Source organism: Diospyros lotus, chromosome 8 (assembly GCF_014633365.1).
Source record: "Diospyros lotus cultivar Yz01 chromosome 8, ASM1463336v1, whole genome shotgun sequence".
Taxonomy (NCBI): Eukaryota; Viridiplantae; Streptophyta; class Magnoliopsida; order Ericales; family Ebenaceae; genus Diospyros; species Diospyros lotus.
Genome location: NC_068345.1, coordinates 11,177,692 through 11,466,049, shown reverse-complemented (window position 1 = coordinate 11,466,049; position 288,358 = coordinate 11,177,692). Strand labels below are relative to the sequence as shown.

At 36.2% G+C, this 288,358-nt stretch overlaps 7 protein-coding genes and 1 pseudogene across 11 annotated transcripts; 3 read left to right on the top strand and 5 right to left on the bottom strand.

Moving 5' to 3' along the window:
• The first annotated feature begins 24,851 nt into the window (after positions 1 to 24,851).
• Positions 24,852 to 26,384, top strand: LOC127808520 (uncharacterized). Its single transcript, XM_052347095.1, has one exon. The coding sequence runs from the start codon at positions 24,852 to 24,854 to the stop codon at positions 26,382 to 26,384; it is 1,533 nt and encodes a 510-aa protein (XP_052203055.1).
• Positions 26,385 to 29,193: 2,809 nt separating this feature from the next.
• Positions 29,194 to 53,356, bottom strand: LOC127807555 (uncharacterized). The gene is made up of 10 exons (XM_052345505.1): positions 53,177 to 53,356; positions 49,709 to 49,768; positions 49,536 to 49,575; positions 33,046 to 33,224; positions 32,842 to 32,880; positions 32,634 to 32,720; positions 32,494 to 32,554; positions 30,371 to 30,495; positions 29,536 to 29,627; positions 29,194 to 29,404 (listed from the first exon to the last, which is right to left on the bottom strand). The coding sequence occupies exons 1-10, from the start codon at positions 53,222 to 53,224 to the stop codon at positions 29,305 to 29,307; spliced, it is 831 nt and encodes a 276-aa protein (XP_052201465.1). The 5' UTR covers positions 53,225 to 53,356; the 3' UTR covers positions 29,194 to 29,304.
• A 37,263-nt stretch (positions 53,357 to 90,619) lies between these two features.
• LOC127808260 (probable glycosyltransferase At5g03795) lies at positions 90,620 to 103,711 on the top strand. 4 transcript variants are annotated; one of them, XM_052346717.1, is made up of 7 exons: positions 90,620 to 90,984; positions 91,841 to 92,158; positions 92,243 to 92,580; positions 92,708 to 92,844; positions 97,868 to 98,216; positions 99,310 to 100,207; positions 100,414 to 100,711. In XM_052346717.1, the coding sequence occupies exons 2-6, from the start codon at positions 92,089 to 92,091 to the stop codon at positions 99,997 to 99,999; spliced, it is 1,584 nt and encodes a 527-aa protein (XP_052202677.1). In that variant the 5' UTR covers positions 90,620 to 90,984; positions 91,841 to 92,088; the 3' UTR covers positions 100,000 to 100,207; positions 100,414 to 100,711. The 4 variants fall into 4 exon arrangements, with proteins under 4 accessions (XP_052202677.1, XP_052202676.1, XP_052202675.1 ...); XM_052346716.1 differs by adding an exon at positions 103,282 to 103,711 and having other exon boundaries at positions 90,621 to 90,984; positions 91,841 to 92,580; positions 100,414 to 100,520; XM_052346715.1 differs by adding an exon at positions 100,717 to 101,322 and having other exon boundaries at positions 90,621 to 90,984; positions 91,841 to 92,580; positions 100,414 to 100,520.
• A 22,887-nt stretch (positions 103,712 to 126,598) lies between these two features.
• On the bottom strand, positions 126,599 to 128,107 carry LOC127808131 (transcription factor MYB114-like). Its single transcript, XM_052346524.1, has 3 exons — positions 127,832 to 128,107; positions 127,504 to 127,633; positions 126,599 to 127,028 (listed from the first exon to the last, which is right to left on the bottom strand). The coding sequence occupies exons 1-3, from the start codon at positions 127,956 to 127,958 to the stop codon at positions 126,686 to 126,688; spliced, it is 600 nt and encodes a 199-aa protein (XP_052202484.1). The 5' UTR covers positions 127,959 to 128,107; the 3' UTR covers positions 126,599 to 126,685.
• Positions 128,108 to 138,112: 10,005 nt separating this feature from the next.
• LOC127807753 (O-fucosyltransferase 29-like) lies at positions 138,113 to 189,342 on the bottom strand. Of its 2 annotated transcripts, none has more exons than XM_052345809.1 (9): positions 188,844 to 189,339; positions 168,312 to 168,402; positions 155,385 to 155,461; positions 155,163 to 155,251; positions 154,820 to 155,009; positions 154,282 to 154,463; positions 145,592 to 145,694; positions 142,267 to 142,595; positions 138,113 to 139,247 (listed from the first exon to the last, which is right to left on the bottom strand). In XM_052345809.1, the coding sequence occupies exons 1-9, from the start codon at positions 189,081 to 189,083 to the stop codon at positions 138,887 to 138,889; spliced, it is 1,662 nt and encodes a 553-aa protein (XP_052201769.1). In that variant the 5' UTR covers positions 189,084 to 189,339; the 3' UTR covers positions 138,113 to 138,886. The 2 variants fall into 2 exon arrangements, with proteins under 2 accessions (XP_052201769.1, XP_052201770.1); XM_052345810.1 differs by lacking the exon at positions 138,113 to 139,247 and adding an exon at positions 139,305 to 140,279 and having other exon boundaries at positions 188,844 to 189,342.
• A 31,014-nt stretch (positions 189,343 to 220,356) lies between these two features.
• Positions 220,357 to 220,836, top strand: LOC127808518 (uncharacterized). The gene has a single exon (XM_052347094.1). The coding sequence runs from the start codon at positions 220,357 to 220,359 to the stop codon at positions 220,834 to 220,836; it is 480 nt and encodes a 159-aa protein (XP_052203054.1).
• Positions 220,837 to 221,697: 861 nt separating this feature from the next.
• Positions 221,698 to 273,511, bottom strand: LOC127807556 (uncharacterized). Its single transcript, XM_052345506.1, has 7 exons — positions 273,053 to 273,511; positions 256,920 to 257,693; positions 249,411 to 249,763; positions 240,164 to 240,375; positions 222,684 to 222,940; positions 222,396 to 222,574; positions 221,698 to 222,281 (listed from the first exon to the last, which is right to left on the bottom strand). The coding sequence occupies exons 1-7, from the start codon at positions 273,288 to 273,290 to the stop codon at positions 222,198 to 222,200; spliced, it is 2,097 nt and encodes a 698-aa protein (XP_052201466.1). The 5' UTR covers positions 273,291 to 273,511; the 3' UTR covers positions 221,698 to 222,197.
• On the bottom strand, positions 263,702 to 263,773 carry LOC127809015 (small nucleolar RNA snoR35; annotated as a pseudogene).
• Positions 273,512 to 288,358: the final 14,847 nt, after the last annotated feature.

Sequence of the window (288,358 nt, the reverse complement as noted above, 5' to 3'; positions counted from 1 at the left end):
CATCACCAATACACGTGAATGCTACTCTACATGATGCATAACATAACAAAATGTGACAACATGATGTTTGCATGAAAGCCAAATTAGTCTTGGTAGGACCCCTTACCTTAACTTTGCTTTTGGGATTTCTCGAAGAATGAGCAGACCAAAAAAATTGTGCAAGTTACCAAATCCTATAGTCAAATTTCTCCTAATCCATAAATATCCACAAAAAATCAATATTTTTTATTTCACTATATTTTTCCTTATTTTTCTCCCATTTTTCCTCTCCATACTTCAAAAATAAATACCTTATCACATAATTTCCTAATTTTTTCACCATAAATCCTAAAATATTCTTATAAAAATAATAAAAAAATTTCAAAAACTCTAACTTAGCATGCGCCTCAACGCGCTGATCCATGCGTCTGAGAGTTGACTCGCGCGTGAAACTTACGCGCCGGTCGTTTTCTCCAAAAGTCTGGTCGCCGACGATTCTCCAAACTTGGATTTTCTTACACTGCCTAGAAGCTCTTCTCAAGACGGTCACTTTGGTATCCTTGGTTGCTCGAAATGATGGCCAAAAGTGCCTCAATCGGGGGGGTTTAATCATTGGTTTCGGCGAACTCTCGCGACTTCGATAACCCTCGAAACCCTTTCAAACTCACTCGAAAACACCCTAAAATCTCCAGAACTGATCCTCACTACCTTTAGAATAAAATCCCTTTATCAAGAACCTTTGATTCACTCTCTAACACAAGCAAAGTTGAAGTTTAAACTTGATGAATATGGCCTCCTCGAAACCCCTATTTATACCTATTTTCGAGCCTCTAAACATCCATTCATGACAAGTCTCTAGTCCTTAATATTATTATGGCCATTAAATGGCCTCAACATACCCTGCTATAGGCGAGATTTGCTCCTCAGAGCACTCAATTTTTTTGGCCACTCCATGACTGATTTCTGTCACGTGGCCGATTCTTGGCCACCCTCGTGGTCGATTCTCGGCCAAAGACCGACCATAATGGCATAGGCTTAGCCTTGCAGAACCTCCCAACCATCCCCCTCGAGTTTCCCACGGTCAAAATCGACGATAGAAGAGGCGGCCGGCGGTTGGCAGTGTTCACACGGCCAGTCTTTGTAAAATTACACTTTGGCGCCTCCCAACATTTGAAATTTCTTTTTGGCCCTTTCCATGAAACCCCTGAACTTTCTACAAATTCCATTAAGGTCCTCAAGTTCCAAACTTTTCATTTCATCCCTAGATATTTTGAAAAAACGTCTTTTAGGCTTCCCTCGGGCAAAATCAGAAATTTAAACTTAACCCCGAATTTACGTTTTCATCGCAAACCCTTTTGTTTCCTACCGAAACCACTTGAGGGTTGATCCTTATGCCAAATTTGAATCCTTTAAGAGTTCTTTTGGTTTTTCGAAAACCTCTTGTGACAATTCGGTTCTTCAGCCTGAACCATAGTTGTACCGAAAACTGTCTTTGATCCAATTTCTTTCAATGCTAAAAATCATGCTTTGAGATGCTTGACAGTCCCGTACCCTTTTTCGTAGTTATCTAAGCCCCAGGGTATTCCTTGCAGTTGATTCAGCTGATTCAGATATCTAAACTGTCTTCTAAACTTTTTTATTTGCCACAAAATATGAAATAATTCATTTATTAATGACATATTTTTTTATTTCAACTTGGAATATTACAGAAGTCGACTCCCATTCCCAGGAAGTTAACTCCAGTTCAAGTGACAGTCGACTATCAGAGTTTGATAGTCAGATTTTTGAACATTATGCAGGTCATCCAGATTTTCTTATAAATAGTTGGAGCTCGAAATGAAGAAAAAGTTTTGCTCTCCTAAATATCTAAAAAGACTTCTAGCTCTCACAAAGCTCTCAAACTCTTTCCAAGCAACTAAAGGCTCTCAAGCTACATTGCCAATCCATCTAGAGCCACAAGGCAAGTGGAGAAGAAGGCTACTCAAAGTCTATTCCTTTTCTTTCAATTGAACTGAGGTTTATCATTTAATTTATGTTTCATTGCCTTGTATCATTGTATTCAATTGTTGATTTAGTTGTGTCCAAGTGTGGGCAAGTATTTGTATTCATTTAAACTCATTATTGTTAACTGTTTAGTTGCTTAGAACCCTCAAAATCTATATGTGTATTAGTTTTCAAGGTGAGCTAAGGTGAAATTTTGGTGTGAGATTGGATTTAATGGAACCCCAATGGTGGTTAGACCTTGGGAGAGTGGAGTGGGTGTGTGAGGAAACACCGAACCACTATAAGTCTCTATTGTCTCATATTTATTTTTCTTGATATATCTTGTGGCATAAACTATCAAAATATCAATCATCATTTATATATATTTAAGCAAGTATATTTTCTATAAAATCATTCTTAAATTTTTTTCTCTAAAATTGGTAAAATTTTAATTACTTAATCCACCCCCCTCTTGAGTGGCCATTAACCAAGGGACCAACAGAGAGTGTGCGTGTGACTCTTAGGAGGATTTGTGAGTCTCAGGATGTGTTATGAGTCTCAAGGTGACGTGAGAGTCTCTTGATGATGAGAAAGTCTTAGGATGACTCGTGACTTAGAAGGTGACTAGAGACATGGAAAGTGACGAGAGAGTTCCTATAACGACCCGTTAGTGGGTCTAGGCTAAGCTATCAATACTGCCATGCATATGATAATTTCGCTATAAATTGATCGACATGTTGGAATTATTTTAAGTGTGTGGAAGAGGCAAAAATAATGAAGATAACATTATGTTTAATAAATCAAGAAAAGCGAGAATATATATATATATATGTGCAAGTGTTTGTATGCAAGTGAGGGCATGATGGGAAAGGATAAAGGTGAGTGGGGACATTTAAGTAATTGTGTGTGGGTGTGTATATATATATATATAAAAGAGGAAATGGGGTTGTAATTGCATGTAAAAGGGAGAAATATGAGGCAAAGGAAGAGAAGGGGAGGGAACTGAATGGGAGAAGGGGAGCAAAGAGGTAAGGGCTTTTTCTCTTTCTTCTTATTTGATTGTTGGTGTGCCAAAGGGACGGTAAAGCTAAAGATTTCTTCTTTTTCTTTTTCTTCTTCCTTTCTTCTTGCTAGCTTGCTTATTGGAAGTGAGAAGTAAAAAGGGTTTGGAAGAGCATCTTCTGAAGTAGGAGCATCAAGAAAGGTTTGACTAAGGCAAGTTCTACTCATTTCTTCTTATTTTTGATCCTTTGGCTTTGGTGTTTTCCAAGAAAGGCTTTATTTCGAAGCTATGTAGAAATGGTCGTAAATCTCCCAAACCTCTTGCTTGATCTTGTTAGTTTCATTTGGTCTTCAAAATAGGGCTTGTTCCACCTTATAACCGCTTGGGAATGATGTATTTTCTATTAGGATATAGTTGATTCAAGTATTTGTGTTGAATTTGCATGTTTGGAGGGTTTTCAGAGTGATTGTCGACTCTGATTGGTAGATCGCTTTTGGGAACTGGTCGACCGTTTCTACCTTGTGGCATCTTGGGCATGCTCCACTGTTTTTGGCATAACTTTTAGTAGAAATATCTGATTCAAGATTCGTTTAATGCATTTTAAACTAGACTCGATAAGATTCGATTGGGTATAGAATATGAATTATTTTGATGAGTTTTGAATGGTTTCATCTTGGTTCCAAAACATGTCTAGAGGAGTTGGGGTTTATGAGAGGCTTATGTTAAAAGGATGAGTTTAGGGTGATTTCTCCATGATCCCCAAGAATGTTTATATGCTCTTAAGGGATTATTTGGGTTTTATTGGGTATGGTTGGGGGCATAATTTGGGGTTACTAGAGTTTGGTAATTCGGTGATATATTAAAAGCTTGCTTATATATGTTAATTTAGGCATGCTATATGGGTGAGCCAAGGCATTAAGTGAAGCTAATTGGCCTCTAAGGTTACATATGCATGGGAGCATGCCCTAGGTGTTGAGCTATCTGGCCTCAATGATCTCGTGGCATGAGTTATGTGTAGACTTTGGGTGGAGCTAGCTGGCCTCAAGTGTTAACCTGGAGTTGACCTGCCTGGCCCCAAGTATTAGTCGGTGTGTCCATAGACCTTGGGTGGAGCTGGCTGGCCTTAGGTGTCAACCTAGAGTTGAGTTGTCTGGCCCCAAGGGTTAGTTGATATGTATGTAAACCTTGGGTGGAGTTGACTGACCTCGGGCATTCCCTTCAGAGTGGAGCTATCTGGCCTCGAGTGTCCTAAATTATTTGAGCTATCTGGCCTCGAGTGTCCATAGACCTTGGATATGGACTTGTGCGCACTATGAGGCTGTGGTATCATAGGCTGCTCATACCCTAGAGTTGAGAGCGGGTTGAGGGTACTGTTATGGTGGGACCATTGCATGCTAGGTGTGTGGTACCGTAGATGTGTGATAGCGTCGTAGAATGAATGGAATTTATGGGTCCAGAGTAGGGTGCCATGTGGCACGATTATCATGTTACTGCGAGACAATGAGTGTGGTGCTTATAGCATTATGTGGGTTTTGGAGACGGTGTGGTAATAGAGTCATCGAATTATACCTAGGTTATGGTGGAAGCTAGATACTTGAGGGGACTACAGTGATTCTCAGTGTGCTTGTTTCTATTTTGTTAGTAGCACTCTATGTGAAGGTCCTATCATGTATTGTTGGTTGTTTCTTATTGAGTCTTTATTATGATATATCTCATGCTCATTTTCATTGCGTTATACTTGCTGAGCCTTGTGGCTCATTCTTTCTCTTTGCATCATTCCAGGTACAAGTAAAACAGAGGATGAGAAGAGTCTTAGTGTGGCATGGTTTATTAGGTTAGATGTGTACAGAGCTCACCTGAACAAAAGGTCTTGGGGGCATTGTTGGTTTGTGTCGAGACAATGGCGATACTTTTTGTTTTTTGGGCTTGTTGTATCTCTCTTGGGGCGGCCTAAGGGAATGTAAATGGTTATGTTTATTTTGTTTTGTATGAAAAATAATGGAATCATTACTAATTGTTGTTAAAGGTGTGAGTAACCTTGGTAGAGTTACACTCTGATCCCATCTTGTATAGACTTTCCCTCAGAACTCCTTTGTTAGCAGGAACTCCGGAGGCGAGCCCTCGCAGTTTGGTGACAGAGCCTTGTATTACACCTCCGGGTCATTACAGTTCCATAACAACAAGAGAGTCCCAAAGTGATGAGAGAGTCATAATAATTGAGAGACCTTGAATGAGGAGATGACCTTCCTATTTATAGAAGGGAAATAGACTGACATGTGAAATGTGACTTGCCATTTTCGACGGGATCTCGGAGGCTTCTTTGATCAAGTCTCTCAGAGTTAGAAGCCTCATGGAAGGGTCTCTTAATGATGTGTTGAGAGAGGCTCCCAAGGAGTCACTCGGTCATGACTTGGTCTTGTGAGTGATTTGCTTGCATGAGGCTACTACTGGTTGCCAATACATGGTTGTGTGCTAAGTCCTTTGCATGTCACTCGCACGCATGGTTGCATGAGTTGTGTGGTCGTGTGGCCTTTTGCGGCTGCATGGCTACACGAATTAATTAGCATGCCTTCCCTGTGCACATGGTGCTTGGTTGGGGGGTTACTCAATTATAATCGAGTGACTCTCTCAATTGCCTTCATGTTTTTCGTAGCTTTGGTCTTTTGCATGGGCATTCAGTCATGCCCTACAACCAAGGCACTTGGTCAAATGGGCTCTCAGCTAGTCATTTGGCCATGCCTTCTACTTCCTTATTAATTATTAATATATATATATATATATACACATATACACACACATCTAACATGCATGGTTTGTGCGACCAAGTTACTAGGTGGGCAGGGCCTCTTGAGCCAACTTATTCATATCAATTAAATTTTGATGATTAACAAAAAAGAAAATTTTTAATATACATATTATAGTATTTTTGATGATTAATAAAAAGAGTATTTTCCTTGAATATATTATCAAATTATTTTTGATTAATTTATAAAATATTTTTTCATAGTATATGTGTTAGTAAAAAAATTATTTTAGATTGAAATTATTTTTAGAAAATTTAATTTGTATAAAAATAATTTTTTCTCAAAAATTGGACCAGAAAGTCGACCCTTGAAGTCCTAAAAGTCGACTCTGTGGGTATTAAAAAGTCGACCCTTAAATCGTTGAAGGTCAACCTTTGGTGTACCCGAAGGTTAACCCTTGGCCCAACGATCAGATTTTTGACTGTTACAAAATTCAAGCAAAGATTGACCTTTTCTCCTTGGAAGGTTGACCCTTGACCAATGGTCATAAATATGATCGTTTGGAATAGTGACCCAAAGGTTTATAAATACCCCTCAATCTTATTTTTGAGACATCAAGTGTTTCTATTGCAAATCCAAAACACCCAAAAGATCCCAAATGCTCTCAAGTTTTCATCCACGCAATTTAAGGCTCACAAAGCATTATTGCACATCAACCGAAGAGCCACGAGGCAAGAGGAGAAAAGATCTACGAGTCTACTCCGATTTTCTCCGAGGTTACTAAATTTATTTATCTAATCATTATTATTGCCTTGTATTTTTTTTTTTTTTGTGCTTAATTTTTTATTTGTATCAAAGTGTGGACAAATTAATTGTAAACATTTAAAGGACTGTATAGGTTTCCTAGAACCATCAAAATCTAGGTGTATCTAGTTTCTAACGTAAGGTAGGGTGGAAACCTTGGTATACTGGTTGCCTAGAATCCATTGTAATTTAGATATGTATATAGTTTTCAAGGTAAGATAGTGTAGAAACCTTGGTGATTTGATTTAGTGGAACCCCAAGGGTGATTAGATTTTGGGAGAGTGGATTAGGTGTGTGTGGAAACACCGAACCACTATAAATTTTCTTATGTTTTATTTTACTTATTCTTGTTATATCCTATGGCTTGCGTTATTTATTAATCTCAAACATAATTTATTATATTTATTATATATATATATTCTTAAATAAAATTATTAATTAAGAATATTTATTAAAAAGAAGAAAAATTTTAATTACTCAATTCACCTCCCCTCTCATGAGTTGCCATACCCTAAGGGATCAACAGGGTCAACATGCCACTTGCATAAATGCCGCGTGGCCTCACATGCACTTCTTGCCTGCACATGTGCTCTTGTAAAGACCCGCCTCTCGGAGCCCCTACTAGCATAGAGGATCTGTGAGAGGGTCATCAATAGTAATGATATAGAAACAACTTGAACCAAACCACAATTAACATACTAAAAAAAATATTCATACTTGAAAATGACATAATAAAATAACACCAAATTTTCTTTTTTTACAATAACCATATACATGAGACAAAAGATACATCCTCTAACCATAGTACATCAAGTCATAACTACAAAACCTACATATACCCTCAAGGCACAAGAGTCTAACTAACTCTTGAAATTCAAACACAAAGATTTCCAAGACCTTTTTTTTATGTGAGCTTTGTACACATCTATTGACAGAAGATCAACCCTTGTTAGACTTGCCCTCAGCCTCATCTTTGCCTTTACTTGGAATGATACAAAGTAAAAAAATGAGCCACAAAGCTTAGCAAATGCAACAACAAGATATGATAGATATGAATAAACCACATTTCCCATAAAAGATAGACCCACCAGGAGGGGAATTACTAGCCAAATTGAGCAACTCACTCACACCTCATGAGCATAAGAATATACATGCACTCATTTAAAATCTCTTTACCCTTTATAAGCACAATAATAGACGCTTGGGGCCAGACAACTCAACTCCCAGGGCTAAGCTCATAAGTATATACAACCCTCAAGACCAGTCAGCTCCCACACAAGGTTATAGCCAAATGATATACCAAGAGGTCATTGGGTCCAGATAGCTCGACTCCTAGGGTTACGCTTACCCACTGCATACAACCCTTAAGGCCAATTAGCTCCAACCAATACCTTGGCTCATATTTATATGTAACATACACATGACAATGAATGTAAACATGTCCATAATATGCACCTTAACCATAAACCTCACAATAAATTTCGTATGAGACAAAACTCAAACATTGACGGACCAAGGAATGCACCTTTAATCCCCAAGATCATTTAATATGATTTGGAACCAAAGAGAAACTCCCCAAATGCGGGCAAGACTCTAGAAGAAGAAAATCAATAGCATCGGTCAACAGATGCACAACCATCTGTCGATAGTTCCCTTAATAAAAAGCAGTCGGTCGACAGATGTAAGGCTATCTGTCGATAGGCAGTGGCCCTTGGGGTATCTTCCATCTATTGACCGACAAAAAGCTCTGGCTCAAAATAGGGGACCCGAAACATGCAAGTTCCACCAAATTGCTTGCATGATCTACCTCCTAACACAAAACACATCATTCCCAAGGGTTTATAGGGTGAAACAAACCTTATTTTGAAACTCTAAAGAGACCAACAAGATCAAGCAAGAGACATGGGAGATTTACAATCATTTTTACATAGACAACAAACAAGAACAAGCTTTTGAAAAACCTGGGTTTTCAGACTTACAATCTCAATACACTAAGATCCAAGAGTTTAAGGGAGGAAGAAAGAAGAAGAACTTGCCTTAATATGCTTTTCCTTTAGGGTCTTGCTTGAAGAACCCTCCACAAGAGCAACTACACTCCACCGCACCCCAAAACAAGGGAAAACTAAGCAAAAGAAGATAAGAAGAAGAAGAGGAAGTTAACTCCAGCTTACATAAACCCCTTTGGAGCACCAATAATCAAGGACAAAGAAGAAGAGAAACCCTAGCCTTCCTTTGCTCTCGCCCGATCGGCCCTCCCCCTATTCTCTCTTTTAATTTCCTTTCTCCCATGTAAATGAGCCTCTCTTTTATTTTTATACATACATATATCCCCATAATTACTTAAATGCCCTTATTGCATAATCACCTAAGTGAAAATTTCTTATATTCAAATGGTAACCACCACCAACACTAAATAATATTTCATCACATACCTTGAACAATTGTGGATCCCACTACCACTTAAGTCAAATCTTTAACTTTTCCAACTTTTCCACTTCCTTCGCACATCACCTAAAAATATCACATATAATTCCTCAAAAATTATTACTCTAATAAAATAAATATTCTATTCCTAGATATACCACCAAAAACCCGCTAATAGGTCGTTACAACTCTTGCTACCTGCCACCATGTATGTATGCACTTGCTACCTGTGTGCTACATGGATACACACACACATTATAAAATGTGAAGGCCGAGCCTTCCACCAAACTTGTGTTGTAGAGTAAGGCAAGAATGGACTATAAACATTTGAAGCTTGAGACGTGATAGACGTCACCAGATTTAAGGATAATATCCACCCCTCAAAAAGTGCAAAGGCAAAGGTGGTTATCCTTCCAAGATACAACAAACTCTTCTAAAAGCACGTGTGTACTCATGGTTTTAGGAATGAAAGAAGCAACAAAAAATAAATAGACAAACCTAGCAAATAGTAGCAATAGGAATGATAGAAATGGCTGAATGATTTCATGTCTCAGAAATGCAGGGAGAGGCTGTGTGTGAGGGCCCACTCCTAAAAATCCCGACTATCGTAGGAATCCAACAAGAGGTCCCCACAAAATTAGTATAGATAAAAATACAATATAAATATAGTTACATTTCCCAGCTTACTAACAATAGGAGCCAAAACAAGAAATTTCATCTTCATTCATTTAACAATCTCTTTAGGGCTTAATTGCCTATATATTCCCAAAACAAAAGGGCAATGAAATTTTAAATACAAAATAAATTCTTTCCGCATGCCCTCAAAACAACCCTCAATGACCTTTTCCGTTGGGACATCTCTATACACATACTACCCAATGGCTCTAGCTTCTAGCTCCACTGGACTTTCAATACATCATATATCCATGTCATGCTTCCTAGAATCATAAAATTCAAGGGCTCATTCAGTTATTCATACACAAACCTACATACATGCATATATCTGGATACTATCACATTGTGAATATGAGAATGTAAACACACGCCTAGGTACACACATACTCACACGGCTCTTGGGGCCCATTCAACTTAACTCCACCCAATGCCTACGCACACATACACACATCATATGGTCTTTGGGGCCCGTTTGAGATTTAGCTCTACCCAATACCAACACAGTCCTTAGGGCTCATTTAAGATTTAGCTCCACCCAAGGCCTTGAAACACATTTACATACATAATTTTAATCAATCACTAGATCGTGAACCAAGTCCCACTTACCGGGCTCATAGCCTAGCTCGCCAGCGTCAAGCATTCGTCCATTATACTTCATAGTACATAGCTGCCGTGCAAAAATATGTGCACATATTTATCATGCTATACTTAGGCATTCCAAACATGATCACATACACATGACCAAGTTCTTAAACAATTCCAACCCGTGCGCACCTATGATTGAATTAATAAATTTTCCTTATCAAATCCACATAAACAATTTCCATGCATTTCTATAACATCATGCAACGTCACCATGTAACATCACAAGTCTTGCCCATATTATGCGCACGAATACATAACCATTCCCATCACCTATTGAGCCAAGCTTGGTCCATTTAACCTATAATTGCATTTTGATGATTAACAAACTATATTTTTCCACTAAAACCATTCCTCAAGTAAGAACAAATGCATAAAAACAATTTTTCCTTCCTCTACACCGGAGAGTTGACTCTTGGCCCAGGAAAGTCAACTTTGGAGAATGAAAGTCAACTTCTGGCAAAGAAAAGTCAACTCTTGGGAAGGAAAAGTCGACTTTTGGTAATGGAAAGTCGACTTCTTCGTAGCTTTAGTCAACCCAACAAAGAACTTGATATGCAGAGTCGACCTGGCCAAGAATCGATCTTTGGACAGTTGACTCTTACTTAGGGAAGTCGACTCTTAGCCTCAGAAGTTGACTTAACACACTAAGGTCGACTCTCGAGCAAGGAAAGTCGACTCTTGGCCTCAAAAGTCGACTCAACACACTAAAGTCGACTCCCGAACAAGGAAAGTCAACTTTTTGAACCCATAAACATGAGGAAGAAAACCTAAACAGAAACATATGCACACAAGAACACAAATCTTGCATTACTCTAACTCTAATCAACAAAATGCCATTCCTTTGAGAAAAATAGGGGGAATCAAAACCCCATTGAGACTTCCAACAAGACTCATCAAGAATCAAGAAATACCCAAAAGTTTACCAACTAAGGAAGAGACTCACTATATAAAAAAAAAATGGGTTTCAAATTAAAACTAACAAGGAAAAAGAAGAACCAATGACATTCAACTGAGCAAGAAGCCTAGGATTGCATTTAAATAAGAAGAAATAAAGAACTATTTTCAATAGAGAAAATGAAGGAGAACTTGCACAACACAAAGGATGAGAAGAAGAAAGAACTCACAATCGAACTGAAAAAAGGAAGAAAGATAACTTGCCATAGAGATTGAACCAAGGAAGCACTCCGCCGGCATCGAAATCCCCTTTACTTGAAGCTCCAAATCAGAAAAAGGAAGAAGGAAGAAAGAAAAGGAAGAGAAAGATTAGGAGGGAACAAGAAGGAGAGAAGAAAGGAGAAAAAAAAGAAAACATGAAGGAGAAGAGAGGGATGAGTGACCTACATGCCACTTTCCAACCACCCCCACCCTTTCTCTTTCCCATTTTACCTCTCCCATTTTTGTCTATATACATATATCCCCACTTATATACACACACACACACATGCCGAGCAACCCACTTCAAATTAAATCCCCCACATATGATTTTGACTTTTCAAACTCTCATTTACCATTCCTCATGCTTTGATTTTTCAACCATCTCACAATACATTTCATTAGACTTTTCCACACACATTTCCTTTTTATTTACTTGGAATTTTCAACTTAAATCATCTTAATCATATTGATCAAAATATAACAAAATATAATACACAATAAAACATTAATAAAGCTCCCTAGACCTACTAATGGGTTGTTACACTGTATTTATAGGCAAGTAATGCTAGCGTTGGAGAAGAAATCGACAGGAAGGAGAGACTAATTCAAACGGATGGAGGATAAAAGGTAGGATAACATAAAAATTGTTCCTCAGTTGACCAGTTCTTTTTCCAAGACTGAATATCAATTCAAATCTCATCCTCTTGGGTAAGACCAGGTTGAGATAAATTCTATAGAGAAAAAAATAAAACCAATAAAAGGTTACACTGTGTGAAGTAGCTCACGGGCAGGGGGGGGCACAAATTCTCAATTTTCCGTTGGGTTGGCCTAATCTCATGCTTGCGAGGCCAAGTCCTTTTACAGCTTTCATATGCCCATAAAGACGGAATGAATATAAAAAGAAGAATAAAGGTTTGTAATCAAGCAATGTGGGATTGAAAGCATTAAAGACCCATTTGAAATATCACTTAGTTTACAACAATCCCCCACATATTTCAAATGGATTAAACTTAAAGGAATGTCTGCTTCTAGGTTAAACACTATTAAGTGTAATATCTCGAACCTAGTGTCTTTTGGACTATGAACTAGGTCTAGAAAGAATGAAATATAATTCACAAAGTTATTGGTGAAACTTGTAGTTTCTATGAACCAAGAAACATTCCTATAAATTATGATTTTTTCCAATCATATTACACCCTCTCAATTCTTACTACTCATTGCGATTTTTGTTCTAATTGTATAGCAATGGCACTAATACCCAAGAGGGGGGTGAATTGGGTGTTTTAAAAATTTGTTTGAAAACTTGATTTCTTTTTGAAGAATGAGATCTTAGTGCAATTGAGGGATGTAGAAATGCTTGAAACAATAAATAGAACAATGAGCAAAAGTAAAAGAAAAGACACAAGGATATATAGTGGTTTGGCTTAAGCAAAGTTTAATCCATTAACTTAACTCATCACTAAGGATTTTTCAAGCAATTCACTATAAACCTCCTATCACTTCGGATAAACCCTCTAGCAACAAACTAGGAAAATACAATCTCTTGCTTAGACAAAAAAGCCCTCTAGTACCAAGCTTTGTATTTCAACCCTTGCTTTAATAGGTAAGTCTTTTAGCACAACAAGTTAGGAATTTTACAAAGTAGTACAAGATAGGAGATGATCTAAGAGTTATCACCCTTAGTTACAAATTCTCTCAAATAACAAAACAAGGCTTGAAGTTAAAATTACAAAGATAAGAACAAAGCCTTTTGGAGAGAAATAAATTCACCAATGAAGCACACAAACAAATGAACACTTGGAAGCTTGTAGGATAATCTCTTGAGCCTTCAAATCAACCATTTGATCTCTATTTATAAAGATTGAAATCCCATTTGAAGAATCTTGCCGTTGGTAGTGGGAGGAGACAAGTCGAAATGGGAAGAAACTAGCCGTTAGACTTGTTAGAGAAAGAAACTATCGACAAATGAAGATGGTTAATCGACATGTGTAGTGAAAATTCAAAGGCTAGTCGATAGATGCACTACCATCATCGATAGATGTATATGGGAAGATTGCAGGCATTCTATCACTCGATAGATGCATGCTAGTTTTAAAACATGCATTCTGTTAGTCGACTGATCCACATAGGTTAGTTGACAGATCAAGGCAAAACTTCAAAGCATTTGAAATTATCATTATGATAGTCAACAAATGGCTTGAGGATAGTTGATAAATTAAAAGAAGAGTTTTCCAAGAGATTTTAAAAGAGACGTTTTTACTTTGTTTTTTCAATCTCCTTATGATATTCGTTTAGGCCTTGAAATTGATTTTTGTTTGTAAGCTAAAGACTTGATATATAGAGAAATTTTACTCGGAGTATTTTCATCATCAAAACCTTGATCCCAAGAGTAAACTATCAATTTTGAGCTAACATGCCATGTGTTTGCTTGGTTATTTCATGAGTGTTCTAGAGATTTTGCCACAAATCTCATAGGAGTGGCCTCACTCCACACTCATATAGGTGATTACATCGAGTGTATACTGCAATCTAATACACCAACCATAAGGGATATGTAATTCATTAAGAGATATGCTTATCCTCACTAGATATGCAGTTTAAGCACTACTCACACATAATAGATAGGATTTAAATTTCATATAGTGCTACATAGTATTGACAAATGACTTGTTATTACCCATATGAACCTAATTCATGGGATCTCTAATAACATAGGTTGGGTTCTTATCATTGTCAACATTTCAAGTTAGCTTTAATCCCATTCCCCTTGATGTTCCTGATATTAATTTCCTACCAAGGGGTTTAGTTAAAGGATCGGATAAATTCACTTTTAAATTCACATAATCTAAGGAAATAATTCCATCTTTAAGTAGTTGCTTTATCACTTTATGTTTCAATTGAATATGTAGATTTTTACCATTAAAAGTTTTGTTCATTACAATGGCTATTGCTGCTTTGTAATAACCCCTTAATGGGTCTAGGGTATGTGATATCTCAAGTTGTATTTCTATTTGAATCTTGGGCACGATAAAATTTCAATGGCATAAATTTTAAGAGTGATAATGAGTTCATGGGCTTATATTGTGAATGGGCCTAGATGTAATTTAGATTATTGGGTCAGTGTGTTGGACCATGGAATGGGCCATGGCATGGGCTGAGCCCAATTAAGAAATGGGATTTGAAAATTTTAAAGAAAATCATAATAGATGAAAATGGCCAGCAAATGTCAATACTATCCTTGGTCTTCCTTTGATAGTCGTTAGAGGAGAGGGGCAGCTAAGTCATTTCAGCCAATTTGTAGGTGCAGACCTGTGTCCCTGTTGCATTTTTCCCCCTTCATGCTTCATCTACTGACAACCTCTGTTCCCTCTTCTCGTTCTCCTTCTTTACGTATTCATCCTCTTCTTCTTCCTATTTGTCTCCTTCTTTCTAGCTTCTCATATCTGTATTTCACCTTGGCCAAGATGAGCTTTAGGGAGAGAGGTGATTTTTCTGTATCGCAAGTCATCAGGCAAGTTCCTTTACACCATCTTTTATCTTTGTGCAAACTATCCTATATTTTCTTTCTATTGATACGAGTCCATTGCTGTTCTTGTCATTTTAGCTTACTGCATTTAACTTCTGATAGTGTTGTCTATGACTTCCTTTAGTTGAGTCATTCAGTGAAATGTTCAGTATCTTTTTGGGGTCTTATTTTGGTCTCAAATGGGGTTTGTTTCCACCCCAAGTTTCCTTCAGTGAATGGCATTTTATTGGTCTAGATGTAGATACGAAGCCATATTCACTTCTACATCTTCTTGAGCTTAATTGTGTATACATAGCCAAATGCATCTCACAGAAGCCTAACTAACACATCCAAATAAGCCATGAACTATCCAAATGTCACTTTCATTATTTCTCATTATTTGTTTGACACATCCGAATAGGCCTTGTACCATCTGAATGCATCTCACATAAATGTATATGACACATCCGAATAGGCCATGAACCATCCGAATGTCACTCACAAAATCTATATGACACATCCGAATATACACTGTACCATCTGAATGCATCTCACAGAAATCTATATGACACATCCGAATAGGTCATGAACCATCCAAATGTCACTCACAAAAATCTATATGACACATCCAAATAGACACTGTAGCATCCGAATGCCACTCACAAAAATCTATATGACACATCTAAATAGGCAGTGTAGCATCCGAATGTCACTTTGATTGCAGCCATTTCAAGCCCAATTCTAACCTTAATGAAGCTAGAATCTCTCAAAACTCAAAACATGAAAGTTGTAGATATTTTTCTTGTTGTTCCATAGCGTCTTGAATCATCTCAATCGAAGCTCAGACGTGAGAGTTATGCCTGGATTACCAAATGATATCGAAACTGTCCAGAATAGGCTAATCTGAATATCCCAGCCTCCTATCCGATATATTACAATTGTAGCAACTTTAAGCCCCATTTAGACTTTGATTCATCCCAAATATCTTAAAACTCAAAACATGAAATTTGTATATATTTTTCTTTTCATTCCATAGCATCTTGAATCACCTAAATCGAAGCTTGAAAGAGAGAGTTATGCTCGAATTATCAAACGCTGTCGAAATTGCCCAGAATAGCCTAATTCGAATATCCCAGCCATCTATCTGGATAGATACACCCATATTCGAATACCTCCACCTCCTATTCGAATACAAGACACCAAGATTCCATCACATCTGAATGCCAAGCCTCATATTTGAATATCTGAACCAAAAGCAAGCCTATTCATCCGATGAATACATACTACACTTAGTTAATAACCTTTAAAAAAAACATACTACACCTCAAGACCAACCAACTTAACCTCAAGGCATGATAAAACACTGGAAAAAAAAACTAAATTTGGGTCATTACAGATCCTCTATGATTAAATCAATACAATTCTGCCAATGGGCTAACATGAGTAATATGAGAATTCAAGTAAATGGAGACTCGATTATAAAAATTATGCTTGCTAGTAATGGCTGTTTCAGCATGTGAATTTATATATGTGCAGTGTGTGCTTGGTATTAGTTTTCAAAAACTTTGCATTTTGTGCACAAGTCACATGATTGTGTTTTGATGCATCATATTATTATGAATCTAGCGCATCTACTATTTTGCGCGAGGAGAGAGGGTACCCTAGGAGCGCCTGGCGCGGGTCGAGGTGGCCATAGCCCGACAGGTAGTGCTCACTATTATATGTGTTGAATTTTTAACATGATGCCTTTTGCATACCTTGCATGGTGGCTTACGAGCCTATGGGATTTGTGAGATCTTCACTTATGATGTATGCACATGAGATGAATATGCATACTTGCATAATTATACATGGTGGCATGAATGGCAATTTTGATTGGAAAATTTATGAAATGCGATCTCCATATATATATATTTATATTTGTATTAATATTTGATTTGCTATCACTCTATTTCGTTGTCACCATGATTTCAAAATTCTGTAAATTGTTCCTTGTACTTGAACTTGCTGAGCCTTATGGCTCACTTGATTTTCTTATGCCATTCCAGGTAGGCGCAAAACAATTATTAGGGGCGAGTCCAGTGGGACTGTAGCCCAAGGGTAGTGGTGTACAGAGGCGCCCTTGACTTGGAGATCCTAGATAGTGGTTTGGTGAGACTTGATTCGACAAGATTTTATTTTCTTCATTTACATTAGATATTCCTCGTAATTGTTTTGTATGGCCATAGAGCCAAGAATTGTCAAATCCTATTTTGTAAAAGAGGTTATGGAAATTCTGCTACGAGAGATTAAATTAGAATATGAGTATTTGGGTGATGTCTTGTTCTACATCATCCTTGTGATGACTTTTTTTCGAATGTCCTATGCTAGAGGGCACATTCGAGAGCGAGCCACTACATGCTTAGCCATCATAATGCATTGACACTAATGGTGTTAGTTTTATTTCTAATGGATTATCTGCTAAGAAATTTTCAACCACTCAATTACCTGCCAATTCCAGAGCTATAAACTCTGATTCTAATGTGGATCTAGCAATAATAGTTTGATCGGTTGATTTCTAAGACATTGCACTCCTATCAAGGTGAACACATAACCACTAGTTGATTTTGTCTCATTTGAATATGAGATTTAGTTAGCATCATTGTATCTTTCCAATATAGCAGAGATCCACTAAACAAAATACCATAATGTATAGTACCTTTCAAATATATCATAATTCAGACGAATGCAATACAATGATCTCGATTGAGATTTTGTGTGTACCTGCTTAGTCTACACACAATATAAGCTATATCAAGTTGAGAAAAATTCATTAAATGCAACACTCTCAATAATATGGGCATACTTAGACTAGGTATTTGGATCACTTCAATTTTTTTTTAGATGAGTGTTAGCATCGAAAGGAGTAGTCACTAGTGTCACGTCAAAATTTCCAAACTTCTTAAGAAGTTTTTCAAATGTTCTTGTGACAATATAATACCATTATTACTCCTTTTGATCTTAACACCGAAAATGACACTAGCTTCACCCATGCCTTTCATATCAAATTTAGAAACTAAAAAACTTTTAGTAATATGAATTATCTCTTGACAAGTACCAAAAATAAGCATATCATCCACATACAAACTTATAATTACACATCATTATCAATTATTTTTGTATACACACATTTATCTACTTCAATAGAGGAAAAAACATCACTTTTCAAAACTTGATCAAATTTTTTATGCCATCATGTAGGTGCTTGCTTTAGTCCATATAAGGATTTAAGTAGTTTACAAACTTTATTTTATTGACCAAGGATAACACAACCTTCAGGTTGCACCATATAAATCTCTTTTTCTAAATCCCCATTCAGAAATACAATTTTGACATCCATTTGGCGAATATAAAGTTTGAAGCTAAAGCAATTAGAACACGTATAGATGAGATTCTAGTCACTAAAGCAAATATATATTTTGTTTTTGAGTAAAACCTTTGACTGTTGATTTAACTTTATACTTGTCAATAGAACCAATAGGATTAATTTTTTTTAAAAAAATCTATTTGCAACCAATAGGTAGATCAACTAATTCCTAAGTTTTATTTTGTAAAATGGAATCAATTTCATCTTTTATGGCTTTCTCCCAAAATAGTTTATCATGAGAAGATATAGCCTCATAATAAGTTAAAGGATCATTATCAATACGATAAGTGAAAAAATCATTTCCAAAGGAATTTTCCTTTCTTAATCTCTTACTTCTCCTAAACTCTTCATTTATGTTTTTAGAGACATTCTTAAGGAAAGGTGCATGAATAATTCTTCCAGATTTTAAAGGACAAATATTTTCAAAGAATTCAACATTCTTTGTTTCAACTATAGTATTATAATCAAGCATATCACTTTTCAATGCAAGAAACCTATATGCAGCACTATGTTCAACATAACCAATAAACATGCAATAAGATGTTTTTGACCCTATTTTTCTTTTTCAGAATCAGATGCATAACTTTTGCAAGACACCCCCACACTTTCAAATATTTCAAGTTAGGAGTACAACATTTTCATAACTCATAAGGTGTCTTATCAATTTTCATATAAGGAATCCTATTTTGTAGATGACAAGTAGACAAAATTGCTTCCCCCAAACATTATTAGGTGCATTAGAACTAACAAGCATGAAATTTATCATTTCTTTTAAAATTATATATTCCCTTTCTACTGTGCCATTTGAGTCAAGAGAATAAAAGGGAGTAATCTCATCAATTATTCATTCTTTCTCACAGAAGTCATTAAATAAAACATATTCCCTTCCTCTGTCTTACATAACTCTTTTTATCCTTTTATCATTTTATTTAATTGATTCTCTACTTCTGCTTTTGCATAGAAGAAACATGCTAAAGGCCTCATTTTTATTTATCATTAGATATACTTTTGCATATCTAAAACAATCATTTATAAATGTGACATGATATTTCTTATCTCTTATAGTCATAGTTTGTTTTAAATCCCCTAGATCAGTATGGATTAAGCTTAAGAGTTCAAATTCTCTTTAAATAGAAGAACAAATTTCTTAGTTAATTTAGCTTCAACACATGTTTCACATTTGTTCAGACAAGAATTGTTTATTTTAGTTATGAGTCCAAGAGATTGCATTTTCTTAATATATGGAATACTAACATGTCCTAATCTAACATGCCACATATCAATGGAGTCAAGCATGAAACAGAAGAAGTTGCATTCTCATTAATTATCTCAGAAACATTAAGCACAAAAAGACCCTGATTACAATAGCCTTTGCCCACAAAAGTATTATTTTTGGCCATTTCAGTCTTGTTAGATTCAAATGACACCTTAACACCAACCTTGCTTAACAAAGATAGAGAGACCAAGTTAGCTATAATATTTACAACATGAAGTACATCAATCAGAGCCAGAGTTTTGCCAGATGTGAGTTTGAGAAAAATCTTCCCTTCTCCAAGAACTGGTATAGTTCCTAAGTCACTTTTTTTTTTTTTTTTTTTTGCGCACATATGTTCTTGGTAGCCCTAAAATCTACCACCAAATCTTTCACATTGGCCACAATATTCACTTGAGAAATGATTATGGCAATAATATCATTAGTTTCAACCAAAAGCAAATTTGGTTGAGCAAGATTGTCATTTCTCACTGTCTTTCTACACTGAGGTGCTTGGTGCCTTGTTTTTCACAAACAAAGCAAGAACCTTTATTTTTTCTTGAAACTAGGGTTATTTTCTTTAAGCTTATAATCAATTTAATTTTTGTGTCCATGCCATTTGTTGAGATTTTATGATTTACCTTGTATTAAGTTAGTCTTGTACGCCATCTCCTTTGCCTTTGTAGATTGTAGCTTTTTGCGATTTGTTTCTTCAATGATGATGTGTACAACTAGGTATTCAAGTGATTGTTGTGGCATTTTTTCAAAGCCCCAAAGCGCATCATCTAAATCCATTTGTACTAAAATTATACACATCTTAATCTGTCATAACAAAAATATGATATTTTGGTTCAATAGAGGAATATCGTACTTCAACGAAGCCATTAAATATCTCCAAATAATATCAGATAATAAACCCAATTGAAAAGCAGATTAAAAATATCGAATCTAAGCCAAATCTGGGTAAGTAAACCAAATTGGATCTGTAAGCGGATCTAGTGGGTCAGATCTGGTCAATGTGTCAAACCAAATTCGAATTGGGATCTGGGTCTTGAATCTTGAAGCTTCTGTTAATGGAAGAAGCAACAGAAGGCCGTTGATGGTGGTTGAGATGTCGATGGCAGAGAAGAAGAAGCCTGGCGAAGGTAGATCGACGACAAAAGATGATTGAAAGTGACATCGTCAACCGGAGATGAGGCGTGAATGGTGAATGGCGAATGGCAGCGGAAGGCAGTGATGCTGGTGGGTGCAACTTGTAGATTCTACGACCCTTCATCTTCCCGATATGGTGCTTGATAACGAGGGAATGGATGACACGGATGGACGACAAGAAGGTAGTGAGTAGCGTGGGCCGTCGATTGACGGTTGCAATAGTAAGGCAAATGGATAAAAGGCCGAGCAAGGAACCAAGAAACGGCCAGCGATGGCTGTGAGGGTTGATGACACAGGGCGTGGTAGACGGCAGCGACAGGCTCGGTCGTTGGCGACGACGCGACAATCGTCGGCAGCGAAGGTGACGACTGGTGGCAGCGGTGGCTTCTGCTCATGCTCCTTAAAACCCAAACCAGGGGGAGAAAGTACTATTGCTGCTGCTGCTGAAATTTTTCAAATCCAACGACTGGGATTTTGAAAACAGTTGATGATTTGATTTAATGGCTCTGATACCAATTTGTTATAAAGTCAAATCGACAACAAACCACAATCAAACCAATCAACCACACACGAATACAGAATTTAACGTGAAAAACCTAAATCAAGAAAAATCACACGCAGAAAGAACAAAATATCACTAATCAAAAATGGTAATACAAAAGTGATATTGGCGCACATACTCTATGTCTGATTTCATGTGATCTGGGCACCTATTTATAAACCTAAAATCACCTATGGATGAACACACGAAATTATATCCTAATTAGAAGATGAAGCATGAGAATATTCCTCCAGATGAGATAAATTTCACATAAAATCGAATTTGATAACATCATAATCACAGTCAAATTCGAAGTCATGGTTACGGTCAAATTATAAAACTCAATCACAGATAAACAAGAATTTTGAATCATAATTATCACATATCCTAAAATATAAAACAACCTATCATCACAAATTTATCATAATATATGAAAATATTAGATTTTGATATAAAACATTCATAATCAAAAAATATTCTAATAGCAAACTCAGCATACCCAACCTCCCAAATAGACTTATGTAAGGCAAAAAACCCACTGAAGGTCATATTTACTCAAGTACCCTCGTTGTAGCTTGCCATGAAGGAGTAGGCCATTGCCAATTGATGTAGGAATCCATCATTGAATTTTTTTTATTTTTTCACTTTGACCCCTAAGATTTTTAAAGAAATTTCATGTGGGCTACCATGGCTTATCCACAATTCCTCTACTTTTTAATATCCTTTTGAAATTACATTTTAACCCATGTTAAAATTTTATTTTATCTATAGCCCTTAAATTTTACAAATTCCCTCCGCTTTTATTTTGAATTTCATTTTTGAGTTAACCTTTAAAAAAATTACGAAGATGCCATTCTTTATATATATATATTTCATACACATTTCTCTTTCATATATATTTTTTAAAATCTAAATTTTGAAAAAAAGTTTTAAGATATTATAAAAGCCATGCTAAGGGTTTGTCTTAGAAAGTCAAGTAGATGGAACACATGGACATGTTGGATGATTTGGTTTGTTGAAAACAACCATTAACTTTCTTCCAGTAATCGCACAAGAAGTAAGCTAGCTGCATCAACCAAATAAAAGCCATCAACATATTAAGGCCAAAGATATAAAGTCTTTAGGGATCTCCTAATGGATCTGGCTAGGGGTATGCAATTGATTATGATCAAACCGAACTACCAAAAAATCACAAATTGAACCAAATCGAATCGCAAGTAATAATCAAAACAAACTAACCAACAAACCCCAAATAACCAAATTAATCAAAACCAAACTAACCGACCAAAATTTGTAAAAACTGAACCGAACCAAAAATTGAACTTAGCAAAGGAGCATTGCGTTGACGGAAAACTTATTGAAGAAGTTGTCCAATAACTTACTAGCATCGATGAGCGAGCACGATGGTCAGTGGTGCAAATCAGAGGGAGAAAGAGATGTTGGGTCAACGTCGGAGAGAGACGAAGGGCTGAAGACAAAGGGTCAAGTGAATCGGAGACAAAGACGGCCAGCCCCTTGGCTTCAGCTCTTCTTCTCCCACTCTCCGACCTTTCCGAGTCTCTATCTTCGTCTTCGAGGGATGGTAGTGGTGACAAGGGGCGGATGTGGTAGTGGGGGGTGGCTAGGTTGGATAGCAGAAAAGAATAAGATAGAACTACCCTTCTCTCTGTATTTGCCTTTTCGGAAGAGAAATTGAATGGGGGGAAGGGATACCCCATAAAATTAAAGTTATTCCCTTCCTCTAGGCTCCACCTCCATTTCCATGCCTTAACATCATTTCTTTTTTGCTGAAAGTAGAATGGATGGGAGAGAATGCCTCCAAAAAATTAAAGTTATCCCTTTCCTATGAGCTCCACCTCCACGCCTCAACACCATTTCCTTTCTACTGAAAGCCTACCGATTCACAAAATAATGGTTCGGTTAATTCAGTTAACCAAACCACAAAAACCAAATCGATAAAAATTAACCAAAATGCTAATCGACACTTACATAATTGAACCAAACAGATCAGTTAGCTCAATTTAACCAAACTTTTACTCACTCTTAGATCTAGCTAAGGTCATAGTTTACGCTTGAGTAGGACTTGAGACACTAATGAATGTATGTGCCATTATATATTTTCTTAGATAATATTTGTTAAAATGAGTAAGATAAAACTCTATTAAGATAAGCTATCTTCAAAGTTCAAGATAAGTTATCTGAATAGGGAGAAGGAATAAATTTATTTTAAAAATTCAAAATAAGAAATTATGTGATTTCTTTCTAAAAAATTTAACAAATACAATAAAAAACACTTTTATCTGAAATGCTTTCCATATTATACTTTTTTCGATCTATATCTTGGTTAACAAATGCTACCTTAGTGATACCCTTGCATTGTAGTGCCATAAAAAACATGTTAATGTCAAGAAAGAAAGAAGTAACGGTACTAATACATTATAGACCATCAAAGGAGTTGAAAAATGCCATCTTCGAGGCTAAAAAAAAAAAAAGGAACTTGGAGCACAAGATGTCCAACTATATAAGACCACATAACGAAGCTCACATATATCATGTTGCATATTATTTTCATCGATGGGCTTAAGAACGAGGCCAAATGAGAGAGAGAGAGAGAGAGCGCTAAGAACTAAGCTATTAAGGGAATACAGTCCCTGGTCGAGTACAAAAAAAGAAGTCCAAGGGCTCTTCAAAAACCTACTTGTCCAAAGGTGGGGGATAATTCTTGAGAGAAGTATGAAGACAAGAAGTCCTTTGAACCCTGTGGATGCTTCTTTTGCGAGGGATGAAAGAGTGACACTTGGTCATAGTTTTCACATATTTGTCATCCAAATACTGAAAAATGAGTAAAATATTTTTTTTTTAAATGCGAAGCCATTTAATTCTAAATCAAAAGCGAAAACTGCAATATTATTAGATTTTACTGTATTTTTGTGCTTTACTGTATTTTTGTGCTCTCATAATTTTATGATGTTATTTCTATTTTTTGTTACTAAACAAGACAATGGCATTTTTGTCATTTGATGTATTAGTTCTAGGAATATATAATAGAGGAGCTGAAACCCCAAATGGGTTAATGAGGCATTTATAAATTTTCTCTCTCTCGAATAGGTTCTCTATTTCAAATATGGTATCAGAGCACTATTAGGGTTTGGGTTTGCCTCTCTTCTTGTTCGTCCGGCTTCTTGTTTTCAGTTTCTTCTCCGATTATTTGTTTTGTTCCGACAATCTTGGACAGATCTGTATTTTTTTTTTCAACAGATCTGTGTTTCTTCGTCGATTTCATCCGGCGATCTTGGACAGATTTGTGTTTTCTTTCAACAGATCTGTGCTTCTCGTCGTTTTCATCCAACGACTTGGCGTTCTTGTGTTTTTTTTTTCAACAGATCTGTGTTTCTTCCTGGTTTGTTGTCTTCCTTTGTTTCTTATGGCATCTATCACTTCTGATGCAATTTCCTCGTCGTTGAGTCATTCCGCCATCGACGATGGTTCCAGCCCGTTCTTTATCCATCATTCAGATAGTCCCGGTCTTGTCCTTGTATCTCAGCCGCTGACTGGAGAGAACTATGCTTCCTAGAGCTGTTCAATGACGATTGCATTGTCGGTAAAGAACAAGCTAGGTTTCATCAACGGTACAATTGTACGACCTTCAGGTGATATCACTCTACTTAATGCCTGGATCCGGAGCAAAAATATTGTCATTTCATGGATCTTAAACTCTGTTTCTAAAGAAATTTCTACAAGTTTGATATATTCAGAATCTGCGTTTGATATATGGAATGATCTTAAAGATAGATTTCAACAAAGTAATGGTCCTAGAATATTTCAATTGAGACGTGAGATGATGAACTTAAATCAAGGTCAATTATCTGTAAGTGCATATTTCACTAGACTTAAGGCTGTCTGGGATGAGTTAAACAATTTTAGACCTATATGCACATGTGGAAAGTGTTCTTGTGGGGGTACAAAGTCACTTGCAGATCATTATCATATGGAATATGTAATGTCTTTTTTAATGGGCCTGAATGACTCATATGCTCAAATCCGTGGTCAATTGCTTCTTATGGATCCTTTACCTCTCATAAAAAAGGTTTTTGCCTTAATATCTCAAGAAGAAAATAAAAGAGCAGTGTTGAATGGTAATGGAAATGATTCAGCCTTATTTTCAGTAAAACATGAAGCGACTAGGTCTAACTTTAGTAAGTCTCAACGGAAAGAAAGATCTGTATGTACTCATTGTGGTTATAATGGGCACACAATTGAGAAATGCTATAAGCTTCATGGATATCCTCCGGGATACAAACCTAGGCAAAGGAACAATATGAATCAGTCAAAGTCTAATCAAATCAATTCTACCATTAATCAGGTGAACGGTGATGGCACTAATCAAGTTGAGAGTCAAGACATGGGCAATTTTATGCAGTCTTTGACTCCCACACAGTACCAAAATCTGCTAAGTATGTTGAGTACTCACCTGTCTGATGTTAAGATTGATGCGGATGCTTCAAAAACTCCTGATCAGGCGTCAGGTATATGTCTTTCAACAAATATTGCTTCCAGCCTAGGTTGCCCTAGGTTTTGGATAATAGACTCAGGGGCTACAAGTCATATATGTTATGATTGTTCATCTTTTCATCAATTAAGGCCTATTCAAAATGCATTTGTGACCTTACCTGATCATCGACGGTTTTCTGTCTCTTTTATTGGAAATGTGAAGTTGTCTCCTTACATATTGCTAGAGAATGTTCTCTACATTCCTCAATTCAAATTTAATCTGATATCAGTAAGTGCTTTGGCGGCACACTCATCTTTATATTTCAGATTCTTATCTGATTCATGTATTATTCAGGATCTCTGTCATTCGAGGATGATTGGCAAGGCTGAACACATGAATGGTTTGTATGTGATTGACTCTGATTCACTTGTCTTTGATAAGCAATCTGATGATAGGTTGTGTAATTCTGATGAAATAGTAGCACATGTTGTTAGTAAAGACATTTGGCATAACAGGCTAGGTCATCTAGCTTTTGAAAAACTGGATATGTTGAGTGAATTGTTGAATTTTCCAAATAATAAAAGGGCCACGGTTCCTTGTTCAATATGTCCATTGGCAAAATAGAGATGACTGTCTTTTGTTTCAAATAATAGCATGTCTCAAAAGGCTTTTGATCTTATTCATTGTGATACATGGGGACCTTATCACATACAAACACATGCTGGTTATAGATATTTCTTGACCCTAGTAGATGATTGTACAAGGTTTACTTGGGTATTTTTCATGAAACAGAAATATGATGTTAAGGCCATTATACCTAGATTTTTTGCTATGGTGGAAACTCAATTTAATACAGTTATCAAGACTTTTAGGTCTGACAATGCCCCTGAATTATCTTTTACGGATTTTTTTTCATCTAAAGGGGTGCTTCACCAATTTTCTTGTGTCGAATGGCCTGAACAGAATTCTGTTGTAGAACGTAAACATCAGCATTTACTGAATGTGGCTAGGGCTCTATTTTTTCAGTCTCGGGCTCCGATAAAATTTTGGGGGGAATGTGTCCTAACTGCGGCTGCCTTAATAAATCGAACACCAGCTGTTGTTTTACATTCTCAAACACCTTATCAAATGTTATACCATGCTCCTGTTGACTATGCTTCTTTGAGGGTGTTTGGATGTTTGTGTTTTGCTTCCACCCTACCTTCTCATCGGACTAAGTTTTCTCCTAGAGCCACTGCATGTGTCTTCATTGGCTACCCACCAGGCATGAAAGGATATAAATTGTATGATCTTCATCGCAAGTCTATATTGGTGTCTCGGGATGTTGTGTTTCATGAGCATGTGTTTCCTTTCCACACTGTTAATTCCTCTGCTGACTTGATTGATCCTTTTCCCGATCTTGTTTTGCCCATGCCATCTTTGGAGATGACATCTTCTTCATCTCCTCATGAGACTTCTCCTTCCATACAATCTTCCCGTACTCCAACTTTCTCTGATTTGGTTGTTCCTTATTCTTCTTCTACTACGGCTCCTACTTTTCCTGTTCGCAGGACAACTCGAGTTATTAAACCACCATCTTATCTTCAAGATTTTCATTGTAGTCTCCTAACTAGCAAACCATTGTCAAATACTCAGACTCTTTATCCCTTGAATGATCATCTTACTTATGACAGACTTTCAGCTTCCCATAGTTATTTCATTTTATCAGTTTCTTCTACTCCAGAGCCACAACATTATTCTCAAGCAGTTTAGTTTCCTCATTGGAGGGCTGTTATGGAGGCTAAACTAAATGCTATGCATCAAAATCAAACCTGGTCAGTTGTTTCTCTTCCTTCTGATAAACATTCTATTGGTTGTAAATGGGTGTACAAGATTAAATATAACTCAAATGGTTCTATAGAACGATACAAGGCTCGTTTAGTGGCCAAAGGATATACTCAGCAAGAGGGTTTAGATTTTTTTGATACATTTTCTCCTGTTGCAAAACTGGTAACAGTTAAGATTTTACTTGTTCTTGCTGCTGTTCATAATTGGTCTCTTGTACAACTTGACGTGAATAATGCGTTCTTAAATGGCGATTTGTTTGAAGAAGTGTATATGGACTTGCCCCCTGGTTATAAGCCTAAACCTCCTCTTTTGGGAGGGCGATTAGTGTGTAAGCTGCACAAGTCTATTTACGGCTTGAAGCAGGCTTCTCGTCAATGGTTTTCGAAGTTTTCTGGGGTTCTTATTAAACATGGGTTTCATCAATCTCGATCTGATTATTCATTGTTTACTAAGGGTACTGGCAGTTCTTTTGTGGCCTTACTCGTTTATGTTGATGATATTATTATCACCGGTCCAAATGCTGCCACCATTACTTCTCTAAAGGAATTTCTTCATCATCATTTTAAACTGGAAGATCTAGGTCGGTTGAAGCATTTTCTTGGCTTGGAGATAGCTCGGTCTTCTAAAAGTATTTCTCTATCTCAGCGTCATTATACACTTCAGCTTCTAGAGGATACAGGTTTTCTTGCTTGCAAGCCTACTTCATTACCCATGTTACCTAATACCAGATTATGTTCCTTTGAGGGTGATTTACTGCCTGATCCTTCAGTATATCAAAGGCTTATCGGTAGATTGCTTTATCTTACAGTTTCTAGGCTTGATATTACCTTTATTGTTCATAAGCTCAGTCAGTTTATCTCACAGCCTCGTTAGCCTCACTTAGATGCTGCTCATCATTTGTTACAATATCTTAAAACAGCCCCCGGTCAAGGTTTGTTTTTCTCAGCTAATTCTTCGCTTCAACTTAGAGCTTTTTCTGATGCTGATTGGGGCTCCTGTTTGGATTCAAGACGGTCTACTACTGGGTTTTGTATTTTTCTCGGTGATTCTATGGTTTCATGGAAGGCTAAGAAACAAAGTATTGTTTCCCGCTCTTCTACAGAGGCTGAATATAGGGCACTTGCATCCACTGCAAGTGAACTGGTATGGATAACTCAATTATTATTGGATTTTCATGTTCATACTTTATCTCCTGCTCTTCTTTTTTGTGATAACCAGGCTGTCATTCACATTGCTTCCAATTCAGTGTTTCATGAGCGCACAAAGCACATCGAATTGGATTGTCATTTTATTCGTGAGAAGCTGGTTGCAGGAATTGTTAAGCTGCTTCCCATTCGCTCACGACACCAGCTGGCTGATGTCTTCACCAAAGCGTTACCAACATCCCTTTTATTTCCTTTGTTAGCCAAGATGGCTGTTCATGACATACACAATCCATCCTGAGGGGGCGTATTAGATTTTACTGTATTTTTGTGCTTTACTGTATTTTGTGCTCTCATAATTTTATGATGTTATTTCTATTTTCTGTTACTGAACAAGACAATGGCATTTTTGTCATTTGATGTATTAGTTCTAGGAATATATAATAGAGGAGCTGAAACCCAAATAGGCTAATGAGGCATTTATAAATTTTCTCTCTCTCGAATAGGTTCTCTGTTTCAAATAAATATTACACCTTAAGAAAGAATATTATATGAAAAAAAAAAAGAAATAATAATTATACATCAGTCAAGATAAGTGATGACACAATCACGACATAGGCTATAAAGAAGAACATGGCTATTTGAATGAACAACTTCGGATTTTCCCTCACGGCCCTGCAAATTAGAAACCACCCAATTTTTGTCAAATCCACTAACTAGAAAGCAAGATCAGAAATGAACAACATTTGATTTGATTTGTTTAAATGATATTCATGCCACTCATAAAGCTTCACAAATTAAATTACCGGGCTATGCGTTGAGAGAGCCTATGGAAGGGTAAACTCTGAATGAAGACTATTCCCGGTCCTGTTAGAACAGCTGTCGCCAGATTATCTCCCTGCAATTTCAAGACCACGAAAGTTGATCGCTAGGTTCCAAGAAAGAAGATAACCTAACTCAGAATTGACTGGGCTCTGTAGGGATTATAAACACTGGTGGAGTTGAGGTGTTCACTGTTCAGTAAAAAGAACACGGCTTCTGATCGGTAACAAAGCATAACAGATTCGTAAAATGATCTACTCTCCAAAGGACTAAAAATATGTTCCTAATGAATGAATTTGAAATGTGGAATTCATGTATCCATAGACTCATGTATAATAAATCCAGAATTTAAGTTTCATTCCCTTGATATAGAATTCAATTGAATACCACTACTTATAAATCCAGAAATAAAGTTCCATTCCCTTGAAATAATAACCTATTTTGAGGGGAAAAAAACATAAATGTTGTTAAGGGGTATTTTTGTCCATAGAATTGTTTGTGGACAAAATGTGGAATTCATTTGCAGATTCCACTTATTTTGATGGAATTTGGTTTAGCAATCTTTAATTCCATGGAATTGATTTCTTAGAATTGAAATGAACATTATTTTTTTTTTCATTTCAAAAACAAATTTGGAATTGGAATTTGTAGAATTCATTCATTCCAAACAGGGTGTAATTGTAAAGCTCATCATGATGATGATGATGAACTAACTGAAATATTTCTTGTAAGGCAACTATATGAATCCCGTAATAAAGAAGCGAGAACCAAAAGGAAACCAGAGAAGCATAAAGTAGTTCTTAAAGAGAAGCTACTCACCCCAAACACCGCCCTTCTCATAGGACTGTTATATTTAACTTGAACATTAACAGCTGGTGATAAGGCAACAATGCAGGAGACATCTACAACAAGTGCTTCACCCACCTCAAGATTTTTCTGTACAACTAGCCAAAAGGAAATGAAAATGTCGTATAGACATGCCTTGATTAGTTCTTTGAACGCACTAAAACTCATGAACTCAATGCACTTGCATAGCAAATAGTTCTCAAGAGATAGTAAAGTTTCATTTGACAGGCACATAATGTCAACGAATATAGAAGGGAGCATGCCTAAACAATGTGCTATTTGGAATCCAGGAAAAAAGCAAGGAAAAATAAAATTGTAGTGGTAGACTGCCAGACGAAAGATCAAAAGAAGTATTCTTGTATTTGTTTATAAAGAATTCTTCTCAAATAATAGTAACAAAGGCCTGTCCATTTACAAAAGAGACAGTCTCAAGATATCCAGGTGGGTAGTGTGAGATTTCTATGCATATAAGACAAGACCTCTCAACATTACTTGACAATGGTCCTTATTGTAAGAGCATCCTATCATCCTGTGGTTCTCCTAGATAGAGTAAAACAACTGCTCCCATCTCAAGATTACTTGATGATTGTCTTTCATTTTATTGTGAAAGCATCTTATTCTTATCATCTTCTGGCTCTCTCCTGGAGAGAGTCCGACAACGACTCCTGGGAGCAGTAAAAGATGGTCAAGCTAAAACATTCCTCTTTTGTTGAACAAACCAAGAATGAATCAAGAGATGTCATATTAACTGTTCCTTGATAACTGGGGCCCAGCTTAATTAGACTATCTAATCTAGGAGAGAGTGGCTCATGATAACATGCGCCCTAAGAAGCACTGATACAAGTATGTGTATGGGAACAAGTAGAGATGGATATGGATACAGACAAAATATGGCAATCTGAAGAAAAGTATACTACTAATAGAAATGCAGCAAATAATAATACTAATAGTCCACAATTATTATTAATAGCATTCATGAACATAATAACTTAAATATTGAAAAAGAACCACCAAACCAATGTGAAGCTACCAATCATTCTATAAATATGATGGTTTACAAAATTATTGAAATAACACTACACTAACATACCATTGAATATATTAATAATCATAATATAAACCTCATTCAACATGATAAAGGAAAAGTAGTTATTTTTGTCTATGTTGTGATGGGCTCGATTATTATTATTTTTTATGCTTTATCAAAATTATTTTAGGGAATTCTTAATTTTACCACCAAAAAGAGTTGAAAAACACTATTAACACCCCCCTCCCCCCCCCAAATTGTATCCTCAAATATCATGTCTAACCCATAAATACATATGTCTATCATGTATCCAAACACGTCCCAGAAAAAAAGTGAAAATAAAAAAATAGGATTCACCAATCATGTCTGACACGTACATATCCACATCCCAGAGAGTCCAACAACAAGCAGTGTCTCATGTGTCAGATACAGGTACAACAGCTGAAATGACATCCATGCTTCCTACTATGCACCTCATTATTGGCTTACTCATCACATTCACAGGTATGAAAATCTTCTACTGAATATCTGGAAATGAGCATACTCCAGATATAGTACAAACTTACGTCAAATTCATGTTGTCACTCAAAATATAATTTTCCCATCAAGTGAATCAAACCAAAGCAAAGTTTAATGCAAAAAATAGGCACAAATTGTCAAATGTGAAGTAATAATATGATGTCCTCAAGGTAGCTCTAAAGTTATGAAGCAACTCAAAAAAAGAGAGCAAAGAAAGAAAAAAAGATGAGAAAAAAGAAACGAGAATCATTAGTGCTTAAAACTTGCACAATTTAACAGATGGTAGTAGTAAACTAGGGATAATGATGGCTAAAAAAACCAAAAATAAAACTAAACTAGCCATAGAATCAGACAGTGCTATAATAATAAGATCACAAGAACCCACAAGGTCAGAATTCTGTATTAATTACATCCTCTGCACATTTTATGGCAACTATGATAACACTTCCCCACTCCAAACAAGAAAAAGAAACATAAATACAAGCTGGAGTCAAGTTGTTGAAATCCCTAAAGAAGGGTTAGATGTAAATGTAGGTGCAAAAAAACTTACCAGATCCACCAGCAACTATGAATGCAAGCCCTTGGCCAGATAGTTTCTGTCTCAACACTCCCTATAAAAGAGCCATGCATAATAAATGCAACTGATAAGTAACAAAAAGGCACAATTTCAAGTTGGCCCCATCAGCTCACCTCTGCACCTGCAACCACATTGCGAGCCCTCTGATCAACTGTATTAGTGACTTTCACATCATTGATTGAGCAGAGGAATGCATCTGGCTATAACAATATTATTGAAGTCAATATGATCTTAGAAGATTGAAATTAAGGAAAGGAAGTGACAATTTAGATAAGCAGACTTGAATATAACAAAACAGAACTTTCAATAAAGCAGTTTTACCTGACATAGAAGTTCACCACCAAACATTGCTAAATCAATCTACAAAAGCACATAACAAGGAACACAAGTTGTAAGACATATGACCATGAATACATAACAACATGGATAGGTACTTCACAGTTGCTGGGATGAACCACATCCAAAACTAGTCAGCCAATATTAGCATATAAATGAGAAAAACTCAAAATTTGACATGATACAGACTGGAAGAATTCTGGCTAATGAAGGAGCAGCAATTCCAACAAATCCATCACTTGAACCAGTATTGTGAAGAACCATACTAGTCACACTCTTGCCAAATAGCCACTGCCATAAACCTGCTTCATTTTCGGGGATGTAAACATTTTCCATTTGTATGGACCCAGACATGTAACACATGGAACCTGCAAGCCCGTCAAATCTTTTCTATGTGATTGCAGTGAAAAGGATAGAATGGAAAACAGAGCAGTCAGGTAGAATACAATTAGCATACAATCATTTGCATTTCCACTACCACCAACCTCTTGTAAGAACATATTAATCCTTGGAAAGCAATCCAAGCTTCAACTCATGGACTAAGTAGTGAATTATTCCTAATTAAGCCAATTCAAGCTTTAAAATATACCCTAGCGTCTTGATCACCAACTTAGTTAATGTCTTTCTTACCCAACAAAAGGGAGCCCTACACATGCTTCAAGTCTCACAAAATGAGGAGTTCAGCTGAACAAGTTTCTGAAAGAGGAACTCAAATCTGACTAGCATTGGCATCTGACTAGCATTGGCCATCCAAATGAATGCAACAAGTAACCTGACAGCTCCACTCTGATCCACTCATGCCATAAATTCCAAAAGAACAATACCTAAAGTTGATTCTAACCTTTTCTAGTAAAACAATGAGATTGGTGACTAAAAAAGGCAACATCGTGAACCTGTGTAACCGTATCCATGTCTGTTGATAGAGATTCAACCCTTCAACCACACAGCACTTCCATAAAATGTAATCTAAACAAGCAGTATAAAAGCCAGAGCACTAGCACAGCATAAAAAGATTAATTTTGTATGTACAACATCTAGAGTAAGCATTCCTTGTAACAAAATCAATTTAGCCAGCTGAACTAAATTTTGAAGAACCTAATAAAGAAGAATTCCAAGTTGAGGAGAAAACACACATAGATCTCCTAACGTCTCTTTCTCAAGGGGGAAATTAACAAGGGAAAAGATTCACTATCACATTACATTAATGATAGATATAAATAACCTCTTTTTTTAAAATAAAATGGATAAATTATGCCAAAGAGAACCACCCCAAAGGGGGTGAAACCTGTAAAATAAGAAACAATCAACTACCTACATAAAGGTGTAAATCATGTCTGAACTGCATAAACAGGATAATAAACAACTTGTGAAATCATGAAGATTAGACACCAATAAGATGGTTAAACCAATAAAAAATACTTACATGGCTAACCTGAGGTATTTTATCTAAAACGAGGATTGTTCTGTCACATGGAATGGAAATGGAAACATGGTATATGGCACATGCTTCTATAATGTGATACACTATACTAGTTTCTATCATTCTTAGAATCCCACATACTTTTGAAGCTGCCTTTTTTCTACTTATTGGATATCCTCTTGAATAATAAAATCTAGTACATTATTTCAAAGCACATTTCTAGGAATATGAAAACAAATTTAAATTTATTTTGTCCTCCCAAAGCTCTAATATATTTACCTTTTTTATCAAAACTGATATTTTCCCAGTGAACAAAACATTAAAGAGAATAAACACCAAAGAAAGAAATTTGCGGTCACTGGGATCTTGCTAAATTCACTTGTTTCCAAATGAAAATATACCATATCTTAGAGCATGTGTACCAATTTGAAGTTCAGTATGTTTTCAGCATTTTTGGTAATTTAGGGCTGGACAATATATATAGACCCAGAAAATATTATAAAAACAAGTTTCAAGTAATTGGGCACATAATGCATGATGCATTGTTAATGGAAAGAAAAAACAAAAAAATGACATCTACAATTGGATGCATCAGCGGTGACATCCAAATGTCAATTATTCATAACGGATTGTAAATATCAGCAAGCAATTAGGCTTTTGAAAGGGTAGACAAAGACACCTACCTCTTCAGCTTCCCCTTTATTTATAACTCTAGAATTTACAGTTTAGAAATCTAGAAAAGGAAAGACTATACATAGAAACATTCTCCTAATCACAGCTTATATAGAATAACTGCCATTTAGATTGATTTTCCTTTTTGTCTTCCCTGATTTATGCCATAGGATCTGCCATTTACAGCTTTGCACACCAAGTCAACCTTTCTATAATAGCCACATACACACAGCTGTACCGGCTGTTTACCGGAGAATCCAACATGGATGAATTGAACACTTGTCGAGGGGCTGGGACCAGGGATAACAATTGGAACCAAATTGAAGGAGCTACAGCAGTGTGAGGTATAGAGGAAATTTTGGCAAAGTTTTGACTCAAGAAGGGATCTCACATGCCTCATTATTAGTCCAAATGTCCAGTACTTCGTGTCACACAGGCAGTTTACTAAGGGTTGTTTTTAAAATTTTTGCTAATTAAGACATTTAAATTGTAAGGTTCTTCTCGGCTGCCACCCTAGGCGCTAGGTGGACTAGTAGGTTGGTTAGAATCAGGTTGTTACACGGTTAAGGAAGGGGCCCCAGCTGTCAGGGGAATATTTCCTCAAACGTCCTTATAAAGGACCCTACTATGCGATGTAATGTTATGCTTACAATCAAGAAGATTCTCTCCAGCTATTCTCTTCTCCTTCCTCCCTCTAACACTCTCATTTATCTCTCTTCTCTTTCTCCCTCTTTCTCTAATTCTTGCTATTTCCTTCTTCCGAGGACTCCACATCAAGTGGAGTTTTGAAATCTTTCTTCCACAATTCCCTCGAAATTGTGGTAAAAGCTACCACAGTCGCAACAGGGTTGTGACACATTGGTATCGGAGCTTTGTTCTGGCCGGTCAGTGGAAGGGATAACTTATGGCTGAAGGGACACATATGAAGAACTTCGAAACCCAGTTGTAGCAAATTGGGGTGGGGTAGTGGTAGCGGAATGTCAAAATAAGATGGAGCAGTTGGAGCTGGGTACGACTCGGAATCAAGAGTCGATCCTCGCGTTGGATCATCGGGTGGAGAATGCCATGGGTGGAATGGAAAGGAGGTTGGAAGAGTCCATTACACGGGTATGGGAGGAACTGGGTGCACAAATGCAACAGTACATGGCCATGTTGGGCCGACAACAACCGATGAGGCTAGCACCTGACTTTCCTCTGAGGGAAGGGATAGACCCTAACCTTCAGAGGGATAGAGCTGGTCGGGAGCTGGAGATACATGAGAAAGAGATTAACCAAGGTGGCAGAGAAGGAGGAGAAGGAATACTGGGAAGGGGACCAGGTGGCCCGATGAACCATCAACCACAAGGGTTTCCTCTCCCTAGGATGGAAGTCCCAGTGTTCAAAGGGATTAACCCGCGGTGGTGGATAAGGAAATGCGAAAGGCTGTTCGAATGGCATAACATCCTAGAGTCGCAGAAGGTGCCACTGGCAGCAGCCTACTTCAATGAGGAGGTTGATGCTTGGTATCAATGAGTGATACAGCTAAGGAGAAACCAGACATAGGGGGAGTTCACAGAGGCTCTATGTGGAAGGTTTGGAGAAAGAAGCATGGCTGACATTGTGGAAGAGTTCAACAAGCTTAAACAGTCGGGAAGTGTGGAGATGTATCAGAAACGCTTTGAGGATCTGAGGTCTTACATGATCCAATATAACCCCTATCTAATTGAAGCCTATTTTGTATCAAGTTACTTGAGTGGACTCAATGACGAATTAAGGCCAATGGTTAAGGTACTTAGACCCCAAACTGTAGCTCAAGCATCGGAAGATGCTCGGTTACAGGAATTAGTAGTAGAAGCCTTGTTAAGGAAACAAAGGCAACAAGCAAAGGGGATGGTGGCAGGGAACCAAAATGGAGTAGGGAGGTATTTTAATCGGGAAGTAGGCAAGGGTACCAGCAAGGTAAGAGGAATTGCGGGTCAAAACACAGCAACCTCAGGAGATCAATTGAGGGAGCAAAGAAGATTGGCAGGACTATGCTTCCGGTGTGGAGACAAGTACCACCCTGGCCAGCCCTACAAGAGGTAGATCCTGCTAGAAGAGAATGAAGGTAGTGACCAGGAGGTGGAGGAAGAAGTAGATGGGGGCGACAGGGGCATGGAAGACAATGGAGAAATATCCATTCATGCCCTGAAAGGAGTGACCAATAATAAAATCATTAAGGTAGGAGGGCAGGCCAAGGGCAGTAACCTGATAATTCTAATTGATAGTGGGAGTACCCACAGTTTTATTGATGAGAACACTGCAAGAAGGCAAAATTGCCAGTTGATGGGGACGCCTCCCTTTAGCGTAACAATGGCCAATAGCTAGAAGGTGTTGAACACTTCGGCCTGCAATGGGTCCTCGTGGGAGATGCAAGGGGAGAAATTTGTGACCAATTTAAGGCTACTGCAGTTGGGAGGCTATGATATGGTCTTGGGGGTGGATTGGATGAAAGGAGTAGGGTTGGCAATAGTTCGGTTTGGTTTCGATTTTTGCCAAAACCATAACCAAACCAAACTTAAATTACTAAAACCAAAACCAAACCATTACCCATTTGGTTTTAAAAATTTAAAACCATAACCAAACCATTTGGTTTCGGTTTAACCATGGTTTTTTTAGTTTAATCCATATCAACAAACAAAGACAAATAGCATTCATAAAAATTTTTGATAATTTCACAACAAACAAAGATAAATTCAAATAAAGTTACCTTATTCTTACATAAAGTTACAAAACTTATTGGATATAAAATCACATTTCCAAACCTACAATTGTTAAGATCAATAAATTAATATGTGCATAATTAAATTGTAATTTAAGCTAAAAAAATTAGCTACGAAAGTTAATACTTTCATCAACAACATTAATATATTTTTCGTAAATTGATGCATATCCATCTGAAATGAATGAGCCAACTCCATCTAACAAAATTATAAATATAAAAAATAAATTAATATGAAGAGAGATGAGGCAGAGAACGAGAGGCAGCGAGGGTGAGAGAGATCGAGGGCGAGCGAGAGCAAGAGGGGCCACGCCCTAGCGAGAGCAAGAGAGATCTAGCAAGAGCGAGAGCGAGTGAGAGCAAGAGAGATGCAGAGAGCGAGGGCGATGGGCGAGCTCGCGCAAAGGAGCAAGAGAAATGAGGCAGAAAGGGTGAGAGAGATTGAGGGCAAGCGAGAACAGGGGCCAAGCCCTAGCGAGAGCAAGAGAGATCCAGCGAGGGCGAGCAAGAGCAAGAGACATGCAGAGAGCAAGGGCGAGAGCGGGCGGACGAGCGAGAGGCAACGAGGGTGAGAGAGAGTGAGAGTGAGGTTGAGAGAGGAAGGAGAAGAGAAGGGGAGAAGGGTTTGCAAGCAAGGCAATTGGGCTGGAGTGGGCTAGCCTCAGGTGGGCTAGGCTCAGGTGGACGGGGTTGTATGTAATATATATTATATATACATATTATATATAATATATTATATATATTCGGATCGGTTCGGTTACCCACCATTTGATTCGGTTTCGGTTCGGGTTTTGGTTTGGTTTTAGTGAAAACCATAACCAAACCATACCCATTGAAACAGTGTTCGGTTTTTTCCCGAACCAAACTATTACCCAGTCAAACGGTTTTTAACCGTGTTGACCGGTTCGGTTTCGGTTTGGTTCCCCACGGTTTCAGTTGCAATTGCCATCCCTAGAAAGGAGTAAGCACTATTAGTTTTGATTTCAACCATATGGAAGTATCCTTCGAGAAGGAGAGAAAAAGAATGACGATCACGGGCGGAAAAGAAGCTGGGATGTGTAAGCTGATGTCTGGGAAAGGTCTGAGGAGAGTCATGAAGGGGAAGTGGGTTCAATGGGCCCAACTCTTTTCAATAGTGGCAAGGAAGACACACTTGAGGAACAAGGAGAGCTGGGGCAGTCTTACCTGACAATCAACAACTGGGAGGAGCCTCCTGACCAGGTAACACATTTGGCTTTACTTGATGATTTATTGGTGAAATATGAGGACCTCTTTGCAGAACCAAGATCCCTACCCCCTAGCTGACTATTTAACCATTCGATTAACCTCAAACCAAATACAGAACCAATTAACATTAGAGCCTACCGATACCCACCTATCCAAAAGAATGAGATTGAAAGGATGGTTAGGGACATGCTACAACAATCCATTATCAAACCAAGCCAAAGCCCCTTTGCTTCCCCTGTTTTGTTAGTGAAAAAGAAGAATGGAACGTGGCGGTTTTGTGTAGACTACCACCACTTGAATTCCATCACAATCAAGGACAAATTTCCCATACCTTTGGTGGAAGATCTTTTAGATGAACTCCACAATGCCCAATTCTTTTCCAAACTTGATTTGCACTCGGGTTATCATCAAATTAGAATGAAACCCGAGGATACTCCTAAAACTGCATTCAAAACCCACCATGGCCACTTTGAATTTCTGGTAATGCCGTTTGGGCTTACCAATGCCCCAGCCACCTTTCAATCACTCATAAACCGCATCTTTGAGCCCCACTTGCAGAAATTCATCTTAGTCTTCTTCGATGATATCCTTATCTATAGCTCCATCTTCGAACAACACTTGTTGCACTTGAAACCACCCTAGACATCCTACAGTCCCACCAATTATTCATCAAGAAGTCCAAATGTGAGTTTGGTCAAGGGTAGGTGGAGTATTTGGGCCACATAATCTCTATGGGTAAGGTGAGCATTCACCCAAAGAAGATCGAGGCTATGGTGTCCTAGCCGAGGCCCACAACTGTGAGGGCCCTAAGAGGATTTCTTGGATTAACAGGCTACTATCGGCGGTTTGTTAAGAACTATGGAGTTATCAGCCGACCTCTAACCAAGTTGCTGAAAAAAGGAGAATTTAATTGGGGCTCCAAGGCAGAAAAGGCATTTGAAGAGGTGAAGGAGGCCATGAGTAGGGTGCCTGAGTTGAAGCTGCCAGATTTTGAGAAGCCTTTTACCTTGGAAACTGATGCATGTGGCACTGGTATTGGGGTAGTGTTGGCACAAGAAGGAGCGCCTATTGCTTTCCTAAGCCAACTGCTAGGCCCTCGACATTATGGGTTAAGCATCTATGAGAAGGAATTTTTGGCAGTCCTAATGACAATGGATAGATGGAGGCATTACTTGAAAGGGAGGCGATTTATCATCAAAATGGACCACGAAAACCTGAAATACTTATTGCAACAAAGGCTTCAAACGCAGCTACAGCACAAGGGGATGGCCAAGCTCATGGGATTAGATTACACAATACAGTATAGAAAAGGAAAAGAAAACATAGCAGCGGATGCCCTTTCCCGGTGCCATGAGGAGGGAAGCATTGCAGCAGTCACAGTAGTGACTCCACAGTGGTACGAGGAAGTGGTCAACAGCTATGTAGGAGACCAAAGAATTACGGCCTTGCTGGAAAAGTTGACTATGAGACAAGAAGGGATGTTGAGGTATTAGGGACGTATAGTGATCGGGGACAGGGCCGAGTTAAAAAGGAAGATCATGCAAGCCTTGCATGAGTCGCCCTTAGGGGGCCATTCGGGCGAACAAAACACATATGTGAAGGTTAAGGGGATATTTTACTGGCCAAGAATGAAGGCAGAGGTCAAGGAGTTTGTGAAGGCTTGTGATGTTTGCAAAAGGTGCAAAACAGAGCGGGTACCCTACCCAAGACTGTTGCAACCCCTCCCCATTGTGGATGGCTTACCTAGATCAGAGGGTAAAGACAGTGTTTTGGTGGTGGTGGATCGGTTTACCAAATTCGCCCACTTCATCGGATTGTCCCATCCTTATACGGCTCAGGATGTGGCGAGAGTGTTCCTAGATCACATGGTCCAACTGCACGGGGTTCCCCAAAATATAATTTTCGATAGAGATAGCATTTTCACCAGTCTGATGTGGCAGGACTTGATGAAATCACTGGGAATGAACCTAAGGTTGTCCACGACATACCACCCTCAAACGGATGGCCAAACCGAGAGAGTGAATCAATGTCTTGAGACCTATCTAAGGTGTATATGCCTAATGCGACCCAAGGAATGGCATAGGTGGTTATCTTTGGCACAGTGGTGGTATAACACCACCCAACATTCAGCCATTAAAGTAACCCCCTTCGAAGCTTTGTTCGAATACAAACCAACCGTGCTACCAACAGTAGGAGGGGGATCAGACGCAACCACCGTAGAAGAGTACTTACAGAAAAAGAGGGAAGTGACTCACAAATGAAACAAGAGCTGGCCTCTGCCCAGCACCGCATGAAGCAGTATGCGGACAAGAAGAGAACGGAAAGGGAGTTTGAGAATGGGGAAGAGGTGTATCTAAGATTGAAACAACCACACCTGAGGTCACTGACACAAAGGAAGGCTACCAAGCTTAGCCCCAGGTACTTCGGACCCTTCCCTATAACTAACAAGGTGGGAAGAGTGGAGTACCGATTGCAATTGACGGCCGACACCCACCTCCACCCTGTATTTCATGTTTCACTACTAAAGAAGTTGATTGGGGGGCAACCAGCAAGTTCCACGCTGCCATCTTTACCCAAGGGGAGTGAACAAGCTGCAGAACCTTAGGCCATACTCGAAAGGCGAGTGATCCAACAAGGAGGGGTGCCTTTAATCCAAGTCTTGGTTAAATAGCAAGGAAACACTACGGAGGGCAACACATGGGAATACCTACCTGAATTGCTGCAGAAGTTTCCCCGCACGGTTAGCCTACTCAATCTTCCTTGAGGACAAGGAAGCATTCAAGAGGGGAGCATTGTCACACAAGCAGTTTACTAAGGGTTGTTTTTAAAATTTTTGCTAATTAAGACATTTAAATTGTAAGGTTCATCTCGGCTGCCACCCTAGGTGCTAAGTGGACTAGTAGGTTGGTTAGGATCAGGTTGTTACATGGCTAAGGAGGGGGCCTCAGCTGTCAGGGGAATATTTCCTCCAATGTCCTCATAAAGGACCCTACTGTGTGATGTAATGGTATGCTTACAATCAAGAAGATTCTCTCCAGCTATTCTCTCCTCCTTCCTCCCTCTGACACTCTCGTCTATCTCTCTCTCTCTCTCCCTTTTTCTCTAATTCTTGCTATTTCCTTTTTCTGACGACTCCACATCAAGTGGAGTTTTGAAATCTTTCTTTCGCAATTCCCTCGGAATTGTGGTAAAAGCTGCCATAGTCGCAACAAGGTTGTGACACTTCATGGGCCTCATTGTTAGTCCAAATGTACAACTGCTTCTTACATTGGTGCCCCACGAAGTATTTATCCCCACATTTCAAGCACAGTCCCATTTGTCTCCATTGTTCAATAATTTTTTCACTGGGCTGCAAGTTAGGCTCTGGGGGTGGTAATGCTTGAAATCGGCCCCCTGTTCCTCCTTCGAGGGTCCCTGTCCTGCGAATTTATCCCCATATTGCATAGCACTTGGCACCCCTCCCCTGTTTTGGACTCTTTATTTCCTCATCAGTGCCTCAAACGTTAATTCTTGCAAGGAGGCTCCCTCAGCAGCCTCTTGTACTGTCTGGGGCCTTAGTACCTTCACCACTGATCTTAATTAATTAGTCAATCCCCCCACGAAACTGGACACAAAGTACTCCTCGATAAGGTATGGAATCTTGCTTAACATTAAGGATTTAAGTTCTTCGAACTTCATCTGGTATTCCATCACTGTGACTTCCTACCTTAGGCGATTAAACTCTTCTACTACATTCATCATACCCCTTTCTCAGGCCTTTAGAGAATTCTTCCCAACTATAGGACACCCTTACCTTAGACCACCCCTGGAACCAAATGTCCCTAGTGTCATTGAGGTAGGCAGAGGCTAAGGCTACCTTCTGGCTTTTTGCCACTTGATGGATCACGAACATCTTCTCACACCTCCTAATCCACCATTGAGGTTTTTGTCCTTCGAACGCCGACAGTTCCAATCGCGGTACTGGAAATCCGATATGGTTTGAGTGAGCACTGCCTCCTAGCCTATTCTTCCACGCATTTTCTTCCTCCAACGATAGGTCTATCTCCTCCTCCAATGGTTCTACATTCCACCGACTAATGCTAATTCTGTAATTCCCGAAAATGATTTGAGGTTATAAATAATATTTGATGAAGGGTACAAGTGGAATTTTCGAAAAAATGAGGCTATAGGGTATACTAACACAACTTTAGACGATCGAATTAGACGAAGGGAGTACCCTGGACCCTAGATAGCCAAGGAAAATGGTATAATATCGACGAGTGATTCGAATTATGATTTTTAGTGATGAAAGAAATTGGATCGAGAACAGTTTTCAGTACAGCTATTGACCGGGCTGAGAAAACCGAATCGACGTAGGAGACGTCCGAAAAGTCAATGGAGCACGTCAAGGACCAATATTTTTTGTATAGAACAACCCTTAAGCGATTTTGGGTTGAAACAAATAGATTTAAGGTCAAAACGATCAATCGGGCCTAAGTGCAATTTTCTAAATTTGCCCGAGGGAGGTCAAAACGGTAATTTTTCAGAAATTTCAAGGATGAAATGAATAGTACAAGACTTGTGGGTCTTAGTAGTATTGTTAGAATGTTCAGGGGCTCAAGGGAAAAGGCAGAAATGCCATTGAAAGAAATCAAGGGGTCAAAGTGTAATAAACTGAAAGTTGCAAAATGTGAACGCAAGGAGGATTTCAGCCGCCGCACTGCCACCGCACGTGGAGGCCTTTTCCGGCGATGGGACAGCCGAGGGTGGCTTGGGGGAGGTCTATACGGCTGTAGGAGGCTTGAGGAACAAGGCTTGGCCGTTGATTGGCCAAGAGTTGGCCGGTTTTTAGGTATAAATAGAGGCTGAGGGTTTCGAGTTTTGAAGCACAAATCGACCGTGTTTTTGAATGTTTTTGAGAGAGTGATTAAGGGGCTTTTGATCCTTGCATCAAGGAGAAGATTTTGGGAGTGTTTTGAAGCATTTTGGTGAGCGTTTGAGGGTTGTTTGAGCAAGGCTGAGAATCGGAGGCGGTCCGCCTCGCCGGACCTACAACTCTCCTTTCGAGGCATTTTCCGGTGGCCTTTCGGCTTGAAACCGGTGGCATCGTGATCGATTCTTCGTGGGCTTCAAGGGGGTACCAATTTCATGGCCATCGGAGCAACCTCCGGCAACTGGCTCAACGAAGAAGATGGTGGCGCGTGCAGCCACGCGCCAGCCTTCACTCTCACCCACGCGCTGAGCGCGTGAAGGCACGTGACAAGGGGCTTTTTGGTAATTTCGATTCCAGAATTTTTATTTAATTATTTGAGAATTTATCATGTTGAAATATTTGGGAAAATGGTTGAGGAAATAATTATTTTAGAATTATCAAGGTGAAAATTGGGAGAAAATAGAGGAAATTATGGAAAAATTAAGGAAAATAGATTTTAATGCTTCCTTAATTAAATGTGGTGTTTAGGAAGTATCTTGGCTTGAGGTTGAGAATAAATTCAAGTGTTTGTGATCTGGCACGCAAAACGAGGTTGTGCACGAGGATCCAGGAGATCCGAATACATCGAGGTGAGTGATTCTATCCCAAAAGTTAGTTTGACTTGTGAGTGTTCTACTTGGAAAACTTGGTTTTAACTTGTGAGTGTTCGCCCCCAAATATTTGTGTTACCTAAATGTGTTGTGGATTTCATGTAAAATGGTTTTGTGCATTGAAACGGTAACCGATGACGGTTGGTTTATGAGGGAGGTTCGTCCCTAAATGTTTTAAAATTGTGCATTGCATTTTATAAAACTGTTGTTTATATGATGCATTGAATTGTGAAATGTGGCATTGTCTTGAGTTTTGTGTGTACGTATGAAATGTCAACCTCAGATGTTGTCTGGATAGTGTAGCCATAATTCTCCAAGGGCATGACGGAAGAATAGGGGTATCTGATGCTGTTGTGCATGTCAGGATAGCCACCTTGATTTTCATGCCAATCCGTTTGGTCAGGGAAGTTGCACTAGGACGACTAGGTGGTCCATACTGTGTTGTTCATGTGGGATGTCAGCCTAGGATGTTGTCTGGATAGTGTAGCCGTAATTCTTCAAGGGCATGACGGAATAATAGGGGTATTTGATGCTGGTGTGCATGTCAGGATAGCCGCCTTGGTTTCCGTGCCAGGTTGTTTGGCCAGGGAAGTTGCACTAGGATGACTAGGTGGTCCATATGAAATTTTGGAGTTGGAATCGTATGATGGTTCCCGGATGCTTAGAGTGGAAGCGCGATCTAGAGAGATGCGTTGGCTTGCCCCTCTTAAGCTAGAATCGCATCGTGTCGTCGAGTCGTTATGGTGGCATAGTTTTTAGAGAGATTGCTCTTTTCCTGTGGTAGGGTTAAGCGTGTGGGATTCTCTTGCCCTAGGGCTTATTGGGTGTATTGGTTTATTTCATGTCTTGCATTTATTCATGAAAATGTGTTTTGAACTCTCACTTAGATGATTCATCATTTAATTTTGACTATGTCCCTGAAATATTCAAACGTTCCAGGTGAAGGCAGCGGTGCAAAGGGAAAAGGAATTGTCGAGGAGTGACGGCGATTAGAGGATGTTTTACATTATGTCCTTTCGGTTATGTTGTTTATTTTGAGAACGTTATGTAAACGTTAGTTTGACTTTATATTATAAATAAAGTGGTTTCAGTTATGATCTGTTAAGGTTTCGATCTAGCTTTCGCATTTGAGTTGGTGAACCTGTCTTAGTTTATTGATGGTTCATAATTGATATTCTGAAAAGCTGTAACGGGATCTTCGGGGAACGATTTTGATTTGAGTATCCGTTGTTTTGTTTGGAAAAAAATATCCCTGGAATCTTACGTTATGTATCGCTCCAGAGAAGTGGGGTGTACAAATTCCTAGTAGGATTGGTTCAATATGCACCTTAGGAGGAAAGTAAGTTTGGTGAAATCCTCACCTGATGTTGATCGGAGAACATGATCATAAACTACTGCAGTTGATCACGTAGCACATTACCTTGCTTGCGCATCCCCTGCATCTCCTCCTTGATCTTATCCGCGATCCCTTCCAACTTACGATCCACCACCGCACCAATCTTATCCTCCATCGTCTCTAGCCGAACTTGGACTTTCGCTACTGAAGCGATCACCTGTTGAATCTGTAACTCCATTTGCCTCATCCTCGTGCGGTCGGCCATCGTTTCTACACTGAATTATGTCCACAGGAAAGTGCTCTAATACCAATTTGTCATATCACGAATCTGACAATGGAATTCTCAAGGGATTGAGAACGGAAATCAAGAGAGAATAAGGAGAGAAGGAGAGATTAGATCAGAGAGAAAATTTAGAGAGAGAGTTTAGAGAGAATTGGAGGGAAAATCATTTCTAATTTTATTCAACATACTCGTTTTAGCACCTGGATCAACTATTTATACTGATCCAGCAACTTGGGCGCCAAAAGCGATTGGCCCGAGCCATATGCGCTTACAACTAAGCTATAGCATGCTGGAACATTCTTCCAGCTATGCTAAATATTGAAATTCAATTGCTATTAGCCTAATTACACATTATTCATACCGCTAGCTACTACCCCCAACATCTCGATACATGACAAATAGTAGGGATGCCTTATCTATGTTTGATAGCAAAAACAAGGTTGAGTGCTAGGGAGAAGCGGTTTTATCATATTGTTTATCAAGAACACATTATGGGGAAAGGATGCCTCCAAATAAGGTTGCCATGGATACGCTAGCAAATAACATATGCTGGTAACTATAGTAGGCATCACATAGGGGAACCACCAAAGATAGGAAAGGAGAGAGCTTCTAAATTTACAAAAGAAGATAGAAGAGACTGAATGCTTTTTTGATGTGCCCTCCAACGACAATTAATGCCCAAAGGGCATGGACAATTCAATGTGGCCTAGCACTCCAATAGTAGTCACACCATCATCTTTGAATATAGGAATGTTGCTAGTAAGAAGCACTAACTTGGATAAGGATATTAAAACAAACAAGGGAAACATGATTTTTTTTTTTTTTAAGTATTTGGACACAGCAAGCATAAGAAGAAAAGAAAGGTAAAAATTCTTTTATATTTTTTGATAGATGTCTATGAACATAATATCTAAAAACATTGAATACGTTGAAAAGATACCATTGATCCAATAGAAAGATATCATTCAGTGTATAAAAATAATAATATTTAGAAAAGTGGTAAAAAAAATAACTCCAAGACAACATAATCTATCATTTAATCCATATTAATGGTAATATAAATGTTGTTCAAAAGTCCATTGCATCCCCAAGGATGTGTTTCCAACAATTGACACATGTCCATGTTTTCTAGATGCATCCAAAATTGAAAACACCAATAAAAAATGAGTGGCATGTTTGACATGTATCCTGATACATCAGGCAATATATATGCTCAATACATGTTAGGCTACGGTACAAAACTCAAGATGAAGTATCCTTGCTTTCTAGGAGCCAAACAACAAATTCTACTTGGCCAATTTGTTGTGATGGAGAAGGCCTCAATAAAAATCCATAACTCTAGCTCTTAATCCACACCATCATCATAATTGCACCTTATCCTAACGAAGCTGGGTTAGTGACACAATATTAATAATGTCAATGGATTTCTAAAAGTCATATCAACAATATAAAACCATATGAAAGACCAATGTGGCAAAATCTAATGTCGAATGCCCTTCTTGACACAACCTCTTAGTAAGGGAATGATGAGATAAGGTTCCAATACCATCTTCATATGAAAAAGTTCCATGAGATGGTAGTGAATGAAGATAATTGATATGGTCATGTTCCTTCACATAGTTGATATTCCTATACAAGTAGCTTTTAATCCACAAATCCTTCAAAATCTCATGTAGCACTTTGCCTCATGATTGGCAACTAATAATCACCTTTTGATGGGCAATTCAACAAATTAGTAGAGGAAATGCACATGGCTTGCATTTGCATGGTGGACAAGAACACATGATGAGTAAAGCGCATGACTGAAAAGTTCCATTGATGGCACCACGAAATGCCACAAGCAACAATGGTGCATAGGTAGAGCATGGGGTGAGCCAACTCACCAAATCGAGTCTTCATCTTAGAAGTAAATATTATGGAACTTGTCATAAGGAGGGCTAGATTCCCAAAGAAGAAACAAATAAAATAATAAAATGGCATACAAAATGGTTAATACATCAAATCCATCATGTGAGACATCATATAAAGCAAACCATATTGAAAGTAAAAAAATATATATATGTTCACCACTGAGGATGGTAGGATGGTGAAATAGGAGCAAGTAATAAGAACACCACTTATAAGAGGTCATGAATTCGACTCACACTTGATTATGCTTGTTAACAGATCAAGTCTAGACCTAGATTAAGTCTAGACTTTGATTTGGTCTAGCTAAGATCCGTTTAACTAGATCTGGTATTGAACATATATTTGATTATTTAGACCTGATTCCAAATTCAGTTACAAATATAATAAACAGTACAAATATGGATTTATCAATTTTGACAAGATTAGGACTCGGACCCATTTAGAATTAACTATATATTATCGTTCAGAATTAACTATATATTATTATATATATCATATGAATATATTGATGGAATATAATATTTTTTTAGTAAGTTGAAATATATTTATATACAGCAATACATAATACATAAATAGAAATATATATTAAAGCTAATCAATTCTAAGTAAATGAATGGCAATTCGAGTATTAGATAGATTCGAAGATGGATCTACATATTGAGACTTGTTAGGTAATCGGATCAGATATTAGGTCCTAGAGACATAATCAAAGCTTGGTCCAGATTTGATAGTTCCAACTTGAATTCACCCCATTTACAAGCCTACACTTGCTCTCCTCACACATAGTAAGGAGGTGAACTCACTTCGTAATTTTTTTACCAGAAGACAATGTTAGGGACACCTGACCAATATGCATCCTTCAGTTGGGGTCAAAAACACAAGTATGGTTCACTAGGTCCCCGTTAGGTAGGAATGAAGTTACTTAGGTCGCATCCTAATGAAGGGTTACACTAGTCACTTCCTCTTTATGCCTTTCTATGAGCAAAAGGTATATGTATATATATCTATGCACTGGATTAATAAATGTGCAAATATAGGTAATCCAAAAAATTATGGTTGAATTTTTTTGTATCGATTTGCAAATCAAACTGGACTGTGGAAGAAATGATATTAAACAATGTGGATTGCTATTTCAAATAATAATGTTTTAACTTCTTCAGTCCTCATTATGGAAACTTCAACCAATTGTAAGCATAACCAGATTAAATGAGTAGAGTAGCTCATTTCTCAAGAAGGTAGGATACTCCAAACACACCAGTAATGCTTTTGAACAAGTATATCTGGTCAATAGGCTTGCTATTGGCCAACAAAAAAGAAACTTTGTTTTGTAATTGTCATACAGATGTAGAATAAACACCAGAAAAGACGCAGGACTTGCAACCTGACACCGGTTCTTCTTCAGAAATAATGCCATCAATTTTTAGTTTTGACACATAAATTGTATTAGCAGCTCCAAGAATGGAGTAATCCAAGTAGACAGCAATAAAAACAGATCACATCAACCATAAAAAATCATGCGACATATACTTACCGGGCTTAGCAATAACCTTTTCTTGTGGCTTCAACATAATCTGGCAATGAGACCAACAAAACCAAAATACATGAAAATAAGCACCAGGCAAAAAACAAAAAAGAAAACAAAAGCAAAAGTTCTTTCTTTTACTTCTGAAGAAGGATAGCATGCTTAACAAGTTCAATTAATACCTGAACAATCTGAGCTTCACCACCCAAAATCTGAAAAGGTGTCACAGCTTCTTGCAGACTCTACAATACATTTATCCTCATGAGTTAACCCAGGATAAAGATCAGGAATGAGAACCAAAAAAAAAAAGCCCCTCATTTTCTCCTATATGCTCCAAGGGGTGAAAAAAAAAAAGAAAAGAAAGAAATACAGGATTAGCTCAAAACTAAGAGTAACAGCTACTGAGCTATCCATATGCAATGAGATAATCTGATTCTGGACGACTTTGTCTCTTTTAATTAATTTACAAACAAAAAGTTGGATATTACATAAAGAGAACCACCCAAAAAATGGAGATTTTTTCCAGGCTATTAAGTGTGATACTCCAAAAAACATAATATCTGAACACAAAACATAGCTTAGGCCATCAATTTGCAAATAAGTTGGATTACTAAAATTTCCCAGCTCCAGAAAAATGTACGAAGAATGTCAATAAATACTGTACATGTATTTTCCCAGAACATGACTTCAATTATTGTTCTTTGCAAGGAAAGAAGGAGACAAGAACAAACCATTCATAAGAACAGAACAATTTTAAAGAGGAAATTATTTTCTTTAGGGAAAAAAGAAGATATTCTTAGTAATCAACCAGAAAAAGAAACTTTATGAGGCCTACTATCCATACTCCATCACACGTATAGCATCATTGTATGGGTTCCACAGTAGAATCTAACTCTTCAAGCTTGTAAACACCAATGGGGCATTATGCAGTGTCTCTTTTGTGCAAGAAAAACCATGATTCATGTCTACATCAAATTCATCCCTCCTAGACTCCCGACATCAATACCAATGTAGTCAAAGGTATGCAGAGCACCTCACTTGCTTAGGTGCTCAAGTGCCTCAAAGCAACTTGTCTATCTCTAGGTAAAGCAGCTTCAATCAGGTGATGCCTATGAGTGCTTCTTGTAGAGAGAACTGGTTCTATTTGTCCTGTACAAAGGAATATGAGCTGCAATTCTATTAAGTGTATAGTTATATTTTAGTTAAGTTTGCTAGTTAGGACTTGTCCACTTGTCTTTGTACAGCTATCAAGGTTATTTGTATCCCTAACAGAATTAGTTGGGTTCATGGTCTATAAATACTCAACTAATTTCCTGTTTCTAATGTCAAGAATCATTTTCAGCAAATCTCAATTTTCGTTCTCTTTTCAATTTCTTTCTTTTTCTTCATAGAATCTCTTGCTTCATGGTATCAGAGCAAACGACCTACGTCAATGGCTAGAAATCAAGAACAATCAAGTTCTTTTTCACAAAGTCAATCCTGCTCCTTTTCTTTTGCCTTGCAATATGATTTCTCCTCCATTGCAAGAGATTTCAATTACAATCCTATCAAACTAGATTATTACTATCTGGTTTGGAAAGCTCAGATCTTGGCGACAATTAGGGCTTTCGATGTGATCTCCTTCATCAACAAATCAAAAAAATCTCCAGTCAAATATCTACCAGATCCAGATTCTGATGATCCTAATGCACAGAAAGTAAGTGAAGAATATCTAGCCTAGCTCAAATTAGATCAATTACTCCTAGGGTGGCTTTTCTCTACACTTGACAAAGAAGTTCTAGCTCAAGTGATTCATTGTGAATCCTCAGCAGAGTAAGGGTATGTTCTAGAGAACTACTATTCTCAGCAAACTACTGCCAAATATTTTCAATTAAAAAAACAATTAAGATCTATCAAAAACGATTCTCTATTGGTGAACAACTATATATTGAAGATTAAAACAGCAAGACATGCTCCTGCTGCAATTGGTGAACCAATCAGTGATAAGGATCTTTTATTGCTATTTTGGGTGGACTAGACAGTGATTATGAAACTGTCACTCACCAATGAACTTGTAGTGCATGATGGCACTGGTTAACCTTTTAGTTGTTTCTCTTTACTGGCAGGCTCTCGATGGTAAGAGATTTCTATGATGACCATCCCTCTTTATCATTCTCCCTCCGGACTGGGGTTTGTGGCTAATGATGTGGTTAAAACCCAATCTCTATATTTATTCTCTCTACAATAATAGTATACTGCTTTCTTTAGGCTTATAACTAGGCTATTCAATGTTATTATATCATTCAATTAGATTAGTTTTTGTTCATTCTTTATTTACTTATACATTTTTTTTTTTTTTTTACTTTGTTATTACAGCTATAACAAATGGCTTCTGAATCTGTTTCATTAAGTGAAGTGAAAAAAAAAAAAGTCCAGTCTGGAAAGATAATTCTTGGCAAGATTCAAAGATGTTTGTTTGAACATCATCAATTCTGTTGCAAGATACCAAAATTATTGCTTGAACATTATTAAAAGAAATTATATTTGAGAGTATTTTGGAGGTCTTATATACATGATTGGATTATCTTTTTTATGTTAAATGTTTTTTTTTTTTGCCAATTTAGAAATTAGCACCTTGGTTAGCTCAAGTGAGCACTTTTTTGGGCACCAGCACCTTAGGGGTGCAGTTCACCTTTGACTGCCTCGACAAATACTGGGTACTTGCCTTTCTATTGTCACACACACAAGAAGTAAAAAGGAAATAAATGAACCAGAGAAGTCTTTGCCACAGTCAGATAAATCTGATAGCAATAAGACAAAACTTTTCAAAATCTGCTAAGTCTTCTAAAATTTCTCATTCAACTCAACGTTAAAGCACCCCACCTCAGTGTAACGAATTACTAATTACTTATTGTAATTAATTGATTAACCTCCAATTGACGTACATAAGACATAATTTTGCTATTTGCAAGTGCCAATCTCATGGTATTGTTGAAAACTTGAAATGCCACAATCCTTTGAAAGTGTTGCATATCTAACACCATCTAAGACACTCAAATTAACCCTCTTAATCACACCATACCTTTACCCAATATATCAAGTTCTGAGTAGCATCGCGTTACTACTCCTCTCAGTAGTGGTTGGTTTTACTGCTTGGGAGTCGGATTACGTTGTGAATTGTTTGACTAGCGTATTTTGTTTAACTTTATCAGAGCAGGGATCCATTTCACACTCTAATTATTTCCCATCAACTAAACAAGGGAGAAACATGCCATCTCATCCTAGCGAATTCCATCACCTCTCAACACCAAAAAACCTCAAATTAAGCACGCAACACAACACATATCAAATGGCTAATGTCCTTCACAAACCTAATCTCCCAGCCACCGGATACCATTACAATGTATATCCGCGGAATTAAGCAACTAAAGCCTCTGTTCTCTCCCGTTCCAACCAAAAGACAAAATCAGCATCCAAAAATTTTGATTTCCCTATGTCTGCACAGTTTTCTTTTCTTTTCTTTTCTGAGAAATCAAACATATACTAACGCAAACAAGTCTACACAACAAATAAATCACCGATGCAATGAGAACGAAAAATCCTAAGTCTAGAGGAAAATTTTAATGTCTACTGGGAGAACAGAGAGAGAGAGAGAGAGAGAGAGAGAGTACCTGATAAACGTAAGGTTGGATGGGAGTCGAAAAGAAAGGAGCAGCCATGGCGGAACACAGACAGTGATTCGAACAGAGATCAAAGAGCACTGAGATCAAGACTCCGGTACAGAGGTCGGGATTCTCGAGATCTTCAGATCATAGTTCGCCACTCACAGAACTCGACCTTGAAAACAAAAATAAAACAAATATCGAGGGTTTTGGGGTTGTTCTTACGTTGTTTCCCCGTCTCAGTTCGAGACACGTCAGCTTAGAGTTGACGTGGCGTTCCAGTATTGGTGTAAACTTCTGCCCGGACGTGAGTTGGGTTGGGTCGGCATTTGGCGGGTGGGTCAGGGTTTTGGCTGGGCTTAATTAATAAATATTTAAAAAAAGGTAAATTAAAATGAACTGGACATTTTTTTCTTTTTTTTTTAGATAGACCTTTTATTTTTTTTCAATAAGACCATTTAATTTTAATTTTAGACTGTCGCTAATATTTTGTTAGTAAAAGACTTAAATACTAATGTGGCTATTACCTCAATTAATTTTGTCATATCAAAAAATATATTTATATAAACTAAAAGTATATATAAATATAATTCACAAATATATGTATAAACTAAAATTATATATTAGTGACGGCTATGATTTTCGCCCATTACTGGTAGCATAATCCTAAGCGACAAGTGTTTCAAATATGCTATTGCATTATTATCTACTAAATAAACACCATTAGTAGGAGTTGCAATTTTAATGAGTAACACTAATACACACTACAACTAATAGTATTTGTACAATGAAATTATTTTTTTATTTTAATGCAATTGTGACAACAAAAATCAAAACTTAATGATTGGCTTTCATTCACATAATAATTGGTTAAACTTTTTTATTACAATAGATTAATACTCGACAACAAAAATCAATGACAAATGGAGAATTATTCCATCGATTGAGACAAAAGAATGATTCATTTGTCATCGCATAAAATTCTTAACAACAACAATAAATGATAAGAAATTGATCATCCTTTATATGTTAAGGTCATTTTTAGCCAATTTTTCTTTCATTTGTTAGGAAAAATAATAAAAAAAAATAAATGATTTGACAAGGCTAAGCATTCAATTGGTTTAACTAGTTTTTGGCCAATCGAGTATAAAATAGAAAATAAAAAATGAATTGATTATATGGTAATCGGACCAATTAATTAAACAATTGAAAAAAATCATTTAGCTAAATTAATAAGCGATTACTAAAATAATTCAATTTTTGAAACATAAAAAAATAAAAAAAAAATCACTATTCTTGAACTAGGTTCTTCTTAACCTAGGATACCTAGTTTAGTATTAGATTTAGCTCTCTCAACCTAACTTTGACAATATTGAAATCAACAAAAAAATATATATAGACTTTTAACAATAAAATAGAGAGAACAGTGAATAGAATTAAATGAAATTATTAAGATCGACTAGTAAAAACATGAAGTCAAAATGAAAAAATAAACACAAAACTCTAATAACGACCTGATTTATCTTGGCAAAATATAGAGAATGAACTAATAATAAGAAATCACTCAAAAGCCAAAAAAACGAGTTGAGAGAGAGATAAAACAAAGCAAAAGAAAAGTTGCAAACCCTGGAGAGGTATTGGTTATTTATATTCAGGAGCTTAGATGCAAGTTTGTTATCAATATAGGGGTATTTTTGCAAAACTAACAAGTTGGTATGTAATTCAGTTAATTCAATATTTAATCGAATTTTAAATGTATAACTAAACGAGATTTACAAGCTCACCTTGAAAGGTTAAAGACAAGGTTCAAGGGTAGAGAGATTATGGGGGAGAGGGCTGAGATCGGGCAACATTATGTTGCTTAATGCGGGCAGTAATGGATAGGTGCGTTAGGCAACATATCAATTTCATCATGGGGGAACACATGTATAATTTAGAGTGTGTTTGATTGCACATATTTTTCATGAAAAATATGTAATTATTATACATTTTTTATGAAAAATAATCAAACACTCTTAATTTTTTCATGGAAAATATGTATGGTACAATCATTTAAAACTTTTTTCCATAGAATTCATTTTCTAATCGGGTGAGATGATTTTTGTTTTCTAGGTAATATTATCTAGAATTAAATTCTAGATAATGCAATCAAACACACATTTAGATTTAGGTTGCCCATCTTAATTACTATAGATGACCTAGTTGACCATCTTAATTACCATAGAAATGTTATGGAGTTTTGGGGAGCCATTGATGCTATATATGACATGTAAAGGGTTTTCCATGACTCTAAATTGTGAAGTGAAGGATTGGTTCCAGAATTTGAAGCTATTAACTAATAATCCCGAATATTCCTCAATTCTTCTCCTACCATTAAGCTTCAATAATCACGAATGAATTGACTAGATCAATGATCGATACCAATCGATGAACTTTTTGGTTTTATGCCTTGAGTGTAGCCATGATTTCATCTTGTATTCATACTCTACGTGTATATATATATATATAGATATATTTCTCCATGTAGAACCCTTTTACACACAATAAAAGAGAATTATTATATATTCTGCTATATTTTTGCGTGCTATTAGGACAGGTATGAATTGTTGAGTTCATTGCTGCAAAATTTGTCACAGTTTCTAGACACGCATGGCAATAGAAACCACAATCAACGAGGGAGGATCCAACAAAATTGAAAAAGCTTTGCATTACCAAATTGAGTAACTCTTAATAGACCTGGGACCAACTCGTCTCTCATCCTCTCAAGGGGATAAACTACCTAGTGTGGTGAAGATCTATCATGAATGCGCTAATATCCAAACATAAATTTGGATTTGTAGATGGGTAGTTGTTGAAACCGTCTGGTAGAGATCCAAATGATGAAGATTGACTGGGTCACACGTAATTCCATGGTAATGCCATGGATCTTGAACTCACCCAGTGAGGATTTTCATGAGAGTTTTGTGTATCATGACTCAGCACAAGGAATGTGGAAGGAGCGAGTGATTTTCTCAAGGAAGTGGACTCTGAATACAAAAGATTAAGAGGGAGACTGCAAATGCTCAGAAAATGAGACATGATAATTTCTCTTTATTATGCAAAGATGAGAAGACGTTGGGAGCAACTTGGAAGCTTCACCATGGCACACAAGGCTGGATGTTGGGGTTGTATTTATGGCACTCATGGTAGCAAGAGAAAAGGAAGAGTACGATTGCATCAGTTCCTTATGGGACTTAACGAGGCCTATGGAATAATAAGATCTAGTCTGTTGTGTAAGGATCCTTTACCCTTTTTATCTAATGCATATTGAGAAAAATACCTCGCAAAATCCACAAACCCACAAGTTAGATCAAAGAAAAACGCACCAAAATAGTGAGTTAAATCAAAACAACAAATCGAAAAACAAAGAAAAAGAACTCCCTGTTGTGCTCCGACGAATTGCTGGAAATGAAAGAGATGAAGGTGGGGCTTCAAGGCTCAGATCGATCAGTCCAAAACCCACTAAGGTAAAGCCAAGAATTGGTCCCAAGAAAAACCCAAAACCAACCTTAGATCGAACCCAAATATGCTCAAATCGAAAGAAAATGACCCCAACCCAAGAATGAATACCAACAGCCACTCGTTTTCTCCTTTCTAACTATCTCTCTCACTCACTCTTTCTCTTTTCTCCTCCGTTCAAAAAACCACTCCCATAAACACAATATATGTAGATAACCATCGAAGCATCTCACAAAGAAAAGGCTCCCTAAGTATCTAGAAGAGATGAGATGAGGGTGAGGAAAAAAAGAGAGAAACAAACCTGGATTTAAATGGCAAAGACCAAGTCTCCAACAACTTCAAAAGGCTAGATCAAATTATTAATGGGCTTATAGAGATGAGTGAAAGGCTAATAAGCTAGATAAAGATAAGGAGAATAACCGACCTAAGATAGGGCAACTAATGGGCTTAGACCAACATGGGTTGGGCTTGGTTCTTATTTTGAGTAGCTGAGCCAAGCCTGCTTCCCTCAAAAAATAGGATAAACTTACTTGAGCTATCTTCTTATTAGGCTTCCTGTAAGTGGGTTTGGACCTTTAAATCTATCAAAGCCTATGATAGTTTTATACTTACCCGATCTTACCATCATCGCCTTGGACTTGTTGGGTATCACATCCCAAAAAATCTCCTCCTTGATGCCTAACAAGGCCCGCACATAAGCAAACAATACATTAGTTGACAAAAGTACCAAACAAATTGAAATGTTCACTTACCTTTACCAATGTTTAGAAGTGTAAGACAATTTCTAAACTTGGCCAACATAAGAACCTTAGTTCCCATATTTGAAAGGTTGTACTCAAATAATACCTTCTCAAGCCTAACAACATCTTGAGATACAATGTCACGTATAAAATAAAGTCTGGCATCTATATGCTTAGTGCGTTTGTAAAACACTAGATTTTTACATAGATTAATAACAAATTGACTATTTGAATATACGATCATATTATCACTTAAAACACTTAGTTGTTTAAGTAAACCCCTAAACCATAGTGCTTCTTTAATAGCTTCAATGGCAGCTATATATTCTGATTCAGTGGTAGAGAGTGCAACAATGTGTTGAATTTGTGACTTTCAACTAATGCAAGAATTATACAAAGTAAACACATAGGAAGATGTAAATTTCCTATTATCCTTATCACCTACATAGTCAGAATCGGTAAAACCCTTTAGTTTTACTTCTTCAGTTGTGTGTTTATACACCAAGCCAATATCATAAGAACCCTTCAGATATCTTAATAACCATTTCAAAGCCTCCTAGTGTTTAAGAGCAGGATCAGATATAAACCTGCTAAGTGTACTAATTGCGTAAGCTAAGTCAAGTCTAGTATACACCATTAAATACATTATTAATCCAATGACATTAACGTACGGTATTTTACTCATGTATTCTTTTTCTTCTTCATTAATAAGGGACCGTTCCCTATAAGGTATGAAATGGTTAGCTAGAGGTAAGGTGATAGGTTTACAATCATGCATGCCAAATTTTTTCAATATTTTCAGGAAATAAGATGATTGATGTAAAAATAAACACGAGTTTGATCTATCCTTTTTAATTTCAATGCTTATGATTTTTCTAGCATTCCCTAGATCTTTCATATCAAATTCTTTATTTAGAGTTATTTTTATCTCATTTATCATCTTTAAATCTGGGCCAATTAAAAGCATATCGTCATGTAACGCCCACCTCCCAGAAATCCCACTACTAAAAGAACCCAGGGAGGTGAAACGTTAAACAAGGTGGAACAACTGCAACTGATTCAAAACCTTTGTCATTCTCATTGCCCAAAGGAGAGACCCTAAGGTTATTACAACTCTTTACTTACCACATTGGCTTCCTTGGCCTAGTCTCTCATCCAACATACAACACAAAGACTCTTAAATTCTATCTTCATGCTCCCAGCTCGACCACGGATCTTTCGGTCGAGGTGTCACTGTACATATGCTACCCAAGACTCAGGCGCTACTACACTTAACCCTTGCCCTTAGTCGTCTTCCTCACTTGGAATGATGTAAGGGGGTGAGTTACAAGACTTAACAAGTATAAACAAAGCATGACAGAAGCAATATGAATTACAAAGTGAAATAAGCAACAGAAATATAACAAGTCAAACCGAGCATGTCACCGCACAACCCCTTCTCATACCACGTCGCCTCACTTATCCACAATGCTAATGTACTATTATGAGGATCAATGACACTGCCACCTCTCATGTTAACAACTATATCACATTGTTAAGAAAGCTAGTATGGTAAAAACCACAACAATACGAGGATCCATGTCCTCTCACGCATTGGATTTACACCAGGCAAGCATCAAGGGGGTAACCCCACACGCACCGACTATCTCGGGTGAGTATCACATGCACTAGATTATACTAGGCAAGTATCATCTACATGCGCTCAAGCAAGCATCAAGTCTCACATGCACCGAATACCATCGGGCAAGTATCATCCACATGCACTAGATCACACTAGGAAAGTTTCTCACCATAAGCACTAGATTACACTCGGCAAGCATCAAAATCCAACGCTCCACGTGCACTAGATTACACTAGGCAAGTATTATCCACATGCACTGAACACTGTCAGGTAAGCATCACTTGCACTGGATAACACCAGGCAAGTATTTTGGAATATGTTCCATGTGTCATCCCAAGACATTATTCTACAAGGTTACTTGCTAATATTTCATCAACTCCTACACATATGTCTCTTCCAACAATTTAATGCAATTATAACATCTCACAAATACCATGTATAATGCCCATGCCATAATTCGCACATGCATCGATAAGCAATTTTGACTTAACATTCATAGACGCATCTCATCCCCCAATGTCAATCAATCAATATCATGCACAAGAAAGGAATCCATGTAAGCGACACCAAAGTCTTGCATGTTCTCTATCCTAGAAAAGAAAGCATCATTCCCAAGGAAAATGTAGGGAGAAACAAGCCCTACCTAGATATTAGATACAACTGCACCAAGATATGCTCATAGATTAGTTCCATCCTCTAAGAAAATCGATACTAAAAGAAGCAGTACATAGCCTATCAAAGGCTCTCAACCATACTTCAAATAGGCTCTAAGAATGATCATCTATTTCCCAGGAACTATAGTAAGACAGATTACTCAAAATGAGAGAATACCGAGTTTTAAAAAACAATTTACAGGGCTATTATGACCTCAAAACATCACCAAATGATCAAATAAATGAGCCAAAACAAAGCTTAAGAAGTCTAGTTTATGGAGCAAATAGAGGATCTCAATTTGGATAACACATTAGGACGTTATGCCCCAAAAACCAAAGCACTGTCAGGCTGAAATAGAAATCCCAAATTTGAAATGGGTATTTCAAAGGACATTTATAGGATCAATACTTGTCCAAATAATTCAAAATTTATATCAAAATGAATCCTATTGAGTCTAGTTTACAACATAAAAAGTGGATCTCAAATCGGATATAACCAAAAAAAGTTATGTTCAAAAGAGTACAATATGCGCAAGCTGCCAAGTAAAATAGGAAGGAACGATCGACAATTGCCTTGCTATCTGTCAATCGATAGTAAGGAAAAGGTCCCAAACTCATCCCAAACTTGCACTCTAACCCTAAACACTTGCACAAACTTCATCCTAACTAATAACACCCCATTTCTTATGGATTATAGGGTAGAATAGACCCTATTTGAAGTTCCAAATCACCTAAAAGAAGACAACAGAGAGTTGAGGGATATTTACAAACATCTCTACAAAAGTATCAACAAGGACTCGATTTTGCAAAGCAAGAAAGTTTTAGCCTCAAATCCTTAACATACCAAGTTCAAATAGTTTAAAAGAGTTTGAGAGGGGTAGAACTTGCATTTAGAAGCTTTTCCTTTTAAGGTCTTACTTGAAGGAGACCTCCACAAGCTATACTTTACTCTACACCCCAAAAACAATGGAAATAAGTAAGATAAGAAGAAGGAAAACTACCACCACCTCTCTTGGAAGACCAAAATCAAAGAGAAATAAAGGAGATGATGAATCCTAACCTTCCTTGCTTCATCTTGATCGGCCACCCCCTCTTCTTTCTTTCCTTTTCCTTTTAAATGCTTACAAAGCTAGCCTTCTTCTTATACACACACACACACACACACACATGGCACAATTACTTAAATACCCCCATGACATATCAACTTAAATGGAAATTGCTTCCATTCCAAGGGTACTTTAGACATTAACTAAACTTCATAAGTTCCAAATAACCCTTCATGCAGTGCTGGCCCTGGGCATAGGCTGCTTAGGAAGCTGCCTAGGGCCCTCCTCTTCAAATCCAACGATTAGGGGCCTTTCAAATTTAACAGGTAAGCTCAAATTTAATTAATATAAAAAATTAGCAGCAAAAGATTATTTTGGCATGAGAAAGTTGCAATGTCAAATTCAATTAATATAAAAAATTAGCAGCAAAAGATTATTTTGGCGTGAGAAAGTGGCAATTAATGCATTGGAGTGAACTGCACATAGTGGTAATTAATGCATTGTAGTGAACTGCGCATAGGGCAGTGTGCTACAAGTGCACAAGAAAGAAATTTAAAATTGAACTGGCAGTTGGCCATTTGGGAGTGGGTTGCTTGCCTATGTACATATATATATAATATTCTATAATTAAAGTAAAAGTAAGCATTGCAACAAAACTTCACTTTTCCTCCAGACTCCAGTGCTCTCGTCTGCGTGCATTCCTCTCATCTTCTTCTTATTCTGTGACTTTTATTGCCTCTCTGTGTGGTCCCTCTCCAGTCTCAACTCTCTTTTTCTTCTTCTTCTATCAGTTGCACACAGTAGCTACCAAGCACCCGCGCCTCATTTACTTTGCAGAGGAGGGAGTGAAAATAATTTGATTATAAATATATTGATGCACTGAATATTTACATATTATTTTTTGAACTCTTTCTCTTGTATTTTATATTAATTTGTTTTGCAGATTTTAATTCGAATATCAAATCTAATCAGGTTCTATTGTTTCTCGTTCAATTATATCTGAATTTGATATTATATTGATTTTCGTATTTAAATTGCTCAGTTGCATTTAAATTTGTTATTATATTAATTTTCGCATTTAAATTGATTTATTATGTCCACTAAAAAACATTTGTCTGGAAATATGAAAAAAGGAAAAAATAAAAAAAAACTCAAGAGTTTATTCTATCTCAAGCATGAGCGTTGGATAAGTTTGTTACTAGGAACATTAGTAATACAATAGTAAATGAAGAATGTGATAATTTGATAGATAAAGAGATTCAAAATGACATGTAGGAACAACATGAATTAGGAGATGTTGAAAATAGAAATAAGCAAGAATATAAAGATTTAGATATAGAATGCTCAACTTACCCTTTGGACATAACTGATCCAAAAAATTGAAAAAATATTGATCAAAATTTTATAGACTTGTTGGTAGAAAAAGGTCCTATAAGAGGTAATGTGGTTGATTTTCCTAAAAATTCATAAAATAGGCATTTCTTTTCTACATATTACACTCATCATTTATCAAATGGTGAGAAGAGTGATAGAAAATAGTTGATCTACTCCATTTCATTAAATAAAGTATTTTGCTTTTGTTGCAAATTATTTAAACAAGAACAAAACAATATTCAATTAGCTAATGAAGGAACAGGTGATTGGAAAAATCTTAGTTCTGAACTGAAAAGCCATGAAACAAGTAGTGAGCATATGGATAACATGAGAAAATTGATTGAATTAGAAAAATGATTACAAAAGAATTTAATAATTGATAAAGCTTTGCAAGATCAAATCAACAAAGATATGAAACATTGGAAAGAAGTTTTTGCGAGAATAATTTCAATTGTTAGCTTTCTTAGTAAGAATAATTTGGCATTTCGTGAAAGTAATGAAAAATTGTACGAAGAAGATAATGAAAATTTTCTATGTTTGATTGAAATGATTGCTAAGTTTGATCCAATTATGAAAGAACATGTTCGACGTATTCAAGAAAAGCAAATTCACTATTATTATCTAAGTCACAAAATTCAAAATGAATTCATACTCATGTTGGCAGGTGAGATCAAAAGTGCAATAATTAAAATAGTTAAAGAAGCAAAATATTTTTCAATGATACTTGATTGTACACCCGATATAAGTTATGAAGAACAAATGTCTCTAATCATACGATGTGTAAATGTCTCAACAAGTCCAGTTAAGGTAGAAGAGTTTTTTTTTTAAGATTCCTTAAGGTAGATGATACTTCAAGGCAAGGACTATTTGAGGAATTAATAAATGCTCTACAAACACTTGAAGTTGATATTGGTGATTTAAGAGGTCAAGGTTATGATAATGGTTCTAATATGAAAAGAAAGTATAAAGGTGTGCAGAAAAGAGTATTAGAAATAAATCCAAGAGCTTTTTACACTCTGTGTAGTTGTCATAGTCTTAATCTTGCAGCATGTGATATGGCAAATTCATGCATAAAGGCTAAATCTTTTTTTTGGATCTGTGCAATGCTTATATATATTGTTTTCATCTTCTACAAAGCGATGGAAAATTTTGCAAGATAATGTGGAAGGCCTAACACTTAAGCAACTATCACAAACTCGTTGAGAAAGTCGAGATGAAAGTATTAAGGCAATAAGATTCCAAGCTCCACAAATAAAAATTTCTTTAACTCACTTGATGGAAACATGTGATGACCCTAAGGCATTTTGAGATGCTAAAAGTCTATTACAAGACATTATGGATTTTGAGTTCTTGTTTGGCATGGTTATTTGGTATAATATATTGTCTACTATTAATAGAGTATGCAAAATGTTGCAAAGTAACAACATGGTCATTGATATTGCTATAAGTCACTTGAAAGCACTCATTTCTTTTTTTTTTTTTTTGAAACATATAGAGAAACTGGATTTGAATCTGATATAATTATTGTTAAAAAAATTGCTACTTAAATGGAAATTGAATATACTTTTCGAGAAAAAACATATTATTCGTAGAAAGAAGTAATTTGATGAAAATGTCAATGATGAGATAACACATTCAACTGAAGAATCTTTTAGAGTTGATTATTTCTTATATATAGTTAATCAAGCTCTTTTTTTGCTTAAGTGTAGGTTTGAACAACTTCAAGAATATGAAAATGTTTTTGGATTTCTATTTGATTTGAAAAAATTATATTCTACAGATGATGATTGTTTAAAGAGATCGTGTGATAAGTTAGAAGAATGTTTAAGATACAAGACAGATTCAGATATTGATGGACAAGAGTTATTCTCTGAGTTGAAAGTTGTGAGATGTTTTCCAAAAGAGACTAAGAAGGAAATTGAAGTGTTAGACTACATGAAAATAATGGATTGTTGTTTTCCGAATGTGTGGATCGCGTATAGAATACTTCTAACCATACCAGTTATAGTTACTTCTGCAAAATGAAGTTTCTCAAAGTTGAAATTGATAAAATCTTACATTCGATTAACAATGTCACAAGAAAGGTTGAATGGATTGGGGATGGTGTCTATTGAAAAACATATGTTGGAACAAATTGATTGTAATAGTTTAATTGTTGATTTTTCATCTAAAAATGCTAGAAGAGTAAATTTAAAGTGAAATATTATGAATTTTAAACTATTATTGTGATAATTTTGAATGTTTTTATATAATAATTTTTTTTATTTGTATTTGTTTAAATGTAGAGGATCTCATATAAAATTTCGTTTAGGGCCCCTAAAATCAAATTTCACTTAAAATCTCAGGGCTGACCCTGCCTTCATGGAACACCCTAACTAATTGTGGGTCCCGTCTCCAACAAAGTCTAACTTTTGACTTTTTTGTCTTGTTGCCTTCTTCGCTAATTCACATAAAAATATAACACATAATCTTCTAAAAATTATGTTTCAAATAAAATAATTTTTTATTCCCTTACGTATCCATAGACCCACTAACGTGTTGTTACACATCAACATATATATAATAACAAGAACACACAATTATTATCATGTTGCTGAAAATATAAGCAACGATCAAATTCACTCATTTTAAACCCAATGGAATACACAAAAGAATCAAAGCGTCTGTACCATTGCCTAGGGAATTGCTTCAAACCATATAACGATTTTTTAAGATAACACACATAATTAGGTTTATCTTTATCTTCAAAGCCCCTGGGTTGGGACATATAAATCTTTTTTTCAAGATCACCATGCAAGAATGCAGTTTTAACTTCAAGCTATTCAAGTTCCCAATTAAAATATGCAACTAAGAATAGCATAACACGTATAGTGGTATACTTGACAACTGGAGAAAAGATCTCATTATAGTCTATCCCTTCCTTTGGGGTGAATCCCTTACCTACCAATCTAGTTTTAAATCTTATTGGTTTATCCTCACTAATACATTCTTTAACTTTATAAATCCACTTACAACCCACTAAAGATTTTTCCTTCAGCTTAGATACTAATTCCCAAGTTTGATTTTTATAGAGGGACCTCATCTCCTCTTTCATTGCTTTGATCCATTCCTTAGAATTTTCACTTTTAATTGCCTCATCATATGTATTTGTCTCTTTATCAACTAATTCTTGAAAATTGACATAACCAAGACTATAATCAATCTCAATCTTTTGGGAGTTCTATTCGATCTTCTCTCTCTATCTCTAGTCAATTGATAATTGGTGAGAGAGTCATGGTCATCAGGATGATCTTCTATTATATCCTCACTACTCTCTTCCTCAATAATAGGTTGATCTTATGTGTTATTCTCCACCTTACTTGGGACAACGGGAATGTGGGTACTCATTCATCCTAAAGACATGGCATATCCAATTCATTAAATATGACATCCCGACTAATAATGATTTTAACACCTTTTTGGCTTCAATCCCATAACGTATATCCCTTGACACTTTTAGGGTAACTTAAGAAAACACACTTCTTAACTCTAGGATCTAGCTTTCCCTCACTCTGATAAGAGAAAGTAGTTCAACCAAAGGTTCTCAACACAGAATAGTCAGCACATTTACCATACTAACGTTCATAAGGAGTATCACCATTCAAAATGACAGAAGGAATCAAAGTGGTCAAATAGCAAGAAGTCATAATTGCTTCACCCCAAAATGACTTAGGCACACCAGAACCCAACATCATACATCTAATTTTATTAAGTAAAGTCCTATTAATCCTTTTAGCAACTCCATTATGTTGTGAAGTATAAGAAACTGTTTTATGTTTAGTGATGCCACTCTCAATGCACATATTATCAAAAACAATATTACAGAACTCAAGACCATTATTTGTCCTCAAGAATTTTATTTTATTGCCAGTTTGATTTTCAAATTGTATTTTCCAATTTTTAAATTTTTGGAAAGTATCAAATTTTTCTTTGAGTAAATAGACCCAAACAAGCTTAGAGTAATCATCGATGATGGATAAAAATTATTTATTGCCTCCAAAAGTGGGATTACGGCCAAGACCCCACAATCCGTATGAATGTACTCTAAGACTCTAGATGTCTTATGACTGCTAAATGAGAAAGAAAGCCTGTGGTGTTTTTCAAGCATGCAATGGTCACAAAATGGCAAATCTGACACCTGATCCTTACCAAACACACATTTATCGTTAAGGAATTGAAGTCCTTTAATACTTACATAGGCTAACCTATTAGCCACTTTTGTGTGTGATCAGTGTCAATGGATGTAATAATGAGAGTAGTGCCACTAATTACTTCAAGTGATATAAATGTCATTTTTCCTAACTGCCTTAAAAGCTCTAAGTGTGTCTTTAACATTTTAATCATACCACCACCAATCCCACCCGTAAAACCTATCTTCTCTAATTCTCCTACAGAAATCATATTTCTACCCATTTGTGGAATGTACCTAACTCTATTCAGTGTATACACAAAGCCATTTTCAAATTTAACAATCATGTCACCAACACCAGCCACTTTATAAGAAATATTATCACACATAATGACATGCCCATGAGCAAACTCATGTAAGTTTTCAAACCAATGTTTATGAGATGTGATATGAAAAGATGCACCGGAGTCTAGAATCCACTCATGCATATGGGAGTACATAGATAAGTTAATCTCAAAGGGTTTAGGTTTCATTAACATATATACCTCTCCAGTCTCACATTGAGAAGATATAATATTGGCCTCATTATTTTCTTTCTCTTTTTGTTTGTTTCTCAAGTAAGAAGAGTTTGTTAGGAGTGGACTGAGTTAAATAGAGTTTTTTTAGTTTTTCCCAAAGTTCTTGAGTAGTATCAAGTTTACCAACTTTGCATAAAACTGAGTCAGACAAATGCAAGATAACAAAAGTATATGCAAGTTCATCACTTTCTTGTTTTTGTTCATTAGTGACAGATTTATCAAAAGAATTATCAATAGCTTTTGAAACCTTTTGTTGAACCAAAATTCCTTTCATTTTCTGTTGCCAAATTGCAAAATCACTTTTTCCATTAAACACACCTAACTCAAAGTGTTGTGTAGACATGAGAAGCACACAATTTGCAACAAGAAACAGATTCAAGTAAGCTTTTCTAGATTGCAAATACACACTGCTTTTAAACCCTCTAGATGCTAACCGAAACTAATTCTTAGGCTAAGGAAGAGGACTAATGCAGGTATGGTTTCAAGGTGCAATTTTAACAGCAACTAAACAAATAGGAAATCAACGAATAAAAATGCCACTTAGACACATAGAGAACAAAAAACACAGTTAATGAAGGCAAATAATCATAGTTAACCCTAGATCTACCAACACACAATAGTTACAACCACAGTGTAACCCCTAATCTTAATGGCCACCCCCACACGATGGCCTGCTATTTGTTGGAATTTAAAATAGGGTTAGTATTTCTCACCAAGCGGACTGATTTTACAGTCAGTAAATAAAAGAGAGATGGGGAAATCAAACCACGTAGGAATGACGTGCTCGTTGATCTGAGCACTCTGTTCAAGTCTACTGGAGTCCCATGCGTCGTCGCTAAAACCTCCACATGCCATCCTCGAAACAGCCACGCATTGCCGACCACTAAAGGTTCAAGCCTCAAGCACCACACACATAGGTGTGCCTAACGTCGGGAGACCAACGAAGGGTCTCACGTGCCCTAATATGAACAGAGAAGGGAGATCTCGGCCAATCTTCGAATCTGGGTTAGGGTTTTGGGAAACCTCCCAAAATCAAATCTTTCTATAACTGGGTTTGGACCTTTAAATCTATCAATCCCGGGCTAAAGCCTATGATATTTTTATACTTACCCGATCTTACCATCATCGCCTTGGACTTGTTGGGTATCACATCCCAACACATATTCCATCTTGGCTTATGAAGAAATCACCATAGGACGACCTACAATTGAATCTGTTGCCTTTAAGGTTCATTCTGACAACTATGAAGGCAAGGAGCAAAATTAGAAGTCTAGATGTGAACATTGCAAGAAACTCGGACATACAAGGGACAATTGCTTTGAAGTTATAAGCTATCCACCCAATTGGCATAATAAATCAAAGAAAGAGAAGACGATGGCTAATGCAACTACTATTGAGTGGAGAAAAAAAAGGAAGATACTCAAATAATTTTTCTTGTTGAATTCAATTGGGTTATCGCAAAAGCAACATGACTGGCTAATGGTACTACTTGAGGAAGAAAAACAAAAGGCACTAACTATAAACTTTATAGGTATCGTCTCTAAAAACTTTTTTTAGCACAAAGGTTGGATAATATCGTTTCTAATGTTGCATTATTGAAATTTGTTACAAAACTAACTAGTGCAATCCAAGTGACTCTTCTAAATGGAGAAAGAGTTGCTGTTGAACATATTAGAACAATGCAAATAAACCAAAATATTTCATTGAAAAATGTTTTGTTTATTCTCAATTTTAGATGTGTTATAATTTTGGCTCGAAAACAAACTACTATCAAACTATCAATCACACAAACAAACATAGAATTTAATGTGGATAACTCAAATCTGGATAAACCACAAGCAAAAAGAATAAAATATCACTAAGTTGATATTGATATAATAATTTCAGGGTATTAGGCATCTATTTATAGACTTGAAATCATCTATAGATATACACAAAAAATTATATCCGTGATTCAAAAGAATATTTTTCCAAATGAGATAAAGCAAGAAGATATTTCTCTAGATGAAATAAATACTAATCAAAATCAAATTTGACAATATCTTAATCACAGTTAAATTCAAAATTCTAATCGTAGTCAAATTAAGAAACTCAATCACAGATAAATTAAGATTTTGAATCATAATTAATGACAAGGGATATGTATTGCGTGATAATTAAATTTATAGAAAGTCGATGTCATTTTTAAAACACGAGACTAGTCAATTTAATTTAAATACGTCTCAAAGGTAATATGTGAAATTTATCATAATATTTTTATAAAAATTAACCCATTAATAAAAAGTTATAATATAATAGCTCCCTCTAGAATCAGGATTCAAATATCCTTAGGGGTGACCTACACATTAATTTTAACTTAGCTGATATGAGTATATAGATAGACATATGGTACCTTCGTGTTCCCATCAATAGCAAAGACACACTCATAGCTTTCTATTGTAGCAATGAACACACAAGAATCTGTGCCATTTGTCCAAGTCATTAGCTAACATTTATTATTAATTATTAATGATATGCACAATTAAGATTATGTTCACAACTTAAATCCAACACTCCTAATCATCCTAATGACCAAAGAGTAATTTGACCCGTTATTATGACACTACAAAAAAATTGATTTTTAGCGGCGGTTTTTAAAACCGTTGCAAAAAATGAAATTTTGCGGCGATTTTAAAAAATCGTCGCAAAATTCATTAAAACATTCAATTTTGCGGCGGTTTTTAAAAAATCGTCGCTAAATTTAGAAAATAATTAAATAATTAAAAAATTAAATTAAATTTAGCAACGGTTTTTGAGAAACTGTCGCTAAATTAAAAATAATTAAATAATTTAAAATTTAAAATTAAATTAATATTTGCGACAGTTTTCGAAACCGTCGCAAAATTCATTAAAAAATTTAATTTAGCGGCGGTTTTTGAAAAATCGCCGCTAAATTCAAAAATAATTAAATAATTTATAATTAAAATTAAATTAATATTTGCGGCGGTTTTCGAAACTACCGCAAAATTTATTAAAAAATTAAATAATTAATGAATTAAATTAATAAAAAGAAATATAAAATCTTAAAAAGAAATTAAAAATTTAATTTAAATTAATTACAAAATCTTTATATATATATAAAAGTAGGATAGTCTTGAAAAAAGAAATTTCCTTCTAAAACTTGCATTAATTAATGATTTGTAATTAATACTTATTGTATTAATAATTTAAATTTTGTAATTTGCATTAATAATTTAAAATTTTCAATTGCTTTGAAGTAATAAGTAGTAATAAAATTTTTTCCCAAAACTTGCATTAATGATTTGCATTTAGTACTTATTGCATTAATAATTTATATTTTGTAATTTGCATCTTTATATATATAAAAGTAGGATAGTCTTGAAAAAAGAAATTTTCTCCTAAAACTTGCATTAATTAATGATTTGCAATTAATACTGATTCTATTAATAATTTACATTTTGTAATTTGTATTAATAATTTAAAATTTTCAATTGCTTTGAAGTAATAAGTAATAATAAAATTTTCCCCCAAAACTTGCATTAATGATTTACATTTAGTACTTGTTGCATTAATAATTTACATTTTGTAATTTGCGTCTTTATATATATAAAAGTAGGATAGTCTTGAAAAAAGAAATTTCCTCCCAAAACTTACATTAATCAATGATTTGCAATTAATACTTATTGTATTAATAATTTATATTTTATAATTTGCATTAATAATTTAAAATTTTCAATTGCTTTGAAATAATAAGTAGTAATAAAATTTTCCCCCAAAACTTGCATTAATGATTTGCATTTAGTACTTATTACATTAATAATTCACATAATTTACATTAATATGTACTAGTTATTGTAAAATTAATAATAAATTTTAAATATACGAGTTTTTCAATGCTAATTGTTTTGTATTAAATTTGCATGAGTTTTATGAGAAATATTAATAGACAACTTAAACTATTAATTAAGTCATAGAAAATTATTCATTTATTTAAAATATTATTTTTATATCTTTATTCTATATATATTTATATAATATTAAAATATGATAGTCAAATAAAGTATTTTGCCAAGTGTAAATCAATGATGAATTTTTTCCCTCAAAAACTTGCATTAAATCAAAGGTAGTGATTAATTAATTATTAATTACTTTAATAATTATATTATAGTTTTGAAAATGTGATGTCTTAACAAATTCATAAAAAATTATTTGAGGTTGTCAAATGCTATGGTTTTTCAATGCTAATTAATATTTAAAGTATCACATTTTTAAGACTATGGAAGAAATCAAAATTAATTTTTTTAAAATTTTGTTATTATTGAAAAAAACTTATTCTTACTCATATTTAAGAGTTTTAATTTATATTTATAATTATCATATAATAAATAGAAAATAACGAACGTTTTTAAGTGAAAATATTTATTTATAAATAAATATAATATAATAAAAAAAATTTATAAGTATTTTCTCAAGTGACCTATTTAATATGTTAATTATTCTTTAATACATTAATTGAATGATAGTATATTAAATTAAAAGTGTTTTCTATTAGTATATTGAATAGTGAATAATTAAGTAAACTTAAATTTTTTCAACATGATTAAAGATTAAAAAAAAATTATAATTATCAATTTTGTTAAAATTATTTAAAATAATAAATTTATTTTTTTATTTTTAAATTAAACTCTCTCATATATCACATGGGTTCACCACTAGTTAATTAAAAATTTAATTTAAAAAATTAAAATAAAAATAAATTTAACAAAATTTTAATAATTTTAAAAATATATAATTTTTTTATTTTTAATCAATTAATTTAGTTAAGTTAATTCAATTAATTTATTTTTAATTTATTCCTTTACTCTTTTAAAAAATAATAAATTAATTAATATTTTTTAATTTATATTAAAAAATATAAAATATAATTATGAAAAGTAGTGATTGTTTTGGTATATAATTTATATATGTGGTTATATAACAAGGGGGCTTGGCAGATTAGACGGTCGCGCGTACACACGTGCATAGTGGAGGTTGCAGGATCGAAACTCTGGGAAATGGGAGGTTGGCGCGCGGGCAGGTCAGCGGGTGGGCGCGGGCGGATGGAAGAAATTAAAATTTTTAATTTTGTTTTAATTTTAGCGATGGTTTTAGAAACTGCAGCTAAAATTAAAATTTTTAATTTTTTTTTATTTTTGCTGCGGTTTTAGAAACCGCCGCTAAAATTAAAATTTTTTATTTTTTTTTTATTTTTGCGGCGGTTGGAAAACTGCCGTTATATATTTTATAAACCGCCGCTAAATCACTAATTTTGCGGAGGTTTTAAAACCGCCGCAAAAAAATGTGATTAGCGGCGATTATTCCAGTTGTTGGTTAAAACCGTCGCTAAATACCTATTTTTTTGTAGTGTGAACGCTTCCCCTTAATTAATCAAACTGTTGTTGAGAGACCATAATTAAGCAGGCAAGCAGTGGCTGGTGAAGCCTGCCAATGCCGCAGAGACAAACCATTGCTGGAATTGACTGGTTTTAAAATTTGGTGTTAAATTTATGGGTAAACATAAAGAAAGAAATGTTTATCGCCAGCAAAGTTACAACATAAACTAAAGCACTTGTTCTAACCCTCGGGCATGAGCAGGAACATTAATTGAACCCTCATGCTATTGCTTATTTCATATTTCTCAATTCCACTCTAATTAAGCCCACGCATATACATACATATATCTAGCTATATATCTTTGCAATATATAGTCTTATTTTTGCATAATAATACATGGGTACTCTAATTAAATTAGGAAATTTAATTATCTTATAAACAAAGGTACTTAAGATTGCATCAAGCAATTGTCTCACATGCCTTTCATATGATTGATGAAGAGTACAATGTGTATGTCAAACGATCATATGATAAGTTTGTGATCTTATCACTTTATGTAGATGGCATACTTTTACCTAGGAATAATAAAGATTATCTATTGAGTATCAAATAATAGTTGTTCTCCAATTTTAAGATAAAGGACTTAGACAAAATAACATATATACTTAGTGTTAAAATCAAGAAAAAACATTTAAAGAAGTTGTTAGCTCTTTCGTAAGAGACATACATTAAAAAGATACTTGAACAATATTATATGCAATATTGTAAACCTATAAATACTTCAATTGTGAAAGGTAAAGTCTTGAATAGAAGTGTAACGGCCCGCCTCCCGGAGCCCCCGAGCATCAAGAGGATCCGTGAGAGGGTCATTATAAAAATGATATCGAACAATGACGCACCTACAACACACATATAACCCTTTTTGAAATCATAATTTTTCTTTATTATTACATCTCATCATAATCTTTACAAACCATTCATCACTTGGGCCCACCTGGGCTTACATAGCATGCGACAAACTCTGAAAACATAAACATTAACCTTATTAAGACACGATGACACCCAGGATCTAGTTTTGGGAGAGCTCTGCACTGGCTACCATGACTTGACGGTCTGGACCCAAACCCCGATGTACACACCTGCGATCTCAGGATATGCTGACCTGGAATGATGTAAAACAACATGAGTCGCGAGACTCAGCAAGCTCTAGAAAGAAAGGTTACGGGTTTAGGATAGGACTCTTCCCATGACACCCCATGCAATTCATGTCAATTAAATCACGCCATGTCATGAGCTATACGTACCTTACTTCTACATGCATAACATAAAATAAACTACACATAAGGAACCAGGGGCCCACATAAGTCAAACATTGGCACCCGGGTCCCACATACAAACCTGTTGTAGCCTAACATAGGCTACCATATCATCATTCTCTTAGACCAGCCTTTTCCTGACATGGTCGGCTTTTCCTGACATTCAACTTTTGTCTTTTCCTGATACTTGTTACATACTTTTCCTGATTCCCATCATATTCTCATGTGTTCATCATGTCATACATCGCATAATCATATACTTCCGCGATCTTGGTCTTCCCTCGGGCCAACCCCGAGCTAATATCTAAGCCGAGCCGAAGCTCACATAAGTCGGTACTCCCGACACCTGGCACGGTACTCCCGTCCAGAATAACAGTAACATTAGAACCATGCGATGCAACACATAAGAAATGCAAGGGCTTCTGTAGCATAAACGTGATGACAAGGCCCCCATAAACCAAACATCAGGCCCTGCTACGCCCACACATAAGAATTCACACATGCGACATGCTCTAAATGCATATGCTCATCTAGGGTACCCAAATTGGCTCTTAGACCAACCGGGTCATGCAAATGTTCACACATCCCGTCACACACAAAGCATGCCCCCACGTGAATGCAACCCAGCCCTTTGTAGCACACACATCATGAAATGCACAAACCAAGGCGGGAATCTGGAGTACCAGCTCTTCTGGCCGTCTAGCGCTTATCGTAACAACCGATGACTGGCGCCCATACATCCAGCCATCAACTGCCACGACCCACGGTCAACAGTCAGTGGCTTTGTATCCATACCCTTAGACACACTTACTGACCCTATTAACTTTAGATTCTCTAAACTTAACATTGCTCAACATTTCTCCATAACTTTTCATGTACATAATCACATAGCATCATGACATCATTCTCATTCATAGAAAACCATCTCAACATACATATTAGACTTTTTAACACATTTTCCTAATTCAGACCATAACCAATTTCTCTAAGAACCTAACCCCAACGGGTTCGGCATCATTCCCAAGGGAAGCGGAGCGATACGAAGCTCCGTGACGGTTGAAATAAAAGACGCCATGACATCCTTACTTAGCTTATCCCATTAACAATAATCTCATTAATAAAATAAAAGTCATAAAATGGTTACTACGCGGATTATTATTATTTATGCGTAGAACCGAGTCACGGTGAGGGAGGGTTTAGAGTAGAAGAAACCTCAAAGACTTTCAAGGGAAATAAATAACGCGAAGAGAGGGTTAGGAGCTTGCCTGTAGATGGTCGATCGTAGCTTCTCTCACACTTCCGCTGCGAAGTAAAACGTTTAACATAAAATAATAAGTTTACGGCCTATTTTAATCAAATCTAACCGTATAAAATCCGTAATTTAAACATATAATACTTATAATAATTTTACCCACTTACCCGAATATTTTAAACACCAAATAACCACCAAATCCTTTGATTTTTCCTCATTTTCCTTCATTCCTCGCGCTGCTCGAGCTCCCTCTTCTCTTCCATATTCCTGTGAGCGCAGCATGCTTCTTTAATGGCTTCCAACCCAAGATTGCATTATATATATATACCAAAGTCAAGTGGCTTCTAAGCCACAAAAGGGTAATGGCCAACATAAGGCCACGCACACACATACATACATATAAATATATATATATATTAAGTAATTAATTTAATTTGATTTACTTTATTATTATTACTATTATTATTATTGTTATTATTGCTACTATATATTATTTGATTATTCTCATTAATACTTTCAATTAATTTAATTAATCACCTTAATTTCCTATTTCTTCAAAATATCATAAATAAGTATTTTCTTAAAATCTCCAAATATTTTAAAATATCCTCAAACACCCAAATTAATTATTTTTACTTATCTCCAAATTTTTGGGATGCTACAAGAAGAATGTGCCCTAAAACTCCACAAGAGAAGGAACAAATGACAAGAGTTCCTTATTCTAATGTCGTTGATAGTCTTATGTATGCAATGATGTGCACAAGACTGAATATTTATTATGCAGTTAGCATAGTGAGTAGATATCAATACAACCTAGTCTAGTCTCACTAGAACGCCGTAAAAAGGATAATGAGGTATCTAAAAGGTACAATGGACTATTCCCTCTATTAATAAGGAAAGGATTTGCATCTTGAGAAATATATTGTTACTAATTGAGGGGGAGATTTAAATGAAAGAAAATCTACCACTAGATATGTTTTCTTACTTGGCAATGGAGCTATTTTCTAGGGTAGCAAGAAACAAACTTGCGTAACACTATCTACCATGGAAGTCGAGTTTGCAGTAGTGCAAGAAGTTGTTTGGTTAAAGAGATTTTTGAATCACTTGGGAGTTGGAAATGACACATTGAATTCTGTTATAACGAATTGCAACAATCAAACCACAATTGCATTCACAAGAGATCCCAAGTATCATTCAAAGACCAAACATATTGATACAAGAAATAATTTTTTTAGAGATATAGTTGCACAAAAGCAAGTGTACTTACAATATATCTCTATATAGAAAACTGGGGAATGCCCGTGCCTTTAGGCATGGTGTATATTTATTAACGTTGTATAATAAAAAATAAAAAAATTAAATTAAAAAAAATAATTTACAATTTAAACAAATTAAATTAAAAGTTAAATATCAAACAATACATACCAGTATAAAAAAATATATAATTTGTGAATATAAATATCAAATATAAAAAAATTATATTAAAAATTTAATTCCAAAATTTATTACTTTTGTGCATACATATAAAATTTAATTCCAAAATTTGTATATATATAAAAAGAGTGTGCGTGTGAGAATGTGATGGTTTTGGGGGGAAACATAACTTGATCTTAGTCATTGATGAAAAATTAAAACCCATCTCAACCATTGAAAAAATGTCCCCTTTTATATTTATGTTATACAATTCAAAAACCTTCTTACTTTATTATATAGATATAATATATATACAAACACACATGGTTGCGATCATAACAATGAGTGGTCGAGAACCCTTGTGTTCTCCGACCCCTATAGATTAGGAATTCTTGGTCGGAGAACACGTTTTTTTTTTATGTTATTTTAATTAAAAAAAATTATTATAATAAAATAAACTTTGATAGTAAATTAAATATTAAACTTAGTAAATTAAACTTTGATAGTAAAAAAAAAAAAATCTCTTATTATAAAGCAAGAAGATTTTTGACCAATTTCTATTAAACTTTAATATTTGACAAATTTCTATTAACTAATTTCTATTAAACTCAGTAAATTAAATATTCTTTTTTAGTAAAATAACAAATATTAAATTTATAAATATTATTTATAATTATTCATTATTATTGATTATTCATATATAATTATTCATTATTATAAATATTATTATTAATATTCATAATATAATTATTATTAGTCATTTTATAAACAATTTATAAATTTTTAAATGACAAAAGAAATAAATATTTTAATTATTTAATATAAATATAAATAATAATATTTTAACTACTGTTGGTGTCTTTTTCTATTTTAAAATTTTCAATTGTTGTAGAAAGCAACAATTTTTTACAGTAATTAAAAATATTTTTACATTAATTAATTTACACTAAACTAAATTAACACACACGTGTATATCTGTATAATACACTAAATTAATATACTAACATTTTAAAATATCAAATGTACACAAAACATAAAACACTATAAAAAATACACAAAATAATAGGATAGAAATAATAAAATGTACATAAATTAACACACATATTTGTTTACATAAACTAAACTAAATTAAATTAACACTAAATTAATTTACACTAAACTAACACTAAATTAAATTAAATTAACACTAAATGAATTTACACTAAACTAAATTAACACACATAATCAAATATACATTAACACACACACACACACACACGTGTAATACACTAAATTAAAACATAAAACAGTAAACTAAACTAAATAAACTAAATAAAACAGTAAATCTATATAATACACTAAATTAATAATTTTAAAATATTAAATGTACACAAAACATAAAATAGTAAATTAACACACACACACGTGTATATCTATATAATACACTAAATTAAACATAAAACACTATAAAAATACACAAAATAATAGAATAAAAATAGTGAAATGTACATAAATTAACACACATATTTGTTTACATAAACTAAATTAAATTAAATTAACACTAAATTAATTTACACTAAACTAACTCTAAATTAAATTAAATTAACACTAAATGAATTTACACTAAACTAAATTAGCACACATAATCAAATATACATTAACACACACACACACACACACGTGTAATACACTAAATTAAAACATAAAACAGTAAACTAAACTAAATAATAAACTAAATAAAACAGTAAATCTATATAATACACTAAATTAATAATTTTAAAATATTAAATATACACAAAACATAAAACAGTAAATTAACACACACACGTGTATATCTATATAATACACTAAATAAAACATAAAACACTATAAAAATACACAAAATAATAGGATAGAAATAATGAATTGTACATAAATTAACACACATATTTGTTTACATAAACTAAACTAAATTAAATTAAATTAATTTACACTAAACTAACACTAAATTAAATTAAATTAACACTAAATGAATTTACACTAAACTAAAACAGTAAATCTATAAACAGTAAATCTAAACTAAACTATATACACTAAATTAAATACACACACGTAAATCTAAATACAGAGTCAACTAAACTAAATAAACAGTAAATCTAAACTAAATACAGAAAATAGACAACTAAATTAAAACAACTAAATACACACACGTGTAATACACGAAATTAAAACATAAAACAGTCAACTAAACTAAATAAACTAAATAAAACAGTAAATCTATATACAGAAAATAATCAAATACACACATAATCAAATTAAATTAACACTAAACTAACACTAAACTAAATTAAATTAACACTAAATTAAAATGAAGACCTGGAAGTGAACACTAAACTAACACCAAATATATATATATATATATCTATATATAGAGAGAGAGAGAGGACCTTGGAAGTGGGCGGCGGTGGCGTGGTGGCGGCGGCGACGGCAGTGCGCAGACGCGGCGGTGGGTGGGCTACGCGGAGGCGAGAGAGGGAGAGAGACAGAGAGAAGGGGGCGGGCGAGGGTCGGCCGAGAGAGGGAGAGGGACAGTGGGCGGCGGCGGCGTGGCGGGGGGCGACGGCAGTGTGCAGACGCGGCGGCGACGCTGGCGTGGGTGGGCTACGTGGAGGCGAGAGAAGGAGAGGGACAGAGAGAAGGGGGCGGGCGAGGGTCGGCCGCGGGTGAGAGAGAGGCAGTGGGCGATTGGGTGGGTGCCGCGGGTGAGATGGGCGAGGGGCGAGAGTGAGGTAGTGGGCGATTGGGTGGGTGCCGCGAGTGAGATAGAGAAAGAGAGAGGGAGAGAGAGAGGCGGTGTGGGCGAGTGGGAAACAGAGAGGGAGAGAGAGAGGCTGAGAGGGAAACAGAGAGAGAGAGAGGCGTGAGCGGCCGCGGATGAGAGAGAGAAAGAGAGAGGGAGAGAGAGATGCAGTGTGGGCGTGGGCGACAATGGCGGGCGAGTGGGAAACAGAGAGGGAGAGAGAGAGAGGCTGAGAGGGAAACAGAGAGAGAGAGAGGCGTGATGGGATGGTTTTGGGCGGGCGGCCGCGCGAGGGGGAGGGGGGGCGGCGTGGATCTCAGCCATTGATGGATCTCAGCCATGGATCTCAGCCACACAAAGATAGATTGTCTCTACACATTTTCAAAAATAGTCTTGCTTTATTATATAGATTATAGCAGATCCGTTCACAAAAACCCATTTCAATGGATTTATTTCAGGACCATGTTAAATCTTTGGGAATATGTAAATATTAAATGAATTATGGTATTTGGTGAACAATGATATGTAAATATTATTTTCTCATTTTTATGTTAAGAAATGAATTATGTTTCATTTTTTATTAATGCCTATTGTGTTTAGTACTCAAATTGTATTAAGTCCACACACATACATAATGCTAAGTGCTAGAGTTAAAGATATGTCAAACAATTGATTGGCCTTCTCACATAGTCAATCGCATTTATGACTACATGGAGCATAGATGAAAGACAATTTTAAGCATGTAATAAAAAAAAAAAAAAAAAAAACTAATGAGAGCTCAAGGTTAAATTGGAATCGAATTGATAAGTTATCAAGATGAGACTATAATAATATGTAAATAGTCAAAATGTGAAGATCTCACTTCTCACCTTATTCATCTCAAAGTGCTAGGTGGAAATCTTGTTTATGAATCTATGTGAAAAAAGTAGAATTGTGGACTCAAGTTAGATACCGAGTCTATCTAAACTATCACCTATATATTATTTATATAATAATACACATATGCTCCACAAGAATAGGAGAAAATTACCATAGCGCATATTTTATACCATATATGCAAAATCTAACTAAAATAGGGTAACAAAAGATATGGATATATTCTTTTAATTGTGTGAGATCCTCGAGATCACAAAAATCTCATAATAATACCATTTGACCTTTAATTTTTTTTTAAGGTTATGATTCAATGTTGCTATCTTAGAATGCTACCTAAAATCATAGATGATTCAATTGGATGAGACATTTAAAAAATGATTAAATTATGATGAAAAGATTCTAAGAGAAAGGGAAGACCTTTTGAATGTCACATTTGATTGTATTCACAAGTTAACAATTATAATTATTCGTTAGATTATAATTGTGAATACAAAGTATATTGAATAAATTATTAAATGAATAGAGATTTGAATGTGCTTAAACATGAGTTAGTGGATTTGGGGTATAACATATTGACTCTACTTAAATAATAGAGTTGTTATATATACCTAATAGTTATATAGTAACGAGCTGTTAAAGAAAATAAGTATGGTGGTCGCATAGCCTGTCTGGCTATATAAAACTTACAAAGATATGAGAGTATATGGGGTATATGAGCACAATATTGAACCTATTATGTGAGTAGGAGATGTGAAAAAAATTGGACCTAGATCTGGGTAGGCCCGCACATAAGGTTTCATAACTAGTAAGTGCAAGGGTTCCATAATTACTAAATGGTACACAATAAACGGCTCGAATATCAAAAGCTCCTGGACTGAGAAAACTAAATAGCGCACAATAATAGAGCAATGTAGATAATCAGAGACTCGATCTCTAACTACTAACTCCTTCTCCGGCTTCATTATATGCAATGATAATTAAATTAAGTTCAAAAACCATTCAAACCATTTAAAAAAAAGAAAGAAAGAAAATCACAACCATTTGCGGTTTATATATAATAAACAAAATTACCATTGTTCCATAATATCAATACCAATAAAGTGAATAAACTATAGTGTCTTGTATGTAAAAAAAAAAATATATATTAACTCCATAATAGTAATACCAATAAATTATAATATGAGTAGAAACAAAGTTTATTGGTAACTCTATAAAATATAATTTACATGATATTTGTTGGAGCAAGTTGGAATTTGGCGGGTTACCATTAACTTGGGAAATCTACCATTGGCTTACCGGCAATGAAGGGGAGTCTCTGATAGGTAGGATAAAATTGTCATTTCCACTACATATTGAGAAGTAAAAGAATAACAAAAAGAGTAAATTAAAAAAATAATATTGTATTTTTAGGTTTGTTATAATTTTAAATTAGTTTTTAATTTTTATAATTCACCAATTGAATTTTTAAATTTTATAATTTTGTAATGAACTTTTAATTTTTGTAATTTAGTTACTGAATTTGTAAGTTTATTACAATTATATAATTTTTTATTTTTATTTTTACCTTTAAAAAGTCAAATAGAATTTTAAAAAAAACAAAACCTAAAAACAAGTTATATTACCATCGGTGCCATGTTTTGTCACGACATTGGAATCAATCACCAATTATTTTTTTAAGACTTTCCACGAGATCCAAACCATATCCCAATTTGACCTAATTTTAAGATTTCAGCATGCATAAAACAAAAACAACTACCTTGAACCTCGACTAAAATTCTAAAAAGATCTCGCTCCAATGCTCAACGAAAGATTTTCGATATAGCTTATGAACCGGTAAGATTAGTATATAAGGCCATATTTTTGTTTCACCTCAATCAAGGTCTTTTTATATCTTTTGGGTTGAGTCTTGATAAGGATCATGATGAAAATTTGTTGGCCCAATTTCTATCGTGAAGGATTAGTTGATTCTTTTTTATTTCACGAGTCTAAAAGTAATTTGGGTTTGAATGATTAGATGCATGTGGAATATCCTATCCTAAGTTTTTGGAGATTAAGATATGTGTACCAAGAGAACTTGGAATGGTTATTATGTGCTTCTCTAGACTAGGCTTGATTTTATTTGCTCCATAGATTATAGGGATTGCCTTGTGTTGAGGGTTTATTATATCAAAAAAAAAATTAGGAGAGGGCTTTATAGATAAGTGCTTTGAGACCTTTCTCTACTTGAATTATATTTTGTGAAAATTGTCTCTATCCTAACTTAGAGGAGATTTTGATACCCATATTTTACCCAAATTACATTCTTTCGAGTTGCTCATCTTTAAATAATTAAGGGCACCATCAATTCGGGATTCAAAATGTTGGTTGTACCTGGGCCTTTGGGGTATATTCGCATGTTGATTGAGTGCTTTTGACTTCTAACGTTGCTTTGATAATATGACATTTTTTCTTTTCTTAGGCAATTATCATTTTGTTTTTTTATTTTTCATAATAGCTTATGATTTTTAAGGGCATTCTACAATTGTTGCATATTTAAAAGTTTTGTTAGTGAATTATAAAAGCTAAAAATTCGTTATAAAAATATAACAAACTTAAAAGTTCAATTATTGAATTGTAAAAATTAAAAATTTATTGAAAATTGTAACAAATCTAAAAATTTATTTTAATATGTCATACAATACAAGCCTTAAAAAACTAAGTCTATGACAAATTCAAAAGCCCAAAAAAGGGGTCAAAGAAGAAGCCTAAAAAGAAACCTCAAGATTGTAATATCCCGTATTGGCATAAGGTTGCCACGTAATTTCGAGGAGTTTGGGATATCGAAAAATGGCTGGAAAGGATAATAAGTCACCGAATCGACTATAGAGAATGTCCTGAGGCTGAGATTTCAAAGGAAAATGATATGTCATTTCTATGCATCCCGATATAGGATTTTTAGTATCAAAAGAAATCGGATCAGAGTTAATTTTCTATACAGCTTCAGTTCGGGCTGAAAACTGAATTGTCGGTAGGGAGTGCCTTGGAATTTAGATGTTTAAAAGAAAGGATATATTATTGACGAGCGTCCCGAGAATGTATGGTATAGATTATAGTTGTTTTTAATAAAAAATATTATAGTTTATCATGTTAAAAAAAAAAAAAAAAAACCCAGAATTTACAGCGTGAGGCATGGCCTCCACACCTGCCACCGTTGCCCTCAAATCAGCAACCAAGGCATGGCCAAGCCTGGCATGGACGTGGGGGTGGTCTCTAGCTCACGTTACCCCTTGTGATTGGTTGAGAGAGGCTCAAATTTGGCTATAAATAGCTGAGTTTTGATCGAGGATTTCCATCAAAGTTCATAGGCTTAGATCGAGAGTTTGGGAAGGAATTGGAGCGTTTTGATAAGGGGCTTTTGTTCCCCAAGTTGTGAGAAGCAATTTTGAAGATTTTGAGAGTTTTTGGAGTGGTATAGGAGGTGTTTTCGTAATTATATATTTGGCCGCCTATATATATATATTGAGTGAGGGTTAAAATCGACTTGTAGAGTGAACGATCGAAGGATCTAATAAGGGGCTTTTGGTCACGAGGCTATGGATAGCTAGTCTGGAAAGTTTCATGTCAATCGGAGTTCGAATCAGGGGTCAATTTGGTTCGCCGGAGTTTGGTGGCGGACAACTTTAGGCAGACTATTTTCGGCCAAATCAGAAGACTTTCAGTAGTGTTTTCCAACAAAAAGGGGTATCATTGGGATCGACTAAGGGAAAGGAGCATCCTGGTGTCATCAGCTCGATTTTTCGGTGTGCCGGTGCCGGAGAAGATGACCGGAGGTAATTTCTGTATTTTTTAAATACTGAAAATATAAAAAATTCAAGACAAAATAGAATTGAAGAAAATAAAATTCTGGAAAAATATCCAAAAATTTAAGAAAAATGAATAGTTTATTTTGATGAATTTTTATCTTAGAAATTTCTTGAGGAGATAATTATTTTTGATTTTTGAAAGGAAAGGTAAATGGAAATTAAATATGAGGGATTTTTAGCAAATTCTGAGAAAATTCCAGAAGAATAAGGAATTTATTCTACGAATTCTGGTGATTTTCATGGAGGAAATTAGAAGGAAATCAAGGAAAAATAAATTTTCTCATGGAAAAGTAATCATGGAAATTGGAGAAAATAAGAGAAAAATCTGAAAAATTTCCATAAAATTCGAGAGGCTTATAAATATTGTTTTATGAATTTTTGTGGAGAAAAATTTGGAAAAATGCTTGAAGGGGTATTTATTTGGAATTATCGAGAGAAAAATAGGAAGATATTAGAGAAAAATTATGAGAAAATTGAAAAAAATAGATATTGATTTTCCTTTGAATGCATATGATGTCTAGGGTATCGTTGAAACTCGAGATGGAACTATAGAGCGCTTGGCACGAGAATCGAGATCGGACACGTATTTCAAGGAATCTTGAATTTAGCCCAAGGTGAGTGGTTTTACCGAAAAAACTTGTTTGTGGCATATGAATAGTTTACTGTGAGTATTCTAACTTAAAAACTTGCTTTATTGTGGATGATTCGACCCTATACATGATTTTTTATACAAATGAGTTGACATATGATAGATTATTTGCATATGGATGGTTCGTCCAAAGTGGTTATTTACATGTGCATCGAATTTTGTATTTTAAATTATGTGCATGCAAATGTTGAGTTTATATGATTCATGATTTGTGTTGTGGCATTAGCATGTTTATGTGTGGTCCATGTGAGATGTGGGGTGTCAACCTGTGCTATGGCACTAGAGTGATAGCACTCGGGATGCGTGCCAAGGATTAATGCTATGTGACCCACTTGAGACAAGGTTGAGACGAACTTTACCCTACGGTACTCAAGTGGCAAGGCTGAGAGTGGACACCACCCCGATTATTGGCTCAAGTGATAGGGGCTAAGAGTGGACACCACCCCAGATGCTTTTGAGAAATAACATTATTGCCTAGGTGGGCATTGATCTCGGGAATAGTGTTGATCATCTTGTGGTCAGGATTGTGTTGAGATCCAGAATGCTTTTGAGTAGAAGCATAATACCTAACATGATTTAGGGGTGATACCCGGGTTCATGCATTGAGGTTGTCCCTCTTAAGCATGATCGTATTATGCCAATATGCTTGTGTGGTATGATTGCCTTTAGAGAGATTTGCTATTTTCTCGTGATATGGGTTAAGCGTTGTATGGGATTCTCTTAAGCTGGGGTGAGTCAAGATATGTCAGTTTTGTTCATGGTCTTGCATATATCATGAAAATATTTTTGAACTCTCACTTAAATGATTTAACATCTAATTTGGACTATGTTCCTAGAATATTTAAACGTTTCAGGTGAAAGCAATGGCGCTAAAGGAAAAGATGTAATCGAGATGTAGCCGTTATGTTTAGTTTTCGTAGGTCTTTGTCTATGATTCGATATTCAGAGGTTATGTTATATTTTGATATTTTTATGTGAAGCATCAATTTGGTTATTTTACTGTAAAAGGAATTTGTCGGTTATATATCATTGAGGTTTCGATTCTGCTTCTGCTGATGTGATTGATATTACCTATCTTAGTCTATTAATTATTAAATTTGATATGCTAAGAAGGTATAATCGGGATTGTTGGGAAATGATTATGTTGTGTGTATGATGTTGAAAAAAAAAAAAAAAATTGAAATCTCGAGTTAACGCACGCTTGGAAAATACGGGGCATTACAAAGATTTTTCAAACAATAGAAGCCCCTAAAAACCCTTTACCAAACTTACCTTTCGAGACATAAAAGGAAGATTTTTTGGGAAACTCAAAGGTCTCCCAAAGACTTGAACTCCTAGAGACCCTTTCAAATCATATTCTTGCAGGTACGCATCGACTTACCTAATAAATTGATGTCTTGAAAATCAAAACAAATGATATTGAACCATGTGAATACTCTTTCATTTATCAACTTCAAAATTTAAAATACATTACTTTCTTTTCTAATTTTCAACGAATTTGACTTAGGTCAGAGAGCCTATATAAGAGACACCCCATAATGTCTGGTTGCCTTTTATTTTATAATTTTCCTGAACACTCTCCCTTATTTATTAATTTATTATTATATTTTAGTAACAATAAGTTTAATTATTGATAGCAGAAATTAAAAATTTATTTTAAAATTATATCAAATCAAAAACTTTAGTATTTTTTATAATTTATAGAAAAGAAAAAGACAAAAGCAAAACAAATAAATCCTCCTCAAGAAGTATTTATTATAAGGTCAATGCTTACACATGAAGATAAATTATTCACCATTTATTTAGTGGGGGAATAATGCGAGACGAGTGGTATAGTCAAATCCAAATGCGATTTTTAACAAATATTGGGTGTGGGAGAATGTACAATGTGACCGGCAGGTGGAAGGAATTTCTGTAACATCCCAATAATTTGAGAACAGATAATAATTATTAATTATTATACTTGAAGTGATTATTAAATATTTGGGTATTTAAGAAAAATATTAATTTATTTTGTATTAAAGAAATAGACAAGTAATTGTTGAAAAATTTGGGGTATAAGATTTATTATTAAGTGGAGTGTGTGTGGTAATTTCTGAAATTTATGGGGTCTAAGTTTAAATTCTAGAAGTAGACTGGGGATTACTTTAAAATTAAATTCGCGCATATAATGGTTGAAGGAGCAACTAGTGAGGGTAGGGATGGATTTCTGTTGGAATTTTCCAGCCAAGGGCACCCTAAAATGGCGTCGTTTTGAGGCTTGAAGGCAGTGGTGCTCTGGCTGTCACACGGCAGCTTCTGGTGGTCGTTTCTTTTGCTTTTTTAAGCTGAGAATAGTGTGTAAAATTGGCTAAATTAAATAGCAATGGTAGAGGGAAATTACAGAGAATGAGACACACTGCAACTGTAAATAAAAGAGGAAAATTCAAGAGAAATCGCAAGAAAATTCAGGTTAATTGAGGTTTGAATAATCAGGTAAGTAGGATAAATTATACTAATAAATCTGTATGGTTAGAATTTAATTTTGAGTGTGATTTTACTAATTTTGGTGAAATTATACTATTTTGCAGCATGTAATAATTTAGCGGCATGTGAGCATAAAAACATTGAAATTTGCTAATTAAAGGCAAGCTTCTTACTCCATTTGCCAATCTCCATCGATTTACGGATTCCATTTCCTTCCTTAATCTGATTCAATCTCATGAGTTATATATTGTGTTAATTATTTAAAGTATGGGTTCTTTTGATGTAATTAAAATTAAATTAAATATGAGACTTCTGGGGTTTTATTTAATAAATACTTATGGAGTATTGTACCATCCTTACTTCCTTGGGAATGATGTTGAACCAATTTGGGACTAAGTTCCTAGAGGGTTCACAGGATTTGATTGTAGTTATAGTTTTCTATAAGTGTGAGTTGTGGTGGCGAGGTGTAGGAGCTATCATCCAATGAGGTGACGTGTCGACCATTCGGTGACATTGGGGTGAACTGTCGACTAGTGCCTGGTCACTGTTGACCGGTTTTGCCATTATGTGACATATCGCATAGCATTGTAGTGCATGAGATTGGGCTTGAATTCATTGGGGGCCATGCTTGTATATGTTGGGAGTGTGAACATTGGTATGACACAATTGGCCTGTTGAGTACTGACTTGTGTATGTTAGGCGAGCATATGCATTTAGAGCATTTGCTTGTGTGAATTTCTACGTAGGCGTAGCATGGCCTGATGCTTGGCTTATGGGGGTTTTGTCATCATGTTAATGCTGTAAGAGTCATTGTATCTATTATTTGTTGCATTGCATGGTTACAATTTGATGTGGATTGTGGTATAAAGTTGACCCACTGGGCTCCAAGCAGCTATGATTTGGGAACTCTGGCATGTGGATTATGTTGTGGGAGCTTTGAACTCATGTGGTTTATGTTGTGAGATATTCGGGCTCATGTGGATTATATTATGAAAGTCTCGGGCTCATGTGCCTTATGCTAGCCAATTTGTGGTTGTGGCAGGTTTGTATGCCGAGACTTGGGTGCTAAGATGTGCATTTCTTATGTGGGCCCTAAGGGCTGTTATGTGCATTGGTATGTATATTTATGTTGTGCACTGGATATCTTGATACATGGTATGGTGTGGCATTATCATTTATTGCACATCATTTGGTGAGATGTATCCAATGTGGGAGGTTTGTCCCCTGTCTTATCTTTATTATTCTATTATGCTTGCTGAGTCTTGTGGCTCATCTTATTTTAACATCATTCCAAGTGTAGAGGATGCTGTTGAGATGGAATCATTTGGCGTGTCGGTCTTAGGTGGTTATGTATACAGGGCAATCCCGACTGTAAAGATCTTTGGGGTGTGAGTTGTGATCAAGGGCTCAAATATTGTAATTGTTGTATTTGATTGTTACTCTGCTATGTGTAACATCTCGCATCAAGTGATAGGAAAAATCGGAACAACTTACCCTGATTGACCTACGTGAACTTCTCAGGGGTCACCATCCTTGAGCTTCATTAGCTCAAACAGATTTAACCCGGGAGTTCTTTGTCTACATTCAGCCCAAAAGGTATCCAGCTAGTGTTGTTTCCTTCCTTACTTATCCTTGATATATACTACCATTCTCTGGACTCTTGGGGTATTACACTATGTAAGGAAACGCCATTGAAATGTATATTTATATTTAATTTGTTTATGATGTTGTATAATCATGGGACAAAATCTCAGCCCATGTATTTGAGATATTAGCTAGTTATAAATAAAAATTGAAGAAATTTTGAATTGTCACAATTTTTATGTACCGAAGTTCAAATTGCGATCCTACCAACATTCATATATATGCGGAAGGACAGATATAATCTATTATAGGCCTTGCATGAAAAGTTTTTGGGACTTGGTTTTGGTATTTTTGAAATGTTAAGAAATATTTTTAGACTATTTTTATAATTTTAAAAATTATTAATGTTTATTTTATAATATTAAAAAAATATAAAAATGTATTTTCATCCACGAATAGAAATAAAAAAAAAAAATCGTCTCTAACTTAAAATTTTTATTTTTTTTCTAGAATTTGTTTAAATACATTAAAAAATTTATATTTATTTTTAAATTAAATAATTATTTTTTATCATTTTTATATTTATAAAAAAAATATTTTTTTATTTACGTATTATCCCTCCTTTTTCATTTTTTACTTTTTGAAAAAATAATATGTTTTCGTTCTCATTTCATATCACTTTTCGTTTTTATTTCATTGCAACCTACATCATAGGCACTAGGAAGGCCATCCAGCTCTTAGTTTTTTGAAAATTCTTTTTAATACATATTAAACATAATTGATTTTATTGGCCCTTCACATTTTTTGAGAACTCCTTATACATCTAGTTAAAGTTAAAATTAATTCTATAAATTTAAGAAACTTATACATCTAATCGTATATATTAAGAGACTATTTAAAATATAATTATCTTAATGTTGAAATTTTAAAATCTCACTTGGGTCCACCCTTGCTAACAAAAAAAAAATTATTTAAATATTTTTCTTATCAAATTTGTAAGACGACATATGATTTTTTATTTAAAGGATCATGTATTGTTTATTATAGGTTAATTAGAGGGATACGACCTTATGAACCATAAATTAACCTGAAATCATATCAATTTATAAGGATTATTTATTAAATTTATTTATAAATAAAATATTTTAATTTATAATAACTTACAAATCACGAGCGCCAAGTAAATTTAACTTAAAACTTTTCAGACTGATATCCTAAAAATATTTAATTCTTAATAATTAAGTGTAGGAAATATACGAAACTTAAGCACTAAGGTTGCCTCCAACTATGCTCTCCGCTCTCTATTATATTATAAATAATTCATTCCCTATTTTGATTTTGTCTTAAAAATTGTGTTTGCTTCAATCACACTCCCTATTTTTCTCTTTATTTGACTTCTTATTTTATTTATTTATTAATAAATTTTAATTTTATTTATTTGACCTTACATATAATTTTCACTATTATAAAAAATTATTATTTATTTTATAATTTAATAATAAATATTATAGTATTAAATATTTAATATATTTTAAAATCAATTTACTAATATTTTTTAAAAACAATTATTTAACAAAATCAATCACCAAATACACATATCAACAACCAAATATATAAATTCATAATATCACTCATTCAATATAAAAATAAATATAAAATATCTCAAAATCACAAATAAGTGTTCAATTTGCTCATTGACGAAGAAGATGCCACCGCCAACGCTGTTGCTCGTCTTTATTGTCGTCTCCGTTGGTTGTAGTCACTGCTTGATCACTATCTCTTTAACGTTTTTTCTCTGTCTAACTTCGTGTTTGTCGTGTTTGGTCGGCCACTTCCAACGATGATAATCGTTGTGAGAGAGATATGACGAGGATGGTCTAACAATTTTGATCACCACATGCTACAAGGATTTTCGATTTTGTCAAATTTTTAGCTAGGAAAACTGGCTATGATGAGTTTTGTTGGAGCTGAAAATCGAGGTTTGACTCCCTATTTTTTGACTGAGCGAGCATGATACAGGCCCGGAGTCAGCCGGGACACCCCAGCCCAGCAGGCATGACTCCTGATATTATATTAAGGTGGGTCCAGGTGGCGTTTCCTGAATTGGATTGCACGGAAATTGAAATCATGGAACGAGTCACGGCATGAAACTAACGGCAATGAGGACAAAAAGTTGACGAAGACGCTGGTGGAGCTGGTTGTTTACTCGTTGATGATCGATGGTGATTGATGAAGATGACGCCCCAAGCATGCGCAGAGAGAGAGAGAGATAGAGAGCAGTTGAGAAGAGAAAAGTCCAATCAATTTAATTTAAGCCAAAAACAGCACAGAGAGAATTATATATATATATATATATAGGATCAGTTAGCGCCACCGTCGCGATCGCCTGTTGCTTCCCTCCATTCTCTACTTCTCTCCTCTTCCTCTTCATCTTCTTCATCTCTCTCTCTCTCTCTAACCTCTGAATCTAGCACCGGTCTCGATTCTCTTCATTCTTCACCGTCCACACGCTCAATTCCCGCTCTTTTCCGTCTCTTGCAGCGCTCCAATTCATCTTACTGTCTGGATGCTCTGGCGCCGTCTGGCCTGTCCAGCTTCCTTTATGCAAAGGTATCATCTAATTTTCTGTTTTTGTTTTTCCTTTCCGTCATACGATTTTATCTTGATTATAGTTTGGTGTCTTATCTATCTTGATGGCTTGATGCGTTTCTGGTTTATTTTGTGGTCAATTTTTCCGTCCCCCAATTTGAATGTCGTATTATCTTTTTCTTGTTTTGTTTTTCTTTTTGGTGTGCTATTCTTCAGCGCATCTTTTTGAAGGTTGTCCAGCTGGTGTTTACTTTGGATGGAAAACTAAAATATTGATAATTGACTTAATTAACTAATTCGTTTGATTACGTTGAAGTTCAGCTCATCGGTTGTCTGGTTTTTCGGGAAAGACGGAATAGAAAGTGGTTTTCGTTTTTAAATTGTTTATAGACGAATTTATCCAGTGATGACAACACCAATTTGGTCTGTTTAGACCGTTTTGTCTTTTTGGTTGTTGGAGCCGGAAAATTTGTTCTTATTTACCGAGTAATACTGTCAACCAAGCAGAGGGTAGTTTTTAACCCATAATAGTTGACCTTCTTGGTGGCTATTTTCTTCCTAGCATTCTTGATTTCCAATAATTCTGTCTTTGAATCATGGGACTGGCTTGATATAGGCGATTAGTATGGCATACAGATTGGTACATGAGCACGCACAGCCATCCATAGCATATAGAAAGAAAAACCAGGCCACTGCTGAGTGTCATCCTGCCAATTTGTAGTGGACTAGCTGTACCAAATTCATGGGCGTTATTCGCACAATTTTGCCATCATCCATTACTTGGAACTAGGAACCATACTTACTTCATAAAGATGAATTATGTAATCCTGTTTTTCCTTCTTTTTTTTTTTTTTTTTTTTTCTGTTTCATGTTTTAGGTCTAAGCAGGTGTGGAAGAACGAAGCACGGGAAAGCATGGATGGAGTGAAATTATGTTAATTTCTGAAGTTCTGTTCTTTTTGGAGAGGCATTGAAGGCACTCGTAATAATTTTGGAAGCTTCTTCCTTTTTGGAGAGGCAATGAGGATATGCTCACATTTATAGCCACTAGATTTGATATTTGCAATCTTGGTTGGAAAGGTTGCCACTTTTTTAGTGCAAGCAAGTACACAGATTGGTGAATAAGATGAAATTATTGAGGAAGATTATTATTTTCCTTGTATTAAGGATTGATTGGAGAAAACTGCTTCTTATTGGTTCGTTCTTTACTATAGTTGGCGTTGTTGTTCAAATTTCTACACTTCCTTATCCACTGACCATATGGGTCTTTTCTTCATCAGATCTGCCTCTGCTGTACATATCCATGAATAGTAATGTACATTTGAATGAAAAGAATAGCTTGATGAGGCTTGAACAGTTTGAAACTCATGCTGTTGTCTCCATGAATACTTCAACTGTCTTAAATCCTCTCGTCTCCACAAATACTTCAACTGTCCTAAATCATGTTGTCTCCACAAATACTTCTACCGTCTTAAATCAATCAATGTCAATTGTGGAAGAGAGACCTATATCCTCTAGAAAGAGAGGTCAATCATCTAAAAGGCAAAGGCGGCATAGAAAGGCGGAGGATATAGTTGCTTATCCACCTCGTCTTAGACCTGTGCCCCATCGCTTGCTGGTAAGTTTGTTGAGTTTCTACTTGTAATACGAAAAGCTTTTTAACTAATTTTTCGGCCTACTATTACCTAATCTTTTTTTCTTCTAATCTTGTTTCTTTTTTATCATTTCACTTTTTAATTTTGTAGAGGTATGTTCGGTCATTGACACCTTATGAAGCGCTTGTGTATGCTAAGAAAGAGATGGAGAACATCTCATCTGTCATCAACGACCCAGATCCAGAACTCTATGCTCCTTTATTCCGGAATGTTTCTGTTTTTCAAAGGTAAAATCTTATTGGCTCTTATGCAGTTAGTTTTTTTTTTTTTTTTTTACGTGTAAAATTTTGATCCAGAAAGTTATAGTAGTGGTCCATAGAAGTAGTTTTTTAATGATTGATCAATGGTCAAGTCATAGGGCATAATATCTCTGTGTTCCTTCATATGTACGTGCCCATTGCTAGAGACAAGCTTGACCAATTAAATGGTAGGAAATGAAAAATTTTAACATTTATAGTTTAATAGATAGAAGAGAGGAGATTTGGATGTATGATTGGTACGTTTAGACTTATTTTTTAGTTCCACAGACATTGATTGATACATGCTTGACAAATATTAGAGAGAAGTTTGAGGTTCTCCATTGGTTAATAAATATGAATTCATCTCATTCTTTTTCCTTTAAATCACTCTTTTTATTATTCTGCACTTTTTTTTGTTAGTTTGTTTTTTATATTAATATATGATCAAACTTCATAATCTTAAAAATGCACTAGAAGATAAGTTTTTGGAGTATATGTAAGTTTCCGTCTTATGCCGGAAGGCTTGGATTCTGAATTTTGATATATTATTTTGGTTGGTCTGAGCATATGATTTCATCAGTTGCCGGAACGTTGAAAGGACACCATGCACAACCCATCACTATTTAAGATATTATTTTTAAAAGAAAACCTTGTGCTTTGGGAACTAACGTTTTCTCTTTGTTTTTTTACCTTCTCCTGGCAGTTGCAAAGAAATTATATCACATGGCAACTATTTACTATTTAAAGAACTAGAATAACATATGCCATTGGATGTGAGGGAAAGGCGTATCAGTCCATAGCATTTGTTCATTAAGTTGTCAAATATATAATAAAGGCTTTTAGATGAAGCACAGCATGGAGAAGAGAAGGATAAGAAAAGAAGAAATAGAGAAGAAGAAGAAGAAGAAGAAGAAGAAGAAGAAGAAGAAGAAGAAACAATATATTAGAGTAGTAGAAACAAAGAGGAAAATCAATCTGAGTCTTATATCCAATGTAAGTAATCAAACATGAACTAATCTATGTTTGTATTCCACACACACACACACACACACACACACACAAAGATATCATAATCCAACAAGGAATAAAAGAAACAGAATTCAAAACTAAATAAGATAACAAAAATTCTGGAAATACCAAATAAACTCGATTCCTAATTTATTTAGGTTTTTGCTCTTCCTACTCTTTTCCTCCCAAAAAAAAGTGCAAAATTTTGATCCCTATCAATTCTCTTCGGCTTATAAGAACTCTCCCTTAGACAGTAATAAGACAGTGCTCCAAACAGTGAAACTTATTTTAAGCGATCCAATACGTTTTCCTCCTAATTCCAATATTCTTAATCCTTATCAATTCTCTTTGGTTTAGAACTTTCCTCTAGAAAGTGATGAATAAGACATTGCTCTGAAAATATGAGATCCAAATTGTGAAGCTCATTTCAGGTGATCCAAGAAGCAATTGTCTCAGGGATGATTTCCCCAACGACAAGAAAGTGATAATATCCCCATGGAAAGAACCAGTACCTTGACATAAATAAGCTCCTGGTCTCCATTCTTGAGGGGTGTTTCCCTTTTAGAATTTAGCTTTCTACTTCAATTTTTCCAGTGATGCCAATCTTTCTCAAGTCAAAGGCTAAGAGTTGTATGATTACTAAACCTTAAAAAAAAGGATTGAAATTTCTGTCTCAAGAACCTCATCCATCTGATAGTCAAGGCAGTGGAGAAAAAGGTAGAAGAAGAGAAACATGTGCTGAAGATGAAGGATGTTGAATTATGACTTAAGATACTGCTAATTCTAGTTTGAATAAGTCAAGTGTCAGTTAGATCTGGTTTGAAGAAGTCAAATATCAGTTAGACTATGACTTGTTATTTATGCTATTTTGTAGAAAAATATTTTCTGATTTGTTAGCAGATTATTCTGCAGATTTGTTAATCTTTTGCTGTATAAATAAGTGATATCAATGCTCAATAAAATAATTAGCTTCATCCCTTCTCCCAATCTATTCTTGTACGTTCCTTCCCTTTTCTTCTTTCTTCATAAAATACCAACAAAGGAGATGATGTGTGGAGGAAGAAACAGGAGATGAGAAACATGTGCTGAAGATGAAGGAGACGGATCTCCACCTGTAGAAAATCTGTTGACAGATTAGGGGGCTTAAAGGTGCCCCTACATTGAAAATATGACTAGTATTCATATCTGAAGGCAATTAGGTACCAATACTTTTTGACTCCAAGTTTTTGGATAACATGAAAATGTCTAATTCCTGGAGCAAACGTTCTGGAAAGAATGTTTAAAGCAATGATGCACACAAAACATATTATGTTCCATTGAAATTGAGTTTCCTACGATGCACGTTACTACCAAGACTTTAATTTTCTTTACTTAAATGAAAATTTTTCAATATTGGCATGTAGGTCATGAACATATTGGGCAAGTTTAGCAGAGTGAAATATTTAAGTGTCAAAAGAGTAATGGAATAAAATGAATTGGCTAACAAGGACAAAACCCATGAACAATCCCAAAAGGACTTTTTCCAGTATACTGATTGACTGAGAATTATTGGTAAACTATATCCATTTTCCTAGTTATCATCCTCAGTACATATAGATAAATCACTCAAATGATGATTAATAACCTTAGCTTGTCAATGAAAGGCAGAAAAATTCAAGTTTCTTGCAAATAATTCTTTAAAGTGTATTCTAAAAGTGACTACCTGTAGCACTTCGACAACTCTACATACTGCACCAGCAGAATAGTTTTTAGCACATGTACAAAGATAAAGGATAATATATATATATATATACATATATATTAGCAAAGAAAGAAAAAGGATAAAAATGTACTATTGTGTTGTAATTCAATCTGCTTAGCACGTCCAGAATTAAAATTTCTTTGCCAATGAAGGTATCTTAATGTACTATTAGCAAAAAAAGAAAAAGGATAAAAATGTACTATTGTGTTGTAATTCAATCTGCTTAGCACGTCCAGAATTAAAATTTCTTTGCCAATGAAGGTATCTTAATGTACTATTAGCAAAAAAAGAAAAAGGATAAAAATGTACTATTGTGTTGTAATTCAATCTGCTTAGCACGTCCAGAATTAAATTTTCTTTGCCAATGAAGGTATCTTAATGTACTATTAGCAAAAAAAGAAAAAGGATAAAAATGTACTATTGTGTTGTAATTCAATCTGCTTAGCACGTCCAGAATTAAAATTTCTTTGCCAATGAAGGTATCTTAATGCTTGATGGTTAGAGTATTACACAAATGCTTGTGGGTAATAATAATCTCTCCAATGATGCAAAGCTTATACCAAAGCATGAAGCTCCTTGTTATAAGTAGAATACCATTGTTCAGCCTCTTTAATCTTCCTTTTGTAGTACACAACAGGATAACGTTCTTGACTCAAAACACCTCTTATATCTACCTCTGAGGAATCACCAGAAACCTCAAAAACTATAGAAAAGTTAGGTGTTGCACAAATGGATCTCAATAATTGTTTTCGACCATTTGTTCATTGGAATTCCCCTTTTTAGTCAATCAGTAAATGGGAGTCGTGATGGAATTAAACCCCCAATAGATTCTAGTTAGAGCACCTGATTTTGTATAAAAGAACACTTCTTAAGATCAAGTTTAAGTTTCTTAGCTTTAAGTGTTTTAAGAATATGGCTAAGATGACCAAAGTGACCAACCATGACCTGTGCGTGAATCAAGATATCATCAAAATAGACTACCGAAAGTGTTTTTTATGGAAGGAGATGGGACTTGGTTCATGACTTTTCTACAAGTACTAGGGGCAATGGAGTTCCTAAAGGGCATGACTGACCATTCATACGGTTCATCTTGAGTCTTAAAGGCAGTGTTCCATTTATCACTGGTTCTAACGCCAAATTTGATGATATCCACTCGCAAGCCAATTTAGAGATCTTTTTTTACTTTTAGTAATCTTGTGGAGCAGCCTAAGATCAGATGTATAGACTATTGAGGTTGGTATAGGAAGTTTCTTTTGGTGTTATTATTCACTTATATAGGTTGGTGGTGGTTGTTAACTGCATTGATAACTGAAAAATACTTCATTATGGAAGATTATGAGCTGATGCATTTCTACAATTGAGAAATTGGGACAGAATATGCACAATCATAGAATCAGCAAAGACCACAGGGTATTGCAGAAGGCAGAAATCCCAGACTATGAGTGAAGGAGAAACATAAAAGAAGTTCTGATTGGAGCGAAAAAATGGTGACTGCTGGAGTATGTGCAAAACTTTTTTGTAACTTATACACTGTATTGAAGTAAATAAAGGGAGAGAATATTTAGGGAAGAGGAAGATAAAGAACAGAGGTAAAAGCAGATAAATAGGGGAAGAGAAACCATGATATTTCCAAGTAATCCATATTCAGTAAGTAACCGTCAAAATTGAAAGTTCTTAGCAGTCAATGTCCTGAGCATATCCTACTAAAATTTGGACTATAATATCCATCAATGTCTGTGAAAGTTGAAGGACGTTTCTTTATCTTTTACATGTGTTCATCAAGCAACTTATCCTAATGACTCAACTGCTGGAAGACCAAGAGAAGGAAAAATAGAAAGAATCCATTAAACCTGCTATCCATGGTGTTTTTGTGTCTAAAAGATTGCAAGACTGCTACTGAAGCTTGGAAGTGGTCAGTTCCCCACCACTGCATTCTACTTCTAACAGATTTTTCTCCATGGGAAATGAAAAATAAGAGATAATGGAAATCAAAATGGGAAAACATTGTCAAATTGATTTATTTGTTAAGCATTGATACTCCTTGTGGTTTAGGAGTTAGCACTGATGAAGGAAGCAACAAATTCTAGGCAGTTTTAGTAGTTAGATTTACACACCATGTAAGATCTTACTTCTTTTGCTTGCTATTTATGTTAGCTGATGAAGTACTTGCATACATTAGATCATGCACCTCATACATGCTATCATAGACAATTGCCTAGCATGACTATTGTGTTTGACAGTTTAAGTATTTCTGATATCCAGGAGCTATGAGCTGATGGAACTCTTGCTTAAAGTTTACATTTACCAAGATGGGAAGAGACCAATTTTCCATGAACCCATTCTGCGGGGAATTTATTCATCCGAAGGATGGTTTATGAAATTAATGGAGGAGAACAGACAATTTGTAACTCAGGACCCTGAGAAAGCTCACCTATTCTATCTTCCATACAGTGCAAAACAACTTCAGACGGCACTTTATGTGCCCAACTCACATAATATAAGGCGATTATCATTCTTCCTGAGAGATCACGTGAACATGCTTGCTGCAAAGTACCCATTTTGGAACCGGACTCGTGGATCAGATCATTTCCTAGTTGCTTGCCATGATTGGGTGGGTATTGTAAATATCTTAATTTTTTAGTTGTGAATCTCCAATCCTTTCAAATTCCTTCACTTTATAATTTGATTTTCCTAATTCTCAGTTTTTCATCTCCCATCCATTTAACACCTTAGAAATGACCATGGATACTAACTTGGATATATGTTGAAATGTTGAGTAAGCTTCTTTGGTTTGTGAGGTTAGCTACAGCTTTTAAGGTTGAATATCATTGTATTCACTCAGAAAACCCTATTAAATCAATTAATTTTTGAATAGATATCAAAAGAAAGAAATTTCAGACCGGATAAGAAAGTTGTCAATAGAATATTGTACAGATGATTCTTGCCAATGCGGCATATATGACGTTTCATATAGAAAAGAAAAGGCATCCTGCATCCCATGTTAGGGAGAAACATTTGAAATAGGATCCCCGTTCCTTGTTATGGAAGTAACTTGCTTCAGTGGACACAAAAAAATGCCCATGGGAATCATCCAGTTGGGATGTGGAGATGTCACCTGCATTACTGCTGATGCACTGCTGTGCCATATTATACTCACTGCAAGGTGGACTACATACCCATCGGTAATTTATTTTCTCTCCCCTACCTGATTATCTCATCCTAGAAGATTCATTGCAACTGCTTGCCCAACCATGGAGTCATTGTTCCTTGAGGCTCCATCCCACCGGGGGGGGGGGGCAGGGCAAACTAGAAAAGAAAAGAAAATCTCGTCTGCTTCGTTCCCTTCTCTGTATAAATTTACAAGGCAAAGAAGCTCTCATATTTCAGGAACTAAAGCCGCCATTCTTTAGAGATGTGCTCTGGAGTCTATTTAGAACAGGAGAAAGTAGCAAGCATTTTAAAGTTTCAAGAGTATAGTAGAGGATTAGCCAAATTTGTTGTACATATAAATAATTTTTTTTTAATTCAAGGAGCTCACTTTCATGACTAGTCAGAACTCTGTGCAGTCCTTTGCTTTTTCAAAGATACCGGCCATCTAAAAGATGAGCCCGTAAGCACAGTGAGTCTTTGTGGGTTAAAGATTTAAATTAATCAGATATTCTTATTGTCACCTTACTGTGCTACTTCTATCTCAATTTTTGTAGGGACCTTACACATTAACTGAGCATGAGGAGTTAACCAAAAACACTATAAAAGCTCTCTGCAATGCAGATGCCTCTGAAGGAATTTTTGTCGCGGGAAAGGATGTTTCTCTTCCAGAAACCACCATAAGAAATCCCAAGAGACCTCTTAGAGGTCTCGGAGGGAACAGAGTATCACAGCGCCCAATTCTTGCCTTCTTTGCTGGACACATGCATGGTAGGGTTCGCCCAACGCTTTTGAAGTACTGGAATGGCAAAGATGAAGATATGAGGATTTATAGGGTTCTACCCAATAGAGTATCCAGAAATATGTCTTATCCTTTGCATATGAAATCAAGCAAATATTGCATTTGTCCTATGGGTTATGAAGTTAACAGTCCCAGGATTGTGGAGTCAATATATCACGAGTGTGTTCCAGTGATTATTGCTGATAATTTTGTCCCTCCATTGAATGAAGTTCTGGATTGGAGTTCTTTCTCTGTGATTGTCGAGGAGAAGGATATTCCCAAACTGAAGGATATTCTGTTGTCTATTCCTTTGAAACGTTACATTAAGATGCAAACTAACGTGAAGATGCTGCAGAAGCATTTCCATTGGAACGCAAGACCCATCAGATACGATATGTTCCACATGATTTTGCATTCAATTTGGCATGCCAGGCTGAATCAGATCCAAATACAACAGCGATCCTAGCGTCTTGGGATTCCTTTTGTAGTAGTCCTTGAAGTACAGCTAACTTTGAATGCCAGTGAAATCACATTAGCCGTACCTATGACATTGCTCAACCATGTGGTTATGGAATATGCAATAGCATCTGTAAGCTTCGTGCCTTACTGAACTGAGACAGGATTCGATATCTAATACAAGACTGGGAGCAGCCACAACAATGAAGATGATGCAGGTATCAGTAGATTGCTTACTTGTATTGCCTGTTATTGCATAATTCTAGCAAGATTACCAATTTTGATGTATAATTACTAGAAACTGGTTGAAACTCAAGAGAAGCAATCTAATTATGGTGGTGGTACAATCAGAGAAATGTTAATAACATAAATAGTGTTTTACAAATTCACCCCTTATGTTTTTCAACTTTTTTTGTTTCCCCAGGGCTCCACTCATGTTCTCCAGATGCAGGTGGATGAGAAGAAGTATCAGTATTTTGACTTCAGGATGTGCTAGGGACACAGAGAAGACCGTGCTCTTCATGAGATTGAGTAAGTGTGTAATTGTTTGTACAGAGACAGTCTAGAAAAAAAAATGGGTCCCCTTACCCAGTTGTTTCTTTACAGCTACTTCCACTAGAGATGCATTTTTACTTTGATTTGATTAGGCAACATAAACTTTTCTAACATTTTATCTGTAGTAGACATTTTGTGACTCTATAAACTTGCTGATCTATGAATTATGTAGTGATGTCGATGATGAAAGACAACTCAGAGATGATAGTTCAGTGCTTGGTGCAGAAAAACATGGTCATCTCCTTGTGAGTTCAAAGTTGTGACTTTGAGTTGCATCGAGTCCCGTTTTTGCTTTGATGCTCTCATGTCATATGATTCATATGTTAAAGTGAGAAAGTGGTGATTCTAACTGTTAAGCCCCAACACTAGTGTCCATTTCTTGTCTAAAATTAAGCTCATCAACCCAAGCCCATGATCACTAATAAAATATTCCTAAATAAGCCCACATGGGTAGCTTCCAGAAGGACTTGTTCTAGAATGTCCTCATGGTTACTCATCTGGGAAGAAAAGCATTCATAGCCAACATATTCTAGAAGAACTTGGAGCTCGCGGCTACGAATTGTTGCCATAAATTTCACATAGTTTTCAAGGCCAAATTCTGACCACAAGTTACAACGTAACTCCCAAGCATCTTCAACTGTGGACTTCCATTTTTGTGGTTGAGAGTATTCATAACATGGCTCTGGAGGTGTTAAATTAGTATTACAAAAGAAGATAGATGTAAGGAATGCTACTGTGGTGTTTGAGAGAGTAGTAGTAATGAACAATTGAATGATTCTCTTGTACTAAGTGTGTTCAATTTTCAACAAATGGTATCAGAGCAGGTGGTTGGGGACCTCTGTGCTCAAATGTGTGATTGGAGTTCCAAATTCGGGCTGCCCACTTCACTACCATTGATCAAACTTTGTATAAGCGCGTTTATTCTATGGCCTTGCTAAAGTGTTTGGGTCCATATGAGGCTCAGTGAGCGATGGGTGAGAAGGAGATTGTGGTAAGTACTTGGGAGGAAGATTCCTAGCAACAAAAATCTTACGAGCGGTTTCTTCTAGCCCACTCTTCGCAAAGACATCATTGCTAAAGAATGAACATGTGAGGAGTGCCAACGACATGCCCCCACTATCAATGACGCCACCTTCAGTAATCTAACCCACATTCCTACTAGTCCCATTCACTTAGTGGGGACTAGACATTTTGGGCCCTTTCCTAGTTACATCGGCTCAGAGAAAATTTTTGTTGTTACCTACAGATTACTTTCCCAAATGAATTGAAGTTGAACCTCTAGCAACCTAAGGGGAAAGTGAAGAATATGGTCTGGAATGATATTATACATCACTTCGGCATCCCTCGCACACCCAACACAGATCACAAAACACAATTTGATTTTGAGACATTTTACACATTCTGCTAACGATGAGGGATTCACCTCGGGATGGCTTCCGTTGCATACCCTCAAGCAAATGGGGCAAGCCAAAGCAATTAACAAAACCATCCTCCATGGGCTTAAGACTTGGCTTGAAAAGGCCAAAGGCACCTGGGGCGGATGAACTTTCAACCATCCTACGTGCGTATCACACTACCAGTCGAGTATCCACTAGGGAAACTCTTTTCAACCTTGTGTATGGTATTGAAGCCCTTATTCCAATTGAAGTAGATCTCTAATCTCCGAGAGTGGCAACATTTCAAAAACACCACAATTTGGATAAATTGTGTAGCAACTTAGATATGATCAACGAGCTAAGAGACAAGGCCTCTACTCGATTGGTGGCATACCGAAAGAGGGTTTCCAACTACAACAACTCTGTGACAAGCCATTGCAAGAGGGAGACTTGGTTTTCATGAAGTCAGCGATTACTAATGGCTCCAAGAAGAGGGCAAATTATGGACAAACTAGGAAGGGTCATATAGAATTCAACGAATGTTAGGGCTGAACACTTGCATTCTACTGTTAGTGTTATGTGCCCTAATACTAAATTTGAATAATATTTAGCGGGGTTGTGTGACACCTCTACCTCTCGATCCCAATAGGATGAGGTTATAAATAAATTTATATAAAAAACCCTTTCTTTATATTTTCCTTTTTGAAAATAATTATAAGAGAATCCAATCACATATTCAATGCCCCTTACTAGATATGACTAAATTTGCAAATACCCAAAATATCGTTTATCTCACAACTTTAATACAACTAAAGAGCTTGAAATTTAAAATGATTCATGAATAAATAAAAGACTCCTCATGGATCATTATTCACATGCAAGTTATGATCACCAAATTTGCACATACATTGACCCTTATAGTTGTTTTTCTTTGATGTCTTGAAGGACTTCTTGAATGGATTTCTTCAAAATGTTAAAACACCATTGCCACATCTCAAAATTCTATTAAAAATTAAACATGATAAGTCAAAAGAATTATTTACATAAATATCACTAAAATCATCTTTCATATTTCAAGTGATTCGCACTTACCTCACGAATTTAGCTCACCACTATTTCTTCCATGCTTCACTATTTCTTGCGTATTTCTCATTTCCTGGGGGTGTCCTATTTATTGACGATTTCTCTTGCCCTCGAGCCCCTCAAATGATTCCTCAGTAGAAAAATTCCACAGTCATTAAATAAAAAATAAATTGATATTCTCTTTTATCAGTTGGTTAATTGCATGTTTCCTACATTCCAGAGCACCCTCATTTAATGCTATACCCCTTTAATTAATTCCCTTCACATGGTTGCTGCAGGAGGTGTGGCTTGCTCCTTAATTGCGACTGACATGTGGTGAAACGGGCACCTCCTTGGCCAACATGTGGCTCGCAGACAACTCGCATCCATGCATTCCCATTTTTTGCCGAAACGACGACGTTTTGGTCCTTGGATTACTGCTTCCAAAAAATTAGCCTTCATCTCCCCAAGGATTCGAACCCATGACCCTTACCCGCGCTTGAACTACATGTCGTATCATTTAATTATATGCAACCATTAAATTTATACTAATTCTACTTCCTAGTTTTTGGAATTACACTTGTACCCCAAAAATTTTCAAAAAACTCCCAATCACCTCCATATTCCAAAATACAAAAAAAATTAATTTCTCCCTTTAAATTTCTCAAATCCACAAATCACCAATAAATCATAAATAAAGTGTCTCAATCACAGAAATTGATTTTTCTCAAAATACTAGGATGTTACAGCTTATTTTATGCATTCATTGTATCTTTGTATAAATTAATAAAAGACAAGGTTTCTTCATTCATATTTTCTCCAATCAATTATATGAATGAGTCTCTAGATTTTCTATATGAGAATTTTATTCTCAAGGAGTTGAGACTGTATAACTAAATTCTCTAGTAACAGGACTTCTTAAATTATTCTTAATCCTTAAATTCTTTGGATGAGACTGAATAATCAAGTATAGACTAACAAATGGGTTACTACCTTGTTTGGTATGTGGATATTAATGGGAGGATGGTGTGACACATACCATATGATATGAGATGTTGTTAGTAGACCTGTGGGTGGTCATTGGGGAATGATTAGTCGAATGTGACGCCGATGACTGACCACATGGCATAGTGGATAATAGTCGAGTCATCAAGTTGTGATGGTGTATTGATACTTAGAATTGATCCGACACGATTGTTTTGTATATTGGGGTGCGAGATTTACTAATAAGCTGAACCATCTAATTGGGAGGTGTGAACGTTCATTTATGTGGTTCCGTATTGCTAGTATATGGAGACAGGTGTTGGGAATAGAATTTTTCGCCCTCGTTGGTGAGTCCATGACTCTCGCTCAGTCAGGACGTTAGGTAGTGGAAGGATTATAGCACACAATAATTGTCAATTGTAATATGTTCACTTGAAGTAAGACTTCACCACCACCTATATTGTCCCGAATCGTTGCTAGGAGCTATTCAGGAACTCTCAAGTCGTTGTTGGGATGGGTCAACGGGTTAACTGGTACTGAAAGGGGTTTCAATATTATTTGATTGCTAGTAGGTAGTGAACCTATAAAATCACTCACCATACAGTGTTGCTTTTGGTATCGACATCATGCCCCCAAAATATCTCTAAAAATAGTTGGTCAAAAGTTAACCCTTGGCCCCATCTGTTAATAGTTGAATTACATAGTGCATGGTTGAATTGCATAATGCATAGTTGAAATGTATAGTGCATAGTTGATTGCATAGTAAAATCAATTATTGATTATTGAAATCAATTATTGATTGCATAGTAAAAAGGGGGGCTGAACGGATATGGGAGATTATTGGAATTGGAATGGAGGGGAGGGGGAAGAATTAAAAAGGGGAAGCAGATATGTTTCCCATGCTTGCATTATTTTATTCTCTTTTTCCTTTGAACTTCTTCTACTATTAGAAAATATTTTACGTGTGAAGGTCACGTGTAAAATTTTGAGACGCGGGCACTGGTGATACGCGAAACCTCTGTGTCTAGCATGGGAAGAGGTGACCAGAACGGTGTCATTCATCATAGTAGGTGTGGACCAACTAGGACCACCACATGTTAAGGTGGACTCTATCTCAATACAGAAACCAGTTTTGTATTTCATCCCTTCATCGGATAGCAAGTATGAATTTATTTATATTCAATTATTGAATATGCGTGTCGCTTAAATACCCAACCTATGTATGACGTGTATATTATATTCCACTACGTGTATCTGATATACGATAAACAAATTATTTTTGCCTATATCACCATACTAGTGATTCCCTTCATCTACAAACACTCCAAGGGGAAACTTTGAGCAAGACATGGAACATGATGAACCTAAAGAAATATTTTCTATCTTCTGCCAAACTGTAATTGTTGTATTTAAATTTTCGTTATCACATGTATCCCTCACATGAAATGAAAATGTAAGCACTCCTCTGTATTCTCGTGGATGTAGGCAAAATAAGCCAAACCACATTAAAAGCTTGAGCATAGTGAATGGTAGTGTGCGTGTGTGTGGCATGATGCATGGTGACTAACTTATATCTTATACTTTTTGTCATATGTTTGTTTTGCAAGGGAAAACACAATGTAAAAAGTCGTGCAAAGAATTTAACCTGGCCAATGCATAGTATTTATTTAAATCATCACCCGTAATTCCAATAAAAAATCAAACAGATAATAGAATAAATAATAATCAACGCTCGAAAGAACCGATGTCCTGGTATTTTGAAGGTTGGCGCTTGAAAGAGCGAACGTTCTAGTATTTTGAAGGTTGACACTCGTAAGAGCCGATGTTTCAATATTTTGAAGGCGACGCTCTTAAAAGCTAATGTTTCGGTATATTGAAGGCTAGTGCTCAGAAGAGCTAATGTTCTGGTATATTAAAGGCTAGTGCTCGAAAGAGCCGTTGTTCTGGTATATTAATGGTTGGCACTTAAAAGACCCGATGTTTTGGTATTTCAAAGAACTAGCACTCAAAAGCGTTGATGTCTAGCACTTCTATCACAACTAACGCCTTACCTAGGGAGCCAAGTCATGTTGGATCCCTATATCGAACTTAGCCTAGCTTGCAACTTCACTCTTGGGCAACTTGGTGTGTGCTACTTCGCCTTATACCTACTCCGTGGATAAAGTCGAGGCATACTTGGCCTAAGCAACAACTCATCTCAATAGTTTGGCTCCAAGGGTACCTTAAGCTCAGAGTCCACCAGAACGACCAGGCTAGAAGTGGTTGTGCCTAGGTCCCTTGCAGTGACCTGGTTAAGGACTAAGGGATAGTGTAGGAAGCATCAACAAAAATCCCTGATTGACCATTTATGGCCATACCTTCCAAATACCGACATCTGACTTGAGGACATTAGGGCCTCTTTTCCTCTACATTCTTGTCTATCATTCCTAATTGTTTTTATATATATGTGTGTGTGTGTGTACCTTAAACCATACTGACCTATTTATCCCAAAGGTTATTATACTCCCTTACTTTGCAACTAGGGAGCCAAATACTAACCAACATGGCAAGAAAGTGCTCTAGTTGTCGGTCAGCGGATTACTCTTGCAAAAGCTAAGGTATAACGTTAACTAACCTAGTCTTTCCATATTTAATTTCTTAACTAACAAGGTTAATAGGTTTAAGGAAAGCATGAGAACATTGTCAGGTACCATCGCTTGACCTAATTAGTTTTTTAAATAACACAAACATTCATGCTTATTCCTAAACACATGGCACATCATATATAGAATAACAATGCATAAAAATTGAAAAATGTCATAAGACAGAGGGGAAACCATAACATCCCTTTCATTCCATTAAAGTGAATACAATTAAGTATATTTGAAAATGAATTAAATTTAAAGTAAGTAAAAACAGTTACAAAAGCAAAGCCCACTTGACTAGAGGTGTTTGGTTACTTGAGAGTCGTGTTTGGAGCTATGAAGAGGATGTCCTCAAAGGCTTCCTCCAACTGCTCGACATGCTGTCCTCCATCTCCCTACTTGCTTCAATGATGTTCGAAGGAAAGCTCTTCTTAGGCGGGTATAGACTCATGGCCCAAAAAGGTTTCCCATGCCATCCACAAGTGTCAAGCGCAGATAATCCTCAAGGTCCTAGGGATCAGGATTGTACTAGCACCAATCTGGAGCATCAAAGGAGAACACCATTTTAGTGAAAGACTATCCAAGGTGCTTTGACTCAAAAATGCTACAACCTAGATAGAAGTTGTATTTAATGAAGCTGCCCGCATAAGCCTCCTTGTGTTTGTAGCAATCCTTCGAAAGCCTATAGTCTCTCACGACCCTCAAATGTTTGGTTGTAATCTCCCTTTGTTTCTCCTCCCGTTCTCGCACCAAGTCTTGCTATATCCTTTCCTCGCAAGCATAAGCATCCATTAGTTCGTCAGCCATCCAGTTGCTTCCCTTTTGAAACATTGCAAGTAAAGCCTGAACTTCCTCGAGCTCTTTTCGGTGCTCCTCCTCCAATGAATCATTTTCAGTTTTAGAGCATCTAATGGAGCTTTTAGATCGGCTACCTCGAACTTGAATCTTTCAGCATGACCTTTAAACCGATGGCATTCATTATACTAATGGAAGATATGCTCTTGATGCCTCTCCACATTGGCATGGGCTTCAGCCAACCAAGCATGATTTTGGGCATTAGCTATGATCATGCCCTAGATGCCCTGTCAAATGCAAAAAACAAGTAAGAATTAAAACTCCAAATAAGATGCTTCAAATGAAATGTCAGTGCGAAAAGTCCTTACCTGAACCAGCAAACACTCGAGAATGTTCATATTAGTCCTCGGGCTCCCGAAATACCATTGCTCGTCTTGAGGAAGAATAGTTGAATAAATCAACTTGGCTCCAACCCAAAACTCGTCAACGGTATCGATGTCAAGCAAGCTTGAGTGAGCCCTAAACTCTTCATCTCTTAGGCGACTGCCCCTAGGCAACTGCATGCCTTGATGGACAGGGCATAGCATGGGGAGTAGTGGGCAACTACAACAACTTTGCTCCATCTCCAATTCCCTACGATTGGCTCATTTTGAATTAGCGACAGGTTGGCAGCATTAGGCCCGACCTCTTCAGTGAGCAGCGTTAATGGCTTCCACGTTAAGGCGAGAAGTAACCTCTTTTTCAAGTATGAAAAGGGAGCCTTAAGCTAGCTTAGGGGCATTCACACCTCCTTATCCATGAGAATACCTAGATCGTCAGGGTGACAATGGCATGTTCTAAGTGACTGAGGGTGGTTTAATTGTAATGACTAAGGGTTGAGGTGTAAACAAACCCCCTTTCGCTTGCCTACCTCTTTTTCTCCCCCTTAGGGGGACTTCAGTCTCTCCTTGACCCTCAACCCTAGTTTCTAGCAATGGTAATGGAGGCATTGCAGCTTCATCTCGAGCCTTTCTCTTGCACATGACATCCCTAAAGTTCTTTATTTTTGCATAAAAGAAAACACACGATTAGTATTCGTAAGTAGTACAAAAAAGAAAGTAATCAAAAAGTAAGAAAATATAAGAGAAAGAGGATAAGGTGCAGACCAGTAGGAGTTGCCCGCTATTGTAAAGACTTTGTCTCTCTTTTCCTCTTGGATTAGATCCTTATGGGGCATCATCGGTAGTAGGGACTAGGCAAGCACTCATGTGCATCTTGAAGACTCCCCTACATGGATAATCCAATCTCACTACCAAAAAAAAAAAAAAAAAGTTTAGAGACGAACAAAACTTGTCTCTAAACTCATAAAATTCTGTCTCTAATGTTTTAGAGACAGAATTAGAGATAGATTTTGGCTTGTCACTAAACAATTAGCGACAAATATTTTTGTTCCATCGCTATTAGAGACGGAAACAATTTTGTCTTTAATTTGGTTGTGTAATCAATCTCAAAATCTTTCAGATTTTTCATTTATAGATGGAATTTTTTTTATCTCTAACGTTAGAGATGGAAAAAATTCCATCTCTAATTTGAATTGGAGAAGATTTTTTTTCTTTTTTTTTGTCCCTAACGTTAAAGATGGACTTAAAAAAAATACTAATAGCCAGCCACTATCCATGGCAAATTCTGACTATCGAAACTGGTAATCGGAATGCCCTTAGTCTGGTGACCAAGATACCCAAAAACCAAAATGATCCAACGATCAGATCTCAATAGATCTAAAGATTAATTTTTTTTAAAAAACATTATCCCTATTTTTGGAAGGGCATCGCCATCCACTATCCATGGCAAATTCCAACAATGGGATCCAATCATTGGAATTGCCTTTGTAACACCCCGTCTCGCCAGGCATGTCACTATAAAGGTATTCCCGGGATTTCTTTTTTTTTTTTTCTCTTTAAGTTCAACACGCGCGGTATTTCAAAAACAATCTTCACATGCAGAAACAAAACCCCGCGAACCCTAGTCTTGCCCGTTTAACTATCAAGATCAATAATCTTAAACTAAACGAGTCTTAATACAACGCAGCGGATACACTAATACCAAAACACCATAGTTCTTACATTGTATTTCCATAGCAAAATACGTAATACAGATCAAATGATAAAATTGCTATATACAACTGTTCATTTACAACCTGAAATGCATATTAAATCCTCCAAACGTTACAACGACTTAACAAACTAAGCACCATTGGCCCTCAACCGGCCACATCCTTACCCTCGCAGCAGTTCCTGGCTGGAACATTAAACGTTCCAGGGGCATAGCCCAAGTTAGATGATAAACATCTAAGTGACGGCATAAAACAGTTCATACAATGCATGAGAGACACACAAGCATGGCATACTCAGACAAACGTAAATATGCAAGACACGTCTAACCTGAGAAACTCCCCTGACATACTTAATCCCTCGAATGCCCCACTGTAACACCCGTTCATCTGGTCTAATGTTAATCCCTCGAGTGCACCGTCGTGACACCCGTTCACCTGGTTTAACATTGTTCCCTCGAGTGCCCCAGTGTGACACCCGTTCACCTGGATTAACATTGTCCCTTTCTCAAGTAGACCCCAACCCGTCTAACACAGAAGACAACATTGACACGAATATCAATACCCCGATGATATGAAAATCACACGCCATGCACCGATTCTTTTGTAAGTAAAAACAATTGATGTAATACATCTCATGTACAATATGCAAATGATGACATAAATACATAAATGAAATGCTTTCGCAGTACAACCCAAGTTCCGGAGGGTAAAACCGCTCACTAGAACTGATCCCATTTGCGTGTAACCTAAGTTCGGGAGGGTAACACCGCCCACCTGAACCCACTACACACCTTCCAACATGTTTTCAAGATAAGTAAAGATAGGATCAGACCACTCACCTCGAATGTATTCAGATCGTCTCGATCCTCGTGCAACACCTCAATTTGCGTGCCAAATCCCAAATGCTTGAATTTATACTCAACCTCAAGCCACAATACTTCCTAAACACCATATTTAATTAAGGAAGCATTAAAATCCATTTTCCTCAATTTTCCATAATTTTCTCTATTTTCTCCCAATTTTCTCCTCGATAATTCCAAAATAATTATTTATTCAACTATTTTCCGAAATATTTCAACACAATAAATCCTAAAATAATTAATTAAAAGTACTGGAAGAAGAAATACCCAAAATGCCCATTTCACGCACCCTCACGCGCCTGGCGCGTGGGTGTGTGTGGAGGCTGGCGCGTGACTGCACGCGCCACCTTCTTCCTCGTTGAACCAGTCTCCGGCGATTGCTCCGATGGCCGAAATAAGGGCACCCCCTTGAAGCCCTTTGCAAGTCGATCCCAACGGCACCAATTTCAGGTCGAAAGGCCACCGGAAAATGCCCCTAACGGGCAGTTGCAGGCGGCGGAAGGCGGTCCGCCACCCATTCTCGGCCAAGCTTCGTTTGGCCTCTAAACTGATCCAAAATGCTTCAAAACACTCCCATTTTCTTCTCCTTGACACAAGGATCAGAAACCCCTTAATCACTCTCCCAAAATCATTCGAAAACAAGGTCGATTTCACGCCCCAAAATCCGAAACCCTCGGCCCCTTTTATACCCAAAAATCGATCGAATTCCGGCCAATCAACGGCCTCAACTTGGACCCCAAGCATCCCATCGCCGTATACGACCTCCCACGAACCTCCCTCGCCTGTCCAATCTCCAGATTTGGCCTCCATGTGCGTGGATTTGCGGTGGCCGATTTGCAGGTGCCGTGTTCACACTATGCAATTTTCCATTTTTTGCACTTTGACCCCCGTAATTTCTTCTAATCCCATTTTAGCCTTTCCCATCCACCCCTGAACTATCCAATATCACCATTAAGGCCTACAAGATTTACATTATTCATTTCACCTTTGAAATTTCTGAAAAATAACCGTTTTGACCTCCCTCGGGCAAAATTAGAAAACTGCGCTTAGGCTCGGCTGGTCAAATTGACCCTAAATCCATTTGATTCAACCCAAAATTGCTTAAGGGTTGTTCTACACGTTAAATACTAGTCCTTGACGTGCTCCGTTGACCTTTTGGACATTTTCTACGTCAATTCGGTTTTCTCAGCCCAGTCGACAGCTGTACCAAAAACTGTTCCTGATCCCACTTCTTTCATCACTAAAAATCATACTTCGAATCACTTGTCGATACTGTACAATTATCTTTAGCTATCTAAGGTCCGGGTTACTCCCTCCGACTGATTTGATCATCTAAAACTGCGTTAATGTGCCATATAGCCTTATTCTTTTGCTAATTCCAGTTATACCCTTCCTTAAAAATCATTTATACTCTTAATAACTTCCCGGGTATTACAGCCTTGGTTTGGTGACCAACATATCCAAAAACCAAAATGATCCAACGATCGAATCTCAATAGATTTAAATATTATTTTTTTATAAAACAAACATTACCCATTTCTAGAAAGGCATCGCTAGCCATCGTCAAAAGAAAATTTTAATTATCAGAATTGATCATTGGAATCGCCTTTGTCTAGTGACCAACATACCCAAAAACCAAAACCATGCAACGGTCGGATCTTAATGAATCTACAAATTCATTTTTTTGGAAAAAAAATATTACACATTTCTAGAAAGGCGTCGCCAACCACCGTTCATGAAAGATTTCGACGATTGAAATCAATCCTCAAAATGGCTTTGGTCTAGTGACCAACATACCCAAAAACCTAAACGATGCAACAAGTGGATCTCATTAGATCTGAAAACTAAAATCAAAGAACATTAAGTTGAATCTTACCTTAAATCGGAGAAACTTTGATCGCTGGTGTCACGGATGGCATTCAATAGCTGATGGCAAGTAGCTCCTAGCCAAGGAAGAAAAGGAGAAGGAGACAATCACATAGGTAAGAGAGAGAGGAAAAGGTGAAGGTAGAGGAGAAATAGAGACGAAAATTTTCTCGTCTCTAATGTTAGGAAAAATTCAGAGACGAAATTTTTTTTCTCTAATATCAGCAAAAATTCATAGATTCTGGAAAAGCTTAAAAATGAAAATTTTTCTATCTTTGACACCAGGAAAAATTCAAAGACAAAAAATTTCATCTATGAAGTTTCGTATGTCTAAAAAAATTATTAGAGATAAAAATTTTCTATCTTTAATTTTGTCTCTAATTTAGAGACTAAAAATTTTCGTCTCTAAAACCTTGTCTAAAAGGTCCATCTCAACACTCATCTTTTTTAGAGATGAAATTTATTTTTGTCTCTAAATCCGTCTCTGTTAAAGGCAAAAATAAATGTCGTCTCTAAATTTCGTCGCTAATTTCGATCATTTTTGTAGTGTCCACACATGAGAGGTTGTTCGTCTCAAATTTCGTCGCAGCCTTTACATCTTTAATCTCGAGGAGAAAAGGACGAGCGACCATGTTCTTGTCCATGCACTAAACGCGATAGGCCATCCATTCTCCTTGGGGTGGCATAACAACAAACCATTTAGGCCTTGTTCTCTTTGTTCTTTTCCTGTCATTTTCAATTTTCTAAAATCGTAAAAACATATTTACTTTCATATTTTCAAAAATGCATTTTCGAAAACAAGGAAAAAATTTGTAAAGAAAAATAAAAAAATAAAAAGTCATTTTGGCTATTTTTATCACAAGCATGCTTAAAGTTTCCAAAACACGAAAAATGTTATAGATAAAAAGAACATCTTTTCAGTAATTTCAAAACAGACTAAAAAACACAAAATTAAAAATGAATTCAAAACTTAAAATTGAAACACGGAGAGAACAATCCCTTAGTTTTGAATTGCTCCACCTTCAGTAGAAAATCTAAAAATAATTTTAAGCCGTTGTGTGCTTTAAATTCAATGAAGAAGCACACCCGTCTGTTAACAACTCGTAGGCAAAAAAAGCAATTGAACAAACCTAAGGTGGAAACTACCTCTCTCTCTCTCTCTTAACACAAAACAAAAAAATCCCACTAATTGCGCCCAACCATTTGGATGAAGCTACGTAGGCATTATGTTATACCAACGAAAGAACTCCAATCCAAAGGGGTTAAGAGGGAAGCACAACCCATTCTTTAGATTGTCCTCGTGCACAACTAAACACCCACTTCAAACCTTGGTTGTGCATGTCTCATCTTAGTGTGCAAACCTCATCTTATAAGAGGATGGAATGTCATACTCTCTCTTTAACATCCCAATGACCCTAGCATTATTGTGCCTCGACCCAAGGATAAGGATAATTCTTCCTCGTCTTCTTGCCTAATGGTATGACAAACACAATTGAGGGTTATTTACGAAAAATTACCTTTTGAAGATCTAAGTAAAAATCTTCAATTGAATAACGTCCCTTCCGAGTAGAATAAGGGCAATTTTTGACTTTTCAAGAAAAATTAAACTCCCGGGTTGACACATCTCTTGAGGTTTATCGGGTAAAAGAATTAAAGTTTATCAGGTAAAAGGCACGTGGTCTAAGTCTATCAGGAAGATGCTTTTAGTGTTTATCGGGTAAGTAATAGAAGTTCTCTCAAGAGCTCTCTTCAAATGGTGAAAACAGAAGAATCTTTTTATCACCTAATGTCCCAGAACAATATAAAAGATAATGAAGTCTAACTTCAAGTTAGCCTATTACAGTTGTCAATTACCATGTAATACAATCCTTCCATCACCTAACGCCCCTACTGAGCGAGAGTCATGGTACGATAAACTCACAAACTCAATAACTATGTGTCTGATCTCATCAATGTGACTAGATAACACTTCAGGAAACTCTTTCCCGATTAATCATACTACCTTAGCCAATGATCTTCCCGTCACACTAAGAGTAGACAACATAGGACGTTCTCCCCAAACTTAATAAGGGTTACAGATCCTATCCACTAGCATTAGCCTCCATGCACCAACAATATGAGACCACACAAATGAACTTCCCCATATTGCAATTGAATGGTTTGGCGCATCAACAAATCTCACACACTAATACATAAGATAACCATGTCACTTCAAGTCAAATGATCGGTTACACAATCGCAATTAGATGACAAGATCATTATCCATCATACCATGCAATCAGTCATCAGTGTCACGTTCAGTGCGTTGTTCTCTAACAACCACCCACGAGTTTAATATTAGCATCATATGCTATGAGATATGTAACTCACCACCCATAACCATTAGTATCTCATACTAATCAAGGTAGTATGCTACATGCTACTTAGTAATCGATTAATCAAAGTCCCCATCTAAATAATCTAAGGATCAAGAACATTTAACAAATCCCGTTATCAGAAAAACTCATCACATATTCTTAACACCTTAAGAATAAGAATTTCACATAAGAAATCCAAGAACTCATTCATATAACAAACTGAAAAGTAATGAATGATGAAAATCTTATCTTTATATCAAATGTATTTACATGCATGCTAGACATCATCTAAATCTAGTATTAGATCACATCACTAACAACAATAATATTCCTAGTGATATCCACTAGTGGACTACACTGGTACATTAACCATATTACTTCTTTTCTTTTATGTGTTCTTATAAAAGAACATACTAACCAAGCAAATGTCTTATTTGAGAAAATCTGACTCCCAAATGTTACTCATTAATTCCCTATGTTGTGACATTATTGTGGTAAGTAAAAAAAGATACTTTGTTTGACGACTCCATAAGCTCTCGTATCCAACAAATATGAGCCCTTGTATCTTATCGCATATAGCAATGATATGCTCACATATACCTTGTCCAATCATCATCCAATAGTCATCCAATTGTTTCTTCATCTCTATGACTTGTGCCAAATTAAAGGGAAAATAGAAAATTAGGAACTTGATTTAGGAAATTCCTTAAACAATTTTTTATTAAAAAAAAACACAACAATGTATATTAATGACTCATCCATTTATGGTTAACTAATAATCTCAAAATTATGCCACAATTTGTATTTGTCACATAAACTTCTTTTATCAGGATTGTTAACTAACAACATTAATATTTTTATAAGTCATATATTTATAAAAATAATAATAATTCAGAATAAATATATACTTTTATTTTTAAAAAATCCATATTTTTAGCAACTGCTAGCCAAATAGGGCCTTAGAGTTGCTAGCTAAACAGCCCCTTAACCATTTGACCATTTACTTCCTTGAGAAACCCATTCTTAGTTCCAATAGCCTTCAAATAACATGGTTGGTCAGCTACTGAAACCATCACCAACCATTCCAGCCCTTATCTTCATATATCATTACTCTATTGCTAGTTTCAGCCTTCTTCAGTGATGACTAATCGCAATTTGGGAAGACGAATATGTTGGAAAATAACACCAAATTAAAGTAGGGTCGCAACTAATAATTTGAGAAAAATAAAATAATGAAGAAAATTGGACACACATAATTTTACGCGAAAACTCCCCAAACAAATCAGGGTAAAAATCACTGGAAAAAAATAGAAGAATTCACTGTAGAAAAATAATAGGAGTTATACATTTCTCTTTAAATCACAAGAAAATAACAATAACAATCTCTCTTGAAAATAATAGAAAACATTCTTAATAGTTCTAACTCTCCATTTTCTCTTTCTAAAAATAGGATACTGAGGATGGAAAACAATTGATTTGGGGCCTCCCTTACATGTTAAAAACGCGTTTGGCACTGCCAGAAATTTCAACTGCTACAATTGTCAAAATTGCGATTGTTGCTTTAATTGCGGCTACTATAAAAAATGCAGCCGCCAACTTCTTCTGTCTTCCTTCAATTTCAATGTTTATAATATTATATGTGTGCAGTCGTAACTTTTGATATTTGGGCACAATAATCTCCCACTTGAAGATTTGATTGAAGATCAATCAATCTTCACAGCATTCTTTCTTCCTTGTCATTCCCTATTATTTATGTTTCTACTAAGCCACTAGAGGATTGACACCAAATAAACATGTCAGTATTAACCACCTTTGTCGTGAAATCTACTAGGTTGTCTTTTGTATGAATTTTTTTGCATATTCACATTTCCTTATTCCATTTTTTCATGAATGAAGTGGTACTGAACTCGAATGTGCTTTATCTTTGAATGAAATGCTGGATTCCTTGTAAGATACAAGGCACTCTAACTGTCACAAAATAGATAAATCTTCTCCTGTTCCTAATCGAGTTCCTCCAATACTATCTTCAACCATACTACTTCTTTACTGGCTTGCGTAGTTGTTACATATTCTGCTTCTGTTGTTAACTTGGTCACAACTGACTGTAGTTTTGAAACCCAGCTTACAGCCCAACTAGCAAATGTAAACACATATCCTATGTTGGATTTGGTTTTTTCAAGATCACCTGCATAATCTGAGTCAACATATCCTTTGGTAATAAAATCTGAACCCCTATAACACAATGGAACATTTGTAGTCCCTTTTATATATCTTAAGACCCTTTTCACAACGTTTCAATGCTCTTTACTAGGATTCGTCATATACCGACTAACCACTCCCACTGCATGTGCATTGTCTGGTCTTATACAAATCATAACGAACATTAAACTTCCTACTACTGATGCATACAGTATTCGAGACATCTCCATCTTATCTACTTCACTGTTATGACTCATACTAGATGATAATTTGAAATTAACAGGAAGTGGGGTAGAAATTAGCTTACAATCTTGCATGTTGAAGCACCGTAAGACCTTCTTCAAATAATTTTTTTGAGAAAGCCATATCTTTGTATTATTTTGTTTCGGTGAATTTGCATCCCTATAATCTTATTTTCTAGTCCTAAGTCCTTCATTTCAAACTCCCTAGCTAATTGTGCCTTCAATTCTTTGATATAATCTTTGTTGGGCTTACTACCAACATGTCGTTTACATACAATGTTAGGTTTTTTATTAAGAAAGAAGAAAAGGGAATATATTCTATGGAAAGATATGCAGAGAATAGAGAGAACACCAAAGACTTGTTCTTTGGATGATTTGTCTTTTTACAATGAAGGCAAGTAGGATGATTTCCCTCATTGGTCTTCATTGACTTTACTTGAAAAGCCCCTTCAACAGATCCTTCTTGCCTCATAAGCCTTCTCTATTCTTGTGCCTATAAAGTATTTAGCAATTCTGCCAAAGTAATACTTAATAGATCTTTAGTGTTTTCTAGAGTTGAGATTGTGTTGTAGGTTATGTTTGGTTTCTCTTAACTCACAGGTCCCTCAAGAAAGTTGTTGGTATTTTATGAAGAAAGAAGAAAAGGAAGGAACGTATAAGAATAGATTGGGAGAAGGGATGAAGCTAATTATTTTATTGAGCATTGATATCACTTATTTATACAGCAAAAGATCAACAAATCTGCAAAATAATCTACTAACAAATTAGAAAATATTTTCCTACAAAATAACATAAATAATAAGTCATAGTCTAACTGATATTTGACTTATTCAAACCAGATCTAACTAACACTTGACTTATTCAAACTAGAATTAGCAGTATCTTAGGTCATAATTCAACATACAATAACAAAATAATGTAATCACTTTTACCAAATCTCTTGAAATATGCACAAGGGTCTGCATTAAGTTTATTGTATCCAAAGCTCATGATGAAGGAATCAAATCTCTTATACCAACATCTCGATGCCTGTTTGAGACTGTATAGAGATTTTTTCAACCTGCAAACCATGTTTTCTTTTCCTTTTTCTTCAAAACCCTCCGGTTGGAGCATATATATTTCTTCTTCAAGATCTCCATGAAGAAAAGCAGTTTTCACATCTAGTTGCTCTAGATGTAGGTCAAATGTAGCACACATTTTCAAGACTACTTGAACTGTAGTAATTCAAACAACAGGAGAAAATATCTCATTAAAAGCAATCCATTCTTTCTGAGCATATCTTTTTACCACCAGTCTTGCACAATACCACTCCACTTGATCATCACTATTATGCTTGATCTTATACACCAATTTGTTACCAATAGGCTTTCTTCCTTGTGGGAACAACACAAGTTCCCAAGTCCTGTTCTTAAGGAGAGCTTCAATTTCTTCCTGCATTGTTGTCATCCACTGAGATGCATCTGAACTATTCATTGCTTCTTGAAGAGTTGTTGGCTTCTCATATATGTTAGAAGACAATATGGAACATTGCTCTCAATAACATAATCTGAGTGCCAACTTGGTTATATATATTTTCAAGCAACTTGACTGATGAATTTCTGGTGCCTCGAACACAACTAATTCTTGTTCCTCATGCTCTGGTGCTACTTTAGAAAAATACTTTTGTTCAAATTCCTTTTCTACATGTACCACTATAGTCTCTGGATTTTCTTTCACCGTGCTATCATCACCTTCTTTTTTCTATAGTTTATCTTCTACAAAGATAACATCCCTACTGACTGTAACCTTGTGGGCAGTGGGATCCCATAGGCGAAACCCATTCACTTTGTTAGCATACCTCAAGAAAAAGCATTTCCTAGATTTTGGATCCAACTTTATAGTTTCTTAGGCATTGTACATCATGTACACTGGACTTCTAAATATATGGAGATTAGAATAATCAACTTTCTTCCCAGTCCACATCTCCATTGGTGTCTTCAACTCAATTGCAGTTGATGGGGCCTGATTTATCACATAATAGGTGGTATTAACTGCTTTTGCCTAGAAAAAATTTTCTAAGCCTTCAGCTCCCAACATTACTAAGGTTTTGTTCATCCGCTTTGCTACTCCATTTTGTTGAAGAGTGTATGCTGTAGTGAACTGTCTTTTGATGCCTTACTATTACAAAATTCAGCAAACTCATTGTTGGTATATTCTCCTTCATTATCTGACCTCAAACACTTGATCTTCTTTCTAGATTCAATTTCCACCCGCACTTTGTATACTTTGAAGACTAGAAACACATCTATCTTTCTCTTGATAGGATACATCCAACATCTCCTTGAATAATCATTTATGAAGGACACAAAATGATGTGAATCATAAGGGAGTTAAGGCAAAGGCTGACCAAGGACATGAAATTACAAGTGATGGGCCAATTACAAGTTCAAAGGCTAAGCAATTACAAAAGGAATTTGAGTTATTCATTGGAAAGAGTCCAGCCCACTTGGAGGAATTAAAGCCCAAATTAATCACTTTGCTTACTTGCTTGGAAGATCAGCCACGAAATTAATCAGAAAGGAATCTTGGAACCTTCATATCTCTTTGATGGCTTGGAGTTAAGAGGCGTGCCATATGTCATTGGAAAACTCACGATCTTAGTAGCAATTTCTTCTATTCATGAACACAATTCTGAAATTCCAGCTATGATTTATGGCCGATTTAAGTTTGCTTGGCAGAACATTATGAAGAAGCGGGAATTCAAATTTATGGGGAATCAAAGCGCATTTATGGCTTTGTCTCCCACTTTGGCTTTAATCTCTTCCATTTCCTAAGCTTCAGATTTATGGAGAATTGAAGCATTTAAAGGCTTTGTTTATTATGTCTCCCACTTAGTTTTAATGTTTCTGTTTCCCATGCTTGGAGGGATGTTCCAAGAGTTGTTTTTTTTATGTTTCCCATGCTTGGAGGGATGTTCCAAGACTAGTATTTATATGGTTCCTCTTATGTACATTTTTTGGTTAATGAACATTTTCATCTAAATGCAGAAAGCATTTTTATAAATTCTTATCTAAGCTTTCTTTTGCTTACTGGCGAATCTCCTTGGATTCTTATCACTCTTCCTTCTTCTTTCTAAGAGTGTGGCGAATCAACCCTAGTGTTTTCTTGTTGTGGCGAGTTTTCTTATCAACAGGAAGGTGCTGGGTTTTCTCTTTTTCTCTTTAGCATTTTGGGCACATCACAGAATACTTTGCTCCTCCCAATAATGGAATTGGTGTTTGTCATACATTAGAGTAAACCAATTCTAAAATTTCTTTGCTTCTAGAATTCAATGTGTTGAACTTTAACATGTGTTGCTTACTTGTAACACAATGCTCACAAAAGGGTAAAGATACCTTTGTGAGACCTGAAAATAAATTCTGCTCCACAAGGATTTTCATTTCTTATTCAGACATATGTCCAAGTTTCTGATGCCACACTATTGTAGATCTTTCACTTGGATTACTTGAAGCAACTGATGTTTCTCCTTCTAGCAAAGTCTCTCCCTTCAACATGTACAACCTTGCAATCACCTTTTCCCCCTTCATTAGTACAAGCGCTCGAATCACTTTCATGATCCCTTTCTCAACCACAATTTTGCAGTCAAGTTCATCTAATTGTCTTAAAGACAACTATTTTTCCTCAGGCCTTCCACATGCCATACTTCTTGAACAATTCAAACTGTACCATCATGCAACTTCAACTTGATGGTTCCAATACCGACAATCTTTAAGGCATGATCATCACAGCTATACATAGATCCTTCAAAGACAGGTTCATAATGATGGAACCATTCTCTTCGAGATGTCAAGTGAAATGTGGCTCCAGATTCAATGAACCATACATCAGTAAATCTTTTTCTGCCTTCATAAGTCGTCATTGCTTTACAACATAGTGCATCACCTTCACCTGAGGTACTTGCTACATTTCCTTGAGGATCAGATTTTTCTTGTTCAAATTCCAGCAATCTTTCTTTAGGTGACCCTTCTTGCCACAATGGTAGCACTTCAGGTTCTTCTTATTTCTTGACTTTGACCTACCATGATTTTGACTCCCACTTGAGTCATGTTCCATTGATCTCTCTCTCACCACCGTTAATGCCTCTACTTGTTGTGAATTAGCCAATCTGTCTTCTTTGTTTTTGTGCCGATTTTCTTCTTCCAGAATAGCAACTGCAATATCATCAAAGACTATGATTTTTGTAGTGAAAGTAGTTTTTAGATTGATGATGAGTTGTTCATACGAATCTGGTAGACTTTAAAGTAAAAGTTCAACACGTTCATTTGTCTCTATTTTATAACCCAAAGATGTGAGTTGAGAAAATAGAGTATTTAAAGTGTTGATGTGCTCTATCATCAAAGTAGATTTTGACATTCGTAGAGTATACAATTTCCTTTTAAGGAAAATTTTGTTGTGAAGTATTTTGGTCTCATACAATTTTGTAAGATGATCCCAAATATCATTTGTCGTCTTCTTCTCTTATATACTAGACAATATCTCATTTGCTAGTGTCAGATGAAGATTTGCAACAACATTTTCGTCCATCTAATTCCACTTGTCGTTATTTGTAAAGTCCCCCGGCCTATCGCTGATGGCCGCCAAACAATTATCTTTTCTCAAGATAGCTTTCATCTTCAATTTTCACAATAAAAAATTTCTCCCGTTGAACTTTTAAATCTTAAATTTTGCCGCCATTGCTTATATCATGAACTTCTTTGAGCACAAAATTAGCTCCCACTATTTCATGTGAATAGTAACCGTACGTGTGAATAATACCCCGTATACATGAATAGTACCCAATACCTTCCAAAGAGTGATTAATAATCTAACTTATTTTTTGATATGGAGGATCCACTTTTATAGTGGCAACCACAGAGCATACGATAAATAGATATATAAACACTCTAAAGTAGGCTATGATACCACTTGTTATAAAATAACACCAAATTAAAGCAGAGTCACAGCTAATCATTTGAGAAAAATAAAATAATAAAGAAAATTGGACACATAAAATTTTACATAGAAAACCGCCAAACAAATCAAGCTAAAAATCATGGGTAAAGATAGAAGAATTCACTACAAAAAAATAATAAGAGTTATACATTTCTCTCTAAATTATAAGGAAATAACAATAACACTCTTGAAAATAGGAGAAAACACTTTTAATATTTCTAACTCTCTATTTTTCTATCTCCGACAATAAGGTACTGAGAATGTAAAACAATTGAGCTAGGCTAGCCTATTTTATAGGATTTCCTTACGTGTTAAAAATGAATTTGGCGCCATCTGAAATTTTAGTTGCTACAATTATCAAATTTACAAATGCTACTTTAATTGTGGCTATTGTACGAAATGCTTCTTCTTTCTTCCTTCAATTTCAATGTTTATAATATTATATGTGTGTAGTCGCAACTTTCAACATCTGGGCACAATAGAATAGCCACAATCGTTTGCTTAGAAGTATATGATCAGTGCCACTTGAAGATGATTGATTGCAGCACGGAGCCACATGTCACTATCGTTTTCAGAAAAGGCAACTGACAAGATGAACAGGTGAAGTCTCATCGAAGAAAGTGGATGACTGCAGGTGATCATCCTCACAATATAAGACTATTGGCAAGGCGAGTCGGCAATGTTTTGTCAAAAAAGGCGAATGGTCACAGGTGATCTTTATCGGAGAAGATGATTGACATCGAAGAAGATGAACAATTGCCGTCACTGACTCCTCCCTCCAACACATTACCACCGACAATCACTAGAAACAACCATCAACCATACTCGTATATGCCTGTAACCACCACAATTAATGTTGTCGTTTTCAGCGAGCAAATTGTTTCAGTCAAACTGGTTATGGTCCAGTGAGTTCCCAATATTTCTCCAATGGATGTTTCTTGCAACTTTGATTTCTTTTTTCTACACACAAATATATCTACTAGTTTTCATTTCATATACATACGTATTGGTAGACTACCATATGAAAAGAAGATACATATAAACACTTCACACTATAAAAAGAACAACAATATAATAAAATAGAAAAAAACATTTTAATATACTAATAAAATATGTTTTTATAAAATATGAAATAAGATATAAATTCATATATATATACAAGAGTGGTATGTTGTCCATGCCAGGTTGCAAGAGGAGTTGGGTGTGTGAGTTCCCCCATGGTCCACGCCATTCTCTCAATTTACTTACATTGGGCAAATGTTATGTTGTTTGTTGTCCGATACAAACAACATAACATTTCCGTATACATATATAGTTAATTTTTTGTTAATTATTTTTTATACTTAAAATATTTTGAAAACTTATTAAATATTAAATAAGTTATCATTTTCGATGCTTGCATGACTACCTACCTATTAAATATTAATCTTGATGATTTTATAAATTGCACATATGTATATATATACTTAAAAAAATAGAATAGTTCAATGTGTAGCAGAAAAAATGCTTATAATACTCTATATCTATGAAGCACGGAAACGGCTCGGAGGCGCCGTTTCGGCGTTTCCGAACAGTTTCCCGTTTCGAAAACGCGAAGACGGCCCGAAACGACCTTCGAAACGTTTCTGTAAATTGCGAAACGTTCTGGGGGCCGTTTCGCAATTTACACAAAATGTGGGAAACGCGTTTCACACTTGAAACACGTTTCCAGCGACCACGGTCGCTCACCTACAGGAGGAAGACAATGGTCACCGAGAGGCGAGGCAGCGGCGGTTGGCAGCTAGGCCAGATATGGAGTGTGCAGCGACTGTCGAGGCGAGAGATGGTGTACGGAGGTGGGCGGCGACGGGGGTGAGAAGCGAGCGATGATGGCAGAAATGCTTCGACTGTGAGAGAGGTGAGATCGAACGCGATGGTGAGGGCAAGAGACTCGTCAATGGCGAGAGAGGCGAACGACGGTGGTAGAGACGCTTCGACTGTGAGAGAAGCGAGACGAAGACGAGGGTGAGGGCAAGAGACTCATCGATGGCGACTGAGAGAGGCAGCAACGATGGCAGAGATCAACTGTGAGAGATGCGAGATCGACGACGAGGGCAAGGACGAGGGCAACAGACACGTCGACGGCAAGAGAGGCGGCAAGTCGGCGATGGGGGCAGACGGAAGAAGCGGCGTGGGTCTAGGGTTTGCAAAATCGAAACGGCCATTGACAACAAGTTGTAGGTAATACTCTAGGGTAATACTGTAAATTACATTATTTATAGTATTTCTACGTTTGCAAAATTATAACTTAATATTATTTATAGTATATAAATTATATATTAATTTCACATATGCCCCTATATTTTTTAAAATTACAGTTTACCCCGCGTTTTCGTTTCTTAACTTTTTTGAAAAATACCGTTTTCGCGTTTCCCGTTTCCGTTTCCGTGCAACATAGCTCTATATATCATAGATGTTTGAGCAGTAATTAAAAAATGTATTACTAATAATTAATAGAATATATTATTAAAAGAAGGGTGAAGTACAATTATATATAGAAATATTGTATTACAATTTGCACTTGCATTTGCATTTCATCCAAAAATACAACAAATTAAGTTATAAAATAAAAGAAATCCAACAGTCAGCATGTTAAAAATAAATTACGTATAATAATAATAATTAAGAATGAAATCTGAAACCTTAAAATTGTCACAGTGAGTCTCACTGACATTATTACTAGTAAAACAAAAAAACAAAAAAAGTGTAAAGAAGTCAATGAAAGAGAAAAAAAAACAAAAAAGCATGTATTAAATAATCGAAATTGATATGTTATTTATGTCAGGTAATCTTATATTGTTTGACGTGGGCTCCACCTCCACCCTATCACTCTTAAGATGATCGTCCTTGCACGGTCCCTAGTAATTTTGTTCTCGATTACGTTAGCGGAGATAAATCACAAATTAAGCATTTAATCATTGTATAAAATGAGAATCGAACTCATAACTCACTAAATTAATATTGACATATTATTTATTCAATCACTCAATTTATACTCTAAAAACCCATCCCATCACTCATCCCCCTTGTTGCCTGCATCGTGTCCCCCCATCACTCTTCTCCCTTGTTGCCCCCCACCCAATGTCATGCAACCTTTCATAAAGTCATATCGAACAAGAGATAAGTCCCCTTCCAATGCTGTGCAAGTTGCAATCAAGGGCGGAGCCAGCATAAGCCCAGTGCATGTCATGGCCCTTATTGGACCTTGGCCCTCCATTAATTTGGCCCACTCTGAGGCTGTCCAAAATCTACAAACCCTCCCATGTCCCAAATTCATTTCCTCTTTCATTCAAGCACTCGCCCTCAGTCGCTGCCCACTCTTCTGCGCCTTGCCATTCACAATTAAATAAATTATATTAATTTTTAATATATTTATTTATTTATTTATTTTAATAAATTTCGCCCTCACTAAAAATATTTTTTAGCTCCGCCCCTGGTTGCAACCCTCCATAAAGTCATATCGAGTCTTCAATATTAATTGTGAAAAAATGTCAAATTATATTACGTGGACTATGGTTGTATGTATATATGAATCAAATCACAAATTGATGATTAGTGCTTAATTATATATATATATATATATATGGCTCAAATGATTTATGCCCATCAATGCAGTGGCGACAAATTCAAGTCACGTGGGGCTGCGTCCCGTCTTAATCAATCTCTTTTCAATTCACAGTAGTAGCAATTGTAGTAGGGCCCCGCTGGGCGCTGGCAGCTGATGAAATTGAAATTCAAATTCAACCCACTCTCCCAACTCGTAATTCAACATTTCAATTAATTCAACATTTTCATATAAAATTATTATTGACGAATAGTTATAATTCCCTACTAACAATAAAATAAAATCAATTGTCGTTATAAATAACTCTTTTGTAAAATAAAAAATAGACACAAGTTAGGCATAAATACAATTTCCTCTTTATTCTCGTAAAATATAAAGTTTTATGAATAAATAATATTAAATTAAGACTCATAGGAGGATGTGTGTTAGAGGTATCTTATATGGAATGAGATCTTCGTACAAATAATCTAAACGGCTAAGAGTATAGGTATAATTTGCCCTTAGAATTTTGAAGGCGAGGCTCGAGATTTGACATTAAATAATAAGATTATATATTTGAAAGTTTAATTTGATTGTATATAGATTATGATTATATCTAAATTTATTCATAAAATGAATTAAGGGAGAATGCTGCTCTCTCTCAAATTAGTTGAGAGAAACTCAAACGTCTAGATCATAAAAATAATAATAATAATAATAATTGTGTAAAAATAAGATTATTTTCTTCTTTTTTTTATAACTTAAGTGTTCGGGCTTCACTCGCTTAATTTTAGAGGAGATCGGCCTTCTCCCTAGTTTTGTTTCCAAATAAATGGAATGTGCTTTCAAGTAGACACGCAATCTATTCCCACTAAATAGCGTATTTTTGTCTCTACTCAACATTTCCTCTCAAAAGAACTTAAGAATTTTAGGACTTGCTTAGAAAATAAGATTATTTCCTTGCGCTTGCCAATGGTGGAGATAGCTTCCTATGTTAGTAGTTTGTTTTCTTTTAGATTAAGTTAAGACTTGAGACCATAAAATAAAGTTGACAATTTTTATTTTATTATTATTGAATTATTTGAGAAAAAATTAAACTACGTACGGCGGCGGCGGCGGCAAGTTATCTTTCATTCAGCAAACCACCGATCAACGTCGTCGTCGAGCTGAAGAAATTTGTTTACCCACTCCATGCCGTACGTCCCGTCGCCGGCGGAGAAGTTGAAGAATCCCCCGACGGATTCGAGGCTCGTCACGTTTTCCGGGTGGTCCCGGCTTCCTCCGGTGGCTCCGCCGTCGTGCTCCTCCTCCTCCTCCGCAGCGCTGGCTGCAGCCTGAGGCGGGCTCTCTTGAGCCGCCGGAGTACCCATTGCTTTGCCTTGCTGATTTATCTTTTTGCCCAAATGAGAATTCCAGTAGTTCTTTATCTCATTGTCCGTTCGCCCGGGAAGTCTCCCAGCAATCAGTGACCATCTGCACCCCCAAATAAATAAATAAATAAATCAATGGATACGGTTAGTTTTGTACCTAATTTCTTTTATGTTTTTATTTGTTTGCAGAGCAGCTAATTGAAGTTAAGAGAACAAAATTAATAATTAACAGATTCACTTATTTGGGTCCACAAGACATAAACAAAAAATAGTATTTATTTTAAGAACTCGAACCAGTAATCTACAAGTTTTTTTTAAAGAAAAAAAGAAAGAAAGAGTGACTTTAACCTCATAATTGGCCACTTAGTACACAGTAGTACTATAGTTGACCTTGTTTATATATATATACAGATTGCTTATTTGGTGCGTTTGGTTTTTGAGCCAGCCATTACACACACACACGTCTTGGCAAGTTTACACTTGAAGAAGACGAAGAAGAAGAGTCTTCATTGGCAATAAGAAAAGAAAAAAATACGTACTATAATTAAGTTGTTTTTATGATTATAGAAGTAAGTGACCTGTTGCCAAGAAGCTTATGGAGCCTGAGAATCAAGTCTTCTTCTTCATGAGAGATGTTGCCTCTCTTGATGTTTGGTCTGAGGTAGTTCAGCCATCTCAATCTGCAGCTCTTCCCACATCTGTTCAAGCCTGCATATATATATATACACACATACATACAAGTACAAGATTAAGGAAAAATAAGCAAATTAAGAACAATTTTATATATATAATCATCACCCAAGCCCAAGCTGCTTTCATTTAAGTAACCAAAACTTTCTGGGAAAAAGGAAAATCCCATATTAATGAAAGAACGGCAACAAGATGCAAAGATATATCTATATAAACCTGATTTAATTGCAATGGTCTTCCACTTCTTAGCCCCATGGACCTCAATGCACTCAGCCAATTTCCTGTCCTCCTCTGCTGTCCATGCTCCTTTGATGTAAACTCCCTCACCCTTCATGGGAGCCATATATACATATGTATTTTGTGTGTGCGTGTAGAGAGAGAGAGAGAGAGAGAGAGGGGTTAAGTGTATGGTTACTGGGTGAAAGGGATGAGGCAAGAGCGTGAGAGAGAATAAGTGTGTAGTTACTGGGTGACAAGAGTGAGGCGAGAGACAAAGAGGACGGATATAAGAGAGAGAGGGTTGGGAGAAGAAAAGTCAAATGTGTAACTAAGTGTGCATCTACCATTCCTTGGGGGGAAGGGGAGCCCCCAACAACCACTCAATGGTATGTGTAGGAGGATAATGTTACACGGCCAACTTGGTGACAATTTGATTGACAATTCAGATTAAAATTACACATATATCTCTAACAAAATTACAAATTTACCCTTGGTAATATTAGCAAAGCCTACCCACACTTTCTTTTTCATGGAAAATTCTATTTGCTGCCACCCATTTTGCTCTTAGACACCTTTTAATATACCTAAAATACCCTCATTTGAAAATTTATTTTTATCCTTCTTATTACAAACACTTTCTCCCTTAATGAATTGCTCACTAATCACTATGCACGGTTGCCCATTCACATTGGAGACGATGAAACCAAGAATGTCAGGTACAATGAGGACGAAGACAAAAAATAAATGAAAATACAACCATAGAGTAGAAGAACAATGACAATGCATCTGAACGCACGCACACACATATATACACAGTCACATAGACACACATATATACATGATGATGGTATTTGGGACCGACCATCACGTGTCACCTCTGCGACTGGACCTCGAGAATGATACCTCGGACTTGGTGATGTCGGACCTCGGGTGTAGAACCTGCAAGACAATGGAGGGCTGGGGCTAGGATCCCCCGGGGTGGACTCCGACGCTCAAATCAGTAGAGTAAATGCAAGTAGAAGTAAATGAGAGAGCTGTAGAGCTTGGGTATACTTGGGGAAAGTCCTTGTCTTTTATAGGCAAACCCGTTTTGGGGTATCCGAGATGAGCGGGCACAACTCCCGAGGGTCCCGGTCAAGTTGGAACGAGTCTTATGGTTCGGCCCGAATTTCTCGGGTTCCGCTCTGGAGTGTTGACTGGCCACATGTCGGTCTCTCAGGTGATCCACGTGGCAGGTGAGACTATTAGCGCGTAGGGGTATTCTAGTAATTTCAGTTGGTGCCACATCACTTGCCCCCCACTCCTTGAGCCGAGCTGAAAATCATGCTGGGTCGAGAAGTAGGTCACTTGACTGTTGATTTTTCTCAAGACGCACAAGAATGTTTTTAAACTTGAGATTAGTGCTTAAAAACCTCATTTACTACCTTGAAATTATAGGGGCTCCTTGGTTGGAGGGAAAAATTCGTTGGAGGGAAACATTGTCCTTTTGAATTTTTTTTTTTTCCCCCGGGTCCCCTCTATATAAGCTCTAAGGCCCCACCCCACAATTATTATTTCAAGACAAGTATTCAACTTCTTGAGGTTAGTCTTTCCCATCCTCATTTGCTTGTATTTTTCCTTACTTGTTATTTGTTTATTTTTTTGCATTATGCTCCCTCTTTGTTTTTATTTTATTTTATTTTTTTTAAATTAAACTTTCCCTCGGCCAGGCGCCTCTACCTGGCCGAGGTCGACTTGGCCAGGCCGCCTCGGCCATGGCCGAGGTCGGCCATGCTCGGCCTCACCAAGGCGAGGCCGAGCTTCCTCGGCCATGGCCGAGCGGCTCGGCCCTGGCCGCATCGGCCATGGCCAAGGTTGGCCGACCCCCCTTCCAGCTTCTTCTTTCTTTTTCTTTTTTTTTAACATCTAATTTATATATACATACATACATACATACATATATGGTTGTCCATGGGTCGGCCATGGCCGACCCTCGAGACTTTTGCCCTTTCTTTTTTTTTATATATATTTTAATAATATATATATACATATATATATATATATATTTATAAATGGGCTCCCATGGGTCAGCCATGGCCGACCCTTGGGCTTTTGCCCTTTTATTTATTTTTAATTAATTTTTTTTTAAATATACATATATGATATATATATATATAAATATATATATATATGGGTGAGCATTGGGTCGGCCATGGTCGACTCTCGGTCTTTCCCGACTCCCCATTATTATTATTATTATTATTATCATATTTTGTTAATAATAACAAAATAGGCTTTAAAATAAAGCTTAATTTGACTGACCCGTTTCTTTGGCCTTTCTTTGTCGCAGGTGTGACTCGAGATTTCCCAAGCTAAACCGCGCCTATTGAGCTTCTTTTAGCTTGTGCTCGGTTGTGGTTTTCCTTCCCTGACCTTTTACATTTCTTTAATTCGAGAACGGTCCAGGGCTCTTGATCCTTGGATTGTCGCCACTCCCACGCGAAGGAGGGTGTTGAGTTTCTTCCGGCCATTAGTCCACCTTTGTCTTGGGGACAGCCTAGGGTTCTTGACCCTTGAATTGTCGCCACTCTCATGCGAAGGAGGGTGTTGAGTTTCTTCTGGCCATTAGTCCACCTTCGTCTTGGGGACAGCCTAGGGCTCTTGACCCTTGAATATTAGCCACTCTCTCGCGGAGAATGGTGTTAGGCTAGAATTTTTCCTTGGCCATTAGTCCACCTTTAGGGACGGCCTAGGGCTCGTGACCCTTGGATTTTAGCCATTCCCTCACAGAGGAGAGTGTTAGGCTAGAGTTCTTCCGTGGTCATTAGTCCACCTTTGGGGACGGCCTAGGGCTCGTGACTCTTGGATTTTAGCCATTCCCTCACGGATGAGGGTGTTAGGCTAGAGTTCTTCCGTGGCCATTAGTCCACCTTTGAGGACGGCCCAGGGCTCGTGACCCTTGGATTTTAGCCACTCCCTCATGGAGGAGGGTGTTAGGCTAAAGTTCTTCAGTGGCCATTAGTCCACCTTTGGGGACGGCCTAGAACTCGTGACCCTTGGATTTTAGCCACTCCCTCACGGAGGAGGGTGTTAGGCTAGAGTTCTTTCGTGACCATTAGTCCACCTTTGGAGACAGCCTAGAGCTCGTGACCCTTGGATTTTTCTTTGGCGAAGTGTTGGCCTTTGTGAGATTGCTGTTAAATGGAGAGAATCCAAAGTCTTGCCATTAGTCGTAAAAAAGAGTACAAAGAGGTTTGAGGAATTCCCTTCCTCATTGAATAAACTTCCTTAAGTTTTGGACATTCCAGGTATGCTTCAAGGACTTGCCTTCCATGTCTTCTAGTCGATATGCCTCTCGGACTTAAGGATTCTACCACCCGGTACGATCCATCCCAATTCGGAGTTAGTTTATTCGCGTCTCGAGGATGACTCATGTCGAACCGTCACAATATAAGATCTCAAGGTATGAAACTCCTAGCGTGGACTCATCGGTTATAGTACCTAGCAATGCGCTGATTACACGCAGCTTTCCGAATTTGTAACAGGTTCCGGAGCTCATCCATCCCCAGCGGGCTGTTTTCCTTCTCTCCGGGACGGTGTCCAACTTCGCTCTCGGAAGCGATCCCGTGTAGAAGACCTTCTCCTATTATCCGACTTGGACTCAACTCTACCTGAACTCACGCCTTCTTGGCCAACGAAATCTCAGAGGTAACCCCGGTTGATAAGCTCCTGAATCTCTTCTTTTAACTGGATGCAGTCCTCTGTAACATGACCATGGTCGCGGTGGAATCGGCAATACTTCCTTTTGCTTCGAGTGTTGGGTGGAGACCTCAGCGGTGGAGGACGCCGCAAATAATCCTTATCCTCCAATGCCAGTAGAATCTCAGCTCGACTGGCGTTGAGAGGAGTATAACTCATCGGGCTTTCACGTGCACCCCCGAAACCCGGGCGATCTAGAGCTCGAGAGAGACGATAGTCCGTCTTCTGCTCCACCACTGGCTTTTTCTTCTCCTTTTCTCTTTCCTTCCTTTCAGGTTGTTCCGCCCGCTTCACCTTCATCACCTCTTCAGCATTAATGTACTTATTAGCCCGGGCCAAGGCCTCTGTGAAAGTACGAGGTGGAGTCTTGGCCAAGGACTGAGCAAATGGCCCAGCTCTCAAGCCATTCTGAAGAGCCACCATTGCGATCCGCTGGTCGAACTCGTCGATACTCAATGCCTCCTCGTTGAACCTCGCCACGAAATCCATTAGGGATTCACCCTGGTTTTGCTTGATGCTTACCAGAGCTATGGAAGACTTTCGGTGGCGCTTCAAAGGAGAGTAGTGGGCTAAGAAATAGGTCTTCAGCTCTTCCCAGCGGTTGATGGAACGATGGGGAAGACAGGAGTACCAGGTCCGGGCATGTCCTCCCAAAGTAGTCGAAAATGTCCGGCACCAAATCGCGCCCGACCCCGATTGCACCAGCATGTGAGAGGAGAAAAGCTCGACGTGATCATAGGGATCTGTACTTCCGTCATAGAGCTTGATGGAGGGGATACGAAACCTTTCCGGTGGAACCTTCGCCATGATGCCCTTACTCAAGGGTTGGTTAGAGCCGAGGTGGAGCAACTCTTCCTTTCCCTTCTTGAGTTCCTGGACTTGCTTCTCTAGGAAACACAATCGCCTCTCCTGCGAAATCCCTCTTTCTCGCGAGGGGGCAGAAGTGGATCCTGCCGCCTTAGAGGAGTGGATTTCCTGGCCCGTCTGGTGGGATTGACGAGGCTCCCGAGCAGGAGGAGGTGACTGATGCTCCGCCCGCTGAGAGGGCACATGCAAACGATGCTGTTCAGTCTGGTGTAGATAACCAGTCAACAACTCAGTTAGCTGTTGGACCTGGTTTTCCAACCTGGTGAGTCGGTCCTCCGGCATTGGATTGGTTGGAGGTGGTGGATTCTCCCCTTGTTGCGGGGCTTCTAGATTGGCTCTGACCTGACTACAAGTCACGTCTCTTCGGGGAGCCATATAGTTAGTTATGACAAGGAGTGAAAGTCGTTTGACACTCGTGGAAAGACCGAGGTCCGAGGTGAGGAGTTGAAGTCCGAAGCGCGAGATAGGGAATGAAGAGGCTAGCGAGTTTGGACGTCGGCCCCACGGTGGGCGCCAAATGATGATGGTATTTGGGACCGACCACCACGTGCCACCTCTGCGACTGGACCTCGGGAATGGTACCTCGAACTTGGTGATGTCGGACCTCGGGTGTAGAACCTGCAAGACAATGGAGGGCCGGGGCTAGGATCCCCCGGGGTGGACTTCGATGCTCAAATTAGTAGAGTAAATGCAAGTAGAAGTAAATGAGAGAGCTGTAGAGCCTGGGTATACCTGGCGAGAGTCCTTGTCTTTTATAGGCAAACCCGTTTTGGGGTATCCGAGATGAGCGGGCACAACTCCCGATGGTCCCAGTCAAGTTGGAACGGGTCTTGCGGTTCCTCCCGAATTTCTCGGGTTCCGCTCTGGAGTGTTGACTGGCCACGTGTCGGTCTCTCAGGTGATCCACGTGGCAGGTGAGACTATTAGCGTGTAGGGGTATTTTAGTAATTTCAGTTGGTGCCACATCAATACACATCCAAATACATACACACATATATATATATATACACAAACACACACAATTGGTAAGGGCCATACTCGTCCGTAGCAATAGCCTTTCATGACCCCCCGAACCCCACAATCGCAAGTAAAGAACCCAGAGAAAGAAAGGGAAAATGGCGTGAAATCCTCACAATTCTCCAGCCAAATTCCCAATGAATTTTTCGACATTGTTATGCATTTTCCTTCTCTCACTACTGTGTCTACTTGCATACCAACTTTCTAGCCACAACTACGTCGATGCCCTCCGAAAGAGCATTCTCTTCTTCAAAGGCAAGAAAGCATGACCAAAGAGTCCGATGGCGCACAGACTTCGCATTTCACGATGTTTGTCTGTGTGTATATATATTTGTATGTGTTTGTGTATGCATTTGGATGTGTGTATATGTGTATATATGTGTGTCCATGTGATTATGTATGTTTATATGTGTGTGTTCTCGATTTTGTAGTCTTCTACCTCTTATGAAGCTCATCTTCATCGCAAACACTAGCTAGCGATTCGAGTTATTGGGGTTTGAGGATGTGTTTTAGGGATAACTGTGTGGGGATGATTATGGCCATGTGTGATGGTAATAAAAGAGGGTATTTTTAGAAAATATTGATTGTAAAGAGTTATTAACGTAGCTGTAAAGAGTAAAAGGGGAAAAGTGCGTTTCTATTGGCTGTGAAAAGTAAAAAAGTTGGTTGTAAATAAAATTTCCCATTCCTCATTCATTCATTCTCTCTCCCTCTCTCTCTCTCTCTCATTGTGATATTTTTTTTGCCAGATTCCGATGACGTCGATTATTCTATCGGCTCTTCGGCTAGATTTTGGTGACGTCGACTAGTCTGGATCTAATATGTCCGGCATGCGAAGCCTTTCTCTCTCTCCACCGCGCGAAGCCTCCATCTCCGGCGTGCGTAGCCTCTCTCTCTTTCTCTCTCTACCACGAGAAGCCTCCACCTCCAGCGTGTGAAGCCTTTCTGTCTCTTCGCTACGTGAAGCTTCCACCTCCAACAAGCATTGCCCTCACCTCCTTGGTGCGTTGTGTCCACTTTCGGCATGTGTCTCCTCTACCCCCAACCGTTCGTCAGTCTTCCACAAGATCCTCTTTCTATTTTTGGGTCATTTTTGCATTTTATATATGCTATTCTCACTATTATTTGAACATTTGACTGAGGAGCAAAGAAGACTTAGGGTGCGTTTGATAGACATGGAAAATGAGGGTGGAATTCATTTTCCACCCAAATTCTAAGAAATTCTATCAAAGAGCTTTTTTTTTATCATGGAATTCGAATTCCATTTTAGTTCAAAAAGTGGAGATTTTCCTTGAAATCAAGAAATTAGAATTCCTAGGGGGTGGGGTGAGAATTGGAATTCCATGGAATTGAAATTCCACCATATTTTCCATTCTCCAATCAAACGCACCCTTAGTGTTCTAACATGTTGAAAAACAACTCAACAATGGTTTACATGGACTTCCGTATTTTTTTGCTTTTTTTTCCCCTTTTTTTTCTGATCCCTTCTCAGGGTTGAAGGCTTAAATCTGAGATTATAAATTGTGTTTTTTTAATTAATTCTTATTTAAATTTGGGATTATAAATTATTTAAACCTGTTTGAGCAATTGAGAATTTTTAAAAGAGACCAATTATTCTAAACAAGTGGAGAATAGTGGACAAGAAAAAATAAATTTGTTTGATGCAGCTCTCCTAGACATTTGGCTTTTTCAGTAGTTATATTTTGGTTTTATTTTTCAATAGAATTTATAGTGTTTCATTAACAACAGCTTTTTCTTATCTTCCAAGGTCTCCCAAGTCTCACCTATTTTGTTACTTTTAAAAATTTTGGCTTATAACATGTTGAAAATTTTAAGAGTATAGTTTGGTTTACTATTTTTAAAAAATTATTTTATAATTTTATTTTATTTTTTAAGTTATAAAATGCAAATCAAACTATAAATCATAATATTATAATATTTATTTTTAATAGAAAGATATATTCTTATATCCATCACAATACAATTATATTTCTTCTCTTTATCATTCATACCGAATATAAAATTTTATGTATTTTGTAATTATTTTATATATAAATAATTATATATTTGTATATTATTATTTGTTTATATTATTTGAATTAAAAGATTAAAAATTATATATAAAATTAAACAAAATCATAATATTATATTTCACCTTTATACAAGTAATATAAATAAATAAAGAAATAAATAATAACATAAAAATATATTTTAACCCAAAATATATTATTTTTTTTTATTCCTGTTTAGTTTATATTATTGTTTAGAAAATATGTATATTTAATCCAAAATTATATTCAAATATATTTTTAGTAAATATATTATATATTAATTTAACAGAAGACCCAGAGAAAGAGGGGAGATGGAGGTGTCGACAGTAAACGGTGGAGGCAAACAACGAACAACGGAGATGGAGGCCCAAATAGAGAGAGAGAGAGAGAGAGAAAGAGATGGAGGCGTCAGCGATGGAGGCAACGACGATAGAAGAAAAGCGATGGGCGAGAACTGAAAACCCAAAACAAAAAGAAAAGGGGAGAGATGAAAGTGTCGACAATTATTGGAACAATAGAGGCGGACGGCGATGGAGATTGCAACAGAGACGAATCACAACCAGAAAAGTTGATGGTGGCAGCTTCAACGATAGTGAAGGCGACTAAGTCGGTGGCAACAATGATGAGAATAAGAACATAGAGAGAGATGGGGGAATGAGAGAGAAGAGGAGATGGAGGCGTCAACGACGGTTGGATCAATTGATGACGGTAGCTTCAGCGACTGAGTTGACAAGAATAAGCAGAGAGAGAATGAGGCGAGAGAGGGGGATGGGGGGGGGGGGAAGAATAAAGAGAATATGAAGAAGGCATGATTTTGGGTGATCATTCAAAAATTTGAGTTTAAAATATCACCATAAATTTAATTGTTAACTAAGTTGTTGCGACGAAATTGTCCATGTAGCATTATCTTTTGTGGGATAGGATTTCATTGGCTTTTTTCTTTCCTTTCACGCCTTAGGAAACAAAAAAATCTAATAAAATATGCTAGAAATGGATCCAAAACAGAGCACGCACCCCACAAGAATTTGTTTTGAAAATTATGGCAGTGGCATTCTCTTTCTTTTGCCTGAAATTTTAGTGACCCCAGCAAAATTATACTATCAGATATTTCTTCTAAATTAGATTAGTAATCTATTATACCCTTTTTAAGTCCTCAGGTCTTTTTATTATATCTTTTTAGACCCAAAATGCCCTTAAGCTACTAAACCTATCAAACAGCTAGACTATCAACATAAATTATTGGACGATGATATTTAATTTTCTTTGTTAAGTTAAATTTATGAATTCATTAGACAATATACCTCACCTACCCTTGTTTCAATTATTGTTAAACATTTTACCCAATCAACTCATATATCCTATCTAGATAGTGTTTATTAAAATGAATAAAATAAAGTTGTATCAAGATAACTTATCTATAAGTTTTAAGATAACTTGTCGGAATCGAAATGAGAGATGAATTTATCTGAAAAATTTAAGATAAGAAGTCACATAACTTTTTTCTAGATAAATTTAACAAACACAATAGAAAATATTTTTGTTCGAAATATTTTTCATATCCTATTTTTTTCGATTTGTATCTTGATTAACAAACACTATCCTAATAAAAAAAAATACCATTATCCTAGTACGTGAGATTCTTTAAATATGAATTTAGGATTTGTAATTTTGTGAGGTTACTTTAATTGATAATAGAGTTGAGAGTAAGTTAAAATATCTTTCAACTGTATTAACATCAACCATAATAATTAATATGACATTAAATGCGAAAGTAGAGCGAACTATTTAATCTTTTTTAAAATACAGTGATTAAATTAATTTTAAATCTAAAAATACAGTAATTTATTTGATCTTTTCTTACAAATGAATGGTCAAATTAATCCCCCAACCAAAATGTAATAAGTTAACCTAAACACTTTTCCTTTTGTTACTACCCTTTAAGGGCATTTCAGGTATAAAGAAAAATGTAATAAAGAACAGTCAACTATCTCATTTAATGGTGTATTTTTGACAGTACAAACTCATCCTACTAGTGTCAGTAGAGTTAAAAGTGTTATGCCAACGGCTGGCTGCCCATAAATTGCTATGTATGTTCCCCTGCTACCCTTATCAAGCCGTGTGTGTGTGTGTGTGTGTTTATAAAGTCATGTCTGAACGAGCAGTGTTACGACAATACAAATTCATATTTTTGTTGAATTATACATATATTTATTATTATTATTATTATTATTGCAAGTGTGCTACCATTGGAATCAATATTCTTATATCATTATTATTGTTTATTGCGCATGAAGAGAGACAGACAGACAGAGACAGACTAGTTCCGCCTCATCCGCCTACTGTGTTAAAATTCAACGGGAGTAGAAGATTCTTCTATGTTTTTTCTGGAAGTTTCTAGATAAAAGTTTTCTTTACAGCAAAAAAGGCAACAGGGAACCGAAATTCTCTTTTTCCCGAGGAAGGTTCAGTTGTGAAATTCAGTTAGTACATGTTAAGTGGGTTTTAATTTCATAAAGATCACGACCATAATTTGATCCCCCCCCCCCCCCCCAACGGGGCTTTGTTGTGACAGTCTCTTCTTGTTGTGATGGACAATACATTATTATGTCCGTAGTTTAATCACCGAAATTGCAGACAAAATGGTCATTACATACAAGTCGGTGCATTTACACGCACGCACGCAAGATCTTCCTTTCTTGCAAAAGTGAAGTAAAATGTAATATTTGCATACAAAAATAACTTCACTCCTAACAACTATTGGACCTCTTGCCCCAGAACCAGAATGTTTGTTTTTGCAGCAAGACCTTTTGCTTCCGCAGTTCCTGGTTCCAAAAGCATAAGATAAATATGCCCTAGTGCTTGCTCATAAAAAAAGAAGGCAACCAGCAAGCATGTCCTATGATTTTGGTCATCATACCATTTAATCCCCCCATAGAGGAGGAAGTCTGGTGAAGAGGCGAGCTAGAAATGTTGAACCATTTCTAAAAAGCAAAGTTAGCTAAAATTGTGTCAAGCAGTAGCAATGTGTGCTCAGCAGGCTACTTGCTGTAGAGACCTTAACAAAAATATGTAAACCAACACTTGCAACTCATCACAAGTCCCGGGTTCCTATACATTTTGCAGTCCAAATTTGGGCATTAGATACAAACAGATCTACCCCCCGCCGCCCCAACTTCCTGAGGTGTGGCTTCAGAGGCAAAACGCCACGTTGTCAAGTAAAACTGGGGACATACCCGGAGTAGCTGTACTGGACATGACTTGGTAGGGCCAAATGTTAGCTCCAAACGATGAGAAATTTGGGTCAGAGACCTTTCCTAAGGTGCTTTCTGGAAAATCTCAAGAAAAGTCTTCACTTGTTGGAGTCTCTTGAAGATCACAGTCATCTCATGTTTTGTCTTCTTCGGTCTCTGGAAGCTGTTGACCCCTTTTTCATCCCATCTGTTTCCATCTCCAAGCGTTGCTTCTGAGACAACGGGCGCCCTTCTTCTGGAGTCTTATCCCCATTGTTATCATTCTCAAGATCCGAGTATTTAATTGGTTTCTGGCAGATGCAAGGGGAGGGATATTCGTGAAATTCACCCCGTCCAAGTCGCATTTCCTCTGGTTCCCCCATAAAACCTCTCTGGCATGATTTGACCTTTCTGGAAAATGTATCCCAATCCATTTTGCCCCGCGCCATGAACAGAGCACTCAGCTTTTTTGCATTTGGTCTGATAGTCCTCTTATGACCCATGTACCTCCTTCCCACCATAAAAGTAAGATAAATAAGCACAAGCAGTGAAGTACAGAGAGTAAGGACAACATATATGATGACAGTGACAAAGGAACAGCAAAGGTAGCCATAGCATCAACTGTTAAGGACCAAATAAAAAAGCTGGCAAGGACATATCAAATAAAAAAATTAATGATAAAAATGGCACCTTTATTTGGAAGACAAGGACATGATATACTTGCAACTAAAACTTTTGATATGCAAACTGGTGGATAAATTACAAGATAAAAAGGGGAGGGGGGTGGGGGACGATAACAAGATTCAGGTGGAGGCATGCACAATATTATTGTATCATGTATTCCTTGTGCGTTATTGCATATTTGATTTTTAACACCCAAATAATTTCTTCATCATCAAAAAGTGGGAGATTATTGAGCCAACTTGCATAAATTAGGCATAATAATTCCCCAAGTATTGTTTTGATGATGAACAAAACACTTGTGAGTAAAGGACTAATGGATTTAAATTGAAAAAATTGCAGTTGCAACTATCAGTGGGAGATTATTTAACATGTTCCTTAAATCAAAAAAGATGTTGGACAAGTGGAGGAATAGCACATTATTGCCTATTTACATGAATAAAGGACTGTTCAAAGTTGTGGAAATTATAGAGAAATCAAACTAATGAGCCACAATATAAAACTTTGGAAGTGAGTGGCTGGGAGATCGAAAAATGGAAGCTAAATACCTCACTGAGGTGCCTAATGGATTTAGAGAGAAACAAAAGAACTTATATTATAGATTTAGAAAAAAGCTTGTAGCAAAGTTCCTATAGAAGTCTTATGTAGGGTCTTAGAGAAGAAAGGAATCCAAATTGTTTACATACAGGTTATCAAAAATATGCATGGAGTAAAAACACATGTAAGAACATGAGGAGGAGATATTGAGACTTTTCCAATTACAATTAGATACATCAAGGATCAACATTAAGCCCTTACCTATTTGCCCTAGTAATTGATGAACTTACTAAGCATATCCAAGGAAATGTGCCTTGATCTAACCTATTACAGATGACAATGTGTTAGTGGATGAGACAAAAGGAATGCATGAACACTAAGCTTGAGATATGGAGGAACACTTTAAAACTAAAGGTTTTAGGTTTAGAAAATTGAAAACCTAATGTGTAGAATGCATGTTTAGTAAAAATTTGTGTGGATGATGTTATAGTAAAACTGGAATATCAAGTCATACTAAGAAAAAACCAGCTTAGAGATATTGGATCAATCATCTAAAAAGATTAATGAGGATGTTACCCATAGAATTAAGGCAATAAGGTTAAAATGGGAAAGTGCAATAGTATTTTATGTGATAATAAGATTCTGTTAAAGATAAAAAGAAAATTTTATAAAATAACTATAGGAACAACTTTTTTTTTTGTATGGCCCAATATGAACATAAAGGATATAAAGATGATAAGATAGACGTGAACTCATATGAGAAAATAAAAAATTAAAAATGAGATTATAAGTAACAAGGTCGGGGGGCTCCTATTGAAAATAAGATGTATGAGACCTAATTAAGATGTTTTGGTCATGTGAGAAAAACACCAATAAGAGGTTCTTGTGAGGACAGTGAATAGACTGGAAGAGTATCTAGCAAAAAAGATAAAGGAAGACCAAGAAAAACTTGGTGAGAGACACTTAGTTATTATGTGAGTTTAGAAATGACAACTAATGAACTAGAATTCATGCAACTAACCCCACATAATACGATAAAGGCTTGATGTGTTGTATACAAGAACAAACTATCTCAACTGATTTTCTCACTTTATTTTCAGCCAGAGATATCATCATTTCAAGGATTCATTTTTTAGTTCCAAACTATGTCTCCTAGTTACTAGAGATATTCTCTTCTAAGAACATTCACTTTAACATGTTCCTCAATTGTCCAATGCTTTATACCATAAATATGAATGGCTTAATGGTTGTCCTATAATTCCTTTTAATATCCATAGTTGGACATATCCTACTCTAGGAAGCAAATGATCCATCACTGAGGTATCACTTGTTCCACCTTAAACATTAATGGCCTAATACTGTTCTATACTTCCTTATAGTCTCCCTAGTTTGACAAATGATCCATCACTGAGGTAACACTTGTTCCACCTTAGGAACACCTTAGACATTAAGTACTTGATAGAATTCCCAATGTAGAGAGGTATGTTCTCTTCAATTACCTGCCTGCTCAGCCTATAGGCCACCCAATGGAATCTAGATCAGACAGGTCCTTCCAATATTTAACTCTTAGCTGGTTTGCAGTACAGCATTTCCTCCCTATTGTACTACAGAGCTCATTGAAAGTGATTTTTTTTTTTTTTTTGGGTATATTCACCTAAATCCCTAGGCTAAACTAGAAATGATAAGTCCTCTCCAAGTAATACAGTTACCATATCAGGACAATAAACTTCCTCTGCATTTCATGAAATCAAATATAATGAGTTCTATCTCTTGTTTCAACTACCAAAAGACAAATAACTAAATGCTTCTTGTCATATTCACTATTGCGACCCAAGCTCAAGAACATGGATTGGGTGGAACTCTTAAAAAAGGATTATAGATGCAGGTAATGAAAATCTCTACATGCAAGGTACTTGAAGGTAATACTTATTTGCTTACAAAAGGAAGACCTAGAAAAGATTTTACTGATGCAGGAAGAAAGAGTAAGGCTTGATATGTTGTTGTAAGAACGCTGATGAATTTTCAGGGGAGTCATATAGGAGAAAGATAATTGGAAAAGGCTGCTTCTACCACCTTAAAGGATATAATTCTTTACTTGGCCTTTAAAAAACAATGGTTATATTCATTGCACATATCTTTGTCAGTTTTTTATGCTGTGTCTGGTTCCTAAGATGTAATCATACCAAATTAGATTCACAAATTCGTCCATGACTTGAACAGAGTCATATCACCCCAACAATAGATAATATCTCTTTTCAAACTCCATCCCAATAAAAATAGTGCCTGAAGATTGACAAATTTGAATTCTTACCTTCGACCTGCAAGAATCTTGGCCATGTTTCCGTTGTTATTAGTGACAAAGACATCACTCTCATCACACACAATGTAGTCAATGGCAGCTAAGCGAGAAGAAAACGGAAGAAGAGGTTTCAGCTCATCATTGGCAAGTATCTCCTTTGTGTAGAAGTTTGGAAAGAGCTCTCGAAGAGGACGCAGAGTCTCTTCCCCACCATAAATTTCACCAGATGCAACATAAAGGTATGTATCATTTCTAAAGCCAAGTGCCCGGAGCATCAAACCCACTTCATGAGGAGTAAGTGGGCATTTCCCACGTTTTCGTTCACCATCAGGGCTCAAATCCTGTGCAGGATGAAAAGAGTAGGCTCAGTGTCCTACTCTTAACTGATGTAATATTTGTGGAAAAAACTATGACAGATTTTTGCTAGGCGAATGAGCATGTTATTTGATTAGATGGTTCTGACTTCTAATATATTATTTCTTGGATTTTGGGTATCACATCTAAAAGGAAAAAAGTGATCCTACCTGTAAAAACCCAAAAGTTTAGCCCAAAAAAAAGGAGATAATAAAGAAAATATAAAGATATATATATATATGAACAAATATCTACAAGATAATTAGAAACATAGACATTAAGATAATGGAAAATAAAATAATAATAAATTAATTAATTAAAATAATTCAAACCAAGTTGAAGATTCACTTTGCAATGCTAATTCTTGATGGACTATATATGTATGATGAGCGAAGATAAGGGCTTGGAAATTAAGATTTACCATATCCAAGTAGGATATGACCAATTTTTGTTGAAGATGGATTTTATAGTATTAGATATCCAACAAATTAGACGGGTATGCAAGTCGATAAATGGTACACCTACATTTATTCAAATTTTGGATACAAATCAATTCCTTATGAAAATGAATTCCATAGGATTAGAGTATATCCATTCAAGTAGATATATATATATATAAACATGGACTGATTTAAAAGATAATCTGAGACAAATACAACGGAAAAAAAAAAAAGACAAAATGGAATAGATATACACATATATTATGATAATATTGTGTATAGCCAAAATTTGGAAAGAAATAAATATTGAAGATAAAAGAAAAGATAAACATTCTTTAAAAGACTCGTCCCTGTTGGAAAAGGATAATCTTAAAACCCAATCATTGTGGAAATTGGATTAAGAGAAGGGAAAAAGAGAATAATATAACAAAAAGAAAAGATAATAATCAATAGTTTAAAAATAAATAAATAAATAACCAATTCCATGCTAAGGAAGGACTTGTAGAACTACAACTATATTAGAATATAGATTATGTCAAATCCTTGTTGTAATAGGTATGCATGCTTCGGTAAATAAATGTGGAAACATATATACATATATATATATCTATATATTATACCAAATTCATGTAGGGATAGGTATACATATTTTACTAGATAAATATAGTAATTAGGATATATCTTATTCAAAATTCATATAAGAATAGGTTTTCCAAATCCAAGTAGGAATATGCATTAGTAGATGTGCATATGCATAAAGGGGGGTAGATGAAGAGCACACAAGGATGAGATAAGAAAGATAGAGAGAGGAGAGAGGGATTAAAGGAAGGAGTCATTAGCAAGTTTTGGTCTAGCCTAGCTCTTCAAAAGCTCGCATTCAAGTTCATTCCTTAAAGTGAGACATGGTCAAGATAAGTAGACAATGTATATTAGGACAAATGGTTTTTATTTCCTCGTTATACATGCAAATAATTACTTCATTGAAATTACAATGATTGTGGGAAAAAAAATCTTTTATTCCTCGGCCAAATTATTTGTGTTAAAATTGTAGAGCCTAGATTGTCAAGACAAGTCCTTTATTACTCCTTTTGTCTGCTCAATGGTAAATGATAATTGTTATGGATTTGATTGCAAAGTGCATTGGATTGTTTATTACAAATCTGTTTGTTAAATGTTGATGATTGATTTGTTATGAATTGAATTTTTAGTATAGTTGATTGATTCATGAAATTATGCATATGTTAAATGTTTTGGGAGAACCTTTGTTAGAATACTACAAGTTAAAGACAACAAACCTTAGCCTTGGTGCACCTTGATGACCCAAGCTAGAAGGGGTAATGCTAACTGCATGTGTCAGACCACACATGGATTCACTTTGGCACAGATGTGACCAATGATTGTGATATGAATTTGTTTTGCTTGGTGTACTCCCATGAAATTGAAAGTATTGGTCTCCATCAGATTTAAAAAGAATTAGTTTATTGGAAAAGAAAGAATTTTATTGAAAAAGAGTTTATTTGTCTCGTTATCAAAAACATTTTTTTGCATTTACTTTATGAGAAAATATTTCTTGAATAAAAGCTTGTGCATATTGCTTGTTCGAATTCTCCAGAATATATACTGTTTTGTTCACTAGGTTCTGACTCATTATAAACTCTTATAATTTTTAGGTAGCAGGCCAATTGTGGAACCGGTGAATCAGTCAATTTGAAGGAAGAACACAGTTCAGTTATCTCAATTAGTTTAGCTGTTCGTTTTGATATGCCCCACTTTGTACTTATGGGGCCTTAGTTTGATAATAGTAGTTTCTTTTAATTGATTCTTAAGAGTTTCGTCCAAGATTGTTCAGACAATTGTGCAGTTTTATTTTGTGGAATGCACTTCATTTAAATTCAGTTAAATGCTATTTGATTTTATTGTCATGATATGATATGTACACAGGCTTGCTCACCCTAATGGACCTTTGGTCCATTAGGGGTTAGGCATCTGTCATGGGCCCCCAACGGATCATGACACTACATTGGGTGTTTAGCTCAGAGTAATTGAAATTAAAGAGTTGAAGGAAAAGAAAAGATTAAAACAACTAAGAATTAAGAAGTTGTTTATAAATTTATTTATTTGCATATTTAATTTATCTGGTAGATTAGACTGAAGAAACTAAAAGTCAACCTTTTAGTTAGTTTGGCTTTAATTTTTGTTGACAAGTGTAAGGAAGTGAAAACTGGTTCTTGACATTCCTCAATACAAAATTTTGATAGATTGGCTGGACAATTGGATTTCCAGAGGTAAAGGTTCCCTTAAGAGGAAGGCAATAGTCTGCAAAAACTTGATAAGTTCTAGGCACTAGAACGGGAAAAAGGTTAGTGTGAATAAAAGATATTCGAATAAAATTACTTCCCACTTCACCAATCTAGATAGGATTAATCCTATAGATCTTCTATAACCTGAAAAAGTAAAGCAATTAAGGCAATCCAGTAAAAATTACAGATTCCATATTAGGACAAGAAACGGAGATGAAAACTTAGTAAAGATAGCTATCTCACAGGTAAAGTTGACCATCTTTTCCTAATTTCACCAAGTTCGTATCTCTCTTTATCTCCCCCACCATAGTAGCATCCAGAAAATGCTAGCATGTCAGGTTCAAACCTGTCACAAAACTAGTTTCAAAATACACTCACGGAATGGAGAAAATTGAAAGGGAAATTAGTACATTGGGGTACTTGTAGAATGTGAGTGTAACAAGCAGGATAGAGCATTTGGATAAGATAACACCGTGAAGAAGTGCACATGTATATACAGATGAAAACAAATATTCCACCCAAATATATAAAGGATGAAAATAAAAGAAAGACAGTCTTTATTCTTGCTATTGGAGATCTCCAATCAAGATAAACTAGAAATCATCATGATTTAACAACAACCAGATGGATTGCATCAAAATTTGGAAGAATGATGGAATGGAAAGCATCTCTACTTCAAATGCTACAACCATCTAGATATCACATAAGTCCCCTCCAAAAAAAAAAAAAAAAAACACCACAAAATATAAGCTTTCAAAATTCACAATAGAAATAGTAAGGGCCCATTCAGTTGTAGAAAATATTTTTAATTTTCAACTCTAATTTTATAACTAAACATGCTCTAACATTTTATGTTTCAAAAAGAAATGGCATTCATTTTTAGAAAATTTAGAGAACATCTTTCTTGATGTTTTCCAATTCATAGCATAAAGTTGAAGAATTGAAAATTTGAGTTTCCAATTTTTTAATAGAAGATTCAACCATTCAATAGAAAACTGCAGTTGAAAAATTAGAAATATTTTCTATAACTTAACAGGCCCTACAATTTCAACATATTCAAGTAAAATAGTCATATTGGTCATTGGTGTTTATTCCTTGTACCAAACTTAAATTGACAATAAAATAGTTTAAAGAAGAATAAACATAGCAGGCTACAAACTGTCTAATGTTTGAATCACAGAAGAGAGACTATTTCTGTTGTTCTGGTACTTCAGTGTCCAACAACAGACAGTCCTACTATTGCCATATGGCCTTGTTGTAAACATAATCAGACAAGAAAGATGCATTTCCTGCCTTTAATTGATTGCTTCTACGGACACCAACTCGTACCCAACCAAATTGGCATCCATCCAACCTACTCCACAAGGGTGGGTTGGGACGTTAAATTTACTTCTTGGGGTGGGCACAAGGAAAGGAAATTTGTGCAGGGATGGGATCCCGGACCCATATATATACAACAACAGTCCCAAGCCTTAATCCCACTAGGTTGTTGGGGTGGGCACAAGGAAAGAAAATTTGCACAGCGATCGGATCCCAGATTCATATTTATACAACAACAATCACAAGCCTTAACCCCACTAGGTGAGATCAGCTACATGGTTTCTAGACCTCCATGCATCTCTATCCATGCTCATATTCACTCTGAGGCTATTATATCTTGTATTCAAGAGTTTTCCACCAAATTTTCTTTGATCTTCCTTTCCCTCTTTTACTACAAACATGCTATATGCAGGTCATTATATCAGAATTAGAATTGTGGTTTATTTTGGTTTTGGAGTGTCAGGTAAGTGGTTTTTTTCTTGATAAGTAGTTTCACTTTATTAGCAGTCTTTCATCTCTCTACTTGTTAGTACTGAAAATAACTATTCTAAACGTTTATTTCATCCCTGATAAAAAAAGGGGGGGGTGGTTAAGCATGTGCATTTGTAGAAGAATTGTTTGCAATTTCCCTGAAAATAAATGTGAAATTGAAAGGACAGAATGATTCATATTTGACTATGTTCTGGACCCTGCCTTTTGAGGATAAATACATCAGCACGTAAACATGTCCATTCTAGACCCCCACCACAAGGCATATATGTGGTTCTGGACTTTACCACAAGGGTAGCATGGTTGTAGTCGAATAATTGGCAAATGCAAATGAATGAGTTAACTATTTACAGGCAAATGTTTATTTGTTTTATTTAATGATTGTCCTTTGAAACATCATTGTATAATATTTTTGATAACCGAAATGTTAAGTTCTGATTGTACTATTATATTTGATTATACTACATGCTTGGTCCAACTAATAAGGTGAAATGTCACTTATTGAGGTTGTACTCATTCCTTGTTATTTTCAACATTTCAGATGCAAATGAGGAATCAAGCTTAAGGGGTTTATGGGCAGAGTGGTCCTACTATGTTGACCCTGTTGATCTTTAAGAATTATTGACATTTGTTTGTGTTAGCTTGAAATTAAAAATTTATAGCTTTCAGTTTCGTTTTTATAGCTTTGCACTTTTTCATATGAATGTAAAGTATAGAATGTTACTTTACCTTAGACTTTATTAAATAGAGGGATTGTCAAATTGTTTTAAGGTTTTGATAAACTTTTAGTGACCAATGAAGAATGATTGTTGGAACAAATTGGCTTTGAATGTTTTCATTTGAATATATGTCGTTGGCATGTTCATGAGTACAAATCTGGGGGGTGTGGCACTTTGTAAGTTCATCCATAACGAGAGCAGAGAGCAAAGAGATAAGAGCAGATCCTTGGTATCATACAAGTGTAATTAGGAAAGCTTCAGTACCACCTCCACAAGTCACACATGTTTCTGCTTGATGATACAAGTCCTTAATAGCCAAGCAATCTGAACTCCCCTCTGTCACGGTCTGGCCATGATCGAGTTGTCCTCCTAATTCCGGTGTGAATTAGGAAGAAGAAGCAAGAACAGAACAAGAGCAGAGAAAACAGAGAAAGAGAAGAGAGAAAGAGAAACGGGAGGGAGAAGAGAGAAACGAGAGAGAGAGAGAGAGAGAGTTTAGAAGTAGGAAGAAATTCAGAATTCTATTCCACGATAATTCTTCCAAGAGAGCCTTGGAGAGAATATACAATCGAGTGGAAGGATAGGCCCGCTACAGCAGATCCTATTCCCTTTTTTCTGTTGTAACCAACCTTTTTGTCCTATTCCAACCCTTACACGTGGACCCTATAGGTTTAACTAACTCTTAACAGAAAATGACAGCAAGAGTAATTAACAAATTACAGCGAAATAACAAAAGTTACAGCCATAAAGAAATTAAAATTTCAGTACTCTGGGTTCTTCTCATGACACCCTCCTTTCCAACACCCTCCACAAGACTTCTCCAAAGACTTTGTCATATGCTTTTTCCAAGTTTATAAATACCATATGTAATTTCTTTTTGTTTATCATTGGACTTTTCCATTAACCATCTCAGTGAGTAAATAGCTTCTATTATCGATATACATGCCATAAGACAAAATTGGTTTCCAGAGACCTTAGTGTCTCTCCTTAACCTTTGCTCAATTACCATCTCCTAAAGTTTCATACTGTGGCTCATTAGCTTGATCACTCTATAATTTTCACAACTTTACACATCTCCTATATTCATATAAATAGGCACTAAACTACTCTTTTTCCACTAGGAGTGTTTGACTACTCAACGTAGACTTTTGGTACTTAACGTCCAGGTAAGAAATTGGAAGAGAAAAAATCACATAAAACAAAATCCAAGAATTAAGTGGTGGGATTTAAAAGGGGAGAAACAACTAATTTTCAAAGAAAAACTAAGGGGTAGGAGAATGGAATGGAGAAGGACAGGCAAGCCAAATGTGGAGGGAAATAGCTATTGCCTTGAAAAACACGGCAAAGGTAGTCCTTGGAGAGACAAATGGTAGAGGCCCAAACCTTAAGGAGTCTTGGTGGTGGAATGAAAAGGTACAATTGAAAATTAGAAATAAGAAAACTTGCTATAAGATTGTATATCAGTGCAACAATGAAAAAAACCTAAAAAATTATAAAGAAGAAAAAAAATGCAGCAAAAAGAGTTGTTAGTGAAGTAAGGTCAAAAGCATATGAGAATCTATATAAACGACTTGAAACAAAAAATGGAGAAATGGATATATATAAATTAGCTATAGCAAGAGAAAGTAAAACAAGGGATCTAAACCAAGTGAAATGCATAAAAGATAAAAATCAAAATGTATTAGTGAATGAGGGAGCGATTAAGGAGAGATGGAATGAGTATTTCACAAAATTATTTAATGATGGTGGGGACGCAAGAGTTAGGTTGGAACATCTTAGTAACTTCGAAGGGAACGTGAGCTATACATTTCATCGACGCATAAGTTCAAATGAAATAAGACAAGCATTAAAAAAGATGAAAAATCATAAGGTGATGGGACCAGATAATATACCAATAGAAGCATGAAAATGCATGGGAGAAGAGGGCATCTCCTGGCTAACGAAATTATTTAACGCGATCCTTAAATCAAAAAAAATGCCAGATGAGTGGAGGAAGATTACTTTGGTTCCTATACACAAAAACAAATGAGATGTTCAAAACTGTGAAAATTACAGAGGAATTAAGTTAACGAGTCATACCATGAAATTCTAGGAGAGATTAATAGAGTAAAGGCTCAGAAAAGAAACAAATGTCTCGGAAAATCAGTTTAATTACATGCCTGGTAGGTCAACAATGAAAGCTATATACCTACAGAAGCGCCTAATAGAAAGGTATCGGAATCAGCAGAAGGATCTGCATATGGTGTTTATAGATCTAGAAAAGGCCTATAATAGGGTCCCTAGAGAAGTATTATGAAGGGTTTTAGAGAAGAAAGGAGTCCGAATAGCCTATATACAAGCCCTTGAGGACATGTATCATAGTGCAGAAACAAGAGTCAAAACATGCAGAGGGGATACTAAACCATTTTAAATTACAATGGCACTGCATCAAGGTTCTGCACTAAATCCATACTTATTTGTTTTAGTAATGGATGAACTAACTAAACACATTCAGACAGAGGTGCCATGGTATATGCTATTTGCAAATGACATAGTGTTGGTGGATGAAACAAAAGAGGGAGTGAACACTAAGCTTGAATTGTGGAGAAACAATTTAGAATTTAAGGGATTTAAATTAAGTAGAAGGAAAACAGAATATATGGAATGTAAATTTAGTAAGAATGCAAGAGTGGAGGATGTTATAATAAAATTGGAAGACCAAATCTTACAAAGAAAAGACCATTTTCGATATTTGGGATCAGTGATTCAAAAAGATGGAGAAATTCATGAGGATGTCATGCATAGAATTAAGGCAAGTTGGCAAAAATAGAGAAATGCATCGAGAGTGTTATGTGATAGTAAAATCCTATTAAAACTGAAAAAAAAATTCTATAGAACAGCTATAAGACTAGCCCTGTTATATGGCTCAAAATGTTGGGCAGTCAAATACCAGCATAAGCAAAAGACGAACGTAGCGGAGATGAAAATGCTAAGATGGATGTGCGGCCATACAAGAAAAGATAAAATTAGAAATGAGGTTATTTGTAATAAAATGGTTTGGTCGTGTGAGAATGAGACCAAGAGACACTCATGTGAGAAGAGTTGATGAAATGGAACAATTAGTCAAAAAAAGAGGTAGAGGCAGACCCAAGAAGACTTTGGGAGAGACATTAAAATTTGATATGAAGTATATGAATCTAAATGAAGATATGACAAAAGACAGAAATATATGGAAGTCTAGAATTCATGTAGCCGACCCCACATAGTGGGATAAAGGCTGGATATGTTGTTGTTGTTGTTTGATCACAAAAAATAATTTTGTTAACCAAAAAATGCCATATTTTTCCATGCATTCCCACACTTCTATTAGGATATTATCCAATCCAACTACTTTACTCTTCATCTTTTTCAGTACTGGTTTTATTTTGTTTGGGAGAACATGTAATTCCTATCTTCTTCAAAATTTACTAAGATTCCTTAATATAGCACCCGTTTCTCCACCCTCGCTTGAATAGCTTCAAGAAATACTCCTTCAAACAGAGGTATCTCTAGCCTCGGTAGGTGACCTTGGCTAGATCTAGAAGAATTCAATTCTCTTACCTGATCATGCATCTCTTTAAGTGTAAATCTCCTGCTTTTGAAACTCTCTATGGCCTAGGCAAGATGTCGAGTCCCAACAATCCCGTCTCCGGCTCTGCTTGAAGAGGAAGGAAATTTCGATGGCAACCGGAATTCCGAAATCGCGGATAGCATGTTAATCACGTTGCTAATCCACTAATCCATAGACTCCCTCTACCTTGCTAACTCCCTTAGAACTCCATCATTGGATGCCGTCATATCCTCCCGCAGCTCCTTCCAAATTGTTTGCATTTCTTCTCTACTCTGCGTCACCACTTCATGTGTCTGGGTGAGCCTGACCTCCATCGCCTCCATTCTATTCTCCAACTGCTTCATTCTAGTGCCTTCTGCCATTTCTCCCGACTTCTCTTGAATAGTGATCTCGCCCTATTTTGTTCCACCTTCATCGGATCACAGTCGAAGATGACTGGCTCTGATACCAATTGTCAAGCCTCGAGAAAGAGGTTTGAATTCAACTAATTTAAGAAGATAGAAGGGAAGATCGAAGAGAGAATTAAAAGGGAAAGAGAGAGACAGAGAGAAATTAAAGGGAAAAAATTCAATTCACATTCAATAATGAATTCACATCCTCCCGCGTGAGAGCCTTATATAGGTTGTTCCCAGAGGTTACATTTAATCCGAGGGTATTATGGGAAGAGCTACCTTAACAGATTCAGTTAGCTCCCTCCAATGCTACAACTGAAACTTTAAAATGTAAACGAAAGTTACAATGCAGCCCTTGGGGTCATGACAAAAAGGTTTGTCTTGAGTATGAGTTGTGTGAATATCAATGATGTCCATCTGCAGTCATGCTCCAGTAAGACAGATCTTGCATGGAAAAATTGTCATGAACACCATGACATGAGTACTGAATAAACCCAAAAAGTTAGAAAAAAAAAGGTTACAAATAAATTTAGCGGCTCAAATAGTCTTGTATCTAGACCAAATAAGATGGCCATCTAGTAACTAACTGGTATAACTTAATCTAGGAGTCTGAACATGAACAAGCCTGATCAAAAGAGGTAGATAGAGACATAATTGTCAAAGGTGCACCTAGCCTCAGCTCTGTGTGCCTCTTCAGTACCAAGGCGAAGTGCCCTACAAAAAGCACCATCTAGGTGCATGTTTGGGCATTGGAACCCTTTTGCTAGATTTGTCATTGTAGAATAAGTTTCTTGTTGACATGAGTGCATATATGTGTAGATTGGTAAGAGGCGGGGCTGCCAGTCGTCACGGGAGCCAGAACTCAGACATGTGAGTGTCATGCGCCAACATACAGGTGGCGCATGTGGGCCCATGAGACTCTGTGCCAGCCACCTGATTTGGTTGTCATGGTCACTGGAGGCAGGAGAACATCCTCCGGCAACCTATTTTGTAGTTGCTGTTGTTTTGTATTGTGTTGTTTTATTCTGATTTTTCTGTTCACGCACAATGCTGCATCCTGTGTTTCTGTATTGCTTTGGTTTTTTTTCTCTTTTTTTTTTTTGTTCTCTTTTTCAATTGTTCTCTTAGATTTTTTTCTGTTTCTTTTTATTTTCAACTAACTCATATATAAGTAATAAATTTAAAAACAATTTCTTTTTATTGTTTTTTTCTTTATATATTCTCTTTTAGTTTTAAATTGAAAATAATACTGCATTATGTATTTTATACATATTTTAATATATATGCGCCTCATGTGCATGAAGCACATGCTTCGCCTTTCGCCTTTGACAACTATGGGTATGGACTTGTATTTGATCTCATGAATAAAGGAAAGGCATCACTCAGCATTTAAAAATCATTTCAAAGTTGTTGAAGCAGTGGACTGAGACCAGAGACAGCCATTGCCTTTCAATAAAGTGTTCTGTCAAATCCTCTCAAGCTTGTGAACTTGAGCTTCTACCACTGTGCCAAGTACTTGTTTGGCATAAACCAAGCTGTATAGCAAACAAACAACTAAATTTCACTCATAATCAAGCATAATACAAGTACCTAGCTAACATGCATCTATCTTAGATGCCAAACCCATTTAAGCATCTCATATCTTATACCAAACTACCAAAGTTCCACAAGAAAAAATCAAACAGTACGATCTCTGATAAAAATACAATAACTACCACTGCGATTTCAACCAAGTATAGTAAGTTACTAGTGTTTGTCATGGTCTGTTTGATTAAGTCATAACAACTTTTCAAATGCATGCAACATCTCATAGCTTTAATATGTAACAAGAAGATCTCTACCTTCAACCAAGTAACGAAAACACGGTATTATAGGTTATCAAGTTGGCATGAGTATATGTGACTGGTCCAATACACGAAAATGGAGTATAATTGTCACAACCCCAAGGGTACAGAAGTAATTGGTCAATACATATATTTCTTCTTTGTTGTACTGTAGGCTGCTGCAGTATTGTACCTTTCAGTTTCGCACTAACTGAAAGGAGAGAACAGCCTATAAATAGGCTGGATTAGTTACAGAAAGTTCAGTTGATGAATGATACCTGATTTCTTCCCTCTCAAATTCTCTCTCCCTCTCTGTTCTCTCTTAATTCTCCCTCCATGCTTTTGAATTATCCCTCCTTTCTTCTGATTTCTCTCTCCCTTTATATTCTCTCCCCCCTGATTCCTTCCAAATTCCATTCTAAACCCTAGGTTAAACCCTAGGTGCATGACAATAACCTACTAAGAGGCTGGATTTCAGATGTTATAAAAAAAAGTAAAAAAAGAAGATACAGAATGCAATATGAAATACATTCCTTTACTTTGAAAGCTTCTAGATTAAAATATTAGTTTGATTTCCAAGATCTCAAATAGAATGACAAACCTCAAGTGAATGGCTATGAAACGATCTGTCATCTTCCTCATTCTTGACACAAGCTTCTGACCAAGTTCTCGTATGGGCTTTGTAAATCTTAAAGCATGATAATTGACTCGACATCGCAACTTCTGCAGGTCTTCATCTAGATTATTAGCAAGTCTATAATCAAACTTTGTCAACTGCAGCACCTGCAAAATCTTTCAGTTTGAGTAACTTTCACTAATCAAGGAAGAAGACCAAAAGTATATTTCAGATGGACAACAAAATTAACAGGTATTCCACGCGAAGAGTGCAGATACAAAATGGACGCTGTACTAGCAGTTAAAGAGAAATACTCCAAACAAAAAGGTAAGAAGAAAAGGAAGCCATGCAGTAAAAGAGAGAGCTTAATGAATTAGTTAGTACACATGACAAACATAGATATGTATATGGAATGTGTATGCCTGCATGTGGAAATTGGCATAAAGAGAGTAAACGAACTACTGCTTCATTAAGCAAATAAGAAAATAGTAACTACAATAGCAAGTAGTATAGGCTTTCTTACACGCCTCCTCAACAGTATTGGCAGTACTTGATCCAGATAATACTCAGGTTCTGATTTCCTTGGAACACGCATGGTATATGGAGGCTTTTCCATGGATCTCATGACTCTATCTGGGACTCTTTTAACAATGGTCACATCCTTCGAAAGGGTTGAAATGAACCAATTAATATCAAAAACGTTCGAGAAGTCACTGCACATCAAATAATGTATCTTCATTGAAAACATAATGGTAAAGTTAATGCACCTGCTTGGATCATAAACAAATATATATGAAGTATTTTTTTGTATTTTCTTTCTCTTTGGGCAACCATACGGCTTACGTGCAAGTTGAACCTCAACTTACCTATCATCCTTCCAAAATGAATGATGATCCAACTCGGGCACAACTAAAGTAGCATTTAGAATCCGTGCTACAATTACAGCATCAGTAATCTGTGTGCAGTAAAAGGATTGAATTATAGTTTATGAAATGTACAAGTAAATGGAAACCGTTAATGGTATGTGCCCCACACGAGATACTAAAAAAGAACATGCGCAGTAAAGGGCAAGGAATGTTTATACTTACTCCTGTTCTCTGTTGGTTCAGTCCTCCACTTGTTGCAATAAGTAGATAGCCATTTGAAAATTGCTCAGGTACTGCAGCTGTGTTTCAAATTAGAAAACATTGGATTTTTATTTTTTTCTTTTTGAGGGACTAACTTGCCAAAACTGAAAACAGAAAGCACCCAAGAATTAAGATATAGGCAGTTCCAAATATAAAAAGAATCCACCGCGCGCACGCCGGGGGGGGGAGATGGGGTGAGAGATTTCTAGTTCAGGTAGAAGCAACCAGAAATTATTCTGTAAAGCCTAAAAAATTCCATCTGCATCTAGTTCAGGTAAATTGCAGCAACCAGATATTATTCTGGAAAGCCTAAAAAACTCCATCTGTGTCAGTACTAGATAATTGGCAATAACAAGCCAAGCTTTGATCCCACTGTGTGCAGCAGTGTCCCATCTCCATCACAAGGTACGCCATTCTATTGACTTACCTTGGTGTGGCTTAGCATGGCAGTGACCTGCCCACATCCCATGGACTGACCTAAGTCACAAGGCCCAAGGTTTGTAAGAAGTGTGAAGAGTCCTTAATGAGTAAGACTTGCCCTTTATTTCATCTGTTCAGCACCTTCACCTTAGAAGTGTATTTCTTTTCATTTTTAATTGTTTAGGGTCAATAGTCGATGTGACAAGTTGACTCTTCTTCCTTAGCCTCTCAGTCATGGATAGTTGACCGCCCCATTTCCACAATCAACCCTTCAAGTGGTAGTCAACCATGACAGTCACCAGCTAATCTTTCTTGGTTTATGTTTTCCTACAATCAATTTAACAGTTGACCACTCAACTCGTCTTCTCATGCCTACCTTGCATGCACTTAGTTTTAGTGCACAACAAAGCTTAATCGCGAGATGTAAGATAGAGCAACTCTATATATAATAAGAACACTTTGTCTTCATTTGTTCATTTGATATCATATGATCAACTCGAAACATCAACATTTAAGTTTCTACACAAAGTGGCATGCTTCAAAACATACATAATATCGTGCATATCTTCTTCCCTAATCTACCTCTAGGAAAGTCAATCATTCCCATCTCTTACATGGTCTGGAATGTTAAAAATGCCATTGCATGAGAACAAATCTCACCAAGGCACAACATGGCAACAAAATCACACGTAATGCTCATTACCACACATTTCATGAAGGCAGCCCCTGACCTTGACATTTTCTCATTCATAAAGTGCACCACCTTCTAAGTTCAAGCCCCCTTTATCCCTTCAAATCATTCACATGGCCCAAGGAAGCTCATTCTTGGCCAAACATTCTCTACCATTGCAGCAGGGTCACCACAACACATTCATGGCATTGAACCCTCATTACCAACAAACGCTAGACTCAGTTTCATGCAGCATGTCCACATTATGCACACATATCATGCATATAAAAATATGTCACATTGCACATATAATAATATGTCTATCTATAGATTTATCTTTTGTAAGGCTCTTATAACTCAATAATAGATAATTGGCAAAAAGAAAAGAACACAGCCGGTAACTTATATGAGACTCATCAAGCAAGTTATGGTGACATGTTTTCTCAAAGTAAAAATGTGAAAAAAAAAAAAAAAAAAGAGTTCCACTAAAGACCAAAAAAAAACACTTGGTGGGAGACACCTAGGGTCGATAATAATTATATAGGTTTTACAGAAGATAAGGTCATATAGAGAAATGAACTGAAAGCTAAAATTCATGTAAACCCCCACATGGTGGGATAAAGTGTTGCTGTTGTAAAGAGGTCCACCATGTTTAGCTCAATATGACATTAAATATAAAACTAATATTCACCTTTGATTGTGTGTTTTTGTTAGAATATTAGGCAATTAGGCTAGAATGAAATGGTAGGAGAAACTATCATCCTCATGACGACTCCTCTTATTTATCAGTGTTCTAAAAGGCGGCCGTCGCGATTAAGCCCTAGTCGGCACCCCTAGGCGTCGGGCCCGATCGATGCCTAGCCGCCTAGGTCGAGTGTGGCCTGGGCTGCCTACCTGCCTGGGTCATGCGCAGCCTGGGCCGATTATGTTTCAGCTTCCCTCTCTCTCTCCTGCCGTTACTCTCTCTCTCTCTCTACTTTCCCCTTCTCTCTCACTTTCCCATTCACTCTCTGGTCGGACTTGTCGCTGCCGATCTCGTCGTCTCTCTCTCTCTCTCTCTTCCAATCAGGCCATTTTCTCCAGCTGGTTCTCGCTCTTCTTCCTCAAGTAAATATGGCCATCTTCCTCCTTCCTTCTTGCTACTTGCTGAGCCATCTTTGTCCTTGCTCATTGCTGCAACAAGCCACAGCAGCAGCAATGAGCAAGGACTGCTTGCTGCAAGGAGGAAGTCCTTGTACGTTGCTGTGGCTTGCTGCTTGCTGCAAGCAGCAACGAGCAAGGACTTCCTCCTTGCTGTCAAGCCAACTTCCTCCTTGGCAAGTAGCAAGTTACAATACTCAGGGAAAAAAAATTGTTGTTCAAAAATTGTTGTTCAATACTCAGCAAGCAGCAAGTAAACAAATTTATACATTTTTAATTTACATCAAAATGTTAAAATTAAAAAAAAAAAAACACACACACACAAATTTTTCCCAGGTGCCTCCTAGGCCCCCATCTGGCGCCCGACTAACACTTAACACGTTTTAGAACACTGTTATTTATATAAACTAGAAGATACAGAATATGAATCCTATAATGAAAACAATGTACATGGAAATTTACATATTTTACTGCATATATACAGAACATAAAAACTGTCTATCAAAAAGTTGCCTTCCCTAATTCTTGCCCATTAAATCTGCTGCCATAGTTTCCTGTCATTTTTTCAACCTTTCCATAATTAGTTCCAGTTGTACTCCCATGATTCTCCAACACTCCCCATCAAGATGGTGTGTGAATATCCTTCATGCCCATCTTGTAGACAATAGAATGGAAGTCTTGACTGCTTAAGGCCTTAATAAAGATGTCAGCCAGCTGATGCTTTGATTGTACAAAAGGAATGCAAAGTTGGCCACTAGAAAGTTTCTCTTTTATGAAGTGTCTGTCAATCTCAATATTCTTGGTTCTATCATGTTGAACCAGTTTGTTTGCAATACTTACAGCTGCATTACTGTCACTCTACAATAAGAGTGGTCCTTCTTTAGTGAAACCCAGTTCTTCCATCATTGTCCTTGTGCATAAGAGTTTGCACACACCAAGAGCCATTGCCCTATATTCAGTTTCAGCACTAGACCTGTCCACAACAATCTGTTTTTTACAACACCATGTAACTAGATTTCCTCCAATGAAGGTGCAGTAACCCGAGGTCGGGTTGACTTGTGATCATCCAATGATCCTGCCCAATCTACATCAGTGAATCCTTCAATATTTGCATGACCTTGGTTAGAAAACAATAGACCTTTACTAGGAGCCGATTTTATGTATCTTAGGATCTTGTTTACAGCTTCAAGGTGAGTAGACTTTGGATTCTGCATGAACTAGCTTACAACTCTCACAACATAGGCAATATCTGGTCCAGTATGAGAAAGATAGATTAACTTATCCACTAGCCTTTGATATTTGTCTTTGTCAACACTTTCTCTTCCATCACTATTGAGCCGATGGTTGACTTCAATAGCCGAGTCTACAACTTTGAACCCTGACATGCCAATTTCTTCTAGCAGGTCTAGGACATACTTCCTTTGAGAAATGAAAATACCCTTATCTGATCAGGCAACCTCTATTCCTAGGAAGTACCTTAGCTTACCCAAGTCTTTAATCTCAAATTCTTCTCCTAAATATTCCTTCAGCTCCAGTATTAATGAGATATGGAGCTATAAGAACTACACATCCCCAATAGGTTTTTGGAACCCTCATGGTAAATAAAAGAGACCTTGCCACCTCCAATAGATGTCGATTCTTCCTCTCAGTTACACCATTTTGTATTGGAGTGTCTACACAACAGGTCTGATGTACAATCCCTCCATTTTGTATTGGAGTGTCTACACAACAGGTCTGATGTACAATCCCTTAGGCCCTTAGATACTTTTGGAAGATTCTATTTTTGTACTCCAATCCATTGTCACTTCTAAATACCTTGATTTTACCACCAAATTGTGTAAAAATCATTTTGTGAAATGTTTGAAAACAGGTACTGGCTTTACTTACCCAAGTAATACGACTATAGCATTCAATAAAGGTAACGAACCATCTATAACCATTTAGTGATACTACCATACTAGGACCCCAAACATCCGAGTGAATAATCATAAAATGCTCAATACTTTTATTATTGCTTGTAGGATGAATATTTCTTGTATGTTTAGCATACTCACAAGCCTCACAAAATACAATCTTGAGACTACAATATGAATTTTAATTTAAAAACAATAATTTTCCAGGCACCGCCTAAGCAGCCTAGGCGCTAAGCCTCAGTTTGGCACCCGATTAGCGCTTAGCGTGTTTTCGAACACAGTTAAAAATTCCATTGTCGTGCCGTGGCTGATCAACTCCATGGAACCAAAAATTAGGAATACATACCTGTTATACAACACAGCCCATGAGATTTGAACAATGGTTCAAGAAATGTACTTTGATCTCCAAAATTCTGCTCAATGTTTTGAAATCCGTTATGCCCTCCGTAGCACTTAGTAACAGAATAGGTTAGTGATCGAATATTTCAATATTTTAATTGAGCTATGACAAGAAATGGATTTATTCTACACCATCAAATGGAAGTGTTCTGATAATAGTATTCTGTATAACCAAATGTTGGAGAAAGAAAGGGTGTTTGATTTCCTTCAGAGGCTTAACAAAGAACTGGATGAAGTTAGAGGGCATCTTCTTGGGATATGTGGAAGTATAAGTGTTTTGTATTGTTGTACTTGTTGTGCTTAGTTTGTTTCTATTGTGTTTCCCGATAACTTATAGTTATTGTTAGTTAGGCATTGTTTATTACTAAGAGTGTTGTGCTATATGTATAAATAGCCACCCCTCTTGTTTGTTTTGTTATGTTTTTGATTCCCTAGATGAGAAAAGTTACCGAGAGACTTTTTCCTTCTTCCTCTCGTGTTCTCTGTTCTTTTGTGCCCTAGAATTTCGTTACATGGTATCAGAGCCAATGGCCTGCAATTCGAACCCCTTGTCTCCTCATAATTCCTCTTCCTCAATAGCCTCGCAATTTGATTTTTCTACGGTGGCTAAAGTGTTTAGTTTCATTCCAATTAAGCCCGACTCAAGTAACTACATCTTTTGGAAAGCACAGATCCTTGCAACTCTTCGTGCATTTGATCTTGTGCCATTCGTTAATAAGGTGTTGCTGCCACCGAAGTATCTGTCAAGTCCAGATTCAGCATCAGCGAATGGTGCAATTGCTGATGCAATCAATCCCGATTATTTAGCTTGGATGCAGTCAAATCAATTATTGCTCAAGTGGTTGTTTTCCACGATCAACGGGGAGATTCTCGCACAGGTGATTCATTCTGAATCATCTGCTAAGGTATGGAATTCCTTAGAAAATCTTTATTCGCGACAAACGATTGTTAAGTCATTCCAATTAAAACAACAACTAAGGTCTCTTAAGAAAGGTGCATTGTCAGTGAATGATTATGTCTTGGAGATTAAGACTATAGGCCATTCGTTAGCAGCAATCGGAGAACCTCTATATGATAAGGAATTGCTTCTTGCTATTTTAAATGGACTTGATCATGACTATGAAATAGTTGTTAGTTTGAAAGCCTATCAAATGGATGAGATTAATATGGAAAAGGTGCAATACTTGTTGTTAATGCATGAACAAAGGTTGTCATCTAAGAATTTGCCATTGGTTGATTCTACTTTTGATTCGAAGTTACATATGTCCCCTAGCATGATTGTTAATATGGCACAGTCAGCAAGAAATGGATCTGGTGATTTTGTTGCTAATATAAGAGGTTACATGACTAGAGGAGGAAGTTTTGTTAATAGAGGAGGAAGAGGGACGAGGTAGATCTTCGAATAGAAGAGTTTATTGTCAGCTTTGCGACAAATCGAGGCACTTTGCTAACAAGTGTTGCCATAGGTTTGATAGAAATTTCCAGAGAACTACTAATCCAGGGTTTGGTCGTTTTAATAATGGTGATGGTCAGTCAAAATCCAAGGTGTATATGGCTGCCTTTAGTGGTTCTAATGGAGCCTACATGAATAATTTAGGATCAATTCCAAGTGTTTACTATAGCAATTTTCCTCCACAACCTGATAATCTGTCCCAATCCTCAGCTTCTGTTGCAGATCTTGCCTGGTTTGTTGACTCTAGTGCAACAAACCATATCACATCTAACCTCAGTAATCTTTCCATCCATGCTCCTTATATTGATGATGACAAAGTGGCCATAGGAAATGGTACATGTTGGTTACAACAATTTATATACACAATAGCAGCCTGCTTCTATCATCTCTTTACCTAATGTTCTACATGTCCCTAGCATGAAAAAAAATTTAATTAGTGTATCACAACTCACTCGTGATCACAATGTTGTTGTTGAATTTCATGTTACTTCTTGTTTGATTAAGGACAAGGATTCTGGGAAAGTGCTACTTCAGGGAGGTCTTAAGGATGGACTCTATCGGCTATCACCAGCATTTGCTCATGCTGCTTCTAGCATTCTAGTCCAATCCAAATCTTCGAGTGTTCATTTGTTGTCAAATAGCTCAACTGGTTCTCGTTGTAATAAACACAGCTCATTTGTTCATAAGCAGTCTCCAAATGCTAAAACAGCTTAATGTAATAGTGCTAGTTTACAATGGCATGCCAAACTAGGGCATCCATCATCAAATGTACTGAGAGCAGTATTGAATAAAATTCATGTTCCTTTTTCACAATCTGATCTATCATTTTGAGACTCGTGTAAGCTTGGTAAACTACATCAGCTTCCTTTTGCTGATTGTGAAATTAAGGCTACAAAACCATTAGAATTGGTCTATTGTGATTTGTGGGGGCCTTCTCCTGTTTTGTCTACTAAAGGATTTCGATATTACATTATTTTGTGGATGCTTACACTAGGTACTCGTGGTTATATCCTCCGAAACTGAAATCTGATACCCTGTCTATATTTGTTACTTTCCACAAGTTTGTTGAACTGCAGTATAATTCAAAACTTAGGGCTTTGCATACTGATAATGGGGGTGAGTTTAAAGCTTTCTTACCTTATCTTCAAAGCCAAGGTATTCAACCTAGATTTACTTGTCCCTATACACACCAACAAAATGGTGTGGCTGAGAGGAAACATAGACACATTGCTGAAATGGGACTCACTTTATTGGCACATGCTCATATGCCATTAAAATTTTGGGTAGAAACATTTCTCACTGCAGTTCATACAATAAACCTCTTACCTGCTTCTCCTCTCAGATTTCAAACTCCTTCTGAACAGCTATACCATAAGCCACCAAACTATTTATTGTTGCAACCTTTTGGTTGTGCTTGTTTTCCTTACCTTAGACCCTATAACAAGCACAAATTTGATTTTCATTCCTCTAAATGTGTTTTCATTGGATATAGTCACACTCAAGCTGGTTACAAGTGTTTGCATCCATCGGGAAGGGTGTATGTATCCCGTCATGTCCAATTCAATACTCTCGAGTTTCTTTATCTAGCTTTGTGCTCCATGTCTTCTTCTTCTTCTTCTGTGTCTAAGTCTGCTTCTAGTGAGCTTCAATGTGGTGGATCTACCACAGTGTTTCCTTCTTTTCAATTTCCTTCTTCATCTTCTTCTTCACCCCCTCAAGTAGCACTGCCTCATAGTCCTTCTCCTAATCTTGTTCTGGCTCCATCTCCTTCTGCACCTCAAACTAGCTCCAGTCATTCAGTTTCTTCTTCCTCTTCTTCTTCACTGCCCATTGCAGCTACTTCCTTACCTAGATCTAAAGTTGCCCCTGCACCTTCTATTCATCCTATGGTCACTAGATCCAAAGACAAAATTGCTCCTACCTCACCTCATGCTTGAGTTAGCACTCTTGAACCTGATTCAGTTCATAAGGCTCTCTTAGACCCACGATGGGTTCAAGCTATGGAGGATGAGATTTCTGCTTTGCACCGTAATAATACTTGGGTTCTTGTGCCATTTTCTAAGGATATGAATTTGATTAGATGTAAATGGGTGTTTTGGGTCAAGTATAAGGCTGATGGTTCAATTCTTAAATACAAGGTCAAATTAGTTGCGAAGGGTTTCCTTTAAAACCCTGGAGTGGATTATGGTGAGACGTTCAGTCCAGTGGTAAAGGCACCCACCATTCGGGTGTTGTTCCCTTTAGCAGTAGCTTTTGGATGGGATGTGCAGCAAGTAGATGTCAATAATGCTTTCTTAAATGGGGACTTGCAAGAAGCTGTGTTTATGACCCAACCAGAAGGTTTTGTTAGCTTTAAGTTTCCCTCACATGTTTTGTCAATTGAAGAAGTCCTTGTATGGTCTTAAACAAGCACCTAGGGCTTGGTACAATAAGTTGAGGATGGCTTTACAGAGCTGGGGATTCTCTAGGGTAACATTTGATGCGTCTTTGTTCATTAAACGAACCTCAGCCTATATCTTGTTCATTTTGGTCTATGTGGATGACATCTTGCTCACTGATTCTGATAATACAACCCTTAAGTCTTGTATTGCTGATTTGGAAACACACTTTGCCTTAAAGACTCTTGGTTCAGTTAATTACTTCCTAAGGTTTGAGGCATATCAAGATACAAGTGGCATGTACTTGACCAATCTAAATATGTTTTAGACCTGCTGAAGAAGGCTCACATGCAAGACTATAAACCCTGTGATACACGCATGGTTTATGGCATTTCTTTGACTGATGAGGGTGATGTTTTTCCCAATCCATCTTTGTATAGGACTCTAATTGGGTCTTTGCAATATCTGACATACACGCGCCTTGATATTGCCTTTGTTGTCAACAAGTTAAGTCAGTATTTGTCTGCTCCCAAAGTGCAGCACTGGACTGCCTGCAAGAGGCTACTTAGATACATCAAAGGGACAATTGGATTGGGCTTGTGGTTCTCTCCCTCACTTGGTGATTTGTCTCTAACCATGTACACAGATGCAGACTATGCTAGCTACAAGGAGACTAGGAGATCTACCAGTGGGTTCAGTGTTTTTCTTGGACACAACTTGATCGTGTGGGGATCAAAGAAGCAATCTATGGTGGCCAGGTCAGTAGGAGAAGCTGAATACAGGGTTGTTGCACTGGGTGTTACAAAATTGCTATGGTTGAGATCCTTATTTGCTGAGTTGGGATATCCGTGTAATACTACATCAGTTGTTTGGAGTGATAATTTGGCAGCCAAAAGGATGGCTGAGAACCCTGTGTTCCATTCACGTACTAAACACATCGAGATAGATGTGCATTTTGTGTGTGAACGGGTTGAGAATGGTGACATTGAAGTCCGGTATATTCCTACAGCCTATCAGATAGCAGACATCTTCACTAAAAATCTAGCTAGGGACCGGTTCCAGTTTCTATGTCAAAAGCTTGGCCTAAAGGTGTCTCCCGTATAAAGGAATTCCTATGATTCTTCTAGTTCCAACAAGTTGCAGATTATAGCCTGTTCCCCTACGGACGAGTCGGATTTGAGGGGGAGTGTGGAAGTATATGTGTTTTGTATTGTTGTGCTTAGTTTGTTTCTATTGTTGTACTTCCTAAAGGTGTCTCTCATTTGTTTTGTTATGTTTTTTATTCCCTGGATCAAAAAAGTTACCGAGAGACTTTTTCCTTCTTCCTCTCGTGTTCTCTATTCTTTTGTGCCCTAGAATTTCATTACAGGATAAAACCATTGCCTTCAATCAAGGAAGCATTTGCCATGGTAAGGAGGGAGGAAAGTCGAAGGAAGGTAATGTTGGATCTAAGTTCAATAGGGGAAGAGACCTAAATAGGGTCTGCCCTGGTCACAAATCGAAGAGATGTGAGCAACCACTCTCGACCACAACGCCCTAAAGAGAACAAATCATGGTGTGAACACTATCACAAGCCCTACCACACCAAAGAGACATGCTGGCACCTTCATGGGAAACCTATAGATTGGAAACCCAGAAGTCAACTCAAGCAACATGCTACTAAACATGTAGCCGAGTCCACTACAAACCAAAAAAGGTCGGCTACAATTCCTTTTACCAATAAGCAAATGGAAATCTTAAAGAACCTGCTAATTCAATCCAAATCTAAATCACCTACTCCTTCCACCTCTACTGCCAATGTTGCACAAAAAGGTAACTCTCAGTCATCTTTTTTGTCAAAACAAGTCACTAGCAGTGAATGGATTGTTGATTTAGGGGCCTTCGACCACATGACTGGGTCATCCACCCTTTTCTCTTCATAGAGACAGTGTGATGGAGAGGTAAAAATTATTGTAGCTGATGGAAGCTAAGACCAACTCGTTACCCCCAGTGGCTAGTGCATGGGCCGAAGGATTTGGTGGTGTTCTAGATTAGAAGTTTGTGGGAAATGGAATAGCATTGGATCAGGAAAATCTAACTAAAGGACCATCAATCTATATGGATATTGGTTCTAGAATCCTTCCTCCGATTTTGGACCTACCAAAAGCTAAGGAACAATCAAATTTGGAACAAAACATTGGTCCATTAGATAAGCTGGTTATAAAACAAGTTGGAGCTGAGAGTGGCAATACCTGCAACATCTATCCTAGGCTGGGTCTAGATTGTGATGGACCACATGCAATTAAAGTCGATCCTAAGGATATTGCTCCTTTGACTTTGGTGTCGAAGCAAGCTGAGCCATCCTTGACTTGGGTTAAAGTAGGTCTCAAATAGTCTCCAGTGCTGGTTTTAGCAAGGAAGGAACAACTTAAGTGGACGAAACAAAAGGACTACTACAAGGTATGGGAGAAGATGGAAGAGGAGGTTGTTGTTGGACTGCTTGTTATTACAACTCACTGGCATAATCTCTATATACGGACTCTCAAAGAATACACTACCATGGCAGGAAAGGCAAAACAGAAAGAACATAAAAGTGAAAAGGAAGTGGCATATAAGGAGAAAGAAAGAAGGATACACCAGATAGAGATGGTTGGGATTGGATGAAGAGCAATAGCTACTTGTAGAAAGTTGTTGGGGACAAGAACTCTCTCAAGGAGGAGGGAATTGTCATGACCCTAGGAGTAATAAAAGGGCAACATGGTAATAGACTTATAATAGTTGTTAGGAGATATTTTAGCAATTGGTTGGAAGCACATGGGTGTTGTTATGCATTCTGTTAGGAGCCAGATATGCCTATAAAAGGCTATTGTAAACAGATGGGATTATTATGTTTGAATTGATAATTGAATACTCTGATTTCCCTCTCAAAATTCTCTCAATCTCCCTCCCATTCCACTCTACAACCCTCCCTCATTTCTCTCTAATTTATCCCCCCATTTCTGTCCAATTTCCCTCTCCAATCGTTCTGTTCTTAACTCCAAACTCCTATGATTTCTCTCAATTTCCAATCCAACACTAGGCTAAACCCTAGGTACACGACATGCCTTTGCCTTGTTGGTGATCAGCCTTTGCCTTGTTGGTGATCAAGTGAGGTTTGGGATACAATCCTTGTTCATGCTAAATTTGCTTATACCATTTCAATAAACCAAACTAATAAGAGAAAACCCCTTTGAAGCTACTCATAGTTACAAGCCTCAACATGTGTTAAATCTTGTGGCATCACCACAAGAAACTAGGTTAGTAAAGATGTAGAAGCTTTTGTTGATCATATTCGAATGATCCATGAAGAGGTTCATGTAAAGCTAACAATAAAGTTTACAAGGAAAATGTTGATCAACATAGAGAATTCTCTTGAAGGTAATCAAGTTTAGGTGTATCTTAGGAAGGAGAGGTTTCCCAAAGGAACTTGAAAGTCTAGAAAAATTGGACCATGCAAATTTTTGAGAAAGATTAGTTCCAACACTTACATGGTAAAGCTTCCAAATGATCTTCATATTAGCCCTCTTTTTAGTGTTACAAACTTATTGGATTTCCATGGATTTGATGGAGAGAATGATGAAGCTACCACCAAGGAATGGGCTAATTAGTTACCAAAGAAATCAAGAGAAGTTATCAAAGATGTGCTTGACATGAAAAAAGCTCATTGGGGACAAGGCAATCTCTATCCTGTCTAGTGGTTGGGCAAATGTCCAATAGAAAGCACTTGGATATCTAAAAAGTGTTGCAAAAAATTGATCCTATCATTGATCAATGCATCCAAGTTTTCTCATCAAAAGTGAGTTTCTTTTCCACTCAGGGAGATTGATGCAAGAGCATATTCTTTGAATTATTGGTATTTTGTATTTGTTTACTTATGGTTAGTATTTAAGTTAGGTTTTAGAAAGTATTTTGGTGTCATTAGCTTTAGTAAGTAGTCATGTGACTAGCATAGATGGATGACTAAGACTAGAAGGATTCATTTGTATCAATGACTAGGATTTATTGTTGTTGACAATGCAGTTACTGTTGTACATAATATGGCTAGTTAGCTTGTATGTTGTACATAGCTTGTGTGCTGTACGCTTGTACCTAGCAGGTGTGTGTGTGTATGTGTGTACCTGAACCTAACCAAATACAGTTCTGACTCTGAGATCTGAGTTTTTCCCTCCATTCTTTCTCTCTACCTCTTCTATCTCTATTTCAATTATCATTGTAACCCTAGTATAACTAGCCTTTTAAGATACTTTGCAGGCAGCCATTTTATTCTAATTCAATGTTTGAGGTTAAGAGACCCTAAGTTTCATACTATTGTCCAAAATTTAACTTGCCATATTTTAGCCCAACTTTTTCACTTGTTTTTGCTGGTTCTTCCTCTCACAATACATCAGAAGTGCCAACACAAAGCCACGGAGTACATAGAATAGTCACAATACAAATAGTTAAGCAGAAAGCTAGTAGTATCCATAGCTGTACTATTAAGTCAATAAGCTGACTTACGAGAAAAGTAAGGCCCTCTTTCACTGCATCCATAGTAAAATTTTGCAAGTTTTGATTTCCAAATATCAATTGGTGCACGAATGCCAGCATCCTACAATGCAAAGATAAGTCACATTTTCACTGCATTGCACTCAACATGATAATCAAAGGAAGAAATGGACTCACTCAAGGTTCTGACAAGCATACATATAATATACAAACTACAAACCAAGCAAAAAGTAAATATATACATACTACGACATGGCACATAAGTGACAAGCCAATGGACTTGCAAAAAGAAAAGTCATATAAGCAGCCATACTGAAATAATTCATGCTCAGTTCAGTTTAAGAGATTAATCCAAAATTTTGTTTCAGGACAATATAAGTAAAGGCATTAAATGAAACCAACAAAAAGTATCCTCAAAGGAAACATTTATAAATATAATGTCACGATCTTGGGTATTATAGGGGCAAAGCTGTAATTGAGTTACAATTATAGTTAGGGGGTATCTTTGTAATTTGGTTACAGCACATGGGTGTTGTTATTCTGTTATTTCCCTTTTTGTCTTGTAGCTTAGTTGGTTAGAGAGTTTTGTTTGGTAGCTAAGTAAGGCTATATATATTGTCTCAGCTGTAGGAAGGGGATATGCTTGAATTGATAATTGAAATCCGATTCTCTCTACAATCTCCCTCTCATTTCTCTATTCTACTCTCCCTCATTTTCCCTCTAATTTCTCCCCCATTCTTCTTCAATTTTCCCTCTAATACATTCTGCTCTTAACCTTAATTCAATCGGATCTTTCCGATTGTCCATTTCAGTCCGTCATGAACCCTAGGTTCATGACAAATTGGTATCAGAGCAGTCGTCCTCGGCTGTGAGTTCGGAAATTCAATAGTGTCCGATCGATTTGGAGGTAATCCAGCTAGAGTCGAAGTAAAGCAACGGTTCTTGGCTGTGGTTTCGATTCATTTTGAAGGCTGCTGAAATCAATTTCAGTGATTAAACGGAATAGGCGAGTTCAAGTATTCCAGTGCGCTTGGAGGGTATCTCAGGGGAGGATTAATTCTCGGCCTTCGTGATTGTAGTAGATTTGAGTTGGAATATTGAAGACGAGTCTGCCATGACTCTCGGTTGTGAATTCAAGAAGCGTCAATTGCGCTAGAGTCGATTAACGTTTTAGAGTGGCGTCGACTGAGTAACAGAACCGATTAAGGAAGGCGAGCAACCCAGCCGTTCATGAATAGGCAAAAGTTCCGAGGTGATAGCGAGTCCGCTGGTGTTGATGCAAACGGCCAGGAGGTCGCGATTTGGACTTGGGAGTGTGGCAACTGTCCAAGGCGAGCGTGAGTCCGTTGAAGGTGAAGCAGACAGCCTAGGCGTGTGCGACTAAAGCAGAATACAGGTTGCAGGAGCTTCGTTGGAGTTGACGACAGGGGTGAGGAAGGTTGTCGCAACCAGTTCAAACGGATTCGGTGAATAGCCCTTGCAAACGAGGAAGGATTGAGGAATTTAGAAGATAGATTCAAGTGATCAGGATCCTAGCAATCACGATCGAATCGGCTCGGAACGGAAAACAAACTTGACAGTGAGTGCGGATTCTGCTGGGCGATTCTGAATTTGTCGGTGATTGGGTGAGAAGGAATCGGCCATAGAAGATTGTTGAATCCGCAGCAATCGCAAGCAGAACCGATTCTAGCCAACGACAACAGAGACGCTGGTGTTGGTCGGTGATTGGGCGGTAGCTGGCACTAGGAGGTGTTAATCTCCAAGCAAGTGAGCACCCTCAGTTTGGAATTGGAAGGCGCAGCAGGTGAGTGACCCTCGGCCAATAATTTCGGTAATTATTATACGAAGAGGAAGCAGGTGGTAGCTTCGAAGCTAGAATTTCGGCTATCGAAATAGATAACAGCAATACCCAGAGGCTGTTTCTCTGTTGATAGCTGAGACGACGGGTTTTTGGTTGCAATTGAATTCCAGCACTCTTGGGTGTTAGTTGCGTTTAACATCCAAACAAATTTCCAACAATTTTGGGTCGAAATTGAGGACGAAGCTGGCCAGAAGTGACAAGCGTGAAGTGGACCAAGTCCGAGGCGATGCGGGCAAACCCAAAGCGATCGCAATTGTCCAAGATTAAGCAATCTTGGTTGAAGATTTAGAGTCGGTGATTCTCGGCCGCTCCCAGGAGCGATTCAGCGATAGAGACAATGGCATTGTCTGATTGGCTTCGAGGGTGATCAAAGCCGGCTCGGCGGAAGTTTGAAAATTCTTGTTTGTCGTTGGGAGGTGAAGTAGGTTAGGCAAGTCCTCCGACCAGTTCTTGATGGCTCTGAAGGTGGCATCTTGGATCTCAACTAAGAAGCCCAGCAATTTTGGTATTTGATTCCAATAAAGTTTGGAGCAGCTGGGAGTGGATTGTGGAAGGCAAATTTGGATGGGTGATTCTTGGCTGTGAATTCCAGCGCTCTTTTGCGGTCCGACTTCATTAACAAAGCAATAATTTGAGGTGGTAATTCCAATCAAATCCTAGGCTGCTAGTAAGGTAAACAAAGGTTAATTTTGGCTTTGAATTTTGGGATAACTTGTTTGAAGAAGAGCAGTATGTATTTAGCTCCTTGGTCTTCAAAGTATGCTGATTGTGAAAAATCAGCTAAGGGGCGCAGTGCATGTAGGAGACCCTGGGAGCCTCAATTGCAGCAGAAAAATTCTTCATTTTCAGTTGAAATGGGGTCTCAATTGCAGTTGAATGATGCTGCATTTTCAATGGTTAATTTTCATGCAAGAGAGCAGCCTCAATTGCAGCGGAACAGTGCTGCATTTTCAGTAGTAGGTCCTACTCGTGAAGCTAGGGGAGGCAGTGCATACATGGAGCAGATGAGCCTAATATTGCAGCAAAAGAAAGCTTCCTTTTCAACTGGAATGGAGTCTCAATGGCAGCCAAAGAAGGCTGCATTTTCAGTGGGCAGCAACAAGGAAAAGAAGAACGGGATCAACCAAGTTGACAAGGAAACAAGAAGTGTAATACATGAAGAGTGCAAAGAATTCGGTCGAATGTTTTGCGAGAAGTTGCAAGAGTTTGCAATGATACTATCTAAGGAGTATTATTACAGTTTTCCCACCGAATACTTTAATGACTATCATGGAAGTTTTAATAAGGAGGAGTTTCTTAAAATGGAGAAGCTGAAGAAGAACAACATTGCTGAAAGTAAATCCTTGGTGTACTTCAGTTACCAACAAGTAAAAGTATTTCCACTTGAGGAGGCCCCTACTGAAGATATGGAGGAGTCTAAACGTACTGCTCCCTTGGTCTTGGCTATGGCGAGGGCTGAGGAGTGCATGGAATAAGAGATTGGGGAGGAGGAAGTGGAGGATGGCACTCAATTAGTTGGCAACTTCTCAAGCACTGCCACTAGAGTTGAGACTCCTGATGCCATTGATCTCTTGAAACAGCAGAATAAGGAGTCTAAAGAGAAGGAACAAAGGATTGCACTGGACACCTTACTTGGAACATCTCACATGTATGTCATTGGCACGGGCACACAAGACAAAGCAAATGTAACATTGCAGCAAGAAGAGTTGGAGGATGGGGTTGTAGGACTGACGGCGCATTTGGAACCATTTTTGGCAACACTAAGGAAGAGGCGGATGGCTTAAATTGGTGTGGCAACAAGACATAATGTTGTTGCTGATAAGGAGAAAGAAAAGAGAAGGCAAAAGAAAAGGAAAAAACAAGATAAGAAGGAAAAGCAAAGAAGAAACCGCTGGGTGAAGATGGGCATTGGATAAAGAAGCAACGGCTAGGTGGTAATAAGTTTCTCGGGGACAAGAAACATTTCAAGGGGGGGAAATTGTCACGATCTTGGGTATTATTGGGGCAAAGCTGTAATTGAGTTGCAATTATAGTTAGGGGGTATCTTTGTAATTTGGTTACAACACATGGGTGTTGTTATTCTGTTATTTCCCTTTTTGTCTTGTAGCTTAATTGGTTAGAGAGTTTTATTTGATAGCTAAGTGAGGCTATATATATTGTCTCAGCTGTAGGAAGGGGATATGCTTGAATTGATAATTGAAATCTGATTCTCTCTCTGCAATCTCCCTCTCATTTCTCTATTCTTCTCTCCCTCATTTTCTCTCTAATTTCTCCCCCATTCTTCTTCAATTTTCCCTCTAATACATTCTGCTCTTAACCTTAATTCAATCGGATCTTTCCGATTGTCCATTTCAGTCCATCATGAACCCTAGGTTCATGACATATAATTTCAAAACACAATTTCATTTTCTCTCCTACTTTTCACAAGAAGTGCCAACAGAGAGATTGCAAATAAAAGAACAAACTAAACCCGTGAACCCAATGCACAAGGCTCCCACACAGCAAGCGCTAGGGAAGGTTAATTGTATGCAGCCCTACCTTGCTTAGGCTGTTTCCTGGCTAGAACCTGTGACCTCCAAGTCACAAAGGAGCAACATTACTGTTGCACCAAGGCTCACCTTCAAATAATAGAACAAACTGAACTCTTAAAAGAAGCAGACATAAATAAAAGGAAAATATCTGCAAATTGAAAAGGTAATTTCAGCAATCAACTTTTCATATAATTAAAATTTTAACAAAGAGAGAATCAAATTTGAAATAACCAGTAATTGTAATTTGAAATAATCAACTTTTCATGGGCAGTAATTGTAATTTTCTTTTCCTTTCTGTTATAGATAGTTGTCCTTAGCTATAGGCAGTTTATGATTTCCGATTGTACTGCACATGGGTGCATGGGCTGTGAGGCTATAAACAAGCCACAGCTAGAGGAGGGGAATTCATGTTGAGAAATGAAGTGAATTTTTTTTCTGTTAACTCTCTCACTTTCTATTACTTCTCTCCCTTTCTCTCCAACATCCTCCTTCTTTCTTGCTGTCTCCCTCCCTTTCATCTGAACTCTCCCTCCAAATTCTGCTCTCTCGCTCTCTTAATCTTCTCAATTCCCTTTCCAAACCCCAGCCCAACCCCAGGGTGTGACAATTTGGTATCAGAGCCAATCGATTCTTGGGCTATGAGCAAAGAAATTTCCAGTTAACATTTAGGCAATTTCCGACGTTGTTACTTTTCGACGTAGTGAATTCCGAGTCGACTCAAAGGTAGAAGAGATAGACTGAAACCGAGCAAGCAATTCTGACAATTTTCGGTTTGGGATTCCATAGCAAATTTCGAACGAGCAAGCGACTCTTGAATCAAATTTTGATGGTGAAGCAGAAGGATTGGTTTTCAGCTGTGAGTTTTGGTAATTTTGTTTGGAATTGAAAGGCAGTGCCGAGACAGGAGGTTATGGTGAATTGAGGTTTCAAAACTGGAGGATTTGTGACCTGCAATGATCGCATCAGTGGTGAACAACTGTAGTAATCGGAGAAGAATAAAAAAATTAGAGCTACCGATTCTCGAAAGCTCTTCGCCTACCAATTTCTGGAAGTTGATCGTAGATCAACAATTTTGGGAAATTTAACAGGCCAGCGATTATCGGAAGCTAGTTTCAAAGTTGTGAAGCAGAGCTAGAGGCGATTCTCTCAATTCTGATTGGACAAAGATGCAAAGCAAACCCAGGCGATCCCCAGCCCTTGATCTAGCTCAAAACGATGGCCAAAAGCGATTTTGAGCGATCAACGCTCATCACAGGTGGTGGTCAGATTTTGGATTTCAGAATTTGATCAGGTGAACTATGACAGTTGATCAATCTAAGGTGTGACTAGCAAACTGAGGAGATGGCCAAAGGACTTCTTGAAAGTGTACAATCAATTGGGAAAACAGTCAAGGAAGAATGTGCTACCACAATAAAAGGAATCAAGGACCTTAATAGACAGTTGGACAACTTTTTGATTCTATTTTCACATAAATTCCAGGTTAGTATTCTGGCAGAATGTTTTTCTAAAGAATATTTTACTTCCTTAATTCAGATTGGAGATGAGAGTTGCAACGAAAAGCATAGGCTATAGCCTAAAGGTTATACTAAGAGCAGCCAACTGATTGGTGGTACTCCTAAGGCTGATATGTCCCTGAGATTAGGAATGGATGATGCAAGAAATGAGGAAAGACCTCAATTGGAGTAGACAATTTAGGATGCCAAAGGAGGAATAACAACTAAAGGAGGAATTATTGAGGCTCCACTGGAGAAGAAATCTATTGAAATAAATCTTGTTACAGTTGCCAAGAAATCCAAAGGACATCTAATAAAGCATGATGAAGTAGCATGGGAACAACACATTGACTCATTGTCGGCTAAAGATCAAGCCGAAGATGAGTTGGACCAAGATCCAAACCCTGCGAAAATGGCTAGAGTTTCTTTAGATTGTACTGGCCAAGTTGGTACCTATTTTTACATTGCATCGGAAATTGAGGAAAGGTGGCCAAAGATTGATCAAAAGGTTGACATGCACAACTTAAGGGTTGTCTTCTTTGAGCTGTGGCACCCATTTCAAATAGCTATGGAGAGGCATATTGTTCTTTCTGATCTTAAACAGATGGATGAACTTCCTCCAAGATGGGTTGCTGAATTTCCAGATTCAATATCCTTGTTACAGCGCTTGATGTCCCCAAGTCCTGCAAATAGTCCACCTGCCACTGAACTACTCTAAAATGCTTTTCCTCCGAGGATGGAATATGAATTGTTAGACAATATTTTGCAAACAAGGCATACTTCAAAAGACACCAGTGTTTATGATAAAGTTGTGAATGCTATATTCAATGTGGAGATTCTAAGCACCAAAGACCACCATGAGAATGTCAGAAGATTAGTTTTGGCTAGAAAGGAGTCAAGTACACAGATTTTGACACTAAAGTCCGGGACCAAGTGTCATGTCCCTAGGAGGATTAGAAGGGTAATATTGTGATAGGGATATAATAAAGGGGTAATATTGTAATAGGCTTATATTAGTTTGTTAGGAGATATTTGGTTGTTTGTTAGGAGCACATGGGTGCTATTAGAAATCAGTTAAGGAGCTACCTATGCCTATAAAAAGGCTCATTGTAAGAGGAGATGATTATACTTGAATGAATGAAAAAAAATCTGATCCTCTCTCTCTACAATTCTCTCAAATCTTGCGCTCATTTCTCTCTTTTGCTCTCCCTCAATTTTCTCTAATTTCTTCCCCATTCTTCTTCAATTTTCCCTCTATACATTCTATTCTTGACCTTAATTCAATCGGATCCTTCCGATTGCCAATTTCAGCTCGTTATGAACCCTAGGTTCATGACAAATGGTATCAGAGCAATCAATCCTTGGTTGTAGATTTGATTCCAGTTGAAGGCGACTACTGTGAGGTGAGCGGTTTCCCTTGGCGATTGCGGTAAGGCGGATTTCGGCTACGAGCTAGCCAAATGAATTCCGATTGGGTCAGGGCTATTGCTTCTGGACGCGGGTAATTTCCAACGAAGGACTCTCGATGATGAAATCTGGTGAGACAATTCGAAAGGGAAAGGTGAAGCAATTCCGATGATATAGGCCGCGATTGTCAGTGATCTAGGAGGGAAGCAACATCCAACCAATTCTCAAGGAGTTACGCGATTGAGGCAGCGGGGCTTGAGGCGATTCAACAGAATTGGTAGTGAATTCAACAGAATTGGTAGTCCTAACCATCCAGGAGCGAATCAGGCTGAGCGCTTGAATTCTAGAAGTAATGGCCGAATCAAGGCGATCACATGTGGGATCTAAAGTATTAGCGATTCAGTGGGTGTTGTGATTTGGACTCGAGAGTGGGTGTAGCAATTGAACTAGCAGTGAGTTTCTATGATTTTGGGAATTGAAAGTGATCGCAAAATTGGCTGGAGCGAACAATTGGAGCAGTGAATTCCACTAGTGGATTTGATAAGCAATTCAGTTGCAGATCAGAGACACTCATGCCTGAATTCTGAAGACGAAGACGACCATTGAATCTTGGAATTGATTTCGAGGCACGAGAAGATGAGATATGGCCACGATTCTCGACGACCCAAGCGAATTCAAGGAGCTACCATCTGTTAGTGGTCCTCGGCCTAGAAGGTCGTGACTAGAGTGGGTGACGCAGGTTGGTCAGACAACTGGAGTGGGTGACCAGAGGTTGACGCGAACGGCCAGGAGGTCGCGACTAGCGCAACAGTTCCAAGCTATCACAGTTGTGCAGTGGGTTTCGGGCGATCGTGGTTTGGTCAGTGATTGGGTAGAACCTGAGGAAGGAAGCGTTGATGCATCACTGGTTGGGTTATCACTGGCAAGAGGTTCGCGACTGGAAGTGACCGCAGGCAGAGCGAAAACGGAGGAAGGAGACGAGAGGCTAAGCAAAATTTGCCGACTGATTGGGTGCGAAGTTTTCCATTAGAGAGCATAAGTCTGACCGAACCTAAGGAACAATCGCTGAACATCGACGAGTGCGATTCAGTCCAGAGAAATTTCCAACTGAGTTAATCGAGTAGAGTCTTGGCTTCCAACTCCTCCTGCTTGATTTAATTGAGTGCAGAATTGAAGGCGAGGTAGACCCAGCTCTTGTCGGGTTCCGTTTGAGGCGGATTAAGTCTAGGCGACTTCTTGAAGCAGTGGGTGAGGTGGCGCTCATTAGCCGTAAGCCACAGATTCCGTGTGAGAAGTGGATGCTTCCAGCTCATCCAGCTCGTTATTGTTGGTGCTTGAGGCTGTGAGCAAAGGGAAACAAGGGTTAATTTCGGTTTTGAATTTTGGTTAGCTTGTTTGAAGAAGAGCGGTATGTATAGACTCCCTATCCCTTGGTCTTCCAAGTGTCATGTTCGTGAGATGTCGGCCATGGGGTCTCAATTGCAGCCGAAGGATGCTGCATTTTCAATGGGATGTCCTACTCGTGAAGCCTTGGGAAGCAATGCACGTAGGAGACCATTAGAGCCTCAATTGCAGCAGATGAATGCCTCATTTTCAGCTGGAATGGAGCTTCAATGGCAGCCAAAGAAGACTGCATTTTCAGTTGACAGCAACAAGGATAACCAGCAGTGTAGCCGAAAGAATCAAACATGGGGAAAGAAGTTTGAGAATGAGTCTAGCCGAAGGGGCAAAGGAACAAGCAGTGAGATTCATGAAGAGTGCGAGGAATTTGGCCATATGTTTCACGAGAAGCTATAGGAGTTTGCAATGATACTAATCAAGAAGTATCATTACAAGTTTCCCATTAAATACTTCGATGATTATCGCGGGAGTTTTAACAAGGAAGAATTCTTGAAAGTGGAGCAGCCGAAGGAAGACAACCTTGCTGAAAGTAAATCCTTGGTGTACTCCAGCTATCAGCAAGTAAAAGTATTGCCACTGGAGGAGGCCCCTACTGAAGATATGAAAGGGTCTAAACATACTACTCCCTTGGTCTTGGCTATGGAGAAGGCTAAGGAGTACATGGAAGAAAATATTGGGGAGGAGAAAGTGGAGGATGGCACTCAATCAATTGGCAGTCTCTCAAGCACTGCCACTAGTGCTGAGACTCCTGATGCCATTGATCTCGTGAAATAGCAAAATAAAGAGTCAAAAGAAAAAGAACAAAGGATTGCATTGAGCACCTTGCTTGGAACATCCCACATGTATGTCATTGGCACGGGCACACGAGACAAAGCAAAGTTAACATTGCAGCCCGAAGAGTTGGGAGGATGGGGTTATAGGATTGACGGCGCATCTGGAGCAATGGAGGACGCAGAAGGATAAAGAGAAACAAGAAGAAAGGGAAGAACTTCTTTGTTGAAAGGACTGAGACCCTTGATGTTTTGCTCATTCATGTTTCCATTGGTGTGGCAACAAGCCATAATGTTGTTGCTGCTGAGGAGAGAGAAAAGAAAAGGAAAAACAAGATAAGAATAAGGAAAAGCGAAGAAGAAACCACTAGGTGAAGATGGGCATTGGATAAAGAAGCAACGGCTAGGTGGTAATAAGTTTCTTGGAGACAAGAAACATTTCAAGGGGGGGAAATTGTCATGTCCCTAGGAGGATTAGAAGGGTAATATTGTGATAGGGATATAATAAAGGGGTAATATTGTAATAGGCTTATATTAGTTTGTTACGAGATATTTGGTTGTTTGTTAGGAGCACATGGGTGCTGTTAGAAATCAGTTAAGGAGCTACCTATGCCTATAAAAAGGCCCATTGTAAGAGGAGATGATTATGCTTGAATGAATGAAAGAAAATCTGATCCTCTCTCTCTACAATTCTCTCAAATTTCCCTCATTTCTCTCTTTTTCTCTCCCTCAATTCTCTCTAATTTCTTCCCCATTCTTCTTCAATTTTCCCTATATACATTCTGTTCTTAACCTTAATTCAATCGGATCCTTCCGATTGCCAATTTCAACCCGTTATGAACCCTAGGTTCATGACACCAAGTTGCCACAGTAGAAGTGGAAGTATTCAGACAGCATTGCACTAGGTGTTTGGAGATAATACCTATGAGATTGCTAGGAGATTCTCCACAGCTAAATAGGAGTGTTGTCAAACTTTTGACTCATGGGGGAGACAAGATTGAGCTTTTCCACAAGCTGTGATTACCCTTTGTGAATTGGGTTGTTGGGTATTCTCCTTCCCGTAAAGGATACAGGTGTTGTTGTCCCTCCTCTCGCAAATTTTTTGTGTCCTCTAATGTAACATTCTATGAGGATCACCCCTTTTATTCTCCTACATCTTCTTTAGAGGAGCCTGCCAGTGTAGAATGGCCTTGGGATCCCCTCACCTCTCTTCCTCTGCCTAATTCTATTCCCTCTACACTGCCAATATGTTCTCAAGGACAACATGTTAGTAGCAGCTCCTAACCCTCCTGATACCTCTATGCCTGATCCAAACAACCTTACTCCTACTTCTAAAACAGCTCCTGACACCCACCTTCCAGCCCCTAATACTCACCTCCCAGCTCCTAAAAGTCCTCTCCTAGTTTATTCCAAGCGACCTAAAGTCCATCAACAACCTTAGCACAATTAGCCATTGCATCCAGAGGCTGTTCCATCTGAGAAGCCTAGTCAATCTGAGAACAACACTACTACAAGGATGGATGATTTGGATTGGGTTGTTCCTATAACACTATGAAAAGAAGTAAAGTCATGTGTTAAGTACCCTATTTCTAATCATTTGACTTATACAAAGTTGTCTCCTCAATTCAGGGCGTTTGTTGCAAGTGTAGACAACATTGAAATCCCCAAAACCATCCAATGTGCTACAAAAGATCCTAAGTGAAAGGCTATTGTTCTGGAAGAGATGAAAGCTCTAGTTGGTAATAATACCTGGGATATAGTAGAATTGCCCTCAAATAAGAATGTAGTTGGATGTAAGTGAGTATTCACAATAAAACATCATGCAAATAGAAGTGTTGAAAGATATAAGGCCTGATTAGTGGCCCAAGGGTTCACCCAAACCTATGGGATTGACTATGAAGAGATATTTGCTCATATAGCTAAACTGAATTCTATCAGGATATTACTCTCTATTGTTGTTAATTTAGAATGACCTTTATATCAATTCGATATTAAAAATGCCTTCCTCAATGGAGATCTGGATGAAGAAATATATGTGCGGGTTCCTCCTAGTTTTGAGCAAGAAGTGGACACTAGAAAGGTTTGTAAGCTTAAGAGGTCACTATACAGTTTAAAACAATCACCAAGAGCATGGTTCAAGAAGTTCAACATGACCCTAAATCAGTTAGGGTATAAATAGGGGCAAACAGACCATACTTTGTTCATAAAATACAGCTAATGGAAGGAAGGCTATATTGATCGTCCATGTGATGATATTATAGTGACGGGACATGACATTCAAGAAATAGAGAGCTTGAAGAAGCAATTGAGGGCTGAATTTGAAGTCAAAGACCTAGGAACAATGAGGTATTTCTTAGGAATGAAGGTGGCTCAGAGTAAAGAAGGGTTTTTCGTCTCACAAAGAAAATATACACTTGATTTGTTAAAAGAAACAAGTATGTTAGGGTGTAGACCTACTGGAACACCCCTAGAAAAGAACTAGAAATCCAGATAAATCAATGATGATGCCCCAGTAGAGAAGGAATGATACCAACAATTGGTGGGAAAATTAATCTACTTATCCCTTACAAGGCCGAATATAGCCTATGAGTGAGTGTAATAAGTCAATATATACAGTCTCAGCCAAAGACATATGAATGTTGTTTTTCATGTCTTAAGGTATCTAAAAGGGACACCTGAAAATGGATTGTGTCAGATTACAAATCTAACAAGAGAGTTCTCGAGGAATTGAGAACAGAATTGGGAGAGAGAGAGATTTGGGAGGGAGAAAGATCAAAATAGAGAGAGAAAGAGATTTAGAGAGAATTTGAGGGAAACTAATTTCCAAATTCATTCAACATGTTTTGTTTAGGAGCTCTGATCAATTATATATACTGATCCAGCAAGTTTGGGCACCAAAACAGTTGGTACTGTGCCTCATGTGCGCTTACAAGTGGCTACAGCATGCTGGAACATTCTACCAACTATGCTTAACGAAAATTCAAATCCTAGTAGCCTAATTACACATTTATTTATATTAATTAGCTATCATAACAATCCCGACCCCTTAAAGTATTTCTTGTCCGCAAGAAATATGTAGTAAGCTTGCAGCATTGGGAAATTGTTGAAAAAGCTCCGATAAGTACTCCCAAGTATTGTTGTCAGAGTGAAGGGAGGACCATTGAACTAACACCTGGATCAGAGGAACTCCATTGCATTGTACGACTCTTCTATCCACAATGGCAATCGGCACAGTGTCTGGAGTTACTTCTCCCACCATAGGAGGTAATTATGGGGTAGATCTTTGTTTGCCCACAGCCTTCTTGAGAAAAGAGACGTGGAAGACAAGGTGTATCCTTGCCTTTTTAGGTAGCGGCAACCGGTAAGCTACCACTCCTATTTTCTCCAAAATTTTGAATGGACCATAATACTTGGGGTTCAACTTAGATATGGTATGTTTGGTCAGTGCCTTGAAATGTTGTTGGCTAAGCTTCAAGTATACTTCATCCCCCACCGAGAATTCTCATTCACTCCTCCTTCGATTTGCTATCTATTTCATCCTATTTCTCGCCTTGGCCAACTCTTCTTTTACCATTCTTAGCACCTCTTGTCTCTGTTGTAGATAGGCCTCAACTGTTGCGACTGTTGTGTGGCCTCCTAGGGAAAGAAGTAAGTCTAGCTTGTAACCGTAAAGGGCCTCGAAAGGTGTCATCTTGATCGAGCTATGGAAGCTAGAATTGTACCACCACTGAGCCACTGCCAACCACTTGAGCCATCCCCTTGGCTGCACAAAACTTAAGCACCGTAGATACCCCTCCAAACACTAGTTTACTCATTCTATTTGGCCATTCGTTTCTGGATGGTATGTTGTAGACATTAGCAGTTTGGTCCCTAGGCTTTTCATGAGTTCCTTCCAAAAGAGGCTAGTAAATATTTTGTCTCAATCAGATATAATTGACCTTGGGATTCCGTGTAGCTTCACTACATTTTCCAAGTAGGCTCTAGCCACTTCCTGTGCTATAAACAGATGGGTCGGTCCTATGAAGTGGCTAAATTTTGTGAACCTATCCACTACTACCAAAATATAATCATTCCCTTCTGATTTAGGTAGGCCCTCAATGAAATCCATAGTGACATTGGTCCATGCGTGATCAGGGACTTCTAGAGGCTAAAGTAGCCCTGGATGGGCTACTGTTTCATGCTTGCATCTTCTACATACCTCACACCTCAAAAATATATTCCCATACGTACTTCCTTAGTTGTGGCCAAAAGAACATCTATCTAACCTTGCGGTATGTGTTTTGGATAACTGAGTGCCCTCCGATGGGTGATCCATCCAATGCATGAACTATTCTGTCCTTCAACTCTTTACAATCGTCGATCACCATCCTGCCTTTATACCTTATAACCCCGTTGGCCAATGAGTAACCCAGTTTGCTGGTTGCATTAACTGTCAATTGCTCCAGTAGTTCCTTGGTCCATCCATCCTTCTTGTAGCTGTCAATAACTTCTTGAAGCCAATCGGGTACCACCGCAGAGACGGTTGCATCCATTCCTTCCTCTTGGCAGCGAGATAAGGCATCCACTGCAACATTCTCCTCCCCTTTCCTGAATTGAATCACATAGTCTAAACCCATTAGTTTAGACATACCTTTCTTTTGTAGTTGGGTGTGCAGCCTCTGTTGTAGGATGAATTTCAAGCTCTCATGGTCTGTTTAGATTACGAACCTTCCCCCTTTCAAGTAATGGCGCCACCTCTCCACAGCCATTAGTACTGCCATCAGCTCTTTTTCGTAGATGCTAAGGCCTTGATGTCTAGGAGCTATAACTTGGCTGAGAAATGCCAAAGGTCGGCCCTCTTGAGTCAGCACTGCTCCTATTCCCGTATTACTAGCATTTGTTTCTAGTGTGAAGGGCTTATTGAAGTCAAGAAGGCCCAATGTAGGCACATTACTCAGGGCCGCTTTTAACTGCTCAAAGGCTTCTTCGACCTTGGGGTTCCACTTAAATCCATCTTTCTTCAGCATTTTGGTAGGGGCTTACTTATAGTGCTGTAGTTTTTCACAAACTTCCGATAGTAACCAATAAGCCCTAAGAAACCCCTTAAGGCCCGGATGTTAGAGGGTTTGGGCCATGCTACAATAGCTTATATCTTCTTGGGGTCAGTTCCCACACCAGCCCCTGAAATAACATGCCCAAGGTATTCTACATGTGGTTGTGCAAAGGCACATTTTAACCGCTTGATACATAGCTGATTGAATCACAAGATCTCAAATGTAGCTCTAAGGTGGATAAGGTGTTGATCAAAAGAAGGGCTATAGACTAGTATGTCATAAAAAAAAACCCAACACAAATTTTCTAAGGTGGGGTTCAAAAATTTGGTTCATGAGGGCTCGGAATGTAACTGGGGCATTTGTGAAGCCAAAGGGCATGACAGTAAACTCAAAATGCCCATGATGTGTTCTGAATGCTATCTTGAAAATGTCATCAGGATCCACTCTAATTTGATGGTATCCTACCCTTAAGTATAATTTGGTGAATATAATTGCATGTTTAAGTTCATCGAGTAGATCTTCAATGATTGGGATGGAAAATTTGTCCTTAATGGTAATAACATTAAGCTGTCTGTAATCAACACAGAAGCGCCAAGTGCCATCCTTCTTTTTGACTAATAGGACAGGAGAAGCAAAAGGGTTGTGGCTCGGGCAAACAATGGATTGGTCTAGCATTTCTCTGACCATCCTCTCAATTTCATATTTGAGTTTGGGTGGGTACCGGTAAGAACGAATATTTATTTGTTCAGCCTAGGGTATGAGAGGTATAGTGTGGTCCAGTGAACGTTTAGGAGGTAATGCCTTAGGTTCTACGAAGAGATCCTGATATTCATTCAGCAATGAATCTAAAAGGATCAGTTCATGTACCTGTCGGGGTGATTCTGAATATCCTATCCTTGAATTCTCCTCTCACTGATCATTGGTCTCAATGGAAAATAGATGAGCCACTTGTGCCCATTCTTTCTAAACATCCGTTGCAGCTTCTTGCCCCTCATCATTTTGCATGCCCTCACTTCCATATGGCCCTGTATAACCACTCTCTTCCTTTTCTTTTCTAGTGTTACTTCCATATTGTTGAAGTCAAAACTAATAGGACTCACCTCTCGCATCTAGTCCACTCCAAGCACAATATGGCCCCCCAACCTCAGTAATCTAAGATCAATCAGGAATTCCTCCCCTTACATCTCCCAACAATGCAGGCTGATTTGCTGATCACTTTGTCCCCATTGGCTACTATTACTTATGACGGTTGGGTTCTAGCCGTTGGGTACCCCATCCTCTTAGCCATGGCTTCATCAATAAAGTTGTGGGTGCTCCCACTATCGATATACCATGAGGGATTGCACCTTCCCTTCCACCATAATAATTTTGCTATTGGCCACCCCTTTGATGGTGTGCAATGATATGGCTCCACTGCCTTCCTTCTCCTCTTCTTCCATCACTGTCATTTCTTCTGTTCCTTCCTTTTCTTCTTCTCCATCCAGCAACAGAAGTTACTTTCTACATTAATTGCCCCAAGGTGTACTTCTCTCCACACCTGAAGCACAGTCCAACCAACCTTCTTTGTTCTATCATCTTGTCTCTACTCCGCATATTTTGGGGGGGTACAGGTAACGCGTGGTACCCAATCCTAGGCCCCATCCTCATTGGCTCCTTCCCCATTGGCCTACTTCCTTGGCTTATCATCCCTCCTTGCACTCCTCTAATCTACCCCTTTTGTTTCCTTATCAAGGCGTTAAACGTCATTTCTTGTAGATAGGCCCTTTCTGCTACTTCGGAGATTGTTCTTGGTCGGAGCACCTGCACTACTAATCTTAGCTCATCGTTTAGTCCCCCAATGAAACTCGATACGAAGTAATCTTCGATAAGGCCAGGGTTTCTGTTCAGCATCATGAATTTGAGTTCCTCGAACTTCGCTTGATAATCAATTACTGATCCCTCCTGCCTCAAGCGATTGAACTCCTGCACTACATCCAACCAGCCTCGTTCCCCAAACCTTTCATTATAGCCTTTTGCGAAATCATCCCAATTATAGCTATCTCTTACTCTGGACCAGCCTTGAAACCACACATCCCCTTCATCGTGAAGGTATGCTACTGCCAGAGCCACTCTCTGATTCTCTGGTACTTGGTGAATTTTGAACAATTTCGAACATCTTCTCAACCACCATCACGGTTTAATACCTTCAAATACTGGTAGTTCCAACTTAGGTACTAGAAATCCCCGTCTCCTCTCCGTCACCAGTTCATCACTTATTGCTAGTTCCCCTTCCGATTCGACCAACCCCGCATTATGGTGATGGATGCCAATTCTCGATAGAATTAGCTCCGATCGTTCTCTAGGTGGAAAATCAGGAGAGATCCTCACTTGTGGTTGATTTGTGAACATCATCATAAATTGTTGCAGTTGATCCCACAACAAATTTCCCTAATCTCAAACTTCTTGCATCTCCTCTCTGATCTGCAAGCGCATATCTCCCCTGAGGCGATCAGCCAATGCCTCCAACTTCCTATCCGCCGCCAAGCCTATCCTTTCCTCCATCGTTTCTACCCTTCCTTGCATCTTGAATATTGTCGTTGTCACCTGTTGGAGTTGCATCACCATTTGTCGCATTCTAGTTCCATTCGCCATTGATCCAATTGTCTAGCAAAGTCCAGCCAGGAGCTTGCTCTGATACCAAATTGTCAGATTTGTAATCTGACGTATTGCTATTTCAAAAAATAGCAGAAAGGGGAATTGAGGGCTTTGTTGATGCAGATTGGGCAGGATCTATTGCAAATGGGCAATCAACTTCAGGTTAGTGTACTAAAGTATGGGAAAATGTGGTTACATGAAGAAGTAAAAAGCAATTGGTTATTGCCCGTAGAAGTGCTGAGGCAAAATTTCGAGTTATAACTCAAGGGATTCGTGAAGTGATTTGGTTAGAAAGGTTGATGGTATTCCTTTGTTACAGCAAACAAAGGTGCACAATGATGGTAAATCAGCAATTAGTATTGTTAAAAATTCAATTCAGCATGATCGAATGAAGCATGTGAGAATAGACCGAAATTTTATAAAGAGGGAAATTGAGGAAAGAGGAATTAATCTATCCTATATTCCTACAACAAGTCAAGTGGCTGATGTGTTTACAAAAGTCATGGCAAGACCAGAATTCGAATCTCTAATTGGCAAGCTAAGAATGACAAGTATTTATTTTCCAGCTTGAGGGGAAGAGTTGGACAATGAGATTGGGTGTTCAAGTTTAAAAAAGGAAGATAAGGTGGTGGGATAAGATAAGACTTCAAGATTTAAAAAATAAGGCAGCCTAGAAGATAAGATAAAGCTCCAAGATTCAAAGGAAAGATACAGCTTAAAAGCAGAAGATAAATTCCAACATTTTGAATATTAGTTACTGTTATCTAAATTTGAATTTATTCCTATTTTTTAGGAGATAGAATAGATATTTTGTACTTGTATAAATACCTCTACTCGAATTCAATAATATTCAAGTAAGCTTTCAGGAATTCAACTTATCTCAGACAGAATCTCCAAACACATAATTTCTAGGGACAAATATCCTAAAACATTCTATTCACCACCTTAATACATCAAGTCACTAAAGTATCATATATTAAAGAGGATTTTTGGTGATAACATCAGCTTTGTTGTATGACATGAGAATTTTTGTCAGTTCATCATGACACGAGACTTTGGGTAGCTAAGTTCTAACATGTACAAAATATGAGTGTAATCAAGTTGAGAATGTAATGGTAGATGTGCAGCCATAAACACACACAAACAAAAGAAAAGAATTAAAAATAAGTTATCCATAATAAGGTTGCAATGACACCTATTAAATATATGATGCAGAATCTGAATCAAAAAAAACGAGTAATCCTAATTACTCAAACCAATATCAATAATTAAAGTCTTATTAACAATGCATCACCAAGGGGTTTATATAGACTATGACCTCTAGCTAATTAGGAAACATATCAAAGATCATATCCTAACTAAAATGGAAATATAATCTCCCTAAAACTAGTTAGGAAAGAAATAACAAAGAAGGAAATGAAATATACTCAAACAAATATATTATCTTTATTTTCTATATTTGGTCCTAGAAAAATATTTCCCATAAAACCTTGCTTGTCCCGTATCAACATATGATGCAGAACACATATTTAAGATGACTTGGACATGTGAGAAAAAAGACCAATAGGCATGCATGATGGAATGAAAGAAGTTTATGGCAAAAGAGGTAGAGAAAAACCAAAAAGGATTTGGTGAAAAACTTGTAAGCATGATTTGAGATATAAACACCTTCCAGAAGGTATAATCACGGATATGGAGAATTGGTGACCTAGACTCCAAATAATTGACTCCACATGGTGAGGTTAAATTTTGGTGTTATTGTTGTTATATGGAGGTGGTAGCATTAATATCAAAGTAACTGTTATATGGAGGTGGAAGCATTAATATCAAAGTAACTCCACAAAGACAAACCCATCCACCTGGGATATATCTTAAAAATTGTTCCTCACCATCCAATTCTCCCTCGAGCTGCATATTATTTGGCTCAAACATCCATAAAATAATCAACATAATTATAGAAGTATCATACTCAAGGGGCACCACCACATTACCAAACTGCATGCTGTAGAGCTATTGCACCATCAGAACCTCCTCTCGGGTAGCCAGCTGTATAGTTTGACCATTTGGAAAGAAAAAACTTCTCTAGTAACTCAATATTTTTTATGCCACAAGATTTCATGATAGCTTGACAAATTATATGTTATTTTCAGTTAATTTATTTATAAATTAAACAAATTAGAAATGCTGAAATTCACAAGAAAAATAAATTATAGAATACTATGTATCCCAAATTGTAATGATGTTCATGACCACTGGCTATTGATTACCCAAAGATAGTAAGAAAACTATTGAATCTTGCATGAAGGGAAAAATAATCACTGAACTTGTTAAGAAAAATCAAGGGGGAAAAGTCAGGGCAAACATGTTTACAGAGATAGATTCATGTAGCCACCTCACATAATGGAATTATGGCTTGACATCTTGTTGGTGTTTTTGTGAGGACAATGATGTTTTCATGTATTAGAGAATCAAAGCAAAAAGTTAAAATGCCAAATGCAAAAATCCAGGCTAAGTGTGAATCTAATTGGAATGGGACAAGAAGTTCCACCATAGAAAGGCAAGGTACCACAACCACAAAGAGAATAATCCATGACAGGAGAAGGACAAAAGAAAGATACAACACAAAACTAAACAGAGAAAGATCTCAAGGCAAATTTTTTCTCAAATTTAGACCACTTAAGGAGGACAACTTTCATTATTTAGAAAAATAATATAATACGCGTTCCTGAATTTTTGTTTTTCTCATCTTTGATCACTACTTTTGGAAAAAAAATAAATAAATGAGGCCTATCAGATACATAACCTTCAAGTGCTTTGGATCAGTTATTTAAGTACCTCAGACGTCCTTTTCCTTTTGGTTACCAACCATCAAAGCAAGTAACTAAGAGAGAGAGAATAGCCCCAGTAGTTTTGTGCACAATATATAAACTTCTTCCTTCCAGTTCACTACGCTACTTGCATATAACAACCCAAAACCAACATATCAAGAAACCTAGAATTTTGGAATGACTTTCCAATTCCCGACTCATAAGAAAAGTTGGAAAAGATAAAACCTGTTTTAATACTTTTCCTCCCCTACATTCAAGATCCCCATCCAATTTATGAAAACAATAACAAGCCTGTATACTTGAAGTCGCCCTAAACCTATAGAATTTCACCCAAACAAAAAGAATTTCAGAGAACACTCAAAAACATTTGCACTCCAGTTTAGAAGAACGAATGCTAGAGACAACAGAACTCCATCCAAAATTACTTCTCCGCAGTCGATCAGATAGAGAAGGTAACACGAACAGTTCATTTCCACCGCGAAAAACAAAATTCACACCACATTTGGCCTGTTGGTAGAAAAATCATTCAACATTTGAACTTAGCGCGAATTAGGTTGAAATTTACGGGTTGAAGGAGCTAGAATACCAGTTTATAGTACAAACTGCGCTTGACAAGCCTCTGAGAGTACCACTCGAGATCAGAAGCGACATGGCCAGTGAAGAGCGAAATCAGCCCCAACGCGAACAGCATGACCCCGCAAACCACCGACCACGACGCCGCCGGCCGCCGGAGCAATTTCCACCAACAATGCTGCTGATTGTGTACCAGAAAAGCCCAATTGCTCAAAGCTCCAGTGCTAAACCTCCAAGCTTCGGCCACACCCATCGCTCGCTACCAGCTCCCAACAGCAACGGAGACAGTCTCATACTGCCATTAAAGCAGGGATTGACGAAGAGTTAAAAAAGTCTTCAATGAGCACTGACAGAGACATTAATGTCTTCCTTCATTTGGATTAGGACGACAATAATAGGGACCTCAATTAGGGTTTTTATTCTCCATCATTTCAGGGTTGCTTTTTGGCGAGAGAGAGAGAGAGAGAGAGAGAGAGATTTCGTTTCGCCGTAGTTTTCTTTTTCTATAAAATATATATATATATATTCGGATCCATCGGAGAAAGGAAAATAATCATTCGCGGTCTTAGGAACCGAACACGAACAGCTGCATCGCCTCTTCATTCATTCATTCATTCATATTTGCTAGCTTTTTTAATAACGGAAATGCATAAAGCTTCTTTGATATTGAGCAAATTTTATTTGCATTAACTTATTTTGCCCTTCATAGTTTTTTTTAATTAAAATTTAATATGATAAAAATATTTTTACTCCTTTAAATATATAATTACATTGTATCACTCTTATCTTTTTATATTTTAAAAATCAAAAAATTCAATACTTCTCTAACTCTATAATTTAAAAAAAAAACAAAATTTGTTGAAAAATTTTAGGTTGCGTTCTCTTTACTGTTTTTAAGTCATTTTTAGTTTTCAATTTTCTAAAATAATAAAAACGGGTTCTCTTTGCTCTTTTTAAAAATGTATTTTTGAAAACAAAAAAAAATTATAAAGAAAACTCAAAACAACAAAAAGTTATTTTGAGTGTTTTCATCCAAAACAAACTCTAAACTCAAAATACATTTATTTATTTATTTATTCATATTTTATTATTATAATGAAAAAAAATATTACAAAATTCATTAACTTTAAAATGTATATATTTTTTTAATAATATATTAACATTAAATATTTATAATTTACTTAATAATCAAATTTATTGAATAAAATATTTTCAAAATTTCAGACAGAACACGTTTTCTAATTTTCTGTTTTGAAAAATAGTTTTTCAAAATGACAAAGAGAACACGTTTTCAATTTTCTAAAAACAGATTATCAAAACAGAAAACTGAAAATAAATTCAAAACTCAAAATTAAAAATTAAAAAATAAAAAGAACGCAGTCTTACTTTCTTTAATGTTCAAAGTCTAAAGTTTGAGAAAAAAAAAATTTCCTTCTAAACTCCGGGGGGGGGGGGGGGGGGGGGGGGGGGGGGGCAATTCTCCCGAACCCATTAGAAGCTTTACTTGAAATTGTAATTCGGCTGATGACTTCGATTGAGTGGAAATCTATATAAAAAAAAATTGAGAACGTAAGCATCTATGCCTAATTATAAAAAAAAAAAAAAAATGAGAGGCATGAGGAAGCATTATATAATAATATTATTATATTATGAAATGAAAGACAAAAGGCCTGGGAAGATTGATTTGTGGGAAAGGTGCAGGCTACCTAATTGATATAATATATTATATTCATTTATTAAAAGAAGCAGCTGTCAATCGATAGTGAAATAAAAAGGAAGATGGCAAACATCAGGGCAGGAGAAAGCATTTCTCCCTCCCAACTCTAGAGCTCGGGTGTTAGAGAGAACAAATTTCTGAGAGTTTTGCTTTCTGTAGAATTAGAGAAGTATTGAATTTTTTTATTTTTTAAAATGCAAGAAGATGGAGTGATATAATGTGATTGCATTTTTAAAAGGGTAAAAATGAATATTTTTTAAGTTATTTTTATTAAATTAAATTTTAATAAAAAATAATTATGAATAGTAAAATACGTCGTTGCAAATAGAATTTCCCTTGATATTGTTGCATAAAGCATAATTATTTTTTGAATTAATAATTTGTTGTATCTTTAACTTAAGGTTATTTTGCACTTTTATTTTAGGTTTACTTCAATTTGATCATAAAACTTTAATATTGGTGTCAATTTTATTCTCAATCGATCAGGCATATGCCTCAACATATGTGGTGGTTGAGGTGACATGCTGATATGTTCATTAATTGACATATCAGCAAAACAACGTCATTTTGCTTGATCCAGAGCTGATCCAGTGGGTCGACCCAACATCAAATAGTTCAAAACCTATATTCCTCCATATCTTCGTCACTTAAGGTTTGATGGCTTCCACTTTGCGTCACTACCGGTTCTTCTCTATTTATGCATTTCATCGTTGTCGCCCACCTCTCTCTTTCATCCTTCATTGCCGGCAGCTCTGATCATTGGCTTGTCGTCTTCAATGAAAACCACAAAAGACAATCGTTCAAGAAGAAAAGAGAAAGAAACACATAACAATCAGTGACTCACGATGACCATAGTGAGCAGAATGGTAAGTGTCGACAACCATGGCGAGACCCACCGCCAAGGAAACGGCTACTGCAAACCCATGACCATGGCTACTGCGAGACAGACCCATGTTGATGGAATCTCAACTTTTCTTAACCAAGTTAGGCCTGGAAATCTTGGCAATGTAAGAGATAATCGAGGGAACTACGACGAACAAAAATAATACTGTAGTTAAACACAGAAGGAAGAGTAGGACGCTAGAGTTGAGGAAGAGTAAAGATGAGGTGAACGCCGCGAACCCTTTCATATTTTGTGATTTTGGTTTTGTGTATTTGGTTATTAATTTTGGGATTTACGTATTTGGTTATTGATTTATGTATTTAATTATTAATTTTGTATATCTATGTATTTGATTGTTGATTTCACCAAAACGACATTGTTTTACTTAATGGTTCACAGTAAAAGCAAACAAAATGATGTCATTTTGTTGGCGTGTCAATTATTAAAAAAATCAATACGCCACCTCAACTTTGCCACATATCTGGACAATTGAAGATAAAATTAATGACAATATTAAAGTTCGATAACTAAATTGAAGCAAAGTTCAAAATAAAATAAAATTGAGTTTAGAAAAAACTAGGTTATTAACCTTTATTTTTAAAAAAAAATAAACATTTAGTAAAGTATAATTTTGCTTTTAAACCATAATTATTTTTTTTTATCACAAGCCATTGACTTTATCGCGTAATTGTGCTCGACCATTGACACCACATTGACAATCGCTATCGCCTCAAATACGGCTTTATTTTCTTCAGCGATTTATAACATTTGGGCTTCGCCCATTTTGGTAAGTTTTCCACTAATCTTATTAGTTTTTGGATATATACACACATGAATGAGGTATGTATTCTTGTCATTAAAACCTAAATTTACTAATATTTAACCGTTAGATACTTTTGATTTTCAGGTATGTGAATCACTCAGTCAAACTAATCTTATGGTTAATTCAATCATCGGAACCCGCCATGAATGGTGGCTAGCAACGTTTTTCAGAATCACAAGTTTTGACGATAAGATTAATTTTAGATTGACAAACAATCAACCGTTGGATAAAACTTATTTTTTTGATATATGAACCACCGCAATTGAGGGAATTCAATGACAAGTTCCGATCATTGGAATCATTGGCTAATTTAGTGGCCAAAGCCAACAATAAGGCCAGAAATTATTTCAATTTTTGGGGGATTTTTTTTTTGGGGGGGGTATTTTGGGTTTGTTCAATTTATTAGATTAGTTTAGTTTTTATGATTTTTTTTATTTTTTTTGTTTTTAGTTAGTCCGATCGATTCAATTCAATTTTTTATGGCAGTTTAGTTTTTTTGGTTATTGGATTTGTTATTGAACCAACCACTTGAGATCCCTACTTTTAGATTTGTAAATTAAGATTTTGAGCCAATAATATCTAATAAATAATTAAATTATAGAATAAAAATGTTTTAAATACTAATGCATAGAAAACTCATATTTCAAAAATTTTGAACAATTGATAATTTTAATTTTAAATTAGTTTTTGCTTGTTTTTAGGTTTATTCTAATATCTAAATCAATAAATTATAGAATAAAATCCGGTAGGTGAGGATATTTAAATTGTATATTAAAACATCTAAATTTATCCCAAAAATAGCTTTTTTAAACATTTATTCAAATATTTTGATCCATAAATTTTTTTGAACATGACATAATTTTAATTTCAAAATATGGTTGCGTTCTCTTTACTGTTTTCAAGTCATTTTTAGTTTTCGACTTTTTAAAATAATAAAAACGCGTTCTCTTTGTTATTTTTAAAAATGTATTTTTGAAAATAAAAAAAATTGTAAAGAAAACTCAAAATAACATTTTATTATTTTGAGTGTTTTTATCCAAAACAAATTCTAAACTCAAAACACATTTATTTATTTATTTATTCATATTTTATTATTGTAATGGAAAAATATATTACAAAATTTATTAACTTTAAATATATATTTTTAATAATAAATTAACATTAAATATTTCTAATTTATTGAATAAAATATCATTAAAAAATTATTTTCAAAATTTTAAAAAAAAACACATTTTCTAATTTTGTGTTTTAAGAAATAGTTTTTCAAAATAATAAATAGAAGGCATTTTTAATTTTCTAAAAACAGACTATCAAAATAGAAAACTAAAAATGAATTCAAAACTCAAAATTGAAAATTGAAAAGTAATGAGAATGCAACCAACTTTTTAATAAAAACTTGAATTTTAAACTTGAAAACTGGATAATTTTACTTCTAGTAAATTGATCCTAAATTTCTAAACATTGGCTTTTTGATTAGACATTCTTTGAATTTTTAAATTGGTCCAATTATTTTTTAAATTTTTCAAAAATTTGCCATGATACTCTTTATTACTAACAAAATTAAGTAAGTTTTCCTTATATTCTTTCAAGTTTGGGTCGTGGCTCATATGTTCCTTGTACTTTCGACTATACTTTCGACTCAAAAACTTAGGGTACGTTTTTTTTGAGTTTTAATTTTTATTTTTAATTTTTAATTTTTTTTAATTTTTTGTTTTAGTAGTTTGTTTTCAAAAAAAAATAGAAAACGTGTTCTATTTATTATTCTGAAAAATTATTTTTCAAACAAAAAATTAAAAAAATGCACTTTGTTTAGAATTTTAAAAATAATTTTTTGATGACATTTTATTCTATAAATTTGATTATTCAGTAAATTAAAACTATTTAATACTAGTATACTATTAAGAAATATATACATTTTAAAGTTGGTAAATCTTTTTGTTGCGGAAAATCTCTTCAAAACAGAAAATGTTAGTGCAATAGAACGAATCAAATATAGATCAAAAACAAGAATGTAAAGAAAACAAATTACAAACTCCCTGTTTTAACCGTTCAAGGCTCAGATCTGAAAGACCAGTTACCACTCTTGGTAACACCAATGAATAGGAACCACAAGCCACAAACAAAGCTCTCAAGTCGTAAGCCCAGAAAAGCCCCAACACCTCTCGGCCAAACCAGCAAAGTAAACTCTCTCTCTCTCAAACGATCACAGCCACACAAAGTAGGTAGATCGGTCACAAAAATAGCGAGATCAAAGCTCAAAGCAAGGAGAAAGACCTTACCCCAAAAGAAAAACCCAGATCTTAATAAATAAGGTGCTTCTAACGACATCAAAGGGACTGTCTTCCTCACAAAAGGAAAGGCGGCTAAATACATGAAAGGAAACGACATCCACAGAAGGCAAGAATGCCTTCATCGTTATCGAATAAACAGGAATCGAAGTGATGAATCAATCGTCCACGAAAAGGAAACACGAGAGAGAGAGAGAGAGAGAACTAGGGTTCGACCAAATAGAGGATAGGATAAAGATGCCAAAAGGAGAGCCAAAGGCTCTTTTATATGAGGGCTAAAAAGTGGGCTAAGCTTGAGTGGGCTTCACCCCCATTTGAGCAAATGGGCTGAGGCCCATTTCTCCTCTAAAATGGGGAGTGACCTTGTGGCTCGACTTTTAAAATGGGCTGCCAAAAGATGATGGTAACGGTCTTGGGTCCTTCAATCCTGGGGCCGAAGCCTATGAAGACCCACCTGAAAAATCGTCATTGCCTTAGGTCTTATTAGGGAACAAAAAAAAACAACACTTATAATATTTTTTCCGTTACAAGAATAAAATACAAATAATAAATAAATTATCTCATATTTTTCGTGTTTTGGTTGTTTTACCTAGAAATAACCAAAATAATTGTTATTTTGAGTTTTCTTTATAATTTTTTTTCTTATTTTTGAAAATAATAAAGTAAACACGTTTTCACAATTTTAAAAAATTAAAAACTAAAGGTACCCTGAAAATAATAAAGAGAATGGACCTTAAAATTCAAGGGGTATTTGACCCAAAAATCCAAAGTTTAAATGGTGTGTGACTAATTTAGTAAATGAGAGGCCTTGTGACTAATTGTAAAAAGTTTAAGAACCAATTAAGCTGATTTTAAAATTCAATACATATCTAAATTAAATAACTGAAAGTTTTAAGAGATATATAATAAATGAACACTTTTGTTCTTTAGAAAACATTTATTAAAATAAGTAAAATAAAATTATATCAAGATAAGGTTGAAATATTTTTTGGACCAAAATATGAAATAGTCAAGATAGAATGAGAAATATTTCAAGATTTTTATCAAACTGTTTGTTAAATTTTTTGGAATGCACTAGATGACACATATGTCTTTTTTCTTATCTGTAAGAATTAGGATAAATTTATTGAGAGGGAGAGAGAGATAAATTTATCTGAAAATACTTAGATAAAAAATTATATGACTTCTTTTTTAAGAGTTATCAGATAAATTTAACAAATACAATAGAAAACACTTTTGTCTAGAATGATTTTCATATCTCACATTTTTCGATCTATATCTTAATTAACAGTGGAAGATGTTATATTGTGAAATTTTTCTCTCTTTTTTCTTAATTTACAACATTTGATTTTCTTTTTTATGGATTAAAGATTTTTCATTTTTCAAGGTTTTTTTAAAATCTAAAAAATAATTTCCTAGTGCAATTTCTTGAACTTTACAAGTTACAAAGTCATTGGTATTTGAAGTTACAAGTTACAAAGCCTTCACAACTAGTTCTAATTTTTTATATGCATTGTAATACCCCGAGAGTCTAGAGAGGTTAGTATATATCGAGGATAGTGTAAGAAAGGAAATAACACCATGGATACCTTTTGGGCTGAATGTTGGCAAAAAATTCCCAAGTTAAGCGTGCTTGACCTGGGGTAATCCAGGGATGGGTGACCCCCCTGGGAAGTTCGTGTAGGCCCATCAGGGTAAGTTGTTCCGGTCCTTCCTATCGCTCGAGCGGGATGTTACAGGTGGTATCAGAACCGACCCTTGGCAAAAGCTGTCCGATGAGGGCGAGGAGTGGCGCCGGGGCTTGAGGGCCTGTACAAGGAGCGGCTTCTGGCAAGCTTATAGGATGGCAGCCCCAAGGGGAGAAGGTCTGGGACCAGTTGTAAGGTCGCATGACGAGGACGTCATGCGTTTAAGGGGGGAAGAATGTAATACCCCGAGAGCCCAGAGAGGTTAGTATATATCGAGGATAGTGTAAGAAAGGAAACAACACCAGCTGGATACCTTTTGGGCTGAATGTTGGCAAAGAACTCCCAAGTTAAGCGTGCTTGACCTGGGGTAATCCAGGGATGGGTGACCCCCCTGGGAAGTTCGTGTAGGCCCATCAGGATAAGTTGTTCCGATCCTTCCTATCGCTCGAATGGGATGTTATCCCCTCATTTTTGTATGGTCAAAAAGTTGAATGAATTGTTCTAATTATTGAGTTTTATGTGTATATATATTACCATAATTTGTGTACAATTATATTCAAAGCACTCGTATACAATGTGTGTGTTATTATTTTATGATGTACGAGAAACTTTAAAATGGTGTCATTTTGTCATTTTTAAAACGATTTCTACCTCGAATCGCCGAGAAATATGAAAAATATGCTTTCAGGCCATTTTCATAATGTTATAAATGGTTATGGTTGTTTTGCAACATTAAAAAATATTGAATCTATTCCACAACTACCTTAAGAGACATCAATGACCATATTAGAGACAAAAATAACTTATGTTTATTTTTATTTGAATGGATGATAAAATTTATACTTATATTTGATTGAATAATTATTATTTTATAATTTTTTATATTAAAAATTATATTTACATAAAAACATTATATTTTTTTCTTAGGTTTCCTTTTTTATTTTTTTTAAAATATTATTTCCTCATTTTCATTCTGTATCATATCCATTTTCCGTTTCTATTTCTATGTAACCTAGCTACTATCTATACTATTATATAAATAAATACCATATTTTAGTGTTAATAAAGTATTTTGTTAAAATATCTCTCACATTTTTATTTAAAAAATAAAAAATTATTTATGTTAATAAGATTTAAACTCACGATTTTAGATAATAATAATTAAATTTTCAAATAACTTTATCACTACACAAACATTTACTTTGTCTAAAATTTGTTTAAAAAATTAAAAAAAATAATTGTAACTATTAAATGTCACATATGAACTTTCATTTAAATTTTTTTACTTTTTACCATTAAGTCAATGCTTCATTAGCATTTTTTTGGATAGTTATTTGAGAAAGCACTAAAAACTAACAATAATAAAATAGCTCAACTATAAGTCTATACTTTTTGGATTAATATATATCTTTAATCATTATCATTACATAAAATCAAAACAAAACAATTTTATACAGAGCACAAAAATTTTGAAATAAAAATTTAAAACAAATATTTAAATTCTAAAAATAAAAAAGGAGATAACCTTAGTGTATGTAATATATTTGACTCTTTTGATGGGATATGTGGTAGACACGACGAGAAGGAAGATTATTTTCTTTATTTGGATGAGGGTTTTGTAATACTCTTTCGCTCTCTTCTATACTTTTATAATTATAAATATAAATATTGTTTTTATTATCTGACCTTGGTTATTTTTTACTTATTTATTTATTTAAAAAGTTTAGAGATATAATTGTAATTTTATTTCTTTTTTTAAATTGTTTCACCCCTTTTCGGTCTCCATTTAAATAAAATAAAATATATAACAATGGTAGTGTAACAAAACTTATATAACTTCCTTTATCCTTACTTTTTTTTGTTTTATTATGCATGTACCAATCCATCCTTTACCCCACCTCTCCCACGTACATAGGCTAAGTCAATTCTTAAAAAAATTAAAAAAAGAATGAAGTGTCAAATTATAGGAGTGGGCAGAGGTTCGATTCGATTATTTAGGTGTTAGTTAGCGGTTCAGTTAGTGTTTTGATGAAAAATCGATTATTGATTTCGGTTCAATTAGTGTTGTTCGAGTAACCGAATTAACCGAACCAAACTGAAATTACAAAACAACATAATTTGTGTGTAGTATAAAAGAAAAAATAAAAGGCTAAACAACCAGAACCCAGCATTAGCGGCCCTTCAATCAACCCTTTACTTTCCTTATTGTCTCCAACTCTCAGGCCCTATCGCCCCCGGCCAACGTTGACATGACGCTTCTTCTCTACCTCCGATGCCGACAGTTGTTGTTTTCGTTAAAACAACCACCTATAGGAAGGCGAAGGGTTTTGCAATGCTGATGCCGACCCTTCTTCTTTACCTTCAACATTAACGATGACGCTGATTTCAACATCGACGACGATTGCATTTCTCTCCCCCTTTAATTTTCACCACTGTGCTTGCCTGTCGATGTCGATGGCCCATTCAGTAAGTTTTTCGATAACTTCTATTTTACATTAAAATCTAAATCTACTAAAATCTAACTATTATATGCTTTTAATTTTTGGATATGTGGGTTATTAAGCCAAAGTGAATCTGATGGTCGATTCCAATAGTTGGAATCCGCTATGGTTGGTAGCCGACGACGTTTTTTCAAAAACGTGTTTTTGAGTTTTTTTATCCTAAAATTAATTTTTAGATCTACAAAAAATCAACCGTTTGATCAAATTCATTTTTGTATATATGAATCACTAGCCGGCTAGGTGGCCAGTGGCAACAGTAAAGTCGAACTAATGTTTAGTGTCTTCGATTATTTTATGCATTAGTTCAGTTTTCGGTTCGATTTAGTTATCACAGTTTAGGTTTCGGTTAATTAGAATTAATCGATCAATTCGATTTAATTATTACATGCGGTTCAATTCAATTAGTGATTTTCAGTCAATTCGGTTCGATTATAACCGATTACACACCCCTACTAATTGAACCTTCAACTTTCAAGACCCCAACTAAGTTCTCGTATTCTTAAATAATATTATAAGGTTACATTAGCTTTCGCGTGAACCACATTTAAATAATATGTAACGCTATTTATAGTTGGTTAAATATAAAAGGTTAAAGTGTCAAATTGACTTCTATATCTTTAACCTAGGGCAAATTAACCTTTCTATTATAAAAAAACGATAATTAAGCTCTCATATTTTTAAATTAATGGTAACCTTAACCTTTATACAAATAGTGTTTAAATGTTATTGAATGTTGTTTATAGTCCATTAATAGAGGTCAATCTAAACCCGAAATGAAATCATAGACCCCAAAACAAATCCAAATCACACCAAACACATTTGCTAGGATTTTCCCAAGCATAACCAATTAAGGGAATAACAATTAGTTTGAGTGGAAATATTTTCCTTTGTGATTATGACATAGATAGATAGCAAGTTAGAAGAGTGTGACTATGTCTAATCCTTACTAATCTCTAAGTTGCACTTCCCCGATTTGCCATCCACAATAAAGCCACAATCGCCATCAAAGTCGCAAAAATTACTAGTCAAACTAGTCACAATTTCACTTAACTGATCATGAGTGGAAGAACCCTATTAGATTATGTTTGGTGCAATTTGATTTTGATTTATAAGTCTAACTTGGGGCTTAAGGTTTCATTTGAGGCTGAGCTTTATCTCCTTAATGGACTTTGTCACTTAAACATTATTTGTGCCAAGGGCTAATGTAGCTCTCAATTTAAAAGTATGAAGGCATGGTTGACCTCTTAAAAGTAACATAATAAATTTGGCCATTGAATCATAGTATAGGAGCAAATTTCACACTTTACTTGGTAAAAATGATTGAAATGCCCCCATATTCTCTCTCTCTTTTTTTTTTTTCCTTTCCCCATCTCTTTCTTTTTCTCCTTCTTACTCATTCATTTTATCTTTCATTAACCATGGTGGTTGGATGGAAGTTTCCTTTAATCATAGTTAAATCATAGGGAACTTTGGTTTGATTGCTACAACAAAATTCAACCATTCCTTTGCTACAAGCCATTGACAATTTGGGTTGAGCAATCGAACGAATCATCAAACCTATATCAAAGTTGTTGAATTGGGGGGCCATTTTGCTCCTTTTGTTTATTCAATTGAAATCCAAATGGTTCTTTAACTTACAATAATTAGGAAAAATTAGAAAGAAATAAAAGAGATGCTATTGAAGAGAAGCTCACGTACGCTCTACTAAGTTGCTTAAGAAACCACATTAGGTCCCTACCTCCTTATTTGTTGAATCTTATCATTGATAGGGTTTCGGATAATTTTTTTTTTTGTTATTATAATTTAAAAATATTATACATAGATTAGAAATTTTTTCATAATTAACAATGCATTTTACTTAATTAAATAAGAGAACTTTGGTTACGACTGATATATGTTTAGAAATCTACATTGATTATAGTTTTACTTATTTTACATTCTAAACTCAAATCAAGAGATTGACTTAAGCATTGGAGGACACTCGCATTCCTATTGAAACACTTTTTCTTTACAAACAAATTTATTATTGTATTTAGATAATAATAGACTCTTATCATTTTCTTAAGCTCAAACTAGCAAATGCACAATGAATGAACTTTCTACGATCATCGATCATTACTCTTTTAGATATATAATTAGATTTTTTTTAATTAAATAGAATATTAGATTTGTTAATTTTATGCAAATTACAATTTAAATTATACTTAATTAAAAACTAGTTTAGCAAAAATTAATATACAATAATTATTTGAATTAAAAGTCTAATATACATAAAATGTATCATCAATTTATTAATATTTTTCATGCACCAACCCAAAAAACATATTTTTTTGTAAAAAATAAATAAAATTATGTGATAATGTTATTTTGTTATACAAATTATCGTAATGATTGTAGCAATAAAATTATTTTTTTTATCGATAAAATTATAAAGTTGAGTTATCAAAATAATTTTTATAAAACATAGAAAAAGAAAAGAAAAGAAAAGAAAAGAAAAGAAAGAAAAATCTATTTAATTAGTGTATGATTTGGATTCGTACAGCATGGGCCTTGGCGTGGGTTGCTGTGTTCAGTGGAGAGGAGACCACGGCCTCCCACTCCACTGTCACATCACGTGGAACAATTTAATTACAACGGTCCTTATTAGTTGATGGTTCACTGTCAAGGTAAGTAATAGTCGCTTCTCAAAACGCTTGGACGCAGCACATGAAGGCCCTACCCATTTCAAAAGACCGATTCTGATAGATTGTTCACGTCACGTACTATAATATTTATTTAAGATGAATTAATTGAGAAAAATAAAAAATAAAGATTCATAGTCATGATATAAAGTCTATCACCCTCTTTTATCTCAAATTATATGTAAACAGAATCGAGAACTTATTTCTCGTGATCACTCTGATGTTTAAGTCAATTCATCGGATTATCAAAGGTAAAGTATGTAGTTGAAAATTTAAGTAAAATAATCCCCTCACTCGTCTTGATCGCCTCCTTTTATCTTTTTGTTCAGATAAGAATTCCCTTTTCGAATTCTCGGGATTTGGATCCCGTCCTTTATGGAGCCATGATTTTGATGGCATGGATATAGTAATCAATTTTCGAGAGCCTCGAGATAATCCCTACCTTCATGATCTTCGAAATGGTGATTGAGGTCGAGGAATTCTCGTGAAGCAAAAGGCTAAGATTGCTAGTCGATTAGTTGAGACGTATCTACCACGTGTCTATTCCAGACTTATGCTAAATGATGACCTTAGGTTGGTTCTTCGACGAACACGTGTCTTTGCTGTTATTGATTGTTTTTTTGAGATATTAGGATAATTATGAGCCTGAAGGCATTCCCCTCATCACATGGGAGATGAGATCCACAAACATTTTTTGCTAGTCCGCATCCGACACCAATAGCACCAATAGCATATCATTCCTCTTCAAATGAGTATTTAAATTCTTTTGATATCATTAATCCCATTGATAATGGGTTGTCTAGAACCCTATCGCATTTTAAGTTTTTATACAGTAATATATACGTATATTAAAATGATTGGATTTAAAATTTTCATATATAAAAATTATTTAAACACTTCAATTTTAAGTAATAAAATTTGAAATATAAACACTTTAAACTTAAAATTTCAAATAATATCATTTAAAATATTTTGGTTAAAAAATAATTAATGAGCATGCTTAAGTAGGGCTGTCAATAAGTCGAATGTAGTCGGGCTTAAGCCCGCTAATCAAAAATTTATATTACGATGATTTGACATTCAACATAGTTTGACCATTCTTAATATCTTGTTATGAAGTAAAATAATTGTTTATAAATTCCAATAGACTTAAAGAATGAATCAGAGCTGGTGCTTGTGCCAAATTTGTTTGATATTTTCTTATCACATCGGCCCAAGTTGAAGTCCAGAGATCATAAATTCAATGCCATCGATTGAGAAATAGTTCCAGCCCTCAAATCTATGGAGCTGAACCAACCTAATAAATTTGTATAAGAATTTAAACAAACTTTGTCATAATTATTTTGGCCACCAAAAATACAACAGATTCAGCTATCATATAACATTTTATTAGTTCTCACTTTAACCCATACATTATAACAATAATGAAGAGAACAATGATTTTAAAACCAATGCAATATCTCGAAAGGAAAATTTTATTGATATTCTTTAGGCTATACTTTGAACTACATAATACATGTAAAATAATAAAAATATCATTTATCTAAAATGGTGAAACGATGTGAGGCGATGAGACGCATGACTAAACTATTCATCACCCAAGACGATGATGCGAGACAAGATGATGAGGCATAAAGAATATTTTTGTCATTTTACATATTTTATGTTACTTAAGGTGTAATTTTTAATGTACCAAAAGCATGATCTATGTCGAAGTGATAGTATGATAAGGTAGAATGACAAAATAATTACCAATCAAGCTTAGTATAAAAATCAATGCAAGGACAATTTTGTCATTCCGTAAATGTGGACCCATCATTTTGATTTATCACCATGGTCTTAAAATCATTATTTGGATGAAAAACAATGCTCCTGCCACTCAAAACTTTCAATTGGCAAGATAATAATTCCACAAGTTAAATTTAAGGTTGCTGGTTAAGGTGCAATAAGTATAACTTATTTGAAAATTGATACGTTATAGTATAAAAAGATAAAATAAACAAATTTAATTAAATCATTTTATCAACTCAAATGGATGGAACGAGAAGAAGAGGCGCAAAATTCTCGTGACCCAAACTTCGGGCTCGCGGCTATAAGCCACAGCCCGCTGCCTTAGCCGCAGCCTTAACCCTTGGCTGTAAAACACCTGCAGCCCTAAGGGCTTGCAGTCCCTTCGCCCATCGAGCTGCACGTGAAGATTCGATGCATTATCGAAGTATTTTTTTGAATACAAAAAGTTTCATATAATGCATAAATCGAATAATTTTGACAGTTAAATTTTTTTTTAAGAAAAGAATCGATAATCATTTAAAAGAAATTTTATCCCCAAAAGAGCAAGATAAATGTTATTCATAAAAGATAGAAACCATTTATAAGAATCTTAGTTTTAGCTAGATCGAGAATAACTAAAATTGGCATTATGTACAAAAACTTTAATCTTGAATTATTTCGAATTACTCTATATTTTTCTATAAAAGGGCACATTTATTCCAAAAAAAGAACGTCTCAAATACTTATTTAAATATTATTTTTAGGCTTTTAACATCTATAGTATTTGATTTAATCATCGGAATGTTTGCGTAAGAATCCTCTCGCGCCTTCTAACTGTTTTTTTCCTTGCAGATTCAAATGACTTAACACGATGTTTCTCGTCAAATAAATTTATTATTGTATCCTGGTAATAACAAAAATAAAATATAATAAATATATATTATATTGAAATATTGGCATAAATACAATATATAGTGAGCATTAGACATTATTCTAAGGTAGCCTTTGCTAAAATGATCAAGATAAAGTTGTATTAAGATGAAGTTGAAATACTTTTTGGATCAAAATATGGAATGATTAATATAAAACTAGAAAGTATTTTAAGATTTATATCAGATTGTTTGTTAAATTTTTTAAAATAGATTGAGGGTGAGGGTTTTTTGAGATAGGAGGCATATAGGTCATTTTTTTTATCTGTAAAATTTTAGATAAATTTATTTCTCTCATCTCTAGATAAATTTATCTGTAAAATTTTAAATAAGAAGGTACGTGACTTATTTTGTTTGAAAAAACACAATAAAAAAAACTTTTCGCATTTTATTTTTTTCAATTCACGTCTTAATTAACAAGTATTATCTAAATGTTCCACAAATCAAATAATTTCTCACATGCTTGCTCAAGTGAAGAATGTATTTGATTCAATATTTAATTGTCACTGTTAGGGTGGTAACGACTATCCATGGCAATGCCAAGGTCTTGCGGTCCCTTTGTCCATCGAGGTGTGCAGAAAGATTCAATGCACTGTTAAAGTATTTTTTCAAATATGGAGGGTCCCACACAATGCGTAAATTGAATAACTCTGACAATTGAAAATTCTTCTGGGAAAATGATAGATAATCATTCATAAGAAATCTTATCTCCAAAAGGACAAGATAAACGTCATCCATAAGAGATATAAATAATTTATAACAATCATAGTCACAGCTAGATTGAGAATAACTAAAATTGGCATTATCTACAAAAATCATAATTCTGAATTACTTCGTATTACTCTATATCCCTCTGTAAAAAGACAGACAATCATTCCAAAAAAGGGATGTCTCAGATACTGGTATAAATATTGTTCTCGGGCTTCCAGCATCTACAGTGTTTGACTTAAGTATAAGAGCGTTTGTGTAGAGACCCTCCTGCGCTCTCTGATTGTTTTCTTCCTTAGAGACCCAAGTGACTTGAAGACGACGTTTTCTGTTAAATAAATTTATAATTGTATCTTGACACAATTTTTAAAACATCAAGGTGGTTGATAAAATATTTTAAAATATGATATATTAATTTATTATCAACAAGATAAAAATATTATGAAATTTGAAATAAAATATAATAAATATATATTATGTTAAAGTATTGGTATAAATACAATATATAGTGAGCATTGGATATTATTCTCAGATAACATTTGTTAAAATGAGTAAGATAAAATTATATCAAGACGAGGTTGAAATACTTTTTGGACTAAGATACGAAATGATCAAAATAAAACTGGAAAGTATTTCAAGATTTATATCACATTGTTTGTTAAATTTTTTAAAATACACTATGGGTAAGAGTTTTATGAGATAAGACAAATACATATTATTTTTTCTTATTTATAAAATTTTAAATAAATTTATCTCTTCTTCTTTTAAATAAATTTATCTATAAAATTTTAAATAAGAAGTCACGTGACTTCTCTAATTTAAAAAAACACAATAAAAAGTCTTTTTATCTAAAATATTTATTTAATTTTAGTTTTTAATCTATATTTTAATTAACAAATAATACTTAAATGTTCCACAAATCAAATGATTTCCCACACGCTTGCCCAAGTGAAGAATGCATTTGATTAACATTTAATTGTCACTCTTAGGGCGGTAACGACCATCCATGGCAGGATGAATTAAGGTTGACAAGATCTCTCTCCTTTGTAACAGAATCCACGTACGTGTGCTATTTATCTAATAATGGGGGTGTATCTGAACCTTAGTTAATTAATTATTAAATTTAATTTGTGCCTCCATCTTGTGGGAGGTATGGTTTGATAATTATTATTATTATTTATTTTGATTTCACTAAAAATCTACATATATTATATGTACCTTAATTAATTAATTTATAAATCACATATATATACCTGCTATCATGAGTCATAACTACGTTGACCACAAATAATCTCTAATTAACCTTAAAAGTATTCATTTAGTTTAGATCGAATTTAGACTTAATTTTTAAAAAAATTTAGGTTGGCTGAGGTCCAATCAAACTAGATTAGATTGGTTAAAAAACACGTTTGAGAGTCAGACAACCTTACCAACAGACTTACAGAAAGGTGACAAAAAAAACACAATCTCCTCGTTGCTATGAAAAGTTAAGATATGAAAAGTATTTTAGACTTTTATTATTTTTAATATATTTATTAAATTTATTTGTCGATTCTTGAAAAAGAAGTCACGTGACTTTTTATGTCATTTTCTATATATATATATTTATCTCTCTCACATCTTCTTTAAAATAAGCATATATTGGATCTTGTATGTAAGAAAAAATGACGCATATATTTTTTAATATATTTCAACAAATTTGACAAATAATTTGATAAAATTTTAGAATATTTTTTACCTTTATCTTAATCATTTCATATCTTAATTTGAAAAATATTTTAATTTTATCTTAATATAAACTTAACTTTACTTAAGTGGACTTGACTATATAAATATCAATCAGCAATGGGCAATATTTGCACAAAAGTGTTCAATTAGTTAGGCCTGGATTCCAAGTTGTTTTGACCAATATAAGTGGTTGAAAATGTAATTGTCCCCTCCATATGGCTGTTTGATGATGATGATGTCCATTGGGAAACCGGCCCCTTCAGGTAACTAACAATGACAATGCAAATGTCTTTGTCTTTAATTAGAGACCAAAAGGTAGCCCCCAGAAGAAGAAGTGGCTTTGGCAAAAGAAAAAGATATTTATTGAATTGTCAATTCAAAGTACTTTTACATTACAAGGAAGGTAGGATGATAAGGATAGCAGCCTCTTTAATACCTAATATATAATCCTATGTTACACACATTGTTTTCAAATTTCATGTTATATCATTCTCTTTTTGGAACTGTTGTGACATGCAATTGTATTCGTGGGGGATAAAATTGTTCATTTGTATCATTGGAAACTTCAAATCAGCATCAACATTAAACCTTCATATCCTAACACCACCATCCCTGTTTTTCAATTAAATGTTTATTATAATTCATAAATTATATACATAAAGTAAATATATAGATATCAATGTATGAATTTATCTTTAAAAAATTTAAACTTTGGTCAAAAAGAGAATGCCGTTAAATTTATAATATTACCCCAGCTAGTAGAGGTGTGTCGTCTGTCTTAGGAGATTGAGTATTTGAATCTTTCAGAGAATGCAGTAACTTCTTTTTGTGTGGTTTAATGGTGTTTTAGTTATAGGTTTGTGAGTTTATTGAGGTGAAAGGCAGAAGGCTTGTGATTTTGCTAAAAAAAAAAACTCTAATAAGGGTTTTATCTAAAGGTCGTGGATAACTTGACAGGTTATTTTTATGAAAAATTCATGAGTGGGGTCGAACTTAGATGAATGGCTAGGTGTTTGGCCAAGTAGATTGGTGTCTTTTTTTTATCAAACATTCTTTTGTTCTTTTAATGTAATATAAATAGTAAAATAACTAAGATATAACGGATTCATATATGAATATGGTGGAACCTATTATCATTAGTTTGGTTGAAAAAATAAATTAGAGAGTTTTTGGAAAAAAAATCTAAATTATAGGAAACGTAAGGACAATTTATCTTAATATTTCTTACAATCAAGATTCAAATTCTTTCGAGAAATATGTTCGTACATAAAATTTTATGCGTTCATTTGACGTGTATGACTTATAAATTTTGAGTATGTTCATTGAATTTTTTCATCTAATGTAAATTTGAAATACGAGATATGCAAACCAAAATCGTTATAAGAAAAAAAAAAACTCAAAAAGTATAAGATTATGACCCTTTTATCCTTCATAAAAAAGTAGAAAATGTATCAAAATTGATGATGCCAAGAATGGCTAAAAAGTACAAACATTCCTTTGCTGATGGCTATATATATCATATGTGGGCCGATGGGCTTGTCTATCTGAATCAGGCCCATTCCAGGTTCTACCAAACGGTCCTTAAATTAAGACCCAAACTTATAGGAGAAAATATTCTATGTGAGTTCAATATCACGGATGATATAACATCAGAATTTTATAATATGTTATTATATTTTCAGATAACTAATATACGGTAATTGTTGGTTTTTGATAAATTCAAATTAGTGTTTTTTCCCACCTACTGTTATATATTTAAATAGTAGATATATAGAGCTTTATATTATTAGATTGTGATGTTATTTCAATGTAATAATGTACATTATTAGTCTTTGAATTTTTAACTGTGTAATAAACTGGTGACTGTATTTTAATATTTGTCACTGTAGTTACTAAACTTTAATTTTTGTTATATTTTAGTGCTCCTTTTGATTTTTCATCAAATTTTATTAACAAAAACTAATCTACTATACATTAATATAAATCTAAAAATTATTTAATGTTAAAATTAATATAAACCTCATAAGCAAGCTCCTTTTTGGTTCAATGAATGGTTGTCTCCTTTGAACCATTGAACCCAGACTTGGGTTCGATGATTTGTAAGAGATGAATTATAGAACCTAGATTTTTGTGATGGATGATTCATCTTCAAATCGATCTTTCTTATGTAGTTTTGATTTATAGATTAGAACTTGGATCGGTTTTTGATTTGGAACCCAATTGGTTTTATTTGAAGTAAACCTAGCATTTTAGTTTTCGATTTGGAGAGAAAGAGAGAGAGAGAGACATTGTTGCCATCATGAAGTGAAATTGTTGCCATTGTCTTCCTTTCTATTTTGCCCTATAGCCTCATCGGAAAGGTGCAACCATAAAAAACATTTGGTTCCACATGATTTTCACCAATGAGAAAAAAAAGAAGAGACAGAAAAAATACAATGGGCATTTATATGAAATGAAGATTACCCTTCTTTAGGGTATCACTTGAACAAGAGTTGCTGAGCTTTTCAGATGCTTTTTTAGGGTATCACCTATTAGTGATATGTCATAATGCTAGATTTAAATAGCGTTTGACATATATAATAAATACATTTAATATATCTTTATATATTTATTAATAAAAAATAAGTTTAACATCATTCATTAAACTCTTCAGTTTGTTATATAAATGAGTCCCTAGATTTTTTGTTTAAGAGTCTTATTCTTATGATGTTAAGAATATGTGATGAGATTATTTGATAACATGATTTCTTAAATATTCTTAGTACTTAGATTAATCGGATGTGACTTTGATTAGTTGATTATGGATTGATACGATATTTACTATCTTGATTAGTATGAGATACTAATAGTTAAGGATGGTGAGTCATATACCATATGACATGGAGATGTCTTTAGTAAACTCATGGGTGGTTGTCCAAGAACAATGCACTGAATGTGACACTGATAACTGATCACATAGCACTGTGGATAATGATCTTGTCATCGAGTTGCAATTGTGTAACTGATCCTTAGACTTGAATTGACACGGTTGTCTTGTGTATTGGTGTACAACATTTATTAATGCGTGAAACCATCCACTTCCAAGATAGGGATATTCATCAATGTAGTTTTGTATTGCTTGTGCATGGAGACATGTGCTCAGGAATAAGATCTGTTACCCTCATCGTTATTGATGAGGTAAACGTCTTATGTGGTCTACTGCTAGTGTGACGAGAATGTTCTTGGCCAAGGCAGAATGATTAATCAAGAAAATGTTTCCTGAGGTGTCATTTAGTCACGCTGATAAGATCTGACATATAGTTAATGAGTTTGCGAGTTTATTACACCATAACTATCGCTCAGTCGGGACATTAGATGACAGAAGGATTGTATTACATGGTAATCGTTAACTGTAATAGGCTCACTTGAAGTTATACTTTATTGTCTTTTATATTGTGTTGGACTGCTGCTAGGCGCTTTCTAGGACCTTTCAGATCATCACCAGAATATGGAGAGATTCTTGTAATGGGTTGAGGTGTTTTAGTTTGCGTCAAAAGAGTTTCGGCACTATCTATTTGCTAGCGGGTAGTGAATCTAGAAAGTCACACACCATATTGTGTAGCATCTGGTATTGGCACTGTACACCTATTGTGTAACACCCTGTCTCGCCAAGCGTGTCACTATAAGGGTATTCCTGGGATTTCTTTTTTTTTTTCTATCATCTCCCAAAACTTCCATAAAACTTAAATCTACGCCTTAACTCTCTTTGTCCTTGAATAACATATGAAACCATACGACTCGTCCCTATGAGTTGTTTTCTTAAGGTATTATTTCCTTATTTCCACTGTCATCAATTTCGGTTTCTCTATCTCAATATCCCCATCAACAATTTCGGATTCCTAAAATCCTAAAATTTTATTTTCAAAAGCTTTTATCAAATCATCCTGGGTTTCTTATCGGGTCGTTCCTTAGGATTCTTGATCTATACCAAGTCATTCTTTCCCTTGAATCCTTATACCATTCGATCAAAACCTGACTTACAATTAGGTTATGTTATATCAAACTAATCGTCCGCAACTTGTTTCTTCTTAATAACCACCAGTTATCCCAACATTTAGTGAGATTGATTTTAACTAATGATCTCCAACCTACGGTTTCCAAATCTTACGAATCCTTAGTTATGGTTTATCGAACCAATCTTACATTCGACCCATATTGTTGGATGCTAACTCCCAATCCAACGTTCCATCACTTAGATAAATCTAGTATTCTCTAATTAATAATTTCAAAGACTTCAACCGACAAACCCCCAAATCTCCAAGCATGGATTTTGTCTTTATGACCTACCGGGTCCCTTCCCCTAAGTCTTCATTCGGGATTTTCACTAGTTTGCCCTAACTGAATCCGTTCTTCTTAAGTCCTCAATTCGGATATCTAACTTAACTTTAAGATCTTCAAGTCGTTCTTCTTTCCCATGCCCTTGACAAGTTCTCCTAATAATCTCTGTCGTTTCACTTATCTTTGTCAGGGCATGACATCGCCATCATTTAACATGTCCCAATCGGGGGGCACTAAGACGATTTACTAAAATTTTTCAAAAAGATATTTATACTATACTTCAAGTTGTACCAGAAGCACCAAGGTATTTATTCCTCAAAGGTTTTGGATCATATATCTCTTTCATTTTGACGACCCTCATTACTGGCTTCCTAATTTCCAAAAGATGTGAATAGAACTTGTTCGTCTCCTCTTGTCGCTGAAAGTATATTCAAGTTAACACCTCAACTCTCATCTCTTTAGAGTCTCCATACCATTTTCATCTATGTTCTGAATGTTTCTTAGAATCCATAATCCTGTTCTAAGTTCTCATTCAATAGTTCCAACCATGCTAAGTTCATTAACCTAGCTTAACTATCCTAGGGTTTTAACCTAGGGCTCTGATACCAATTGTAACACCGCGTTTCGCCAAGCGTGTCACTATAAGGGTATTCCCGAGATTTCTTTTTTTTTTTTAGTTCAACACGTGCAGTGTATCAAGAACTATATTCACATGCAAAGACAAACCCCGAGAACCCCAGCCTTGCCCGTTTAACTATCAAGATCAATAATCTTAAACTAAACGAGACATAATACAATGCAGCGGATATATTAACATCAAATACCGTAGTTCTTACATGGTATTCCCTTAACAACATACGTAATACAGATCAGATGACAACTTTGCTACTATACAACTGTTCATTTACAACCTGAAATACATTCTGAAGCCTCCAAATGTTACAACGACTATCAAACTAAGCACCATTGGCCCCCAACCGGCCACATCCTAGCCCTTACAGCAGTCCTTGGCTGGAACATTAAACGTTCCAGGGGCATAGCCCAGGTTAGATGATAAAACATCTAAGTGACGATATGAAACAGTTTATGCAATGCATGAGAGACACACGAGCACGGCATACTCAGACAAGTGACAACATGCAAGACACGTCTAACTTGAGAAGTTTCCCTGACATATTTAATCCCTCGAATGCCCCACTGTGACACCCGTTCACCTGGTCTAACGTTAATCCCTCGAGTGCACCGTCGTGACACCCGTTCACCTGGTTTAACATTGTTCCCTCGAGTGCCCCAGTGTGACACCCGTTCACCTGGATTATCATTGTCCCACCCTCAAGTAGACCTCACCCCGACCCACACGGACACAGCACCGACACGAAATATCAATACCCCGATGATATGAAAATCACAAGCCATGCACCGACTCTTTTATAAGTAAAATCAGTTGATGCAATATACCACATGTTCAATATGCAAATGATGCCACAGATACATAAGTAAAATGTTTTTGCAGAACAATCCAAGTTCCGGAGGGTAAAACCGCTCACTAGAACTGGTCCCAATTGTGTGTAACCTAAGTTCGAGAGGGTAACACCGCCCACCAGAACTCACTACACACCTTCAAACATATTTTCAAGATAAGGTAAAGATAGAATCAGACCACTCACCTCGAACGTATTCAGAACACCTCGAATCTTGTGCCCAACCTCAATTTTCGTACAACTCCTCAAGTCTTTTAACCAAACCACCTCCTTACACGTCCTCACGCACTGTCCAGGTGCTCTGCACATGTGATGCTTCGCGTATGCTTAAAAAGCCCTCTATCCACTAAACCCGAAGCATTCTTGTCTAACACGAACTTCTCATAATTTCGAATGAGAGAATCCTTAGCCTTGAACCCCTATTTATAGTTTTTGGAAACTTAGCCACCACCAAGAAACATATATTCTGCAATCATTTCAAATCTTCTAAGATTTTCTATAATCATTTCAAATCTTCTAATATCTTTTGCAATCATTTCAAAATCCTCTAATATCTTTTACAATGATTGCAAAAGATATTAGAAGATTTAGAATGATTGCAGAATCTCTTAGAAGATTTGGTAATGATTATATAATATCTTTGAAGATTTACAATGATTGCAAAAGATATTAGAAGATTTTGAAATGATTGCAAAAGATATTAGAAGATTTGAAATAATTATAGAAAATCTTAGAAGATTTGAAATGATTGCAGAATATATGTTTCTTGGTGGCTAAGTTTCCAAAAACTATAAATAGGGGTTCAAGGCTAAGGATTCTCTCATTCGAAATTATGAGAAGTTCGTGTTAGACAAGAATGCTTCGGGTTTAGTGGATAGAGGGCTTTTTAAGCATACGCGAAGCATCACATGTGTAGAGCACCTGGGCAGTGCGTGAGGACATGTAAGGAGGTGGTTTGGTTAAAAGACTTGAGGAGTTGTACGAAAATTGAGGTTGGGCACAAGATTCGAGGTGTTCTGAATACGTTCGAGGTGAGTGGTCTGATTCTATCTTTACCTTATCTTGAAAATATGTTGGAAGGTGTGTAGTGAGTTCTGGTGGGCGGTGTTACCCTCCCGAACTTAGGTTACACGCAATTGAGACCAGTTCTAATGAGCGGTTTTACCCTCCGGAACTTGGATTGTTCTGCAAAAACATTTTACTTATGTATCTGTGGCATCATTTGCATATTGAACATGTGGTATATTGCATCAACTGTTTTTACTTATAAAAGAGTAGGTGCATGGCTTGTGATTTTCATATCATCGGGGTATTGATATTTCGTGTCGGTGTTGTGTCCGTGTGGGTCGGGATGAGGTCTACTTGAGGGTGGGACAATGATAATCCAGGTGAACGGGTGTCACACTGGGGCACTCGAGGGAACAATGTTAAACCAGGTGAACGGGTGTCACGACGGTGCACTCAAGGGATTAACGTTAGACCAGGTGAACGGGTGTCACAATGGGGCATTCGAGGGATTAAATATGTCAGGGAAACTTCTCAAGTTAGACGTGTCTTGCATGTTGTCACTTGTCTGAGTATGCCGTGCTCGTGTGTCTCTCATGCATTGCATAAACTGTTTCATATCGTCACTTAGATGTTTTATCATCTAACCTGGGCTATGCCTCTGGAACGTTTAATGTTCCAGCCAGGGACTGCTGTAAGGGCTAGGATGTGGCCGGTTGGGGGCCAATGGTGCTTAGTTTGATAGTCGTTGTAACATTTGGAGGCTTCCGAATGTATTTCAGGTTGTAAATGAACAGTTGTATAGTAGCAAAGTTGTCATCTGATCTGTATTACGTATGTTGTTAAGGGAATACCATGTAAGAACTACGGTATTTGATGTTAATATATCTGCTGCATTGTATTATGTCTCGTTTAGTTTAAGATTATTGATCTTGATAGTTAAACGGGCAAGGCTGGGGTTCTCGGGATTTGTATTTGCATGTGAAGATAGTTCTTGATACACTGCACGTGTTGAACTAAAAAAAAAAAAAAATCCCAGGAATACCCTTATAGTGACACGCTTGGCGAGACGGGGTGTTACATATTGTGTCTCAGATGTCATTAATTGTTAAGGATGTCGACTACTTCAGCACAACCAATTGACAGCCTAAAAAATTTAAGCGGTCGATAGGATGAGGGAGACTGGTCGACTGCCTCTAAGGAACTGGTCAATCGTTTTTGCTGCCTTAGCCAATTTCAATGGATTACACATGGCATGAAATTTGAGGGGTGTTGGTGGCAATCGTTGGCGGTAGAAATTGGGCAGAGACGGGAGAAATTGGAGAGATACTTGGCTAGGCCTCAACTTTTCTTTTGCTTTTATTTCTTGAGAAATTCGTAGAACGTAACAGTTACGTGTGTGAAAAATGCTAAGCGTCTGGGGAGACGCATGAGTGTTGGTGAATCAACCTTCTCAGGCTAGCACGAGATGAGGACTGCGATGTGGTACCAGATAGCTTGCTAGGTGTGGACAGACTAGGCCCTCCACATAGTTAAAAGGATATAGTCTTAGTGTAGAAACAATTTCTACACTCTACTTGACATCGGGTTATATGTATGTTATTTATTGTATTTTATATGATAAAATATCGTGTTGTTTAAATACCCAAACTATATATGGTGTGTGTATTTATAACTTCTGTTATGTAACTCTGATGGATAAATTTTTAAATTTACCTACACCGCCATATGAGTATTCCAACATCACCAAATCATGATGTACCTGCCAGACGTTAAGAAAACCAATTTCATCATTGAAAGAAGGACATACTGTTACAAGGTCATGCCGTTTGGCTTGAAAAATGCTGGGGCTATGTATCAAAGAATGATGAAAAAGGTCTTTAAAGATTTGTTGGGAAATACTATGGAAACATATGTGGATGATATAATAGTGAAAAGTAAAAAGAATGAATCCCATGTTGAAAAATTAGCAAAAGTCTTTAACATGCTTTGAGAACATAGTATGCGGTTAAACCCAAACAAATGTTCGTTTGGGTGAAATCAAGAAAATTCCTAGGCTACATGATAACCCAGCTAGGCATTAAAGAAAATCTCGAAAAGATACAAGCAATTCTTGACATGAAACCTCCAACAATGATCAAAGTTCAAAGATTGATAGGAAGGCTGGAAGCTCTTAATAGATTCTTGTTAAAGTCAACAGAAAAGAGCTTACCTTTCTTTTAGACCTTAAGGGTAAGAAAGAGTTTCAAGTGGATAAAAGAATGCCAAAAGGCCTTTGAGGCACTAAAGGAGTATCTAAAGGAAGTCCCCTTATTGACCAGGCCAGAGTCTGAGGAGCCCTTGTTCATGTACCTAGGGGTGAGCGAAATAGAAGTTAGCACTGCCTTGTTACTTCAGGAAAAATAAGAAGAGAGATAAGCCTGTGTACTATATTAGTAAAGTCCTATAGGGAGATGAAACGAGATACCCTCGTGCCAAGAGAGTTGCCCTAGCACTACTAACAGCTTCTCAGAAGCTGCAACCCTACTTCCAAGCTCATTTTATTAAGGTCCTGATTGATCAACCACTTCGACCGATCCTATAAAGACTGAAATGTTCTGGAAGACTAACTAAGTAGGTCATTGAGTTGGGAGAATATGATACCGACTTTTAGCCTTAACAAGCCATTAAGGGACAAGCCCTAATTGATTTCATAGTGAAATGCATGCATGAACAACAGGCACCAGAGGTGAATTTCAGGGAATGGAAGTTGTATGTAGACAGGATATCAATGCTCACAAGGAAGCAGAACTGGAGTGGTGTTAATATCACCTAAGGAGGACATTCTCAAATACTCATTATGGTTTGCCCTTACAAGCTCCAACAACATTGCAAAATATGAAATCTTGATAGTCGAAATGAACTTGGCCAGAAAAATGGAAGTAGAGAAGTTGGTAGCACACAATGATTCTCAGTTTTTGGTGCAACAATTCTAGGGGTAGTATGGAGCTAGAAAGTCAACAATGATACAATATTTGCAAAGGGTTAAGGACCTGACACAACCTTTTAAAGAATTTTAGTTAATACAAATTAACCGAACATTAAAAAGTCACGCTAACGCTTTGTCAAAGCTAGCAACAACTAAGGAGGCTAACGGACGAAAAATACTCTTGGAAACCCTCTAAAGACCTAGTATTGAAGAAATGAGGTCCTTAACATAGAAGTTGATGATGACTGGAGGACTTTCATATAGAAATTCCTGAGAATGAGAGAACTTCCCACTGATCCTGCTGTCATGAGACAAATGAAGATAAGGGGTGCTAAGTTCACCAAATTGACGGCACACACTATAAGAGGGCCTTCACAATGCCCTTGTTAAAGTGTCTGGGCCCCCAAGAAGCAGATTATGCCCTAAACAAAACACACAAGGCGTATGTAGAGAACATCTAGGGGCAAGGGTGCTAGCCAACAAAGTGCTTAGGGTCGGATTCTTTTGGCCCACATTACAAAAAGATGCCATAAGAAAAAGTTAGGAGCTGCGATAGATGTTAGCGGCATGCACTTATATAGTCTGCATTGATCATGACCACACAATATATCTACCAACCTACGCCCTTTGCACAATGGGGCTGGATATCTGAGGCCTATTTCCCACAAGCAATAGGACAAATGAAGTTTTTTCTAATCGTCACTGATTATTTCACCAAGTGGGTAGAGGCAGAAGCATTGGCCTTAATAATGGAGAAGTATGTGGAAGCTATGGTATCGAAAAATATTATATGCTGGTTTGGCATGCCCCAAATCATCAACACCGATCATGGAAAACAATTTGAAAACATCAAACGACTACGATATATAGCTGAGACTGATGATGGGGGAAGGGACAAGATTTGTCAGGGTCAATTACAGGAGGTGAAAAGACAAGAGTCGTCGATAGTTGCGATGTAGATGGATGAAAAAGACACTAAAATGGCCTTGATGCAGTCATAAATGGAGATTGGGAACAAGGCTCATGATAGTGACGACAATAGGCCAGGAGATGGTCGACGGCGACCAAGGCGACGGTGGTCGACGATAGCGGGGGCTGGGCAACTTGAAACCTTAGTTGAAAAGATGAAGATCAATTGTAGATCCAACGACTGAAATCTACTAATAGCTGATGGTTTGATCCAACGACTCTAATACCAGTTTTCTAAGATTTTGGATCGAAAACAAACCACGAACAAACCATCAACCATATAAACGAACACAAAATTTAACGTGAAAAATCTAAATCGGGAAAAATCATGGACAAAAAGAATAAAATATCACTAAGATAATATTACTACAACAATAGTGATATAGCTATAATAATTCTAAGGTATTGGGTACCTATTTATAGATCTACCACTCATCTACAAATATATACAAAAAAAATGATTTAAACAAATTCATATTCTAATAAAAAGATGAGATACAAAGAAGATAAATTTTTAATTGTAGATGTATTTCAATAAACAATCAAATTTGACATCTTAATCATAGTCAAATTTAAAATTCCAATCATAATCAAATTTGAATTATATGTCACAATTATAATAAGTCTTGATTCTATTTTTTTGACATGGTCCTAAGTCAGACTATCAAATTTATAGACACAACATGACTCCACTTGATTGATATTTAAAACTCATCTTTAAAATTATTTTTTTTCTTACTTTAATTCATATATATCAAACAAAAATTTCCTTAGCAATGAGCAAAAACAATTGGATGGCTGTTGATATAGTTTTTATTTTATTTTATTATCCAGTGGTGTCTGGACTTCACCTGACTAATCTCCAGGGGTTGGTGACATTCTCCCTGATACACCCTTAGGTAAATCTGAATACAGATATAGCCTATACACACTCGGAGCTGTCTTTAAATATGTTCAAATCCCCTTGGTATCAACCGTTTCAACCTTTTCTGTAACATCCCGCATCGAGCGATAGGAAGAACCGGAACAACTTATCCTAATGGGCCTACACGAACTTCCCAGGGGGTCACCCATCCCTGGATTACCCCAGGTCAAGCACGCTTAACTTGGGAGTTCTTTGCCAACATTCAGCCCAAAAGGTATCCAGCTGGTGTTGTTTCATTTCTTACACTATCTTCGATATATCCTAACTTCTCTGGGTTCTCGAGGTATTACATTTTCCCCCCCTTGAGCACATGACGTCCTCGTCATGCGACCTTACAACTGGTCCCAGACCTTCTCCCCTTGGGGGCTGCCATCCTTAGAAGCCTGCCAGAAGTCGCTCCTTGTACAGGCCCTCGAGCCCCGGCGCCACTCCCCGCCCTCATCGGACCGCCTTCGCCAAGGGTCGGCTCTGATACCACCTGTAACATCCCGCATCGAGCGATAGGAAGAACCGGAACAACTTATCCTAATGGGCCTACACGAACTTCCCAGGGGGTCACCCATCCCTGGATTACCCCAGGTCAAACACGCTTAACTTGGGAGTTCTTTGCCAACATTCAGCCCAAAAGGTATCCAACTGGTGTTGTTTCCTTTCTTACACTATCTTCGATATATCCTAACTTCTCTGGGCTCTCGGGGTATTACATTTTCACTCTGTCTCCCCAATAGTACTTAGCCTTTTCAAGATGCCAATAAGATTCAAACTCCTGACTCTCGTGTTAATTTCCTTCTGTTTTGCCGTTGCACTATGCTCGCGGGGGCGATATAGCTTTTTTCTTGTTATTGTACTTTTGAGGGCTAAATTACATTTGTTTTTTGAAATGTTAACTATTACAATAAATCTTATGAATTTTAATTAATATTTTAGTATATTATGAGTTCTGAGTTATAAAATTTAAAAATAATTTTACAAATTTCATAATCGAGATCTAAAACATGATCCAATCCAAAGTTAATTAGAATATTGAAGTGGGTTAGTAGGTTTAGTTTTACTTATGATTAAATTAATTTTAAATCTAAAATCAATTAATATAAAATCTGAACTATATATCTCAACCCTTAACCCATGCATAGTCCGAACGTGTGATGAAATGTTATTGTCCATCTATGATATATATATATATATACACACACACCCCCACCACCCACCTTATTACCTTATTTTATTGATACGGATGAGTTTAAATATTATTTTTTAAAAATAATTAATAAAAGAATAAGTAATTAATGTTAAATTAATGATGTAACTTATAATTTATATAAGATAAATTATATGAAACTCCTTGTACTTAGAGTCAATTACAAATTACACCCCTCTACTTTTGATTTACATTTTTAAAATGTTGCAATCAGTCACAATATGTTACTATTATATAGGATTTTATGCAATAATTTGTATATAAAATACATAATTCTACGTACAAAATTTCTATATATTAAAAAAATATAAAATTTTGCATTAGTCAACTAGTAAATTGCACAAAATCCTATATAATAATAATAGATTGTGACTGATTGCAATATTTTTAAAATGTAAGAGATCTTTTAATGCAATCAAAAGTACAAAAGATAAGTTGTACAGGACACCAAGTGCAAGAAAATTTTATATAATTTACTTTAATTTATATTTACACATATTAAAAATTATTCATTATAATAATTATAATACCATCTCATCATAATGCAATGATGTTAATGTACCCTCGTTGTAATCCATCTATGAATGTCTCCAAATTATATATATATATATATATAACATCATTTTATTATATTACAACACTATCATATGTAGAATCACGACTACAATAAATATTGAATAAATTGATCAGAACTTTAGGTTTTTTACCCAAATATATTATTTAAATTTAAAAAATTTCCTAATCAATTAACAAAGAAGAAAGAAGTAAACTAACTGGTGGTAGCAGTTGAACTATAAATTTTCAAAAGCAAGCGAGCAACCAACCCAACCTTCCACGCCAGTACTGACCTGACCACCACCAACGCCAACTCGCCTTGCTATGACATGACATCCATCCCTTCCCTTCCCTCTCCCACTTCTTATTCCCATGTCTTCTTCACCCTAACCATGTCCATTACCGTCGACGCCGACTTCACCTTCCCGGCCACCGCCGATGCTCCGCCGCGCCTCCTCGACTCGCCGCCTCTCTGGCACTCCTCTTCTACGCCCTCCTGCCATGGGCAAAGAAAAGCTTTGGCGACGAATAATGCCATTGCCAGGCGGAGAAAGAGCTTTTCCTATGCGGAGCGAGGCCTGAAGGGAGATGATGAAGAAGAGGATAAGATGGACATGTTGTGGGAAGACTTCGATGACTCTAAAGGAGCTTGTTACGGATCGGGCATGGAACCGGCGGAGGTGACGTCGCCGGGGAGGGTGGCGGCGGAATTGGGGTGTGCTGGAGCGCTTAATAAGCTGTCGAAACGTGGCGGCGGCGGAGCGGTGTTTTCCGGCAAGAAGCCAAGCGCGGTGGTGTTGGTGAAGGTGTTGAAGAAGTTGTTCTTGCTTCGTAACTATACTCAACGTTCGGTGAAGAAACCAACGTGGTGATTAATTTTTGGTGAAACGGTGGCGACTTATGATTTGATGTGTTGTGAGGTTGAGTCTGGAGTCTAAGTGGATAATATGTACAATTAATGTCTATGTATAAATATTAAATTTTGTATAATAATTAATATTTTTATTGATCTCACTCTGCATCAAAAATATTTCATTTCTTAAGGGGTTGTTTCGTTTGATTTACGCACTCTTCTTTTACTAACTTTCTATTAATTAATCTTCTTCTTCTTCTTCTTCTTATATGGTAAACATTATGTTAATTGTGTATAAACAAAAATCTAATAATGTTTAATGAAGTCATACAGATGAAACTTTTAAAGACAGAATGAAGGTACGTTCTGATGTCTTTGTATTGGAAACTTTGTTGATCTCTTGATTAATTGGGCAAGTATATATATGAGTTCTAGGGTAGGTTAGGTTTAATTGGCTCCAAGGTCTATTCGGCTTTTCTTTCTTAAATGGTCCTCCCTATCCCTATTATTATACAACTACTGCAACACTCGAATTTCCCCTTTTGTTCTATTCTGACTGGTCTTGTGATATTGAGTCTCTGAGGCCCTTTTGGGGGTTTACCCCATCTAAGCTCTGTTGTTTTCTATTGAATGAAACTAGTGGCCGAAATCGGGTCACGGATGAGTGAGCCTCACAATGTGCTTTTAAAGTCAAGCCCTACCAATACCATTTTCCATGCAGCCCATCATCATCATCATTTAAAGAGTGATTAAATAAGAAGAGCAAATAATTCCAAAGAACAATTATCAGCTTCTATAAAGTATCATCATAGTTGGCTGTTTTGCAATTAACTATCCAAATTAACTCAATTTCATCACCAGTCCATATGGAAGGGGTATGGGTATGTAATAATTGATTGACAACCAAAATCAAATTGACAATTACACTGTACTAAGGACATTTCTCTCTCAAAACTTATATCATAGACAACGAAATAGCACCCTTTACGCAAGACAAAAAATAGTAGAAAGAAGCCACAGCTCAGCGTTAGGTATGGGGTGCTTCTTTCGTTCCCAAACAGTGGAACCAATTAAAATGTAGATTTGATTGACACAGGGTAGAAATGCTGATCTTTTCTTTTTCTTTTTTCTTTTTTTTTCCTAGAGAGAGTAAAGATAGGCCAGTACATTTGAGCTTTTGCTTGGTCCTAGCCGTGTCGACAGCAGTATGAATCAGCCGGATCATCCTCTACCCATTCCATTTGATAAGCAATGTACAACTTACACCGAGAGTAACCAGCAGTTTCTGTAGTTTGTTTGCAAGCCAAATCAGCACGATTGCTGCCTAGTATAATGCACAAACAAACAGGACCACCTTCCTGTGTGAACCACAACATGGCATTACTCTGTCAAACCACGGGCGATGCTCCTCCTCTCCTCTGACCTGTGATGAAACAATTTGGCTATGTGTCGCCTCTCACAGTCCTGCAACACAAGGACCCAAGGGCATCAAGACTACTTAAAAATATTAACGTCCTCCAATTCCAAAATTAGATTTTCACTCATCTGGGAGAAAGTTTAATTTAAAACGTTACTGACCTTGAACATATTGAGATAAAATGGTTTGCCAGGATTCATCCTCCTCAACTTGTGGTATGTATATGCAAAACTTAACTGATCACGAGGAGTGAACCGATCTACCTCATTAAACCAAAGGCAGGAAAATAAGTTGGACATTGGTGTGTGTGCTCTCACGATGAAAGACCCTTCAGGTACATCTGCCATCAATATGGGAACAGATTATCTGATGTTAGAACTGGAAACAGAATGCTCAAGCTATAGCTTCAAAACTAAGAATTTAAGAGGCACTTTCAAACAAAATCATACTGCTGGGTAGAAGCTTGTTTGGATCCAATGCATTGAATCTTCTCAGCCCATCAGCCTGGTAGAATTCAAATTGTTGATCTATGATCGTATGGTTGTATTTGTTAAGTTTCTTATTTTGGGACACTTCTTCCCACACACAATGCCGGTCATAGTGATTGGAAATGGCATACTCATGACCTTTTCTCCATAAGAAGTACTCCAATATTAGAAGAGGATCAACTTGGAGTCGTAGTTTGCTATCGAGCCAAATGGAATACCTGACATTTTTTTTATGCAATAATTTAAAAACAAAGAGGAAGAGCCAATCTGAAAGATACCACCAGTTGAGAAGAACAGTAATTCACATAAGCAACTAAACAAGAATCAAAGGAGATCATATTAAAGAAATCAAGTTCCCAAAAATCAAAATCTTCCAAATATAAAATCCAGGAGTTAACAGATGAAAAGTATATTCGACGTGCATGACATAAACTAACATGAAAGGATACTAGTAATTTTCCAGATATGAACCTACACACTTATTCCCCCCCCCCCCAACCAATATACTTGCCCTGCTGTAAGAGTTACCCCATGATAAGCAATAGGGCAGGGTGCTTGGAAACTTACAAGAAGAGGTGGTGCCATATCAAACAGACACTTGTTGTATGCCTCTAGGTATATGTCCAACACTCAATCAAATGTCTCTTTTTTTCCTTTAAATATTCTAGAATACCCATGTCCATGGTAAGGACAGGCACATACTTCTCTTAAACAAATTTAACTTGGATTACTAGTTTAAAAGAACAAGTTAGAAATCAATTACAAAAAAATCAATAATTTAGCTTAATATCTATTAGTCCCTCTAGATTTTTCAACTCCTATAACATTTAATAACTGGCAAATTAGAAGTCACATGGCAAACTGAAATTCAGGTAGCCAACCCACAAAATCGGAAAAAGGCTTGGGATGGTGTTGTTCACAGAAAAACTTTCAACTTATTTGTGGATAGGGTCCTCAAAAATGTATCTGTAATGTAAAAAATGAGAAATAGCTATTATTTTTATGTATACATAATACATATACATGTATGCATTAATTTACAATAAACTATTCTAAAGAGGCTACTTAATGGCAGTCTCTCGAGCAGACAACACGATGTCTTTTATAGCATGGACCACAAGACAACCCACATGATAAAGATATCTCAAAATGGAATAAAATAAGAAGGTTAGATGAAGGGAAAAAAAGTTCAAACTCTAAATCCTGTTCCATATATCATCAATAAAATTCATGATTTATGAAACTAATTTATTGTTTAAGAATTGAACATTTCTAGATTTGAATACATCAGTTTAACAGAACTTACGGAGGACTAATCCAATATACATCCAAATAAAAAACTTCTCACCTAAAAGTACAAGACAAATAATGCACAACTTGGAATGGAAATTAGTGGATATCGCACAACCTATATCAGATCTTACTTTATCAGGCTTATGATAAGTAATTAGCTTCATTTTTATGTTTACTCATTTGTAGAATCCCTCAGCAGATGTAACTATTGCTAAGACTAGTATGAAATTCTCAAGTTTTTTTGCTAGAAATGAATCAGCAAGTACCCGTGAGTATCATTTTCCTTAAATTGCCCGAACACCCCCACGGTTTGGAGCATTTGTCCAGACACCCCCTATGGTTTGTTTTTGGCCAAATTAGTCCCTGTACTTTTGTTAAATTGTCAGGACATACCCCCTTCTATCACTAATGTCATCAATTAAAAAAGATTAACACAAAATTAAACCTAATCTTTCTAATTAGAAAAAAAAAAAAAACTAAAACTAAAAATACAAAAAAGAAAAAAAGAAGCCTCCAGCTGAAACCCACTTGGGTTTGATTGGTGGAAACCCAGTGATGGAGAGAGAGAGTGAGTGTGTATGTTGGGGGAGGGGGGCCTGGAGAAAGAAAGGAGGGGTGCGATGGCAAGAGTGATGGCAACTTTGGCAGTAATGGTTGGACGAGTGATGGCAACTTTGGCAGTAATGGTTGGACAAAAATGAGGAACAATAGTTGCAGTGATGGTGGCGTGAGGATGAGTAAGAGAGAGGAATGCAACAAGATAGGCAGGTTGCACTGGTCCTCAACAGCACAGATCTGATTGAGGAATCTGTTGGCAGTATGATCACGTTGGGCCTCAACGGTGATAGATCCGATGGAGGAGTTGATGGTACTGTGAAAATTGGTTGTCAGCGTGACAATGGCTGGCAATGTTATGGCTGGTCCTCTCTCTCTCTCTCTCTCTCAGTCATTGGGTTCTAGTGATGTCTGGAACTCAGTGGCTGAAACCCATCTCGACTCCAGTGCCAGAATCCAGTGAGGGTTTCAACTGCCAAACCCAGGTGTGTTCCAAAAGGATGCTATGTTTATTTTATATTTAGTTTTAGTTTTTCTTTTTAAATTAGAGAGAGATTATATTTAATTTTGTGTTAATCCCATTTGATTCCCGGAGTTAGTGCAGAGGGGGCATCTTGGCAATTTAACAAAAGTACAGGGACTAATTTGGCCAAAAACAAACCATAGGGTGTGTCAGGACAAATGGTCCAAACCACAGGGGGTATATGGGGAATTTACCCTATTCCTTATGTGTTGCTATTTTACTAGTTCTAGGGTACTCATAAATGTTATACAGATATCATGTGGCAAATGAGAACTTTCTTTACCTAATGACACAAAAGAACAGTAAGAGATTTCAATACTGGCCATACCTGTTCCCCGAAAACATTTTGAAATAGACAAAAAAATATAGGCCTTAAATTTCAAAATTAGAGGAATCTTACAGTTAGAGTGTTGATGCACGGGATGATTGGCTATGATCTCAAGAGAATCACTAGTCAAATCATCCTTGATTTAGATACTGATCTAATCGTTAGTTTTAGACAGTATTGATAGTGATTATTTGTCCAGATTTAGATACTTTCCTATCCTTGGTATAGGAAATCCATTTGTACCCTTGTACAACTTAGCTTTCCTTTTTTTTTCTTATGTTGTAATCTCTTATCCTATTAATAGGGCTGTATCATTCCATACGAAAGGCAAGATAGAATTTCAGTCTATTTTTCAACATGGTATCAGAGCCATAACTTGGTCTCTTTTCTTCAGTTTGTCTACTGTGTGCCTTCATTGCCACAGTATCGTCTCCCTTGCTGTGTTTCTTTGCTGGCCTCTGTAGCCCTATATCATGCCAAAAGTATCGGAAATAGCATCTCCTATCACTGTAGACCTTTCGAGCAATCACCCGGTGGCGCTCCTACTAGTGAGTTACTGGGGATGCATCACTCAATACCGTTAAGACGGCAGAAATTACCTCCAGCAGTCACAATTGATGAGAACATTCCTACATGGTTTGAGGGAAAATAGCCCATCTTACTCGACCAGAACCCAAGACCTGATCCAGCACTCACTGCATGGGATATCAAGGACTCAATGCTGATGTCTTGGCTTTGGAGTTCTACGCTACTAGAGGTAAGCAAGAATTATATATTTTTATCAAGGATATTTGGGAAATGATTACGAGGACTTATTCCAAGGTGTAAGATACATCCATTATCTTTGAGATTAAAACAAAAATCAACAGTACCAAGCAAGGATCACTGTCAGTAACAGATTACTAGAATAGGACGAATGAATATTGGCTTGAGTTAGATCATTACCAAGACAATAAAATGGTGTGCAATGAAGATATTGTCATTCTTACTTCCATGCTTGAAAGAGATAGGATTGTAGAGCTCTTGACTGGCCTTAATCCTGAGTATGATTTGGTAAGGGTATGGATTCTTAGCCGAGAGAAGTTGCAATCTCTGAATGAGTGTATTTCATAATTCGTAGTGAAGAACATAGAAGGATAGCAATGTTTAATGATCCTAATCCTGAGGGGTCAGCCATGGTGTCCAACAAGGTGCAAGGATCTTGGTCTAAGCCACAGCAAGGAAGGAATGATTTTCACTCTAAGCAGTAGAACCGAGAAGGTTTAAGGTGTTCATATTGCAAGAACCGAAGCATACTAGAGAGACATGCTTCAAGTTGCATGGAAAGAATGTTGTTTTAAGCAAGATGGGAGGATTCAAAAACTTGCAGTCAGGAAATCAAGCAAAGGCTCACCTTACAACCAAAGAGCAAGAGGAAACCACAGAAAAGGCAAATTCCACTACCACTTCTGATCTGAGTGAGTTAAATGTTGAAGAAATCAGTAAGCTAAAGTCCTTCCTAAAAACTATCCAAGGTGGGTCGTGCTCTCTAGCCCAAATAGGTATGTGCTTCAATTCTAAGTCCTTTACTGCCTCACACACTGTTAAGAATGACTCATGGATCTTGGATTCCAGAGCTATTAATCACGTGACCTATGACCTAAATGCTTTTGCCACCTATAAACCAGTAGCTAGCTCCAAACGAATAACAGTAGCTAATGGTCATACAGTCCCTATGGCAGGCCAAGGAGGTGTGTTTTTGAACCCCTCACTTCCTGTCCAACATGTTCTTTATGTGCCTAGCCTCTCCACCAACCTAATTTATGTTCATCAGTTTACTAAAGACCTTAACTGTCGTGTGGTTCTCTCTCCTCATACTTGTGTGTTTCAAGAATTGGACTCCAAGAAAATGATTGGTCCTGCTAACAAACGAAATGCGATCTACTACTTGAAGAGAGATCGTGAGCTTCCTATAAGGGATCACCCTATTCTTGCCTATTCATCACAACCTACTCCTCCCAAGATTGAAGTTTGGCTTCAGCATTTTTTATTAGGCCATTCTCCTTTCAGCTTGTTAAAAACCATGTTTCCTTCTCTATTTCAGGGTTTAGATGTTACTAATTTTCATTGTGATGTGTGAGTTTTCTAAATATCACTGGGTGTCTTATTCTATTAACAATAAACTTTCTTCCATTCCTTTTTCCTTGGTGCATTGTGATGAGCCATCTAGGATTCCCAATTGTTCTAGGGCTCAATAGTTCATTTCTTTTATAAATGATCGCACACGTATGACTTAGGTGTATCTTTTAAAGGATAGCCATTAGCAACATCCTACCATTATTTAATATGATGATTTCTACTCAATTTGGAGTCCCCATTCAGAGATTCCATACTAATAATGCAAGAGACTATTTTAATCAACACCTACATTTATTCTTTTAGCAAAAGGGTATCATCTATAAAGCCTCTTGCGTTGATACTTTACAACAGAATGGGGTTTGCTACACGGAAAATGAGGCATTTACTTAATGTTACTCGGGCCCTCCTACATCACCACTGTGTTCCTAAACATTTTTGGGGAGAGGCAGTGTTGACTGCAACCTATCTTATTAACCAAGTTCCTTCTAAATTACTGTAGAATCTTAGCCCATTTCAATGTCTCGCATCCCACTTTCTTGATATTGATCTTCATGCCTCTCTTCCCCTCAAAGTGTTTGGTTGTGTATTTTTTGTTCACATTTCTAAACACCATAGGGATAAATTTCATCCTAGGGCACTTACATGCATTTTTCTTGGTTATTCCCCTACTTAAAAGAGGTATAAGTGCTATCATCCCACTCAAAAATTCTATGTCCAAAGATATTACCTTTGTTGAAACTCAGTAATTTTTTGGGACTACTCTTCCTAGTCACCAGGGGGAGATAGTCACTGGTGACCATGGGGATCTTCCTACCTTGGACTTGGCACAACTAGACATTGTACCAAAGTCAGTCTCAACTACACCATAGCATAATCCTACTATGCTAGAGTGCTTAGGTTTAGGTGAATCATCACCAAAACTAGGTTCTTCTCATCCAGCACAACCATTGTTGCCATCTCCTGTCAAGTTTAAGGGATCACCCTATGTCTTCAAGAGAAGGTTTCAACCTACTCCGGATTCTCAGCAGGGGTCAACATCTATTCCAAAGCTAGGTATTTAACTCCCTCAGTCACCTACTCATTCTAACTCTATTCCCAATGACTTGGATCTATCTATTCCTATTAGAAAATGACGCAGTGTATAGCGCGTGTGTAATGAAATAATAAGTTTCAAGTACCTTTGAGAGAACAAACTTCAACGACCAAAGCTGAACTCTCAACTAGGCGCAAGAACTGAAGCTGCTTGTTGGAAAAAATTGAACTGATTTGCTAGAATTTATTAAATAATAAAACTGATTACAACCCCTAATTTTTAGGTATATTTATAGAGTTTGGTTAATCCATCTAATACTTGTAAATAAAATCCAACTAGAATCCTAATAGAAATAAAACTCTAATCAAACATGAAGTATAATCCTAAAATTTATGAAGTTTTGCTATTGTTCTGGAGCTACTATTTCGAGCTGCCTAGTTTGGGTTGGCGGGTAGGCCTTGGGTTGGGTCTTGATGGGTGACACATCATTTACCTCTACTTGAGAAGAATTCGTTCTCGAATTATGATCTGGGTATGATAACTCAATATCCGACAAATACAAAGAAAGATCAGTAATATTAAAGGTTTTGAAAATACCCATATGATTAGGCAAATCCACAACATAATCATTATTATTGATCTTCTTTGTAATCTTGTAAGGATCATACTTCTTTGGCTTGAGCTTGTTTTGTTTTCTTGCTGGATTTCGTTGATTCTTTAAGAATATCATGATTTCATCTCCAACCTCAAATACCTTACGCTTCTTATGCTTGTCAGTTGTCGCCTTGTACTTCTTATTTGCCTTGTGCAACTTTTTCTTGACATCTTCTTGAACTGCTTGAACTTGCTCGACTAAGTCACTAGCTGTAACATTGAAACCTAGTACCTTTGGCAACTTTACCAAATCCAATGCATGATTAGGAACTTTCATGTATACGATAGAAAATAGTGATCTTCCTGTTAAGCTATGCACGACGTTGTTGTAAGCAAACTACTCATGAATCACATCATGAAATTCCTCCAACAATCTCTTCACCTCTGCTAGAATTTGATTCACCTTCAGTGGCTCACTCACGCTACAACCAACAAGCAAACCTCTTGGGTATCCTTACACTCCCACATAAACTCAGTGTGTTTATGTGCGATGGTAAGAAAATTTATCCCCTCCACTTTAGAAGCTTTAGTTTGGTTTTTTTCCACCATAGATAACAAGGTATAACGCATACCCTCTTTCTCAAGCTGATATGTGTTCTTCCTACTCGAGTGCTTAGCATCCACATCAAATTGCCAAGGTCTCCCAAATAAAATATGGCAAGCATCCATATCAAGAATATCACAATAAATTTTGTTAGAGTACTTACCAATAGAGAAAGACACACTGCAGCGTTCATCCACACATATGCCACCAACTTCTTTGATCCATCCGATCGTGTAAGGGTTTGGATCTCCATGCATTCGAAAAATCGATTAACCTCAGCGATCCAATCCAGGAACCCCTCAATATCAAGATCTCCACTAAAGGTAGGAATATTAACCTTTAGTTTATACTCATCGTTGCCCCAATGGTTGTGCTAATGTGCATTCCTTCTAACCCCTCTACCACCAGGGTTAGCTATTGCTCAACCAAGATCATCCTCTTCATCGCTATCTTCAATCATTAGTCTTCTAGGATTAACAAGGACATGATCAATGAGTGGTCTTCTTGTTCCGGCTTGATTCATCCCATTATTCAGGTTCATGTCATCATCAACTCGTAGTAAGGCGCTCCAATTGTTGCTGGATGGTATGAGTTACTTCCTGCTATTCTTTGATTGCTCTCCAAACTGCAGACAACCATTGATCATCGTCACGAGGCTGGTTGCTATCGTTACCTTCAAGATTGACCATCTAATTGGTTGGTTAACCGCTCTGATACCATTTGACGCCGTGTGTAGCGCGTATGTAAAGAAAACACACAAAGAAACCCTTAAAACAATAAGTTTCAAGTACTCTTGAGAGAACAAACTTCAACAACCAAAGTTGGACTCTCAACTAGGCACAAGAACCAAAACTGCTTGCTGGAAAAAACTGAACTGGTTTGCTGGAATTTATTGAATAGTAAAACTAATTACAACCCCTACCTTCTAGATCTATTTATAGAGTTTGGCTAATCCATCTAATACTTGTAAATAAAATCCAACTAGAATTTTAATAGAAATAAAACCCTAATCAAACATGAAGTAGAATCCTAAATCAAGTAGAATCTTAAAACTTATGAAGTTTCACTACTGTTCCGGGCTGTGTGGTTTGGGTTAGGTCGGCCTTGGGTCAGGTCTTGATCAATGACCGTATCAGAAAAGGAGTTAGAAGTTACACACAGTGTAATACCCAGGAATGATTTAAGGCTATAAATAATATGAAATGAAGGGTATAATTGGAATTTGTGAAAAAAATGAGACTTTAGGGTACACTAACGTAGCTTTGGACTACCAAATTAGTCAGAGGGAGTACCCCGGACCCTAGATAGCCAAAGAAAATGGTATAGCGTCAACAAGTGATTCGAATTATGATTTTTAGTGATGAAAGAAATTGGATCAAGAACAGTTTTCGGTACAGCTGTCGACCGGGTTGAGGAAACCGAATTGACGTAGGAGACATCCGGAAAGTTAACGGAGCGTGTCAAGGACCTATATTTAATGTGTAGAACAACCCTTAAGTGATTTCGAGTTGAAAACAAATAGATTTAAGGTCAAAACGATCAATCGGGTCTAAGTGCAATTTTCTAAATTTGCCTGAGGGAGGTCAAAACGGTAATTTTTCAGGAATTTCAAGGATCAAATGAGATGTACTAAACTTGAGGGACGTGGTGGTATATTTGGATTTATCAGGGGTGTTGTAAAAAGGGTAGAAGTGTTATTTGAAGAAAATTGGGGGTGAAAGTGCAATTTATCAAAAATTGCAATGTGAACACAGTAGAGAGAATTCGGCCGCCGTCTTCACCATATGTGGTCGTCATTTTCAGGCGATGGGACGGCCAAGGGTGGCTCGGGGAAGGTGGTATCCGGTGGTATGAAGGCTTGGGGGCCAAGCTTGGCCGCTGATTGGCCTGATTTTGGCTGAGTTTTGGCTATAAAATGGGGCCGAAACTTCAAGGATTTTGCGCATCAAATTGATCGATTTTGGGAGAGAATCGAAGGCAATGGATAGAGGGCTTTTGCTCCTTGGTGTGTGGGCATCGTTTCCGGAGCATTTGGGAGGCAAATGAGTGCGTTTGATGGCCGTATGAAGCTCGGCCGAAAAACCCTAGGCGGTCCGCCACCGCGACCTGCAACTGTCGATTTGGACCTCTTTCCGGTGGCCTTTCGGCCTGAGATTGGTGCCTCTAGGATCGACTTGACGAGGGCTTGAAGAGGGTGCCCTCAGATCTTCCATCAGACTCGTCGTCGTCGGCCGAAAAATTGGAGAAGAAGGTGGTGCGTGCAGCCACGCGCCACACACCAACCGCACCCACGCGCTAGGCGTGTGAGGGCGCGTGACAAGGGGTAATTTGGTGATTTCCCTTCTAGTATTTTTATTGATTTATTTTAGGATTTATCATGTTTAAATATTTGGGAAAATATTTGAGGAGATAATTATTTTGGAGTTATCGAGGTGGAAATTGGGAGAAAATAAGGGAAATTATGGAAAAATTAAGGAAAATAGATTTTAATGTTTCCTTAATTGAATATGGTGTTTAGGGAATATTGTGGCTCGAGGTTGAGTATAAGTTCAAATGTTTGTAATTTGGCACGCAAATCGAGGTGGTGCACGAGGATCGAGGCGATCCGAATATGTTCGAGGTGAGTGGTTTGACTCTAGTTTTACCTTTGTTTTGGATATTTGTTGGTATGAGTGTAATGGGTCCTGGTGAACGAGTGACACGGTAGGGCACTCGAGACCAGAACTCGGGATGCTATGCTTATGCGTTTTATTCATATATATATGGCATCATTTGCATATTGATCAAGTGGTATATTGCATCAACTATTTTTACTTGTAAAAGAGTCGGTGCATGGCGTGTGATTTACATATCATCAGAGTATTGATTTTCGTGTCGTTATTGGGTCCATATGGGACGGGATGGGGTCTTCTTGAGAATGGGACAAGGTTAATCCTGGTGAACGAGTGACACGGTAGGGCACTCGAGAGATTAAGTATGTCGCGGCAAGGTCAACCCCAATGGTGTGTCGAAGGTGTTTTCACGGGAGGTTGAGTATGTCAGGGAGATTTCTCAAGATAGACATGTTGCATATCGTTTTGTCTATGTATGCCATGCTCGTATGTTTGTTCATGCATTATGTAAACTGCTTCATGCCGTCACTTAGATGTTTTGTCATCTAACCTGGGTTATGCCCCTGGAACGTTCAATGTTTCAGTCAAGGACTGCTGCGAGGGCAAGGACATGACCGGTTGAAGGCCAATGGTGCTTAGATTGATAGTCATTGTAACCTTTTGGGGTTTTAGCATGTATTTCAGCTTGTGTATGAATAGTTGTACGATAATGTTGTTATCATCTGGGTTATCTGTATTACGTAATTTGTTATGGAAATACTATGTAAGAATCACGGTGTTTGATGTTAATGTATCCACTGCGTTATGATTTGTCTCGTTTAGTTATTGAGATTATTGATCAATTGTTAAGTTAAACGAGCAAGACTGGGGTTTTCGGGATCCTGAGTATGCATGTGAAGGTTGTTCATGAAGCATCGCGCGTAGTGATGAACAAAAAAAAAAAAAAAGATTCCCGAAAATACCCTTATAGTGACACGCCCAGCGAGGCGGGGTGTTACACACAGTATCCCTTAGCCAATTATATCTCCTATCAACTCTTGCCAAAGCATAAGAGCTTCTTGTCTTCTCTTGACACCATAACCATTCCTAAGATAGTTGAGGAGGCATTAAAGGACCAGAATAGGACACAAGCTATGCAGGAAGAGATTAGAGAAGAATCAAACGTGGGAGATGGTACCTGGACCAGAGGGGGTTCAACCTGTGGGCTACAGATGGGTGTTTAATTTGAAGTATAATGCAGATGACACCTTGGAGGGGTATAAAGCTTGGTTAGTTGCTAAGGGATACACACAAACTTATGGAATAAATTATTTCGAGACATTTGCACTAGTGGCAAAAATGACAATTGTCCGGACACTCCTATCTCTGGCTAGCTAGTGTGGTTGGCAGTTGTAGCAATTTGTGTGAAAAATGTCTTCCTCCATGGTGATCTAGAGGAAGAAGTGTTTATGGAGCCACTACCAGGGTTCAATAAAGAGGTTTTAGACAAGGTATGCAGGTTAAAAAAAGCTCTATATGGGTTGAAGCAATCTCCAAGAGTCTGGTTTGATAGATTTTCCAAAGCTATGAGGCAGATGGGATACTAGCGAAGTCACATTCTTTTCATTAAACACTTTGAGAAGGATAGGGCGATAGTTTTGCTTGTGTATGTGGATGATATTATAGTCACTTGGAAATGAAGAAGAACAGTAGCTGAAGGAACATTTGGCAAATGCATTTGGAATTAAAGATCTTGGTATGATCAGGTATTTCTTGGGAATAGAAGTAGCTTTCTCTAAAGAAGGAATTTTCCTTTCTCAAAGGAAGTATATCATGGTTTTGTTGAAGGAAACTGGGTTGTTAGGAGGAAGAGTAGTAAGTACACCAGTGGAACCAAACCTCAAATTAAGGGAGAGGCCTAACTGTCAGCTGGTAGACAAAGGAAGGTACTAAAGGTTGGTAGGCCGTTTGATTTATTTATCCCATACAAGGCTTAACATTGTATTTGTTGTCAGCTTAGTTAGCCAATTTATGCACAACCCAACAAAAGAGCACATGCAGGCAGCGAGGAGGATCTTGTGCTATCTAAAAACAACTCCTGAAAAAGGGCTTTTATTCAAATCAGGAGGTAACTTGGCTATTACAGGATACACAAATGATGACTATGCGGATTCCCTAGTGGATAGGAGGTCTACAACTGGATATTGTGTATTTTTAGGAGGGAATCTAGAGTCCTGGAAGAGTAAAAAGCAGAGTAAAGTGGCTAGGTCCTAGGGGTGCTAAAAAAAATCGGCCGAACCGCACCACACCACACCGCACTGTGTGGGTTTTTTGGGTCAGCGGTTCGGCAAGGTTTAAGAAAACTGCAAACCGCGCGGTTTGCAGTTTGAACTTTTCGCGGTTCGGTTTAAAACCGAACCGCTCGAGAAATATTAAATAAAATTTAAAATATAAAATATAAAAGACATGTAACGGTTTGCAGTTTGAACTTTTCGCGGTTCGGTTTTAAACCGAACCACTCGAGAAATATTAAATAAAATTTAAAATTTAAAATTTAAAATATAAAAGACATGTAACCCTTCCTCCCATCTATTTCAACCATTCTTCTTCTCTGTTCTCTCTACCAACAGCGCAATCGGCGCTTCCGAACTAAGGTACAGCTTGCTCCTGCGTCTATCTGCTCCTATCTGCTCGCCCTCCGTCTCTCTCTCCCCTTGTGAAGTGTGATCTGATTTTCTATCATAAATGCCTCGCCCTCAGTTTGGATTTCACGATTAAATGTATTATTATTTGTTCGTTTCAGTTCTGCTTAGGCTTGGCTATGTATAGTCTTTAATATATATTATTATTTATTTGTTTGTTTGTTATGCAGGTTCCTTCACCACTTCACTTGTGAGTCTACTAACCAAGCCATTAATTTGTACTATTATTTATTTATTTATTTGTTTTTTATGCAGATTGCTTCACCGCTTCACTTGTGAGTCTACTAACCAAGCCATTAATATGTATTATTATTTATTTGTTTGTTTGTTATGCAGGTTGCTTCATCGAGCTTCACTTGTGAGTCTACTAACCAAGGTCAATGTGTGAGAGGGCTTTTGCTTGGGTGAGTATCTTAATATTGTGAGTGTTTTTTCTTTTGATTTTATTTTCTCAAATGAGTTTAGTTTTAATTTTTATGGCTGCATCTTTGAGCTGGAAGCAATATACTTCCACATCTTGCATTTCTTGTTTTGTTCTTTGCTTCATCGAGCTTCTTTTTTTTTTATTATTTTCTTAGAACAAAGCAATGTACCAGCAATATTGCAAAATAAGCTTGTTTGCCTTTTGGTTTTCTATTTCACTTTTCTTTTCTTTTTTAATTTCTTGTTGCTGCTATTATTATTAATATTTTTAATATTAGTAGTGCACTGGCTAAATGTTGTGATTTATATTCACAGTTTGTGGGTAAACTCAAGTAAATTCTGATACCAAGGAGTATATTGATATCATTTTTTTTTTTTTTTTGTATCTTGTCAATATTTTAATGTTTTTTTTGTATTAGTGTTGTTGTGTTTGTGTGGTATGTGAATATGTTTTCAATGTTTTAATTGTTAGATGGAAGAAGATAGTAGCACTAATCCTTCATGTGTGAGGAACCTCAATGAAATGGTCAATACCCATGATTCAAGTAGTGGTTCTAAACATCCATTGCCTCCGAAGTCTAAGGCTAAAGTTATGAAAAAAAAACCTAGGCAACTATCTGAAGTATGGGATCATTTTACAAATAATGAGGATGACCCTTCTGACCCTAGAGCTGTGTGCAACTATTGTGGAAAAGATTATGCAAGTGATAGTAGGAAAAATGGGACAAGTACTCTTTGGAACCATGCAAACAATCAATGTAAGAAGAATCCTTATAGATTAGAAGATAAGAAATAGAAGATTTTACGTTTTCAAAAGAATAGTGACAATGAGGATGAAAGTGTTGCATGTAGTAATCTTCTAGCTGTGGGATTTAGTCAAGCAGCTTGCAAGATTGTATGTGCCAAAATGATTGTCATTGATGAATTGCCATTTAGGTTTGTGAAGCAAGAGAGTTTTAAATTATTCTGTGGTACTGCATGCCCTAAGTTTGATCTTCCTTCACGCACTACAATTGCTAGAGATATAATTAGTATTTACAATGATGAGAAGAAAAAATTGAAGTCATATTTTTTAAAGAATTCACAAAGAGTCTCCCTTACAACTGATACATGGACTTCAATTCAAAATGTCAATTATATGGTTCTTACAGCTCATTTTATAGATTCTGGATGGAAAATACAAAAAAGAATCTTGAACTTTTGTCAAATTTCAAATCATAAGGGAGAGACAATTGGTAAAACAATTGAGGCATGTTTGAAACAATGGGATATTGAGAAGATTTTCACAATCACAGTTGACAATGCTGCTTCTAACAATGGGGCTATCACGCACAATAAGAAAAGATTGCAAATTTGGAAAAGTGTTGTTTGTGATGGAGAATTCTTACACGTGAGGTGTTCGACACATATTCTAAACTTGGTAGTGGGTGATGGCTTAAAGGAATTAAACTTCTCTATTATGGCTGTACGTAATGCAGTTAGATATGTTAGAGCTTCTTCTTCAAGATTGGCAAGATTCAAAAGTTGTGTGAAAAATACTTGTAAAGAAGAAAAGACTCTTGTGTTCTTGGATGTGCCAACAAGGTGGAACTCCACTTATTTAATGTTGGAGCGTGCACTGAGATTTGTTGATGCTTTTAAATTGTTGGAAGATGAGGATTTGCTCTATTCACAGTATTTTTGTGAAGAAGATAAAAGTGAGAAAAGGCCTATTGGGCCACCAAATTCTGAAGATTGGGAAAATTGTGCAACATTCTGTAAGTTTTTAAAGACTTTTTATGATGCTACCCTCAAGTTTAGTGCTTCTTTGAATGTTACTGCAAATAATTATTTTCATGAAATTTGTAATGTGCTTGGGAGACTAATAAAATGGAGTTCATCTTACGAATCAATCTTGAAAGATATGGCTTCTAGCATGAAGATAAAATTTGACAAGTATTGAAGCAACATTGAATAACAGAATATGCTTCTTTATGTGGCGATTGTGCTTGATCCTAGGTATAAGATGAAATATGTGGCATTTTGTTTGCGTAAACTCTATTCTGAAGATGAAGTTAAAACCATAATGTATTCTATCAAGACTACTCTAGGAAAGTTGGTGAATTTTTACGCAGCAAATGACTCAACTAGACAATCACCAGAAGATAAACAGGGTGGGACAACTTCTGAAAAAAAGTTTCTAGTTGTGGATTCTGATGATGATGATGTTAACATGTTTGAATCTGATTTTGAGAAAGAATGTTTTGTAGATAATGCTTTTGAAATGAAAAATGAGCTTGAAAGGTACCTAGCTGAGCCTAACAAGCATATAAGAAATAAGACTTTTGATATATTGGCATGGTGGAAAGTAACTTCATCAAAGTACCATATCCTATCAGAGATTGCTCAAGATGTTCTTGCTATCCAAGTGTCAACAGTAGCTTCTAAGTCAGCTTTTAGCACTAGAGGTAGGGTGCTTGATTGCTTTCGAAGTTCATTGAGTCTATTTATGGTAGAAGCGTTGATTTGTTGCCAAAATTGGTTGAGAGCCACGTCTTTACCATTGGATATGACATCAGTATTAGAAGAGCATGATACTTATGAATCAATTAAATCTAGTAATTTTTTATTTACTCATCAAATATGTTTATTATTTTATTTGTATTAAGTCTAACATTTTAATTTTCTAACTTTATTGTTTCCTTTAATATTGCAGATAAGCCCATTATGACAACAGATATTGTAAACCTTGATTAGTGATGAAGTTGAAGCGAGCATGCTTGCTTGGCCATGAATTATGTGGTGGACTTTTAATGCTATTTTTATGGACAAGTTGTGTTGTAAACTTTAAATTTTTAAATTTGTATTTCATTTGGATTGTAATTTATTTTACTTTGAATTCCATTACTTTAAATAATTAGTTATGATTGGTGTTTAGATTGGCATATTGATATTTTGAACTTTATTTAATTGCTTAATTGGTGGTTGGATAATTATTCAGAACAGTTTATTCAAAAAAGTTATGTGCCATAAATTTACTAAATCCACACATATGCAACAGTAGGGTGAATTAATGAGTTGTCAAAAAATGATGTAATTATTATTCAAACCGTGCCAAATCGTGAAAACCAAACCGCACCAAGCCGCAAAAACAAGCATTTAGCAAACCGCGAAAACCGCACCGAATTGCACCGCAAAATGCGGTGCAGTTCAGTGCGGTTTTCACTTACCAAATCAGACCGTGCGGTTTGATTTTATAGGAAAACCGCATATGCGGTTCAATGTATTAAAAATGCCAAAAATCGACCGAACCGAACCGTGCACACCCCTACTAGGTCCACTGCTAAGGCTGAATTTCGAGTTATGGCTCTTGGTCTATGTGAATTGTTGTAGCTAAAGATTGTCTTGGATGCTCTAAGGATTACTAGCCATGGTCCAATCAAGCCGTTTTGTGACAAGAAGTCATCTATCAGCATTGCACATAATCCAGTGCAACATGATCGAATGAAACATGTTGAGATAGATCCGCATTTTATAAAGGAAAAGTTAGAGGTTGGGTTGATTTGCATACCCTTTGTTTCTTCTTAAAACCAGTTGGCTGACATATTGACAAAGGAACTGCCTACCAAGAGATTTAAAGAGCTTCTATGCAAGCTAAGAATGATAGATATTCATTCACCAGCTTGAGGGAGAGTGTTGATTCACAAGATAATTGGCTATGATCTCAAGGGATTCATTAGTCAAATCATCCTTGATTTAGACACTGATCTAATCTTTAGTTTTGGAAATTATTGATAGTGATTATTTGTCCAGATTTAGATACTTTCCTATCCTTGGTATGGGAAATCCGTTTGTATCTTGTACAGCTTAGGTTTCCTCATTTTTAAGCTGTGTATTCTTTCCTATGTTGTAATCTCTTATCCTATTAATAGGGCTGTATCATTCATACGAAAGGCAAGATAGAATTTCAGTCTATTTTTCAACAGACACATTTGACATCTGCTTTTGATACAGGTACTTTATCCATTAAATATAGGTTTTTATTTAACACAGTTTACATTATGAAACTTCAAGGTTGTGTATGGTGATTTTATTGAATTCTTGGGAGGTTGAAGCCTTAAAATTAACCCCTACCTATGGTCATTGAGTTAACTTCATCGGATCTTAAATTAGACCCATCCCAACCCTCTAGAAATGCATGTTCTAAATAGCAAGCAACCTGGCTCTTTCAATGCTTTTATAATTTAAAAACCTAAAGTTAACAGCTCTTTGTGCCATCAACCACCAGAAATTTTAACTATGGGCACCATGATCCTGAATTTCTTAAAACTACTCTAATAAAACTCCAACAGCATAGATAAAATCAACTATAGGATCAATTCTAAGAACAAGAAGATTTCTGAAGTCATTCACAATCCATCCATGCTCAATTCAAGTTTAAATCATCCTTGTTGTCTATGACAACACAGAACAGATATGTATCCATTCAGAATCTATCTATGGCCCAAACAACAATTGATTGAGACACAGAGTTTCTAACATAATCTCCTGAAAACATGCAAGTGTGCTAGCAGAATGTCGCAGACCATAAATAAATGAAAAGTGTTGCAAGAAATAAATATGTAATACAGCCTTTTATGATTCCAAGGCTATCTTTTTAAGTGAACTGATGCAATACTTCATTTACCATCTCCATACCTGGCAGATGGGAAAAGTCGATGTGGCAAGAGTTTTGGAATTTTCCCCACTCTGCGCATATCAGTGTAGGGCAGATTCTTTACCACCACAATCTTCCATAAACCGACAAACCCCATCCTATCTGGTGCTTGGCCTTCTGAAGAAAGAGTTTGCAAAGTGATTTCATCCACGAACATAACAAAGCAGACATTTTTCCTTGACAAACGTGAGACCTGAAAGTGAAGCGTAACTGGGAGTGAGTGGCCATGCAAGTATATGAATTTGACTACCCATAAAGACTCATATGACAGGAATATAAAGGTTTAAGGTCCCCATCTAGAAACAATAAATCAAGATTGCGAGGTATAAAAATAATTAGGAAAAACACAAGCTAGGCCAAAGGAATAAAGTATAGAGCTACATTTTCATAGTTTCAAATATACCTATGGTTCCTATAAGATAGTGACTATGGAATGCCTATATTGATCAAACATCATAGCAAACAAAGGGCTGTCAAACCCTGCCTATTATTGAGTAATTCCCTCAAGACTTCTAGTGTTGAAAGTGTTTCTCTTATTTACAGTTGGTCCCAAACCTAGATAAAAGTGGAGGATTACGTTAGGTAGCCAAAAACTATTGTAAAGTTCATTGGATCAAAACATCATGAATTCAAGACAAAGTGAAAACCATTGGGATGCAAGTAATGTGCTACATTGCCAGAATGAAACAAAAAATTAGCTAGGGCTGGCTGTTGCACTGACGCCTAAATGTAGTGTCAAATCTGCAGGGTTCTTACATTTACATGAATGGATGCAAGTAATGAACAGTGTAGTCACTGGAAAGATAGGTGCTCGCCTAGGTGGCAACTGAGTAAAGGAGCCTCGCCTGGCAGTATGCAAGGCGTGCTGCCTAGGCAAGCAGCTCATCAGAGGCTTTGAGGCCCTCAAGCACTCACCTGGGCTGTAACAGAGGGAAAAAATAGAAAAATATGAAAATAAAATATCATTGTCTCTGAAAATCAGATCAGAGAAGGCATGTGAATGTCCCAGATAATCTAATAGGAAGAGGAAAAATGAAAAATCAAGTAGAGAAAAAAAAAAGTCAACCTCGTCTATCTGTTGCTACATTTTTTGTCTTTGCTTGAAAAATATTAAAAGAATTTGTATTTAGGAATATTTTTGATGTTTTATATTATATCCATTATTTGATTGTCTTTTTTACATTAAATATATTTATTATTAATCTGTTATTAATTTAGTGCCTCGCTTCAGTTGGGCAATCACTTTTTTGGCGCCTAGTGCCTCAGGTGATATGATCATCATAGCACCTTAAGGGTGCCTCTCGCCCTTGACTACCTTGGTGATGAAGTTAATCCAAGATCTATATTAAGAATTTGATCATGGAATATCGAGACTTTGACAAAAGAAATCTATGGAAGTGATAGGCCTGATTGATGACACACGTCATCATTACATGTGGACCTAGAGGGCACCCCACATAGGCAGAAACGCCACATCAGCAACCGATAATGCTACTGCATTGGTCCCATGGGCCATAAAGCTTCGATGGGAATTACACTTGATAAATGGCCTGGCAATTACACCCCCACGACAATTAAAGTGGGAATCACATAAATCTCGACCATTATACTCGACAAAATATCCAAAGAATCAATAAGCAAAAAAGAAGTCTATAAAAGGGGCCAACCTAGAATCAGAAAGGGTAATCTGAATCTGAATCTCAATCCTCAACTCTTTGCTATTCTGTACACTCTCTTAATCCCTATCAAAGCTTCGTTTGCCAGACTTCTCTTCTGAAAGGTCTTCAGACTTCAGCATCAAAAGGTCTTTCAAGGGAGCAGTCCTAATTGTTGTTTTGCAGGGAAGAGGAAGAGCTTGAAGAAAACCAGCCATTCTAGCCAAAGTCTAGTCACTAAGCGTGGCCCACTTGTCATCCAGGTGTCTAAATTTAGGTGACAATTTTCAACATCATCAATGATAATTAGCAGAAAAATTAATATTATGTCCCTCCAAGAGACAAAAATGGTTTTGAGAAAAAGATAACATTTGTCTGGATATAAACTTTAGTTCTTAGGGAAAGATTGTGCAAGAAATGGAGTGGGATTATTATGGATAAGACAGTAAAGGATGGGTACTGGCTGTAAAGAGAATAGAAGATAAGATTATTGTAGCAAAAGTCATCCTAGGAGAAAAGACTATAAACATATTATATATACTCAATACGAGTGTCGGATATGGGTATGTACTCAGAGGTTGAACTTGTAAATTTTATGAATTTTAAGATACGGGGATATGTGTTTCAACGCAGGACATGGTTATTGAGATACAACATAGAAAAGAAATAAATCTTACAGCCTTATCCCTACACATACAGATCTTTTTTATCTTTTAGTTCTATGACTAAAAATTAAGTGTATGTGTTGGAGTCTAGAGAAGATAAGAAAAGAATGAGTTCAAGTTAAGGACGGCAGGCAAAGAGATAAGGTTGTTATGAGAGAAAAGATAGGAGAATTACAAACTAAAAGGATAAGTGGACGAAGAGATTAAGCAGTACCAAAACGGAAGAGGAGATAAGTTAAAAGTTCAAAATTCTGTTTTCATCTGTAATATTTGAATGTAGTGTTGTTTGAATTTGCTGTATCCTATCCCTGTACTTTAGGAGATATTTTAGGATATCTTGTGTATATATTTCCAACCTACAGTTCAATGCAAAGTGAGGAAAACACTTATTTTTCATTCAGCCTCCAAAACACTCAAGATAATCCTTCTACTCATCTGGATTATTTTCTGTTTAGTATGTTACTATACATATAAGATATAATGGTCACTGGTAGGTAGGCAATTTGGGTGATCTCATACAAACATATATTTTAAAAGGCTAAAAGCAGATTAACATAAATAATAAATCAAAATAAATTGTTAATTTTGATTCTTATAAATTAAAAGTAAATTAAATATATACAAAACAAGAACTAACATAGACCTGAAAAATGAAGAGTCCAACACATATTCCATATCTGTACCAATGTCATGTCATGTCAACACCGGTACAATGCCTGAAAATGCAGAGTTTGTGTAACATAGGAGGGTAAAGCTAAATTGGATTTTGCTACAGCAAATGAGCTAATCATAGGTCATATCAAGTTTAAGAAATGGGATGAACACTTGGCCACATCTAAAAATGGCTCATCAACTGTCCAGACTGTGTTCTAATTAGACAAAAGGACAGCTTATCTTGTAAGAATTGTAAAGTACCGTGAGAATGCATAATCACTGAACATAGGCTTATGGTCCTTGACATCCATATCAAAAAAAGCGGAGAAAAAATGATACAAAACAAAGCCCAAGAATCAGAGGGTGGAATTCAAAATGTGAAAAACGAGCAATATTCAAGAAAAAAAAGTACATAACAAAAGGGATTGGATCATAGAAGGAGAGGCAAACTAAAAGTGAATTGAGATGGCAACTACTAGTTCAAATATGAAAAACAATTGGAGAGTCAAAGGAAAAAGCTCCAAAGAAAAAAGAGTCTTGGTGGCAGAATGAAGAGGTACAAGGAAAATCAAAACCAAGAAAGAACTTGCTACATGACTTTACATGCGTGACGTAATGAAGAACAATTGTAGAGGTATTTTGGCAAAAAAGGAAGCAAAGAACACAATTAGTGAAGCAAATTTAAAAGTCTATGAGAATTTATACCAACAACCTAACACAAAAGATGGGGAAAGAGATATACATAAAATAGCTAAAGCAAGAGAAAGAAAAACAAGATATTTGAGTAAAGTAAAATGCATAAAATATGAAAATTGAAGGGTACTAGTAAAAGAGGGGGCAATCAAGGAGAGGACTACTTCTCAGAGCTATTCCATGATGATAAGAGGAACAGGATTTATGTTGGGCATCTTAAAAACTCTGAAGAAGAAAAGAATTATATGTTCTATAAATGTGTTTGCCCAAACAAAATAAAGCAAGCATTGAAAAAGATGAAGAACAATTAGCACTAGATAATATCCCAATAGATGTATCAGAGAAAGGGGTATATTTTGGCTAATGAAATTATTTTAAAAAAAGAATGAGAAAGAGCAACTTTAGTGCCTATTTATAAAAATAAAGAAGATTTTCAAAGTTGTGAAAATTAGAGGGATCAAGTTAATGAGCCATGATGAAACTCTGGAAAAAAGATAATTGAGCAAAGGTTGAGGAGATAAACTAAGGTTTCTTAAAAACCAATTTGGTTTTGGCCTAGTAAGTCAACAATGGAAGCTATCTACTTACTAAGGTGCTTATAGAAAGGTCTAGATTAAACAAAAAGATTTGCACACGGTATTTTTATAGATTTGGAAAACTGATGACAGAATGCCTAGAGAAGTCTTGTGGAAGGTGATGGAGAAGAAAGGATTACGAATTGCTTATATACAAGTTATCAAATACATGCATCATGAAGCAAAAACATGTGCTAGGAATTGTGGAAGAAATATTAAGGCTTTTTCAATTACAATTGGATTAATCAAGGATCTGCAATGAGCCGTTATCTTTTTGCTCTTATTATATGAACTCACAAAACACATCAAAAAAGAAGTGCCTCCATGTAAGTTATTTATAGATGATATGGTCTTGATAGATGAGACAAAAGAAGATGTGAATAAAAAAGGTAAATTATGAATGAACAACTTAAAATCCAAATATTTTGAAATAAGTAGGTTAAGAATTGAGCATGTCAAATGTAAGTTCAGCAAAAGAAAATAGGTGCAAATTATCATATTATAAAACTTGGAGATCAAATTATTCCAGGAAAAAAAGAAAAAGAAAAACAATGTTGATATCTTTGATCAAACATTCAACAAGAAGGGGAAATCCTAGAGGACGTTACTAATAGAATAAAGCAGGGATGATTAAAAAGAAGTGTGTCCAGCATTGATGCAATCATAAAATTCCTTTAAAGCTAAAAGGGAAGTTTTATTGGACAGCTATAAACCATCTTTGTTGTATGGCTCAGAATGTTGAGCAATTAAGTGCTAACAAGTACAAAATACAAGTATAACTAAGATGAGAATGTTATGATGGATGTGTGGCCATACAAGAAAAAATAAAAATAAAAATAAGAAACAAGACCATACATAATAAGGTGGGATTGTGCGTACCAACCTGTTACATCCCTAGATTTTCAACAATTTCCCCTAGCATTCTAACCCTCATAAGACTCCTATCAATCTGTAATAGTAGGATTCTAGGTCTGTCCTAAATCATTGTGACTCATCATCTTACTTAGAGAGAGAGAGAGAGATCTTCTATGCATCACACCTAGGGTTAGAATTACATCACACAATCCAAAGAAAGCATCAATGCTTAAGAAAACTGAAGACTTCTAGTAACCCTATTCTTACTAGGATTAGGAAATCTGTTCCTGTTAGGAAACTAGACAAAATGGAAATATTTCCTTTTTCCTATTAGGAAACTACAAAATCTAAAAGTATTAATAATAAGATTATAAAAAGACTATAAATAAAACCCTAACATATAATCAGAGTTACCCAAAAAACCTTTAGGAAATACTATCAAAATTAAGCCTAATAAAGCTTCTAAAAAGGCCATTCTTAAATTAATGCCTGGGCCTAAGAACCAATTTTAAGATGCTTCTTATATGTCTTTAGAGGTTTCTTAGGATGTCCTCTATCACACAATTTAAGATGGTTCGAGCATGTGAAAAGAAGACCGATAGAAGCACCTATGAGGCAAATAGATGAAATGGAGGAAATTTATAGCAAGAGGAGACTAAAGAAAATTTAGTGGAAAAACCTTATACATGACATAGGAGATAATGGCCTTACAGAGGTTATGGCCATGAATAGACTTGGTCGGAAATCTAGAACTCAACAGACCTCACCTAATGGAATTAAAGTTTGTGATTGTTCTTGTTGTCATATTGTAAAAAACAAAGAACCATTCCTCAAATAAAGGGTTGCTTATGTAAACTCCATGAGTCGATGGTATACGGATGTCACTGTAAGGAAGAAATGAACAGTCGTAGCAAATAAGATTCTGGATTTGTGAAACAAATATATGCATATACAAACAGGAATGAGCAAGAATATACACATCAAGACAGATTTTGGCTTTCTTCAATGAGTAGAATCAGCACATAATGAATAGCTAGAGGCACGTCTCTGTTACTTAGAAATTTAAATCGATCAGTTGAAAGCCTAAATGGAGGTTGGTAAAATTTTATGGTGTGTGGAAGATTTCCTATTTCAATGCTGACCTCAAGGGAGACATTGTATCCAGAAAATTCAATCATCTTAAACATAGCAAGTTTCAAAACATAAGTGTATTCAATTTTACCTTCTTTTTTTTCTGTAAATATTTTCAATTTTACCTTCAAGCTTGAAGAATCTTATACCAAGCTAATTTCCTTTCCTGGATGCAATGTATTGAAACCAAGTAATTACAGTCCACCTAAATTTACAATATTATGCAAAATTACACAGTACTATCACATGCCAAGGGTAGCTATTGTAATTTTGGTTTTTATTTTTTGTTAGGGCTATTTATCCTATAGCTAGTCTGTTGGGGCTATTTATCCTATAGCTAGTCTGTTGGGGCTATTTATCCTATAGCTAGAGGCAGTTAGAATCTAGGATGTACTGCACATAGGTGCATGGCGTGGCTATGAGGCTATATATTAAGCCACAGCTGTAGGAAGGGGGATGATGGAGTAATGAAATTGATATTTTGGTTTCTCTCTCTCTCCCTCTCTCTGTTATCTTCTCTCCCTTTCTCTCAACTATTTCTCATCTTCTTGTTGTTTCTCTTCCTTCCATCTGATATCTCCCTCTAAATTCTTCACACCATAGCTCAACCCTAGGCATGTGACAATTGGTATCAAAGCCAAGCGATCCCCAGCCCTGTAATCGGCGACCTAGGTGTAAACAATCAGTTCATCAATCGATCGTTTTGCTGGGTTGTTAGCAGAAGAAATGGTGATGGCGAAGGGAACTCAGATGAAGCAATTGGAGTCGTGATTGGATGTGATGGAGGCAGGTGTCCGTCAGAACCAAGAGCAAATTGAGGAAAGGCTAGAGGCAATGGAGCTTGGCCTCAAACAAACTCAAGAGGAGATTAGTCATGGTCGCACAGAAACGATGACAATAGAGAGGAACTTGCGAGGAGATTTCTCCCACCTTCGAGAGGAATTTGCAAGGTTCAGACAATAATTAAGCACCGTTTTGGCCTTGTTCTCCAGGCTTCCGAACATGAGCCTGCTAGCGGATTTTCCGCCAAGGACCAACCCAGCTCTAATACTTGCAAAGGGTCGAATCGAATGTCACACTCTAGACCAGGCAAGGGTAAAGGAGCCATCCGAATTGATGACGGAACCCATGGCAAGGGGAGTTGAGACCCATCTGAATCCGATTCCTATGTCAAGACTCAACATCCCGATATTCGAAGGAGACAACTCGATATCATGGGTTCACAAGTGTGAACGATTTTTTTATCAATACTGAGTGGCAGAAGAGCAGAAGGTAAATGTAGTGGCGACATACCTTAACGACACTGGGGATATGGTTTTAGGATTGGAGCAGGGGAAGAACAATCCTAAGCTGGCTGGAGTTTGTAGAAGGGGTTGTGTAGGAGGTTTGGAGAAAGGAAGATGGTGAACATTATAGAAGAATTTAACAAAATGAAGCAAGAACGATCAGTGGACAAGTATCTTGCGAGGTTTGAAGAACTTAAGGCGTTGATTGATGTCGCTCACCCCACGTTGGACGAAGCCTAATTCATATCCAGTTTCATCAGTGGGTTAAATGAGGAGTTACGAGTGGTAGTCAAGATGATGTAGCCCACTACCATCAATCAGGCTGCAAAGAAGGCCAAGCTGCAGGAATTAGTCCTAGATGTTATTTTTAAAAAGCACGAAATTGTAACAGAAGGGTATCCTTGGAGCGGTCAAGAGGTGGGAGTAAATGCTTCGACGAAGGCCTCAGATCGGACTCAAGGAAAAGGGCATCCTAGTGTCGCCAAATCTCCTATTATGGAATCTAGGAGAGGACTTAGATTATGCTTTAAATGCGGAGACAAATTCAGTCTGGGCCACCAATGCAGAAGACAGTTGTTGCATATGGAAGGTTTAGAGGAAGACAACGAAGCAGGAGAGCCGATCGAAATTGGATAAAGGAACAACAGATCGACGATTATAAGTTTCTTGAGGACAAGAAACATTTCAAGGGAGGAAAATTTGTCACATGCCAAGGGTAGTTATTGTAATTTTGGTTTTTATTTTCTATTTTTATTTTCTATTAGGACTATTTATCCTATAGCTAGAGGCAGTTAGAATCTATGATGTACTGCATATGAGTGCATGGCGTGGCTGTGAGGCTATATATTAAGCCACAACTGTAGGAAGGGGGATGATGGAGTAATGAATTGATATTTTGGTTTCTCTCTCTCTCCATGTTATCTTCTCTCCCTTTCTCTCGACTATTCCTCATCTTCTGGTTGTTTCTCTTCCTTCCATCTGATATCTCCCTCTAAATTCTACTATTAATCTTCCCAAATTTCCTTTCACACCATAGCTCAACCCTAGGGGTGCGTGACAAGTACATAATGGTATTATATGGTTCACATTACCAATTGAAACAACCAAGCATATGTAGCTAAGTCCTTGCAAAACAGGTCGTTTCAATAAGATAAATATCAAACATTGAATGATTTGTTTAGATTGAACCTACATATCATCATTAGAGATGAAATTTCATACATGCTACTATGCTGTATCAGATATATTACTTAATGTACCAGTTAGCTTTATGGATCCTCTATTTTTTTTTTTTTTAACCACTTCACCAATAAAGAAAAAGTTAGTAAAAAGGTCTGCTGTGATGGCCAATGAGGTATAGTCCATACCACTTTTAAGTAAAGAATACATAAGTTAGGTCTCAATTACATAGATCTAACAATTTTCTTATATTGAATATTTAAATGCTTGCTGTCAGATACTTGAGGTTCCCAGGCCTAGCCTCATGGGCAGTAAACACCTTATATTTACTCTTTTGCCAATAAAATCTGATTGCAACAAAACACATTATTACTGAAACCATGACAGTTCTGTATACATGCCACAAACCTGACAGCTTCTGGAAAAAAAACAAAACCAACATGCCAAATAATTGATTAAAGAAAATAAACTGTTTCCCTGGAGCACAAATAGACAATTGAGCAATGTGAAGGCAGGTGAAAGGAAACAATAGTACCATTTTACCCATAGGGGATCTCAACCGATCTGAGTTTCCAAAGATACAAGAAATGACAGCAATGTGGCAAGTACTGATGTATTTTGCATCATCTTCTGCCAAGTCAAATCCTGTGCTAGGAGATGCTTTAGGACCTCTCACAAAGCCACAATTGATTTTTTGATCCTGTGCCAAAAAGGAATCTTCACGTTGTATTAAACTCTGATGTCCAGCAAATCTGGGCTCCCATTGTTCATCACCATCGGGTTTCTCTTCTACTTCTGTATATTGCAAGGAAAATCTTGCAAACTTCCGACTTTCTAAAGGCTCTACAAGCCGTGAGGTAGAATTCAAAAACTTCATCTCACAAGAACCTGAAGTATTTAAGGAACACAAACCTCAGGCTAAAAGCAAAATTGAGATTCAGAATATAAAAAAGAAAAAAATGTACATAAATACACAGACTTTGCATAACCGCCGGCATAAAAAGCCTACAGGATTTGCACCCAGCATGAGTGCACGGTAGACAACAGCCATCCATATAAAGATTGTGTCAGGATCCTAGGTTTCGAATCTAGAATTAGGGAGAAAACAGAGAGAAACACAAAGGAAAATAGAGAATTAATAGAGAGAAAATGAAAGAACTTGAAATCAATTCATTCATAATGTCTTGGTACAAAGTGGCATAGCCATATGGCTATCCACAGCAGTTAATTGGTTACATTGTAACAGATTCTACTAACAGCTTATTACAATTGCTGTAGTTTGTTGCCAACTACTATAACTGTAATAATTGCAGTTGAAACAACTTCCATTACAACTTTATGCTATTTTCTATCTCCTAGTTCTTCTTATCATGACATTTCCCTTCCCTTCAAAATTTTCTTGTCCTTAAGAAAATCACAGAAGCTAAGCAATGCATGTGTCATGAATTTTTTTTTTCAACTCAATGAAGACTGTTTCTACTCAATGAAATCTATCTTTTTTAGCAACTCAATTGGAGGTTTGCTTACCAGCCCATAATGCTTAATAAACCTCCTATAGTAGCCTTGGTTAAAGATTGAGTATCATTGTTGTAAGCAGCTTTTAGACTCCACAGCTTTAAAGTCTCAGCCTCTTCTATTTCTCCCCTTCCACAGCTTGTATGGAGAAGTCTTGAAGAACTTCTGTAATTTCTTTCCAAAAATCAGTTCACAGGCTCCCATCTCCAAGCTGCCAGTGAGAGTTACCTTATTTTCTTCCTTCTCATAAGGAACCTCCAATTTATTGAAGTCAAATATAATTGGACTGACTGTTCTCATCCAATCCACTCTTAATACAATATCACATCCACCTAATTTTAATAGCCGCAAGTCAGTGATAAAGTCCTACCCTTGCATTTTCCAACAAAAGTCGATACACTTGGATTTACTGTACATTTTACTTTCATTTGCCACAGTGACCAACAAAGGAAAGTATTCTTTAACTTACAACATGTCTTTTGCAATGTTTTCATCAAGGAAACTGTGCATACTACCACTATTAATCAATATCATCAACTTCTTACCTTTTGCCATGCCTTCCACTTTTATGATTTTATTAGTGGAATACCCCTTTAAGGCATGCAATGAAATTTCCCCGTCTTCATTCTCAATGGAAATGTTGTGGCTTCTATTTTCTCTGTTAATTATTTTTCTTCTGCATTTCTTCCTTCCAATTGCAACAAATGCCATTTACATTAATGTCCAAGAGAATATTTTTCTCCACATTTATAACAAAATCCCAATTGCCTCCTTTGCTCTAAACTGGCAACCTTGGACATATTAAGTTGATAGGAAGATGATGGATCTTGGGGAGATTTTTGCAAGAAATTTCCCTTATTGGTTCCAAAATTGAAGTTCCTGGTAACCGATGAAATTTGTACTTCTCCTGACCCAATTCCTTTGTAAGGAATTCTATGCTTCTTGAATATGACCTCTACTGTCAATTCCTGCGGATTGGCCTTCTTTGTTGCCTACTTAATTGTTGTAGGTTGTAGGATCTTCACTGTTGGCCTAAGTTCTTCACTAAGGCCACTTATAAAACTCGAAACAAAATATGCTTCCGAAAGAAAGGGGTTAGTAATGATCATTAATGATTTAAGTTCTTCAAACTAGGTTTGGTATTCCAAAACCATTCCAACCTGACTCGGCTTATTGAATTCTTCTATAACATCAGTCATATTCTTATCCCCAAAATCTCTTGCAAATTCTTCCACAAAATCCTACCAAACACATTCTTCTCTAAGCCTCGCCCACCCTTCATACCATGCATCAACTGCATCGATCAAGTAGGCTAAAGCCAGATTAACCTTTTGAGACTCTCCTATGATGTAGAATTAAAAAAACATTTGACATCTTACCCACCATCTAGCCATTAAACATAGGAATCTCCAATTTTGGCATGGGAACAACACTAAGAGTATAGGAATTATTCACTGAATTATTTACCTTCCTTCTATCATTCATCCTATCAACCATAAACTCCATGCCATGCATATTTTCAACTTATATTATAGGAGTCATAGTTTATCTAAGATTTAAGCCATTACCTTCCAAGATTGGATTCCCATTCTCCTTGGGCGAAAAGTCCACTGGTAGGTTTAATTGTGGAATCTTGGAAAACATCTGAAAGAATCTGTCCAGCCTCTTGGCCAAACCCTCCATCAAAGCATCCAACTTGTTTTCCAATGACTAAATACTTTCCTGATTCTTGCTCGCCCCAGACTCCAATGCTTCCAGTCAAGTTTGCAAATTGATCAATAGGGAGTTAACCTGGTTGACCTATGGTTGTAGTTGCTTCATTCGAGTTCCATCACCATAGCTCCTAAACTTGCAGATGCAACAATCCAAGACACAATTGCTTTGATACCAGATTGTCAGGACCCTAGGTTTCGAATCTAGGGTTTCTAGTTGACAGTCGTGGAAGAAGAAAGAAATAGGGAGAGATGAGAAGAATTAGGGAGAAAACAGAGAGAAAAAAAAAAGAAGAGGAAAACAGAGAATGAATAGAGAGAAAATGAGAGAACTTTCATAATGTCTTGGTACAAAGTGGCATAGCCTTATATATGGCTATCCACAACAGTTAATTGGTTACATTGTAATAGATTCTACTAATAGCTTATTACAATTCCAGTAGTTTGTTGCCAACTACTATAACTATAATACTTCCAATTGAAACAACTTCAACTACTACTTTCTGCTATCTCCTATCTCTTAATTCTTCTGATCATGACAGATCGATACACAAAATTGCAAGACAATCACCTACCTAGAGAAATCAAAAAAATGGGATGGGGAGACTATATATATACATAATAGTCAAATAATGCAACCCCAGAACCATAGAACCTGCAACTTATTATCCTGTAGATACCTCTCCATTTCCAACTTGATATATTCAAGTTTTACAGGAAATGGTGAAGAAATTTAAAATGATCAGTATCTTGTATCTGAAAAAAAATGATAATAGAATTCAAAAAAAAAAAAAAGTAAAACCACCAGATCAAAACTTCATTGTATATAAAATAGAAATTGAAATCAAATCTACAATCTCATTTTGCATTACTCTAATTAAATATCATCAACAGCGATGAAATCCAAAAACAACCAACAATTTCAGGTGTGCAAACACATATCATGCCCCCACCTGCCCAAACACACATGGGTGCACACAAGTGTGCTCACAAGCGTTCACATGGACACACAGGGAGTCTGATGCTCAAAATTGAAGGAAAAATTTAAAATAAAAGAAAACGGAAACCTATATGTAAGGGATAATTTTAATGTGGGCCAATGTAATTATAGAAATTTGGAGGGTATTTCCTGTCATTTTGTGCAATTAATATTTGATTAAAGATAAAAAAATGCAAGACAAAACTAATAAAATTTAGAAAAATATTTTTCATTCCATCAAAATAATAAAATATTTCTCCGAGATATTCAATGAATGTGATGAAACAAATATTGCATTAGAACATCTTGATAGTTTTGAAGAAGATAAAAATTGTATGTTCCATATACTTATTGTTTGAAAAATAGTGAAGAAACCCATAAAATAGATGAATGATTAAGCGATTCAACCAAATAATATTACAATAGAAGCATGAAAATGCATGATAGAAGAAGGCATTTTATGGTTAACATAACAATGCAATGTGACCCTCAAATCAAAAAAGATGTATGATGAATGGACAAAAGACACAATACCAAGCTGAACAGATATTCAATGTATGATGAGTGCCTATTAAGAATAAAGAAGATATTCAAAAAATTACACAATATATACATTGGATTGAACAGATTTAAACAAGCTGAATACCAAGAAGATGTATTCGAGTACCTTAGATGAATTACTCAAGAAGGATTAGAACAAGTAGGAAGAATACTCGATTGAAAAGAGGACTACTTTTCCTGCCTTTCATTGATCTCTAGCATGGTATATATACACGAATACATCTGAAATAACTTCCTAAAATACGGGAATAAGTTTCTGATATGATAAAGATAATCAAAACTTAAAACTTATTTTTCTGCTGGAATTATCTTCTAAGGACTGTTTAATCCCCTGCTTTCTTGGAGTCTTAACCTCTTATCTTGTAGCCTTCTCTTATGTTGGTTTTCGACTATCAAGATTTCAACTTTTTAATTTTTCCAACATATATATATCAAGTTAATGAGCCACATCAAGAAAATTTGAAAGACGGTGGTTGAGCAAAGCATGAGAAGAGAAACTAAGGTCTCTAAAACCTAATTTATTTTCATGCTTTGCAAATTAACAATGGAAGCTATATTCTTGCTATTGAGGTGGCTAATGAACAAGTCTAGAGATAAACAAAAAATTTTAAAAATGGCGTTTACAAACTTAGGAAACTCTGGTGAAGTTCCATAGAAATCTTATGGAGGGTTTTGGAGAAATAAGTGTTGAGCCAATTTGTGATTCTTAGGGAATCTACCCCAGGTTTTGATGATTGATAACACATGTAAAGCCTTAAGCACAAGTTTTCATAATGAATTTTTTGGTTAAGAGCTATCAAAAATCTTCCCGGAGTCACGATAGTTGACTAGGAGCTCATAGCCAAACCAATTCGAACACTGGTTAAATATAGGGGAAGCACTTAGTCAACATCACATCTCATAGCTGAACAAATTTGAACGCTGGTTTAATATAGTCAACTACAGTCTCATAGTTGAACCAATTTGAATATTGGTTCAATATAGGCAAAGCATATAATCAATTACACTGTTCATAGGCGATGCAAGTTGCATTCTTGAAAAATATAGTCAAGTGCATGGTCCACCATACCAAGTACAGCCATAGTAAAATGCTTTTTGGATCATCCACTGCAAAGTCAGCTACAGGTCAACTCTACTGCAATAATAGCTAGTTTTTGGCACTTGCAGATTTTGTGCAGGTGTTGCTTTCAAGCATTTAATGCACGTTTGTTGAAAACGCTTAAATGGAGCCTTGGAGTACAAATACAGCTTCATAAACACAAAGTAAGGCTATTAATGTATTTATATCATTGATATTGTTGCTTTGTTATTAATTGTTCTTCATCTTCATATTTGGTCCAAGTGTGGACAAAGTGTTTTTATACTTTGTATATAAACATTTGTCAGGTTATTTGGAACTGTAACCAAGTTTCTGATGTGAACTTGTGGGAAAGCCTCAGCAGATTTATTGATACTGGAACACAAGGTGGGTTTGCCTTGTAGAGTGGATGTAGGGATGGTAGACACCAAAACTAAATTTCTTGTGTATTTTTGTGTTGTTTACTGTTGTTATGTTTGAAACACTAGAAATCTCATATTGGCACCAGACATATAAATAAAATAGCTTCTGAAAGGTACTAAAAATTAATTTTTTTTTGAAATCAAAATAGAATCAATTCACCTGCACCCCCTCTTGAATATAACCACAAGGCTACTAAATTTATTATATTTAAACAGTAGCAAAAGATGTCTACATAGCAATTATATTTCAATATGTGGAGCTGAAAAACCAGGAGGTGGAGTGAACTTTATAAGTATCATAAAAATTTTCCATCAGTAAATAGCGCAAAGAAAGAGCATACAGTTTTTATTTCTTTCAACTAGCTTGTTTTTAGAAAAATGATAAAATTAAAATAGGGTTAATTACCAAAAAAGGACCCAACTTTTAATGTATTTTCAATTATGTACCTAACTTTTAATTTGTATCAATTTTGTCTTGTCATCAATTTATCGGCAAAAGAGACTGCTAATTTCTGACGTGTTATTCTCAGTTAAGTGACCGATCTTAAAAAAGATGAATTGACCAAATATGGTGACTTGAAATACCACATCACTTCTCTACAAATCTCCTAATTGCTAAACACGATGGACCAAATTACACATTAGGGTACTACCAACCAAGAATTTGATATCTCCAGCAAGGTGAATATAACAAATGATATTAACAAAAGACAGAATGTTGTACAAATTTGAAACAAATTGAAAGTCTCATCCTTGTATTGAAAATATTGAAAGTTTGGTACATAGTTGAAACACAGTAAAAATCCTTGTATTGAAAATATTGAAAGTTCAGTACACAGTTGAAACACAGTAAAAGGTGAGTCTTTTATTCGTAATTAACCCATTAAAATATAAGATTATGAATTTGGTCATATACTCAGGGAACCAAAATAATTAAAGTACTTAGCAAGCATAAAGAAATACTGAAGCTGCAACTGAATCAGAATGGATAATTAGTCATTTCTCAAGTTCCAATTATTTTAAAGAAGTAATTTCAAACTCAAGCAATGATAACTTGCATATAAATTCAGCAATTGCATTATTAAAATCAAAAATAAAAAAGAAAATGAAAGGCTATTACTTTTCAAATGGAAACTAAAATATCATATAGTAGATATTTAAATTGACAAACAAAAGACATGCCAACTTAAGTAGACAGAAAATCCTGAACTGAAAGGATCCTATTCTGACAATTCATGAGAGAGAGAGAGAGAGAGAGATGAAAGTGAAAATCAAATACAAAATAAGGCTTTTCAAAGACTCAAAGCTACTAAACATATCCTTTATCTCCGTAATTGATATGACGTGAAAGATTTTGAAACTAAAATCTATACAATATGAAGCTGGCAGGTGAATATGGTTAATCTAAATGAGAAAAGGCGAGATATAACTCGAAGATACCAAGATGGCAGCAATATGGAAATAACATTTAAAGACAGATAAATAGTTAAATACTCTTGGTTTGTTAGCAAAAGCCAAAGGCATTTACTCCAAAACAAAGGAGCTGTGCAGTAACAGAACTTCTCCACATAGTTTAGTAAGTAATGCATCTGTACCCACCTCTAATATGAATCTAACTACAATTTTAATCAGAGTTAAGAAAGCCAGTGAGAATGAGTGACTTGACCAGAAAAACAGAACACCCACCCAAACTTGGTTATAAGGGAATAATAAAATAAGATGAAGAGAAAAAAAAAAGTGCATATCTACAATTGTTTTCAAAGCTAGAAACAATTACCAGAAAATTTGCGGTGCCTCGATTTCTTTCTAGGAGCTGAACGCCTTTCAGAAGTAGACTTTCCAGCAGATTGACCATCAAGAACTCTCACAGACCTGGAATTTGCATTCATTTTACCAGAATGATTTATAGAAGAATTTTCATCAGAAACCCCAGTGGAAGCATCCACCTGTTCCTCATCAGAAGAGTCTATGCCATCCACATTGTGGGATCTGGCTACATCTGCATTGTCCTCGTTGACTTTGCTATTATCATATTCTTCCACCTGAGAATCATTCAAATCAATGCCATCATCGTACTCATCATCAGTATCAATTTCCTCATTATGATGCCCTACATGATTTTGATTATGGAACTGACTTTTGTTGTTATTTTCCTGTCTTGATTCCCCAACACCCTTCAAAGAGGCCTCATATTCTTCCTCATACATCTTCAGTTCATCACGGCCAGCTTCATTATACAAACCAGCACCTCTAGTCTTTGTAACTTTAGATTCATCAACAGAAGACTTCTTATCACCACTCCTCCCCTTCATTGAAAAGGGAACCTTGGTAGTGGATGTATCCAGCTCATCCCTGTTAGTGTGCTCTAAGGTATCCTCATTGTAATCCTCATCCCTTCTCCTATCATCCCTGTCCCAATACCTAGAATCTCGACCATGTGCCACTGAACCACGCCCAAACTTGACTTTTGATCTCTGCGTTCGAGTCACATTTGTGAGAAAATCAGAATCAATCCTCAAGTCATTGTCCTGAGGATGATAATCATTTATTTCTGCAACAAGACAGTGTCAAGTGAACAATAAGTAGGCAAATTAAATTGAATACTGCATAATTCTGGATAACAAAATTAAGAAAGCCAATTTCTTCCAGAAATTTTAACAATTTATTGTTCAGTGATAATCTCAAAATCACCATGCACTCAGCTTATTGGGCTTTCCTATCCGTTTGGTATTTTATTGCCACATTCATACACTCATTCCAAAAGATGACAGATAAAAAAAAAATCAAAGGTTCCTGTTGTTAAGTAATTATACTGACAACAGAGAAGTTACTAAATTAGCATGAATGACTTGTTTCCAAAAAGCTTAATCACTGAGAACATGACATGTCATTGCTACTTAAAGAAAACAAACAAATAAACAAATAGCAATCATATGTTTTTCCAAAACTACGAGAAAGGCATTCAAAATGAAAAAAAAAAAATCCTTTTTATTTTTCATGAAGCAACAGAATTAATATGTAAGCACTGCCATATGGGGGACAACCCCCATACAAATGAAAAATGCAACAAATTAATAGATTCCAGTTGGTTCTTTACTGGGCTGAAGGAAGACAAGAAGTAATTTTCTCTCTTATTTGGTGTATGTTATTTATAGACAATATTGTCTCAGCGGATGAGACAAAAGAAGGCATGAATATTAAGCTTGAATTATGGAAGAATGCCTTATAATCTAAAGGTTTTATGTTCAGCAGGTCAAAAACTAAATATCTGGAATATAAATTCGGTAAAAATAGAAAGTGTGATAATGTCATGATAAGACTTGGAGATAAGTTATTCCAAAAAAAAAAAAATCAACTTAGGTATCAGGATCAATTGCTCAAAAACAGGTGATCTTATAGACAAGGCAAGATGTTTAAACTGAAGTGAGCCTAGGATTTTATGCAATCATAAAATCCATTCCAAGATAAAAGAAATTTTTACCAGACAGCTACAAGACCATCTTTGTTGTACAGGTCAAAATATATCATCACATGTAAAATGTGAGTGTAAATGAGATGCAGATGCTACAGTGATGTGCAGCTATAAAATAAATGACAAAAGAAGAAAAAAATTTACTGTTAAGATTAGAGTGCCACCTATTTGGGATGAGATGGAGGAGACATGATTAAGATGGGTTGGCCATGAAAGTAGAAGACTAATATATATAGATGTGAGGTGAGTGGGTAAAATGAAAGAACTTTGTAACAAAGTGGTAGAGAAAGACTAAAGAGAGAACCCTAAAACATGACAAAGGATATAATGACCTTATAGAGGATATGGCCATAACAAAAATGGTTTAAGGCCTAGAATTCACATAGTTGACCCCACTTGACAAAGTTTGTAATTGTTGTTGTAAACATACATATGAAGGGTTAAGAAATTATGAAAATGGAACAAGAAAGGAAATAGACATTAAAAAGTTCCCAAAATATTTTCCATGGAAAACAACAACAACAACATATCATCTCTATCCCACTATGTGGGGTTGGAATTTTATTTGATTTGATGAGTTTTACACTGCTTGTCAACTACCTAACGCAACCCCCCTCCTTTATCCCACAAAGAGTGAATGATTAAATTGATTATCTTCAAATTTGTTGTTCCCTACCCTTTGCAAAATCCATGAACCAAAAGGAGCATCATTTGACCCTAGTTTGCAACTAGAGATACCAAAGGGCATAAAGCATGTCGACTCATAAGAAAACCACAAACGCTCGTGCAGAGAAGTTATACATTTATGTGATTTTCTATATCTTGCTTAAGTGAAAGTATATTTAATTTTTTAACTAGTTATTAGATAAAGCTTCAAATTAGTGAAGCTGGTTAAGAGGAATAATAATTCCTTGCCACCACATGCGTACAGTGGCAAGGAGAGAGAACAATAGGTTACTTACAGCTGCCAGCTCTTGTTAAAAGTTAACTTCAAACTAGCTAAGTGATTAGGGTATGCCTGTCAAAACTTAACTTGTTAATCTACCGCTTGGCACACAGCCAACACTTGAAATTCCAATACATAACTGGTGCTAAGATCCAACACCAACACACGCTTGTGTTGTAATCAAGTTCCACCATGTGCTTGCCCTGTCTCTGTTGCTTAGAAAAGGAAACCACAAAAGGGGGAAAAGAAAGAATAAGGAAAAAAGAAAGTAAACTAAGAGTAAGGAGGAGTGTTCTCCAAAGCAAAACAACAGGAAGAAAATAGAAGAAGGTTATTACAGAGGAAAGGAAGGTTGTTGTAGAGAAAAGTTTGAATTCTTCCTCTTTTGAGGTAGGATGAACGCCCTTCCCCTTTTGTTCTTAACATGTTTATATAAAGTTAGCACCAAAATAAAGTGTTCATGGGTTATTCTACAGCCTGTTAGTGTTGAATTAGGTGACTCCAAAACACTATTGTGCTATTTTTTGTACTGCACATGCTGCACTCAGTAGGTTATATTGTGTGCATACATAATCTATTGACATGAGGCCTAAACCACATGTTAGTAGGGTAACTTCAAAGAACTAGCAGCTCGAGAACCTGACATAGTCAAGAAATGAGGGATTTATGAGCTTCCAAATTGATGGCACATAATGTATCCGCTGATGCAATCTGAAAATATCCAATAACATCAGGTTCTGCTCTATCTGGAAGCCTTTGATTGATCTTAGTTGGTATGTCATATTAAACTTATTGCATTAAATTTTATGTTTTGAAGAATTTTATCAATTTTAAGACTTTAGAAATGATCATTCTATCTTCCGAAATCCCTTAGACATGTTAGTTTTAAACAGAGTCAATCTAACCTTATTAGAGTGAGAATTAATTTCAGAAAAGATTCATAAGCACAATACTCTTGGATCTTTCTTTGGCATGGTCTTCATGGACTTTTGTCATAGACTAAGGGTCCTAAAGCTAAATTTTGGGAGATTTTTCATGACCCTAGGGAGCAATAGAGGGACAACATTGTAATAGGGATATAATAGTTGTTAGGAGATATTTTATAATTTGTTAGAATTACAGTTGTACTACACATGGGAGCATGGGCTGAGGCCAAAGGGTTGTATTGCACATGGGTGCAGGGGCTGTGAGCCTATAAATAAGCCATTACTGTAGGAGGGTAGGTATGTTTGAATTGATAAATGAATGCTCTGATTTCCTCTCTTGAATTCTCTCTCAATCTCCCTCTTGTTTCCCTCTGCTCTCTCTTATCTCTCCCTTTCTCTTTTCAGATCTGCAACTCTCCCTCATTTCTATCCATATTTGCCCCCAATTCTGTCCAATTTCCCCTCTAATCATTTTGTTCATGATCCTAAACCCCTCGGATTCTTGCAATTTCCAATCCTAACCCTAGGCTAAACCATAAGTACATGACAATTGGTATCAGAGCCAACGATTCTCGGCTGTGATTCCGTCAATTTTAGTAGTGAATTCAACTCAGCCACGTACTGGAGGTAGATTCGAGACATCAGGATCCTAGCGATCGTGATTGAATCAGTGAATTGCGGTGACCCACCACGATTGGCTGGGAATTGTGGACTGCCGATCCATAGCAGGTGGTGCGATCGAAGCCAATCCCTTTGGAAGGTGGTGCTAGAGGCAATCTCCTAGCCACGACTCTGACCGTCAATTCAACATAAGCTATCAAGTAGTGTGTGTAGGTGAAACCAATTCTTGTGGTCCAAACGAGTATACGTTAGTGATTAGGCAAAGCAGATCCAGCAACAGATTCGGAATGGGCAAGACTAGAGGTTGATGATCGATTGCGAATTTTAGTAAGTCTTGCTTGGAATTGATGTGCAAAGCGAGGTCGGACGAATACCGACTTGAATCCAACAGATCTAAGTCCAAGTCTTGAAGATGAAGCTGGTGGTTGACTCGGGGTGGGAAATTCAGAGTGTCGCCCGACTTTTGGAGGCAATTTTGAAGAAGGAGACCGGTTGAATCTCGGAATTTGATTCCGACACACGAGGAGGGAATTGGTGCAATAGGTTCAGCTGTGAGAAATGATACTGTTGAGGTTTGCCTATAGTTTTTCAATTGGAAGATCAGTAGGAGCGTTGATGGCTTTTGGCTGGAAGCTATTAGACAATTAGGGTTTTTTAAGCCAAAGTGTAACTAATGTAAACTTTGGGGTCTAACTGTAATATCTCATATTTGATTACTTATATGGGGGGTTCCGCCTCCTCTATAAATAAGAGGGCAAGGCAGTAGTCTAGAATAATCTTCTTTCTTTTCAAGTTCTCAGTTACTATTGTGAGTACTTTTGTTTTAGAGAAAGTGAGACTTGCGTATTGAGTTATTGGGCTTTCTTGGAGTGAACAAGGGATTATACTTGAACGATAGGATTGAGAGAGGGCTTGGGTTTTGTACTGATCAGTTTCTTCTCAATAAAAGCTGCTCGATTGGGGTGTTGGACTGCTGGATGTAGAGTCAATTAAATTGGCTCGAACTAGGATAAATCTGTTGTCTCCTTTATAGTTTGATCTTTTCAATTCTATTAATTTCTTTCTATTGTTCATTTTTCTGTTCTTATAATTCCACTGCATTCGTGAGTGTTGGAGAGGGTTTATGAGAGGGTTTTCTCGCCTAAGGGTATAATCTAAGAGTCCTAAGGTTAACAGATACTCCTCTTTCGACAATTGAAAGGCGAAGAACCCTAGCCAATTCCGTGTACATCCTTAGCCTTCGTTCGCTGCGGCCTGTGCAAATTTCGAATTCCTAGCGACGGTCCTCTACTACAAGCACTGGTGTTCAACTACTGCATGAATTTGAGAAATTGCAGCTATCCATAGCGATCGATTCTCAATTCCGAAAAATCTCGTGGTTGCATCACAGTCAATGTTATGTTGTTGTCTCGAGTATAAGATAAAGTCAGTCCTAGAATATCAGTGAAGGTAGTGCACATAAGTGGCTATTGAAGATTTAGATAGAAAATTGTATCCCATGTGAAATAAGTGAAAGTTATGGGGTTAAACTGTAATTATCTAGAATCTTCATTGGGATGTCCGCCCTATTCTATAAATAGAGGGAAAAGGTAAACTGAGAGAGACAGAATTTATTAATTCTGTGCGAGTACAATTTATGTTCGTTCTGAGAGGAAAGGCCAGAGGGAAAGAGATAGTCCTTTGTAATCTTGGTGAGCGATTGAGGGTGTACTCAGGTATTGCTTGTACTGATCGGTTTCTAAATAAGATAAAGGCTGCTTTTGGGGTAATTTAAAGGCTGGATGTATAGTTGTAACCATTGCAATCCGAACCAAAATATATCTCTTGGCTGTTCTTGTGGTTTGATTGTTTCATTTCTGTTTTTATTCCTTTAATTCTGTCTTTCATTACAATTGCATATTTTCTGTTGTTTTAGTTTTGATTTCGGGTAAGGAGTTGAGAGAATTGGCATGTGTAATCATTGTTTGAGTTATCAAAAAGAGCTCCTAATCATAACGGTCAATCAAGGAAGTTGAGCAGCCCAAGCGATTCCAATGGAAATTCCGGAAGTCAATGTTCAAATTTCTGAAGGTGAAACAGGAGGCGACTCTCGGTTAGGTTTTCAACGCTCCTTTACGGTTAATTTTTTATCATTCATAGGTTGTTAATTTCCGACGACTCGGTTCGAATTTTGAGAGGCAAGGTAGATCTGGTGAATTCTGTGGTTGCATCAAAGTTGAGGCAACGTAGCCGAGCAGTCAATCCTTGGTTGTGGTTCCGATTCGAGTTGAAGGTTGCTGAACCAAGAAAATTCTGCAAGATCAGCAATGGCGGAAGGGACGCAGATGAAGAACCTTGAGTCCCGGGTGCAGCAATTCCACTTGACAATCATTGATCTGCAAGCCTGAGTAAAATTACTAGAGATCGAAACTAATAGCCACCATGAAGCAATCATGGTGTTGGATCGAAAGTTGGATACCTTTCTGGGGGCTTGGAGAGAAGGTTAACTGGGATCATAGATGAAGTGGGAGCTCAGATCAAGGATCAACTACAAAATTTCATGGTCATGTTCACTCGCTAAAGTTAGTCATCTCTGAATGGATCGACTTCAAATATTCCAGAGAGTATTGGGAGGTCTTTTGCTACATCTTTCTCTACTCAATCTAGTGCTTGCAGGAACCATTCAAGGACTGCACAATATACATGGGAGCTTTAATGTTCCTTCGAGTAGAGTTCAACAACCTATTGGAAGCCTTTCCTTTAAGTGGAGTTCAACAACCTGTTGGAAGCCTTTCTAGTGGTCGTTTAGCCTCAAACAATCTCCCTATTGCCCTTTCTCAAATATCTCACGGCAGCTCACATGGTCATTCAGGGGTGACAAACAGAGGTGGAATGAGTATTGTTGGGAGCCCTGGATATAGCAATGGCACAAATGGAGTTGGTGGACCTATTCCTAGGATTCTTCCAACCTCTACTGCAATTGGTAACCAGGGTGTTGTTCCAGGAATGGGAGTATCTCCAATTCTTGGAAATGCAGGATCTTGAATTACAAGTTCAATGGGAAACATAGTCGGTGGGGGCAACATTGGGAGCAACATGAGCTCTGGTGAGGTTGCTAAGGCAATAGATGCAAAGGGATCATCTGATCTTTTTGAAAAAGAAGTTCATGTAAAGGGATATTCTAGCAAACACAAGAGAAAAGGAATTGCTGAATTATTTGCATGGAATGAAGAGATTCTGACTGAAAATTCAGCCAATATAAAGGAAGTTGGGGTAACAATTTGCCAATCTTCTGGACGTGCACTAGACCACATTGAAGAAACTATGGTGGGGAAAGTTGGTCAGGACAACAACCGACAACTTTTAGCTGCTCACTTGGATCAACGGAGAGTGATTGATTTTGGTTGTGTTCCACTCGAGGTGTACATGAGAATTATTGCAAATTTGTTATGCATACAGAGGTTTTTCAAAACTTTTCCATCCAAGTTGTCGAAGAGAAGGAAAAAAACATATTGGAAACTGTGGAGGTTTGGCATTTCTTGGGGACAAGAAATGCTTCAAGGCGAGAAAATTGTCATGACCCTAGGAGCAATAGAGGGGCAATACCGTAATAGAGATATAATAGTTGTTAGGAAATATTTTACAATTCGTTAGGATTACAATTGTACTGCACATGGGAGCATGGGGTGAGACCAAACGGTTGTATTGCACATGGGTGCAGGCATTGTTGTTAAAATCCCGATTTTATGCATACGATTTTACGATTTTACGATTCGAAGACCTCCAAACGATTCAAATCCCATGTAAAATCCAATTTGGGATAAAATCCTATAAAATCTCGATTTTACATATACGATTTTACGCTTCAGAGATCCCCAAACGATTTTACTATTCAAAGACCTCCATTGATTTAAGTTGTAATTTAGAGGATGCTTCCAACGTCTCAATGTCACATAGCATCTGACATTGGAACTTATGCAATGAATTGTTATATTTTGCCTCTAAATTGGAACTTGATTTAACATTGATTGCATAAGTTCCAATATCACATAGCATCTAACATTAATTGCATAAATTTCAATTTATTTGATTTAAATTATAATTTTTACTTGATTTAACATTGATTGCATAAGTAAATCAAGACAAACAAGTAATTAATTAATGGACCACCCAACTCCAAATTGGGATATTACTTGATTTAATCAATGTTAAATCAAGAAAAAATTACAATCTAAATCTAATGGAAGACGTTGGAAGCATCCTCTAAAGAATTTTAAGCTATATTTTACCTCTAAATTACCTATATTTTGCCTTTAAATTGCCTATACCAACCTGTTAGTTTTTGAGCTATATTTTGGAAATATCATCTTTTGAATTATAATAAGGAATAATTAGGTTATTAAATGATATTAATTCATTTTCTACAAAATTATGTTATTATAAACATATATTTACAAAAATTAAAGGGTATTTTTAATTATCTCTAAAATCTTACGATTTTAAGATTCGATTATACGATACGATTTTATGGACCCTTTGTCGATCCCACTTAAAATCCCGATTTTAACAACCTTGGGTGCAGGGGCTACGAGGCTATAAATAAGCCATTGCTGTAGGAGGGTAGGTATGTTTGAATTGAATGCTCTGATTACCTCTCTTGAATTCTCTCTCAATCTCCCTCCCGTTTCCCTCTGCTCTCTCTAATCTCTCCTTTTCTCTTTTCAAATCTGCAACTCTCCCTCATTTCTATCCATATCTACGCCCAATTCTGTCCAATTTCCCCTCTAATCATTATGTTCTTGATCCTAAACCCCTCAGATTCTTTCGATTTCCAATCCTAACCCTAGGCTAAACCCTAGGTACATGACAACATCTTGGGTGGATTGAGCTCTACCTTAAATCCAACCTTTCACTTAAGTAGTTTTCCCTTCTAATGCATTATATTTTGTGCATTAACATTAATATTGATTAATGTTGAGATTATCCCTTGCTTATGAATATTATGAATATAATTTATGGTGCATTTCTTGGCTAAACATGGTTACGTATTTTATTGTTGCATAGAATGTATGTAATCTCTAATATGCATACTAGATGAAAATGATCATGCATTGCATTGCGTTGCTTACTGTACAACAACGACATATCCAGCCTTTATCCCACTATGTGGGGTCAACTACTTGAATTCTAGACTTCTATGTGGGTTATGCCCCAACAGATAGTTTGTCTAGAATTCATATTTGGATCCGACTAGGTTTTACGCTGGCTGTCGGCTACCTAAAACAACCCTCCTCCTTTATCCGGGCTTGGGACCGGTAGTGGATAACATCTCATTGCGTTGCCTACTGTAACATTGGAAAAATATTTATTGTGTCTTGGACATGGTGGTTGTATGATAATTTAAAACCCTAAATCTCCTCTTGGCAAGTAGGTCTAGATACAAGTGAAACAAGATAGTCATAGTGAAAAAACATGGGGTTTAACAAGATTCCTTGTGAATGCATTCCTTGTTGGATAATTTGCTCCAGGTGATGGAGGTATTATGATTCCATGATGGGTAATATCTAATGAGAAGCGAACTTGCATGCACGCACCATTCACAACAACATTTCCTCAATTCAATGTATGCAATCATTTTTGGTTACCTTTATATGCTATCATATGCAGCTACTCGTCAATGATGCATGATGATCTTCTATTTATATATATTCCACCTAAATAACAAGAATTTCGGGAGTACTGGTGATGTAGGACAGGTAGTCTGGTATTATGAGAATATCAATTGATTGGATGCCTATTTAGGGTTAGAAGACTAGGGATATGTAACGGGTTGTTGTGGGCAATTTGGAGGACAAAGAAGGCTGACAAGATGAATTTCAAGGGCCTAAACTGGTCTAGAGAAGCAGGGTTGCAAAAATAACAATATGAAACTGAAGATTAGGGAAGAGGATAATAGCTCCTAGACATTTCCGTAGGTATCACACCCATGGTTAGAATTGCATTACACAATTCAAAGAAAGCATAACATGCTTAGAGAAAACAGTAAATAATTATTCCATTTACCACTAAAAGAGAGAGAGAGAGAGAGAGAGAGAGATTAATGGTATTGCTAGAGCTCTAGTAATGCTATTCCTACTAGGTAAAGGGAAATCCTTTTCCTATTAGGAAACCAACAAAAACTGAGATTACTAACAGGAAGACAAGAAAAGATCCCATAAATAAAACCTAAACACATAACAGAGTTCACAAAAGACCCTAGGAGACATTATGTAGAATGACATAAAACACCAAAACTATGTGTAATAAAGCTCCCAGGAGGGTCCATCATCCAAAACATCCCAAATCAATACTTGGGCCTTGGAACTAGTTTTAGGATGCCTCTTGTATGTATCTACAGGATGCTGCCAACATCCTCCATCACTTACTGTTGATTCACGGGTAAAAGATAAGGAAGATTAGCTATAATCTCAAAGAGATTTGTTAGTCAAATCATCCTTAGTTGAGGAGTTAATCTTATCTTTGATTTCTTGGAAACTGCTAAATTATCCTCTAATCATATTTAGGATACTTTCCTATTCTTGTATAGTCAAACTTTCCTATGTTTGTACAGCCATATATTTCCTAGTTTTTAGCAAGTGTAATTATTCCTATGATGTAATCTTAGACCCTATAAACAGGGCTGTATCTTTTATGTAATGTAGTAAAGAACAGTTTATTTTTCAACACTTATTCACTTGTAAATAGGCACCTATTTCACGAAGGATAGAAAGGTGTTGTCTCTTAGTTTCAGCAACAAGCTTGCCTATGACTACAACAACACAGAGAAATTCCAAGCAACAGCCCCTAATGCTGTTGAAAAGAGAGAATCAGGCACTAAAGTTGCTAAAAAAGGGAACAAAGGCCAAGCTTGTCGCTGAAACTAAGAGACAGTACCTTTTTATCCTAACTAAGGAGTGCTTTCAAGCTGGAAGCAGAAAATCAAGCGCTGTTTGTGTAGTTGCTGCACAAGAATTGAAGGAATCAGCTATTGGAGTGATCTAAATGTAGCATTAGAGGTTAAGAAGTAGTAAGATTTCTCTAATATTGCACCAGAAGAATTACCTAATGAACTCCCTCCTTGGTGAAATATTCAACATGCTATTGACTTTATTGTAGGATCTCAAATTGCCTTATCTACCAGCCTATCTTATAAATTGTAGTGAGAATGTTGGCCACAAAAGCAAGTAGAGGAGCTGCTAGCTATGGGACACATTTGTGAGAGCTTAAGCCCTTGCGCAGTGTTGAAGATAATGAGGCGTTGAGATAATGCCTTTGGGTGCTCGTGTGCTTGTGTGCGAGTTTATTATCTCCGTGTACTTAGTGTGTTATTTGTTATTTTCCAATGCTGTTTGTTTCTGTTTTCATAAGGCAGTTGGTTTGTTATGAGCTGCCTATATAAAGGCAGCTCATGATGTATTATGTGTTGGCTGTTATTCTAATCAAATAAGTTTCTAGCCTTGCGTTTTCCTTAACCTTGGTTCTTCAACACTTCTGTCCTAGGGTTTACTTTTCTTACATGGTATCAGAGCCTCAATTTGTTTAATGGCTTCGAATCAAGCTAACAGCTCCTCCTCTACTCCTTCTCCTTCTCAATCGACATCAATTCTGTCGACTGCTTCTCAATCGGACTTTGCTGCAGTCTCCAAAGCGTTTAGCTTCATTCCGTTGAAATTGGACTCTAAGAACTATATCTTTTGGAAAGCACAAGTTCTTGCGACAATTCGTGCGTTCAACTTGGTTTCGTTTCTAACTAAGTCCTCTTCTCCGTCCAAGTATATTGCGAATTCAAATGGTGATGAGATGACGGTTAATCCTGAATATATGGCCTGGCTTCGGTCTGATCATGACGGTTAATCCTGAATATATGGCCTGGCTTCGGTCTGATCAATTACACCTCAGTTGGCTTTTCTCTACGATTACTGAAGAAGTCTTGGCGCAGGTGATTCAATGTGAATCATCTGCTAAGGTATGGCTCTACCTTGAAAATTTGTATGCTAGACAAACAATAGCCAAGTCTTTTCAATTGAAGCAGCAGTTAAGATCGGTTAAGAAGGGTGATATGTCGATTAATGACTATGTACTGAAGTTAAAAACAATTAGTCATTCCCTTGCGGCTATAGGAGAGCCTTTAAATGATAATGAATTGTTGCTTGCCATTCTAAATGGTTTAGATCAGGACTTTGATACTGTCATCAGCTTGATTACTTACCAAATGGATGAGATTGATTTGGAAAAGGTTCAGTACTAACTACTTATGCATGAACAGCAGTTAGCTATTAAGAATGTACCATTACCAGTAAGTCAGTTTGATTCATTACATTCATCGATGAGTGTTAATATGGCATCACATTCATCTGGTGCATCAAATACTGGTAATGCTGGTTATAACCGAGGAGGATTTTCATCGCGAGGCGGTGGTTCTGGTTTTAGAGGAGGTCGAGGCAGAGGTCGAAACTCTAATAGGCGGATTTAATGCCAACTGTGTGGTAAACCAGGACACTTTGTTGACAAATGCTATTTTCGGTTTGATAAGAATTTTACTCGAGCTAATCAAGGTTTTGGTCAATCTTCTAATGTTGGATTTAATACTGGAAACAACTTTGGTCCCAGTGGTGCATATAATACAACCTTCAGTGATTCTAGTGGAGGCTACACTCAAGACATGGGTTCAGTAACAGCTTTACCTTGTGACAGTGTTCCGAAACCTTTTGCTCCTCATGAACACTGTTCTACAAACTCTTCTTTATCCGATCCAGCTTGGTTTGTTGACTCTGGTGCTACAAATCATATTACCTCAAGCCTTCAAAATTTGTCTTTACACACACCTTATCATGGCGGTGATAGAGTTACAATCGACAATGGTAAACAATTGCCCATAACACATGTTGGCACTGGTATTTTACATACAAAATTGCCTCCTAATTCCTTTCTTTCTATTCCTAACATTCTACATGTTCCTAGTATGCAGAAAAATTTGCTTAGTGTTTCTCAACTTACTAGAGATCATAATGTGGTAGCTGAATTTCACTCTAATGTGTGTTTTGTTAAGGACAAATGTACCGGGAAGGTGCTACTTCAGGGACATCTTAAAGATGGGCTATATCGGCTTGTTTCAGCTCCTTGTTCAGCTGTGAACAGCACTCCAACTTCATCTCTAGCTTCTTATCGTCCTAATTCAGCTTGTGAGTGATAACTTGGCTGCGAAAAGTATGGCAGAAAATCCAGTTTTTCATTCTCGAACTAAACATGTAGGTGTTGATGTTCATTTCGTTCGAGAGAAGGTTGAAAATAGAGAAGTAGAAATTCGGTATGTTCCTACATCCGATCAAGTGGCTGATATTCTCACCAAGAGTTTGTCTAGAGATAGATTCAAGCTGTTGTGCAGTATGCTTGGATTAATTAGTACTCCTATTTGTGCTGATGGTGTTACAGCAGTCAAGAAGTTGCCAGAGCTTCATTTGAAGGGGAATGTTGAAGATAATGAGGCGCTTGATTTGAAGGGGAATGTTGAAGATAATGAGGCGTTGAGATAATGCCTTTGGGTGCTCGTGTGCTTGTGTGCGAGTTTATTATCTCCGTGTACTTAGTGTGTTATTTGTTATTTTCCAATGCTGTTTGTTTCTGTTTTCATAAGGCGGTTGGTTTGTTATGAGCTGCCTATATAAAGGCAGCTCATGATGTATTATGTGTTGGCTATTATTCTAATCAAATAAGTTTCTAGCCTTGCGTTTTCCTTAACCTTGGTTCTTCAACACTTCTGTCCTAGGGTTTACTTTTCTTACACGCAGTCCCTGCTTCCAAAGAAGGATGGTTCGTGGCATATGTGTGTTGACAACCAAGCAATCAACAAGATTACAGTTAAGTATCGATTTCCCATTCCCTACCTTGAAGATATTTTGGATGATAAGAGTGGTTATCTACCATCTTTTCTAAGAATGGTTTGAAGAGTGGTTATCACCAAGTCCACATCAGCCTGATGATGAATGGAAGATGGCTGTTAACACCAAAGATGGCTTCTATGAATTGCTGGTTATGCCATTTGGCCTCACCAATGCTCCTATCACATTTATGAACTTTATAACTCATATATTGAGCCCTTTATTGGTCAGTTCATGGTTGTCTATTTTGATAACTTATTGATTTGAACCAAGACTAAAGAAGAGCATTTTTACAACTTACAACAGTTCTTCACCAAGAGAAATTTTATCTTTAATCCGAACAAGTGGTCATTCATGACTGGAACTATTGTCTTCTTAGGTTGGTGGTTTCTTCTAAAGGAGTAGAGATTAATCCATAAAAAGGTTATAGCCATAAGGGAAGGACCCGTGCCTTGCACTATACAAGAGTTCAAAGGTTTCATGGTTTATGTACTTTCTGTAGGCGTTTCATCAAGATTTGTACCATAATGGCCCTTATTACTAATTCTATGAAGAAACAACAGTTTATTTGGACAAAAGCAGCCACAAAAGCATTTGAAGAAATCAAGAAAAGAATGAATGAAGCACCTGTTCTACACCTTCTAGATTTTTCTAAGGTGTTGAAGTGTCTTGTGATGCATGTAATGTTGATATTGGTGATGTGCATAGTCAAGAAGAGCATCTAATTGCTTATTTCAATGAGAAGCTAAATGAAGCTAAGAAAAAATATTCTACATATGATAAGGAAGTTGAGCTATTGCCATGGCAAGTGGGTTTCTTTCCTGCAAGAATATGCTTTTGTATAAGACTAGAGTCACAACAAACTAGCAAATGCTCTCAGTCATATGGAAAACCGTGAGGCAATAGTTATTTCTTCTATGGCTGTACAAGTTGTGGGGTCACCCACAACAGCATAGCAAACCTTGATCCCACTAGGTGGGTTCACCTACATGAATTCTGCATTTTTCAGTTTACAGAATACAGAAAACTTCTCATCCAGACAAAGAAAATCTTTGAAAAGACAAACCTGCATCAGTAAACATGAACTCTAACAACGATATTAAAATAAAACATTTGTATATTAAGATGAATCTGAAACTACTATTAAATTGAATATGGTCACAAATTCTGCATGGATGGTGTGACTTCACCACTATGAGAAGGGAGAAAATGTTTCATAGAATTTACCAAACTGAAGTCCTGGACAACAAAGAACTGTCAAACAAACAAATTATTACATCAATGGTGACAGATCAGGAAATATGAAATGAATTGGTTCCAATAACCATTGAGCACGCCAATTTTAAAGGGTTGGTGAAATTGCAAAAAAGCAGCTTCAACCACGTTGACAAGGACTCATCAGTTATCAACAATGATTTCCTTATCATTTTGGTTAGTAGAAGGTGATGGTTTGAAGAAACCAATGTTAATTCCTAATCAAGAGGAACGGTAACCAATCTCCCGTACAATGTCAAATTGTTCAGAAATGGGGAATTGAACACTTCGTTTTTGGTATTTAAAAAAGTGAAAGATGTTCAAATTGAGGCTTCATCAAAATTGTTTCCTTTCCATATTAATGTAGATATGTTAATAACTTATGGATATGCTTACTGTGTTCACAGTATCCGCAACATTCAAATCTACTTTTTCAGTTGCAAGTAGTGCGTGCCGTGGTGGTTGGCATACTATTGTAAGCCTGCACCTTTTCTACATAATGCCTGAGCAGCGCACTAAGGACAGACGCAACGACAGCTACTTTGTCATATTATGTATATGCCAATCCAATATGCTTTCAACTGGGCGAGAGCATAAAGGCCTAAACCAATCGCGCAATGCCAGCCCCTTCTCCAATATTGCCAAATTCCAGTTCTAAACTACCGCAGGCTCGTTTCATGCCTTTCAAGCATACTAGATTTACTTAAGACAGTTAACGAACAAACAGATCCCGAAAACAAACAAGGGCTGAGAATTTACGACTCAAATTTCAAACCTAGAAAGATGGTCACGAACCTCTGTCTCCGGAGAGATGCAAGAAAGTGAAGACGGAGACGACAAAACCAAGACAGAGAACGACAATGACGGAGCCGGTGGAGGGCTTCCGGCTCTTGAGGCGGCGGCTGCGGTGGGACTTGTGGGCCGGGGGGGCAGACGACGAGCGAACGCCGATGGAAACGTGATCCGGCTGCGCGCCATTACCGTGGCTCCGGGCTCCTACCCGGTCGAATCCAGATTGCCTGTACTGAGCCATTCCCGCATTGCTGGAGGATTGAGAATTGATTGAAATTTCTAGGGCTTGAAGGATCTAAATGCAGATAGATAGATTTGTCTGGATCGAAGTCAAATTGAGATTCTTAAAAATCACTTTGGGCAGACAGAGGGACAGTGAAGGGTGCGTCGTTCATTACTTGAAATAATTTTATTGGGAATATAAAAATACATAATAATCCAAAAATTAATAATTGGAGTACAGTAAGATCGCCGACGGCGACGTCGGCTTACGAGATGAGATGGCGACGGTTTGTTGCTTATGCAGATTCCGGACTCCTCCTCGCGGCCCGAATGGAATGGGCGATTCATCGAAATCGGATTGAATTTTTTTGTATTTTTTAGATTGAAATCCTCAATTTTTGTATTTTAAATTTATATGGTTTAACCAATTGATGGTAAAGATAAGACTCTTACATCTAATTCAAAATTAAAAAAAAATTCAGACTGAATTTTTTGTAAATTCAAGAAAAATTTGGATTGAATTTCTTGTATATTTTATATTTTAAGATTATCTTAAATTAAATTTACGTGATAATGATAGCCTCGCATATTTAATCTAAAATTTAAGAAAATTTTAGATTACATTTTTTGTATATTTTATATTTTTAGATAATTTGAAATTTAAATTTACATTATTTAACCAGTATATGATAAGGATAAAGTTCGTATATCTAATTCAAAATTTAAGATAATTTTGGATTAAATTTTATGCATATTTTATATTTTGAAAGCACCTTAAATTTAAATTTACTTCATTTAACCAATACATAATAAGGATAAGACTTGTATACTTAATCTAAAATTAAAAAAAAATTGATTGAATTTTGTGCATATTTTGTATTTTGAGATCATCTTAAATTTAAATTTATATCATTTAACCAATACATGATAAGGATAAGACTCGTATATTTAATCTGTTATATATTTTATATTTTGAGATCTTCTTAAATTTAAATTTACATCATTTAACTAATACATGATAAGGATAAGACTTATATATCTAATTCAAAATTAAGAAAAAATTATCATCTATATTTTTATAATTGTTGTCAATTGTGGCAAGGCATTAAATGGTGTGCATTGTAAAATTTGTATGAGATTGGGAATTTGAATATATATAGGGTTTTGGGGGTTTAGTGTTATAGTTTCGTTCATTTTTTTTTTTTTATTAAGTTTAACTTTGTTTTTATTGTAAGTTAAATTGTAAGAGAAAAAAGAAATTCGAACTTTTTTACTTTATTTTAATTTTGATCTCAATTTTTACTTTACCTAATATCCACCTCTAATTTTGTTTTAATTTCATATGGTCATTAACATCTCGATAGAAAAAAAATCTCTAAATCTTAATATAACTTACTAAGGTATTTAACGTAATTGACGTCCTAGTAATTTTGCCACATCTATGAATGTTGTGTCAATTATATCTAGTGACATTGTCTCCTACATTGATTAGCCCCCATTGTCAACATAGACGGGCAAATATTTTAGCATTAATACGACCTATATAAAACTTCATTACTTGTTTAGTCGACCTATGACACTTTTCACCCTCATAAAAGTAAATTATAGATTTAGAAAAAAACCAGTCAAATTAAACTTGATAATCAAATCATACCATTCTTTAACCACTAAACACAACTCGTCACCCAACAAGCCTAAATCACTCATAAACATACTCAAAACAACTCTTTTGTAGCATCTCTCTTATTTGCACAAACCCTCTCTCTTCTATATCTTTTGACACTTTTACCACCATTTCATCAACCATGCCTCATTGTAGGTCTTGAGAATCAAGATTTTAAAAAAGGCTAAGTGGCAACAATTCACTAGAGATGGCATGGCGCCAATAATCTCCAATGGGAGTAATCAATACTCACTAATATGGCGAAAATTATTGACATCTCTTTTGAAACCAATTCCAATAGAATCAAAATTTTATTCCATAATTTTAATAATTCTAACATAATTATAATATTGTTTTGTTTCAAACAAAACATGAGAAGTTATAATTGAATTCCAATTTTTATGTTCGAAATAAGATGGAAATGGAATTAAATAAGTGGTTTGACTATATTACCTTTAATAACTAAACAAAAAAAAGTTAAAGAATAGCGTTAAACAATTTAATTTTAACTTTTAAATATTATTTATAAAATACATAATACTAAATTACATGTTGTTGTATTTAAAAAATAAAGTAGATGTAAAGTGTCGAAAATAAAATTATATATATAGCCATCACATACATAATAGTGAGATTTTATCATTAAAAATATAATAATAATATCAAAATGTCGACTAAAATAATGTTAAAGTTACTATTTCAATATGTATTCTTTTTTTCACAACTTCTAAGGTAAGGTAGGAAAATTAACATTAGAATAATGGAGAAAAAGAATGAGAAGATGAATATAAGAAAACCCAAGAAGCGCTCGTGTGTGTGCGCACGCGGGGAGGGGGTTGTATGTGTTGGGGATCGCATATGGTTGTGTAGGTTTTAAATTTTTTTTACATCTCACGTGCACAACAAAATTATACATAAAATCATATAAACTTTGAGTGTTTAAGCAATATGCAATATCTATTGAATGTAAAACTAAACAATTCAGTAAAATATATCTTTGAAGATTCAAAGAATGAAATAGAAGAAGTTTCACAAGCTAACATTTTCCTCCTAAAATGTAAAGGGCCTAGTTGGTCCATACCAAACAAGCTTCTAAAAACTCATTGAAGCTTCCTTTTGTATTAGTTGAACATATTGAGGAAACTAAGAGAAGAAGAACAAAAAGAACAAGAAGAAGAAGTTGCCGAGAAAAATAAAAAGGTCTCCAAAAAACCAATAAGTTTCCAACCTTTTTCTTTATCTTCTATTCTTTCTTTTATATGCTTAAGTGAAAGATTAATTAATGATAATCCACCTCAAAGCCATGCAGGCTCAAGTATTGACAAGTGGCATAGGAGTTAGTAGACAATCTATTGACTCTCAAAGCTTTCACGCACAATCTACTGAATAGAAACTTTTGATAATATTTATCGAATAGTCGACAATTTTCAACTTTTGAAAAACTATCTACTGTTCATGAAATGAGTCGACAATTTGGTATTTGTTGTTACAAGACCATTCCTCTATTGCATACAAAATCGTCATTAACTCTTAATGATAATTAGACCATTCATTTATTGTTGATGACGTATAAAACATAATACAAGCCGCACAGTTCTTATTTTGGTTGCTTCACTTTTGGGTGTGTGACTTTCTAGGTTTACCACCACCTAGCAATCGAGAAACATCAAATGTCTTTGATATTAATCAAACTCTTCGATCTATTCTAAGAATTTCTCCATCTTTTTAAAACACCCTGATGATCTTGAGTGACGTCTAGCAACATATCAAGATGATATAAATGACAATGAAGCCAATTTATACTTAACCCATTCCGTTGATGATTACCATGTAATTCAATCTTTCTATTACTAACATTCCAACCGAATGAGAGCCATGAACTAATCAAACTCATTAACTCAATACCATGCGATAGATTTTAGTCAGAGTGATGATATGACATATCAGTGGTTAGATTTTTCCAACCAAGGATTTGATCCTTGCTCATCCAGCAAGAAAGTATGTGCATGAAACCACTCCAGCTGTCGCTTTCCTTATTATTCTAGGGTCACGAATTGATATATAAAGAAACTTATGTATTATATTTTGAAATGAAAAAAAAAAGTCTCAAGCAGCACTGGTGAGAATCGAACTCGCCCACCTAAGGAACCAAGTTGCATGCGCTGCCACTCCTCATACGCCTTCCCATGTTTATTTAAGCGCACAAACATATATATATATATATATATATGATTAAACTGAAAAATTTCCTTTTGCATTTGTCGACTAAATACTTTCAATCAGTCAACTAAATGCTTGACTTAGTTAACTAAGCCCTTGCATCTATCTACTATCTCCTTCAGTTTGTCAACTATCTCATTGGTTTTGTTAACTAACAGAATATAGAAATTGTTTTTGTCGACTAACTCATTTGTTCTGTCGACTAAGTATTGTTTATTACTTGATTCTGTCGACTATCTTTTTCTTTTGTCACCTAACTCTTTTCGCAGAAAGCCATAACGGCTAGTTTTTCAAATTCCAACAGCTCAAAACGGCTAGTTTTCTCTTGAAACTTTTGGAATGCTTATAAATACAACTCAATGATGATCAATAAAAGGCTAATGGATGGAAATGAGCTAATCTAAATATTGAAAGAAGTGAAGTGAGCTTACAAATTATTTTTATTCTTCTCCATTGTATTTATGCTTTAGTTTTTATCTCTCCAAGGCTTTACTCTATCTTTGTAAATTTATTTTCAAGTCTTGTATTTTATTTTTGAGAGATCATTGTAACTAAGAGTATTCTACCCTTAGATTTTCTCTGTTGTTCACTATTGTATTTTCTTTTTCAAGCTTATGAAGCTTGAAGGCCTACCCATTATTGGTAGAAGGTTTGTATTTCCTAGTCTTGTACTAGAGGGTCTACTTGGGTTCAAATAGAAGGTTATAGTGGATTGGTCTACAAAATCCTTAGTGAGAAGCTAAGGTAGTGGATTATGTTTGGTTTAAACCGAACCACTATAAATCCTCGTGTTCATCTCTTGCTTATACTTTTTGTTTTATTTATTGCTCTAAGCTTTTCAATAATCTTCACTTGCATTGAAATTTCATTTTTCATTAAAAGTATTTCAAGTTTCAAACTAAATTTTTAAATTACCCAATTCACCTCCCTCTTGGGTGTGTGTCATAACATTTCAAATCTACCAATACTGAAAACTCATTTTCAGTCATTCATGACTTAGCTAAGGACTTATTCTATCACAAATCAACAAAAGATCACAAGGGACGTTCACCTCACAATTGAGATAATGTATTCTATCTAGCAAACACCCGCCTTCATATACCAGTCTAATAAGACTATACAATGAACATTTTCATCTCACAATTGAATAAGTTTGCATCACTAGTAAATCTCACATACCAATACACAAAACAACTGTGTTACTTCAAATTAGAAGATCAATTACGCAATCCCAATTGATAACAAATCATTAATTCTCTCAGTTATATGATTTGTTATCAATGTCACATTCAATGTCTTATTCAACTAACATCCACTCACACGTTTACCGTAAGCATCTCATGCCTTGTGGCATGTGACTCACGCCCTTTATCATTATTATCTCATACTAATTAAAGTAGTAAACTTCTATACTAGTTTGTACTCGATTGCTTAAAGTCCTCATTCAAGAAAATGAAGGAATATGAACAATTTAAGATTTTTTGTACTAAAGAATTTCATTATTATATTCTTAATAACTTAAAAATAAGATCTCTAACAAGAAGTTTAGGGATTTATTCATACAAAATTGAAGAGTTATGAATAAAGATTGTAAGGACTCAAAATTTTCAAATTACAAGCCCTGATACCAAACTGTCACTGTCCCAAAATTTTCTCATTTTTTTAACAAGCTCCAATACCGATAAACATTTACATTACCATTTATTTAACACTCACATTAGGGCTCAACAACCCATACATCCCAAAAGGGCAACAAAATCTAAATACAAAATTAAACCTCTTCTTTTGCCCATAACACAATCCCCCATGGATCTTTTGGTTGGGACTGCTCTATACACATAACTAACTTTCTAAGATCAAGCTACACTGGCTCGCCCAAATCCAAGTTTCCCCTTTTACCTGGAATGATGTAAAACAAATATGAGACAGTAGATCTAGCAAGTATATATGATATATAATAAACGAGATCAATAAGCGATGAATCAATAAGAGAATTATCCACTTACATTAAATAACCCCAATCTGGTGCATCATAATAGCCTATAACAAAAAGAGATTTACTCATTTTTATTTGACACATCTATGCCATATTATTCCCCATCATGTACCCATACCATGTAGGGGTGTTCAAAAAAATTAGCTCACCACAAAAATTGACTGAACCGCACCAAACCGCACGATTTTTTGAGTCAACGATTCGACACGGTTTAAGAAAACTATAAACCGCGCGTTTTGCGGTTTAGAGTTTTCGCGGTTCGGTTTTGAACCGAACCACCCCAATAATAATATTGTATAATAAAATAAATAAAAAATAAAATAAAAATATATAAATAGATGTAACCTTATCTCTTCCATTCTATTTCTTCTCTGTGTTCTAACCCACCAGCGTCGCACCACGTTTCTTCTTTGTGTTCTCTCTACTAGCGGTGCGCTTCAAACCCACAAAATCGATCGTCTTTCGGAAATGTTGGTACTAGATTCTCTCTCTCTCTCACTTCGATTCCTTGATCTGCAATTATGCGCTCCTTTTTTTGGTGCCTTCATTCTAACCTCATATTTAATGTGTGAATATGCAGGGAAATTGAGGGAGACAACAACTTCAGGTACTAATAATGTTTTTTTTTTTTTCGTTTATATATATATATATAAATAGATTTCTATAGGCTATTGGAGCTCAGTTATGGAGGTAGAGCATTGGACCATTCCAAGGTTCCAACCACCCATCTCTCTCTGTCAAATGCTTTAGACTCTCTCTAGAACCATTTGGTTGTAGATAGGTGAGAAGCCAACCACACAGCTGTATCTATATATACTATAAGATCAAGTTTCCTTCGTCTGCTTAGTTTTGTGTACCTTCACGTTATTATCTAGGGCAATTAGGTGCTTAGAAAATTTGGCCACTGCAATAAATCAAACACATAATGTAGGCAGTCTTTGAACATGAGCACATGTACACAATTTTGTGTAATGTCAAGCCGCACCAAACCGCACCCAGCCGCGAAAAATAAACATTTAGCAAATCGCGAAAATCGCATCGCATCGCACCGCACTGCAAAATGCGGTGCGGTTCGGTGCAGTTTTGGCTCACCAAATCAAATCTTGCGGTTTGATTTTATAGGAAAACTGCATATGCGGTTCGATGTATTAAAAAAGGCAAAAACCGGCCTAACCGAACTGTGTACACCCCTAATACCATGTTATACCACCTCACGCATTTACCATGATATACCACATCATGCACATACCATGATATACCACATTATGCACCCATGCCATGACTCATAACACCATGCAATTTACGCACATGTTCATTTACTCACATACGGTCCTTGGAGCTCATTCATAACACATCGACACCCATGGCCTCAAAATACATGTAACATACATAATTTCAAATAAATCATTAAACTGTGAACTGAGTTCCATTTACCAGACTCACAATCATAGCTCGCCCACGTTAGGCATTTGTTCACCAAACTTTGGATATCATTTTCTCCATGTGGACATAGACACTGCACAAAATAATAAGTGCACAAATATATATATATATATTAAATACACATAGACAATTTGAAAACATACATAATTTCGTGCATGACCATATGCTCACCAAATATTCTATGTAATGCCCACACATTTTCCATATACTATATGCATCACTATGTCTATGTTATACATTCTCAATCCATGTAGCCCAGTGACATTATTGAATTAAATAATTAGCATAACATGTATTATGAAGTTATACATACTGTTGGAATAGAATATCATGAAATAAATATGATTTATCAAGGATTCAATAATTAAAAAAGCATGGATCATTGAAATAAGAACATCATTTATTTAAAAATATAGGGTGAACCAAAACCCTATTTAGGCTTCTTGACAAAATTCATCAAGTATTCAAGGAAAGAAGAAAAATTCAGAAATAACAATTAATTTTCCAAAATGAAAAGGACGTTTAGGAACTTGCATTCAAAAGAACAACGATATAAGAACTTACATTCGAAAGAAAAGATAGATATAAAACTTGCTTTAGGGAAAAGAGACATAGAAACTTGGTTTAGATATTTTTCCTTTGATTATTATTAGAATGGAGCTACTAAAGTGTTTGAAGTGAATTGAAAATTATGAAAAAAAAGAAGAGGAATAACCACGCTTTATGTAGGCGCAGGAGAGGAGGGGTTATAAGCTCATTCTTCTTTCTTTTTTTTTTATTATATATATTATATAATATTATATATATGTATACATCTTCCCTTTTACTTACATGCACCATATTCATATACAAATATTTTATTCCCTATTCACTTATTCCATATATGTATTTACTAATCCAATATTATATCTATATATATCTTGGAATTACTGTTCTTATGCGATCCCCAACTGCTCATGCCCTCGATTTTGATAAATGAGGTAAATTATAGGTGGAGGATTTGCCTCATTGCACAGATCAACAAGTCGAACATATGACTTACTGGTACGAATCTCAACTTATCAAGAATCAACCACTTAACCTGTGCCTTGAAGGTTGTATCTATATGTATCTTGCATTCGGAAGTCTTTATCCATTTTCCCATTTCAATTGTAATTCCTCTACTTACTTACAACATATATATATATATATATTTACATCAAATCTCGCCAATCAAAGTCTTCTTAATTCCAATTACATCAGGCAAATTATGCCTTCTGCCACCCACTTCCGCATTGTCCCCTCCACTATTGACTTTCAATTGAAACTTCTCTTCATAATATATAATATATATATATCAATTTCTCTTTTTCTTAATTTTTTGATATTTATCTATTAGTACACATATTGTAACACCCCTTCTTTCCAGGCGTATTATAACTTGGAATAATTCTGAAATAATAAATTTTTCTTTTCAAACTAATTAATTGCTAAACCATATCATTCCTTATATCCATCCCAAAATTTTCGTTCATCTATCTCGAATGAGAATCATCATAAACATCAAATGCAGAAGCTAAGAATCGAACCTAACTTTAACATTAACCATAATTAAGGTTATATATCATCATTCAAGACGTTCAGAATTCAAAGTAGTAGAACTTAAATACATAGGCTACATAATCATACAACCAATACATCATGCACTTTGCTAAGTGCCATTACATGCCTATTTCATCATCGTTTCTACTACAATCTCCATATGAAACATTTGAATATTTCAGGGACAAAGTCCAAGTTAGATGATAAATTATTTAAGTAAGAGTACAATAATCATATTTCGTATATGGATGTAATATGCAAAATGTCCTTATTCTTTTTTCTTTCGTTTGAGCCGATCGGACCATAATGTTGCTCCCCATTTTTACGATGTCCTTACCAACCGAGGTGTACGAGTGCACCCTTGATAGAGCAGCAGTGCCGACCCGTACTCTCAAAATATGCAATGCATGATTAATAATATCATCGTGAGCATATATATACTTTATCATCATGACATGTAAATGCAATCTACATGATATATAGTATAACCAAGCATGTCAACGTGATAAAATCATTTACATAAAATCGGGTTTAGGGTAGAACCACTTACCTTAAACGTAACTCAGAATATCTTGATTCTCGTGACAGACTCCTAACGTACTCAATTCAAAACCTCAATGTACCCTGGCAATCATATTTAATCAAGGATATCAATATTCTATTTTTCCTAATTTTTTCATAATTTTCCTCTATTTCTCCTCAATAATTCCATACTAAATAAATTTTCTCAAACATTTTCCCAATTTATCCACCACCATGATTCATAAAATAATTTCTGAGAAAAAATCACTCACCTTGACTTAACCTCTCAACCTTCCTCGATATGCATGCCATAACCTCGAAATGTGTGTTTGGATAATTTCTTAGTTTCGACATGCTCCTATGGCCCCAAATTAATTATTAGAATTTTCTGATTTTTTTTAAATTTTTTTTCTTATTTTTCTTCATTTTCCCCTCATTTTTCTATTTTCTTTTTTCCTTTCTTTCTTTTCTTTTCTTTTTTTATTTCTTTTCTTCTTCTTTTTTCTTTCTTCCTCCTTGCCTCTTGCGCGGGAACAACCATGTGGTTAGCTGCCGCACCATTGTACTATTGACCACTTTCACCCACGTCGGCTGCTACCCCATCCTCGCCGACTGCCTCTAACCGCCACGCAACCGCCAGCCACCGCTGCTGCCTTAACTGTGTTGTTGCCATGGCCACTTGCTGTTGCAGCCAACTCCGGTCGCTGTCGCCGGCTAAGACGGCCTCCTGTTAGCACTGTCACACCCAACTCTCTCCCTCTCTCAATCTCCTTTCATTTCTCCCCTTTTCTCGACAAAGCTCTCTGTTAATTTATAGGTAGCCCCAGTTTAAACTCCACGATTGTATATGTATTTATTATATATCACATTTCTTATCAAATCCCATCTCAAATCTTTTACATTACCTGATATTTTACTCTTGTGTTTAGTTTTGATGATGAAAAATTTCAAATGTATTTTTTTCTCAATTAAAGCATATGGTTTGGAAACAAAAATCAATTTCAAAGTGCTTTGTTAAAATGATCTATGATCTTTTATATTATTTGGAGATTAGCATAAACAAGTTTTAAGATCTAAAAAGAATCTCCTTGAAATCGTTGGTCAAAACAATTCTAAGGCAAAAGACCAACTAGAACATGTTTTTGAAAGTGTGTTCATTTTAGAAAACTATCTCTTGGTATTTTGATATCTAATATCTCTTGGAAATGAAATGGTTTTGATAAATGTCTATATGAATGGTTTTGATAAATGACTATATGAAAATCAATTTCTACTATGTGGATTATATGAATGAGAAAATGAATTTTTAGTATATAAGCTTTGAAGCAAGATATGAAAACTTATAGAAGAAATATTGAGTATGGTTGAGAGTGATTTGAAAAACTTGCTTGTTGAGAGTGATTTGTTTCAAAATATACATTTGATAATCTCAACTTGCTTTAAAGATAATCAAAATGAGTTTTTAAAGAATCGAATAATGATGTATTGAAAATTCAAGTTTTTCTAAAGAATAGTCGACTATCAGGATCATTCTGTTGACTATGCTTCAAAATAGTCGACTATTTTTAATGTTCTGTCGACTATTTAAGCATCTGTCGACTATTTTTAGCATCTGTCGACTATCGAGTAAAAATAGTCGACTATGCCTTTTGATCTGTCGACTATTTTTGTTCATGAAATTCAAAAATTTCTTCATATCTCAGCATCTGTCGACTATTAGAATGTGTCTGTCGACTATTGAAATTTTGTGTTATAAAATAGTCGACTATTCGTTTTGTCTGTCGATTATTTCTTGCTTTAGTTGTAAAAATAGTCAACTATATATTTCTTCTGTCGACTATTTCTTTTTGCAGAAAGCTCCAACGGCTATTTTTTCAAATCCCAACGGCTCCAAACGGCTATATTTCTCTTCAACTTCGTGGGACACTTATATATACATGTCATAGATGATCAAGAGAAAGCTAATGGACGGGAACGAATTGAATTGAGCTTACATTTTACACTCGTTTCTATTTACATTCACTGTGCTTCAATTTTCTCTCTTCAAGGCTGTGATCTTAATTTGTTTACATTCATTTAAGCCTTGTATCATTTTTGAGAGACATTGTAACTAAGAGATTCATTTCTTAGATTCTCTCCAACTATATATTTCTTGTTTTCCTAGCTTGTATAGCTAGAGGGCCCATTTGAGTGGGAGGTTTTGTAATTCCTAGTCTCGGACTAGAGGACCTACTTGGTTTAAGTAGGGGGTTTTAGTGGATGGTTTGAAAAATCCTTAGTGAGGAGCTAAGGTAGTGGATTAGGCTTGGGTTAAGCCGAACCACTATAAATCTTGGTGTTCTTGTGTGCTTGTGTTCTTTAAATCATCTTTATCTTTCCAAGCATTCCTTAATTCCTCACTTGATTCACATTTGTCATTTTATATGTTTCACGTTTTAAATCATTAAAACTTCAACCTGTATTAAAAAGTTTTTCAAGTTCTATTAATTAAGTTTTTAAAATAACCAATTCACCCCCCTCTTGGTGTGTGCTATAGCATCTCCCGTTCTAACATTACCTACTCTAGATTTTCTCAAATCTTGCAGCCAATTGCTTGCAACTTGTAACAAATCTTGCCCATTTGAAGCTTCACAGAGGCTTCATCATACACACATACATATATACAAATATATATCTACATATTAAATATACTACACCAATATATATGAAAAATTATACATTTAAACCCTATATTTCATCTCCATTTCGCTTGGATAATTTTCAAATTGCAATTACACCCTCAACCATTGAATTAATTTGCATTACGATACTGAAAATTTAAAATTAATAACTCCAAGGCTCACTCGATAAGAACGATTTCGCCCTAGTGTCTTTACATGACATTTGTTTCATCCTGTTACCACTTCAAAATTGATCCCTACATAAAATCGGAGTCCCTTTAGGGTTCCATTGATTTTTCGAAGATGCCTTATGATCGTTCGATTTTCTAGGTTGAATCACAACTATATTAAAAACAGTCTCAGTTCTGATTTCTTTTAATACCATAAATCCTATTTCGGAACGCTAGTCAATATCATATTATTTTCCTTAGACATCTAAGTTTCAGAGCATTCTTTTTGATTAATTCGGCTATTTAAAATTAATAAATTATTTTTAAAATTTTTAAACTTTTCGTAAAATATAAAATATTACTTATTTTAATTTAAAATGTTACACATATTATATACCTTACTATAATATAATATAATATAATATATATATATATATATATTATTCATTGCATTGCAATTCAGCAACCTTAGTGGTTAAGTTTCCAATTTCATCCTCCCCAGGCGCCATCATGCGCCCCTGCCATCCCTTTTCCCCTTGGTCTCCTCCACTCAATTGCCTCCAGCTGAAATGGTTGACTTTGAGCAACCTTCTTCGACACGCATATATATATCTACCGACTTTACATGGCATAAGATATATTAATATTATATCTACACATATGCCATACTTAAAACATAAATGCATGCCGCTGGGCACGTCCCTCCATAGTTCCTTCAATTTTTATTACTTAGGAAGTTTCACTTAATAATTGACTTAATCCTTTTTGTCTCGTTTAAAGGGCCAATAATAGCCATGCTGGTCAAAACAGCAAAATGATGGCTCGGGCAATAGAAACGCGTTTGAAATATCAACAGAATGTTCCAGACTCATTAATGGATTGTTGCAATATATACTATTATATAATATATCCACACAATCTAATAGAAAGTATAATATTTTTGTATTAGTCTTAATATATCCTAATATAAAATATATAATCTTTGCCTTTGCATAATATTTATGTGTTCTTTCCGATAAAAAAGATTATCGAATGGATAGATTCTAGTAACGTCAGAACTGGTATTGGTGATTGGAGTAAGAGTGGCAACACCTGCAAACACTCCGATAGTGAAGTGAGTAAGAGATTTAGTTGACAGAATGTTCATGGATTAAAAAGAACATATCTTACACTATGAGCAGACTGGCTTATATAGAGAAAAAAGGGGTTCCCTGACATACAAGTTGGCCTTAAGTGTTGCAGCGAGATGGGACGAAAATATCTGGCATCGATGGGAATTTCTAATAGAGCTGTGGTGCTGATGAAACATTCATTAAATGCTGCATTGAATTCCGATTGAACTTATAATGGGTACAAAAGTGTTGCAAGTATATGGGTGATGATGATCACTGCTGACAAGTATGGGATTGAGATCGGACTGGAGAGCCGATAAATGTCTTGGGCCTTTATCGGGCCAGGCCTGATTGGTATTTGTGAAAATAAATAATAAAATGGAGAATGGTATTTGTGAAAATAAAATAAAAAATAAGTGGAGTACAAGAATTCCATTTCTTTTTTTGACAATACCAACCAACTTTAATCACATTTCTAATCCTAAAGTTTGAGCATAAATGAAATTCCAACTCTTACACTTTTTTTTTATTACTATTTCAAATACAAATATTCATTAAAACTCTCCAATTGAAATTATAATTCCAGAATTTTAGGTTGCGTTCTCTTTACTGTTTTCAAGTCATTTTTAGTTTTTAATTTTCTAAAATAATGAAAATGCGTTCTTTTTATTGTTTTTAAAAATGCATTTTTGAAAACAAAAAAAAATTGTAAAGAAAACTCAAAACAACAAAAAATCTTTTTGAGTGTTTTCATCCAAAACAAACTCTAAACTCAAAACACATTTATTTATTCATATTTTATTATTGTAATGGAAAAAATATTATAAAATTCATTAACTTTAAAATGTATATATTTTTTTAATAATATATTAACATTAAATATTTATAATTTACTGAATAATCAAATTTATTGAATAAAATATCATTAAAAAATATTTTCAAAATTTCAAAGAGAACGCGTTTTCTAATTTTCTGTTTTGAAAAATAGTTTTTCAAAATGACATAGAGAACGCGTTTTTAATTTTCTAAAAATAGACTTCCAAAACAGAAAACTGAAAATGAATTCAAAACTCAAAACTGAAAATTGAAAAGCAAAGAGAACGCAACCTTAATGATTCCAAACAAGTTGCGTGCTGACATGACAGCCATGTTAGCCATCTCATTAAGCCGTATTAACATTGAATAGTTTTCACTGTTGGAATGTTCATAATTGTCCAAAATTGAAATAAATTTGAAGTAGGATACTAATATTAATAAAATTAAAAATCCAATTCAAAATTGAAACAAAAGTGATTTTTTTTTGTTTTTAGTAATCAATCCTTTTTGTTGTACTATTTTTGTAGTTTATCTCATTTCAAAACCAATTATTCATATATTGAATAATGCAAGAAGGTAAGAGCTTAATATAAATCTTTAGTGTACTTTAATTCTAATAATTTATCAATTGTATTAACAATTCAGTTTTACCACCATAGTGGTGTTAGAGTTATTCTTTAGAAACCAATCATGAAGTGATACATATGGATGATGTGTAATAAATATTATTTCCAATTATTGAAATGTTATTTTAAAAGAACATTATTTACTTTTCATGCTTGGTCATGTGTTGTTTATATAAAGGTCATAGAAATAAATATAAAAAATTAATTCTCAAGAGTTGAGAATTGGAGACTAATTTTCTGAAATAATTTATTTCTAGAATGTTGCTAGTCACGGGAAT

Bases quoted from the DNA above. Each gene is read 5' to 3' on its own strand.
- LOC127808520 (XM_052347095.1), top strand. From the start codon at position 24,852: ATGACGATTGCATTGTCGGTAAAGAACAAGCTAGGTTTCATCAACGGT.
- LOC127807753 (XM_052345809.1), bottom strand. From the start codon at position 189,083: ATGGGTGTGGCCGAAGCTTGGAGGTTTAGCACTGGAGCTTTGAGCAAT. The intron at 155,252-155,384 runs GTAAGTATAAAC...TACTGCACACAG, and splicing joins TGAACCAACAGAGAACAGGA to ATTACTGATGCTGTAATTGT. The intron at 155,010-155,162 runs GTAAGTTGAGGT...TTTGATGTGCAG, and splicing joins TCATTTTGGAAGGATGATAG to TGACTTCTCGAACGTTTTTG.
- LOC127807556 (XM_052345506.1), bottom strand. From the start codon at position 273,290: ATGGCTCAGTACAGGCAATCTGGATTCGACCGGGTAGGAGCCCGGAGC. The intron at 257,694-273,052 runs GTTCGTGACCAT...GTCTTGTTGCAG, and splicing joins GCATCTCTCCGGAGACAGAG to AAATAAATGATTATCATCCT. The intron at 240,376-249,410 runs GTACTATTGTTT...CTTCACTTTCAG, and splicing joins GATCCCCTATGGGTAAAATG to GTCTCACGTTTGTCAAGGAA.
- LOC127807555 (XM_052345505.1), bottom strand. From the start codon at position 53,224: ATGGCTGCTCCTTTCTTTTCGACTCCCATCCAACCTTACGTTTATCAG. The intron at 33,225-49,535 runs GTAAGTATATGT...ACGGGCTTGCAG, and splicing joins AAAGGTTATTGCTAAGCCCG to GTTCCATGTGTTACATGTCT. The intron at 30,496-32,493 runs GTAAGTTTTTTT...CCTTTTGGCTAG, and splicing joins CATAGTTGCTGGTGGATCTG to TTGTACAGAAAAATCTTGAG.
- LOC127808518 (XM_052347094.1), top strand. From the start codon at position 220,357: ATGTCCATTACCGTCGACGCCGACTTCACCTTCCCGGCCACCGCCGAT.
- LOC127808260 (XM_052346716.1), top strand. From the start codon at position 92,089: ATGAAATTATTGAGGAAGATTATTATTTTCCTTGTATTAAGGATTGAT. The intron at 92,581-92,707 runs GTAAGTTTGTTG...TTAATTTTGTAG, and splicing joins CTGTGCCCCATCGCTTGCTG to AGGTATGTTCGGTCATTGAC. The intron at 98,217-99,309 runs GTGGGTATTGTA...CAATTTTTGTAG, and splicing joins TAGTTGCTTGCCATGATTGG to GGACCTTACACATTAACTGA.
- LOC127808131 (XM_052346524.1), bottom strand. From the start codon at position 127,958: ATGGCTCCCATGAAGGGTGAGGGAGTTTACATCAAAGGAGCATGGACA. The intron at 127,634-127,831 runs GTTTATATAGAT...ATATATATGCAG, and splicing joins GACCATTGCAATTAAATCAG to GCTTGAACAGATGTGGGAAG. The intron at 127,029-127,503 runs GTCACTTACTTC...TTGGGGGTGCAG, and splicing joins CATAAGCTTCTTGGCAACAG to ATGGTCACTGATTGCTGGGA.